The sequence below is a fragment of the Saccostrea cucullata genome, unplaced genomic scaffold, assembly GCF_032062105.1.
Source record: "Saccostrea cucullata isolate Sc308-1 unplaced genomic scaffold, CSIRO_AGI_Scuc_v1 ctg944, whole genome shotgun sequence".
NCBI lineage: Eukaryota > Metazoa > Mollusca > Bivalvia > Ostreida > Ostreidae > Saccostrea > Saccostrea cuccullata.
In genome coordinates, this window is record NW_026931427.1 from 38,480 (window position 1) to 296,080 (window position 257,601).

At 32.9% G+C, this 257,601-nt stretch overlaps 8 protein-coding genes and 1 long non-coding RNA gene across 17 annotated transcripts; 5 read left to right on the forward strand and 4 right to left on the reverse strand.

Annotated features, from left to right (window-relative positions):
- Positions 1 to 24,572: 24,572 nt before the first annotated feature.
- Positions 24,573 to 30,732, forward strand: LOC134232599 (transmembrane protein 256 homolog). The gene is made up of 4 exons (XM_062714595.1): positions 24,573 to 24,843; positions 27,625 to 27,659; positions 29,133 to 29,213; positions 30,470 to 30,732. Exons 1-4 carry the CDS (start codon positions 24,627 to 24,629, stop codon positions 30,614 to 30,616), a joined length of 480 nt encoding a protein of 159 aa, XP_062570579.1. The 5' UTR covers positions 24,573 to 24,626; the 3' UTR covers positions 30,617 to 30,732.
- Positions 30,733 to 38,767: 8,035 nt separating this feature from the next.
- On the forward strand, positions 38,768 to 48,233 carry LOC134232588 (uncharacterized). The gene is made up of 2 exons (XR_009984807.1): positions 38,768 to 38,905; positions 47,783 to 48,233. It is a non-coding gene; the product is annotated as an uncharacterized LOC134232588 (long non-coding RNA).
- On the reverse strand, positions 38,854 to 41,904 carry LOC134232587 (uncharacterized). The gene is made up of 2 exons (XM_062714573.1): positions 41,730 to 41,904; positions 38,854 to 41,356 (listed from the first exon to the last, which is right to left on the reverse strand). The coding sequence occupies exon 2, from the start codon at positions 41,331 to 41,333 to the stop codon at positions 40,254 to 40,256; it is 1,080 nt and encodes a 359-aa protein (XP_062570557.1). The 5' UTR covers positions 41,334 to 41,356; positions 41,730 to 41,904; the 3' UTR covers positions 38,854 to 40,253.
- Positions 48,234 to 48,388: 155 nt separating the features above from the next.
- Positions 48,389 to 50,754, reverse strand: LOC134232586 (uncharacterized). Its single transcript, XM_062714572.1, has 2 exons — positions 50,595 to 50,754; positions 48,389 to 50,235 (listed from the first exon to the last, which is right to left on the reverse strand). Exon 2 carries the CDS (start codon positions 50,210 to 50,212, stop codon positions 48,473 to 48,475), a length of 1,740 nt encoding a protein of 579 aa, XP_062570556.1. The 5' UTR covers positions 50,213 to 50,235; positions 50,595 to 50,754; the 3' UTR covers positions 48,389 to 48,472.
- A 4,532-nt stretch (positions 50,755 to 55,286) lies between these two features.
- On the forward strand, positions 55,287 to 98,946 carry LOC134232601 (transmembrane protein 256 homolog). 2 transcript variants are annotated; one of them, XM_062714596.1, is made up of 4 exons: positions 55,287 to 55,688; positions 91,857 to 91,897; positions 92,272 to 92,349; positions 98,498 to 98,946. In XM_062714596.1, exons 1-4 carry the CDS (start codon positions 55,472 to 55,474, stop codon positions 98,648 to 98,650), a joined length of 489 nt encoding a protein of 162 aa, XP_062570580.1. In that variant the 5' UTR covers positions 55,287 to 55,471; the 3' UTR covers positions 98,651 to 98,946. The 2 variants fall into 2 exon arrangements, with proteins under 2 accessions (XP_062570580.1, XP_062570581.1); XM_062714597.1 differs by lacking the exons at positions 91,857 to 91,897; positions 92,272 to 92,349; positions 98,498 to 98,946 and adding exons at positions 56,639 to 56,673; positions 59,503 to 59,583; positions 60,308 to 60,554 and having other exon boundaries at positions 55,302 to 55,688.
- Positions 98,947 to 102,868: 3,922 nt separating this feature from the next.
- LOC134232602 (transmembrane protein 256 homolog) lies at positions 102,869 to 108,384 on the forward strand. Of its 2 annotated transcripts, none has more exons than XM_062714598.1 (4): positions 102,869 to 103,148; positions 103,486 to 103,529; positions 107,264 to 107,341; positions 108,235 to 108,384. In XM_062714598.1, exons 1-4 carry the CDS (start codon positions 102,920 to 102,922, stop codon positions 108,379 to 108,381), a joined length of 498 nt encoding a protein of 165 aa, XP_062570582.1. In that variant the 5' UTR covers positions 102,869 to 102,919; the 3' UTR covers positions 108,382 to 108,384. The 2 variants fall into 2 exon arrangements, with proteins under 2 accessions (XP_062570582.1, XP_062570583.1); XM_062714599.1 differs by having other exon boundaries at positions 102,871 to 103,148; positions 103,489 to 103,529.
- A 3,157-nt stretch (positions 108,385 to 111,541) lies between these two features.
- Positions 111,542 to 137,454, reverse strand: LOC134232593 (uncharacterized). The gene is made up of 10 exons (XM_062714587.1): positions 137,302 to 137,454; positions 122,651 to 122,852; positions 120,459 to 120,640; positions 119,110 to 119,241; positions 117,868 to 117,953; positions 117,280 to 117,400; positions 116,694 to 116,774; positions 114,874 to 114,995; positions 114,469 to 114,714; positions 111,542 to 114,245 (listed from the first exon to the last, which is right to left on the reverse strand). Exons 1-10 carry the CDS (start codon positions 137,324 to 137,326, stop codon positions 114,099 to 114,101), a joined length of 1,344 nt encoding a protein of 447 aa, XP_062570571.1. The 5' UTR covers positions 137,327 to 137,454; the 3' UTR covers positions 111,542 to 114,098.
- A 7,538-nt stretch (positions 137,455 to 144,992) lies between these two features.
- LOC134232590 (RNA-binding protein FXR1-like) lies at positions 144,993 to 161,747 on the reverse strand. Of its 4 annotated transcripts, none has more exons than XM_062714581.1 (18): positions 161,626 to 161,747; positions 161,421 to 161,516; positions 156,990 to 157,042; positions 155,638 to 155,734; positions 154,485 to 154,639; positions 154,201 to 154,266; positions 153,956 to 154,049; positions 153,594 to 153,710; positions 153,073 to 153,240; positions 152,793 to 152,871; positions 152,483 to 152,592; positions 151,111 to 151,197; positions 150,731 to 150,834; positions 150,140 to 150,246; positions 149,569 to 149,760; positions 147,859 to 147,918; positions 146,646 to 146,753; positions 144,994 to 146,280 (listed from the first exon to the last, which is right to left on the reverse strand). In XM_062714581.1, the coding sequence occupies exons 2-18, from the start codon at positions 161,469 to 161,471 to the stop codon at positions 145,829 to 145,831; spliced, it is 2,100 nt and encodes a 699-aa protein (XP_062570565.1). In that variant the 5' UTR covers positions 161,472 to 161,516; positions 161,626 to 161,747; the 3' UTR covers positions 144,994 to 145,828. The 4 variants fall into 4 exon arrangements, with proteins under 4 accessions (XP_062570566.1, XP_062570565.1, XP_062570562.1 ...); XM_062714578.1 differs by having other exon boundaries at positions 152,468 to 152,592; XM_062714582.1 differs by lacking the exon at positions 147,859 to 147,918 and having other exon boundaries at positions 144,993 to 146,280; positions 152,468 to 152,592.
- On the forward strand, positions 161,723 to 178,258 carry LOC134232589 (WD repeat-containing protein 44-like). 4 transcript variants are annotated; one of them, XM_062714574.1, is made up of 23 exons: positions 161,723 to 161,890; positions 162,931 to 162,970; positions 163,205 to 163,269; positions 163,669 to 163,744; positions 164,109 to 164,678; positions 166,582 to 166,725; positions 167,000 to 167,521; positions 167,885 to 168,021; positions 168,351 to 168,393; positions 169,491 to 169,573; positions 169,942 to 170,015; positions 170,571 to 170,632; positions 170,836 to 170,910; positions 171,601 to 171,639; positions 172,273 to 172,408; positions 172,752 to 172,831; positions 174,184 to 174,288; positions 174,567 to 174,689; positions 175,331 to 175,513; positions 176,725 to 176,826; positions 177,021 to 177,136; positions 177,355 to 177,482; positions 177,927 to 178,257. In XM_062714574.1, exons 1-23 carry the CDS (start codon positions 161,832 to 161,834, stop codon positions 178,106 to 178,108), a joined length of 3,144 nt encoding a protein of 1,047 aa, XP_062570558.1. In that variant the 5' UTR covers positions 161,723 to 161,831; the 3' UTR covers positions 178,109 to 178,257. The 4 variants fall into 4 exon arrangements, with proteins under 4 accessions (XP_062570558.1, XP_062570560.1, XP_062570561.1 ...); XM_062714576.1 differs by lacking the exon at positions 171,601 to 171,639 and having other exon boundaries at positions 177,927 to 178,258; XM_062714575.1 differs by lacking the exon at positions 168,351 to 168,393 and having other exon boundaries at positions 161,724 to 161,890; positions 169,487 to 169,573.
- Positions 178,259 to 257,601: the final 79,343 nt, after the last annotated feature.

Sequence of the window (257,601 nt, forward strand, 5' to 3'; positions counted from 1 at the left end):
TTTCAACAATCAGGAAAAAATCAAAATTTTACTTTCCAAAATGTTTTCAAATACTTTTATGTGTTTTGAAAAGGACAAGATAGGGTAATACCCTTATTTGGCCCCCGGTTTGGGATGTCTTTCAGAATAATCCAACATATTATCCATAAAAAACTGTTATCACCCATGCCTTAAAATTAGTATTGGTTTTAAAATTTGAATATACAGATGTCACAGAGAGATCAAGAAATATGTAAATTTACAGCACATTTTGTTTCGGAAAAACATAGAGCACAAACTTGCATATCTATCAAATTTATATATTTTATACCCTAGTATCAGATGCAGTTTATGTAGTAGTTACCCCATATCATACTGTTGGTTAAGTGTAGATTCCCGACGGGCGTGGTCATAATGACACGAGGGAGCGTAATATGTTGGATTATTCTGAAAGACACCCCAAACCGGGGGCCATATAAGAGTATTACCCTATCTTGTCCTTTTTAAAACACATAAAAGTAAAATTTTGATTTTTTACTGATTGTTGAAAAATGTATTTCTTTAATAAGAGTAATAATTGTGTCTTCTGTGGAAGAGCCAAGTAAAACAGTACATAAATCAAATTTTATGATTTTTCAAGATCATGGCACCTGATACCACCTTCGATGTTTTGAAGGTCCGTGGAGCTCCTATTTTGTAATGTTTTATGGAGTTTTTATCTTAAACACTATTCCTTATCTTCATATGTTCATTATCTTCATCATCTTGCTGACAAAGAGAACATGACTCATTTCCTCTAATTTTAGACAAAATAGTACTTGTTTGTACAAAGAATTTTCGCATATGACTCTAAATTTAACCACAAAGCCTCGAGTCTTTTGTAAATGAATAATATTTTTGTGAATCATTTTCCTGTTAAATTCTTAATGTAACTGCTTTTTATTTTAGTCCAATTTGATTCACATTTCGGTGAGGAATATATACAAAGAGACAAATATGTATCTTAAATTGTTTTGGAACCTTTTTTGATTTTGTTCAGAATTTCTACAAGTTTTGACAGAATAGGTCTTGTGACAGAATTAATGCATGCATGTACATCTATAATATTAAACAAAAAATGCTAAACAGATTTTTTCATTACTTCCTGTAAAGTTAGAAAAAAGACCCTTAAGGTACATTCTTTAAAAAGATTTCTATTATCATCAAATAAATCGCCAACTATAATTAATCCCTAGGCCTTTTTTATACATGTACAATGGTCTTGAAAAAAGATAATTATTTTGAACCATTATTTTAATGTTATAACACTGGGATTCCAACAACATATTTCTTTAGTTCATGTAATAATTTATTTAGCTGAAAATACATAGAGCTTTTTTTCAAAAAAAAAAAAATCTATTTGGACATGGACACAGTTTCAGCTAAAATTTTCAAATTTATATCTTTGTTTTTTATGTTTACAAATATCTATAAAAGATATTTCTAATGATCATCATCAATAATTTGAATTTCAGTCGAGAAACAATACAGATTTAGACATTCAAATCTTTGTAATATAAACAGAGCCTGTGTAATGCTTTTGTTTAAAAAGGTTTGGTATACTAATATATGTTTATTCAAAGCAATTTTTTTCAAAGGAAGTTAATTCTAAATACAATTAGAAAGTTTCTAGTAATTTATTTTTATAAATATGATATTCTCTTTATGTAAACAAAAACAATGCATAACGCTACATTAATAAGAATTTAAGTTCTGTATTAAAATATTTGCTGATCATAAGATCAAAAGTCCATAAAACATTACAAAATAGGAGCTCCACGGACCTTCAAAACATCGAAGGTGGTATCAGGTGCCATGATCTTGAAAAATAATAAAATTTGATTTATGTACTGTTTTACTTGGCTCTTCCACACAATTATTACTCTTATTAAAGAAATACATTTTTCAACAATCAGTAAAAAATCAAAATTTTACTTTTATGTGTTTTAAAAAGGACAAGATAGGGTAATACCCTTATATGGCCCCCGGTTTGGGGTGTCTTTCAGAATAATCCAACATATTACGCTCCCTCGTGTCATTATGACCACGCCCATCGGGTATCTACACTTAACCAACAGTATGATATGGGGTAACTACTACATAAACTGCATCTGATACTAGGGTATAAAATATATAAATTTGATAGATATGCAAGTTTGTGCTCTATGTTTTTCCGAAACAAAATGTGCTGTAAATTTACATATTTCTTGATCTCTCTGTGACATCTGTATATTCAAATCTTATAACCAATACTAATTTTATGGCATGGGTGATAACAGTTTTTTATGGATAATATGTTGGATTATTCTGAAAGACATCCCAAACCGGGGGCCAAATAAGGGTATTACCCTATCTTGTCCTTTTCAAAACACATAAAAGTATTTGATAACATTTTGGAAAGTAAAATTTAATTTTTTCCTGATTGTTGAAAATTTTTACAGGCTCCTTTTTACTCTCCTAAATTTGGTATAACAAGCCCGTATGATTGTTTCATTTAAGAACCGTGCATGATCGTTTTATAAACAGTTCTTTTGTCCCGACTCGATAGGCGGAGCTATAGAAAAGTGTGGGTTATGTACAGAAAACCCACACTTTTAACAAAAGAAATCACACCCAACTATGGTACAAGAGTAAAAATCTTAGGTATGCTAGCTTGTTCTCTGTGTTTTCCGAAGTAAATTTTTTTTAAATATAATAAAATCTCACGAGAATTGAGAAAATTCAGGAAAAGGTCCTACTGCACCCTATTGTGGCTTCAATGTAAGCTTTGAATCTAAAATAGAGTTTGTTTTAGAGTAAACTTTATTTTAACTTCTTAACTACAAACTATCACAATTTTACCAGCGTTCTAATTTTTTACATCTAATAAGGGGACAGATTCGGTCGTTACCCTATTTTGTCCTTTGAGGAAAAACTGTATAAACTTAACAATGAAATTCGTGTGTATGAAAGAAGATGAACTAACTCAAACCACATACATGTATATAAACTTGTAGATATATGTGATCTATATTATTATTTTGTGTATTCGTATTTTTTTTTGTATTTCATGAATGTTCCTAAAATATTTATAATCAAGCCTTTCAGTCATGGTTTGTCTGTGTATATGTGTTAAAAGATAATTCTTAAGATAAAATTCTTAACATTATAATTTTTTTTTTCATTCTCAAGAAAACGTTTAAATGATCATAGAATTATTTAAGCTCACCAACGAAATGTACAATAGAAAAACAATACCAGTTTAGCTTGCTGTCATGTTGAAAATTTTGAATTCACCGGGTGTCAGAGTCGTCATGTTGTAAATTTTGCATTTACTGCCACCCACATGATGCTGCCAATAAGCAATTGTGTGGATATGACAATAGGATTTTTGACAAAATCGTGACTGATCTGTTTGAATCTTCATAATTTTGACACATTAACATTTGTCGACCGGTCACACCCGCCGCCGTGTGCTCATTGTCATGATCGAGAAAAAAAATCCATAGCCAATGCAGTGCCTTTGTTATTTGAAAAACGTCAGTCAGTATTTGATTTAATTAAAGGTTGTATTTTGCTGATAGTCACTGCATCGACTATAAAACTCGCTAAATGAGACTTAAAACGAAAATGCAGATATTATTTTTTTTTTCATTTAGTTGTTTGTCAATAACTTGTCTTGTTTTAGGAATTTTTGCATGTTCCTGTGTATCGAAACAACTGAGAGACATAAACCCCGTGTGCAGATGATAAGGGTTTATTGTTTCGACTCTCTATAATGTGTCGTCTATTTCAAGTTCACTGGGATATATATCGACTCGGCCTATGAATGGAATTAATTATTGCTAATATCAAAATATCGATTTGAGGGCTACACCCTACAGCAAATGTTTTTTTTTCTTCTCGTGTAGAATTTTTTGAATAAATTTTGCTTCATATGAAAAAAATCTGCCAATAACGGGGCACAATTTGTACCCAAGGGAAATCAAACGATTGTTAGAAGACCTGATATCCCCAAACTATATAGGTACATGTATAAACAATCAAACACTCAAGCATCTTATTAATATCAATCAGAATGTTTTTTTACAAAGATTGCAAATTTTTCATGAGAAGGAAAGTATATTTAGTAATTAACGAGTTTCATACGGTAAAATATTGACAAGCAAGTTGATAAAACAAGAATATCAGCAGTCTCTTTTTAAGTTATCAGTTCGTAAGTTCTATGGTCGATACAATGTCCTCTCAACAAATACAATTTATCATTGAGTCAAATGCTGACTGACGTTTTTCATACCAATTGTTAGTTCATTATTAATACACTGAATTGACGACGGATTTTTTCGTTATTTCTTGATCATGACAAGGAGTACACGGTGGGTGTGATGGCTCCTGATCCCACCTCTGATGTTTCAGAGGTCCGTGTTTGCTCTGCTCTTATTTTGTATTGTTTTATGGACTTTGAGATTGAGTACTGTTCGTTATTTCCATATCCTTATTCTAAAAGTTCCTTCATAAGTTTATAAGCATCCAAATTTGATATACACCGCTTCCCAAATATACTATTGTAAAGTACTCCTGAAATTTCTCTACTTTGATACAGTTATATTTAATGAAGAGTGAAGATAGAGGCTTGGTGAAGCATGTACTGGAACTCGTAAGTATATACCTTTGTAAGGATTTTATGGAGTTTTTGAAATCCAGTCTAGGAATGATAATTCAAATTCATATTCATTGTTTGGATATTCATATTAGAAATATTTAAAATTGACTAATGGCTTTGAAGAATTTCCTCCCGGGAAAGGGAGCTGTGGGTTTAAGTTTGATCACCACTTGCAGAATAAAATCTTAGTTCCTCTAAAATACAATTAAATACTAGTAATGAGCCTTACAAAGACATTTAGTACGATAAAATTGTTATACAAAGAGAAATCAAAGGTGGAGGTATTGTCATTTTATATAGGAATACACTACCTTTCAAATTGTCTGTAGTAGGTATTATCTTTGATAGTATCGTATGGTTAAAACTATGTACCGTAAATCGATGCGGCAAAATTTTTTTTTATATTTAGCATTTTGTTATATACCATCAAATAACAGTTTTTTACGATTCACTTGACATTGATCTGTTTCAAATATTAGAAGAATCTTACTGTAAATACAAAGATAGTGAGAATGTTGACATTTTTGGAGATTTTAACACTAGAACAGGTGAATGCATCGATTACATTGCTAACGATAAATTACCTCATGATATACTTAACGAGAATACCCTGCTGGTTTATGAAGAAGATTTTGATCTGAATTTTCCAAAAGGAAAAATACTGATAAGATATACAATATATTTGGTAGTAGACTGATTGATGTATGTAAGTCTACAGGCCAGAACATTTTCAATGGTAGAATTCCTAATGATGAACATGGAGGTTTTACATTTTATGAAACAAATGGAAGTAGTTTGATAGATTATTTATTATGTGATTAAAATAATATAGATAAAATTACTGACTTTTCAAGCAGTACTTTTACACCTTTCTCCGATCACTCATCCGTATCGTTCAGAATTACAGTTAAAGGTAGCATAGATGGTGTCTTCTACCTATTCCCACTTTCTAAAAATCTCAATTTCACCTATTCCCACTTGCAAATAACATTAGATGTTTAGATAGTTCATTTGTTTTTACAGTAACTATACTAATTACACCAACTCTTTAGATTTACTTGTATTTTGTACATTTTAAGACAGAAAAAAATGAATACATCTATGAGAAAATATGATTTATTTCGGATTTTTGAAATAATATAAAAGTCTTATAAGAAAAAGCAACTTAATATCTTAATTTTAAGAACATACAATAGATAGGATTATTGAAAAAAAACATTCAAATAGGAGGATTTTAGAATGAATATTTTAACGGAGAAAAAATATAATTTAATTTTATTAAAATCAATTTTTTACTTTCAAATATTAGTAAAAAGTCTCATTTATAACCAAACAAAGCAAAAATACATATCCTCTATTCCAGTTGATGTTCATTAATCATTGTTTGTACAGTAATCATATGTTTTCATAGTTAATTATTTGTTTACTCAAAAATTCCACCTATTCCCACGTCAAATATTACCTTTTTCTACCTTTCAAAAAGTGGGAATAGGTAGAATGAACCGCATAAATACCGATGAGAATGACACACAATGTAAACAAAATGCGGGCAGGGCAGCGTGTAGTCCGAAATATCTGACGTTTTCCTGGCTTTTTTACGATTTTGATATTTTACATGCCAGGAAAACGTCAGAACCGGCGCCATTACGAAAACTGGAAATTTCGCCGTTTTCAAACGGAGTTCATTTTTACACTTGCGTACCGAACTAAATGCCGAAATTAGAAATCAATAGAACAATGCCTCTAATACTCACCAATATCGATGAAAAGAAAATATCACTCCACACTCGTTCCAGTACTTGCAAGATTTTAAAATGCACGAAATGAAGATAAATCTCGATTGTATTATTTTATAACTGAACAATAAAAACGATATTGGTAAGTACTAAAAGTATTATACTATTGATAACATGTGACTTTGAAATTTAATTCGATACGCAAGCATTTAAAATCAACTCGAGAATGCCGCCTCCAGTTGGAGGCGGCGATTTCCCAGTTTTCGTAATGGCGCCGGTTCTGACGTTTTCCTGGCATGTAAAATATCAAAATCATAAAAAGGCTAGGAAAACGTCAGATATTTCGGACTAGGCAGCGTGTAAATCAGTCAAGTGGAAAGACGAAAACAGTAAATTGATATTTGATAAAATGGTAGAGAGCTATGATATTCTTTTTTTTTAATTTATTGTTTTTCCATGTTTTTACAAAAAGAAAAAGTAGAGAGAGAGAGAGAGAGATCAATTGATTAATTCTTCCAATACTTCCAGGCCTCATCAAATTTTTCTTGTTCATTGTTTTTCTTTGCAATTATCTTATTAGTGTCATATAATATTTTTATGTAGGACATCAACCCAGAGAAACAGTATTGTTGGCACATCTCATACTCTAAATAAAATACTTAATTTGTAGAGCAATAAGAGTTTTTACTTTGTCTGACTTCACATGTGATCCCAATATAAAATATTTCTTTGAATATGTAATATATTTATGAATTCTGCTAAAACATAGAGTTGAAAAGGCTTCTAATAAGCCTTGCTTTACTTCACATTTCCCAAAAAATATGTTCAATAGTTTGAATTTCTTTTGTACAGAAAGTACAGATATGAGTATCATCTTTTTTAATTTTATGTAGAAATAAATTTGTAGCAAGGATTTTATGATTTATTCGGAACTGAAACCATTGAAGTTTTGTATTTTGGGTGAGCTTAAATGGGAGAGAGAAAATATTTTCCCATTCAGCATCACTCAAATCGAAGCTACGGTTCATCCAATTTTTCCTAAAGGTTCTTCTTGATTACTTTTAAAGATTTCATACAATTTTCTTTATTTTTTGTCATTTAAAATGTAGAACAGTTTTTGAGATATATATGAGTAACTAAACTTTGATAAGGGCTTCTTTATTTTTAAATCCATTCTCTAAGAACTGCCAAGACTGCATTATATTCAAGAAAATGAACTTTCATATTATATGTTTTATTAAAAGCAATTAAGTTCATAAAGGAGCCATCTTCATTCAATAAATCATTAACACAATAAATGTTATTCTCAAACCATTTTCTATAAAAAAAAAAAAGGTTTTCTGTCTATTATGAATTTAGTGTTGTAAAAAAGTGGTTGTATAGATACAATATATGTTGAATCTGAGTTTTTTTCTGAAACATATGCCCATGATTCCAACACATCTTTCCAAAACAAATTTTTAATAAGTTTCAGCTCTCGTTTTACATATTCTCTACCACATATTGTTAATTCTTTAGGTCACCTGAGTTAACTCAGGTGACCTATTGCTATCTGTTTTTGTCCGTCGTCGTCGTGCGGTGTGCGTCGTGCGTCGTTCGTCGTGTGTTAACATTTGAACATTTTTAGCTTCTTCTCTGCAACCACTCAACCAATTTCACCCAAATTTGGTATAAAGTATCTATGGGTAAAGGGGAACTAAATACACAGTTATGATGAGCAAGAATGCCTCTTTCAAAATTGTGAAGTTTATGGCCCCAGGGTCAGGGATTCTGGTGTTAGGGCGGGGCTCTATTGATTATATAGTGAAAATACATTACATCTTTGAAAATCTTCTTCTCTGCTCCTGGGTATCAATTAAACTAAGTAAGTACATAGTTATAATGAGCAAGAATGTCTCTTCAAAAATTGTGAATTTTATGGCCCCAGGGTCAGGGGTTCTGGTGCTAGGGCAGGGCTCTATTCATTATATAATGAGAATACATTACATCTTTGAAAATCTTCTCTGCTCCTGGGTATTAAATAAACTAACTAAATACATAGTTATGATGAGCAAGAATGCCTTTTTCAAAATTGTGAATTTTTTTGCCCCATGGTCAGGGCCGGGGATGTAAGGTTAGGGCGGTTCTCTATGGATTATATAGTGAACATATTTTACATCTTTGAAAATCTTCCTCTCTGCTCCTGGGTAAATAAACTAACTAAGTACATGATGAGCAAGAATGCCTCTTTCAAAATTGTGAATTTTATGGCCCCAGGGTCAGGGGATCTGGTGCTAGGGTGGGGCTCTATTGATAATATAGTGAAAATACGTTACGTCTTTGAAAATCTTCTTCTGTGCTCATTGAAATTAAGCAGATGAATATCTATATAGCCTAATGATGAGCAAGGGCCATTCTTTCTGAATTGTGAATTTCAAGGCCCCTGGGTCAGGGGTAACAAAGGTGGGGGGGGGTCTTCTTATATATTGAAAATGAATTAAGTGATTGAACCTGCTCCTTGGTATTAATCAAACATTTTTGATAAGCAAGGATGTATTTTCACAAAATTGTGAAATGCGTGGACCAAGGGTCAGGGGTTTTTGTATGGTAGTAGCACTACTGATTAGTAGAAATGCATTTTTTTTTTGTTCTCCTACTCTGTCTATGGGTATTAAGTAACCAAAGTAAGCATGCTAAGTGTATAGTTATGATAAGCAATGGTGCATTGTGAATGCCATGACATCTACTTTAAAACATGAACCAAATTCAATCGCTGGAAAGTTGTTGCATGATGCTCAGGTGACCTATATAAGGCCCATGGGCCTCTTGTTTCATCTCTAAGTCTAAATGTGAGTGTATATTGCTCTTTTGCATCACAATTTTCTTCACCCACGTTAGTTTTAAAGACATAATAAATTCCTTGATGCTAACCATTTTTATACCACCGTCTTTGTATTTTTTATGTATATTAATTTTTTCACTCTAATTATTTTTCCCATAAAAAAAGTAAAAAATTAAAAGTGTTTTTCTAATTCCGTTAACTGAGCTTTAGAAGGGTTCGGAAGTGAAGCAATAATGTGCTTAAATTGTGGTAGAAGAGTGGTTTTCAACACTGTTAAACGCCCTAGTGGGGTGAGATTTCTGCGATTCCAGTTAATCATTGTTTTTTTTTTAATTTTTAAATTTTTTTTGTAAGTTTAAATCAACAATTTTCTGTAAATCAACATCGAAATCAATACAAAGTAATATAAAAGTGCTTTTTCCCCATTCTAAATCTTCACCTACATCCAAGATGTGGTTGCTATGTTTCATACTTCCTATCCATATGACTTGTGTTTTACTGTAATTGATGTGAAGTCCTGATATTTGAGCAAAATACTTCAAAGTTTTTAAACTTAATTGTAGAGACTGTGCACTACCATCCAATATAAGGGATGCATCATCTGCTAACATAGTTATCTTAAATTCTTTATCTAATACCTCGATTCCTTTTTTATTTTTGTTATTCCTTATGAAAATTGCTAATATTTCAGCACAGATAAAAAATGAATAGGGGGATAGTGGATCACCTTGGCGACACCCGCGGTGTAAGAAGAAGGTTTCAAAAATATGTCCACCTTGATTAACTGCTGCTGTAATATTTGTGTAAAATAATTTTACCCACTTCTGAATAGAGTTACCAAATTTAAAAAAATTGGAGTGACTTTTGGATGAATGACCAGGATATTGAATCAAAAGCTTTCTCAAAGTCAATCAGAAGAAGCAGCCCTGGGATATTTTCCTCTTCTGTACATTGCATAATATCATAGATGGTTCGGATATATTTTCTGATATATTTCTACCTTTTATAAAACCTGTTTGATCAGAATGAATTATTTTGTCTAAATGTTTTTTAATTCTATTTGCAATTATACCAGATGCTATTTTATATACTGTATTCAATAAAGAAATTGGTCTCCAGTTTTTTTTTTTTGAGAGAACTATGATATTCTAAGTAATATCGTGGACGTTGTAATTCATGAGGGATGTTAATAAATGTGTAGATCAATTATGCGAAACAATAAATAGGCAGATATTAACTTATTGTGAAGTTAGGGAAATTGATAGCCTTGAAACTCCAGTATTTAGATCAAAGCATCCTAAAAGACATAGAGATGATAAACCATGGATTACAAATGAATGTAAAGATTTATATAAAAAATATATGCTTAGTTCACAAAAATAAATATCTATAAGAAAACAGAAGGGAAACTGATATGCGAGTACAAACGGTATGAGGAATATGCTTGATTACTTGAGAAAACATAATACAAAACATTTTCATTCCCTTTTTAAGAAGAAAATTAAACGCATACATACTTCTCTGTCCAATGAAGACTTTTTGAACCATTTTAAAGATCTAGTATCTTCAACTAATGCTGAATACGCCAGTTTCAAGATTGTAACTCTCCTGCGATAAAGATGCAAAAAGTATCCATTTTAGCATGGAGGTGGGACAGTTTGCTTATGTATACAGACGTGCATAAATAAATGAACGATGTCTATGGCTTTTAAAATTTATTTAATGTTATAGAAAGATAAAGATGTTAATCAGTGATGCATTTTATGATTTTATCAAGCTCAACTGTGTATATTTATAAATCTACTTTCAATTATAGGTACTTAAAAACGAAATAAACGTCGTGGTCTTCATAAAAGAAAAAGATTTTCTTGATTGTACAAACATTCTCTTAAAAGTTAGTGGGTTTTTTAAAGTTATAATAAGGTAAAAAATCAATGTGTCATTTAGATTGCCGATATGTAATGATCAGATTCATGTTTACGGTATTTATTAGAGGTCCATATATATCTCTTCCATCGTCTGAAAAGTCTCACATCCACAGAACGTTCTTTTTTGTGCCGATTTTTTTGCTTTAAAAAATGACACCTTTACTTTAATTCGGTTGTCCTTGAGTTGAACAGAGCATAGTTACGATAAACCAGTATATCACTGATGCGATATATCCAATAATAAATATCTGTCCCACCTGTTTGTTTACGTGGCAACCAAACTCCCCTCCTCAACGAAAGAGCGTACCAAAGGAGATAATCTCAAAACTTGCGTATTAGATAATGATAGCAATTTCGGTATGTATACATCTTATGAGGAATTAGACCAAGTAATCAGTGAGAAGGAAATTGAAGATGCAATAGGGAAAGTTAAGCATAATAAAAGCTGTGGTGAGGATTATATGCTAAATGAGGTTTTTTATTAATTGCATAACAATTCTAATATCACTTTTACATAAACTATTCAATTATATTTTTGAAAGTGGGTGCTATCCTGAATCCTGGTCAAAGGGGTTTATTGTCCCAGTGTACAAAAAGGGGATGTTAATGATACAAATAATTACAGAGGAATAACTATTTTGAGCTGTTTCGGAAAATTATTTACTACAATTCTTAATAAAAGAATTTTAGATTGGGAGAAAAATTATGGTATTTTGTCTGATGCAGAATTTGGTTTTAGAAAAGGGTTGTCAACTGTTGACGCAATATTTGTGTTAAAATCACTTGTTAACAAATACTTGAGCAAGAAAAAGCGTTTATACTGCTGTTTTATCGATTATCAAAAAGCTTTTGACTCTATAGATAGAATCAAACTGTGGTGAAAAATATTTAATATTGGTATTCAAGGGAAAATGTTTAAAATAATAAAAGCATTGTATCAAAGTTTAAAATGCTGTGTAAAATACAATGACGTATTTAGTGAATATTTTACTAGTAATACCAGACTAATGCAAGGTGAAACATTCTCCCCTTTATTGTTTTCATTATACGTGAATGATTTTGAGATGCAATTTATTAAAGAAAATTGTCAATGTATAGATGTACAAGTAATAAGTTTGTTTCTTCTTATGTATGCAGATGATATGGTGATTATGTCTGAAAGCCCAGAGGGTTTACAACAAATGCTGAATTCAAGATGTAATTATACTACTATGTGGAATCTTAAAGTTAATATTCGAAAGACAAAAATAATTATTTTCAGAAATGGTGGTAAGATAAGAATGAAAAATGGACGTATGGGAACGATAAAGTTGATATTGTTGACGATTTTAATTATCTTGGAATGCTATTTAATTATAACGGAAAATTTTTAAGTTTATCAATATACTCTTTTTTTTTTCTTTTGCCATATTGGGTCTTTGCGTTTACCATAACGAGCCTCCATACTCGTAACCATGCAGACAGAAATAGCCTTTTTCTTGTTTAATTCCATAAACCCTTTCCAGTCCGAGTAGACAATTGTAAAAGCATCAATTTGTGCACTTTAATGAGGGATAAAGGAGATTCAAACAAGCTTAAATACCCTGTAATCATCGGTTGCTATGTTAAAAATGCAACTTCCGTTCCAAAAAAGAGTGCTCGCATTATTAAACGCAACGGTAGAAAATTTATTAAAATTCAAAACATGCAAGCATGAGAGTTTTTGATCATTTTAATACCTACCATAACTTGCGGTTCAAACTCCTTGCATGGTATCGGATGAAATTGAGGGTATCTACGACAGGAAATATAGCGTAATTTCACTATAATAGCGAGATACCACAGTGACTATTATAGCGGAATTTACGGTTCCCACAACCTGTTCTTGTTTCAGCAGAGTGTCTGTCAATAATGTATCTCGTTTTATGTAAATTGTTTATACGTAGAGCCTGCTCTTATGTGTCGAATCAACCAAGAGACATGGACTCCGTATGCAGGTGACGAAGGTATATATTGTTGCATAAGTGAGAGAAGTTAAGAGAAAGTTAAAGCTATCGCATTTATCATTAAACTTTGCTTTTTAGTTACCATTTATTTCTTTTTCTGGTAAAAAATTTAAATATGAACAGATGTTTCAGTTTCTGAGGTATCTGTACGAAAGCCCAGAAGGCTTATTCGATAATTATTCATTTTTCGAAATACGAGATTGGAAATTCAAGATTCGAAATTCGAGTTTCGAAATTCAAGATCCATACTAACCAATCAAAAGCGGGTTTAACATTTGATTACTTCCCTTTATTATGTTTTACTATCAAGATTTCGTTGATTATATTTATAACAATTTGACCATTTGCTAAAATGATAATGCAAGAAAAAATGTGTTATGTATTCAAACGAATTAAAAATGAAATTTATAATACATCTTGAAAAATTCATATTTAATCTTGTTTTCCTCATCAAACAACACAGTAATACGTATATATAGAATATTATATTGTCTTTTATATCGTTGAATTTCCGGTTTAAGTAGGTCGACTTTTCTATCAGATCATTGCTGAGGGAGAATATTGTCATTGTTTTAAGGAATCACTGTCTAGTTTTGAGAGTATGCCAGGGCATCAACGATAGTGGGAAACATGGTATAATTTGCATAACGGGCGAAGCCCGTTATGCTCAAATTATCCCATGTTTCCCACTATTGTTGATGTCCCTGGCATACTCTCAAAACTAGACAGTGATTCCTTATATTTCCATTTCATTGTGAAATAAAATTGTAGACTTAGACATTAAAAATGTAGACTAATAGATTTAAATTACACGAGGACTTCCATGCCAATTTCAATAGTCCTCGCACACTGACGTCAAACACAAAGTCAGCCGCACGAGATTTACATGCATATTTGGCTTCCTTAGCGTCAGATACAGAGACAGATGGGCACGAGAATTGCATGCGTACTAGGCCTCCTTAGCTCCCGACCTATCGACCTGCCTAATTTACATTCCGGCAGAATTATCAAGAAATAAATTCCCCAAATTTTCAAACAGTTATCGCAGAGAAAAAAATTAGAAATGGAAATATTTATATAATAAGCTATGAAATATCATAAATCGTCTCTACACTGTACAGTAATGCTAGGATTTATATTTCATTACATTTATAAAGGTTACATTTGTGCAGTGAGACTTGACAGCTGAATCGAACTGTAGCTTTATAAGGTCTTACGAGTATATTTTAATCTTTGACCATAACGCTATGCTCAGATACTAAAATATAAAACTACAACGCTATAGTTCTGCAGCTTATTTAGACTAATCTACTGTTTGATATCAGATAAAATGAATGCTGCATTTATTTTAATTCATATTGGCAATCTGTATTGTATATATTATTGTTAATTAATTCAAGAAATCAAAGCCTTAGATGAAGATAAGTAAATGAAAACTTTATTTTTTATGCATTCCCTCTATTATGAAAATGAACGCGGTATTTATTTTTCACGGCTACATTGCCGTTCAAGTTTTTAAATTAACATTATCAGTGTGAGGAAAAATGGGCAGGTGTTGCGGGTAGGGTTGGGGATTTGTTAATCTTTAGACTCTATTTATAACTTTATTGTTATGTCAACAACCCTTTAAATTAAGTAGACAATGCACAATATATATATTCCTGATATATGTATTCTTTATAATATTTAAGAAGTCATAATATAAATTGAAGTATATCTTGCTGATAAAAAATCCAATGATTATTCAACTTTCCCTCTAATATATATAACACTCTTTCTTGCATTGTAATTTCATCAAATGACTCATCGTTTATAAATATATAAACGATTTATTGATAGATAAAACATAATAAAGGGGAGTAATCAAATATTGAACCCGCATTTGATTGGTTAATCTGGATTTTGAATCTCGAAACTCGAATTTCGAATCTCGTATTTCGAACCTCGAATCTCGAATGAGCCTTTTGATTGGTTAATCTGGATCTTGAATTTCGAAACTCGAATTTCGAATCTCGAATTTTGAATCTCGTATTTCGAAACTTGAATCTCGAATGAGCCTTCTGGGCTTTCGTATATATGTTACTAGTATTTCATTATTCTATAAATAAAATGAAATATAAAGTATGAAATATATCTAAAACTACTTAATAAAGTATAAAATATATATGATAAGTACATGTAATATTTTAAAATTTAATTTATTACACTATAAAAAATACTATGTAATGTCAGTTACTTTTCACTTAAATTATAAGTATTGTAAATAATATGAATTCATGATTATTTTTCACCACTACCTCTCCATTTTACATTTTTAGATCAATCCAAACAAATCCTAAATTCTTCAGTTGTACAAAATGTTAAGTTTTAAATATTTACCGACAAGTAAATAATTGGCTTGATAAAAATGATCTGTTTTGTTTCTAATCATAATGGAAAATGGCAATTTTGTTTTAGTAAAATTTATTCAAAACTTTGTACTACCCTTTAACACATTTGATATATTTCTTTTATCTGGACCAATAATATTAAAAAATAAGAATGTGTTAGTTAAGGTTAATTGCCCTCCAACTGAAGTTGTAAAATGAAATTTAAACAAATCAGTCCTCTTCTAAAGAGGTTTATTTCATGTACTGCATGTTAACCAACAGGCTGGGCTTATGTTATATAGTGATGTTTTGGATATTTATTCAAAAGAGTTCTTAATTTCATAAAATATACATATAAAATTATATAACTAAAAAATAGCGTTTGTGCCCACGACATTGAAACTGTCGAAAATTAATTTTAAATCATATCTTTTATACTATATTTTTGTCTGTAGATATACGATAATGGGTACAAAATGCAATTGGTGCATTCTGTAGCACGTGCGTGCGCAGACATTTGCAACAAACTCTTGGTAAGTACACATGTATGTCCTTTTTGTACGATACATTGATCGAATGGAGTAATCTACCTGTTATAACTTAGAGGATTCCAAAATATGATGCTTAATACTAGTATATTCAAAGAATGGGGGCGTACGAGGCGATGTCAATCCCCCGCACTGAGAAAAGACATTTCCTAATTCTTAAAGTTCTTGAAAGCGATATTTTTTTAATTATATGGTTAATATCATTTTTTACACATTTAAATCTGTATTTCATTGTTTTGATATTTTATTAAGGATATCCGATCCTCAGCCAGGAAGGATAACTCCAAAAATTGAAATTTAATTTAAAATGCATCAATATGAAGCTTGAAAGTGAATTTTTTAATGCAACAATTTTCATTTTATTTGTCTTTATATGATTCAAGGTTTTTGGAAATCTTAGAAAAGGTCTCATAAAAAGTTGATATCTGTACCCTATAAAAGAAAAAAAAATAAATACAGTTTTTAGAGAAATGAGATTTTTTTGAATCGAGCCTTAAAAAGAAAAGAGCACATAGAATACAAAATAAGTATAAAAATCTCTAAATGCCTGGATACCTATTGTTTTTGACCTAAAATATGTTTGTTGACCAGTTTGCAATTAGCCAATGCTTAACTGATATTCCTATTCGCATTTTTTCTGATTATATATTGGAGATTTGACAATTTTCCTTATGTAATATGATTAACTTTAATGTTTAACTTAAAAGAACAGATAAATTTGTGAGTGTTATAAAAGAAAACAAAATGCTTGTTATATACCTATGATACGTATGATATATTTATATATTTTTCTTTTCTTCTCTATAGAAGTAATATAACTACTGAACAGATAAATTTGTGAATGTTATAAAAGAAAACAAAATGCTTGTTATATACCTATGACACGTATGATATATTTATATATTTTTCTTTTCTTCTCTATAGAAGTAATATAACTACTCTGATATGAACATAAAAACATTAATTGTGATGTATGTTACAATTTATATCCACTTTGTTGTATATTGCATATGCTTTTTATAAAAAAAAAAAACAAAAACAAAAAAAAACTTAAAAGAAATATTGTGGGTAAATTTACATATTACTTTGTGGATTCGAGATATTTTTATGAGTATTTTTGATTACCTAACTGCTAATTTTATGAACCTTAATGATTTATTTTTTCACTCATGTTTCAGATACGTGAAAACAAAAAGAAGAAAGCTTCACGTTTGATTCGAACTCTCTCCATAGCGCAGGGTTTGGCACAAGACCGACTGCGTTAACCACTATGCTACGAAGTATATGCATAATCGATGTCTGTCAGTGTTATTTAAATGAACGGGTTTGGTATAGCGTAATTTTGTTCAAAAAAGTTCGATTTTCATTTATAGAATGGGTTCAGATTCCATTTTTGGACAAGTGAAATAGATTTCACATTTACGTTTCTATCATTTTAGCATTAACGAAAAATGGAAACTTGACCCATTCATGTTCAAAATTCATTTTTATGGCTATAGTAAACCCATTTTCCACTAAATATGCTTAACTGTCAACTTTGAAAAAAATATTTTCAAATGATATGTAGTTCAGTAAAATAAAATAATAAAATCTTTTGAAGATGACATTACTGAGAACATGATTTTAGAAAAATGCAACTTTTCTGTTAATTTTGAAAATTGAGAAAGATATAGTCTCAGAGCGGGAGATTGCCCACGCCCTGTATGCCTTCTTTCTTTGCTCGTAACTCATGTAACTTTTTGGTCTATGGGACTTTCGTTCATTGTGTGTGTTTTAAAGAGTATGAATAATGATATTGTAAGAGAAGGGTTTCGTCAAAGTTTAAGATCCATTATTATGTTTATACTTTTTAATTTTTGCTTTAATGTTTTAGATTTTCAAGAAGAAATTTTAATTAAAATTCAAAAAATTCTGTATTAACATATGTCCCTTGTGGGAAAAAAAATGATAAAAATGGCGTTTTGGCTTGACAATAATAGTCAAAAATTCCTGTGAGAGTAAGTTCTCTTATCAGAAAACATTAATTTGAGACAAATATACAATTCATACACTCTCAATCATAAGGAAAAGGAACATTCTAATTTCTTCTGGAATGTAAGATTTATTTTGCTTTGATTTTTGTAATTAAATTAAAAAATGCACTTGTTTTTGATTATTTTTTTAGGCTGGCAGTTTATTTACCCTTGGTATCCTATTGTATTCCGGTAGCTGTTATGCCCATGGCTTGAATGGTAACACTAAGTTTAGATTCATCATTTTGATTATTTTGGAGAAGTTGTTCTTTTTTCCGCCTGGTTCAGAATGTTCATCAATTGATAAAAATTAACATATCGACAGATTCACAATAAATGGGGAGGGGGGATGTGAACGATATAAAACAGTCATATGTGAAGATATCTTTGACAAATTGTGATTTAAAGAAGCTCTCTGCATTTAATTATAGGTGAAGTGTTTTCCATAAATTTTAGAATATACATGTTTATGTTTTTATTTTATTTTTTTAATCAATCAAATTATCTTCATATAATAGAAGCACTTGTCAACACAGTCATATCATCTTCGCCATGCCATGGGTTCTGGGTAAAAAAAGCGGCTAAGTGTTGTGTCAGGACCCTTAGCATGGCAATGATGTTGTCGACTAAACAAATGTTTTTTTTTCTATATTGTGCAATTAATCGTCTAATAAAGTACTGTTAAAATTGATTTGATTTTTCCATATAAGTACTCTGAAAACCATTTATATTATATATGACGTTGACTTTTGGCTTAAAAATATTAAGATAACGAAAAGTAATCAAGCTCAAAATTCCACTGGTGCATAAAAATTTGGAGTAGAGTAAACATGAAATTTATGTCATATATATTTATTTGAAACATCAGTGGGATCATCAATCCATGGGCTCAGTTGCCATGGAGGAATACGCATCTTATGCAGACTGGTCATACTTGATGAATTGGTCACAGAAAAATCCGAAGACGATTCAGTATGAAAATAATGGCCTAACATTTTGTATGCATTTGTTTTAACGATATATTGTATTTGCTTTGATCTCATTAAAATGACCATAAAGTTTGCAAAACTTTTACTTTAAAGGGGACTTATAATATCCTAGTCATGAACTCGTTTTTAAATAGTTTGGGCACGTTTGTTATTAATGTAGATCATGTTCTTGCCTATCGAATCATTTGAGAAACATAAACTCAACTACAAAAGATGATGGAAAAGTTTAACTGTTATCAAAAAGTTTTTGTTAGGTTTGTCTCTCCTAGTAATATATACAAATGTGAAACAAATGTGTCAGACTTTGTAGTTTGTTATTTTTATTTCGAGTACTTCAAAAGAATACTTTAAATCATGTAGGAATAAAAATTAAATATTGTGAATTGATAAAACGTCGTAGAGTAAAACCCAGGTCACATTTCCAAAAACGACCAATGGCCGACGGTTTTTGAAGCAAAAATGGGATTCTATGGGTGACAGTCGGCAGTTCATCGGCTGTTGTCTTGCCCGATTTTGACCTCTTTTTTGTCGGCCGATCAATTTTGTGACTATCGGTCCAAGTTATATTTTTTCTTCGTCGGTGGCCGATTTTTTCAATTGAAGTTACCCATCGACTAACCTTCGATCATCGTCCGATCATCGGCAGTCAGTTTATGAAGTCGGTCGACCGTTGTTCGACAATAAGGGTGTCCAAAATTTCGGCCGACGGTTAATATCAAACTGTAGCTCAGAGCTCGATAATCGGGCGAGGATTGGCCTACTTGTGAATATTTAACCTATGTAAAGGAGAAAGGCCTCAAACTGTCCATTATGTTAGAGAAAGAACTAATCTTGGGCCTACGGCCCTCGATTAGTTCTTTCTTTCACAGAATGGACAGTTTGAGGCCTTTCTCCTACTTAAAACATGATTCTCTTTGTTCTGCAAATTTAACAAAAAATGTGCAAAACAGGTAGCACACATACTATAAATTATTTGTTTTCAGAATGGACAGTTGCAGGTAAGCTTGGGGTGCACAGCAATTTGTTGAATAGCCATTGTGTTTCCAGTTGCAAATAACAAACGGTCTTTGTCTAAAGAATGGACAGTTACAAGTAGATTTCTGGGGATGCTAGTTTTTATATAAAAATGCAACTCCCCAAAATCAGTTTACATTTTGCCTTGTAAAGGCAAACATGTTTCCCTCCAGTGGAGAGAATATATGACAGAATCGAAATCGAATTGAATCCAAAAGATGCACAAAACCAGTGATACTTTGACCTGGAAACAGATAATAGTAAGGGTTAAAGAAAATATTATCCAATCTTTATCCCCTCAAAACTTCGACGACAAATACAGATATTTCGAATTCAAACCGGAAATCTGTTTTTTTTTATTCGAATTTAGTTTTTGAGGATATATTAATTGCAGCAGTGTAATGGTTAAATGCAAATTGTGTTCCGAGTGTTGGATAGCCATGGGCCAACTACTACCTGAAAATGTAACGTTATATCACATCAAATCTGGAAATGTTTCAATTTTGATTATTTGCTGCTGAAATATTTACTGCAGCAATGTAGTTTTCTGGGTGATGGATTTCATATCAGCCTACTTCAAGCTTAAAATGGATTCTTCTCGAGGGAATGATGCTTCCAAAATCTTAATCAAATGTGAAATTGTGTCATTTAAATTCGAGTTTTGTGAATTGAAATAATGTGCATTACTCATGGATTTAAATGTGTAAAATCGAACAGATCCGGTGCAAACACTGTGCTTTGGATTTACTTATATCTCCAAGTTCTTTTTGTTATTCACATGTACATTAAATCGTATTTATTTTTTTTTATAATAATTTGGTTTTGTTTCCCTATTGTCACATGCTAAGGTTTACCTGTAACTCTCCATTCTGTTTGTTTTAACTGTCCATTCTTATTGAAAAAACTGTCCATTCTTAAAAAGAATGGACAGTGTTCCAAAAAGAATGGACACTTACAGGTGACTTATTGGATTGTTAGGGGAGTTAGCTCAACACTAAGCTATAGAATGGACAATACAAACAAAAGGTTTACGTCAAAGTCATGTTTTAATTAGATTCAAATTTGTAAGAATTATTTCTCCTGTTCACTCTGTAGAGAAGGAAGATAGATGTCTGTCATCTAAATGTTTAAGGCATGAATTTTGTCATCGTCGGAAACCCACGGGTGATCTCGTCTTTACTTATCACCCGTGGGCAAACTCGCCGAAAAATCGTCGTATGTAATTAAATATGCATGGGTCATTTGATTGGCCGCATTACAGAGTCGCGATGCGTAACAACTAATCACAATTCACGTTAAGTATGAAAGTTCGGCATTGCCAAAAACATGAAAAACTCATTCTGTAGTTAACACAGCTGATATATCCACTCACCTGTGCATTTTGCAGTTAGAAAGAGCTACTCCTACATAATATCTGACGGATATTAATGTCAGTGACCTGTACGAATTGATTTTCATTGTTCTAAATCAAACTTCGCACGTTTTAACGAGCGTCAAAATATTTACCATAAATAGCAAAGTAATAAACGTATTTTTCAAAATTGAAGAGTTTCAACTTTCTGATTGGTTGACTAAAAACAACAAATTAGCATATTTTACGGCGATATTTCGGCGAGTTTGCCCACAGGTGATAAGTAAAGACGAGATCACCCGTTGGTTTCCGACGATGGAATTTTGTGTGATTTTTAGAAATTTGCCCCTTCCTGTGGATGCAATTTGTTACATATATACTAGTGGCCTAAGTATAAAATACAAAAAAAATATGAAGGGATCGATGGACGGTTCCTTAACCACTTGTTACAATTATGGCTTCCTGTGACGTACATCCTAAGAAAAAGATTCAGGTGCATGAATTGTCAACGAGTCTTTTGATTCTGGCTCTGATTTTGATGAATATGATTCTGACAGCGAACATTCATTTGGTAGCGAGACGGATGAAGTGGTTACGATATCGAAACAACAATGTTTAAATCTGAAACAGGTACTTGAATCTTGGTTTATAAAAATATGTACTACCTTATAAAAAGTCTTATTGATCTGTAAAAAAAAAAAAAGAAAGAAAGAAACTGTTGATGGGCGCATGATTATACACTAGAGATTTTTTACAAGGCAACATATGCCTAGTAAACCTGTTTCTAACCGTTCTATAGTAACCAAACACCACAGAGACCTTATATAGACGTAATCAAACCCACAGCACTCAATATACATGTTTCCTGGATAAAGAATTGTTTGCTCTTAACTTTCAAGGTTGGTACATGTACATGATGTAGCAATTAAAATATCTATATAAATTTAACAATGTTGCAAAATACATATACATCATATTCACATCTGCATTTATAGCATAATTAGTATTTTGGGGATGATGAAGAGGGGGGAAAATTGAATAGGTCCAAGTGTTTTGGAAGACTGTTTAGTAATAGGGTAAATTAAGAATTTGATAAGGGGATCTTCACTGTCAATTTAATCACCATAATTGCCTATTATGTTGAATAAATGTTGAATCTGGTAAAGAACAGCATGGTCAAAGCTTCTCAGGTGAGCGATGCGGCCCATGGGCCTCTTGTTTATGAAATAGGACAAATTTCTTTATTGCAGCAAAAGGAAAAGTGTCAACTAAAAGTGTCAAATACTTGTGCAGACTTTTCAAATTCAAAGGTCAAAAGTCACTATGTGTTCCTTGACAAGTTTGTGTTTAAAACAGCTAATATTATAAATATAAGACTTGGAAATTGTGTAAAGAAAGGGATTTCATTTTTTTAATACTTTGTGCAATTTCAGATATTTAACTTCCATTTCTCTGTTAAGTTTTTCAATGGGATTTTCAGCTGTGGAGATAGAAAGAATTATTACAAAGTGATTCCAATGTAGTTTTGTGAACAGAATCTAGAAATAAGAAGAGGGGTGACAAATTGATGTAGATGCAGCATTAGCGTGACCTCTGCTGAAAAAATGGTAAAGATGTTTTAACACAATAAATTTCTTCTTTCACATACTAACTGCAATTCATATACTGTAAACAGAGAAGTAAAGAGAAAGTATAAATATATGAATTGCCCTGTCTGTGTGTGGAGTTGCCTCATGCATTTCCCATGAACTCTGTAACTTTGCTACAAGAAGATAAGAAGTTCTTGTTTTCTTCAAAAAAAGCCAGAAGATTGTGAAGAATCTCACCCAAGCTATTTGATGATATTTTTCCGAAATTGGAATATAAAAATGTAGCATTATCATAAACATGACATTTATTTATTTGTGTAGTATGGCTTATTTTAATATAATCTGAAAACTTTCTTTTTTCACATGTACATGCTTTGCGTTACTAGTTTAAGTGTATATGGATACAGACAAGTTGTTCTTTTAACAAGGAGTGAAAATTTCTGTACTTGTTTAATTTTCTACAGAACTTATTGGATGCTACAAAGGAAGAAAATGGGGTCATACTGAACAGAATAGTTTGGATACATCTCATATCTTTTGAAAGCTTAAGTTCTCAAGGTCAACTTGCAAATGATTTAACGAACATGGAGAAATGAAAATAAAGACAGTTTATGATCATAGTAAAAGCTTGCGTACTGACCAATATTTCAGGATAGTTTGTATAGATGTTAACTTGTAAGATTTATTGGTACATGTACATAAAAATCGTAAACATGTTTTTCAATGTATATCAGGTATCATTTGCAGGAATACACAAAAATCCGAGTAAATAATCAGTTTTTGTTATGTTAAATAAGCTCAAAGATCAAGGTCAACATTGCTTTAGTTTTACCAAATATATATTTATTAAATAAATTTTAATTTCCTGTATACAGGCATAGTAAATAATTCATAATATATATAATTTGGGAATTGAGCTGTGATTTTTTTCTTAATTAGTATCTTAAATTTAGAACCATGACGTATACTCAAGCAAATAGGATGTTTTCAAGCATACAAAATTTCAAGGTCATTTTAATTTTGGAAGTGAATATAATAAAATATCAGGAAGCAGTCAAACATTGTTGAATGCTCTTAGTAATTGACTTAATAAAATATACAAATTTTAATCTGCAATGAAATGAAAAAAAAATAGAAATGTCTATATTAAATCTGTTTATTTTTAAAACTTGGTGTTTATTCATTTTGAGTTTGTTGCCATAAAAATATTTTTGTCAAGAAAATAGTTGTGAAAAATATCTTTCTAGTATGTCTTGTTTCTAAGTTGTTTGACTTTTGACTTTGTGACTGCAAGATAAACAAAGACCATCTCTGTAGGAATAAAGTGTAGACTAGTTAATTTAAAATATTAAATAATGTATGTATTCCTTGTCGTCCAGTTTGACCCTTGACCTTTGACTTTGTGTACTAAATTTGATGACTGTTAAGCAATGAGTCCCGAAGATTTGAATGAAAAATATCTCTTCATAAACGCTCGCTCAATTTCTGAAATCACTTGTCAACAGAAAAAAAATATATGTGAACCTATAGCAAAGCAGGAAACAGGATATTAAATCTTAGAGATAATGGAAAATCCCAGTTGCATAATTAATCCGAGGTCACGAAGAATTGTTGATTTGACAAAATGGAGTATCTTGGCTTCGGAAAAGACGCACTGTATGTCTTTGATCTAGTGGCCGGGGCTCTGGGTTATAAGAAGAATGGACAGAGCAGTGGTGCAGATTTAGTGAACAAGGAGGTCACAGAGGCACTAAGAGCGCTCCAAAAATCAACGGTGTTCCTGAGAATAGGCGGACTGTCCGGTGCCCTGGCAGTTTCAATGGCTGCATATGGAGCACATGGTATTTATTGTACATAACTTGCTTTCATTTTTACACGTGTGAGCACAAAGAATTTGTATAAAGCCAAGCGATCGAATTGTTAATGTTTGCATATATGTGTAATTTTTCTAGTCTTGGGAAACTGAGGAACAAACGAATTTAAAAAAAGGGAGATTTTATATTATAAACAGTTAAATAATGCCCAGTAGTCTTTTTGCTAGCTTAAAGAATACAGATGACCATTGAGGGGAGAGGAGAGAGAAGATAAAAATTCTTCTGTTGTGTTTTACTATAAATTAATACGAGGGCCGTTAAAAAATTACGCGGACTGTGCTATTAATTACTCTTGCAGACGTCATATAGTTATGAAATTTCACAGAAATATGTATCTTAAAGATTCCAATAAATTTTGGGCAACATTTCTGTATTTTAAAAAAAATTCTACTGAAATTATCGTATGTTGATATCGCTGATGGAGAGGTACGAAGCACGACAAAAAAATTAAAGCAAAAGCATGCGGAATCCAAAATTTAACTCATTTATGTTCTATAATTTGCGATATTTTTCGACAATTTTCTCAAATGCATCTTTAAATTGTTCTATTATTATGTATGTAGATTTTTGAAGCATTTTTGACGTGATATTTGAAGCATTTACCGAAAAAATACAGCGATTTTTCTCTGATGCGATTCCCATGAAAATGACGTCTTCTGAATTGACGGCGCACCACTCTTTTGTTAAATTATATGTAATGCTCAAAATATCTCCAACATAGATCCAAAGTATGCATAATAAACAAGTAGTAAACTAGGGTATTCGTGACATTCGTCCACAAATAGCAAATTGAAGTTTTAGACCGTTAGACCTCTGTTAAAAGGCTATAAGGGAGGACGGGAAGAAGATTTTCGACGAAAACTTTATCCGGACTGTAAAGAACGTGATTGAGAGTCACTCATATCACACTATATCTCATAAATACCTGCATTTTTTGGTTTTAAAAAAAAACAAGAATATTCTTTACTTGTTTAATAGATATTAAGCTTGACAAGAAATGGTGTTTGGATGTTGAGTAGATAAGGGAACTCAAACTGTGCAGGTACTCTTGGGAAAATGTTGAGAAAATGAGAGAAAAATCACATATTTTTATGCCCCCGTAAACGAAGTTTCGGGGGCATATAGTTTTTGTCGTGTCCGTCGTCTGTCTGTCTGTCTCTCTGTTTGTCTGTTTGTCCGCAAAAACTTTAACCTTGCCTATAACTTTTGATTTAGTGGAGCTATGACATTCATATATCACATGTGTATTTCTTGTGACAAGACCTTTCTTTGGGTACCACCAAATTTGACCTTTTGACCTTGACCTTAGAGTTTGACCCACTTAAACACAAAAATTTTGAACTTTTACTTTGGCCATATCTTTTGAACATGAGATACCAGGACATTTATATTTCACATATGTATTCTTTGTGGAAAGTCCTTACATTGGATACCAACATCCTTGACCTTTTGACCTTGACCTTGGAGATTTCCGTATCTATGAAAAAACTTTAACCTTGGCTATAACTTTTGAACAATAAGTACTACGGCTTTCATACTTCACATATATAATTCTGATAAAAAGATCTTTTATTGGATACCAAGAACCTTGAACCTTTGACCTTGACCTTTGAGTTTGACCTACTTTGAAAATACAACATTGACCATAACTTTTGAAGGGTTCGGGCTAGGGCATTCATACTTCACAAATATATTCCTTCTGGCAAGACCTTTCATTTGATATAAAAAATTTTGACCCTTTGATTTTGTTTCTCCGTGACTTGATGATATGTCCTGAAAAATCACTCAAAATTGAAACCAATTTACAACATTTTGATATGAAAATTTGAAGACCATATAAGTAAAGATTCTTTTATATTATGTGTGACATTTTGCCCGATTATGTCGTCAAATATTTTTTCTGTGCAACAAGTCCGCGTAATTTTTGAACGCCATTGTATGTAATATAAAATGATTCTTTTTAAATGAAAAAGGTGAACATATTAATAAAACTGATAGATCTGAAAAAAAAAACAAACATTGAATTGATACAAAATTGAGAACACGACAAACATATATACACGGATCCCCCAAAATTCCGTGGGATCAGGTACCTGGGAGGAGTAAACATCCCCAGTTAACAGGTCACACGGGCTGTGTGTTCTATGCACTTATCAGGTGGAAGGACCATTCTGTGAGTCAAATCCAGTACAAAAGCAGACCTAACAAGTAGCATGAAACAAGTCAGCTAAAATACGACCCATTGATAGGTTATATTTGTTAACAAGGTCATTATGATCACCATAGAATTTACAAAATGCTAACTTAAAACGATGTTGTTGAAATCCCTCTAACATCAACCGATTTGTCAGTAGCCTGCGTCTCTTAAAAACTCGATCTTATACTCGGAGGATGCTCTTGAGCTTTTGAGAATTCAAATCGGATTTACACCACTTCTAGAATACTTAAATAGCACAGTAAATCTGAAGTTTCTCGATATCCTAGCCCTGTTTGTTCTAACATGTGTATGTTTCCATGAGGCTAAACTAGCTTAGAATTTAGTCCAAATTGTATAAGTTCGTGTTTTACGTGTATATAGAAAAAGCTGGATGTTTATTTCTCATGATTTCTGTTCTAGTGACCTTCTACAGTGAGAACCATTTCAACATATACCAAATGTTTACATTTTTAAATGATATACATGTAGTTCGACTCAGTGAAGAAACTGCATCGTGCAATGACGTTTAATGATTAGCAATCTTTTGATAGCTCCAGCATTGCAAGAAAACTTACAACGTCGACAGGTAAAGTATACCTTTGGTTTGATTTACTACACACAGTCCCAATATTAATCATCATAATTTAGGTCAGACGATGCGTTTCACAAATATCTGTTTTGTATATCTTTTAATAGTGCATGAAAAATATACAATATTTACTTTCTGATTTCCGGTTTCTAATTGTTTTTTAAAATTTGAAACACTAAAAATGTAATTTTTGCAAACAAGTTTTTCCCCTAAAAGATTATATCCTCTGGATGCCTGGTAAGGTAGCTCAATTTTTTGTGACAAAGTATGTTAAAGTATTAATTTTTTAATGACAACATATTAGAAAAATGATATATTATTGAGGAACGTCTCGTCTGTCATACAGGCGTTTTGTTTCCAAGGAAGACCTTTAACTGTTTTCGTTCGGTTTCTTTTTTTGCATTAAATATAGTCTTTTATACCGATTTTGTGTACCGATGTTTGAGTTTTCAGAAACGGCTGGTTGGATTTTCATGAAACTTTCAGATCTTATGAATTTTGATCTGAAACTTATTGGAAATATTTTAGACTTATGACGTCACTTTCGGTCGTGAGATATATATGGACTATTTTCAGAGGGTCGGCTCATCCTGTGACGGTAAAGGAGGGATTTTTTTTGGGGGGGGGGGAGGGGGGTTATTTTAAGAGCAAAAAGAACCGTAGCTTGCCTCACAAGCATCTCGCAATATTTAACACTTTTCCTTTCATATCTTATACCTGTAAATATTTTGATAAAATATATATATTATGAAAGTTGTTCAGAATTATAAGTGTATTTATCTAATATCAAGAAAAAGGGCCTGGTTCCACAAATTAGGGGCGCAGTGGGAACCATTTTGATAAGCTATATTGTGATGTTCAGAATAATGTTTTGTTATACCTTTAAAAAATTGTTCCTATACAAATCTATACGTAAAAAAGTCTAACGTTTTAAATGTTTTGCTGAGCGGGTATAAAAAAATCGATGTTGGACCGCTGAGTGAGATGTTGGACCGCTCGGAGAGATGTTGGACCGCTTACGTCACAGAGTGGGCGGAGCTTTATTTTCATTCGTTGGTGTTAAAGAGTGACAAACCTGATGTTTCATGACGGAATAAATTACAAAATACATGTATGTCAAAAAATATAAAATAAAATGAAAGGTATAACAAAACATTTATTGACAGAGTTCTCGGGCAAAATGCGTTTTGTCGGACCCTCGAACCAAACTGTCTGCCTTCGGCCTAACGGCCTCAGGCAGACAGTTTGGTTCTTGGGTCCGACAAAACGCATGTTGCCCTAGAACTCAGTCAATAAATGTATATTATAAATCACCAGTATAAAATCTAAGGAAGGTAATCTTAATTACTGTGTGAACCAGCTTTAGGACATGTATTTGTAGACTTACCGGTATACACGTACATGTACACTGTATCTTGTTAAAAAACTAGAATTGATTTTGCCGCATTTCATTTTCTTTTTTGATTGCAGATTTACGAGAAAGGATACAAAATGCAGTTGGCGCATTCTGTTGCACTTGCTTATTCAGACAATTGTAATAAACCATTTTTGGTACGTACTTACGGACTGTTTATCAGTTTTATTCGAGAACCATTTAGACTTCCAATTTCCCAGGATTCTCAGTAGGGTGGTTAAGCATCCATTGCGCTTTTTAGTTTAAAATACCATCATTATCTCAAAGACCTTTGACACAGTTGGTAAAAAGCAAAGGAGTCTTAAAATTTATTTTTGACTTGTTAAAGCTTTGATCCCTGGGACCCCTCTTATCAATATGTGTTTCAAATAGAGAAGGATTTGAGTTTTCGTGAATATTGAAGGAAAAGGGTGTATTTTATAACCTTGAGCCCACCCCTCGATCACCAAAAACCAAATCGTGGATGAAATATGAAGATAATGAATAGTATTATTGCTCAATGTAGCTAACGACATCAGAGGCGGGTTCAGGTGCCAATTATTTTTTACGGTTTTCCCTTATTTGATTGTCTTAATAATTTAGTTTCACTTTAAATTTGCTGTTTGAAATGGACATAACTAGGTATAATCAGCTTCAATCAAGGGTGTAAGGAATTTACCTAGGGTTCTTCATGGTACTAAATATACCGTGAAAATACATCTTGCAAGTGCCATGAACAGACACTGAGGAATATATAGCCCAAATATGGCATGCCAAATTCACAAAAATGAGCTAAACATAGTTTCACAATTGATAAACTAGGTTTATCGACTGTAAACTATACTTTACGAACCGTGAACTATAGTTAACAATTCGTAAACTATAGTTTCCATTTGTAAAACTATATTTAACGTTTGTTAACTATAGTTTACGAATGCTATTCTACATTTATATGTCTGTAATAAGAAGTCAACAATAGACTTTTTTGATAAACATAGATTCACGTCTGTAAGCTGTAATTTACAATCTTGAACTATACTTAAGAGTTGTTAATCATAGTTTCACAAATCGTAAAACTATATATTTATCAGATCTTTAACTATAGTTTACGGTTTGTAAACCATAGTTTACAAATCGTGAAACTGAATTTATCAGATAATCTATGTTTTGCAATTGCACATGATTGTTTTCAGTGTTAAGTATAGTTTACGGTTCTGAAACATAGATGATCGTGTTAACTATGGTTTCAGATCTAAAATATAGATTAACATTGTTAACTATAGTTTAAAGTCCGTAAACTATAGTTTACAACTGAAAAACCTAATCTATCGACTGCGAAACTATGTTTAGCTCATTTTTGTGAATTTGGCGTGCCATACCCAACGCTTTCAACCTTTTTTTTTTATCTTTACAGACTGGGTGCTTCTTTGCGATGGGAATTCTGGTGTATTCTGGCAGCTGTTATGCCCATGCTTTATCGGGTAACGAGATGTTTCGAAAAATCACTTACGCTGGAGAAGCTGCTCTCACGGTTGCTTGGTTAAGCATGTTGATTCTTTGAGAAAAATTAAAACCTTAAGTTGCAGTCAAAGAAACAAAAACATAATAAACAAATTTATATGTGAAAGACAAAATTGTCATTTGTTTAAAAAAATTAATATTGAATTGTTATTGATATTTAAAAAAATATAAAATTATTATATGTATATATACCAGGGATGGGATCAATAACTTTAAAAAGTAATTAATTAAATTACAATTACTTTACAAAAGTAATTAATTAAATTACAAATTATATTTCAAATTTTTTGGAAAATCCTATAATTCTTGTCAATGAATATACAGAACAGGGATCATTCATTGTATAAAAGCGGGTCTCTGCACAAAAATACAAGAAATAATATGGTAAAGCCATTGTGTATATTTGTGGTTTAAATTTTAACTTTTATTAACAAAACAGTAAAGAACTACTTGAGATCAGTTTGATGCAGTTTCCTCCACACAAACCCTACATGTACACAAACCGCATGTGATATGATATTTGATTAAACAGGGGGTATTTCAATAGAGTGTAATATTTCACAACTGTAACCCCTCATATTAAATATTTCTTTTGAAGTTAATAAAAAAACTCCTTATATTGCTATTTATGCAGACTATTTTTACTTCATAAATAATATTTGTACAGAACAAAACGTTTTCAGATACAAAATTCGGTTTATTCCCTGAACGTCTACTCATTATAAAATTATTTAATTATCACACTCAATTAAGAGGTCCTCTAAGGGGTCCAGGTAGAGTTTACCTGTGTTACCTTGATGTGATTAATACTTAAATATTTACTGATAATTTTTGTACTCAAGTTCAAGGTCAGTTAATTCACCCAAACTAAAATATTGTTATAAATCTGGAGTTCATTAATACATGTACCATAAATAAACTTAAAATTAAATACTTGATATATGTAATTGAAAGCACCAAAAAACATATTTGTTCATACTGTACAATAAATATTTTTTATTAAAAAAAACTTTTAAAATACGAAAAAGAAACAGTACTACAAAAGACATGTAAAGAGAATTTTTGGCAACTTATCTTCAAAAATAATTTCAAAAATCCCATTTAATTGGGGGTGGGGTGTGTAATTTAAGAGGCCTTAATTTTTTAAAGTTTTAAGATTGTCGTTAGAGTAATAAAGGTACAATATTAACATCTCATAAAACCTGTCACGAAAAGCCAGATAAGCGGTGTTTTTAATTGTTGCTAAAAATTAATTATGAAAAATATACACCAAATGATATGGATAAAATCTTTTTAAAAAATGATAAAATTTTTCTGTTGAATTCCTCCTTTAATAAATACAGGTATAGATAATTCAGGTAAACTCTACCTGTACCCCTTAGAGGACCTCTTAATTGAGTGTGATAATTAAATAATTTTATAATGAGTAGACGTTCAGGGAACACACCCAAAATTCATTCCCAAAATTTTGTTTAGACATTAAAATAATTATCAATTTGAAAGTGTTTCTTTTCTCAAACTAGCAAATCATTTTAAATTGAAATAATTATCCCCATGCATTGGCTTTGTCTTAGTTATCATGGAATGAATGGTGTGTTCAACCCCGGCCCCGAAGGTTTATTCCCCGAATGGCTACTCGGAAAAAAACAACAAGTAATTATCACACTCAATTAAGGGTCCCTCTAAGGGGTACAGGTAGATTTACCTGTGTGAATAATCTACCAGAATTAAAATAAAATAAAATGGATTTTTAAATGATTGTTTTTATAAGAGCACTAGTTTGAATAAATATTTTGTATACATATTTTTTAAATAAATAATTTTACAAGCACAAAACATACTAAAAAACTGTAAATTATCTTGAAGTTCTATTGTTTAGCAGCACTTATTTTCACATTATGTATAAAACAGCATTGTTTCACTTTCATATCACACATATTTACAATATTTACATGAAGATATCTGAAATACAGAAGGCGGACCTTATATTATACTGCCTTTTAAGGTCTACCCTGTCCCTTTTTCTAGTTTTACCAACAAGAGAGAACTTAATTAAAGACACATATTTCTTTTCTTTTTTTCTTGACACACATATTCTGCATTGATCAAGCAACAAACTTAAGATTAAAATATAATAAATGTGTTTTTCATAGATGAATAGACCTTAGAAGGGTGGTGCAAAATTCAGATAAACATGAAACAAAAAAAATTAAATTTTATAAAATAAATGGAAAGAAACTAGATTAACTTCAATCTGTAAAATTGAAGGATTGGGGATATTTTTTGCAATAAAAGCACAGTAAAATGGGGAGGTAGTGGTAACAATATATTATTTAAATACGTGTACATGTGTATAATATAAAGTAATTGAATGTAATTGAAAAAGTAATTGAAATTACATGGTATTTATTCAGTGTAATTAATTAAATTACAATTACATGTAATTGAAAAAAATGTTCAATTACAAATTACTTGCAATTACTTCAAAAAATGTAATTAATTACAGCCAACTACAATTTCTTTTTTCAATTACCCCATCCCTGATATACACGTATTTGCTTCCTCTCTTGTGGTACATGTACTAGTATTGAATTAACTGTATTCAGATAAAAATGTTTTTTCAGTACCGAGTATTTCCAATACAAAAAAATAATAAAATTATCCTAAATTAAGTAAATTTACTTTTTACTGAGCAAATGAACAAAATATAAGAAACAAGAGGTACTGTGAACAATGAGCTCACTAAATGATACCCCCGCCCACCTTATAATTATAATGTCAAAGTCCCTGTTTTGCTTTTGGCCATGGAGACCCGAAATAAGTGTCCGATAAAAAAGTAAAGCAGGAGGTCACAATGGCATTACATTCATGTAATGAAGAATCTGTGAGAGTATCATTAAATTTTATTCAGTGGTATAGGAGGAGTTGGGGATAAGAGATGGGTACCCTTCAATATTATAGAAAAAATGCATTGTCAATGCTTTGCTCTGAAAAACCCAAAATTTGTGTCCGATTAAAACGTAAAATAGAAGGTGCACAATGACACTTTATATGACAAAGATTCTGTGAAAGTCTCATTAAAATCTATTCAGTGGTAAAAGAGGAGTTGCGGATAAGAGATATATAGGCACCACAAAGCGTAATAGACAGACGGAGATACTGATTACTATATATCCTCTCGCTTTTCAAGCGGGGGTATAATGAATTATGTTTTGGCTGTTACATTTAATTGAACTGTCAGGTAATAACTACTCCACAGGAAGTTACGTGCAATGGAACACTTGATTTTACAAATACACACATAGGGTCGTCATAGGGTCATCTTGACCTTGCTTTCAGCATTACAATAGAAAACAGCTGTATGATTTTCATTAAATTTATTAAAGACTCGAAAAAGCATTATGCAGTCTTGCATTATTCTTTATTGTGAGGAACATAAGGGGATGGCATTTAATGTTCGATATGTATAAATGTACAATCAAAAATAGGGTCCAGGAGGGATAGCTTGCATACCAACTAATAAATACCGGGCCAAATCAGTGGTTTAGTGTTAGTCACAGGTGCCTGGGATCCCAAATTTAGGTACTAGACTTCTGGGACCGAGAAAGTTGAGAGCAAATATCATTATACCCTGCTTTTGGTGATTGCATCTGATCAGTAGATGCAAGTATTTCAGCACACGTGGCGACAACCCAATCGTTAACTTCTTACTTGGCTTTGTACTTGACTTTTATGATAAATTGCCATCGCTTGGATACTTTGTAGATTTGTCTACTCAACAACCAACTTATCTGCTGGCAGGGCGGGGAAACAACGAGCCATATATTTTCACAACCCTCCCACTTATCCCCCAGGACCCGCTACAGACATCGATATGATGCTCTCCCATTACTTTACATTAGGGGACAATTTCCCTTTCCCTTTAGTGAGGACCACAATCCACTTTGTAGGTTATTTATTCTATTCTATTGTTCTATTGCCAATGTCTGAGTAGTTGGTACCATAAAGTAGGAAATAGCTTGCGCATAAAACAACTAAGAAAAGTCTTCATACGCGAATACCACAAAATATGGTCAGGGATATATTTGTGGCATTCGGAAAGGCTTTCAAATACAGGATTGCTAAAATACAGGCCCAAACAATACATTGTAAACACTAATTATAATTGGAAAATAATTTTAGATGCTTTATTTTAATCATTATATATATATATATATATATATATATATATATATATATATATATATATATATATATATATATATAGAGTGCACAAAGCAATTCACTTTTTTGTAAGGATTCTCACTTCCGCCCCAGCCCGGGGTTGAACTCTCGACCTACGGAGTCTGTCTTCTAGCAGTACAGGAATAGTGCGTTAGACCGCTCGGCTATCTAAGCAAGTCATAAGAATTGCTTTCGATGTCGATGGAATTCTCGCATGGTCATTGAGAGTAGAAGTGAGATACAGTTATTTGGACATTATTTTCTTATAGGATTGTTACCAAAACACGTTGTAATGAAATTAATTTTATTTATAAAGCACAAGTTACAACAACTCTTAAACTAATATAACTGCCCTAAGTGAAGAAATATTAATATAGAAAGCACAAAGAAATTCACTTTTTATAAGGATTCTCACTTCCGCCCTAGCCCGTGGTTGAACTCTCAACCTACGGAATCTGTCTCCTAGCAGTACAGAAACAGCGCATAAGACCGCTCGGTTATATTAGTTTAAGAGTTGTTGTAACTTGTGCTTTATATATATATATGAGACCCACGAAACAACAGCAGATAGACAGTTTTCGTTCTCGAGTCGCGAAGTTACAATTCAATCAAATAGTTAATCCCATTGCCGGAGGTGCGATGACAAGTTAAAGATCCCTCACTGCTAAATTGCCACAAGTGTCGGATGAAAGTCTAAATTTGCAGTCCGCTACCGGAGTAAATAAACCTTGAAAGGATTTAAACTCATCTTAAAATGCAACCAAAGAATCAAAAATACATGTCTACTAAGATATGCTTCCACTTTAAAATAAGAAAATCTACATTTCTCCAACTGTTAAAACACAATCAATTCCTGCTGAACCAATCGTTATTGCTCAATCCACTACTATACCCCAACGAAAAAAACATTAAAAACCATAGGGCAATGAAGCAAAAAACTATGAATCATTAAAAATTTGCTTAGAAGTACAGTATTCACTGTGTAGAAACGGACTAGGGTAAAGTGCATTACCCTAGTCCAAGATGGCGATAGGCAAATACGCTTCAGATATTCTTGAATAAATATCGGTGACTTCCAATAAAAAAACCTACTTTGTTTTGCACCATTTTAATTTGTTTTGAAGCATCAGTTTTCCTTGCTCAGGAAGAGACAACATTCAACTCTGCGTAATTAAGCAGAAAACGCGTCACGAAGTTTTGCCATTGATAAGGGTAAAGTCTATGAAGTTTTTCTTTGCGATTAGGGTAAAGTTTTTTCGAGACTAGGGTAAAGTACACTAACTTCACAGAGAACAAATGCTATATACAATTAATAAAGTTGAGAAAGAAATTCAAGAAAGTATACAAAAACTTCAGCCTCCACAAAAAAACTTATATAACGATTGTTTTTTTAAAACGTTGTTAAAATTGAAATATTTCATACAGAAGAGCAAAACGTTTGCAAAAAGTTGGCATGAAATGAGCTAATTAACGCCAGATTGCGGATACAAAATTTGAGCATGATTAGGGTAAAGTAAATTTTTGACTAGGGTAAAGATACTAGTATTCTGAGCTCTTTTGGTGACTAGGGTAAAGTAAATGTAAAATGTCATTGCCTTGTTTCAGAACCTTAAGGATCCTATTTAGAGGGATGTTTACTCCTTATAGGCATCTGATCCTACTTCTGGAATTTCCAGGGGTCCGTGTTTTATACCCTGTCCACAGATTTATATTGTTTGTAGTTTTCAGTGATAGATCACTGTTTTTTATCTTCACCTTTTCCCTTGAGCATAAGACCCGACACACACTTTAGGTCGTTTGTTAAATTATTACACTTTAAACACCATGAAACTGAAAAATTGTCATTTTGAGATGAACCGATTGTAAAGTACCACTTTTTGCAGTTAGTTTATAATCCTCTTTTTATTTAGAAGCGGCGAGAAAAAAATCAAACATCTACAGATCAATTTAAGTATACAGAAAAGGGGAGAGAGATATATTTTATTAATTTTCAATTTCTTTTTTGCACTGACGTGTGCATAATGGCCATGCAGAAGTGGGGTGTTTGTAGTATTCTTACACTGGATCTAAGATCGACAAACGATGCAAAAATTAACAGTGCTGTATCTAATGATGCAACTGTCAAAGCATTTCTTCGAGAAAGAAAAATTGATACAGCTCTAAATTCTGGCTTCTGATTCTTAAATTTCAGTATTTTTTTTCTTTAAAGTTGAAAGGCCAACATTTTCCCGACCAATTTCTTTCAGTACATTTACCTTTTTTTATTTGCATAAAATACTACGTATTACTAATATAAATTTACTGTAACAAAAATAAGGGGGGGGGGTCAGTCTTTCATTGGACATTTTCAACAGTAAAAGTTATGTCAGGCCCCCTGTCCACCCCTGTTGCTACGTACCTTGGGCACGAACTCTGTCTTGTTATGTGAAGTTTCATCGGGTGTATTCAACTGCTCACATTATTGAGCACGGACAGAAAATACTGGTGAGTTGGTTTTGCTTTTTGACATTTCTACTTTAATTTTTCTGGATTGTAGTTTGATAAATTTTATAAATACACAATATTTCTTTTTTACTTCTCATCAGTATTAAAAATAAAATATGACTCAACGTGCTAGGTTGAATGAATTAAACGCATCCCAAGAATCCTAGTTTGCGGATTAATAAAGTAAGTCTTCTTTAATAAAATTTCCGTGTGAAATGATATGGAAACATAGGTAAGACTCCAAAGTCCGATGATAACGCCAAATTCCGATGTTCTGCAGGAAACCCCGATGCATGCATGGTTTGTTATCGCATATAAGTTATGTAGCAAACCAGACAAGATATACTTATAAAGTTACATAAAAGTATAGTGTAAATAGAGCATATAAAATCAGTAGTATTATTTTTTGTATTATTTATCATATTCATTAATTAAGAACTATCCGAATCAAAAACGCTTTTTTTTTAACTGACCTCTACGACTAAATGACATCAAATTTGCCAAAAAAAAAAAACAAACAAACAAACAAAAAAACTACCCTCAAAATCATTTCGTTTGTGGATATTGATACAGCTATGCCCATCATAGTACATCGTCTAAAAAATGATTTATTTATATCCATGTACTCAGCAGTTTTATTCAACTTTTTTTTATCGAGATGCATGTACGTGAAACAATTAATTTTGCTTAATTTCTATGCAGGGTACCAACGTTGAAATTAAGAAAGTTTTTGTGTACTGTACACTGTAGCTACGACCCTGGAGAATATTATGATTACATGTTTGAACGTTTGAACACTATGTAATTATGAAACGTAAAATAATTACATGTGTACTGTTCAAAATTTGAGTAATATTTTGTATGCAAACTGTGTTTAAAAAAAACAATCGGTATATAAGTTTTTTTGTGGAGGCTGAAGTTTTTGTATACTTTCTTGAATTTCTTTCTCAACTTTATTAATTGTATATAGCATTTGTTCTGTGTGAAGTTAGTGTACTTTACCCTAGTCTCGAAAACACTTTACCCTAATTGCAGAATACGTGCAGAATAATCGAAGCGTATATGCCTATCGCCATCTTGGACTAGGGTAACGCACTATACCCTAGTCCTTTTCTACACAGTGAGTATTCACCTCACTCTCTAGGCTAAGTAACTTTTGCATTTCAAGATGGCTAAATCGTCGTACCGAGTGAAAAACAGCAGTAATTATTATAACCCCGCTTGAAAAGTGGGAGGGTACATAGTAATCGGAATGTCTGTCTGTCTGTACGTCTCTCTGCCCACCTGTTACTCTACCCATTTAAAATGGTACCCATTTCTTATCCGCAACTCCTCTTATACCACTAAGTGAAATTCAATGAAACATTCACAGAATCTTTACTACATATTGCCATTGTGCACCTCCTATTTTACTTTTTTATCCTATACATAGTTTGGGTTTCCCACAGCAAAACATGGACACTGCCATTACATTCATATGGGCGGGGATATCATTTAGTGATCTCATTGCTCACATTACCTCTAGTTTAATTATATTAAACAATGATAAAATGACACAAACGCATTGACAATATATGACTGCTCCTCTTTATTTGCTAATGTAAAAGCAAAAAAAAACAATGTAGAAGGGGTGTTTAAATAATTGAGCAGTTGTATTTACTACTACTTTAAATTTCTTATTTTACTGTTAATCACCTTTTTTCAACTTTCAATTTTATTTTTCGCGAAATTACCGGTACGCGAGACGGCTTGCTTTAGAAAATTTCATCTTCGCGTATAATAAGGCAGTTGTAGTTGTTTTCAATACAGGAGTTCGAAGTTGCATGATAATACTTTGTTCTTTGGGCTCCTAGCATAGGTTCTGTCAAAGTGATTTTATATGTTCTTATAAATGCTGTCAAATCCATATTGTCTTCTTGAAAGAAGCGCATCTCCTTTAAATCCCTCTGTTTGTCTTTCATCTGGCTCTGAATATAATTAAGTAAAAAGCACTAAATTTAGAAGTACGTTGTTGGAAATTCCTCTATGTTTCTTTCATTTTCCGTTGAATTTCGTAAATGAACAGTACCAACCTCAGAAATACGTTGAAAAAGGCAAGAAACAGATATGTTGCCTGCCACTATACTTAAGCATTATAGCATGCATAGGAGGATATAGAAAATGTATAAAATACAGTTTATATTGTAATAAAATAGAATGCATACATGACTTTAGTTTTCTACAATTAACTGGCTTTATTTTTCGCGAATCGTACCGTCGAATCAAGAAATGATTGATTACAGCTGCGGAAAAGGTCGTTTCGACAATACCTTGGCAGGATTGCCTATTTTTAAGGTGGTGTACATGTTTTATTAACTGTTTTCTTTTGGTAGCCAGTGTAGCACCAGTTGTAGCTATAACCATGAGTAGAGCAGGTGTCTGAAGGTTGACAGCAGTAGTTCCAGTATTGTGTGTCGGTATAACACCAGTAGTAGCCCTTTTTGCCGTCCTCTTGGTGCATACCGCAAGGGAACTCCGCCAGACATCGTTGGTTACCAATGGTAACATCTCCGCCATTTCCACAGTATTGCCAATTATTGCCACTTTTACACCACATGTAATCTGTATTTTTATTGAATCCACACGTGTCCGTGCAGCAGTAGTCCCAGTTGTCCTTGAAGTCCACATAGCACCAACTGTATGATTTACCTTGATTATAGCCACAGCGGTTGTCACTTCTACAAAGTGTGTTACCCGCTGTAAAGCTGTCCGCCCTATAGGTTGTACAAAGCAAACTTTCTGCCCTAATATCTTGACAAAAATCTGTAAGATTAACTTTGGGAATTACGTTCAGGTCCGAAAAGTTTATCAGATATCCAGGGTTATAGTACGGGTTCTCTGGATCAAGAGGTTTGGACATTGGTGTTCCGAAACATGTGGTTACAGCGCACGTTCTAACTTTATCTGCGACACTTTCAAACACCGTGCAACTACTGGCGGAGTTTTGGTTTCCAGAAAAGTATGTGTTCATCCATTCCAGCGGATGCTGCGCAGAATTTGGTTAATTCGTTCACCAATGCTATGGTCATTGCTCTCTTGCCCGTGCTTTTGCATGAACAACATATATCACCAAGACATTCAACCATGCAGCCTTGGAAGGTATCTTCTAATTTGCAGACGTGAGTATTGGGGTCGTCCTTTATTTGTGATTTGATCATTTTCTCTACGTAAGGGTCTTTGTAAATTTCATCTGCCAGTTCTGTGCGTATATTTGATACAGTGTCATCTGGGCGCTGGCATCTTTGTCTGTAAACCGTGATGCTACTGTTCTTTAGATAAATTCGACTCTGGTTATTTCTTTGTGGGGTCATATACGGCAAGCCACTGTTTGTTCCTTCCACAGTGTATGCAACAACACGATATTGTACGTTGGAGTAAGGCTGAAGATTAAATCGACTTAAAATCATGTTTGTGCAATTTGGACAAGGCATTATCCATGAATACAAAAGCATGAAGTTTGGTGGCCGGCCATTTCTGTTACGATAGGCGTTCCACAAGCTGTCAAGATTATCCAAGATTCTTGCTTCAGCATGTACCATTGTACCTGCGACATTTTCCGGCCTTGTAGATACATAATTTCCAAAATCAGCAACATTGTTTGGAGAAATAGCGTACCTATTGTCAATGATTGGATCTCCGTTTTGATTTTTTGGCTGAAAGTCCCGAGGAAAGTCGTTAAGACTGTCAATGTTGGTCATGAACAGAACTCCAAACTGACTCCTGTTGTCCGGACGTTGTCGATAGAAGAACATTATAATGTTCATAAGAAAAGTCGCCCACCACGGAACATATTGTATTCCTTTGCCAGGAACAGAGACGCGATTATCATCGGGAATCTCAAATAGAGCTACATCGGGGAGCACTTTCTTGTTTTGTGGTGCAAATAGCAATCTCTCGTCCTCTTCGGTGATAGGTTTCTGGATCAATGGTGACTTTCCATCAGCAAGATGTGCTGTCCATGTAACTGTCAGTAGTACAAGGATTGTATATCGGTAAAAGGCAGATTCCATTTTCCGAATTGCGGAATGTAAGCCTAAGAAAACAACGAAGGTGATAGAAAAATTGTATGAATTATTAAGAAGTGTGTCAACATTAAAAACTATTAATAAGAGGTTGCTCGTTACGATTTTTTAAATTCATCAGTGTTTTTTGCTTAAATAGCTCCTTCACGATAACTTCAATACTATTTTTTTGCAAGGCAAATGAAGTATGTTTGTTGAAAAAAATTAAATGACTTTTATTTAACAAATGGTTTATGTTATATTTCATCAAAATATATCATTTGCCATGCAAAAGAGTAGTAAAACACTTACCGTGAAAAGGTCTATTAGTACTAGACGTATATAATTTTTAACTATAACGCTTTATGTTTGTATTCATAATACTAAATGGAATGCAAAACTTACTTTTTTGGAAGTTTTTATCAAAAACTCAACTGCATTGCCTCTTTGAATTTTTGTTCTGTTCGTATCCAATGGACTCAAGAATTTATAGTCCTTTGGTTTGCACACGAAAATATGCATTGAACAGTACTGCATTGATTTGTACTTTATAACCGCATTTTGGGGTTCTGTTCATACCAAAAAGACTCCAGACATTAGTCCAGTGATATGCACACGAACATATGCATGGAATAGAACTGCATTGATTTGTTCCACACCGCAAAATATACTTAAACAAGTAAAACACTCTATAGACAAAAATAATAATGTTGCTCATCGATAAGGAGACAAACCACGATATTTAGTTCAAGGGAGATAACGCAAGTGAAATCGGAAATATGCTTTTAAAACATCTGATTAATAGTTTTTTGATAAATGCATGTCTCTTCTTTATTGGCGACATATCGGATGCCAAACGGATGTATTTCTTGCTTTGAAAGCACAACAGAACAATAATCATTGACCTGCATTATCACGAGAACAGTGTTATTTTGCGAAATATCGCTGACGGAATTAGCTGATTTTGACAGTAATATCTAAATATTTTCTCAGTTTATCGATATACTTTTTAAACTAATTTTTGCATAAAGCATCTATGGATAAAGAGGGTACAAAATTGTAAATTTTATGATTTTCCCTGAACCTTGGGGCCTTGGGGGGTCAAAAAACCACAAAAATTAATGCAATCTTTAAAATGTTCCTCTTTACTCCTTGATATCAATTAGTCAAACTGTTGGCATGATTGTAATCATCATTGAGTTTTCTACCAAAATTGTGAAATTCATGGCCCCAGGATCAGGGGTTCTAGTGCTAGGAACGTGCACGGCTAAAAGATTATACGCTGTATTGTTAAATGCATTATTTCTTTTTAAATCTTTTTCTTCGCTCCTGGGTATTAAATAAACTAACCAAGTACAATGTTATGTTAAATAAAGCATGCAAAATTCTGAATTTTATGGCCCAGGGTCTACGAGTCTAGTGTTAGGGTGGGGCTATATAGATTAAACACTTTACTGTGAAAATGCATTATTTCTTTGAAAATCTTCTTTACTGCTCCTGTGTATTAAATAGTTAATATATAGTTACATATTTATAATGAGCAATAATGTCTCTTTCAAAATTCAGAATTTTATGGCCCCTTGGTCACGGGTTCTGGTCTTAGGGCGGGGCTCTATTAATTGTAAAGTGAAAAAACAATTTTTAAGAATCCTCTTCTTTGCTCCTGGGTATTAAATAAACTAACAAAGTACATACGAGTTATCATAAGCAAGAATGTGTCTTCGAAAATTGTGAATTTCATAGCCTCTTTGTCGGGGGGTTCTGGTGTTAGGGTAAGGCTCTATTGATTGAATAGCGAAAATGCATTAATTGTTTAAAAATATTCTTCTCTGCTCCTGAGTAATCAATAAATTAACCAAGTACATAACTATGTTGAAAAAAGGCTCCAAATTTTAGAATTTCATATTATATAGTGATAATGTTATGTTAATCTTTTAGTGAAAAATCATGGAATCTTTGAATTTTTTTTTTCCCTTTGTCCCTGGGTTTTATATTAATGATCTAAGTACTTATTTATGATGAAAAAAGGGACCTCTTTTAAAATAGTGAATTTCAGAGCCCCCGGAGTTAAGGGTACTGGGCAGCTACATAAAATTAACCTTTAAATTTCAAAATTATTCTCCTGTTTTCATTCAAAATTGTAAGTTTACTCAATTAGATTAAAAACAGATCCTCGATCCGGTCCTTTATTCTTTTAATGTCGATAAGACAAATAATAAAGGAGCGGATCAAGGATCTAATGTTGATCAGATTGTAAGATTACTTGCTTTGTCAGTGAGAGATTACAAGTGTCTGGGTTTTGTTTTAAAGTAAGGGGGTTAGTGTCACTGTGTTTGTTTGTCTAGACCTTAGCTTATTTTTTTGACACCCCGACTACAAATAATGAGGTGTGAACTATCTATTGTTTTACTTTTAGAATTGGTACTACCAATGAAGACAAACAATATTATTAGAACAAGCTTTTAAAAATCGTATTCCAAGCAAAAAAATATGTACCATTAGTTTACTTAAGGGCACATGTAATTTAAATGATTATTAATAAGAGTTCTTAACGTATTTTTTGAGATAATACATATAAATGTACTGCCAACATGCAGAATATCAAATACATTTCAAAATAAAATACTGAATTGTTTCAATTATTTCAATAATTAAAGTAACTAGAGCCGAGCTCGTTGCAAAGCAACGAGTAGGTCTTCCGTCCTGTTTGACCGGAAGTAACTTTTATTTAAAAAAAAGAGTAATGAAGTCCAAAAATGGGTTAATCCTCCAAATCTATGTTAAGTATAGCAAAATTAATTAATTCTTTTGACGAAACCGGAGAATTTTTAGCTAGTGAGACAACCAAAAACCTGTCAAAAACGGCTGCACTGTACTTATCGACCGGAAGTGACGTCGTCGGACGTATTTTGACGACCCCATTAGATAAAGCTTGATATTTTGAACAACTTTGCTTCTTTGATGCATAACAAATTCTCAATACTATTTGAGATATCTGGAAAAAACTGTTGGCCCCTCTAGGTCCCTTAATTTAGGGGTCAGCCCTTTTTTTCGACATATCATATGAAATTAATTCTGCACAAATTATGTTTATGTATTTTAACAAAATATTTTTAGTTTAGAAGACAAAAAGAAAAATAAGTAATTTTTACTATATAGCGCCATTTTGAATACAGAAATCGAAAAACAAACAACTTCAACCCTTCTATTATCAAAAATCAGTAGAATTTCTGCTCCAGCTTTAGCCGTCTCTGAGCCTTTGTCTGGAAACGAAAGCCTATAAATTTTCCTTTAAAGGAAAATAAACCGGAAGTGGCTTTTTGAAATTTTATAACTATTTAAAAATTTGAGCGAAAAAATAATTAAATATGAAGAATCATATCCAAGGTCGAAAGAAATAATTAATTCTTTTGCAAACCTTTTAGCAGAAATCAAGTCTCCACTGTTCATGGTAGAGTATTCCCTATTTAAATGAGCATTTAGTAACTATGGTAGGTCTTATATATGAAATGAAATGAAAAACACATCATTTAAATTAATTACACTGAATCTAAAAGGACACATTCAAATGGTGGATATCATTAACATTACAATGTAACATTTATTTAAAATAATTGACTTAGATATTTGAGATAAAAAACTTCGAAGTTGTCGATTATTTTTCAATTGCATCTTTGAATTTAAAGCAACCGACAACAATAGATTCAAGGACAAATTTGATTATAATTTATAATTAATCGCTTATACATGTACAACATTCCTTTAGGTTATCTATTACTAATCAATTACGTTCCTAACAAAACGCCAAATATTAATTTATTACGATTGTCTTAGTATGCAAGAGCAAATTAATGCACCAGCTGCATTCTGTTTACTTTTTCGTAAATCTACAAAAGAGAAGTGGGAAGATTAATGCAAGGATTTAATAAATAGTCTTAATAAGGCATAAGCGAAATTTTCAAATGACTTAGATTGCAGAAAATTGTAAGGTATATAACAAGATATTTTATAAAAACCATTCAATTTCAATGTTTTTAGCATTCCTGTCTTAAAATGTTCTTGAATTTTAATTGCATTATGGTGACTTTGTTTTTTTTTTTAAGACTGTTTCGTTGTACACACAACGATTGCTTGGGCAATACGTTTCTTAAACAATGCTTTAAGATTGCTTGGAAGATTATTTCAGAAAATGTTGACTTTGCAAAATCTATCACTGTCTACTTATATATATGTATAATTATCTACATTGTTATTATGTAATTATAATAACCTTTATAACCATTGCAGCTGTTTTAAATTTTAACTCTTTAACGCTTTGGGTAAAAGCGTCTCCTTTAGAGTCGCGAAGTAGGTAGTCAATCCTTTCGTCGCGGGTTCAAATCCTACTGTGGGACGTGGAGACCGGTTCGGATGAGACTGTATAAACTGAGGTTCCATGTCGCAGTATGTGCGTGCCCGAAAAAGACCCCTCCCTGCTCAATGGCCTTGAGTGCCGAGCATAGGACAAAATTGGCAGCTGTCCACCGGCAAGTGGTGGCATCTCCATATCATTGAAAAATTCTCGAGAGGGACGTTAAACAACATACAATCAATCCATCAATCAATCTTTGGGTAAATTTGGGTAAATACCCCAAAGTGTAACATTTGGACGGACGGACATACCGATTACTATATACCCTATCGCTTTTCAAACGGGGGTATAATGAATTATGTTTTAGCTGTAAACACTTAATTGAACTGTCAGGTAATAATTTACCCACAGGAAGTGATGTGAAATGTAACACTCTATTTTTCAAGTACACACATAGGGTCATCAAAGGGTCATCATAGGGTCATCTTGACCGTGCTACCAGCTTTAGCATAGACAACAGCTGTATAAGTTCATTAGATTTATTAAAGACTTGAAAAAGCATATACAGTCTTGTATTATTCTTAATTGTAAGGAACATAAGCGGATGACATTAAATGGTCGATATGTATAAATGTACAATCAAAAATAGGGTCCAGGAGGGATAGCTTGCAAACCAACTAATAAGTACCGGGCCAAATCAGTGGTCCAGTGTTGGTCACAGTTGCCTGGGATCTCAAATTTAGGTACTAGACATCTGGGACCGAGAGTGTCTGTATACCCTGCTTTTGGTGATTGCATCTGGTCAGCAGATACAAGTATTTCAGCACACTTGGCTAAACTTCCTACTTGGCTTTTTACTTGACTTTTATGATAAATTGTCATCGCCTTGGATACTTTGTAGATTTGTCTACCCAACAATGTGCCCCACCAACTTATCTGCTGGCTGTGCAGGGAAAAAACGAGCCAGATATGTTCACAACCATACCACTTATCCCCCCCGGACCCGCCACAGACATCGATATGATGCTCCCCCATTACTTTATATTAGGAGACAATTTTTCCTTCCATTTAGTGAGGACCACAATTCACTTTGTTGGTTATTTAAGAAAATTCTATTGCCAATCTCTGAGAGATAGGTACCATAAAGTAGGAAATAGCTTGCACATAAAGCAACTAAAAAAGTTTTCGCACTCAAAAACCACAAAATATGGTCAGGAAAATATTTGTGGCATTCTGAAAGGCTTTCAAATAAAGGATTGCTAAAATACAGGCCGAAACAATACATTGTAAACACTTCTTATCATTAAAAATAATTTTTGATGCTTTATTTTATCATTTTATATACGAGCAATATTACGTTTCTTCCATAAAAATTACATCATTCTGATTTGTTTTTTCATAAGAAATATTTTGATATACAAAATATTTATATAGAACCAATAATTTTCACAAAAGCAGCATTGTCCACGAACTTTTTGGACACCCCTTGTACATGTCTACTAAGATATGCTTCCACTTTAAATTAAGAAAGTCTACACTTCGCCAACTGTTAAAACACAATAAATTCCTGCTGAACCAATCGTTTTTGCTCAAACCACTACTATACCCCAACGAAAAAAAAAAACAAGTAGAGGTACTGTGAGCAATGGGCTCACTAAATGATACACCGCCTCCCATATGTGTATAAATCGTCGTACCGAGTGAAAAACAATTATTTTTACCCCGCTTGTAAAGTGGTAGGGTAAATAGTAATCGGCATATTCGTCCGTCTTTTTGTACGTCCGTGTACCCGTCTTTTACGCTTTTGGGTATCCATTTCTTATCCACAGCTCCTCTTATACCACTGAGTGAAATGAAATGAAACATTCAAAGAATCTTTACTACATATTGCCATTTTGCACCTCCTATTTTACTTTTTTATCCGATACATATTTTGGGTTTCCCAAAGCATAGCATGGACACTGCCATTTCATTTATATGGGCGAGGGTATCATTTTGTTAGCTTATTGCTCACATTACGTCTAGTTTAATTATATTAAACAATGATAAAATGACAGAAGCGCATCGAAAATATATGGCTGCTCCTCTTCATTTGCTAATGTAAAAGCAAAAAACAAAAAACAAAAAACAAAACAACAACAAAACAAAACAAAACAATGTAGAAGGAGTGCTTAAATAATAGAGCAGTTGTATTTATTTGTACTTTGAATTTCTTAATTTACTGTAAATCACCTTTTATTTTCAACTTTAAACTTTATTTTTCGCGAAATTACCGGGCTTTCTTTATAAAAAGTAGTTGTAGTTGTTTTCAATACAGTTGTTCGAAGTTGCATGAGAATACTTTGTTCTTTGGGCTGTCAAATCCATATTGTCTTCTTGAAAGAAGCGCATCTCCTTTAAATCCCTCTGTTTTTCTTTCATTTTGCTCTGAATATCGTTAAATGAACAGCACTAGCTTTAGAAGCACGTTGTTGGAAATTCCTCCATGTTTCTTTGATTTTGCGTTGAATATCGTACCAACTTCAGAAGCAGTTATGTAAGTTTTGTTAGTACAAAAAGGTAACAAACAGATAATATGTTGCCTGCCATTATACTAAAGCATTATAGCATGCATAAGAGGAGATATAAAATACATAAAATACAGTTTATATTGTGATAACAAAGAATAGTATACACGATTCTAGGCTTTCTGCAATCGACGATTTTTTTCAATATCCTACCGCCGGATTCAAAATAAGTGATGACATCTGCCAATAAAGGTAGTTTCGACAATTCTGTGGCACGATTCCCTATATTTTTACGGTGGTGTGCAATATTGATACTTTGTTTGCTTTTTGTATCCAGTGTAGCACCAGTTGTACTCATAACCATGAGTAGAGCAGGTGTCCCAAGGCTGACAGCAGTAGTCCCAGTAAGTGCCAGTATAACACCAGTAGTAACTTGCCTTGCCGTTTTCTTGGTGCATGCCGCATGGGAACTCAGCCAGACATAGTTGGCCACCAATGGTAATATTTCCACCATTTCCACAGTATTGCCATCTGTCGCCACTTCTACACCACATGTAATCTGTTTTTTCATTGAATCCACAAGAGCCCGTGCAGCAATAATCCCAGTCTCCATTGAAGTTCACATAGCACCAACTATATGAGGTACCTTGATTAAAGCCACAGCGGTTGTCACTTCTACAACGTGTGTTACCTGCTGTAAAGCTGTCCGCCCTATAGGTTGTACAAAGCAAACTTTCTGCCCTAATGTCTTGACAAAAATCTGTGAGATCAACTTTGGGAATTGTGTTCAAGTCAGAAAAGTTGATCAGGTATCCAGGGTTATTGTACGGGTTCGTTGGATCCAAAGGTTTTGACATTGGTCTTCCGAAACATGTGGTTGCAGCGCACGCTCTAACTTTAGCTGCCACACTTTCAAACACCGTGCAACTACTGGCAGAGTTTTGGTTTCGAGAAAAGTATGTGTTCATCCATTCCAGCGGACACGTTGTTATATCGGATACTGCGCAGAATTTGGTCAATTCGTTCACCAATGCTATGGTCATTGCTCTCTTGCCCGTGTTTTTGCAGGAACAGCATATATCACCAAGACATTCAACCATGCAACCTTGAAAGGTGTCTTCTAATCCGCACATGTGAGTATTGGGGTCGTCTTTTACATGTATTTGTGATTCAATAGTTTTCTCAAGGTAAGCGTCTTCGGAAATTTCCTGTGCCAGTTTTGTGTGCATATCTGATACAGTGCCATTTGGGCGCTGGCATCTTTGTCTGTAAACCGTGATGCCACTGTTCTTTAGATTATTTCGACTTTGTGCGTTACTTTGTGGGGTCATATACGGTAAATCGCTGCTAGTTCCTTCCACAGTGTATGCAACAACACGATATTGTACGTTGGAGTAAGGCTGGAGGTTAAATCGACTTAAAATCATGTTAGTGTAATTTGGACAAGGCATTATCCATGAATATAAAAGCATAAAATTTGGTGGCTGACCATATTTGCTCCGATAGGCGTCCCACAAGCTGTTAAGATTATTCAGTATTCCTTTTTCAGCATGTATCATTGTACCTTCGATATTTTCCGGCCTTGTCGATACATAATTTCCAAAGTCAGCAACATTGTTTGGCGAAATGGGGTACCTGTTATCAAGGACTGGATCACCGTTCTTATTTTGCGGTTCGAAATTAAGAGGGAAGTTTTTGAGATTGTCAATGTTGGCCATGAACAGAACACCAAATTGGCTCCTGTTGTTTATTCGTTGCCGATAGAAGTTCATTATAATATCCATCAGAAAAGTTGTCCACCATGGAATATATTGTATGCCTTTTCCAGGAACAGCAACGTGATTATCATCGGGAATCTCGAATTGATCTACATTGGTAGGCACTTTCTTGTTTTGTGGCACAAAAACCAATCTTTCATCCTGCTGAGTGATAGGTTTCTGGATCAATGGTGACTTTCCATCAGCAAGATGTGCTGTCCATGTAGCTGTCAGTAGTACAAGGATTGTATACGAATAAAAGGCAGTGTCCATTTTCCGAATTGCGGAGTGTAAACCTAAAAACAATGAATGTGATAGAAATATTGAGTGAATTATTAAGATATGTGTTAATATTAAAAACTAGGAATAAGACTAAGAGGTTGCTCGTTACGATTATATTCATAAATGTTTTTGCTTAAATAGCTCTTTCTTTTACTACTTTTTTGCAAGGCAAATGAATTATGTTTGTTGAAAAAAATTAAATGACGTATATTAAACAAATGGTTTATGTTATATTTCATCAAAATATATCATTTGCCTTGGAAAAGAGTAGTAAAACAGTTATCGTGAAAAGGTCTAGTAGTACAAGTATATAATTTTTAACTATAACGCTTTATGTTTGTATTCATAATACTTAATGGAATGCAAAACTTACTTTTTTGGAAGTTTTTATGAAAAAATCAACTGCATTGCCTCCTTGAATTTTTGTTCTGTTCGTAATCAATGGACTCCAGAATTTATAGTCCTTTGGTTTGCACACGAAAATATGCATTGAACAGTACTGCATTGATTTGTATTTCTTGACCGTTTTTTGTGGTTCTGTTCGTACCAAAAAGACTCCAAACATTAGTCCAGTGGTATGCACACGAACATATGCATCGAACAGGAATGCATTGATTTGTTCCACACCGCAAAAAAATACTTAAATAAGCAAAACACTATATAGACAAAAATAATAATGTTGTTCATCGATAAGGAGAAAAACCACGATATTTAGTTCAAGGGAGATAACGCAAGTGAAATCGGAAATATGCTTTTAAAACATCTGATTAATAGTTTTTTGATAAATGCGTCTCTTCTTTATTGGCGTATATCGGATGCCAAACGGATGTTTTTCTTGCTTGCAAAGCACAACAGAACAATAATCATTGACCTTCATTATCACATGAATAGTGTCATTTTGCGCTATTTCGCTGAATTAGCTGATTTTGACAGTAATATCTAAATATTTTCTAAGTTCATCGATATTTTTTATAACTAATTTTCGCAAAAAGCATCTATGGATAAAGAGGGTAAAAAAAATTGTGAATTTTATGGTCCCTGAACCTTGGGACCTGGGGTGGGACAAAAACCACTATAATTAATGCAAACTTTAAAATGTTCTTCTTTACTCCTTGACATCAATTATCAAACTGTCGGCATGATTGTAATCATCATTGAGTCCTCTACCAAAATTGTAAAATTTGTGGCCCCAGGTTCAGTGGTTCTAGTGCTAGTAACGTGGCTAAATAGATTATACACTTTATTGTTAAATGCATTATTTCTTTATAAATCTTTTTCTCTACTCCTGAGCATTAAATAAACTGACCAATTCCATGTTATGTTAAAAAAAGCATGCAAAATTCTGAATTTCATGGCCCCAGGGCCAGTGGGTCTAGTGCTAGGGTCGGGCTATATAGATTATACACTGTACTGTGAAAATGCATTATTTCTTTGAAAATTTTCTTCATTGCTCCTGTGTATTAAATAAACTAACAAAGTACATAGTTATAATGAGCAAGAATGTCTCTTTCAAAATTGTGAATTTTATGGCTCCTTGGTCACAGGTTCTGATCTTAGCGCGGGACTCTATTAATTGTATAGTGAAAATACATTATTTTTTTTAAATCTTCTTCTTTGCTCCTGGGTACTAAATAAACTAACCAAGTACATGGTCCTCATAAGCAAGAATGCATCTTCGAAAATTGTGAATTTCATAGCCCATTTGTCGGGGGTTCTGGTAAGGTTCTATTGATTAAATAGTGAAAATGCATTAATTCTTTAAAAATATTCTTCTCTGCTCCTGAGTAATCAATAAATTAACCAAGTACATAAATATGTTAAATAAGGCTCCAAATTTGAGAATTTCATATCATATGGTGATAATATTATGTATAGTGAAAATGCATGGATTATTTAAAATTCTTTTTTTTCTTTGTCTCTGGGTTTTATGTTAATGATCTAAGTACATATTTATGGTGAAGAAAGGCGCCTATTCCAAACTAGTTAATTTCAGGGCCCAAAGGTTAGGGGTGCCGGGGGTAGTGGTTACGTAAAATTAACCTTTAAATTTCAAAATCATTAATCTTTTATTGTCGATAAGACAAATAATAAAGGAGCGGATCGATGAAGGATTTGATGTTGATCAGATTGTAAGCTTACTTGCTTTGTCAGTGAGAGGTTATAAGTGTCTGGGGTTTTTTTTAAGTAAGGGGTTAGTGTCACTGTGTTTGTTTGTCTAGACCTTAGCTTTTTGTCTTTGATACCCCCAAATACAAATAATGAAGTGTGAACTACCTATTGTTATACTTTTAGAATTGATGGTACCAATGAAGACAAACAATATTATTAGAACAATAAATAGCTTTGAAAACTCTTATTCCAAACAGAAAAAATGTACCATTGGTTTACTTAAGGGCACCTTTAATTTAAATGATATTATTCATAAGAGTTCTAAAGAGTATAACAGTTCTAAACGTATTTTTTCGAGAGAAAACATAGAAATGTTCTTTATGTACTACCAACATGCAGAAAGTCCGAATACATTTCAAAATAAAATACTGAATTATTTTTACAATTAAAAAATGGAGGACAATATCCAAGGCCGAAAGAAATAATTAATTCTTTGGCATCTCTGTAAACCATGTCTCCACTGTTCATGGCAGAGAATCCCCCATTTAAATGGGCATTTAGTAACTATGGTAGGTTTTAAATATGAAATTAAAGCAAATAATATCATTTAAATTAAAGAGGATGGGTGGTCGTGGCCATTTTTAGACTATTTCTATCTTCTTTAGAGGAAGAGGTCAATATTAAGATATACAAAAATGATCAAATTTTAAAACTAATATATATATAATTTTTCTTTGTCAAATGATAGTTGACAACTAAAGATATCATATCTAAAATTTTAAGTTAGATCTGGTGGTTAATTTTTTGTTAATTTGTTGACCCCCCCCCCCCCGCCTCCTTAATTACAGTAAATCTGAAAGAACACATTCAAATTTGGTGGATATCATTAACATTACAATTTAACATTAAAATAATTGACTTTGATATTTGAGGTAGAACACTTGGAAGTTGTCGATTATTAATCAATTGCATCTTTGAATTTAAAGTAACCAACTAAAAAAGATTAAAGGACAAAAGTGATTGTAGTTTATTATTAATCGCTTATACATATACAGCATTCCTTTACGTTATTTATTACTAATCGATAACATTTTTCAATAATCGTTCCTTACAAAACGCTAAATATTAATTTCTTACGATTGTCTAAGTAACTATGCAAGAGCAACATAATGCACCAGCTGCATTCTGTTTACTTTTTCGTAAATCTACAAAAGTGAAGCAGACAGATTAATGCAAGGGTTTATTCAATAGTCTTAATAAGGCATAAGCGAAATTTTCAAATGATCTAGATTGCAGAAAATTGTAAGGTATATTACAAGATATTTGATAAAAAAAACATTCAATTTCATTGCTTTTTAAATAGCATTCCTGTGTTAAAATGTTCTTGAATTTTAGTTTCATTATGTTGACTTTGTCTTTTCTCGTTGTACACACAACAATCACTTGGTCGAGCTTAATACGTTTCTTAAACAATGCTTGAAGATTGCATGGAAGATTCCAAAAAATGTTGACTTTTCTGCCATTAATATTGCAACTGTTTGAAATTTTACCTCCTTTTTAACTCCTTGAAAGCTATTCTCAAGTTCGGTTGCACTTCGGTTAAATTTTCTTTGGGTAAAAGCGTCTGCTTTGGAGTAGCGAAGTAGGGAGTCAATCCTTACGTCACGGGTTCGAATTCCACTGTGGGACGTGGAGACCGGTTCGGATGAGACCTATAAACCGAGGTCCCTTGTCGCAGTAGGTGCTGGCCCGAAAAAGACCCCTCCCTGCTCAATGGCCCCGAGTGCCGAGCATAGGACAAAATTTGCAGCTCTCCACCGGCAAGTTATGGCGTCTCTATATGAGTGAAAAATTCTCGAGAGGAACATTAAACAACATACAAACAATCAATCAATTAATCAATCTTTGGGTAATTTTTTATTGTTACCTTCAACTGCATGTGGCATTAATATAATAGAGGTTTGTGTTTGTTGGTACAAATGTTTTTTTCTTCACATCTTCGCAAACAAAAAAAAAATAATTGTAATTATATATGACCCATTTAATTGACTGTGCATAGCAATTCAACCCAAAAGAATACATTTACTTGAGGATGTCGACGTTTCATTCATTATTTTTTTTTCAATTCCGGATCTATCAAGATAAAGAACTATTTAAAGTTTTGAGTACTGGAATTTGCTAAATCTGATTCGCAAATTTTCATAAAAGAAAACTTTTTAATAAACCGTTTGTTAAAATATTCTATTGCGAAAGCTAAATCGACGTGTGAAGAAATAATTTATCTCGTATTGTGACTTTAAATTTGCGTTAACAAGTACTGCCATGGGTTGTAATTTGTCTGACTTCGTTTATATCATTTGTTAGGCCTGTTTTTTTTTATTCTTAATTGACTACTGAATGGTCCGTCTACCTGGTCAATACAAAGGACTAACGGCGGACGTGATCTGTCAACAAGGGATGCTTACCTCTCCAAGGCACCTGATCCCACCTTTAGAATTTCCTGAGGTCCGTGTTTAACGCCCTCATCACAGATTTGTATTGTTTATAGATTTTTCAGATCAATTAATGTTCATTGTTTTCACATGTTTTATTACATGTAAGTGACAATGCCTTTCCATTTTACAATGCATATATGTTATTTTACATATGCGTATATGTACATGTATGTGCAAGCCTTTTTGCGGTGTACTTGAATTAGCGAAAGTTTATTTCCACGAAAAGAGCTAAAAAGGATACACATCTAAATTTAATGACTTTAAAGTATATGCCACACTTATTGATGTTTTGTCGTCAATTTAAGAAACATGCTATTCACTATTATGTTCTTTAGTATTTTTATTGTTTTGTTCAGAAAAAATCAGTTATATTAAATGAATATCAATCTGTTCATGACATTAATGTTGGTTTTATTTAAAAAAAAATTGTGACCTACATGTATTCAGGTTGTTAGCTTGAAACCAGCGTGGGATTTTCGAATTTCCTATGGACCTGCGCGTCAAAAACTCATGTCGATAAGAAAACAATGTAAAAGTCTATTGAAGCAGAAAGCAGGAATTTAAATATAAATGAAAGTTAGAAAATCTCCCCAATAATTTAGCTGAGACCAAGAAGAATTATCATTTAATTTGTTGCTGCCACAACATGGACTTATGGTATATTCTTGGATACGGGAAAGAGGCACTTTCTGCATTTGATACATTGGCCAAGGCCTTGGGTTATCAGAAGGCAGATGGTAAAAAAGAAGATATGAAGGAGCTTGTAAAGGCCTTAAGAATACTTCTGAAACCAACATTTTCACTGAGAATCGGCGGATTGTCAGGGATCGTTGCAGTATCAATGGCTGCGTATGGAGCTCATGGTATTTTTTTTTTATCTTTGTACCCTTTTCACGATAAAACAAATATAAAAAAAGATAATAACATGTTATAAACAATTATTAAAAATTATTTGTAAAGTAAAGTTTTCGTTTTAAAAAGAGATGCATGATTATAAATTCGAAAGGGATAGGGCGGATAAGTTAAACAATGTTTCTTAACAGCTAAAGCAGTGATTTGTAAAGGTGAGGGGAGAAAATTCGCCAAAAACACAAAGATAAAAAACTGCTTCGTGGGAAGGAGTTTATGAGAAAACTTTATTTAGGACAAAGTGTTTTTTAAAGGAACAAAGTATAATGTGGAAGGACTTGTTGCTTTGTAACAAAACCAATCTTTCAATAAAAAATAAAATCAAGCAAAGCTAGAAAATTCCCTTTTAAAACCGAAAGAAAACACAATCCCTCTCACTCTCCGAACTACACGGTACGTCCTTGTTTGTCTAATATTTTAAATAGAAAAATTAAAATTTGCTTTTCATTACTAGCATCCTTATATTTCAAGATAAAAAAGAAAGTTTTAAAATTGATGAGTACTATGAAATAAAATATATCTGTTTTCAAAACAATCTAAAGTTTTTTTTTTTAATTTCAGTGTTTGCTTTTTTGTAAATTTTCTTTATTACATAAGTTGTTGATCTACATGTATAGAAAAATTTAAGTCAAATTCACGATATGTCTGAGGAAAAATTATGACAATTTTTGGGGGGTAAGCAAAATTGTTCTTATGACATGCAAGAACTGTTCTGTTTAGTTTTTAAGACATTGAGCTAAAAAAAAGCACTCTGACGAACTTTATGCTGAAAGCAAGAAGAAAACATAATAAAAGAAAAAACAAAGGGTTAATTTCAACAAAAAAAGAACAAAGAGTTACTTTCTTTATAACATTCGAGTTTAGTAATTCCATTATTAATAATTGGCATTCTTTATTTTGACAGTTCCTGATTTGCAAAATAACCTTCAACGTCGTCAGGTAAATATAAATTCGGGTTGATTTACTATGCATGGTAAATGGTCATGATTATAATAAATACACCAAAAAAAAAAAAAAAAACAATGTTAACCAAGGCAAAGCCGAGATCGACAATGGTTTTTTGAAGTGTGTAATAAAAATTTCAGCCAGGTGCAACACCTAATATGCTATACTGAATCCGATATTCATCGGTAGATCAGAATGTGAACAGTGTATACGTACAGTTAACATTTTTTTGGGGAATTTCACTTGTCGATTCTTGTTTCATTCTATCACGCTACATGACACGTTTTCATCATTCAGACAGAGAAAAAGCGTTTTAACACATGTTTCAAAAGAAACAGATTTAATTGATTTGCATGAAAAGTTTTGTATTGGAAAAAAGTCGGATTTCTATAAACCTTTGTTCACAGTCAACTGTAAAGGTTTGGTTACATAATTTTAAAAATGAATTACAACTTTAAGAAGCCTAATATGCATGACCATCTGATTATTACAACTTGGGTAAACATGCTTTGTACGAAATAAATGTGAGTCAACATTTTGAAATCAAAGCTTTAAAAGTTGAAGAAACTCATGTATTTATATCATAATCTTTCTTGCCTATTTATTTTAGAGATATTGATTGGCGAATACTATGGCCGATAGAGTCTAAGTGTAGTTTTGATTCTTTATATTTATGGAGCAATCAATATCTCCATAAAGGGAATTTTTCAGCTTAAGGTAGAACCTATGTCGGAAAAGTCTTTGTCACAAGATTTTTAAACTTTTTAAAATGATAAATTAGTACTTGCTTATCAATCAGTTAAAAGCTCATGATATGTTTCCTTGTTTTTAAATCTAGTACAGGCTGTGAAACTTGGTATGGTATTTACAGACTGCGACTTCACATTTCCAAATATTTTTAGGGGTACTTGTCATGAAAAATCACGAAAATACCTCTTCAAACATTGTCGTTTATAAACTTTATTAACTGAACAATATTAAACAATATTTTTTCAAGGATAATTTCTTTTTTATTCAAATGACATAAAAGATAAGGCCACCATTAAAAAAAATAATCAAATGAATTCTATTATTTTTAGTCAATCTTGCACCCTACATTTGCAAATATTTTTTAGAAATCTTTGTCACAATGTTTTCAATCTTTAATATGATGAAGAACATACCCAAATGATTACAAAAAGTGATTTAGATATATACCTTTCCCCTCTAACTAATAAGAGATAGGCTATTTACCGATACTCATATTCTTGACCTTTTTGCACTTAGGAAATTACATTGGATTTAATAATTAAATGACTGTTTGGGGTTACTTTCAGATTAAATATTTATCAGAAATTGTACATTTAATTTAAAAAGATCATATTTAATAGAAAAATTGTAATCAAACAACAAGAGTATGTATAAGTAACAAATAATTGTTAAAAAGAATACACATCATTTCATTATAGATATCGCAAAAATTTACACACGATCACACGATCTGCAACATGTACATCTTTGACTTAGACACATTTCATCAAGATATTACACTATATAGCTGGCAACTAAAGATTTCTTACGATTTTTGCATTCCTTCAAATTGGCCACAGACCATTCAAACTATTACGAAAGTTGTATACAGTGTAATTTCATTACACTAGATAGTGTTGGGTTTGTCAACTTCAGGTCTAGATCTAGTAAATGAGAGATGCCTATATATTTTCTCTTGTTCCAGAAATATAGTGCCATTAAGCATTATAAACCAAAAAAATATATGAATTGAATTAACATTGTTTTGGCATGATTGAATTCTATGAATATCAAAATGCAGTATTTTCTACCATTTCTATTGAAGCTGTCAAGTACGGGAAAAAGTGACATTGAATTAATTATGACGTCATAATGGATCAAGCACAGGTTAAACACATTCACCAGTTATGATGTCATACGACGTAGGTTCTACGTTAATAGAAAAAGTTAGTGGACATGTATCTCTTCAAATACTTCAGAATATGAATAAGTTTTTAACTCAAAAAAGATTATTTTTCCAATTACCACTTCATCTGAATAAGGAAAATTTCATAGTTTTTTCAAGACAATTCAACAAGAAAAAACTTAGTTTCCAAATAAATCTAAATTCAATATTTGAAAATTTACATCGATACTGCCGTCCTTCATTTTCTTGATCAACTGTTAAAATATCAAACGGTGAAGCTGACTTCATTATTTGCACAGCATAACTAAACTAAACTATGACGTCACACATTTGCTAAATAAACCTACAAAAGATTTCTGTAAAAACATGTATAAATACTTTCTGTGGTTCATGATTTACAAAAAAAACATACTATGTGCTGACTATGACCTGTTTTATATTATAAATCTTAATAAGATACGGTATTGTCTATGATGTCACTGACTCGTTGGACGCGTAGTTCCTAGGGAAACAGAAGATGGATTAATCTATTTTGTAATTTGTTAATATTTCCAAGAAAGTTCAAACCTTTTCAAATATTTTTATACAAGATGGTGAAGTAAAACAAACTGTCAAAAATTTATACAAGCACTGTGGTTTCAATCAGGTTTTCCACATTAATAATCAGAGACTATGACGTTGTGTCATTTGTCTCCTTAATAAATGAACACAGAAACGACATTGAAAAAGATACTGAAATGGAATGTTATGAAATAACCTGCTTTATACATAACAATTCTCTGCAATCTTGGTAATTTGAAAATTCAGATATCACGCTTTATCATTTCATTAAGGCTGTATACTCTTCTGTTTCTTCAGTAAAATTCTGCAAAAAATTTGTTACCTATTGTTTCTTTTATTGACTTTAGATTTACGAGAAAGGATACAAAATGCAGTTGCTGCATTCTGTCGCACTTGCACACTCAGAAAATTGTAGATTTCCCTATGTGGTAAGTACACTTAGATTTCCCGCTACTGCTCCCAGACCGAACAATGATACATCTGTTACAGACTTTCAAATTAAAGAATTGCTGATTTTTTTCGTTGAACGTCCCTTTCAAAAAATTCCACTCATATAGAGGGACCACCACTTAGAGGTGGTGGACTGCAAATTTTGACCTAGACTAGGCCCTGAAAGCTGTTGAGAAGTGAAGGATCTTTTTCGTGCTAACACCCACTGCGATACGGGACCTCTATTTACTGAGTATACGGTCTCATCCAAAGGATCGGTGTCCAAGTCCCGTAGTGGGATTCGAACCCATGTAGTAACTTTTAAAGTATGTTCTTACTCCGCAACTCTACAGAAAAAGCCATTAGGACTGTCCCATGTTGTACTGGGGAAAAAGGTGATTGAATCAATTCATACAAATTCATACGATGATTGTTTTTGAATATATTTATATGCAAAAAAGCTAAAAGTTAAGACCTGACAGTTTTTAATGACATTTGTACAAAGGTTTAACTTTACGAAAATACAATCCAGTTTGTTATTTTTTCCCATTTTGCATGGGGTTTCAAGATATTTCAGCCTGGTGGGCGACATTTTACACCAGGTTTGTTAACCAATAAAACATTTCTTACGTAAATGTGTACGTTTTACAAATAACATAGGAAATGTAAACAATTTGATATCAATTACACAAGGATTTAATTTTTTTTAATTTTCTTTCATAGACTTGCGGTCTCTTTACGCTTGGAATCCTGTTGTATTCCGGCAGCTGTTATGCCCATGCCTTATCAGGTAACGCTTCGTATCGTTACTTCACCTACGCTGGGGAAGCTACTCTCGCGGCAGCTTGGTTTAGCATGTTGATTTCTTGAGAAGGTGGCGATAAGGAAAAAAATCGGAGCCATCAAAAATGTGCATGTGAAAGTAGATATTTACTAATTTGACTTCGATTTGGTACTAAGAAACTTTAAAGATTAATTTAAACATATATTATTGATTCTTCAATTTTCTGTTTATTTTAATTGTTGATTAATAAGTAAAAATTTTATTTACTTTTTGAATAAAATTCATCAAAATATCAATGATATTGGCAAAATTGGTACATCAATAAATTTAAAATATCGAGTTAGCATAATCTTGTTCTATGTATAGAATAAACAGAAAGTCATAAATTTTATTTTCAATAAATTAGTAATGTTTTAGTAAGCATTGGTATGTCCAGGTGGCGCAACCTCGAACACGTCGTTTTTCGACCTACGTGTAACTGAGAAAAAACTCTTTTGATATGAAAATTTCAAATCCAAAAATCACGCTAATTCAGGTATGTGTTGGGACATTATTATTCTATGAAATTAAATTTTTACTTCATTCTGGAAGTTCTATGAAATTATATCGTAAATTTTAGATGGCGTGTCCATGCAAAATAAAGCCTTGAAAATGACGTCAAAATAGGGAAGGGGTTTCCTTTTCCAACATTCTAGAAAGTTTTTTTTCTTCTACCAAACAACTGATATAGACCAAGGAAATGTTTAAACTGGCTATGGAGAAAAAATATGCATACAGAGTACTTCTTATTTAAAGCCAAAATAGATTTAGAGAGAAAAGGGAATCCAATGCACAGTTAATGTCGATTTATAGTCAAGGTGTGAAAAATTAATCACGTCAAAAATGTGCGTCGATCATGTATTATAGATATTGAACCCCAAAAAGCAAAATATGCTGGCACAATCAAGCGAGGATTAATCCAGCAATATCATATGCATTGAAAACCATTGTTCATGGCATTGTAATTTCATATAAACAAGACGGTCTACCTCCTTACTTAGCTCCAGGGAATCTGATGAAATAAGTGTATGAGGTAGAAGAAGCGGGCATTGAAAAACATTGACGTTGTCGGACATCATGAAACTATAAACGGCGACTGCGTCAGGAGTTCATATAATGTCGATTTTATTTGATAATAATTTGGCAAATAATAAACGTATCAAGCTAAATTTTTAAACATTTCTTATTTTTTGTTCTTTTATGTTCTTTATAAATTTTGAAAGCAAAGACTACATAGTACTAATTTTAAAGCCTCAGTCCACGAACATTTTAATACCCCTTGTATCTACTGAATTGTTCTCACGTCAACATCCCTTATTTATGTAGTATTATGCTATAGATATGTCTTTATATAAGGGTTTTATTTATTAAAGGCAAAGATTTTAAGCACCGCCTTGAAAAATAACAGGTGCATTAAGGACCATAATTGGATGCGAGAACTTGATTGACCTATGCTTACTAGTCCCTATGTGTACCCTGTATACAGGCAACATTGCCACATATAATCCACATATGATCCTCATGTGAAAGGTAATGCATATGTGGAATATATTTGGCTAAATTGCCTATGTATAAGATAAATATATTTTTTAAATGGTAAGGGGCGTTTTCACATACATTGAATACAAATCAATATTGATTATTGGAATGAAACATTATTTACAACTTTAATTTTTACTTCTAATTTAAAATTGTCTCAAAATACCAAACACAGGTAAAGTTTGACTTCTTGGGTATTTCATTGTGTATTAAATCACTTCCTGTGTATAGGGATTAGTAGACAGATGACTGCTAGCCCCCAAGGCATTTACACCTGTACAAAATGCATGTAGGCCCCTCCTTCACCTGGTATTTACCACCCGGTAAAAAATTCTGCCTTTAAGTTGATTCGATACCCAAGAGCATGTTCATCAAGCAAATTATCTTTAAAGCGAGGCTACTGACAAACAATTCCATGTACATGCTTGGGTATCTTCAATCTCTGACTGATGTTTTTACATAAAACTTGTTTTTTTTAAATACTGAATTGACTACGGATATCTCAATTTCCAAATCATGCTTATCAAAAATCGTAATCCATTAGTAGAAGCAACCATTTTTCCACTGAATTTGGAAATACTATTTCTTATATTTTAAAGACATCTTTATGAAAGGCTTTTTGAAGAATGTCATTGATCAACTGTTTCGTCAAGTTTCTTTTCTTAAATGTAACTGTATTACGATAATTTAACATTTTACCTCTTTTAAATTACTTTATATGAAAACGTTGAAAAAAAGCTTTGTGATTTATCTCATAAAAATTCCTAATTTTTACTTACAAAACGTGAAAGTGGGCCAAAAATCGGACTTCTAGAAAACCAGAAATGGAATCAGACGCGAAGGAGAACTAAGCTTTCTCCGTTGACCTTTTGCATCATGTCTTGGGTGTGGTCCTTTCCCATTATCATGTAAAACGAAAATTTATAAAGAATTTAGTTTAAAAAAATGACAGATGAAATAATTTAAGGAGCAGGGTTAAAATGATGGAATAATTTATTGACGTAAAACTTCCTTGGATGAGAAATCAGACATGTACTTTATTTAAAAAATGTATCTTGTGAAACAACAGTAAGACAGAGTATATTTGGCATGCCTTGCATATTCACTGAACAAAACTTTTAAACAAAGTTAACAACGTGCCATTTTATGAAAGTGTGTGACTTACCAGAATTAAACCTTACATCTATAATGGGCACTCTTTGATCTACTACACCTATTTGCAGACACAATTGGATTGGTCCTGTTTTCTCAGCATAGGATGTTTGAATGGGAAAAGGATGTTATGTCAACTTTATGAATGAGAGTGACTGAGACATAAAAAGCAAGGTTTTTAATTTAATTATCAAGAATTATAAAAAACCTTTCTTAATAAAAGTTCGCACAGAATCACCACTATCATTATTCAGCAAAAAAACTACTTCAAACTTGACTGTACACTACAATATAAAAATTAGATGAATTAATGCGAATTAATTAATATAAACTGTATTTACAATATTTTTCCCCCTTTCTTTATACATATAAAAGTACAAGTTTATTTGGGCCCTACCATATTAAGAAAGATAACTCTTCAAACCAGATCTTCTGAACCAGCATTTTTGAGAATATTTTTTGTAGATTTCTTAATCAAATTTCATTTCAATTTTTCATTTGCATATCATCAATAATCATGTGTATTTTCCATTTATAGATTTTGGTACAGTTTTAACCACCGGTTTTCAGGAAATTGAACATGAATGTTAAAAAAACACGTTTTTTTTTTCAGAAATAATAAAAAAATGTATGATGAGAAATTTTTTTTCTGTTGTTGTATTTTAATTCTTACATAGTCAACGGAATGTTTTAAGTGAATTGAAAATGAAATTAAAGATAATAAATTAAAAATTAAATAAATTCAAATTAATTTTAAAAAAATATAAAAAATTCGTAAAAAATAAAGGATAAATATCTGCATTCTGGGAATGTTGTTAATGATTCTATACATGAAAGAGGCATGCATATTACAAATATCACTAGGTGTGTTATTCTACCTTAAATCTGAACATGATTTGTAAAAGGCATGTGCTCGCCATTTTTTGTTCGGATTCTTGCTGTTTCTGAGATCCCATGTGTAAAGAGCCAGACAGCTTTTTTTAAATTTTATTTTATTTTTTATTTATATAGATATCTTACAATACATTTAACACAAGAATAAATAATTTTAGCTATCTTGTAATTTGACATTGTTTCCGAAGTTTTTGTTTTTGTTTTTTTTTTTTTTTTTTTTTTTTTTTTTTTTTTTTTTTTTTGATTTTTTTTGCAATAAACATAATTTGAAATATAGACAAATTCCATACTAAAAAAATCTTATACATTGTATATAAAAAAACAAACATGAAAACATCTGTAAAAATCTTGTACAAAACAAACAGTAACGTACCGGTATATTATAAATTATATTAATTAAAAAGCAATTTTCTATATTTTAAAATAATTACCAAAAAGAAAACAAAATTAGCAATGACCGAGAAAAAAAATAAATCAAAGCATATACTAGGCTGATATTTTCCGCATGTTTTGTTAAAATTTGTTATCATAACATTTACAATTTTATGTATGACCCTTGTTGCAGTGACAATTTGTAAAAAAAAAAAAAAAAAAAAAAAAAAAAAAAATTGTTATCAAATCCCACTGCCACTTGTACTGATGGCCAGGTCACCCTACAGTATTGGCAAATCATTAACATAAATTATGTGGGAAAAAATATAATGGGTATTTTAGACCTAGTAGGAAAAACATTTCTCTACATTTTATCGTCCTTTATTACGCTTACTACAAACTACATCATGTACATGCATAATAATAATAATTTAGCATGTGGTTTGATTTCATTTTTTCTTTCAGGTGTGTGATTTGTTTTCACTGGGAATTGTGCTGTATTCAGTACCCCGTTATATCAACTGTTTCATGAATACCCATATCCTTCGACCAATCATCGAAATCCGTGTTGGAGAAATCGTTAGTGTAATTGCTTTTGTATGCCTGGCAATCTTTTAGAGAAGATAAAGACTTTGTACTCTCATCTGAGTCACAAATGAAGAAAACAAAAACACGTGAAAGATGAAACAGACAGTCTTTTCCTCTAGTTTGACTTAAAAGAATTATTATCTTTCTGAATTGATGTTAGAATTTATTTATTTTGGGGGGAGGGGGAACAGAGTGGCTCGCGATAACAAATCAAAGTTTTATATTGAAATTTACATGCATGTATAGGAAAATCTTCTTTTAAAAAATTGCTGGACAAAGGGCTTAAAATTAGGTTGGTTCGACTTAATAAAGTGTGGATTGTCAATTTTCAGATCCTGGTGCTGTGGGTGGGGTGGGGTCACAATAAGTATTACATAGTGGAAAATTAAAAATAAAAAAAAAACTATACATAAACAGAAAAATCGTAATTAATCTTATTAAGGAGGAATTCTTCAATTTTTTTTTTTGTTTTTTATAAAATTAATAAAATGTTTATAGATTTAAGAAGACATACATTCTCAATAAGTGATGACATCAATAAGACTAAACTCGTAAATATTTTCATACGCATTTGATCCGCCAAAAAATAGTAAATGCTAAATTTCAGACATTCGAGGTGTGTCCATAAAGTTAGTGGACAATCATTTTGACGTTTTTGTGCAAATGAATGGTCCTAGATATGTATCTTGCGTACCAAAATATTTTTCGTGAAGATCAAAAACACAATAGTTTAATTTTGATTGTTTGAACTTCATATTTGTGTTAAAATCGGAGTCATTAAAGATTGTAGATAGTTTGTACATCCCAACCTTAAAATGACATTATACATGTATTTGAAATAAAGTTTTCTGAGTAAAATGATTATTTTCTTTATGAAACAAAGGCTGAATAGAAAACATATTTGTGTAAAGTAAAGCAACTGTTGTCTGATATCTTTAGAGTCGTTTACGATACCGATGGAGAAAATATTAAGAAAAATCTGCGAAAAATATTTTGAAAATAGACAGCAAAAATGACGTCGGTCATCCAAAGGGAATAGCGTCCAATCATAAAATAATGTTTTAATAATTATGATTATAAAACGACGTCAGAGACAAAGAGATTACAGAATATTTAATCGTGGACATATTATAAAAAAATCATTCCTATTTAATATTGATGTTATATTATAAAAAATCAAAGTACTGTGAGTACTGAAAGACGGTGGCATGAATGATTTTGTTTGTTAAACACCCCTTTCGAGAATAAAATTTTTAGCAGCGAAGAATATTTTCCTGGCTAGCAATTACTGCGACACGGGATCTCAATGTGAATTAAGGGCCGATATCCATGTCACGCAGTGGGAGTCGAATCCGCGACGCCAGTAAGGATGGACTTCTTCAGGTCCGTGAGTCCAAAGCAAACCCGCTATGTCAAATGGCGACTGGCAGTATATAAGCAAAAATGTTTTAAGATTTTGTAAAATGATATGGAAATTATAAAAGTTGTCACAATATATCTACCTGTATTTTAATATATAAATTTATATTTTTTGTACTAAAAAGTATAAAGTATTATGAATTGTCACTGTTTTCTAAAATTGCTACTATCCTATTACAATTTTCATTAAAAAACATAGCAAACTTCAAATAGGTATATGCATAAATAAACAATTGCAAATTATCAGATTTCATTTAATGTGTTTTGTCGCCTTACGACACACAGATGATAATGATCTCAAAATATCTAAAGCAGCGTCAAGTTTCCTCTTTGTTAAAAACAAGTTGGATAATTCCAATTTAGATTAAGGAATTTCATTGATATGCACATAGTTGAGTTTGCCTTAATTCTTCAAATAACAGCCAGAAACCAATTTTGCGCACAAATAGGACCTTATGAAGATTTATTTGTACTAAAGTTATGAACAATATTTTTACTTTCATTCAACTAAAGAATCTTTTATATATTGGCTTTCAACATTGACAGCGTCTTCCGCTATTCCTGTAGCTGTTTGTTCTACCCTTCGATTTGATTAAACGATTTCGCTTAGAAAACTCCCATTTCTCTAGTACACTAAAGAGGAAAAAACTTAACTGCTTTCATTGCGTAGTATCGTCATCGAACGCCGCCGTTTTTCGTATGTTGGATTTACCACTTTCCCATTTCGGATGTTTGATAAATTGATAAAATTATTAAGCAAATGTCCTTAAATTTTCCAAAAGACACAATAGATAGTGAATAAAAAATAGGATAATGTTCCATTTAATACTTTTATTTCAAAACAATACTCAAGTATTATTTTTAAAACCGTTTTTTTTCGTGTGTAAGTACATTGAAGCATGTTAATAAAGTATTGATTTTTTGTCTATATTTTATTAAAAGAATTCAGATACACTAAAATATGATAAATAAATACTTGCGAAAAAGTTCATATTGCAGCGCCTACTATTTTTCGAGAAAAACGCTTTGTATATACACGACAAACCTCGTATACTGATCGAAAAAAAAAAATAGAAAAAAGAATAACAAAATATTTTTCCGTCTCTATTTTCCGTCGTCTCAACTCTCAAGTCACGATCGGAGTCTGTATATATCCGCATGGAGCTTTCTCCAGAATGGGAGAGGATCGTGCATTTTGGCTATGGTTTGCGATGATGGTATTTCTCATACGTAATATTCTAATAATTATGCAATAACCCTGCAAATCATTGCGCAATACATATTTACTGCTTTGTGAACACACCAGAAGACTGACCTAAATTAAGCCCACTAACATCGCATAAAATCCTAAAAATAGTATTATTTCATGCACATGTATTTGACTACCTTTTTTGTACACCCTTTATGGGGAAAATTTACTAGAGGCACGTAACGTAGTTTCTAAATAGGAATGAAATATATGGGTAAATTGTTCGTTATAATCTTTGTAATTATAGCTTTGACAAATTTTTATCCTTTGAGTCGTTTTTGTGTACGAGATAATCAGACAAAGTCTTATTTTTAAAAACTAGAATGGTAATTCTAGCAAATTTTATGGCATCATATACCTCCAACAACAATTTTATTAACTGATTAAGATGTAGTGATCTTTTTTCTTCTTTCCTAAACACCGGTCACGGTAGCCTAGTGGTAGAGCGTTCGCTTCGTGATCGGGAGGCCCGGGTTCGATTCTCGTTCGCGGCGCCGCGTCATACCTAAGACGTAAACAAAGGTAGTGACTGTTCCTTCGCCAAGCGCTCGGCACTAGAAGTGAAAGTCACGGGTCTTTCGGATATGACCTTAAAAACGTAGGTCCCGTGTCACGGTAGGCGCTGGCACGATAGAGAACCCTCACTGCTCAATGGCCCTGAGTGCCGAGTATAGGTCTAAATTTGAAGCCCTTCACCGGCATACGGTGACGTCTCCATATGAGTGAAAAATTCTCAAGAGGGACGTTAAACAATATACAATCAATCAATCAATCTTTCCTAAAATACATATATTCGTTTTATTAATATAGCATTGTAAACAGATATAAGAAATTCAAACAAAAAGACAAAGTTTGTTAAATTTCAATAAACAATTTTTAAGTTTTATTTAAAAAAAAAATCACAAAGCAGTATTCAAGAAACAGCCATGTGTTGTTTAGCAATATTACTAGTATTTGATTTCGGAGTTAGATAGTGAAACAATCATACAATGAAATTTTCAAATATTTTTCAACAATTAATTGGTAATTTTTGAAGAAACACAATGTGCGTACGAAACGGATATTTCGAACATGTGAGAAAAAACGAAAAAAAAGTACGAATTGACATCTGTAGTTTGCATACGAATATATACGAGTCGGTTGGTGTACGAGTTAGTTTAGTTCGGCGTAGCTCAATGTATATTCAGGAGGCGAGAGTATTGATTACGGCAAATATCAGGAATTAGGCTTTGTATCCATCAACGAAATGTCTTTGAAATAATTTGAACGTATTTGTTAACTGTAAACATTTTATTTTCAAACATCGAAATAAGTCTACTTTCATTATTTTGACTCTACAAAAATCGCCGCTAGGGTCCCCGTGTGTTTACACAGACCAGCAGCAATAGCCTGTGGCTATATATAGCCACCGTCTAAAAATCATTCCTATTTAATACTGATGTTATCATTAAAAAAATATTCCCCGCCTTCCATATGAATATAACGGCAGTGTCCATGTTTTGCTATGAAAAAAACCCAAAATATGTGTCGGAGTCTCCATATCAGTGAAATACTCTGGAGAAGGACGTTAAACAGTATACAATCAATCAATTTATCTTTTGAAAGATCTCTTGCCCTCCCTATATTGTTTTACGGTAAAGTGTTAAGAGGAATAACTCGTGGTATCACATGTAATTCACAGGCCACCACACCTCACGTCATAGGTAAGAAAATAATGACAGTGTTTTGCTAAGGGAAACCCAAATTATGTGTCGAAACAAAAAGTAAACTAAGAGATGCACAGTGGCATTATCTCTAAAAAGTCTCATCAAATTTCATTCGTGGTTTAAGAGGAGTTGTGGATAAGAAATGGGTAGCCAAAAGCGTAACAGGCGGACGGACGGACATCCTGATTACTCTATACCCTCCAACTTTTCAAAGGGGGAGAGGTATATTTATGATTCAAATTAAAATATTATTGTACTTATTTCCCATTGTGGTCTTCATTGAGAATATTTTAGCATTTTCCACAAACTTTAGGGACAACCCTTGTTTAAACAGATATACGATGTATATATATTTCATTCAGTCAGGAACCAGACAAGAATCCCTCCTTAAATTGGGAACAATATCTCCGACTCGGACTGTTGAATTATTTTTGTCCAAATCACTGGTCCTGTATTATTCCATTTAATTGTAAGAAAAATTTATTCTGGGAATATTTAAAACGTATTTGTATGGAACGCCATGACTTAGATGAGTTTATTATATGCTGTGGGTCTATTATACTGAAGGTTCAAAATTTTATTCTGTTGGTCTATATTTATATTCCGTTTTCTCATAACTGTATGTTGTGGGTCTATTATTATATGCCTTGGGCTCATCATTGTCTGCTGTGGGTCTCCTAAAATATGCTTTGGGTTCTTAAATGTTATATGCTGTGGTTTTATAATTATATGATTTGGGTTTATAATTACATGATTTGGGTTTATAATTATATACATTGTATTATCTTTTAAATGTAGTGGATTCCTTATAATATTTTTTGGCCTTGTTTTTGTTTTTTCCTCAATCTTTTATTTCAAAATTTATATATTCTTATCAAACATTATGTTCGATTTTGATTTATCAATATGAGATTTTCTTTAGGTATTCTATTGAAGAATTAATGCAAATATCTGACAGTTCTGTTATTAAGATATATGTGAAATATTATTGATTGAATACTGCAGGTACATTTTAAATATACATTATAAATTTTCTTTAAAATTGTGACACAAAATGAAATGTTATGAGCAGTGAGTGTTATAGCTTATATGAGCTTAAAGAAAAAGTGAGTATTTCTGACTACCTATCACCCATTCTCAGTCTGACTGTCAGCTACTTCTGTCAATTTGTTTGTTAATCAGAAACTAAATCATCTTTTTAATAATATCAACTTCAGAACACTTGTGTGTACAATCAAAACGTTTTTTTAACAACTTAATTTTGTAAATGACCACTGACACTTGTTAGTAAATTTACGAGATCCATTTTTATTTGAAAAAGCAGCTGTCAATGATATTAAAAAGCCTTGACTTTAATTTATCCTGGGAAATGGTTGTATATATTAAGTTGAAAAGTCGTAAGTTTTAATGCTGTTAATTTTGGCAAAATTTTGTGATCTTATATACTCCAAAAGCTCCTTATAAATTTTTAAGTATCCACATCTGATTAATACTACTTCTCGAAAACATGTATATTGTTGCAAAGTACTCCTTAAGTTTCTCCTTCACTATTGTTAATATCTAAGTGAGGAGTAAAGAAAGAGGCTTGGTAGAACATTTACTGGAACTCGCTAAGTATCTCTGTTTGTAGGGATTTTTATGAAGTTTTGAAATCCAATACCCATACGGAAATTCAAATTCATTCTGCTTGTTAGGTATCTTAAAAATATTCAGAATTGACAATGATTTGGAGAACTTTCTTTTTAGAAATGTAGCTTAGAGTTTAAGTTGGGTTAGCACTAGTAGAATTAAATCTCATTTCCTCAGAAATACAATTTAAACTAGAGGTACTGTGAGCAAAAAGCATACTAAATTATACCCCTGCCTCCCATATGTATAAAAGTTAAATATATATTACTATAATGTAAAGAACACACATGTACATTTTTTTTAATTTTTATTCTCAAGGGAAAAGTAAAAACAGGATTTTATTATAAAAGTCTACTTCTCAATTGAATCAAAAAGGACAAAATCCGCCAATGAACTCTCAAACGCATCATCTCGGGTCTTTCTGTCAAATGTCGGAAAGCTAGTCGAAAAGGCCCGAGAAGTTGCGATTGGTGAAGCGGAGTCAGCCGAAGATTGCCGATTGAAACTCTCTATAATTCTCGCGCATCTGTAGGCTGGCGTATGCCAAGGGCATCCTGTTTAGCCTCGCTTATATATTTACTGCGTGGACCTCACGGTCCACGCAATAAGCTATTTCTGCTCAGCCGGTTTGACCAAAGCAAGCCTGGTAGTGCGCATCCTTTGATGTATCATAGAGCTCATAATTATTCAGAAATGTAGGTCTGATTAAGCATCCAAAGCAAGCCTGGTTGCATGCATTTTTTCAATTATCTTTCTTGCAAATTAGGTCAATCTAAGGCTAATGGTTACTTGGAAATAAGACCTACAACAAAAACTGCACCAAAAATGTTTATCTGCTCCAAATACATTTTCCTGGTCATTCCAGTTGCAGTATTTGAAACCTTATTTAGTAGAATTAAACACATTATAGAAGCATCTCCCATTCATATCTGATCAATAAAGGGCATAAAGGTACATTGTACTACTAAAAGAAAACTGCTCCAAAAACCTTAACCTGAGACGCCGTTGTCGAATGTATCACATAAGTTCCACTAACTTTGTTGACGTGACCTTAAAAGCGATTAAAAAGTTAAATATATATTACTGTAATGTAAAGAACACACATGTACAATTTTTTTTATTTTTATTCTCAAGGGAAAAGTAAAAACAGGATTTTATTATAAAAGTCTACTTCTAAATTGAATCAAAAAGGACAAAAACCAATAATGGAAACGATATGGTAAAAAAAAAAATCCAACATAATAAATAGTCAATGGAAAAAATACAGCTAAGAGTCTGTATTAAATATTTTTAATAAATAAAAAGCAGAACTCAATTTTAAACTTTTACACAACCAACTGAATTTTAAATATAATGTAGGTATATGGAATAAAAAAATGAGGAAAATAGCACAACTTGCGGTCAAAAGAATATGTTGAACACTTCATCTTAGAATGTACAGAGATTCAAAAAGATGATGGAAAAAACATCTAAAGTATTAAAATTGAATATATCGTGGAAAAATGTTGTTGCAGGATTTTTGTGAGTTCAATGAGACACCAAGGATTTTTAATACTGTATACTGTAAATTTCTTTTTTTTTTTTTTTTCGCGCGTACTTATTATCATAAATGGGCTCTTCAAAGTCAAATTGCGAGAATAATAATTCACGAATGGACGGTTGATCAACAGATTTTACATTGATTTCAGCACCATAAAAATAAAAGCGAGTACATGTAGTTTTATTTCGCGTGTGTATCTCGCGAATTACGCGACAATTAATTCCACGCGTATAATTAGGAATCTAAAGTATCACTTGTAGGATTCAAAATATACAAGTAAAAATTGAGATGTAGGTTGCAAAACGAAATAGCAAATGCGAAATTACATGTATCTTTTTTTTAATCATCATTGTATTAGTTTTATTTATATCAAAGAATGCAAAAAAGTATTAAATCCAATTACCATTTTAAAAAAAATTAAGCAGACGAATTATAATTTACTCTGTATGTACTATGATAAGTGTAATTAAAAGATATTTATCTATATTTATTTCATTTACAGAAGAAATGGTTTTTAATTATATGTTTATGGTTATGTATGGGAATGAAATGTCAGGAATTATACATAGTCATTTTTTTTTCTTTTCTTTCTTATTCTATTGCTTAAAAAATTTGGAAAATATTGGAAAAAATAATACCCATCCAAGGACCTCCTGGCACACCGGGTGAAGTACACTGAATTAAGAAAGGGCTTCTGCAGAAGTTTTGCCGAGATATTTGTTGTACATGTATGTTATTAAGAATAATTTTTAAAAATGTCATCTTGTTTGCCATATAATTTAGTTGTTAGTTGGCCTTTGTTTTAAATTTAAACTTAAACGTTTTTGGCAAATTCAAATTTCTTGTACATGAGCTTCAGTTTTTTTATTGATAATTTAATTGTATTACTTGAACATGAGAAGAACCAAATGATTTTATTGTAGATACATTTATGGTAATTTATAATCCCAATTCAGAAAGCAAATGATTATTTCTTTTATGAGCAGGGTAAATGTATGACTGTTTACATACATGTATGATTGTTTCGTACAACACATTTTTTGTTGTTTTTCCTAAGTTCCAAGAAATTTCATTTGATCATTTTTCTCAATGACACATATTGTGAAAGGCAGCAATGGGAACACCAGGTCCAGCAAAGCTAATGAAACTTGACGTAAGCCATGAAGCATAAAAGACAGCCACCTGCTGCCAGGCACATCAAGCCATTCCAGAACATCTGTAAGAAAAAAAATAAAATAAAAGTTAATAAATCACGTGTTCTTTTTCAGAAGCAAGGCACAATATTTGTTACATGCTTAAGTAAAATATAATGTAAATCATTTTACATGTTTTTTTACTATCATACGTGGAAAGTATATAAAACTTCAGTATATAAAAAAGCGTCACCCCTTTTGAGTCTTTAAGGTTCACAGATTCAAGTTCATTAAATGTCAATCGGATAAGGATCAAGCATATTAAACATGTCAAATACAGAGTTCAGATTCCTTAAGTTTTGGTATAATACCATACTTCACACAAAAAATTGCAAGGATGAAGGGTTTCTACTACAGATATCTTTGAAGATTCATTTTCGGATCCTATGTTTTCTATTTCAAAATGTCCTGCGAAAAACTGTAAAACCTGTGACATTTTGATAACACCCTTCTTTCATCAGTAATCTTACTGAATAGAGCTCTTATATATACAACATCTTAGGAAAATCTTAACTGCAAATGTTTCACTTCACTTCCTTTACCCAGGATCTTCGTTTACTTACTATAAACGTAAAAGCTTTCGTCGCCGTTTTACTTTTGTCTGTACTAATAGGTAGCTAGGTAAATTTAAAACAGGGATGTTGCAGATGGCCTAATCAAGATTTCTTCACAAAGCAGCTGGCGACAAAATCTCACATGAAGAAACAGTGCATTACATTTCTGAAGGAGCTACGTCTGTTGCCATGACAACCCGTGAAATTAAAAGAGTTTCATCAGAGAACAGTGATCTTGAACAAATGAGGAAATGTCTCGTCACAGGAAGTTGGATCAAATGAATCATATATGGAAATAACAAACAGTATTCAAGATCAGAAGTCCACGAAACAATACAAAAAAAAGCAGAGCAAACACGGATCTCCAAAAATTCAGAGGTGGAATAACGTGCCATGGATGAGTGAGCATCCCTTGCCGACCGGTCACGCCCATCGTGTGCTCCTTGTTATGATCAGGTAATAAAAAAAAATTCGTCGTCAATTCAGTGTATAAATAATGGACTAACAATTAGTATGAAAAACAAAATAACTTGTAAGGAATACTTAGCTGTGAAAGTGCTATTGGATATATAGTTTTGAAAGGAACTGGAATCGTGTTCCCGAAGTTCTTAGAGAAAAACTAGTGGATTTGGGACAATTAAAGGTCATCCTGGTATACTAGTAGTTTGGATGAAACAATGCCTGTGATCAAAACTATGATGGCCCAGCATGAATAAAGAAAAAGAGACTATAAATCGTATTATGGATATCAGTTGGTACCTAAACTAATGAATCCTGCACATGATCATGACTCAGTTACCATCAAAACCATGACAGGTTTTGGCTATTGAAGACCTCGGGTAAAAGTGAAATGAAACATTTGCGCTTTTTCTTTTCAAATATATTAAGTTCAATCAATAAAAATCAAACTAATCTGACTTTGATTTTAATAACTAATATTTTACTATACAATAAGCATATTTTGTACCATTTATTTGACAAAAACGCGATTGTCCACGAACTTATTGGAACACCTTAGTATTCCTATGTAAAACTTTGATCCCCAATGTGGTCCCACAGGTGTAGCAATCGCTAAGGCTTAAAAAAAAATAAGTTTGTTTCCTGTAACATCCCCAAAAAATCAAGGGTCGGTAGGTCGGAAATTCTTTTTTTTTTTTTTTTTTTCTTTTTTTTGCTTATGAATGGTGAAACATCCCCGGACTGAAAATAACAGGTGTTATATTTACAATGGACACCCAACATGGCATCCAAAATGGCTGCCAGCGGCAGAAAACAAACTTCAGAAAGTTGTAGGGGGAAACTGTTGTTACACTAATGATTACTCTTTATATTTAAGGTAAATGTAAACTTGGTTGACATATTTTATGTCTCAAATTAAGCTACAAGCTATTTTTTTTATTTAATAAATGGAATCAGCTGATTGATCAAACGAAGTTTTGCCATTTGTCAGAAAAAAAAATCCACCCGGGGATAATTTGAATGGGTCGGTCGGGTTACAGGAAACAAACTTATTTTTTTTTAGGCCTAATTATGAAACGCCGCTTAATTATAGAAATATTTTTAAGCGTTGCAATTGCAACGCTTATTGCCGTAAATCATTGCATTAACAGTTGACATTCTCAACTGTTAATGCTAAGTCTTCGCTTAAGGAAAGAATTATATCAGATAAGATTTTAATTGAGATTTTCATTCAAAAATAATGATACAGATTGTTCAGAAGAACGATTTTGATTCCGTAATATGTAAAAATATATTAAACATTAAAGATATAAATTCATTTTGCCCTTCTTGGCCCCTAATATCAGGGGTCAACCCATCAAACACCTCTCATGCCTTTCCAGAAATATTTGCCGAAATATTTAGGGACCGGCCCTTTAACTCATTAATTATTTGGGACGTTTAGCAAAAAATGAAAGGTTCTTAAGAACATTATTTCGAACATCTTTTGTTCAATATTACTTATCAAAATATTTCTCACTTTCGAGATATAAAGCATCAGAGATTTAGCATTCTGGCCCCTTGTGGCCCCAATTCATGTAACATAGACGCAGCACTGTTAAGGTCGCCTATATGAAAATAGTGTAAATTTATAATTAAAAAAAAGGTACATTTACCAAGACTCCTATATGACAGTAATACGATCCATAAGATTATGGAAAGCATTTCATCAAATTCGGCATATCCTACAGTTTCAGTACTGACGCAAGTATTTACCATGTCACGTGTCTATCACGTGGTATTCATATTTATATCCCTTTCATTGGGTCACCAACAAATCTCAGTTTCGCAAGGGCATACCCTTCCTCTACCAAGATTTAAATTATATAAATAACAACATCAGAACGGCCTTAACTCGAAAATTGCTGCTGATTTATATGCTTTATAACATTTGTATCATAAAACTTGCGAAGTTTATACATACATACTACTGCATGCAGGGTAGTCCCGTGTTCCTCGTACAATTCTTTCTTTCAGACGGAGAATCAAATAATCCAGCAGCACTTTTCAAAAAGACCTAGGTTTTCTCTACCTACTGTAAAAATATCAGATATATCCATAAAGGGTATGCCCTTGCGAAAACGCGTTCAAATTTAATGCCTGCGTTTACTCTGTTGCATGTCGACTTTCAAACGCAGTGGTGATTGCGATTGCGTTTTAGACTCAACAAAGCGGCAAAAAATGAAAAATAAGAATTTTCTTCTAAATTCTTCAAAATCTTGCAAACTAACTCGATTGATTCATTAAAATACACCAAGAAAACTTTGTTCAAACCTTTTGTTTTAATTTCAGATTCCACGATTCCTCTCATCATATAATAACAACAAAACAAGGGCATGCTGAAGCTGAACTTTATTTTTAGAACTGTCACAGAGCAAGCACAAAGACAGAGGAATGTTGTTTGCACATGTTCATTACAAAAATAAAATTTCCTATTTTTTAATAAAGTTGTTAATTTTATTTCTATACAATGAACTCTTTAATGAAATAGGAAAAATAAAGGGCGTTGTGACGGTTATGTACATATCATAGTACGTATCCCCCCCCTTTCAGCCACTCAAGAATTACATGTAATAACATATTTTAAAAAAAATAAATTAAAGAATAGAAATATTAAAATTAATAATAAGAAGAAAAGCACAATATGAATTTGAAATGATACATGTTAGACAGCTGAGAGCATACATGTAATGCAAGTCTTTCTGTACCTTTTTTAAAAAATGGCTTTTGAGAGTTCAATGCAAGACATGATTGAAAGAAAAAATATATACATAAAATTTTCTACACATTTTCTTCAATTTCCAATGAAAAAACATCTTAAATTCTCTTTACAAAAATTATCAAAAAAACATTTCACCTTCAAAAAAATGTTTTGATCCATTATTTACACTTAAAATAATCTAAAATAATTTTATGAAATTTATCATATTTTTTAAAAAATTATTATAATAATTTAATATCCCGCAGAGAATAAATTTCTGTGATCTGTGATGGCTTCTGTACATAGTTAACCTTGAAAAAAAACCTACTTATTATGCTGATATTAGATAAAAATGATTTTTTGTAATTACGCAAAAGTCATTATTGCAAGAAATTCAAAGGATACAAAGTCTCTAGAATGGTGGAATTCAAAAGAAAAAAATTCTACAGCTGCAGAGCCAAGCCTCACCAGATTCAGCAATACCGTTTCAGTGTCCAACAGGTACAGTTTTTATTTGAAAATCATGCACAATTACCCTAAAATGTACATAGGACCCCAAGCCTTTGCAACAAATCTATGTAGAGTGCAAAATTATATAACCAACAGTAAATACTGGAAAACTGGCAACAGGCAAGGTCAAAAGAGCGAATTTCTCAAAAACTTCTCGCTCCAGTCATGGTATGAATTACCAGAAAAGGAAAAACAGAAGCACTCTTTGCAGAACTGTGACAGGTGTGAAACACAAGACCCCAATATTTCAAAAAATTACGCAAAAGTCATTATTGCAAGAAATTCAAAGGATACAAAGTCTCTAGAATGGTGGAATTCAAAAGAAAAAAATTCTACAGCTGCAGAGCCAAGCCTCACCAGATTCAGCAATACCGTTTCAGTGTCCAACAGGTACAGTTTTTATTTGAAAATCATGCACAATTACCCTAAAATGTACATAGGACCCCAAGCCTTTGCAACAAATCTATGTAGAGTGCAAAATTATATAACCAACAGTAAATACTGGAAAACTGGCAACAGGCAAGGTCAAAAGAGCGAATTTCTCAAAAACTTCTCGCTCCAGTCATGGTATGAATTACCAGAAAGGGAAAAACAGAAGCACTCTTTGCAGAACTGTGACAGGTGTGAAACACAAGACCCCAATATTTCAGCAATCCATGGAAGTATATAACTTAGCTAAGTGCTTGATAGAGGAAAGAGATGTAGCGTGATTTCTTTTCCGGGAAAACTGACTGAAATTTTTTTGTAAAATCCACCAGCTTCCGGGGGCTTCGCCCCCTGGGCCACCACGAGGGCTTCGCCCTGGACCCACTGGGGGCCTCAGGGCGGCCCCCCCACCCCGGACCCTTTTATGCGTACACTTCATTTTCATGCTGGCAAGCGCCTGGAAAGTATACTTAAAATTTGACAACTTAAAGATGAATTTACTGTTGATTCGCCCAGAGACATGTTTACATGATTCAACATGTTTTACGCTATGTACAATAAAAGATCATGAGATCATGAAGGACTACAATGTACCTGCATCAGCTGATGACTGCATAATATTTATCATATATTGTTACTTCGGACCATTATTTTACAGATAATATATTGTACTGAACATGTGCATGCACATCTTAATTTTATCTTATTTTAAATTTCGTGACAAGTAGCATCGACAAAAAACCAGCTTGACAGGATTTCGCATTTCGACAAATTTTCCCACGCTTCGACTTGGTGCATTTTTTCACACCTACAGCTTTCAGTTGATAAAAACCAATGAAGAAAAGGAAGTTGCATTAATTTCTTACCATATTTTTCAGCATATTCCATCTTTCATATCCTATGTTACGTGCAACGTCCATCATCAACAGCTCGCACCTGTTTCCAGCAGCCATCAAGGAAAGCCACGAGGTGGCAAGATTTCAAGCGCCGGAAGTACGCAGAGTGACAAGCATACGATGCATAAAAATTCCAATTACATTGAATATTTCCCATAATTTGCAAAAAATATTGTTAAAAAAAAAATATTTAAAATCTTTGAGTTGATCTAAAGCTCAATATTAATTAAATTCTTTGTCTTTACGAAGTCTTCCGAAAATCTACGTCATCTCATGAATAATTGGCGGAGCAAACGTCACAAAATAAGCCCCGCCTCCCTGTAGATGTACTTAACAGTGCTGCGGAAGATAAACATCATAATTCAAAGCTGTAGTTTCCTGAGATAAACATTTTTGCTTCAGTTATGTATAATAAAATGTTGTATGTTAAAGAATTTTCGATTAAAGACTTTTGGCCCCTCTCAGCCCCTAATGTGAGTACCCAACCCCTCTTTTCTAGATTTTACCTTCAAGCTCTTAGGACTTTAAACACTTTTGTTCAACAACTATTCAGATATTTGCAAAAGAAATATTTAGGGGCCGATCCTTTAACTCCTTAATGGGGACGTTAAGCAAAAAATGAAACGTTGCATTTTGTTTAAAACATTATATTTACATTTCCAATAAATTTCCCCTATGATTCTTTACAAAATAAAATGCAGTATCTTTTCTCATGAACTACATTAGGTATGTATCACGAATAAGCATGAATATCTCCATTGTTACGTCAGAGATACCGCTCTTGGCGTCAAAAAGTCAAAAAATATAGTTCACACTGTTTTGTTTTAAAAATGACAATTGAACGGCGTAAATTTATGGCAAGTCATCCAAAAAATAATGTAAATATAAGAAATGAATTTAATTTTTAAAGATTCATGAGGTATATGAACTACAACGCTTCACACCGGCATATTAATCATGAAGCGCTAACGCGCTTCATGAAATATGCCGGCGTGAAGCGTCGTAGTTCATAACCTCATGAATCTTCAAAAATTAAATTCATTTCTTAAATATACATGAATTTTATAATCTTTTGTTCAATATAACTCATCAAAATATTTCCCACTTTTGAGATATAACTCGTTAAAGTTCAGCGTTTTGGCCCCTTGTGGTCCGTATTAATGTACCACATGACATAAAAACCATAATGTATAGTTGAAGATTGTTTAGATAAATAATTCTGATTTAGTATTGCATATAAAAATATTGTTTTAAAAGAGTTATTCAATGTAGATTATCGGCGCCATCCAGCCCTTAATTTGATGAGTCATCACATCTTTTCTTGGTATCATGTTGAAGACCTTGCCATTCTGCACAAGTATTGTTCAATATGGTTACCAAAATACTGGTTTTCATACTTTAAGAGATATGTTACAAAATGTCCCGAAAATTCACTCATGATTCGTGTCCTAAATTTCGACCCCCTACCGAGCTTCAATTCTATGCACCTTTTGGAAAGTTTAAAAACCCATGTCACAATGGCAACGTGTTCTCTATCATCACTGAAAATTTCAGCGCTGTTTCAACGCGAAATGTAATAACAACGCGAAATGTAATAAACCTGATTTATAACATTTTGCGTTATTACATTTTGCGTTGAAATCAACGCAGAATGTTATAACGTAAAATGTAACAACACACTTCTGAGGATTATTACATTTCGCGTTATTACATTTTGCGTCGAGTTCAACGCAAAATGTAATAACGTAAAATGTAATAACACGAATTTAGGATTATTACATTTTGCGTCGAGATTAAGCAAAAGGCAGGAACGCAATATGTAATAACACAATTTTTTCGTCAGCCAGATTGAGTACAATTTTTCAATAGTGTAGTGGTCGATGAAAAGAAAATAAAACAACAGGAAAAAATATACGCAATTTCTTACAATTAATAAATTTTATAATGTTTTGATTTATTGAATTAGCTACTTGTGTTTAAAATCAGTTTAAGAAATGTTTTCAAATTATAGGTGTTACAAATTAGAAACGTGCATTTGTGGGCAGGGTTGTTGGGGGGTATTGACCTGTGTGCTTTTGCTCTCTTTTATAAACAAATGCAATGAATTTAAAAAAAATCTATTCATTTGTACTGGAAGGTGTAAATGTATAGCAGGAAGAGGTTTATTGACAATAATGATACCATACTATTCTAAGCAAATTTACAGCATTGCAGACAAGCAAAAACAAAATGCTATCTCTCTCTTTCTTTCCATCCTGTAATAAAATGGATTGTTTCTGCATGTGAACAATAATGCAATAATAAACATACGAAGTAAACACCCCATCCTATCCCTGCTCCTCCTCGTTTGACACATACATACACTTCTAATTTGTTAACCAATGTATACATGCATGCCGAATATGCATATCAAGAGCTTTAAATGAACCAAATGGCAATGGTCAATCTTCGATAATTAACTATGTGTTATTGGTTAGACATTTAAAAACACTATCAAAAATATACCAATCAAAGATAAATTAACTCTCTATAATTAAGTACAGTGCATTCAATACATGTAAAACTAAAATCAGCGTCAGAAAATCGATACATTTAAATGTATTTATGTCCGTAAAAGCCCTAGCGTTGGTCTCATTGTTTTAGTTCTAAACATTCTAACAGTGTGTTTCCCATGTTGGTTACATGTATATATTTGGATCAATTTTATGTTCTTTTTTGTTAAACGCAGTCAAAAAAAAATAATTTTGTTTTATTTTATTATATATTGTATATTTCATTTTGCGTTGTCTTCAGTGCAAAAATAAAATAACGCAAAATGTAACAACGAAAAAGGACGTTATAATTACATTTTGGGTTAATCTGGACGCAAAATGTAATAACGCAAAATGTAATAATCTAAAACTCGTATTATTACATTTTGCGTTATTACATTTTGCGTTGATGTTGACGCAAAATGTAATAACGCAAAATATAATAATCCAGGTTTATTACATTTCGCGTTGTTATTACATTTCGCGTTGTAACACAGCGCTTTTAACTAATTTGAAAAAAGCTAAATCTATACTATTTGCGGATGATTCTAGATTAATATGATTATTCATGGCGTTGCTGTTTTTGAAATATACTACTTGCAGATGATTCTATATTTATATGATTAGCCATGGTGTTGCTGTTTTTGAGAAGAATTTCAAATATTTTTGTAAAAAAAAGAGTGGGTTCTGTTATTACAACCCCCACTTGAGAAGTGGGAGGGTATATATTTTAATCGAGATGGCCGTTTGTCTGTTCCTCTCCTCTCCTCTCATTCTACGGAGTGAAATTTAATGAGACTTTCACAGAATCCTTATTACGTATTGCCATTGTACACTTCTTATTTTACTTTTTGATATGAAACACATTTTGGGTTTCCAATTAATAGCAAAACAAGGACACTGCAATTTTATTCATGTTAGAGGCAGGGGATATCATTTAGTGAGCTCATTGCTCACAGTACCTCTAATTGTCAATGTTTCTGTTTCACCGGGCGTGTTCAATTTTTTTTTTCAACTCTGAACACATCACTGAGCACGGACTGATAACCCTCGTGAGTTAATTTTGCTTTCCCACATTTTACATTCATTGGTAAGCCCATTATGAAGGAGTGACAGTTTTGTGCATTTAGAGGCAAACACCTTAAGTAGCGCGGGGATAACTGTCTCATGACAGCACTGTTACAACGCGAAATGTAATAACAACGCGAAATGTAATAAACCTGGATTATTACATTTTGCGTCAAGATCAACGCATAATGTAATAACACAATTTTTAGATTATTACATTTTGCGTTATTACATTTTGCGTTGATCTCGACGCAAAATGTAATAACGTGCTTTTTCGTTGTTACATTTTGCGTTATTTTATTTTTGCACTGAAGACAACGCAAAATGTAATAAAACAATAAGTAATAAAACAAAATATAATTAATATTTTTGATTGCGTTGAACGAAAAAGATATAAAATTGATTCAAATATATACATGTAACCAACATGGGAAACGCGCTGTAAAAATATTTTGAATCCAAACAATGAGATCAACTTTAGGGCTTTTTCCAAACATAATACATCAAAATGTATCGTTTTTCTGACTCTGTTTTTAGTTGTATTGAATACACTGTACTTAATTATAAAGAATTTATTTAACTTTGATTGGCATATTTTTGATAATCTTATTAAATTTCTAACCAATATAACATATTTAATTAACAAAGATTGACAATAGGTTCATTAAAAGCTCTTGATATGCATTTTCGGCACGTATACATTGGTTAACAAATGAATAGAAGTGTATGTGTGTGTCAAGCGATGATCGGAGAGGCAGGGATGGGGCGGGGTGTTTACTTCGTATGTTTATTATTGTATTACTGTGGACATGCAGAAACAATCCGTTTTATTATAGGATGGAGAGAGACAGAGATAGAGAGAGAGAGAGAGAATATTTTGATTTTGCTTGTCTGCAATGCTGGAGATTTGCATGGAACAGTATAGTATCATTATTGTCAATAGTCTCTTTCCCGCTATACATGTACACCTGCTAGTACAAATGAATATTTTTTTTAATTCATTGCAATTGTCTATAAAAAGGCAAAAACACACAGCTCAAATACCCAAACAACCTGCCCACAGATGCACGTTTCAAATTTGCAACACATATTTTATATGAATGCATTTATTAAACTGATTTGGAATACATATATCTAATTAAATCAATATACAAAAAAAATTAAATGTAAGAAATTGATCTATTTATTTCATTTGTTTTATTTTCTTTTCATCAGCCACTACACTATTGAAAATCTGTCCAACGAAAAAATGTGTTATTACATTTTGTGTTCCTGTCTTTTGCTTAATCTCGACGCAAAATGTAACAACGCAAAATGTTATAATCCAAAAATCGTGTTATTACATTTTGCGTTATTACATTTTGCGTTGATCTCGACGCAAAATGTAATAACGCGAAATGTAATAATTCTCCAAAATGTGTTGTTACATTTTGCGTTGTTACATTCTGCGTTGATTTCGATGCAAAATGTAATAACGCAAAATGTAATAACCCAGGTTTATTACATTTCGCGTTGTTATTACATTTCGCGTTGTACCACAGCACCTGTTTCAATTGATTCGTGGTAGAGGTTTACACGTGCTTAATTTTTAAGAACACATGCTATTTCTGGAGTATAATAAATCGTAATTTGTTAAATATTTTTAGACATTTTCAACTTTATTCTTATACTTAATCAAAATTTACAAATGAGATTTTACATGCACATTCACTGATGCGTTAATGTGAAAAAAATTACGACTCTAGAATGTAATTAAATGTAAACTTTACCTCCCTGTTTCTTGCTTCCGGTCGGAAAATATTCCGGATCTATTAAAATAAGAATATGTTAATTGATTGTTTAATTCATAAGTAATTACTTAACTAATCACGTTACTTAAAACAATATTTGTTTATTATCTTACTTCGGTTAAATTCCTTGTAATATGTCAGGAAATTTCAATTTTTCTCCTTATCCATAAGCAGTATAAATTTAAAATAATAAGATTGCAATATACTTCAAATTCAGACAAGGTATCTAGTCAAACAAAAAATGTTTGAAAATTTATTTCACTCACCCTTAATGTCAATCGCCTCCACCAACTTTCTCTGACGACTAGAAAAAGATAACAAAGCAACTTTGAACACTTTCTGACTCGTCATTTGCCTCCACTGTACCCCTCCTCCTAATTAGCTAGAAATACGACTCCTTTCTTCAGGCCCATAACATCAAACAGATTTTAAAATTCCCCTATTCACTCTTTTGTTCCTTATTGCGCAAAAATTGAAACATATATTATATGATTAGCTTTGTATCATACTACTTTGACCTGAATTAATGTTTATAAACATTTACAATGGAGAAGAAAAGTCTACGTACGTGACTTCCAAATGCGATAAGCTCCATATCCCAGGAGAGCAAGCCCAATAGCGCAAAAAGCCGATTTTTGTAACAAATTTGATTTTTCAGGGGGCATTACACATTTTTTTTTCTCATAATATCTGACCCCTGAATTGACTATTACGATATTTGTCCATTTTGAGACATCGATACCCCACATATTGTTTGGCCTCAGATGTTACAGGAATTTGGATTTTCCTACTTTCTCTTCTTTTTAATTTCCTGCTAAAATGTGATATAAATAATTTTTTTCGGTACGCATACTCTTATGGGTCAGATGACTGATCAGAGGTCGAATTTAATAGATTTTTTTCGTTTCAAAAGCGATAGAGCAATACTTTCTATGTATAATCAATATTAATAACTATATACACAACCGTTAGAGAGAAAACCCATTGGAATGTCGACAGTCAACCGGAACATCATTCGATCTTTTCTTTTGATCATATGTAAGCCAATGAAGAAAACTTGTCTTTGTTTTCGAAGTTATTAAATGAATCCAAGTTTACAATTTAATTCTCCGTGATCGTATAGATTATTAGTAAGCGTTTTCGAAATTTGAAATTTGATCCTTATAAACCAATACACTGTTGATATAAACATTCAAAGGGTCTGTCCAAAATACAAAGAGCCGAGAACCAACAAATAAATAGCAAAAGTCCAAAAGAATGATTCCCAAAAAATAAAAATGCAAGAGAGAAGTGATAATTTGAGAATAAGCCCGGGAATAAAAATGGGAATTAAAACGGGAATGCTCTTTTCTGACCAAAATAGGGTATTTTGTGCACAGTGGGTATCCATGGTCCCGGATATAAAAATGCATTTCATTGGCTAACCCACCATCACTTACCACCTATGCTTTGTCCGTAGGTCTGTCCGTTGACCTATAAACCCTAACATGGCACCACCCTTAAATGCAGGTAAAAATTCACAAGAAAACATTGATGTATTCATCAATTGTCGCCCGGGAAATATATAAAGTAAACAATGGAAATTAGTCTTGATCATCAAACCGCTTCGATATGTGTGAAAAGGCATGCGTTCAATTGATGGAGACGGTAGTCGCGAATATTTTGAAAACTTGTAGTCGGATAAATATAAGACAAAAACGATGCCATTTTAAATTTATTCCTCGAGTAAATGTTGGCTGCATAAAATATAAATTGAAGTTAGACAGAAGCATCACCTAAATTCAAAAATGTATATAATTTTCAATTTTAGAATATAAAACACGAACTGTTTAGAGTACGTTTTTATGCGAGAAGTAAAATTCGATGTTCTAAAAAAAGAGACCTGTCGTTTTTTTCGATAGTAAATGATAAACAACTTTATATATTAAATATGAAAAACATATATACTTTTGAAGATTCACTTTATAGAAGTAAATATGTTATGTATCTCGTAATTTATAAAGGGAAAGAACATTCTGATTAACAATCTTTTAATGTTTAGAAAACCTTCAATTCTGAATAACTACCTCCACCCCAATCCCCATACACCAACACTTAAACTTATATGTATAGAGCAGCCCGGTCCTCCGGGCTGCAATTACTACCCATCTCTACACCATAGGAGTTCTAAGCCCTAAGCTCCTTTACTTATTTACTTCAAAGTTCCCAATCTTATTGCTGTTGGTCAAAAATCTTAATAATACCATTGTATTTCCGTTCAAATTTTATTACTTACTATCGATGGGCTTGATTGGTCTATTCGGATCAATTTCATTACAATATGATCTACCAAATTATAGTACATTGGAACAACAACAAAATCCAATTTGTTTTAACAAGAAAATAAAAGCATACAAAATTAAACACCTTTTTCCAATTATAAAGTCACCGTATTTGAGTCAGATCCAGGGTTGAGAGTACCAATACCTTATATTTTTACACAGTTGCATATTGTACTTCTTTCAAAATTCTATACAGTTTGGTGTGACAAAAAATCGATTTCATTGAAAAATGAAGTGAATATTTTTATGACATTTGTGGCTGAGAAATGAATCATGACAGGGAAAAGGCCTATTTTTATAATACTTGCATGCTTTTACGGGTAAGTAAAAAAAAATTCTCTGGTTGCCCCCCCCCCCCCCTCCACTTTCAAAACCTATGCTACGTGCCTGACTTTAGAGTTTGACCCACTTCTAAAAACCTTAACCTCTGAACACTTAGTACAAGAGCTTTCATATTTCACAGGTGTATTCCTTCTGACAAGAATAACGTTTTTACGACAGACGGACTGAGACAAATAGACAAAAAAAAAAGGAAAATTACTGTCCCGACTAGCTTTTCCAACACTCTATTTAACAATTGACTGCCGTCATGAGAAAAGGGCCCTTATCTTTTGATGTCATGTACAATGCTCAGAAAACGACGTCAAAGACTCGGTATTGTAAACATGGAAGTAATTTTTGTTGACTGCATTTTGTAAACAAGAAATAAAATTGAATTTCAAAGTGTAACAAAAATTTGAAGCTTGATGCGGACATTTTTTTAATTAATGGGTATATGATATGATTACAATTTAGTACGTAACTTTATTCATAATTTTGTTTAAATATTTAACTTGATGCTGATATACGGGACATTGGACATGCACAAATTGCTAGCTCTGGAACAGCGATTAAAACGATGTCTATGCATGGCGAAATTGAAGATGCTGTTTTTTTTGTTTTCTGGGCAATTTACAAATACTTTAATTTGAATTCATGTTAAGAAGTCTCAATATCAAAGGTATATTCCATGTACTAGACTAGTATATTTTTGTCAGAGAGAGAGAAGAGCGAGCGAGAGGTCTATGCACATATAGTAATTACCGTTTTTATAAGAGCTACTTTTCCCCTAAAAATATATGTTTTACCATAATGTAATAATGTAAAACATACAGAATGTATTTAGTCATTTTAATTTTAATCCATAGTTAATTACACTGATGTACCCCGATAGCCAGCCTTCAATGAACTGTCGATTTTAATTTTTTTTAAAGGGGGGGGGGGTAAGAAGACAAGCCAAACAAAAATCTCCGGATAAAAAGACCGGTTAATGTTAAGCTAAGAAACATAATCCCTCTTTTATTAGATAAAGATACTGGTAACATGGGAGATCCAAACCTACATCAACAGTAAATAACTTACTTTTAGTTTTAATAACTTACCTTTTACTAAATTAACAGTAATAGAGAATGATAAGGGGAAAAAATACGGATGATAGGGATGTCACAATTTTGTTAAATAAATTTTGTTTCAAATACTAATCTAAAATGATCAAATAAATACATTCAAAGGAATTGTATGGTAGAAATTATTTTTGTTTCAAATTTCTGAAATTGTTCCGATGAAATGATTGAATGAAAATCAACTGGAGCCTATTTTGCAATATGTTAAGAAATTAAATACAGCTACTGTAGACTTTTCCCAAAAGCATTATACCCAATGTTGAAGAAATGAACAATATTACATCGACAATGATAATATGAATGAGGAACCAAAAGGAAAAATAAAACTATAGATTAAGCAAAAAGACGTACGAATTTCCGGATATCACATATATGGCTACATCTCTTGAGAATACATTCACCGAAAGAGCAAAAAGTATGTAACAAATTATAATTTCCAAAAGTTATGAACATTTTTAAAATCTTTAAAAACTTTAATGAGCGTGAAATATTATTATATAACTGACTTTTGAATTCTTGATATGAAATAAATAAACCACATTTTGCGTTGAAATCTTCAACTCTGATACATGTATCAAAATACCCCGCATATCTTGACATTAATTTCTTAAAGTTCCGTTGAAATCGAGATAAGACTTTATATCGTAATCCTTACATGACCCTACGGAAAGTAATTAATAAAGAAACACAAATTTTTCTTCTTTTAAAGAAAATATTGATCATTACAATCGCAGCAAATAGCAACGGGGGAAGGGGGTGGAGTTTACATTGAAAGTCCCTCCCCCCCCCCCCACACACCACCACCACCACACACACACATACACACTCTTTGTTGTAGTATAGTCAAATTCGTGCACTATAGGGCTAAAGAATAAGGCAGTGTTTTATGTTTGATTAAGAAAATTTGATACTAAAAGAAGTTTGAACCTACCCACCCCCCTTTCTGCCCAACGGCGAAATTGGATTCGAGTTTCGACACCCCCCCCCCCTTTTTTAAGGTAAATTTATTTATTTTTTCTGGCTGAACCATCCCCCAAATTTTTCAAAGGAGTTAGTGTGGGGACAGGCTAAGGTACAAGTCAAATGTTTTTATTTTGGGATATGTTTGGTATGTTCTGAATGTAACAACTTGGAAAAAATGGTCTGCCTAAGTAAATATTTCAGCGAAAGAGAGTCAGATTAGAGCGGTTTAATATTTACTTAATTAACAGCATCGCCTCAGACAAAAAGCGTTAAGGTATGTTGTACATAATAGTTCATCATTGGATAAGACAATCGCATCGAAATTTTGAAAAGCTTATATCAAGTTAATTAGCCATTCACGGAGGAAAATGAATACTAAGTAGATGACCGTTCGTGGCCGTGAAAAATTGTTTCGCTTGTCAAGGAAAATTTGGTGATTGAAAGTGCCTACATGTACAACTGAAAAAAAAATATAGCTCCCCCAACTGAAATGGCTTCCTAAGGGCCAGCCGTTCTTGCGTAAAAATAAAAATACAGTGGACCTTCAGATATCCGGAAGCCAGATATCCGGAATGTATCCGAACGATTTTTCATCGGGACGAAAGTTTTATTAACTGGTAATTCCGGTATCCGGACGCTTCACATATCCGGGCAAATTGACTAGGAATCAAAGCATCCGGATAAATGAGGCTCCACTAAGTATATTTTCAGTTTCAGTTTCAAATAGATTTCGTCAAAATTTTAATATGGAAATGTAATTTCGCACAGAAAAGTCAAGACCGTTTAGTGTAAATATAATAAAAAGAGACAAGAACAGCACACTTGCCATCTTTTTTAATTTAAATTATACAATATTATACATAAATATTTTTTTGAGATCATAGAAGCGGCCTTGTAAGAAATATACAAATGTTGTGTTCATGTGAAACAGGGTACAGGTGCCACAAAATATATTTTAAAAAAAGGTAAATGAGCAGAAATATTTGTAACCGATTTTTATTGTGATTTAATTTTTTAAAAAAAATAAGAAGTTAAAAGACGGTTTAAATTTGAGGCATAAATTCAAAGAAAGTTTCAATTTTAGGTTTACGGTATATAAATAATTCATTTGTCCTTTATTTGCCAATTTACTACCACGTTTCTACTCCATAACTAAGACAGGCGACGAAAATGAATTGTATACACAGTGGAAACCTTGAGCTTTAAACATTTTAATTTTTAAATAAAATGTTCAAAAACGTAAAAAAAATTTAAAATCCGCTTGCATCTAAGAAGGGAACTTATATTTTTTCATGAATGTTTATAAAGCAATAAACGTTTTTAAAAACAAGTTTACATATCCTAGCGTATCTGAATTTATTTCTCAATTGAATTTTTGGTGATACAGAAAATTCATGGTGTTTTTTTTTTTATTATAGTAACAGAAGAAAGTTACTTGCGTGTGTGATTGTGAGTGAATGCTGTCTCACAAGTTTTTTTTTATTATCGGGATCGATGTTCTTTTTGCGAGGGGTGCCCCTATTTGCTCGTGGTGTCCTTCTGCATGGGATTCTCTATCTATGTATATATTTCTTTTAATCTTTAAGTGTTACAAATTCTTTATATATTTTATAAATTGAATTAGATTATTTGATATAAAAAGAATGATTTTTATGGATTTAAACAAATATTATTTCCCTACTGATTATGTTATAAACCGTTCCTACATTCTGTCTAGACCCCCCTCCCCCTCCCTTTTACGAATTACTAGATCTGCTCTAAAATTAGCATGGAAATAGTGATAACATACGAAATCCCTCAGGAATAGTTAAATACTAGTCGCTTGGAGGAAAAAAAATAAATACTTTCTCATATTTTAAATGCTCAAAACGATTGAGGTTATTTAAATAACACGTGATTTTAAGATTTTTTGAAAATTGAATAAGACGCAGGCGACGTCATTACGTTTTCAGTGAGTAACGTCAAGGTTATTTTTGAAGCGCCTCACTAAAATGCTCATAAAATATCGAAAAAGTGAGATATTTTCAAAATTTATGTATATTTGCATTCAGAAAGAGTCCGGCTATCAAAATTTACCAAAAAGTCAATTTGTGAAAATTTGACCTTAAGGGCCCTTTTCTCGTGACGGCAGTCATATTATAAACAGCTTCGTCATTCTTTACAGCACAAGTGGCAACAAGTTGTCGTGCTTTTGTGATAATGGTCTGCTTGCTTTTCATAGTTTCTAATATTGCTCAATAAAGCTTTAAAGTACAGCAGCTGAAAATTTCAATTTTTTAAAATTTCGACTGTTACCATGACAACCAATACACATAGCAACGGAATTTAATTTGAAATATGTTTCTGGTGACAAGTACTAAAAATGGGTGAAGTTTCATCAAAATCGGTGACCGTGCATGGCAAAGAAGATTAAGTGCTTACAGAGAATTCCTATTAAATAATTCTGAGGTTTCCCCCCTTTTTTGTAGCTTTCAAAGAGAAGAAAAAGAATTCAAAGGAATTGAGGAAGGTTAGTAGTACAAAATCAAGTCATTTGTAATGCGGTAAGTTAAGAATATTAATCGTATTAGCTTTAAACTGTATACATGGAAAACATCAAGTTTTGTCAGAATAGAGATGATAAAATTTCCTTAGCTGTTTAAAGATAAGAAGTAAGGATTTGCAAGATCAAGATAAATTCTTACAATATGCAATTCAGATTATTCTATACCTTACTCGTACATATTTTAGGGTTTTATACATAAACGAGGTAAAGTTAACGACATCTTATCAATCTTGTAAATTACATCCGCCGTGAGCCATCACTACTGTTAATAAAATCAAGCACTGTATCTTATTCAATCATTAATCAATTTGCTACTCATTGCTTTTTCGTTTCTGTAGATCTACAAGAAAGGTTACATGATGCATTTGGTGCATTCTGTAGCACTAACGTATTCAGACACGTGTAACAAACCAGTGGTAAGCATATACGCTTTGTACATGTATTAAAGTGCAGCTTCTGGAATTATCTTTTAAAAATACATGATTGCCCCATTAACGACGTTCGATCCTGATATTTAAAGTCTTAAACTTTTTTTGCCAAGTATATTTTTAGTTTGTACATAAATAGCTTAATTCAAATTCAAATCAAAAAATGGGGGTCAATACGCTCCTTTTGGCGCTACATTACATTTAATATGACCTTCTTGCACTAAAATTTGTGTCTTAATTGAAAATTAAATTTTTGACGTTTTCCCTTCAATATTTTTATGTAATTAAAGCATGAAACAAAATGAACTCTAAGTTTGTTTAAAAAAAAGACACTTAAAAATTGTGACTAAGAAAAAGTTTTAAATTGCTTCGCATAATCAATTATTTGACCTTTCTGTACTAATAAAAAGTGATTTTTCTGGCATTGAAAATTTAATAAGCAAGGAAATTATTTTAAAGTCTTAAACTTTTTCTGATTTTAAGCAAATAAGTCAAATTTATCTTGAATATTTAGAAAAGAACATCAAAAGTGGGGTTATATGATGACAATTTTTAGATATCACTAAAAAAGTGTCAATTTTACGTTAAAATTGGCTAAATTTTTCCCCGGATTTTCAGAATACATCGACTATACTTGTCACACTTTGTTGATAGAATTCATAAGAAATAATTTAATAGATATTTCAGAACTAGCATAACACATTTCACTGCAAAAAACAGCTTTGTGTGCAACCAGGATGGAAAAATAGCATGGAAAAAAGAACAGTACTGTTATAGTTCAAAATGGAAAAACTGATCATTTTCGTCTAAAAAAAAAACCTTCCGCCACAAAATATAGTCCCTAGCTTAATTCTATATGAATGGAATTTAATCGCAGTTTTTTTCATTGAATATAGTTAAATTTGCACCGTAGAATTCAGATGTAATGTTAGAACTTAAAAATGATGTAGAATTTTATAAATAAAAGACCTGACCAAAATACTCTCAAAATCTCAGGATCGAACGTCCTTAATGGCAAAAACATGAGATTTCGTTTATCTTATAAAAGATTTACTGTGTTATTTATAACTAAGGTAAACGCTGTGGCCGATGGCTCTCAAATTTTAAGTTTCAAGTTTTAAGTATAAAAGAGGTTTGATTCTGAATACCGACCCATCCAGATATACAAATATAACATTTTCAGAAAAACAATAAAAACACGTAAAGGAATGTAAGACTTAAACCCTTGTCACATCAGGTCTGCGTCTGCACGGCGATTCTGCACCGTACAAAAAAAAATAAATAAACAAGCAAATTTAAAGAATTGTGGTCCCCGCTTTCGGTGTCTTTGTGGTGATATGTCAAATATGAACACTATATTATGTGTCAATTAGAAATTATAGCCAAAGTTGATTTTTTTTTTAAATAAGGTCAGTTGTGAAGGCCAAGGCATATGAAAGCCCCATCTCTTCTCAATCAAAAGTTAAAAGAAACAAAATGCGTTTGTAAAACACTGATGACCCCGTATGGCAACAAAGCGAAGATTAAACTATTCTTAAATACACATTAAATACCGATATATTGGTACCCTAATGTTTAAAAGTAGGCCAAACTCCAAGTTCAAGGTCAAAGGGTGTAAGTACTAATTGGATAATTGGTATCCAATGAAAGGACTTGTCACACGGATTTAATATTTTAAGTATGAAAGCCCTAGCCCTAACCCTTCAAAAGTTATGGCCAAGGTTAAAATTTTTGAAAAATGGGTCAAACTCCAAGGTCAAGTTCAGAAGGTCAAAGTTCTTGGTATCCAATGAAAAAACTTCTCATAAGCATTACACATGTGAAGCAAGAAAGTGCTAACCCTTACTGTTTTAGAGTTATAGACAAGGTCAAGGAGAAAAGGTCAAAGTTGTTGATATCCCATGAAAGGTCTTACCACAAAGAATACATATGTGAAATATAAAAGCCCTGGTATCTACTGTTCAAAAGTTATTGCCAAAGTAAAAATTCTAATTTTTTGTGTAAAAGTAGGTCAAACTCAAAGGTCAAGGTCATAGGGTCAAATTTGGTGGTACCCAAAGAAAGGTCTTTTCACAGGGAATACACATGTGAAATATGAAAGTCATAGCTCCAATAAATCAAAAGTTATGGGCAAGGTTCAAGTTTTTGTGACGGACGGACAGACTTACAGACAGACTGAGAGACAGACGAATGAGATTTTATGTCAACTCGCTTTCGCGAAAGCGGGGGACAATAAAAATTAAAACCAAACATACTAACATAACGCCAAGGTGCGCTCAGTTAAGTCTTCTACAGCATCGCAAGAACTCGTCTGGATTTCCAAGTGACGCTTAAAACACCACACGAAGGTGCGCACTTTGAGCATGCACAAAGAACTTGTGGTTGCTCTGCATTCTAATATAGAGACAGTAGAAACGCCATATGTAGAGTCACTGTTACAGTGTGATGCGGTCTTCAATAGGCACACGAGTTCCGCTGGCTTAAGTGAAACATGATCGCAGTGTGAAAGTACGGGCATAGTTGACGGCGCTTGCACAGTGCCCTCTCGGACTTTTTTTGAGTCGTAACTGTGTTAAGAACGTCTTGTGCTTACTGTAATGGCGTTGTGTAAGCCGTTTTGAAGTGACAACTCCAAGCATGCCATGAGCATTCAGCGAAGTCAGTCGTCAGTTAGAGACACCTTCTTACCGTCAGGACGCCGTGTCATTTTTTGAAAATTTCAACGAATTTTACTGATAATAAAAGGGACATGGACACAGTTTTAACAGATTTTTTATGCCCCCGTAAACGAAGTTTTATGCCCCCGTAAACGAAGTTTCGGGGGCATATAGTTTTTGTCGTGTCTGTCTGTCTGTCTGTCTGTCTCTCTGTCTGTGTGTCTGTCTGTCTCTCTCTCTGTCTCTCTGGCTCTCTGTCTAACTGTTTGTCTGTTTGTTCGCAAAAACTTTAACCTTGCCCATAACTTTTGATTTAGTTGAGCTATGACTTTCATATTTCATATGTGTATTCCTTGTGACAAGACCTTTCTTTGAGTACCACCAAATTTGACCTTCTGACCTTGACCTTGGAGTTTGACCCACTTTTACATGAAAATTTTAAAATTTTACTTTGGCCATATCTTTTGAAGAATAGACACCAGGACATTTATACTTCACATATGTAATGTTTTTTGAAAGACCTTTCACTGGATACCAACCACCTTGACCCTTTGACCTTGACCTTGTAGATTTCCGTACTTGTGAAAAAACATTAACCTTGGCCATAACTTTTGAACGGTAAGGGATAGGGCTTTCATACTTCATTTATGTAATCCTTGTGAGAAGACCCTTCATTAAATACCAAGATTTTTTACCCTTTGACCTTGACCCTTGAGATTGACCTCCTTTGAAAAAGCAAACCTTGACCATAACTTTTATAGAGTTAGGGCTAGTGCTTTCATACTTTACATATTTAATCCTTATGACAAGACCTTTCATTTGATAACAATAACTTTGGCCCTTTGACCTTGACCTTGGAGTTTGACCAACTTTTTAAGAAATTGAACGTTGACCATAACTTCTGAACGGTTAGGGCTAGGGCTTTCATGCGCTAGAAAAGTATTTTATGTGGCAAGACCTTTCATTTGATACTAATAACATTGACCTTTTGTCCTTGACCTTGGAGATTTTTGTACTTATTAAAAAATTTAACATAAGCTTACTTTCAAATTTCACAATCATTTTCCAGTGAGAATACCCTACTTTTGGTACCAATTAATTAAATTTGCATTAAAAAAAAAGCTTTATCTTTGATATGTTGCCATACGGGGGCATCAGTGTTTTACAAACACATCTTGTTTAACCAGTTTTAATGTGTGCAATTCCTTCATAAGGTAATTTTAATGAAACACAAAAATATGAAAATCATTTGTTGATTTCCGAAGGAGACACAGAACTTAGGCCTTTCAACTAATTGTTCAAGTTGCACATATGGTAAAAAGCATTGCATAAATAGATTTATAGGTACATAAAATTATCAAAAAAGAGAATAACTGATGCATACATTTAATTACATCATTAAAAAGTTTAATTATTTATAATTGACTTTTCCGATGTTGTGTTTTAAGGATAGGTAACTCAGGTGTGAAAAATGACCAACTTAGTGCCGATTTATAAGTTATCGTTTATAGGAATGACATATAGGCTGCTTCAGAATTGGTATTGTTATGTACAAAAAAAAACAATGTACACACAGGTCGAGGAAACTATTTTCTGTGACGTCGGAATAAATTTACATGTTAAGTGGGGAACCAACGTGACTGACAAATCGACCAATCAGCTCAATGAGTTGCATTATGGGCTACTACAAAAATACCACACGTGTGTTTTGAAAAAGCCAATATTATAAATCACTCTCGGAAAAACGTGATGCATTTTTCCTAGCATTTTACACACTTAATACGCTATGAACATCATTATCTACTAATTCCATGCTCACATTTATATACAAATGATTTACAATGATTAAAATTAGGGTTTTCTCCACTCCGTTGTACAAATCCGTTTGTTGACAGTTTCCCCCCGTGCTGTGCTTTCAGTGAAAAGTCAATTTCACGTGACTATTCCTTGATTCAAAAACAATCAACTCTGAGGTGTGCTCACGTATTGACATTGTTTACAACGTAAACAACTTCGAAATACATGCTAGTCACGTTTTATGATCAATATGCAAATGGGTTTATATGACAGGTAATTTAAAAAAGTGCACCTAAAGTGTTTATTGTGTTTTTTCTTTGTTTATAAAATGATACCTTTAATTTCTAGTAACTAATAACCGAGCAACAACTAATTTAACCAGTTACATGGCAAATTAACGAATATCGAGTTAAACAACTCGAATCTTATTTACCTGTGAAGACTTTGTGAGCGGTATTTCAAAGTACAATTTAGCAAGGAAAACTGACTTTGTTTGTTAATGTGAGCATGGAGAATCTTAATTAGTACCAAATCTTCGTATTTTTCATAAACACATTTCAAAAAAATGTTAGCTGACTTTCCTGCAGTCATTTGAAATCGCATCCTAATTTTCCCTGACCCACGTGTTTGTAGTAAAAATAAACATGTAGTAGACCATCATGCTTTTCGGCTCATTCACTGGATTGGACTATTGTTTGCTGTGAGCACCTCTGTGCGCAATCGCAACAATATCCATATAAGGTAGTTTCCTCGACCTGACACAAAAGTGTTGACCACGAGAAAGAGAATGCCTTCACTCTACCTGAAATAACAGGGTCAAATGAATGGGGAACAGACTGTATTCAATATTTTAACTCTTTTTGAAGATTACTATGAAGAGGAGAATTTAATGTCATGTTTTTTATGTTCGCGCTTTTTCGCTTCCTATATAAATATATATATTTTTACAAGTAAATGCAGCAATTGATCATCTTACTTGTGTAACTAAGCACGAAGGGGAACGACCGAGTATAAAAATTTAATTAGGTTAGAACTAAGAAGGAGGGTAGATTTCACTTTTAATTTTCATTAAAATTTTTAATTATTTGTAGTGAAATGGTGTCCGCAACCATACGGTAAATAAGTTTAACATTGGTGCTTAATTTTAAAACAACTGGATTCTACTGAGAGCAAAGAAACACTTGGGAAATGCTAAAAACTGCCTTGCGTGTAAACAGTTCGATACTCCGAGCCTGCTCTCAACATGTTTCAGCAGTGAGTTATCGTTCATAAAACCGACCCCTAGCGGCAGTTGAAAGGCCTACAGAACTTAAAAGCCTTCATAATGTAAACAAGGCTCGTGCCTTGTTTTTGTTTACATTTAACCTTTGTAAGAAAAAAAAGCTGGCACTGCCCTTGCTTACATAGCAAAGGTTTGGAGCTCTAAATCTGTCTTGTATCTCGAAAACTGAAAATCAAAATTTTTTATGTTTATTAGAAATTCATTAGTTGAGATTTGTAGACATAAATAAATGGGAGGGGGGGAGGGTTAGCTTTAACTGTGTCGATGTCCCTTATAATTACAATCCAATAAATTCAAAAACCGTGCCAACATTGTAAGAAGGTAACCCTGTTAAGACGGGTTTTTTTTATTGAGCTCCTCAACTTCATCTCATTTTAATTCATTTTGTTTTCTCTTATAGACTGGAGGTTTGTTTACGCTTGGAATAATTCTCTATTCCGGCAGCTGTTATGCCCAGGGCTTGACGGGTGAAAGCAAGTTTGAAAACGGCACCAAAATTGGAGTCCTTGTTCTCATTGGTGCTTGGTTAAGCATGATTTATGGAGAAAAATAAACAAACACATAATTTTTGTAATCGGAGCAATAAACAAAAGCAAACAAATGTGTAAGAAAAATAAGCATATTATATTTGAAATATCGAAAGGGTTAGGTTTGTTACAACGATATGTATGGAAGTGTATGTCAAATGTGGATAAGATTTCTCGTTTTTTTTCATAAATCATCTAACAGTATTGTTTACATATTGCAATCAAATGACTGAAAGATAAGTCTTAATTCTGATTTAAGGCAAAACTTCTTGATCATCCAGATACTTGTTGTTATCATACCAACTTATAGTCGACGCGTCTTGTGATTCATCAAAAGTTTTTAAATGTCATTTTGATTCCACTCACAACTGCCCTGAAAATGATATAAAAAGGAGGCTGGGGTTTCTTAGTGGAAATTTTATATGTAGTCTATAGAGACCAGGTCTTGTAAAGATCTGTTGGAGATTGGACTGTTTTGAGATATGAATCGGATAAAATATTTTAGGAAAAAACGGAAATCGGACATATCTGAAGACCGGAAGTGAATTGTGAAAATTTGAGAAAAAAAACTTCTGGGTATATTTTTATTCTCTATCAACCCTGATAATTTCAAGAAAATCCCTCCAGCCATCTCCGAGAAATCCTTCCGACATGGAAAGGGGATAATAATAATGATATTAGAAGAAACCAGACTTTTGTTGCCATGGTAACAAAAAGGTCTTTCGTTTTCTTTACTAATCTGTAAGAATTAGGTTTTTTTTGTTTTTTTGTTTTTTTGTTTTTTTTTTTGTTTTTTTTTTGTTAAAAAAACATACACATAATATTTACCAAAATTATTAACTGAGAAAGAAATAAATAAACAGAATTCTCTTTGTAAGGTCTGGAAAATAAACGATCCAAAGTGTATTTTATAAAGATTCTCGACGTTACTCTAGACATTTTTAGTCTTAATAACATATGTAAAAACATTTCAAATACCTTGTCTGTAAGCGATATTCCTGGGAAAGTTAAATGCCCAAATTAAAGATTTTATCTCTCATTACCGGAAGTTGGCGTTTTAGTTTCCGGTTGGACCAACTGATGCAAGCAAATATTCAAAAAAAAGATTGATTGATTGATTCTTGTTTAATAAGCCTATCGAAAAATGTTCCCTCATAAGACGTCACCACTTGCCGTTGGAGAGATACAAATTTTGTCCTGTACTCGGCACTTAGGGCGATTGAACTATGAGGGATTTTTTTCATGCCAGCACCTACTGCGAAAGGGGACATCAGTTTATACGGTCTTATCCGAAGGACCGGTCTCCACGTCCCACAGTGGGATTCGAACCTGCGACTTAAGAATCAACTCCTTACTTCGCGACTCTACACAACAGACGCTCTAACCACTGCTCCACACCGGTGACTCAAATTTTTGAAGCACGTGTCATCAATGCCATATCATCCTAGCAATGCCAGGAGCTCTGAGACAACATAACGGCAAGTACAACACAACGGCAGTGCGTTGACTCGGGCCTCTGGTATTCCGAATATCATATAGACAAATCGAACTCAATTTTTTTTTTATCATGCAATCAGTTGTCTAAAATATGTTGTAAGACAGTGATTTGAATTTTCAAAAAGTTTCCATACAAGGGCTTCACCCTTGAAAGACTTCCTGTTTGCTCTAGAAACAGAAATAAAAACTCTATTTAACTTAGAAAATTTACCCCCTCCCCACCACTTTAAGGACAATATAGGTAGATGGAAGACTATAGCAAGTTACTTTGCCTTTTAAGATTTTTATCTCAGATCGTAAGAGGTCATCATGCTTTGATTTTATAAAGGATTGATAGAATCTGAAAACAATTATATACTCGTAATCACATATGATTTGTGACGTTGATTTTCGGCTTAAAGGAACATTAACACAGTTTCGATTGAATTTTTTACCCGAATTTTAATATTTACAATTCCTAATTAAGGCAATCATAATGATCAGCCAGTATTTGAACACCATTTGTTGATTGACAAAGAAGATACAGAACTTAAAATTCTTCATATTGTAAGCAAAGTTTGTGCTTTGTGTTTGTTTATATTTTAAAATATCACATTTATAACGAAACAAGATTCAGAAAATCACAAATAAAAAATAAAAATAAATCTGTTAACATAACAAAGGTTTGGAACTCTAAATCTGTCTTGTTTCTCGACAACTGATATTTAAGCAATGAATCATTATTTTTTGAGTGATATAGTTTCATAACTGCAACGGTGTGTGCAAACAAATTGAATAACGCGCGTTAGCGCGTAATGAAAATTTGTTTGCACACACCGTTGCAGTTATCCAACTATATCACTCAAAAAATAATGATTCATTGCTTATATTTACATTTTTAAAAACTTTCTACCTTAACTGCAAATGTAATTCTATTTAAAAACCTATGTATTATCCTTCGTGTAAGATACATTTAATGGATCAGCCAGCGTAACAGCTTCTTGTCAATTTGAACGTGATTTTTTGATTTTCGCTTGTGACGTTGCACTTCCTCAGCGTTCAACGATTATGACGTTAAACTAAAACGCATGTTTTAACCTCTTGGCACCCTGTCTGTGTTATGGTGTTTTAAATGCAATAGATTTCTATTCATTTTACATGCAAAAAATATACGTAATGTAAATATTCTGATTTTTAATGATCATTAGAAATTCCTAAATAAAGTATTTGTAAACACAAAAAAATGGAAAAATAAATTTGAAATTTTTTTTTGCTGTAACTGTGTCCATGTCCGTTTAAGTTAGAAAAAAAACATTAATAAAACGAACATTGATCAAGCTCAAACTTCCACTGGTGCATTAAAATTAGGTGCAGAGCAAAGATGGACTTCTAAAACATCATGCAGCGGGATTAGCAATCGATGTGATCAGTTGCCATGGAGAAATAAGCATCTCCTTGCCGACTGGCCACAGCCACCCCTTATCATTGACTGGGATAACAGACATATCCGAAGACATTTCAGTGTGAAAATGATGGCCTAATAATTTGTATGAAAAAGTCAACATCTGTCTTCACGATAGATTATATTCGCTGATAATGTCATTATAATAACCATGGAGTTTGCAAAATGTTGACTTTAAGCGGGAATTTTAATATCCTTGTCATGAACTCATTTGTTAGTAGCTTGACTAAGTAACACTCTGATTGGAAAAGATCGAGTGCATTTTATACTGAATTAAACAACCTCTACTTACTATATATGTTATATCACGAAAGATTCCTGCATGGAGTTATAAGCATAATTGCAGGAATGAAACACATGCCATTCAGTGGTCACCAAGATTTTATTGCACTTTATATCCAAAGTTGTCTACTGTATCAAATGCTTTGTACAGAAATGACCACCGTATTTCAAGAAAATCTCAAATTTTAATCCATCAATAAGTTCCTGCTTCAGTTGATCACTTTAGTGTCACTTTCGAAATATTGCCCACAAAAGTAACCCTTTACCAGGTTATTTTGTAGGGTTTTCACGACAGTTAGAAAGGCCAGTTAGCTAGGTCTTTATCAAAGCAATATGGCCTTTTAAGAAATGCAATGATGTTTTTCTTTGACACATAACCCAGGTTTTGATACAGACAGACTTTTTTATTGTTATAAGTAATGTACATTGATAGAATTGAACTTACAATACTTTAAGGAGAACCATATATTTAATTGTTTCCACAAATTTAAAAAGTGTAAAAATATTATTTTTTGCGCTGCCTGTTATGATATTAAAGAAGGAATTATTCAAGACTAATTCTTTAATTTGCTTTAATACACAAAGTTTTTTGTAAAGATCGAAATAAAGCAGAACAGTAATAATTGCTTATGCCACGTCAGTATGCAAATTTGCTGATAGAATTCTTAGAAAGATAAAAAAAAAAGTTGGATTCCTAATAAGAAAAAAAAATAATACCACTCCTCAAAATCAAAGCAAATTTAGAAATTCAAGCATTCAAGGTGATTCTTGATGTTTAAAATATTCCACTGGGGCATCGGTAATGTTTTCTTACAAAAAGTCAACAGGCTGCATTTTTATATTGCCAAAAATTAAAATGTGAATTAAATACTTCTGACTAATACATATACATGTATTATTATAAGACAATTAATTCGGTCATGAAATGAATATTTCTTTTAATTCTGATTTTTAGGTTCATGAAAAATAAATCGTTGTGAACATATATCTATTTTTGATTAAGGGGGAAGTTAAAGTGAAAGTTGGAAAATCCAAAATGTTATAAATAAAACGTTAAAAAGAATCTATATGTGCCATGGAGGCCGTTGATCTACTGAAAGGGGCAGTTTCGACGATTGATACAGCGGTCACAGTTTTGGGTTTGGAGAAGAAAGGAGAGGGCAATAGTGCAGAGGTAGTGAAGCAGGAGGTCACATCCATACCAAAGGAAGCATTCATTCCAATACAGAAATCAATGGTTTTCCTCAGAATCAGCGGGCTGTCTGGTGCCATGGCTGTAGCGATGGCAATGTATGGAACTCATGGTATAAATCGTATTCTACACAAATACTTTGCTCTTTTTATTTTACCTATATACATCTATTTTATGCGAAACAGATTAAGCCAAATATTGATGTTAAACTAATATATATTTTGTTTCCAATCTTGGAGCACTAAGGAATAAATAAACAGATATATTACCTAATTAATGTCTTATTTGCAAAGAAATTCATCGGATGAGTATAGAATACATTGTTTTAAAGAGAGTTGAATTAAATAAATTACATTGAGCTTAAAAAGATGTAGGAGAGGTGGCGTGAAAATGACCAGTCATATAGAGTTTTTCAGTTTATCAGTTAAGCTTTTTTTCTTCTTTTTTAGCAGCTTTTAAAAATCAAGATAAAAACTGGAAGCAATTACAAAAGGTTAGTATTATAAAATTTTATCTTCTTTTAATTGCTTTTTTAAATACAACATTAAGCAAAATTACAAAAGCTTTTAAACTGTTGTATAGAAAAAGTTTAATGTTATAAAAGAAGAAATAACAGTGTTTTCATAAGTTGTAGAAACTAAATATGAAGATTACGAACACTTTTCACTCTCGAAAGTCCAATGAATCAATACAAATTTGGAGCAGAGCAAACACAGACCTCAAAATTGAGAGGTGGGATCAGGTGCCATGGAGAAATGAGTATCCCCTGTCGATAGGTCACAACGATTGAGTGCTCGTTGTCATGATAAGGAAAAATGGAAAAATCCGTAGACAGTTCAGTTTATTAATGATGGCTAAACAGTAAATATGAAAATCATCAGTCAGTACTTGACGCAATGATAGGTTGTATTTCCTGACAAGGTCATTATATCGACCATAGAACTTACGAAATGATGGCTTTAAACGATACTGCTGATATTCTTGTTTCAGCAATTTGTCTGTAAATAATTTACCTGGTTTTTCATATTGTGCTTACGTAGAGCATGCTCTTACCTATAGAATCAACTGAAGATATATAAAACCATATGCAGGTGACAAGAGTATATTGCTGCATAAGTAAGGGAAGTTGACGACTGAAGAGTTAAAGACATCCCGTTTATCATAGAGCTTGGATGTTAGATTACCAATAACGTCTTTTTTAAATACAATATTTAAATATGAAACAGACGTGTCTTACTCTGAGGTATCTTTTATGAAATGAAATTCAAAGTATTAAATATATATATATAACATGTAATAATATGCACTTAATGAAGTATTAAATATATAAGATATGTACATGTAATACTATTGATATTTTATTTATTACAAAAATACTATGTAATATCAGTTGCTTTTCAATAACATTTCAATTGTTTTACATAATATACATATATATTAACGATATTTTTCACCACTACCTCCCCATTTTTTTAAATCACAAAACAAATGCTAAATTCTTCTCTTTTTCAAAATGTCATATTCATATTTACTGACAAATAGGTGATTGGCTTGATGAAAATTATCAGTTTGTTTCTAATCATTATAAAAATTGGTAATTTTCTATTTTTGTTAAATTTTATAAAATTATTGTTAAACACAAATTTATCATTATATATATTTTTTTTACTTTGTACCAAAAAATTGAAAATGATAAATAAAAAAATTTGTTTTAATGTTTTTAATAATTTCAAAAAATGAAAATTAAAATTTGTGTAATTTTATAACTTACATTTGCAAAGTAATTGCAATTTAATTTATTACATGTCTTATGAAGCTTTTTTTTTTCAATTTAATCGAAGAAAAATTTTAAGTAATTTTAATTTCATTACTTTTTAAAGTATGTAATTGACTCCATCCCTGATATCATTACACGACCTTTTCATGATGTTATGATATGTAAAAATAAGTACAAAGCGAGATGCTGCATATAACAAATTGTTTTATAAAAATATTGTAAAAGAGAAATAGCCTTTGTGTCCATCACCTGGAAATTGCAGATATTCTATTTTCAATCTAGTATCTTTGTTACTATATATAAGAGTGACGAAAACCTTAATAAATTCAAATTATTTTTCAAATTAATTTCAAATTATGTTTGGCATCCTACAAGTATTTTTAAGTTCAGATTGAAAATACAAGTTGATAAAGTCGGTAGTCTAGTGGTTAAGGTGCCGGACTCCAAACTGAGAGGTTGTGATTTCTAATTCTGGCCCCGGTAAGTCGATGTTGTGTCCTTAGTAAAGGCACTTTACACGAATTTCCTCACTCCATCCAAGTGTAAAAGGGGTACCTGGCTATAGACAGTGAAAGATATTGTCAGAATGTTAGTGTTCTAGCGCCTTAACAGCAGTTTGCACTGAGAAAGATTCTGAATTGTTATGGTCTGCTGGGGTAATAATGTATTGTAAAGCGCTTTGAGTAGCATATATGCTAGAAAAAGCGCTATATAAAAACTAATTAATCTTTATTATTATATGTCTATAATTATGACGTAATTATAAAGAGAGTATCATAAAGTTAAAGTAATGTAACTGATCAACGAAAATTTTTATTTCTTTGAAATTCCCAAATTAGAATATATTCAAACACTTTAACACTCATCACAAATTAGTTATTTGAATATACCATTATTTTCATTGTCATACATTATATGTGTATTAAATTAATGCTATCAATATTTGAACTATTGCGCGCATTCAATGAATATCGGTGTTAAATAATGATATAATCTTTAATTTAATGTAAAGTTTTTATAAATTAAATCAATGAATACATGCAATAATTCAAAATTTATGATATCATACTTCTTTTCACATATGATCAGTAATTCTTTCCGAATTGATTTTTAGACTAAACTTATTAACTTTGTACTAATTGTACTTCTTTATTAGCTGACCTGTTTCTATATTTCTGTGAAGCACACTTAAAAAAAGATTCTACATTCTTGTAGTGGCCTTCAATTCGATATATATTTAGATATTTCAACGATGTATTATCAATTAACAATTATAATAAATAGTTCTTTTTATTTATTTGTTGACTAAATAATGAATTTGAAATAAAAGATATCACAAAGTCTTCCAATTCATCTTATTTAGATGCTTTACCGACTATAGACGTGAAAAACGAGATGACTTCATCTTTTCTATCGTCAACTTTCCTTATTTTCCTAATGATATTCCACTATTACGTGCTTATGGTGTCCATGAAATATATAGAGATTACAAACAGTATTCAAGATCTAAAGTCCGTTAAACAATAGGAAATAGGAACAGAGCAAACACGGACCTCCAAAACATCAGAGGTGGAATCAGGTGCCATGGAGAATTGAGCATCCCCTACCGACCTGTCATATTCGCCATGTGCTCTTTGTCATTATCGGGAAAATCCGTCGTCAACTCAATGTATAAATAATGGAACAACAATAAGTATAAAAAGTTTGTATTTTCTGACAAAATCATTGCATCGAACATAAAACTTACTAAATTATGACTTTAAACGAGATTGCTGAAATTCTTGTTTCATCAACTTGTTTGTCAATTATTTACCTCGTTTTAGAAATTATTCTTGGATAGAGCATTCTCTTGCGTATCGAATGAACTGAAACTCCTGTGTCTTACAACTTATTTGCAAGAGTTTGCTATAGAGACGGTCAGTTTTTAAACCGAGACATGCTGCTCACTGATATATTCATGCTACAGAGATTTCAACAACCTCTTTTAAAGTCGGAATTTCATAATTTCAGAATTCTGTGGTCGTTATAGTGCTCTTGTGGGAAAGTTAAATCTATATATGTTTGGGTCGTAATTTGGCTGACTTGTATCAGACCAATTGAAAGGCCTTAGTTTATACGGAATTGACTACGGAATGTTCCGTCTATCTTATCAATACAAAGGGTTGGAGGCGGGTGGGACCAGTCAACAGGGGATGCTTATTCCTCCTAGGCACATGATGCCACCTCTGGAAATTCCAGGGGTCCTTGTTTATGTCCTCCTCAAAATCTGTTTATTTTTAAGCGATTTGTACATTTCAATTTTTCAATTTTAAATTGTACTTGTCCTATTATTACAATATTACAGAGAAGACATAAACGTTTTAATGGTAGTCTTTTAAGGTTGTATACACGTCATCTTGTTTAAAAATCCTTTAAATTATAATCAACGTCTTCTTCTCTCTTGTTTGTAGATCTACGAGAATGGGTACAAAATGCAATTGGTGCATTCTGTAGCACTTGCGTGCGCAGACATTTGCAACAAACCCTTGGTAAGTACACACAATGCATTGATCAAAGGAAGTAATCTACCAGCTACTATCTAGATGATTCTACTCACATTCAGTTTTTACCAATAAAAATAAAAGGCTGACTACTTCAACCTTGGATTTGATAAACGGTATATAAATAAAGAAATATATATACTAGTAGATATTATTAAATAATTTCTACAATCCCTGTTGATTCACCATAACCGTTGCACTATGTAAAACAAAAAATCTGTTTTCTGAATAAAAGCATGGCTATAAGTTATTTTACAAATGGAAAGTATCACCATCAAATGTTAAAGCAATATGAGCTGCATTTTTGAGAATTTTATTTTGCTAGTAAAATGTGTTACTATGATTAATTTGTATGTAATTGTAATTTAAACCCTTTTGACGAATAACCCCCCCCCCAATTTAAAAGTTTCAGAAGAAGTATTTCTGTACAGCATATTATACAGTATTGTATAAGAAATCATTATTGTACAGGACGACAATAATACAATTTTGCTTCAATGAAAGCCAATAAAAAAATTTTCACCGCAAACTTTAATTTGCATTTAGCGTTTATGATTTTTAGGGGAAAAAAATTATATAACAAAATTACATAATTTCAGTATAAACGTGTATCTTTTTATCTTATGGAACATTATTTGATAGAAATAGCGTTTTGGTTTGAAAATAATCATCATATATTCCAGTAAGAGTTACACGTAGGTTTCTTATAAGAGACTCTTTGAACCTTCTGGGCTGCATGACAAATAAAACTGAGAACTTGAACAAAAAGACCCTACATAAGAAATGGAACTTTCTGATTTCACCTGGATGTAAGGTTCATTTCACTTTGCTTTTTGAAATTAATTTTAACAATTTCACTAGTGTTTGATTATATTTTATAGACTGGCAGTTTGTTTACCCTGGGTATCCTACTGTATTCCGGTAGCTGTTATGCCCATGGCTTAAGTGGTAACACAAAGTTTAGATTCATCACCTATTTTGGAGAAGCTGTTCTTATTTCTGCCTGGTTCAGCATGTTGATTAATTAAAAATGTGAACGATATAAAACCAATCTAATTAAAATTAGATGTTAGATCCGTTCGCATACTCGCTACACTAACATCTAACAACATCCCATAGAGGGTCACGTCAGAGGTCAAATTCGGAACCACTCTAGACTTATTCGCTTCACCAATATTCGATGATATTGCAGGTGACGAATTGATTGGTTGATAGAATTTGACCTCTGACGTGACCCTCGATGGGATGTTCTTAGATGTTAGTGTAGTGAGTACGCGAGTGGATCTAACATCTAATTTTAATTAGATTGATATAAAACAGTCATATGTGAACATATCTTTGACTTCTTTTTTAATTTATTTAAAGAACTGTTCTGTATTTAGTTATATACGAAATTTTTCCATAAATTTTAGTACATATGTTTTTGTTTATTTTTCAATTTTTCAATTAAATTTTTATAACTACCATAAAATTATTGAAACACTTGTCATCAATGTCACACCATCCTTGCAATGCCAGGGGTCCTGAGTCAAAATTATTTTGTTAAATCACATTATGATTGCACACACAAGTACTTTTCATACTAATAACTAGTTCATTATTTATACACTGAATTGACGAAGGATTTTTCCGTTATTCCTCGATCATGACAAGGAGCACACTGCGGGTGTGACCGGTCAGCAGGGGATGGTCATTCCTCCATGGCACCTGATCCCACCACAAATGTTTTAGAGGTCCGTGTTAGCTCTGCTCTTATTTTGTATTGTTTTATGGACTTTGAGACTGAATACTGTTCGTTATCTTCATATCCTTCAACACGTTGCCATTGTTTGCATTGCGAGGGTGTTGTCATATAGACAAATTGAAATCATAAATTTTTATTTCATGCAATTAGTCATCTAAAAAATACCGTTAAGTACTCTGAAGATAATGCTTGATTTCGTCATGGCAATATCTATGTATTTTTGGAAGTCGACCATATCTTCTACCTAACTGTTTGACTGACTGGTCGTATGTGTTTTATGGCCTGTTCGAGGTTTTTCACTCATAAAGAGACTTCAACTACGGTATGTACCGGTGAAGGGCTTCATCCTTAAAAGAATTCATGTTTGCTCAGGAAACATAAATAAAAATCCAATTTAACTTTAATTTACCCACCCCCCTTGAAGACAGCATACGTAGATGGAAGACTAACAAGTGATTTTGCCTTTTAACATTTTCACCTCCAAATTATATGAAGTCATCAATCATGCTTTGCTTTTATTCAGGATTGATAGAATATGGAATTAGTATCACATATGAATTTGTGACGTTGACTTTTGGTTAAAGTTATAAAAATATTAGGATAACAAAAAGTGATCAAGATCAAAATTGCACTGGAATAATAAGGAGCAGAATCAAGATGAACCTCTAAAAACACACGTGGGATCATCAATCGTTAGGATCAGGTGCCATGGAGGAAAAAGCATCCCCTTCCGACTGAAAATTCAGTGTGAAACTAATGACCAAATAATTTGTATGAAAAAGTCATTTGTCTAAACGATAGATTGTATTTGCTGTAAAGGTCATTATAGGAGGGGTGATAAAAAAGTTTGCGAACTAATGAATAACTTCCAAAAAAGAGATGATATAGAACATTTGAATGACTCTATGTGTGCCAAATTTCATTTTCCTCTGAATTGTGGTTTTATAAATATATAGTCATTTGTCTCGATAACTTTTTGAAAATGTCAATATATAATGATGAGTCTGCAAAACAGAGTTGCGAAACGTTGACTTTAAACGCGACATTTAATATCCTTGTCATGAACTCATTCGTTAGTAGCTTGGGTACTTTTGTTATTAGTTTGAAACATGTTTTCGCGTATCGAATCAACTGAGAGACATAAACTTCAAATACAGGTGATAGTGGACATAGAAAGTTGACGAGAATAAAGTTGAATTCATAAGTTTTATCAAATTTTGATTTGAGTTTGTCATTCATAATATACCTGGTATACAAATGTGAAACAGATGTGTCAAACTTTGTAGATTGTTATTCTTATTTCGAGTACGTCGAAGGAAGACATCAAATGAACGTAGGAATGAAAATTAAATACCTGGGTATTATGAATTAATCACACGTCGTCACAGCAAGAGCCTTTTTCTTTTCATGTAGAAAATATTTGAGTAAATTCTATTTCCAATGAATACAGAATTAGGCCTTTTACTAAAGAGATATAATCATAATTGATGGGAATTCCAGCAAATTGTTGAAAGAATTAATTGATCTCCCAAAAACTCAAAAGATTATAATTGTTCAAGAATTATTCTCTGTTAATTGTTATATGGCACAAAATAAAGTACTAGAGGTAACTGGTCAAAAAAGTAGTTAACCTTTTCAAATTCAAAGCTATGTTAACGGTAGAAAAAGAGTATAACATATGCCGAGTTATTTTGCCTAATATTGTCCATGGATGGTTTCCTTGTTTAGATGAGGAAGTCCCTGTGTATATTTAGCAATTTTTCCGCTGGTCGATTAGAATAAAACTTTGCTTGGAGTTCTTGTAGAAAACAATTTGCAAATAAACAATATCGAATTCAAATTAACTTTCGTGAGCTGTTCTTTTTGTAAAATCTTCAATTTGCAAAAGATTGACGTGCATTTTATACTGTAGTTAGACAACTTCTCCTTACTATCATAATATAATTATGTTATATCAGGATAAATTCCTGCATGGAGTTATAATTTCGCATACTTGCAGGAATAAAACACCACATGCTATTCAATGGTCACCAAGATGCAAATGCACTTTATATCCAAAGTTGTCTTCTGAATCCACAGTATTCCAGTGCTTTAATTTGTACAGAAATGACCATCGTATTTCATGAAAAATCTTGTATTTAAATCCATCAATGAGTTCATATTTCAGCTTATCCCTTCAGTTTCCCCTTTCCTTGCAACTACGGCATACAAAAAGTAGCCCTTTACAAAGTAATTTTGGCAGGTTTCCCCAACAGCTAGAAAGCCCAGTTAGCAAGGTCTAAGTCAAGGCAATAAGACCCTTTTAAACTGAATGCCCTTGGTTTTATATGTTGCTATTTTAGGTTTTTCTCACATCACAAACTTGGGTTAGTAGTTTTTGACAGCATTCTTAGTTTACAAGCAGTGCTATGTTTTAACCTTTAATACAGAAATAACACATCATCTGATACAGACATAGACTTGTTTATTGTTACAAGTAATGCACATTTATAGAATTGAGCTTACAATACATTGATGACGTAGGCGCTACTGGAGATCACAACCGTTACCATGACAACCTAAAATAGTAACTATGGAGATTTAGTTTTTTTTTCAAATACTAGAATTTTAGAATGGTATCGAACAACTTTAAAATTTCCAGAAAGAGAGTGGTAACTTTAGAATGAGGTAAATAATTCTTAATTTAGTCAATTATATTATTATTATTTTTTATTACAAGTCATTTTTGATCTCCAGTAGACTTTACCAAGATGCAAAATAAATAAGATTGACTGAAGAATTAAAGCTTGTTTCTTATGCCATTGGGTAAAAACAGACAGTTTTAGGTTTCACTCCAAATACTTTCAGATGTTACAGCAATCAATGCAAATTATTAGCACAGGCAAATCAATTTTAAAATGGTGAACTTTACACATCACTATTGAATGTATAAATAGTGAAAGTATAAGTTCACTCCCAGAATGTTATAAAAATAGCTAAAAATTAAACTGGTTGAACGAAGACTCCATGCTTTAGTAAGTTCACATACAGCATTCCGTAAATTTTAATTTTAAAAAATTGCGGAATGTTAAAATGTGATTACATATTACAAATACAAAATGTAATACTGAATATGCATTGTAAAAAATAAATGAGATACTAGTATACACAAAATGCCTGAAGGTAAAAGATTTCCCCCAGACATTTATTAACTAATCTCATAATGCATGCATGACAAATTATAAAACAATTAATAAATAAATGAATTTATATGGCAAACATATCTAGGACTAGTTAGGGGTATTAATGAGCTATAACGTTACCATGACACTATAAACGCAGTGCAACTACGTGGCATATAAAATATGTATAGACCTATACACAGTGAACGACAAGTCCAGCTAAAATTTATACAAATGTTCGCATTACTTTTTTTTCATATACATGTATATGTAAGCGCTTAACATACTGTTTTTATTACAACACTTTGGCATTTAAAATATGCAAATATTTTCCATAATTTATCTACAATACGAACCAACACACAGTTCTACATACTAATTAATTAGTCAAACAAAACAAAAAAATTCAAATTAAAAAAAGAAAAGATTTAAAAACAAACTAAAGTCCTTTATTTTTGACTAAACGTTTCTTGGGAGTACATAGATGATTCTATTTTAAGGTACATATAAATTATACAGAACTGAACAGAAAAGTAAGTACAACCTTTTGCATTGCTGGCACAATTTCACTAACACGATTTCAAGTGGAATATACGAATCTCAAAAGAGACGTTCAATTGCCTTCAATTTTGAAATGTTTCACAAAAATTTTCACGCGAGTTCTCATTTACCTATATTGTTTATTTTTTAACCTAAACTATACTAAGTATCACAACGAAATCTTTTGCTTTTCACATCTTAAAGATGCATCATAAACGCCTTCCTTAACACTAAATTTACGATATCTAACAAAAGTTTTATTAAAAAGGGTACCTGCATGGTAGTAAAAATGATGCATTAAATTTACAAACATGAATATAAACAAAATTTGAAGACGCATCAGTATAAAAAAAAGAAGAGCGCAAATATCTTGATAAAAAATAACTTCAAGGCAGCCAATGTATGGTTTAGCTCATCACAATACGAAACAACACATCATCCATTTACAATGGACTCTGAGCGAAAAAGTAGGCGTAAATGAAGGCATAAACTGGTTAACTAATGACTTTTGTACAAAAACGAAGTTCCAAGCCAACGTTAAAGGTGAACGTTTCTATGAACTGCGTGTATTTCCTTCAATTTGAAAAACTGGAAACAATATCAAAAGCTGAAAATTATGAAGTAAATGAGTATTCTGATATAAGCTTGATTATTTCTTTTCGTGACACTATAAGCCGGTATAATATACAGTCAAACCTGGATTACCAGTGTCAAGTTAAATTGTTGATCTTTTTAATCCAGATTTGAAGGTATCACTACCCTAGACGTTTTTTTTTTTACACAGATTAATATTGCACTTCTGTCATAAATGTATATAGTTTGGTGTGACAAAAACAGGATTTCATTGAAAAAATGAAGTGAATATTTTTTTATGACATTTATGGCTAAGTAATGAATTATGACAGGGAAAAGCCCCTCATTTTCATAGCACTTGGTTTTGATATTTGAAATTCCCTCCAAACTTTTTGTACTTGTTTTATAAACATATATTTTCTCTTTTTTCATCATAAATTGGTCCTTCAAGATTTATTTTGAGTCGGTGTCACGTGAAAGAAAAAAATAAAAACATCATTCATATTTTTTAAACCCATGACTAGGCCTTTTTCATAATAATCTCCCACACTTTGTGTCAATTTTTTTTTCCTACTCCATCTTCTTTCTTTTAACTAATCCCCGCCAGGTCTTAATCCATTCCTCACAACATTTCTCAAAATCATGTGGGATTTTATCAAAAATATGTCATGGCAATATGATACATGTTAGAAGTCAATTGTAAATAGAAATCTATCCTGATTCACGTCTATTTTGCGGTTTCCTCGGTTTTAGGTTCTGATTGTTCCTCCTTCTTTTCCTCTGTCTTTGTTTCCTCTTTCTTTTCCTCTTCGCCTTCCTTTTTCTCTTCTTTAACGTCTTCTATTTTTTCCGACTTTTCCTCCTCTTTTCCTTCCTGAAATAATAATTCGTAATACGAGTTATCTCTCTTTGCTTGTAAATTTTGAACTATCCCCTTCCCCCTTAAACTGCAGTAAAATATTCAGCAGTAAGGAAAAGAATATAAACATCAATGGTAGTAAGTATACTCCGACATTTGATAACAATGTAGCCTTATGTGTTTCACATTCTATTTTAAAGTTGGCCCTTGAATTATTTTTATGCGGTATTAAACCCACCTTTTTCAGATCATCTTCATTTTTGTCTTCATCTTTCACATCGCCGTTTTCTTTAGGCTTCTCCTCGCCCTCATTTTCCTGACCCTCCTCCTTCTTCTCCCCCTCCTCTCCCCCCTCGGGTTCTCCGCTGCCGGGGCCTTTGAATTTCTTCGTTTTCTTGACCAGACCAGCATCAATTAAACTGTAGGCCATGTCAATCAATGTGTCCTTAAGCTCAGTAGGGGTAATTTGAAGGACATCCTTCATCTGCATAAAATTATTAATTAATTTAGTTCGGCATTCTTTTCAAATTTTGATTCATTCGATGGATGAATCTTAAACTTGCGTGTTTTGTGACGCTATCTAGAAATATTTTTAACATCAATTTTTCTGCATATTAATTTATTTTTTTTAATGAAACCTTACCCTCGTGGTATCAAATTTGAAGACTTTTCCGACATCCGGCATGATCATTTTAATGGTCTTGTCGAACCAGCTGCACATATGAAGGATGGCATTAGGACAGTTTGTTGTGGGAACATTGTATCCTGAAAAAAAAGTATTCCTTTAAAACGAGTTATCTTTCTTTGGTCATGGGATTGCTTCATTTGCATGATTTAATCAATAGAGAGAGAGAGAGAGAGAGAGATTTGAAACTTGAAAACTTTTATTTGTAAACAATTACAATTTTTCAGCCGCCAATATTCAAAGAGAAACTTTTTACAGTCGCTCGTACGTGAAACCATTTTTAAGAAGGTGATAATTCTGGCGTAAATCACAGCCAAATATATAGGATGAAATTTAATTTCTACAGATGTGCAGTTTTTGTGCGCAGGTTGAGATGAGACATACATGTATATCTGGGCACAAGGATGTAAAGAGAAATCCAAAGAATTTGAAGTTAAAAGCAATAGGCCAAAAACTTAAACCCTTTTTATTATCACTTAAGTCAGCTAAATGTTTCCCCCAAACTAATACACATGTCACGTATCATCTTTATCATTTAAACAAGTGTTTTTAAAAAACGTAACTTCCTTAATGGCCCTTTTTTCAAATAAAATTCTTTATTGTCATTCGCCCTCTAATACAAAAGATATAAGATACCAAAGTAAACAAAACCCAATGCGGAATATTTTTTTTTTGCTCAATTTACACGTTTGTATTTTACAGACATGACCTACATTGTTGGACTTTTAGCTATTTTTTAACTAAACTTTCATTTATTAAACAAAATATTTTGAATAAAACGTAATTTCAAGAGAATGTATAAATTCATATTTGTAATCCACCTTCAAATCACCAAATAAAATTAATTGCCTATTGTACCCCCCCCCCCTCTCTCCCACTCCATTCCATGAGCTATTCAATGAAGATATTTATATTTAAATATACATGCACTGTATATATAATGTTTGCTGTCAAAACTGTGTCTCTTTAATAATTAAGAGTTTATAGACCGATTTCCATGATAAAAAATTCCTTATTTCCCTCTCAATGTAATTTACACGAGATAATAAAAATTATCAAATCATAAAATTTCCATAAAATGAAATAAATATTCAAGCATAGAATCGGACCATTTCATGATCGTTGGTTTTCCTCAATGCCTTCACTGTGAGTGTCGTTATCACTGATTCAGATCATATTAATTCATCAAAGAGGTTGTTTTTTCATGACGTTGGTATTTTTAAAACCCCGATAAATTAAGAGAAATATTGCATTCTCGTTACGTGGGCGATCTTGCGTCTTTTCATACTCATGAATGCCAAATTTTAACAGACATTTTATATTTATCCATGTCGACTTTTTTTTTTTTTTTTTTTTTTTTTTTGCACAAAAATATGAATCACAACATTGCTGAAAGATTGAAAGACGAGGAAAATTAAGTTTTAAGAAAACGTAGGAAGTGATAAGATTTGTGCATCATTCCTGTTAAATTAGCTCCTCCAGTTTTCTATGGACGTTTATATCTGTATTTACAGTCACGACTTAGAATGCGTGCATGTATATAAAATCCAATATAACTATTTTCCTGCTTCTTGAATTACAAAATACAAAAAGGAAACATTTAAAGCTCAAGAGTTGATAAATATGCAGACAAACACTTGCTGTCTCTAAGAAACAAATAACTTACACCAGGCATACAATCTAACCATTTTAGTATAGCGAATATTGTCACTCATAATGCGCATAAAATCCTTTGCTTTATTTTTAAACCAATACATGTACTAGCTTGCTATAGATACCTTGATGTTTGAATTCCTTTGACAGAATTAGTGCCATTTCTTTCATCCAAACATTTGAGTTTACTACAAGGTGTCTTTTGCCTGAAAAAGAAATTATTGATTGGAATATAATTCAATAATTAATTAGAATCCTCTGTACTTATCTGAACCATAAAATGTCAAATAAATGTCATTTGTGTTTGATAAGCAGTATTTATATATGTAGCAAGTTAAAAATCATTAATACGTCCCCCTTCAGGCTCCTAAAAATATAGTTTATCTCTACTGTCTGCGTGACGATTAACTTTACCAGCATAACAGAAAATATCATCATGGCTACTAATGCTGGTTGGCAAACAAGTAACATTCTAACATTGACCCACTTTTTCCACATTAAATGTCAACTGTCAGCTAAAAATTCTGAATAAATTCCCAATGCCATTTCTCTCATTGAAGACATGCAACAAGTTACTAATAATTATAAATGAGATATATGTACTTTAAGTTTTTCTTTTTTGTTTCATGTATAATGCCAGTCATTTCAACTACACCATTCGAACCCGTCCCTGTGACGTCATGTAAATGAGACATGCGCATTGCTACTTACCAGCAGCATCGTCTAACGTCATCGCCTTGATATGCGCAGCCGCAACGTCACGAACGTCAACTACGGGAAAGTTGAGCTTGGCAACGAACGGCTTTTCTCGTTCTAAAATACGCTTCACTACCTGTTGAAAAAAAAAGATTTTGCAATTATTATCAATGATCGATGTTTTTTTTTTCAAATTTGTTTGGATTAATATTTTTGCTTTTTTTTATAAACTGCACATATGAGCTTTTTTTCAGATGTAAACTGCAAAATTATCGTAATTTCTAAACAGTGTTCACAAATAGCTTTTTTTCTTTAACATTTTTTTAGTGTAACAGATGGAACAAAATTTCAAATAATAATAAAAATGTTCAAAGGAGTTTGTTTTTAGAGCCCTCTGTTGCATAGAATGCAATTTTTCTGTGACATTTAAATAATTTTACTATAAAGATAAAATAATTAACACAGATGTTTCATTTCCTGTCGAAAATTATGACCTAAATATGCAAAGAATGTCGCTTTCACACACCCCGGCTGGGTAAAATGATATATCACTATCTTGTCCAGGTTTTTTATGCATTGTTTTTGTTTGCTTGACCTACTTACCTCGGAACTAGTAGACATTGACCCATTTATGACGGGGCCCATCACATAACCTGGGTTAATGACAGCCAACTCTATCTTGTCCTCATCTGAGCAAATAAAAAAAGAAAAACACATAAAAACAACGATCTGTCATGCTGTGGAAGAAAGAGATTACAATTACATGGATGCATGTTCAAAACATCGTAAACAAATAATTCAACGTTGCTGCGTGTTGTTATGCAACAAGCATGATTTAGAAAAAAGCGATGCTTTGCCAGTCAGGATGTAGCATTTTGTATTGTATGTTAACTTATGTTTGGAAGGGAAAACTTTAAAAAACAGTTTTTGCACTCAGTAGGAAAAGAGAATGTGATACAAACTGAAAGAACTAGTCAATTAGTTATAAAATTTGTATTAACAGTTAAGGGATATCTTAAAATTATATACGTTTTTAAGAGCAAAAAATCATGATTTTTATTTAATTCTTTGCAAATGATGTACATAAAATCTAGATCTAATTCGTTACTAATTGGATGTTAAGAAATCCCCCGCTTATCATGCAGAAGTTGCTATTTCTTTAATATTTTATTTTTCTACCTGCCTACACTTGTAATGGTATTGACTTTCTTAATGTTTTATTAACCTCGGGCTTGCATATCCGAATGAAACAACAGTCGTGTTCCTTAGTCACAATAGACGACGCTCTGTTACTCCCAGTTTAATAAATGTTTATATACATTGTAGGTAGAGGTAGAGATTATCTGGCAAAATGCCCTCCCAGTCATCTTAAAAACTTAACACTGCAACAAATACCTAACAGCAAAAAAAAAAAAAAAAAAAAAAAAAACGTGAGATAAAAGCGATGGAATAGATGGTGATGTTTATGTGCGAATTATTGCCTAGGATTTGTTTGTCATCTGAACCATCGTGTTAGAAAACCTTTGTTTTAATAATTTATTTTGCTGCTGCATCCTGATTGTTTAATTAAATATAAATAATACAGGTGGTTCACATGCATGGACAAATGTCTTTGATATATCTTTTCAACTAACTTTTCTGTTGAATTTGAAAAGTTAAAACATTTCCTTATTTCAAGTAAAACATTATAATGAAAGATTATTCCAGATAAGTTATTAATTTGCTAATGCATATATTGAAAAAGTGACGCATTGTCGCTAAATAGGCATATCCAAACCCTTTTATTTAACATTATTGCAGAAGACAATATCTAGCTGTCGTCTGCTCTAGAGTCACGTGACATACCCGGAAGTTCTTTGACGTAATCCCAGGCGGCTTTCTCGGCTAACGTCTTACTTTTGCCGTAGGCGTTCAGCTTTTCTGGTTCCATCCAGTCCTCCTCTGTAAAGGTTTTGGTTGTGTCGGCGCCAGGGCCCCCTGAAACGACAATATTGGTGAAAAGATGAATGTCCCTTGTGACAAAAAAAGAATTGGTCTGCTTGCCTTACGAATTTAAAACCATACAGGAAATTAAAAGTCTTTGGTCGGAATCGGCAAACATTTGAATAAACCTATTCTATTTCAAATATCTTTTTTTTATCTCTTTTTATTTTCTCTTAAATGGCTCTAAATGTTTTTCTACAATAAATGAATTGTATTCGGTATATAATTCTTGTTGGATTGAACATATTTCGAAAATTTCGTGCAACAATTAAGTTCTTGATTTCTGAGAATATCAGAATCTGGTGTGGAGAATATTTATGGCCAAGTGCTAGTTGCATCACTTTGTGTGTTTGCGTATGAGCTTATAGCCTGAGGACAAAGGATAAATGGCTCGAACCTTCCACTTAAATGTACTCCGGCAGTGTTTGTCATTGTCTGAAAAAGGACTATCGATTTGTTCCGACGAACTGTCAACTTGCGTCATACTAACCTCTGATTTAGCGTTTTTTTTTACTCAATATCAAGTTGGTTGTTAGATTTTTTCTCCTTAGTGGCGATATTTTATCCAGTTCATTGCTAAAACTTTTGCGATCCATTAAAAACTACAAAATTAAATGAACTACATGTAAAATGCTCAAGAGCAGTGTTCTGTCAAAGTCTTTGGGTTGTTCATGCAAAATGGTAATCGGAAACACGTCATATTTCTTCCACTTCCAGTTCACTTGCAGTTGCACTATTTTACCTCCCGGTTATGTACTCATTGCAACGGTACAATGTATTTCCTGGCCTATATGCACCCTGCAGTTGTAAAACTCATTAGGGTTTGTATAATCTGGGACTTTCATGGACGTTTGTTAATGATTGGTGACAAATAATTATAAGAACTTCAAACGACATCTGAAACGGCTTGCTCTAAAAACTCCAGTAAATGCCAATAAACCTCAAGCACCGTCCAACTTTGTTGTTAAGTGTGTTTGATTTTATGCCTTTATAATATCATTTTCTTGAATGTTTTTCAAAAGAAAATAAAAAAAGATTTCCGGAAAAATTTATGCCTTTGAACTTTGTTTCCTTGACAGCTAAAACATACGGATAAAAAAATAATTAAGCGAAGATCCTTGACCTTCTACCCCAAGAAACTTACTCGAGCTTCCACAATTGACATTAAAAAAAGACTGAAAATTTGAACTGAAATTCAAAACACAACTCACATCCAACAGCAGCACATGAACTGGTGAGGACGACACGCTTGACTGATTTGGCGGCCACGCATGCCTTGAGTACAGCCTGTGTGCCCTCCACGGCTGGCTGAATGAGCTCACTTTCTTCCTTGGGGGACTGGGCAGGGAAGGGACTGGCGACGTGTATAACATATTTAACGTCTTTTACAGCCCTGTAAATATGAAAAAATAAAATATAACTAGAAACGATCTCGTTGCGAGCAACGAGAGGTCTTCCGTCCGATTCCGGAAAAGAAACCAGTAAAATCGAGCTGAAAATTGATTTAAAGATCTTTGGATACTCAGATAATTTAAACGGGTCACGAGCAGTAATATTCAACACGCTATCTATTACGCTATTTGAACCCGTACTATAAATTTACTTGTGTGTATATGCAATTCTGCAACAGTTCATCTGTCATAGAATTATGAAAGGAGAGTTTTAATTCATAATTTTGCGCCAAAAGTCACGAGTAAATCTTGGTACCTTCTCTTTGGAATGTTCTATTAAATAGGTGTGATAGCTTCAATGAAGTAAAAATATAGAACATTCTTATTGCCTAAATTTCGAGGTTTAATTAGCAAGTATATTTAATACATTCTACACATTAAATATCGTATCTATGTAAGTAACACTGAAGCAGTGAAACGACTATGAATTTTTTTAACTTTTTGTAAATTTCCTGTTTATCCCCAAAGTTGACTTTCTCGATTATTTACACTTTTATGAAAGGGTTGGAATGTTACGCCGAAAACATGACTAGGCCTATCACATTCAATTTATGTTCAATGACTTGCATCAGATCTGTGAGAAAAATGTGTATATAAACTCCGTTAAACGCTCCTTTAAAAAAACACTCTTACCTGTGTCTTTTCTGTTAGTTTAATATGTCACAAGTGTGCATGGAATAAAAAATACGGTTACGTTTTATACTCTCTATTTATATTGTTTCATGTAAAAACTTTTACTTATAAATATGTTTTAAGATCTAATTTCCGTTTTGCACAACTAAAGGTTGTAGATGCCGCATTTCATTTGTACATGTAGTCTTTTCTTTTTCTACTTTGATGACACGCCAAAACCAAATATGGTAGACGTTTGAGAAGACCTTGGATAAACACTTTAGTTTAACACAGAATTGCACCGTAACTACTACGTGAAAATCAACGTATTCATTTACATTTCGTTTATCCTTACATATCTTTTGTTCAAGCAAACGCTCAGCTGACTCTTTAACCCCCTACTCGCGAAATGTCGGACTTGACAGAGACAGCCGCCATTTTGGTACCGCTTCAGATTTTGAAATATTAATATTTAGAGTTTACATGCATCAATATTCAAACAAGTTATATAGTAAGCATCAATGAAAAGGTCTCTATTAACATTCTAAAAATAAATGAAAAATATTGAAAAACAAAAAAGTTAGAAAATACGATTTTTTTTCATTCCCATCCGGTAACGACAGAAAGTACTGACGACGAACAAAAAGTCGCGTCCTGGTTAGTATCTATCACGATCTATAATCCCTGAAAGTTTCATGTTGATATCTTTAACCGTTCTTGAGATTATCCGTAGACAAAATGTCATTTTAATTTCAGAAAATGGTCCGTAATTTGGCACCAAAAAGGAATTTCCAAAAAATCGCTCGGATAGATCAAATTCATGTAACAACACATCTTCACTGATAATTTCAAGTAATTCCATCCAGTAGTCTTCGAGAAATCGCGCACACAAAATTAGAAAGTCAAAAAAATAATAAAAAGAATAATAATAATAAGAAACAGTACAATAACTATAAGGTCTTCCGTGAAGACGGAAGACCTTAATTAATTTTCTTTTACAGTCTTGTAAACAAGACATATTACATTATTAACATCTTTTACAGCCCTATAAACAGGAAACACGTGACATATTTAACATCTTTTACAGCCCTGTAAACAGGTAATATAAAAAACCTTGGCAGTTTCAGCTTTATAATTTCATTAAGCTTGAACCAATGTAAACCATAAATACTTCTTGGTGCCTAAGTCAATACAGTATATTTAACAATGGCATGGCCACCATCCAAATTTAATGAACACAAAAGTTTTTTGAAGGAAAATAATTGGGAGTTAATTAAAGCTCGACTTTCATCTTTCTTTGATCAATTCAAGTCTGAATGAAGTGTAAAAACAATACATACGGCTCCCAGGATTCCGGTTTAGTTAGATCCGCCTCTACCAGCTCGAGCTCGTGCTTGGCGTCTGGACAAAGCTCCTTAAGTTTTTTGATCCTCGCCTCGTCTTCCAGACTCCTGAGGGTACCCCTGACGCGGTATCCCTCCTCCTGGAGTTGTTTGACGATGTGGGTGGCGATGAATCCCCCCGCTCCTGTTACCAGCACCACTGGAAAAAATAAATAGCAAATATTAATGGCGCGTTAATCAGTGGACGGATCCAAGAGTTTTTAATGGGTACTTCAGCAGAAAATCTGTAAAACATGGATCTCAAGCTAATTACCGAGAAGATTAATGAGTGAGTTTCGTTTGTTGCATCATCCTAATTTTTCTCCTTAGTAATACCTTTGTGTTTACGTTGGAACTTATCTTTTATTCATTTTATCAGTCCAAGTAACAAATTTTGTATAAAACTGAGTACTCCTCAGTATATAAAAATTTGTACAGTTGAAATTTTACATTTTTCTATAATCCCCTCGACTGGAATTTTGCCATATTAAGTTTCTTACTTATCTGTAATGAATTGATAGTGTCTGTGTATAGATTTTATCTTATATCCACGTGCAAGTTTTCAAACCGCGAAAACACACAACGATGAACATAAAATTCGTACGCAGTCGATGTAACTATGTAACTATGTCAAGATTTCGCATTCCTTGCGGATTCTTTCAAATTAATACCTCGGTACATTTAGTTTAAGAATAACGAACCCATACCAACCCCTTACCCTTGATTGTCTTGAGGGGCGTGGAGAGTAAAATTGATAACCTTTGATGCTCTATTTAGTAGGTTAATATAATGAATTATTAACGACTGCATCGGTTCCCCAAAACGCTTTTGCACAAGAGTGATCAGACGACGTAGAATTGTGTAACGCCAACATAAAACGAAAAAACTTTTTTTTCCAATTCTCTGTCGTCTCCTGAGCGCTGCTTTGCTGCAATATAGATTTTGCAGGTTTTTCTTGCAGCGCTGCATTTTGATCTGCAAACCTCAGTCATCGGCACCAATATAGACTATGAATCACCTCGTGAATTGTGGCGCAGGCATCGAACAATTGGAGACAAATAAAAAAAACATAGGACTCTTGACATGGTTTCTAATCAATTATACTGTAGTCTATAGATATACTTAGTAATTAAAATGAAATGTGTAATTAGAGACACAAACTTTTGCGACAGTTGGGTGACCTCAAGGGACCAAAAGATATCTTTAGGTCGAACACAACTCGCATATAGTAGACATTATTATAGTTAATGGAATCGTTTTTGGTTTATTTCAAATGAAAGAGTCAACATGGTGACAATTACTAAGGAAAAAACTTTCTACGGTTTGAAGGAAAACGAACATGCACTGGCATGTTAAATGCTTAGAGGAAACAAAACTGAAAGAAACTGAAAAATTGCAGCACACATTTGACTGAAAAGACGACTAGACAATTAATTTTATGATAACGATGAACTATAATTCTCTGTCCTGCGAGGAACCAGTTCTTCTAGAAAATTCTGAATCGATCGACCAAGCTAAAAGTTATGTCTCTGTGAATGTCGTAATCTTTTGCATAGGATTCATCGATACAGTGAACCGAACTTAAGGATTTGATTCACGGGCCGGTGATAGAGATGAAAAAATAGTCTTTGTCTGTAATAAAGAAATATTGTTTTCTCTTGTGCTGCAGTACTATTTGCCTTAACAGTCTTATTGCAAGGGATCAGCGCTTTAATCAATACTTATTTATAATATTTACTCTAGAATCACTGCCACAGCTAGACAATATGGCTTCGGCTTCTTTATGATTTAAGATTCTGTCCTGTAATCGGAAAATAATAAACATCAATAATCTTTCCCATTCAAGGTATTTTTGGTTCCTTCAGAGAGAAAGAGAGACAGAGACAGAGAGAGCACTTTAGCTTCTTATAGTTTGGTATAGGATTTGTCACGTGACCTTGGTGTGAATGCTATTCGTAGGCCGTTTAACATTCCCAGGAAATAAATTACTATTCTATAATTGCATCCTCAATCATAAAATTTTGACATTTTGTATGCCATAGTGATATTTAAGTTGGTCAAGTATTTTTCTCTTCTACTACAAGCCTAACTTTCGATTGCTACCGCTTGCAGTTCTAAAGAGGGTTTAAATGTGTTCTTTGTACCCCCTTTCTCATATCATATTTCTCTCTTGACATACTTTGCCTCGACAAAAAAAATTAGACTGATAAAATATCTGAACTGATGTAAAAGACATCAGAAACAAGACAATTTGTTTATTTTTATCTCAAAAAGAGCGAACGGTCCCATAAGGCCATGTTCTGCTACTTCAACACACGAAGAACAGGAAATGGCGCTAAACGTGGCATCATCCAGTTTGGTTTTTGACGTGAAGTATTTGGGACACAACAGCGGTTCTTTGCCATTAGAACTCTTTGCTGGAATGCATTCTATTCGCTTAGATCATTTTAAAGCTTCCTACAGAAATCAATATTCCTAAATATCGCTGCAGTTCTGGATTGCACAGTAATTTCACAGTAAATTTTATTCATTGGGGATACGTTTTATCGTATCTCAGAGACTGCCGTCTGATTTTTCCTATCGACTTTCATTAGAGCATGCCACGGTTTGTTCCACGTCTGAATCTGACATATTTTACTGTAAATCAGCAACAAGTGTTTTTTCACACCTGTAGATATCCTGAAGTTAAATAAAAGTTTTTTTATGATTTCATTCAACTTTGGACACCTGTAGTTTTTCCTTCATGTTTACTTCAGTGCATGTCCGTTTCCTGTGCATGCATCTTTCTTTTTTACTTACAAAATGGAAAAATTTCATTTGCATAAATGCTGTTACATGTCTTAATTTCCTTTTAAAATTTTTGTCTTGTCATAATTTTTACAGACACAAAGAATGTGCATGTTGCGAAAAGTTACCTTAAGTCCTCAAAAAAAATTGATTAACGGAGAAAAATTTAACCTTATATCTAAAATTTTATTACATGTATTATCAAAAAAATCCTGTTGTCGGCATTCACAGTTCTTTCATTCTATAATACAAAGTTATTTTGTGAGCGATAAACAATCTCTCGCTCTTCAACTTTTTTGTCTTTTTTTTTCTCGCTAAGACACTTAACAGAGGATCGAAGTTGAAACATCATTCTTGTAATAGTGACGTTCATGAAAAGAACAACTGCCTACCTCCGGAATGTTTATAGAAGTTTAATTGCAAAGGGTGGCAAAAACTCAAACCAGAAACAATGGTATTTGTTCTTTAAGGGCAACTGGTAAAGAGTTTTCGAGAGTCTCCGGCAAAGCAAGCATCAAAACATGTTTTTCACTACTTAGAAAAACTGTAATTTCAGATATAAAAAATTAATTCCTTCTATATATGAAGGCTCAACAGGTGAAAAAATAATTAATGACTTGGTATTTCGTAAAATGACCTCAACAATCATAAGGTGTCTTAATTAAGATTGTAAAAATATGTCTGGAATTTCCTCTTGGCCTTGTAACATTTAAGCCAATGTTTACATATGTAGATGACAGATGTTTACAGTTTACAAAATACTATGGATCAAATTCGTACATATCTGCCTATAGGGAGGAGAAAAATGTACTGTCTGGTCCTTATTAGTCTCACAATCATTCCACTTTCAATTAACAAGCAATATATGTCTCCAGGAATATCACATTTTGTCGCTCAAGAAAACAAAATATGGTCGATGTTTAGGGTACCACCCTGTCCTATCCAACAGTCAAAGCTGAATTGTCATTTCCCTGCCCTATTATCATTGTTCAAGGCTGTTTCGGACGGGGACGTGGGTCATATATTTACGGCGTACGTGATTCGAAACAAATGGTGACACTTTGAGTCGTACTCGATTACACTTCGTGGGAACCCACAAATACGACAGCAATAGTAACAGCACTCGCACTCAGATCATTGTGCACTAAGTGCTGATAATGTGCTTCTTCACTTGTTTTTTGTCATTATACAAGATGATGGCTTGGGAACCAAAATAAAACAAAGAGATTCTGTACAGATGATAGGAAGACTTGTCAAGAATTGTTTTCTCTAAGTGTGAGAACGATTGCAGAAATATATATAGGTTATATAGCATCCTTAGACGTAATAGGCACAAAAAATACCTATCTTTGAATAGCTCCTTATAACAAACAATACAGTGTGTTGTCGAGACAGGAAATCGACTTGTTGATTCTCCATTGACATAACCCATTTCAATATTGCCTCTCCTTAACTAAAGATCTGGGCGGAGGAAAATAATGCATACAAAAAAAAACACTCTATTAAGTGTGAGTTTTGTTATTTCCTAGGCTTTTATTTGTGTTGTCCGCTGGTCACTGATGCCTCAATGTAGTCATTTTATGCTCGCTTTGGCGTGTTTGAGGCGTATTAAGGGTCAATGTGCTTATAAACATTGGTTTACGAGAGGTCATTTAAGGTGTTCCCAGATCTATATAGGTGGAGCCAGACGAGAAGAAATTGATGCAAATAAACGATAATGTCCAGACATGGTGTTATGAATACATGTATATTATTTTTGTGTGATTATGTACAAGTAGCTCTGCTAAGTATTACATTTTAAAGTATTTTATGCTGTTTCCTTATTATTCGCAAGGTTTAAACAAGAAATACTTAATGTATCCGCATATCCTAAATATGCATACGTCCTTTTTTTATATCTTGATTAATTTTTTTGCGTAGATGTGCATGTATATTTATAGTACGTAATTATCAATTTGTACAAAGCTGCAACTTGTCTAACATAAATTGTGATTGTGAATCAACAATTAATGACTGCGAATTTAGCACTAACAAGATGTTCATAACCAGATTAGTCCGCTATAATCCTCTCTATCATAATTACCGTAGTGGTTGTACTATGAACTAGGATTATTTTCAGCAACAGCGACGTAAATAGACTACAATAAACTGACTAATAAGGGGATTATTAAGCGCGAGGTGAAAGGTCAGCAGACCGTCAATGGCGCCGACCATTACGTGAAATAGAATACGGACCGTGTCTGGTCCAATTCCCGGGAGAACCCTTTGTCTCAATTAATGTTTATGGAAATCAATACATACAGATGGTTAAACACTCTTCTCTCATACCCAGGAGGGCTGTCGCGGGGAGATGTATATATTATATAGATAAAGGGAACTTTGTACATCCATGACTTTACTTAAGGTCGCCGACCCTTATCGGAAAAGATGCAACAATGGGGAGTAAATTTGCCCCTAATCACTTATCCGACCGTCTTCTGTGCAATATGGCTGTTGATGAAACAAGCGATAAAGTACATTAATATCATAAAATATTCATGTAACAGTGCTTTCTCGGCCTGTCTTTGTTTCGCCTGCTACGACGTACGAACTGCCTTAGCTTTTATGACAGAAACACGCAAAAATGCATCTCCATCACAAAAGATCGATTTTCTTCTTAGGACCAAAATTTCATTACGACATCTGATTCAAAATGGAAAAAATGATCATACTTATTCAGCAGAATTTGAGATTTATTTATACATTCCAAAAATCCCATCACTTGAATATAAACTATCGCACTCAAGCTGAATCACATAAAAGCCCCTTTGAACGTATGTGCATGTGCATTTTTTACCAAGCGTTACAAAGACAGTCTGTGGTGTAATGGACTATTTTATAGATATAACTTATCTGCGTGTAAATAAATAAGGACAAAGCGGCATTAATGTGGAAATTACACACGTCTCAACCACAGGCATTCAATATTGCAATATAACTGTCTTGCGCATTTATATATCGGTCTACATTTTTTCATATATATCAAATGTTTACAGCACATTCTTTTTAAAGCATTTCTGGAATTCAAAAGGAACCAAATTAACCTCGGTCGCTCCTCTTTCACATTTTTTGCCCTATTTATGACTCTGGACAATCTTCTATCTCTCAAGAGTTATAAATCAACCGCGATGGTAACACCCCCCCCCCCCAAAAAAAAATGGAAATAGTGATAATTTCCTCAGAGTACTTGACCACATAATTTGATTGTCTTGCCATTTGGTCTTGTCCACATTCCTCGTGGAATACTTATAAACATACTCGTAGTTTGACATGCTTCCGTGTGTCAACACATACGGTAAAGGTAACAATATATACTCCGTCCCTACCCATCAGAGGTGGGTAACTTGAGATGAAGTAGAGCCGTCTCTATCCTCTGTCATCAGAATTTGTCAAATCTAGTCTAATTGTCATTTACACGGTCAATCATTTACCCACCATGCTCTAGTAAACAGCAGCTATTTTAAGTGTAAAAATTTATACTCGAGGGGGGTTTAAAAATGACGTTTTTTTTATCCCGTTTCATTCATCCTTACCGTAACTCGAATCTTAAAAATGAAATCGGAAGAACTGCTATAGGACATTAGATGGTCAAGTAGATATATACATTCAGAAGGGTTAATAATTTACGATAAAGATGTTTTTAAAATTACAGGAGAGGGTGGTCAAGAATTTCCTTTGAGTTTTGATTAAGCTGGCTTAATAGTAAGCTTGATAGTAACTTAGTTTATGACTTCTAGATTTAACCATAAAGCACTGAGTATATTAAAATTGCATGAATGCTATATGTGCTTCCTTTAAATAAGTGCAAAGAGGGTGCAAGCAAATGGCTGCATTCAGTATGCCTAAAGCAAACCACTTGTGAAAAAGCTGTAAAAATACGATATATGCGTGTCAGTTAATATTCCTCCATAGATACAGTAAATGGGTTTTAGAAATTCTGGTTTGGGGCTAGCGTTACTTCGGGGGTATGTAGGTCCATGGGGAATCAAAAATGTCCGTTTCTGTGTATCTGCGATGCAGGGTAATTTGCATAACTATTTAAGCATTTTCCCTATTATTGACGAAAACCAACATTTTTTTCATCGATAGCATCTAAAGAGCAAAACCCGGAATGCAAATTAAAATTCTATGTCATTTTTCTACTGTTTTTGTCTGAGGGTTTTCTTATCCTATCAAGATGTGGGTGTTCTGACGATGAAAAAAAATTATCCAGTCATCATTTACTTGTCATTTCATGAACTGCTATCATAAAAATTTAAATATTTATACGCCAATTTTGTAAATTGTTACTATTTCATTAACTATTTTTCAAAAATAACCATTTGATGTCGAGATTTAGGCCTATTTTGAAGGCTTTTAAATTGCCTGACTTCCTCTTTCTCATGGAAAAATCAGCTGTTTAATTAAAACGGTTTGGTTCGTACCTATCATTTCTGGATATACACTATTTGCTTTATAGAGTCTAATTGTCGTGCAAAAATGCACTCTGAGAGATTTGTCCTTCAAACTCTTAAGTGAAATGCAAAGAGATCTAATATTGTCATCTTTGCTTTTGTTCTGATTCGAAAGGTTTGGGAGAAATCATTCATTGATTAAGCTCCGTGATTAAAATTTGGATTGACTTTCGCTGACATCCTTGTATTTTAAACACATAAAAAATCAGATTGGAGGACTTAATGAATTTAAGAGTTAATGAAATTAATTGAATTATAGAGATGTCTTCTCCCAATCCGCTTACAATACAAAGCGTTTTCTATTAGGCTGTGAAAAAAAAATCGTGGACAAAAATGGGTCACAACATTTGTTCCGTAAAACGAAAAAAAGAATAAAAGCTTTGGTCTTCTTGATTTCAGAAATCAATGAACAGTTGTAAAGCTTTCCATCTCCTAGCTTGACAACTATTCAAACAACAAAATGTTACATCTGGAAATGAACAACACGTGCAGTGTGTGCTGGAAAACCGCGGTTTGTTTTAGATTGCGGAAATGAGATCAAAGTTACACTGATTAACATAATTGGTCACACTCTCAGAGAATGCGAATTGGAAACACGTAATAGTAAAAGAAATGCCAGATATTTTACTATTAAAACGCCATATACCCAATTCGACGATATACTAGTACATCGAACTGATCTAGGATTTATAGTCGCCTCATCTTAAAGTTCGTTCACCCTATCACCCAAATACAAGCAATATAAAATCATTACGATAATGGATTAGCAATGAATTTGACAGTTTAATCTTTATTGACTGACTCAGAAGTTTAAAGAAGTATACTGAAAGAGTAACAGACGGAATACATGGGACAAATATTCTGTTCTATACTGGTTATGGCAGTGTTTGACCCACGCAGAAAAAGAATGGGAAAAAAAACAACCTCATCAAAAGCATAAAACATATATTTTATTAAATGTAAAGTGACCACAACTATTTTTTTTACTTATTATCACTGATGTTGGGGGCTCACCCTGAAAGAATCCACTATAATTTATCAACGGGCGCGTTGGATTTGGTCGCGCGTCGCCCGCAGGTCATGGTGAGCAGCAATGTATTATATCTGGTTTGAGAGCGCGTCGCATTGGCAGATAGGACAAGCGTAATGGGGAATTTGACAGGTATGCCATCGTCGGATTATGTATTAGTGACCTGAACAAATATCGTGGTGTTCATCCGTCCAGCAGCCAGTTGTGGTTATATAGTAAATTTCTATCTAAAAAAAATCTTGGTTTCAGCATTCTAAGAAAATAGGCAAGGTAAAGGCCAAATTAAAACCTTTAGAAATCAAATTCTACAACATATCTAAGCTTTTTTTTAAATTTCTTATACGTGCTTGATTATGCGTTTGTAAATGGAAATGATTTCGTCGTCCATGTAAATATTATTTTTGTAATATGAATGCGCAAAAGGACATTAAACAAACAAAATAAACAATCTTAAAACTGAATTACTTCCTTTTTCATTCAGAAACACTAGTATGCCATTGTGGCACATGGGAGATATACACGCGGAAATAAGTTTTTGTCAAATGTAGTATCTACATTTTGAAAGATTTTAAAAACTTTGCGTGCAGTCTGGAAGAAGGAACCTAAAAGTGCGCATGCCCTCACGCAGCCTCTATCAGAAAAGCACCAAAACATGTCGGACATGCATCAGATGCTGATGGTTAAGGCGTCTGGTCGGAATCACATTCTGATAAACGCCAGGATCCAATGTTCCAAAGAACTCAAAATCATAACGGCCCCCGATATGACAGGGGGTTTATTTTGTCTCGCGGATTCATGTTTTCTTTCCCTTTGACATCTGACAGGACTATTCCATCAATGCGAGACATTCGACAACATAACCGTTTAGGACTTCAGTGAGATGTATTGCAAACACATGCGATATTCTTACAATCCCACAACATGGAATTTTCATTAGGTTGTGTTGATTCTGAGAATAATTTGATTTATTAGTGAAATGGTTATTTGACATTCAAAATAATTTGTTTGGTCTGGGAAAAAAAGGCTAGCAAAAGCAGACTATCAGTATCTCTGTCCAATGAATTATTCTTGAAAGCATTAAATGGACAAATGAAAAGACACACTTGAAAAATATATTCAAATTAAATTGTTAAATTACTTCCTTTTCAATATGTAGAACATTCATTTTAATTTTTAATAAAGTGAAGTACATATTCTCTTAAATTCAAATTATTTTCTCAAAAATCGCATTTTTACTCTAATATAAAATGAAATAGATACCTATATCTTTAAGTATCTCTGATTTAAGTATACACAATCGATACAATTATATATACATCACTTTTTAAAAACAGTAAGAGCTTCCATTAGCAACCCCCAAAATTTTCCCATAAATCACATGAGAAACCCCCATTTCTCAGTCTCTTCGGGAAAACTAGTTTTGACATCTTATTCGTAGCATTACCCGTCCTTATCAAAACATTTATTGTAGTACAGATGTTTGGCTCTTCATCGACACAGGCCCCATCTGTGGTGTACTGGAGTAAATTATCAGATCATTAACCCGCTACGGTAGCGGGTGCTCCCGAACAAAGAATGTCAAAGCTTTCACACACGACCAGACCTGGCGAAATTAGGCGGGTTTGTAAAAAATGGGGGTATGTCGGTAATGCTGCGAGGGGATATGTCACCCCTGTCTTTTTATCAAAGGAGAGAGACAGAGCGAGAAAGAAAGAAAGTTAATATCACATCAATTTTATAGTCTTATCGTCTCGTCTATCGCATTTTGAAGAAAAAATTTAAAACGTCGGTAAGTTTGGGAGGGGATACGTCACCCCTGACAGAGAGAAAGAAAGAAAGAAAGAAAGAAAGAAAGAGGGGATCTCTCATCAACATGATCAATCTGCCCTACCGTCTCTTCTATAACTCCGCTCTTTGAAAAAAGGGAAAGTCAAACATGCTGGAAGGTAATAGGCCTATGTCATCTATCCTCTAATCAAAGAAAGAAAAAAGAAAGAAAGAAAGAAAGAAAGAAAGGGAAGGGAGAGAGAGAGAAGGTAGAATATATCTTATCAATCTTATCGCCTTATCGTTCCTTTCTCCTATCCCCATCTCTTTGAAAAGAGAAAGTTACCGTGGCTGCTGAGTGGCAGCAATGATTAAAACATTAGCTTTATCGTGCGATAAGCGTGCACCCCCTCCCAGCCATGCCCCGTCGGTTTGACAAGCTACTGTAAACACTGATAGTGGTCCAGCCAGACACTCACCATTCGTCAAACGGCTGTCTTAGACCTGTCAAATTTATAGAGATCAAAGGGACAATGAACGTCCACAGGGTGGATCTATAAATTTTTAAAACAGGGTTTAACTTTCTTTGCATAAAAGATATTTTAAGTATCCAAAGTTAATTGCTTGACCCATTTTTTCATGTTTAGTTGCAAACACCTGTTTCAAAAAATTTAAATGAAATTATCATACTTATATGATTTATTATACATATATTTATGATATATTAAATGGATTTATTTTTACGAAAAATAGGCATGACCATGACACATATTTTACGGACTAGTTCATCTCAAGCTATGCAGGTCGACAAGAATTAAAAAGAGCATTTATTGCGAGAAGAGATTCCACGAATGTAAAAAAGTAAACGATTACAATTCTCTACTCTATCACAAAGTGCCACTAGAATTTACGACTCTTCAATGATTCAAAGTGCAGATAGGTTAGAGTTTTGACATACATTTTTGTCTTTAATTGATTGGCATGATTCATGGCCTTCAGACCTAAATCCATTGTTTTAACCACCCAAACTCTAAAAAAAAAATGTACAGTCACACCTTGGCAATTGAACCACCCACACGACTTGAGAGGGAGCAAAGACCACAAGGCTGAAAGATGGCCAGTGAGTCACTTAAGGGGGTCATTAATTCCAACCGATGTGTCACTATCATTTTTTGGGATTTCTATCTACTATGCGTAAGGCGATTGTATATTCTAGAATTTTTTTCCTCTCCCTCTCTCTTTTCAAAAGTAGTGGGATGCAAAGCTATCCCTAGACTCCCCGTTCCGACGCCTAGATGCCTCCATGGGGAATATAATTAATATTGGACAAGGATAATTTTTTTTAATATTTATAACTTACTACTAGAGAGTTTATTTTACACTAGCGTTTGGGAGCAGCTCTCTCTCTCTCTCTCTCTCTCTCTCTCTCTCATCAGCAAATTCATTATACAGGCTCTTTGTCATCAATTTCCAAAATAAACACGATCAAGTGTTGTAAACAGCCGTGGGTAATTAACTGACAAATGACGAGCCAGACTCGTTGAACCTGCCCTTATGGCCTTGAAAACAAATTAAATGTGTTAAGATTGATTTGAAAAAAGAGGATCAAATAAATAACAGTGTTTTACAAATAAGAAAGAATGTGCTATTGTATAAATCGGATCGTGGGCTGTGTATCAATAGATTTGCTACTTTTTTTCCAAACCTCAGTGAAAAATAACACACGCCAGCGCTATGTTGAGGATGTCATGGAAATTATAAATATTTATAGAAAACTGTGTCTGGTTTGGGTGATCAGTTCAGTGGGGGTCGACCTTTAGATTAAAACATTACATCATTTACACGTCAGGGATTTTCTCCCTGGTGGAAAAGGGTTATCATTTACGGTTCAAAGGGGGTCTTTTCCAGGGGTTAAAAAAATTCTGAGAGCCCCAGGAACTTTCTGAATGTTTCAATTAACGGGATGATAGAGATAGGAGGTCCCACGTTAAAGTATCGGCCTATCCTAAAATATGTGTAAAAAATAAGAAAATGCTTCTAAACATACATAAACAATATTCACTACAGTGCTTATCGAAAAAATAAACGATAACTGTCGATTCATCCGCTCAGCGAGACGTGAGTCACAGCGTCTGAATCACTTGATTTTCTTTTGCAAATGCCTGTAAATATTAATTGATTTACGGAAAACTAAATCGTGAACGATTTGTTTTCGAACTTTATAACTAGACCAATGATTGTTGATGAGTAAAATATTTAGTCATTTCGTAAAAGATTTTTTTTTTTTATATTTTGGTAAAAACAAATCAGTGAGTCATTCGCTCTGTGAATCTCGCTCCATATCGATTAGCCTGAGATTCAAATTCTAACATATTTCTGAAGAAATCGACGAAGGCACGATAGAGGGGCTCTGAAAATTATATCAATAGCCATATTGTTCTTCCCATATCGAACACGCTTTAATGGATAGGAGCATCGAAGCATAGGATTGGTAATCGCTTTAATTACTCATTTAAATTCTGTTTCAATGCGAAAGATCAAAAGCAGAATTTAAGGGAAGAGCGAGATTTCAACTGAAAATCAATCGTTTAACCCAATTACAATTTTATCCAAAACAGGACAGATTTTTTTTTTTTGTTAACTCTATGGGGACGTGTCTATGCTAACGTTCCCAAGTACTGGGAGTATTAATCCACAGGCTCAAATTTCAGCATTATACCGTTTGTAAAAGTACAAAATGCGCCCTGCATGTGAATTTGGTTAGACCCCGAAAATGCGGAGGAGTTATTATAAATGTGAATTTTAGTCGCTTAATTAAAATGCGGAAAATATCACCCTATGCTATTAAGTCGGTGCGCGTTGCGCAAATGAGCATTTTTTTTCCTCAAAAATATATATGTAAAAATTTAAGGGGGAAAAGAATAAGCGGGTCGTAATTATGGTAGAGAAAGATTTTCTTCGTTTCTTTTTGAAGTGTATCGGCCACCACTTATAATTATAAGTGGCACTTTAGTCTCACTTCAGCTGAGCTAGGAAGCAGTTTAGAAAAAAAATTATTTTTACCAAACACTCAATATACAAGTATGTGCGCAGTTATATAATTTTGTCTGTCATTATTTCCAGCAATTTTTTCCCCTTCTGAGTCTTCCATTCAGCGGCAATCAGCTCCCCCCGAATGATCCGTGAAAGGCAGATGAAGAAACAGGGGACGCGAAAGTGATACAGCAAAGCTAACTTTTTTTACACATGTCTTTCGTTATATGGGGGGTTTCTTGAAGTTTATATAAACGCATCATGTGGTTTTGTAGTTGAATGGAATTCTAAATATTTATCTAATTCCCGTGAATTCTGAACTTTTCATCGCGTTGAGGGCTACTTCGGGGGCGCATAGACAATTTGCTGTATGTCACATACATATATAAACAAGCCGAGCAATTTGTCCACTTAACCGTTTGCATGTATAGTAGTATATATGTGGTATTTCTCACTAAGAAGTGACTGAGCCCGGGGGGTAAACATATATTACATTACATTGGTATATAACTGTACAAGTGCGACTTGATGCGAAGCAAATTGAATTAAGGTGATAGTATTATGCTGGATTAGTGTGTCGATTTGTAATATCAACAGCCTCAAGAATTTTTCTGTCAAATATTTCGCACCAATGTCAAATGCACAGATTAAAGTCCGATTTCAGCCAACACAAAACATGATTTATGAGTCTCAATATGCTTACACTATCCCATTACAAATCCACATTACATGATTTTTTTTTCACAGTGCATAAAACATGCGCATTTGGCCTTGCTACTCATCACGCATGTTATGTAATCACTTAACATGAATGCCTTATAATCCACAGGAATAATCAAAAACCTGCTTCGCACCCCCAAAGGATGCAGACGACAAAATGAGATGCCGTCTGCAACAGGACGGGATAGAAGAGCAAACCACGACATGGGCGTGTTTTTCTTGTATTTTGCTCAGTCTGGTATATGGCGCTTATGTCGTTTGCTTGCTGACAATTTTTTTTTCTCTCATAAAAATCAATATAAGAGGAGTCGTCAATTTATTATAGTTTTCATTCCATGGAGAAACCTTCACGAATGAGGATGTTCTAGTTACGTTCAACAACAAAAGGCTGCAGAACAAAATATTCATATCTCAGCCAAATCACATATCTTTCCATCTTTCAAGAATTAAAAATTTCCGCTCCGGGAAATGAGTTTTTTTTAAATATATAATTCCATACAGGGCTTAATAGATTGTTTCCGCATTGCTTTGAAATATTTTTAAACCTCAGCTCGTTAAATCGTCGCTTCTTTCAAATGGATATTATTAAAATCCCAATTAGGATAATTTAAAACTGCTTGCTGAAAAAAAAGTACATAAAAAAGAGAAAAAAATCTTACCTTCTTTTCAATTAAGGTGTTGTTCATTAAAGCACTAATTTATCTACATCGTTCACTCATCAATGAAATCATTTTCATAAAGATAAAATTTTGTAAATGGTTATAAAATTGTCTACTTACATGTAGAGTCTGTTGCTTCTGCCATCTTGCTGTAGCGAGAACAAGCAAATAGCCAATGCGTCTGCTGCGCTAATCGAAATCGAGGCCGGAATTCCTTGTGGGGCACACCCCCTTTTCATATATTGACATAATCAGAGCTCTGAACGGGAGGCAACTCCAACTCAGATATTCATTAAAGTTAAATCAGCGTCTTGAACATAAAATATTAACATTTTTAGTTTTTAAGCATGGGAATAATTGATACAATTTAAAAATAATGAAAGAACAGCAAATGTCAATCTGTGTAAATTTAGCAAATAAACGTACACTTACGTTTCACTTTTATAACATTCCCTTCTATATTTTTTGAGATTTACTTTAATTGTCCACAAATTATTATTGGAATATACTTGTAAGATCTATGTTAGATAAAAATTGTTCCTCATTCTACCTTAAATCACCTGCACAGAAACTTGAATATATACTTTGTGCAAAACTTGAAGTTATACCTGTTGTTTGCACTTTTGTAAAACAATCATTAGAATTCAGAAATAAAAGGTCCACATCGGTGTAACATTTAGGAAATAAATTTCTATACGTCAATTGTATATATAATTCATTGTTTTCTTTTGTTTTGTTTTTTATGATGGATTGTATTGCTTGACCCATATGGGTGCATTATGCAATAAAGAGAATTATAATATATTATTAAATTTATAAGAAAACAGAAAGTTTTATAGAAATGTTGAATTAAGCAATATTGATTCCTTTTACCTGTTGTTTTGCTGGACATGAAGCCCGATAATTTCGATGTAGGAAAATTAAATGTCAAACACCTAGCAGCGATTTCCAAAAAAAGTGGGGACAGTAGTTCTATCGGAAAAATTAAATGTTCACCCGGTTTAAAAGGGGGGCTAACTACGCATCACCCCACCCCAGCCCTGTCACATCCCGTTTATATATGTCTGAGTGTGAAGTTGATTTGAGTGATAGTTTGGAGCATCTGAAATAATTTTAAGAACTAATTCTTAATGTTTATGTTCATTCGAAAAATAATCTTTATGACATGGTATATTTTATATCTATAATTTCTGTTCCATCACAGCCGGTATATATACCGGTAGATAACACTTTAAATAAATACAGATAGAAATAAACTTTTTTTTATATATATATGAATTGAACCATTTATTCAACAAAATAAGGGTTTAAGTAACCCGCATAGTATAAAATATCCATAAATGTGTAGAAAATCTGCAGCTATCACATTTCTACAATCGAATTTATGTTAGTTGTATTTATAAGCATGAATTTAAAAGGCTATGATATTTTTTCTTAAGTTTCCACATGAAAACTGCGTTGCAAAAGAAACAGTTGCATTTTAAAACGGGGGGGGGGGGGTAAAGTTATGTTGAACCCACTTTTTATGTTTTGATTAACTATCATCACTCCCAACAATACACTAAGCCTCAGAGCATGATATTACGATAATATTGATGTACTGTTTCTATCTTTTTATCCCTTCTCTCTCTCTAATTATTAAATGACCCCAAAGAACTCTGTCACGAAATAAATTAAGAAGCTATTATGTACCACATTGGAGGATGTCACATCTTCAGTTTTTTCCCTTATCATCTATATTTTCATATTCTGTTGGGAAAAGGCATGGTCCTTTCAACTTAGAAACTTGGATCACGCACGCATGGTTTATGGCAAGTTTGGTTTAGACTGACACAAGTATATATACTGTATATAGGGAAAAAATATTCCAATGTGAAACTAAACATCCTTTTCTTATATACGAAAGCACCCCCCCCCCTCCCCGTTGTAAGAGGTCTATGGTTCTTTTCGGTCACCTGAGTATGAAACAACCCTGTAAAAGTTCCACAAAATGACAATTTGATAATTATATTATAAAGAAAAATAAACTGATGAAGGACGGTATACCGGTATGTTGCTTGGAATCAAAAGAAATGAGGAAATCTACAAAACCTAGCTATTTTAGAAATCTGCAATAGCTCTAAAAATATATTTCTTTATTTGCCTATACTCGTATATGCCAATACTCCTACACTTCCATTTGATACTAATTCCACTCTAATCTTATGATCCATATATAGTACTTCAAAATAAAACTAGTACCTCAGATCAAACTATAAGGATCATTTCCTGCTCGTTATCTAATATTTATGGTACAAATCAAAATAGTATTATAAAATTGTTATTGATTAATTTACCACTCATTTGTAGATGCATTAAAAATTCTTGACTAACACTCTGTATAAATGTACCTGTCATTTACAGTATTTACTTTGATTAATGATCAAAGGGGAATAAATTCTCTCAAAGAATTGATAAAAAAAAATCTCCTACATCCCTTCTTGATCAATAGAGCACTGCTCCAGCACTGACGGATTTAGAGGGGGCCCGCCCCCTTTGTGTCCATAATATATATACATGAGATTGAATAAATTATCTTTGGGGTGTGGCTGTCGGCCCCTACCCAGACCCCCTTTTTTCAAGATCCCTGGATCCGCCACTATCCAGCACCAGAACCCCGGTCCAAAGGCTCCTGAATTTCACAAATTCGTAAAAACACATTTGCTCATAAAAACGGTGTACTTAGTTTGCCTGTTATATACCTATAGAAGCATAGGGAAAACTTTCAAATAATTCATATACAATTTCTCTATATTACCAATAGAGTTCCATCGTAACCTTGACTCAGGATCCATAGTACTAAGAAGCATGCAGAAAAAATTGTCATATAATTCATACATTTTTCACTATCTGGCCAACAGATCTCCTTAACAAGAGAACCCCTGAAGCAGGCAGCATTATTTCCACAATTTTGGAAGAAACATATATTTCACATCATAACCATGCACTTAGATTGTCTTCTTTCTATAACGATCATGATCTGATTTGAAAAACATTGAAAGAATTAATTCATTTTCTCTATACATGATCATCAGAGCGCCACCCTCACACCAGAACCGAAGACTCCCAATTTCGGTAGATCTAGGCTCAATGCTCATCAAGCATGATCATGCCAACTGTTTTACATCTTGATATCCAGGCGCAGGGAGAATATTTAATTCTGCTGGTTTGGACTCCACCAATCCACTTAAGGATCCAAGGGGTCAGACGATGATTTGTATGCCCTCTACGAAGAAGGGAGGGCATATTGCTTTGCTGCTGTTGGTCCACCACCAGTTTCCGTACTTTCTTCGCAGAGGTTGCACATATTGAAATGAAATTTGGTATACAGATTTATTATAAAAATATCTAGGTCTAGATGTGTTTTGGGCATAATCGGACTATTTTGGACAGAGTTATGCCCCTTTGACTTAGAAAAATTCCAATAATTTGCAGTTTCTGTTCATTTTCTTCGCAGAGGTTGCACATATTGGAATGAAATTTGGTGCACAGTTTATCATAAGAATATCTAGGTCAACTTCTGTTTTGGGTATGATCAGACTATTTTGGACAGATTTATACCCCTTGGACTTACAAAAATTCCAATTATTTGGGGGAGGAAGGCATAAGTGTTTTACAAATTTAACATCTCTTGTCTTCGTATTGACCTCAAAAATACAAACATAGGTAATCAGAGATTACAGAGCTCACCTCAACGAATGTTGTCTTGAAGTAAGGCAAAGTCACACAATTAACCAACAAAAAGTGTACATCCAAAAATGCAACATTTATGCAATTTTGATCTGATATTTTGGAATAGACCTATATAAAAACTTCAAACTAGTTCTTCATCATGAAAACATAATTAAAATCCAGCATCTGAAGCAAGTCTGGGAGTTTTCATCCCTTGATGCATCATCTGTGCAAGTTTGTTTTATGTAAGCCTTTTTATTTCTTGGTAATAGACCTGCACCCATAACTTTTACCAGGTCCATTATCTGGAAAATCTTTGTCTAATTCAGCATCTGAAGCAAGTTCATTAGTGTGCATCCTAAGATGTATCATCCATGCAAGTTTGCTCAACATAGGGCTCATAGTTACTTGGAAATGAAACCTGTATAAAAAACTAACCTTCACTAATCAAAAAAATGTAGGTCAGATTCAGCATCCGAAGCCAGCCTGGTAGAATGCACCCTTAGATGTATAATCCATGCAAGTTTGGTTATTAAAGAGCTCAAAGTTACTTGGAAATGAATCCTGCACCAAAAACTTTAACCTGTTCACTCATCTGGAAAATGTAGGTCAGATTCAGCATCTGAAGCAAGTCTGGTAATATGCATCCTAAGATGTATCATCAATGCAAGTTTAGTCATTATAGGGCTCATAGTAACTTGGAAATGAATCCTGCACAAGAAACTTTAACATGTTCATTCATCCAGAAAATGTAGGTCAGATTCAGCATCCGAAGCAAGTCTGAAAGTATGCATCCTTAGATGTATCATCCATAAAAGTTTGTACCTTATAGTACTTATAGTTACTTGGAAATGAGACCTGCACCAAAAACATTAACCTGTTCACTCATTCAGAAAATGTAGGTCAGATTCAGCATCCAAGCAAGCCTGGTAGTGTGTATCCTTAGAGGTATCATCCATGCAAGTTTGGTCAACATAGGGCTTATAGTTACTCAGAAATGAGACCTATACCAAACTGCAACAAAAATGTTAACTTGCTCCGAAAACATTAACTTGGTCATTCCTTTGCTGAAATTGCAGCATCTGAAACTTTGACTGGTACAATGAAACACACTAGAAACATCTTCCATGCATGACTAATTAACATAGTATACATAGAAGTACCTAAAAAGAAAACTGCTCCAAACAACTTAACCTTACCATGGGACGCCGACGCCTACGCCGAGGGTATCACATAAGCTCCCCCAACTTCGTTGAGGTGAGCTAAAAACACTGTAAGTATTTTTTCAAGTCCCCGTAATCAAAGATTCGGGGTTATCAAGTTTTTGCACTAACTGTCCATCTGTCTTTCTTTGTGTTATCTCATAATGTTTGATTGGATTGGTTGGAGCTAGATTTAGCTCTCATATTTCACGTTTTTTTTTCTTACAATGCCTTTATCTGTGTACCAACATATATGACCTCTGATCTTGACATCTGACCCAGTTTTGCAAAATTTTACCATACTTTATCCTTGGCCATTAATTTTGTACAGTTGGACCTGGGCATTCATACTTCACTTGAGTATTTATTGTGATAAGATCTTTCAATGGATATAAATAGTTTTGACCTTGACCTTTGAGTTTGGCCAACTTTGGACATAACTTTTGAACAGTTAGTACTAAGACCTTCATATTTCACAGGTGTATTCTATGTGAAAAGGTGCCTTCGGATACCAACCATTCTGGCCTTTATGTTGGAGTTTGACCTACTTTAGAAAACTTTAACCTTGGCCATAACTTCTGAACAGTTGCTACTAGTGCTTTAATAATTCATAATTCATAAGTGTACATGTATTTCGCATGACAAGACCACCCCTTTAATTTAAAGGTAACTTTAATATAACCCTTGACCTTGGAATTTGACCTACATTTCTTTCTTTGGGTTATAATATTATTCCCTTGACCTTGGAGTTAGAGTTGCACTTGAGAAACTTTTGTCAAAAACTGACATACAGAGGCATCAGTATTTCACATACTCATCTTGTTTTAAATTTACATATGGCTGAAATCAATAATTATATGTGATCGTTTGATGAGAAAACCCAATTTATATCAACCTTCAAACACAAGGCAGTATAACAATCAAAACAATCCTTAGCAATAATTTTATTACAAAAAAAAAGAGAAATAAAAATCGCACTGGATGGAAGGAAAACTACAAGAAAATGGCCTAGGATGTGAAATAAATTAAGAATGTTGCCAGTCTTGCAATAATTTCATTTAAATCTCACAATCTGAACAAAAAAAAAAATCTACCACACACTTCATTCGTTAAATAAAAAAAGCCGTGTAACAACCTCACTGTTGATTTTAATAGCAATGTAATGATATTGTAATATTAATGTAATAACACTGAAACAAATGTAACAACTTCATCAACACTACACTCTAGATGAGATATGGCAGTTAATTAACTAAGTCTCCTTAATTAAGTCATAATCAAGTCTCCTTAATTAAGTCACATAAAAACATGCATTCAGGATCATTACCTCAATTCTTTGGTTTTTAAGTTTGTAATTTTTCACTAACAACTATCATACTCTGTGTTGCAAGAGTTATCAGCTCTTTGCACACAAACGTACAATTATAAGTATACAATGCCTTACCATAAGAGTTATTTCAGCATTCAATCATACCATTTGCTAAATTCTTACAAAATTATCATCATTTAAAAATAACAGCATTTCAACAACTGAGAGTCAGTCCCTTGTTTGAAATAGGGACAAATACCTAACAAATACATTTATTAACATTCACACTAACAAATATTTAATTCTGCTTTTTAATCTGCTACAACCATTCGTATTGTTTTCTGATCTACCCTGTATTATAGCATTCTAATCAATGACAAAGAATGCCTCAAAAATGAGAAATGATGACCCAGATTTATACCAGTATATTTTTGTGAGTTAACAATATCTGGTCAAAATACTTGAAGGATACAAATGACTTCAATTTTTTTTCTTTCTGTCAAACAAAAAGCTACTTAACATGGGCTCACAGTCAAAAGAGTAAATGCATTCATGCACTGCAAACAAAAAACATGTCATTCATGGATACATTACAATGAATCTCTGTCTCTAACATAAATGAATATATCAACTATATCTCTGTTTTGATCATTCTCATATTTAATAGACTGATATGGCAGAAAAAAAGATAAAACATGAAACAGAGTCTTGACCCCGTAAAAATACTCTATTCACTGTCCTTTGATATACTCTATCTATTTATAGTACAAAAATATGACCTTAATCTTTTGAACAGACAGCTATGATTGTCATCTGAAAAACAGAGAAAAAAAATCAGTTTCCTTCCTCGCACAATATATAATCATTGATAATTTAATATTTAAAACACATTTATTATTTAAATTATCTGAAATCAATTTAAAACTTATTACTTATAAGTTATAGAAGATGTCCAAGTTTGTATATTCAAATCAATATTTATATATAACAGACAAAATAAAGAGCGATATATGGTAAGTGTCTCAATTGGCCCCTTAAAATGAATATCTTAATTTTACTTTATATGTAGCTTTAAAAGCTATATATGCGACCTTTATTGGTTATTTTCATTTTGATCAAAATGTTGTTATTTTAGAAATATGACATAAAAATAACGTTTTCCCGCCATTTTAGCATATTTTGTATAAAACTGCTTATTTTCAAGCAGTTTTTCTTCCAGAAAATATAGAGCGCAGCCCAGAACAAGATTTATATTTTTACCAAAGATGTATTTATCCAATACTTATTAGTGACAGAAAAATTATGTATGTTCTACACTGCGCTCTATGTTTCCCATAAGAAAAAACATCAAGAAAAAGGCATATTTATTGCTTTTTTGTTAGATAGCAAAAATAACATTATTTCTCATGCCATTTACAGCTAGTGAGTGCATATAAATGTGAAAAATATATTGGAAATATTTCTAATATAATCTCTTCTACAGAATAAATATCAATTAAACATATTTGAATGTCATTTTAAAATGTTGATTTTTAGGGGGCCAAAATTGTCTCTTATCATATATACTCCTTTATACATCATTATATCAATGAAATAAAAGAATCTTTATGAAATTAATCTTCAGGTTAAATTCTCAATTCTCCCGAAGATTTTTCATTTCTATTTTATTATCACTCACTGGAAAAAAGAACTAAAAAAATCAACCTTTTTTCAAGTAATTCTGAGATTCAGATATGAAGTTTACACAACAGAAGTCTATTCATTTGTTAGTAACACTAACATGAATGGTTTTACAATATCAAGCTAATACATTGTATAAATTTTGAATACTATTACATAGCTCCAAAGATATAGTTTAATTAGCAGATGTATCACTCATTCAAAGACACTTATATAATTAAGTCACATCAACTTCAATTTTACGTACATTTTATCACTACGACATGTCAGCATCAAAAAGACTTATTGCAAGTCTATTACATCATCAATATTAATTTCTAAGGAAATTTTCTTACTATATAAAATTTCATATTTTAACACACAAAGACTGAATAGAATCACATGTTGAATCAAAATTATTATGCAAATCTTTGGGACAGAGCAATAAATGGAATTCCAAAGGTCAAGGTTCAAGAAAACAGATACACATGTATAAAAGTATCGGACAATTTCTATATCAAGTGAAATTTTTAACAAGACAGCATCAGCCATTACAAGTAAACTGACAAATATTGCATAGCAAACTCCATCTCTAAAAAGAGACAACAGATTCCTTAAATACTAATTCTCAAACACTAAACAATGTCATGAATGGTTTCCTAGGCAACAAAGCACTCTCCTGTAAAAGGAGGAAGAAAAGGATGCCCCATCACTGACTTAGCAGCTCTTCTCCACTTTGTATCTTATAACTAATTAAGCATTCTCTTTACTCTCCATTGACCATCTGCTCTTTTGGTTGATTACTAGAAGTATTGTTTTTGGTTTTAGCAGCTTTAGAATCTGATTCCGAGCCACTGGTTCCATTCCTGGCTGATGCTGAGTACTTTTGGGCCGGTTTTCTCTGTTCTCGAGGGGGAGCTGATCCCGATTTCCAGTTTGGTTTATTGGACTGACCGACAGGCTTCGTACTACCTATATTACTAGCTTCCTTGGACGGTCCAGATGGTTTGGATTCGAGTTCTGTTTTCACTTTTGATGGTTCAGTTTTAACTGAATTCCCGTTATGAGAAGTGTCATTCTGAAATTGTGACGGCCTGCCTCCAGACGGCCGATAATTAGAAACACTATTGTCCGTTTCTGTACCCGAAGCAGCACTTCCATTACCAAAGGGACGATTCCTATTCCTTCGTTTTCTCCTGGGTCTTTGATCTCTATGATCTGTGAACAAAACACAGCTTGATGAAATCAAAACACAAAATTGCTATAGATGATATTGCTGGATTGGCTGGATTACACATTACTTTCTATTCCCTAAATTGAAAATTTGATCAGTAATCAGTTCTAAATTTTCTGATATCAATTACAGAATCAGCTAATAATTCAATCCTAAAGTACATGGCTAATTACATATTTCTTTTTTTAAAAGATTTTACCCTCATAAACCTTTAAGTAGAGTTAAACATTTCTAAAGATTAAGCATGTATTCTTATAAATATTATATTCTTATAAATCTCGAAATGTCTTTCCCTACAGATGTAAAGTTAATGTACATTTCTCCTTTTATATTTTTGACTTTGACTCACCATCTTGGTCTTGACTGGTGACACTGGCGTTATCTAATACTGTATCATCATCATCCGTCATCCTACGCCGGGAACGTAGATCCCGCGATTCATCTGTATCATACGCCACTGAAACAATTTATATAATGATTAAAAAGTGTAAAATTATCTACATTCACAAGAAAAATCCTCAAATTTACAATAAACTGTAGTATAATAGTGTACATCTTCAGGACTGCAAATATGCTCAGTTTTCTTTCTGAAGAATATGATAAAATTCTTCTTTTTCTGTTCTTGTCTCTAAAGAGACCATTCACTAAATTGTCCATATGAGATTACAGAATCAAGCAAAAATGAAACCTTCACCTTGGAAAATACTATGAATACTTTGTATTTCATTTAGTACCATAAATGCATCTATATGGGTAAAAGTGCCTCACTAATCCAGAGTTTCAACTTTATAATTTGTTAAGCTTAAGTCACATGTAAATGATGCATCATAATTGCTGTTTCATAGTACATGTACCAACATCAAAATGCTATTCTAACATTCTCATTCTATGATGTCTAATAAAATTTTCAAATTTCAAGACTGGTAGGTAAAATATGTTAAAAATTAAATTCTGATCCATAGAATATTGGTGAAGGGTCTATATCACTGTGGCACTACTGTATGGATGTTCAGAGAGAGAGAGAGAGAGGGGGGAGGAGAGAGAATGTACAGTATAATTTGTCTAATCAGTAATCTGAGTTATTCAAAATCTTTGCCTAAAGAAAAATTGAAAGTATAAGTTAGCCAAGTGAATACTCCAGATTAATACATGTATTTGGATTCCAAGAATACGGAATGACTTAATCATCAAATAATATTTTTCAACATATGCAAAAAAAATTGTGAAAAAAATAAGGGATAGAAATCTTGATCACTTTTCCTGTCTAATCTGCACAATTTTCATGGAACCAGGGGTACTTGTACTGTAAAATCACATATTCACGGGGACAAATTTATGTGGATTGAGGAAAAAATGTGGGCTTGTTGGGATTTAATTTCGTGGATGGAGAAAGGTTGAGTAGTCAAATCGTGAATAATTACATTTCATGGTGGACATAAACTTGTGGGTCTCTTAAATTAGATCCTTACAAAAATTAATGATTTCACAGTATCTGGTTTGGACAAATGATACTGTACTATAAAGCACTAAAACCAAGCCAAAACAAGAAACATGGCACATACTGTGTCTGCTGGTGGAGTAACTGGGTCTATCTGATCTATACCGACGCTGGTCGTTATAATCTGTCAAAACAAAGGCATGCAAATAGTGGTCTGAGAGAGCATTAATTAGGAAAAGCAGCTACTAAAGAGTGCTTCTATAAAAATATATATACAAATGTATTAATAAAAAAAAAATGATAATAAAAATTATTTACCATTCCCAACTAAAGCATAACTTAAGTTATATGCATACAACATAAAATGAAATGGAAAATGATATCCAATCTTTAATGTACCAGTTTGTTAAAATCAAATGAGATGAATTAGACTGATAAACATAAAATAAAAGTAAATCTATTTGGCATCCTATCCATAAAAAGCATGAAAAATCAGGGGTTCAAAATTTTTTTTGTCATGGTCAAGTCCAGGACTTAAAGAGTAAATTTTAGGCAAGTCCGAGGAAGAAATTTGATAAGTCCATATTAATTGATATTTCATTAAATTTATGTTACTTATAATTTATTTTCATTTGTTGCATTGAATGAATAAAGACTATATGTATTAATATATGTTTTATTTTTCCTCCATAAACTGTCATATAGTCATACATGAGTATTTCAAAAGTACCAGACTGATAGGTTATTGGTACATTAAAATAACTTTTACAAATACTCACTACTGAATAAGGCCATATAAAATTGAAATCTTGGTTCTCAGGCCCGCGCGCATCCGTTTTGAGGTAGCCGCAGTGCCGATTTTATTGTATTTTTGATAAAATAAAAAGTTGGTATTGCTTATGAACTCGTCAATGGCAGTGGGGAAAAAAAATTCCACCTCATTTGTTTCGAAACCTTAGTGGTTAGGATTCAAATATCACTATAAGGTAGCCATTTACAATGAGATTTTGGCTACTTTTTTGAAAATACATTCGAGGACATTACCTACGATGTTTGCACGCTGTTAAGCAATGGATAAAGCAGAAATTTTGACCAGAAATGGAAAGTAATTGTGATTAAAAAAATTATCTTTATCGTTAAAAAAAATAATAACATCAAATTAAAATAAAAAAAAAATACCTCCCTCATCTACTTTCAATTGCCAATATAAATGAAAAATAAAATGCCGCCCTGATCTGTTTAGGAAGAAAATTGCCTGAGAACAAAAGGGAATTAAATTTAGATAGCCTAAACCATCTGTTACAATAAATAGCAGTTAGAATGTGCTGTAAGTCAAAGTTTTATTTCTTTGTTTTTAATTTAAAAAAACTAATAGACTAATTGCCGTTTGTCAATAGGAGGAAACAACATTTATGTGTGAGAATGTTATTTGCTGTTTAAAATTAGATTATGGATATCGCAACGGAAAATATAAAGACGGATTGTATTTTCAAACGTTCGTAATGTTTTATGGGTATTTTAACGACCACAAACCCACATTTTTACGTAATACATTTGAGAATTTGCTTTATTTTTAGCTTTACGATCATTTTTTTAACTTAAAAAAAATGATAAACAAAAAACATCCCAAGCCAAGCATAACTTAAGTTATATGCATACAACATAAAATGAAATGGAAAATGATATCCAATCTTTAATGTACCAGTTTGTTAAAATCAAATGAGATGAATTAGACTGATGAACATAAAATAAAAGTAAATCTATTTGGCATCCTATCCATAAAAAGCATGAAAAATGTTAAATGATAAGCCTACGGAAGCCATTGTTATTTTACCTGAGGACCTGTTGGAGTAATAGCCTGACCCCCGGGGATACCTGCCTCCCCTACCCCGGGGCCTGTACCCTCCTCCCCCTCCTCGGGGTCCCCGCCCGGTCAGAATACTGTCCGTGTAGTAGCCTGACTGACGGTTATCTTCAGCGTTCATCTCCTCTGACCAATCAGCTATAGGGGCTGGAGATGATTCATCTGTAAAATAAGTTCATATTAGTTCACAGAGACATGCGCATATAGTACTTCCTTATTGATAAGAAAGAACATGGTTCATTATTTTTGAGGTTCCACTTTCAACAGCACCATATTATCCAACTTTGTTATCTCAAACCCTGATATCTCAAAGACCATGGATATGTGAAGTTCCAACCCCTTACCTTTTTTTGTAATTTTGCCCTGATTATCTTGAATCATCAGATATCTCCAAATTTTCTCGGTCCCATGAGTTTGAGATAACAAGATTTGACTGTATTTACATATCATGCTACATTGTTTTATTTTCTGCTAGTCTGTATTGTGATACCATTTTCCATGTTCCTTACCTGTGTTGTAAGTGCATCTCTCATTGGCTTACCTGTGTTGTAAGTACGTCTCTCATTGGCCCATCTCCTGCCTCCTCTACCCCGCCCCCTTCCCGTTCCTCGTCTTCCCCGGTCATCTGAGGATGGGTCATTACTCCCCCTGAAATATACAAAAAAAATCTTCATACAAAATCTTATATCTTCCATGTCGATATTTTATCTCTGGATGTTTTATGTAATTTCTTTTTAAAATATGTATTTGGAAAAAAGAAAAAACATTTTTGTTGACAAATCATAGAAATAATGCAATTAATGAAAACCCCATCTCTCAAATTTACATGTATGATTTATTTTCACTTGACTAGGTATTTTACCACATGCACATGTAGATGTGGATTTAGCTGTGAAATATAACTGAAATCTTACTTCACCATTAACTGAGGTTAATCTGCTGGAATGGGCTTACATGTTAAGCTTTCCAGTATAATAAGCATGACTATGTTTTTGTAAAGAATCAAAATTTAACAGACTAAAACTCCCTTCGATAGTAAGTCTTTCAGGCTCTTGAAATATTGGTATAGTAGTGTACAGTATACTTGTGTGGCTGTGTGTGATGATTGAAATAGTTAACATTAAAACCTTACCTCCTTTCCCTGTTTGGTGGAAAGTATGGTCCAGTCTGGGGTCCCGCTAAACTCTTCAACTGTTGGTCAATCTCTAACTTCTCCAGTCTCAATTTCTCAACTTCCTACAAAACACATAAATATGTCAGAATTAACATTCATGAAAAGCTTTGAAAAGTCATTGTAAAACAGATATACATGTATATTTTTCTCCCTAAGATCTTATGTCATGGTAGAAATGAAAATTTTAAACTTCTTTTGTATCAAGGCAATTCATAAAACACAGAAGATTGCAGTATATAGTTTACAAGAAGATAACACATTGATAAGACTGAGGCAAATTAAGAGTCAATCTCAGTTGTCAGATCAGCTCCACTATTTTGTCAGACAGATAATTTTACCTTCAAATGATCCAAGTTGTATTCCAGTAGAATCTTGGCATTTCCCGTACTTTCTTGTGTCCCAACAAATATAAAAGGTACTTGTCCCTGAAATGATGACAGAGTAAATATCAGGATTAAAATGACAGACAAAATATATTTAATACCCTTCTCTTCCCTTTGAATGGATTTCTAACACTGTGACATAATAATTGTACAATGTTAAAATGTTTCTCAGGAAATTTGCTTTCTTAAAGATTTTAAAAGTATAATGAATGTTGAATATAATATTGCTCTCATTTACGTTTAATTAATAGTTAAAATGTTTTTATGATATGTTAGTATTTGTAAAATATCTGAACTCAGAAAAACAATAACAAGGTGATGTGAATAAACTAAAGAATAATTAACTCAATACAAGAATAAACAATGGAAGACATAATAATAACAAATACAGGTGTACTTAACAAAGGAAGAAACAGAAGCAAGAGATAAATACTGGCAAGATGCCAAAAAGTAAGACACATGTGACAGTTGTCATATACTGTGTATATACAATGCTAATCAAACTCAGGCAACCAGCTTTTGTTACACTTCTTTTCTTTTTTCTTTCAAAGATTAAGTTACTGCTAATCAAATCTTTGGATTTTTTTTTAAAGCTATGCTGAGTTTGAGCAGCATAAATATTCTCTTTTTTGCACAGATATATTTAGCTATACAAAGAACCAGACTACATCTTTTTTTGCACAATATTTCAGCTGCACAATAAATGTTCTCCCCAGTAAATTTAAATAAAATATAAAGAGCCTATCATAAAATCACGTCTGTACATGTATGAGCTGTAATATATTGTAAATGTGTCATCTTTTACCATAGTATAGTTTTGTTGATAAACTTACAATGGTTCTCCTAAAACAAAATTTGTCTCTGATTGAACCCTTTACATTCTGTGTTTACAAAAAAACTCATTATTAGCCAACAAAGGACAAAATAATTTAGTAACATTATAATTCCAAGAAAACATAACTTAATTCAGATTTCCATTCTTTTCATTTATTCTATTGCTACTTTGCAAGTACATGTCTAAAGGAATAGGTACACATTGTTTTTGGATGGTGGAAATCATCGTACTAACAGAAAAAATAAGCAGTATTATATATTATTATATCCTTTGCTTGAAAAGTGGGAGGGTATATAAGGATTGGGATTTCTGTCCGTCCGTCTGTTACGCTTTGGGGTATCCATCTCTTATCCGCATAAAAAGATGTGTTTGTGAAACATCTGATCCGGCCCCCATCCCCCCCTGGGTGCTAGTCTATTGTGCAGCTGGGTGGGATTGCCGACAGTGATTGACATGTATCTTACTCCGCCCCCTTACCAGTGACGCCATTACCTCCTGACGAGGCGTGTCGGTTTCATTATCCCCCTCGATCTTCACCCGCACCACCCCTGACTTGTCCACGATATCCTGGATGTTACGGCCATTTTTACCTATAACCTTGGCTGTAACAGAAAAAAACTTGTAAATTCAGTCATTCTTAATTTCTGGCTTCAGCAAAGAACTATTAATAATATAATTTTTTCTCAAACAGATGAAAAAAAAGTTTTCTCAACTAAACTGAGTGCAAAAGGCCTTATTATTTACCCTTATCAATATCCTATAGTATAAACAATTCATTAAAAGTCCACACTGAGTGACTTGCCTACTAGCTCTCTGGGAACCTGAAACGTTTCTTCTACATACTCCAGTAAGGCTCTGGCCTTCTTCACAGCTTCTTGAGACTAAAACACAAATTGCAAAAACAAATTGCAATTTTCTTTTTCATGAACAATGTAAAACTTTGGTACATGTTCTCTATATGCTTTGCTGATTTAGAAAATTACGGTAAGAAGTTGCACAATATGCTTGATTGACAATATCAAACAAAAAGCAACCAAAAAAGTAGGTCTACAATGGTGTATAACACATGATCCATCACTGACCTCCCCATGAACTTTAAAAGTACAGGTGTCCTCGTCCAGTTCTATATTGGTGATGCCGTCTACATGCCTGGCCTGCTGTATATTAGCCCCGTGTGTCCCGATAGCCAGCCCCATCAGGTCGTCACGAACCTTGAACTCCTCCGTGTAACCTGACCGGTTTTTGGTACTCTGAAAGGTAAAAATTGTCTATTTTAGTGACAATTCTAAAATACTATACTTTATTTTATCTTGTAATTAAAGAGGGACTTCTTTTTATATATTTTTTCAAGCTAGCTTCATCCCATCTTGTAAATATTTACATGCATTGTATTTTGCAATATGTTGCATTTAGCATTTATGGTAATTAAATTTTGAGTACATCTCCGACATTTTAGAATTAACTCAATCCCCCTCTAAGAAAATAACAATCTTTACAACCTATGCAGTATTCACTACACCAGAGACATATGAACTTAACATTTCATTCAGGCAAATGTATAGCTTTTCCTTGTATCATAATTTAACATTTCAACAAGTGATACCTGAAGTCTTTGGACCGCTTCCTCTGTTCTCTTTTTCAGCATTAACTTTTGTCGGACATTACGGAGGTGCATGTCAGCCAACATGGACGCTCTCTTTATCACAGATTCATTCAGCGACTGAAACATCATTAGGAAAAACAAATGAGAATTTGAAAATCAGAACCAGGTTTATGGAACAGATTTCAACATTTTCAAGAGTGTGAAAATCAACAATAACACTGAATCTTCAACTACATAATACAAAATTAATAAAGAAAATTTACAGAATGTTTTAGAAATTTTTGTTGTTGTTCCAATTTTTCTTAAATTGCTAGAGATGTTGCATACAATTAGCTGCTGTGAGGGATTGTAAAGGTAAATACCATAACATTTAGAGTTCCCTCCTGATGATCAAAACACACACAACCCCCACCTATATGTTTCTTAAATTCGGCATGTTCATGGTCATCTTGGCACCTGAAATAGTTTTATCTTTAAAGTAAAATTTTAGTTGCTTTAAATTTTTAAAATTCATTTTGCCATGTTGGCTATAAAGAATATAGGTACAAGTATTACAGATGTGATTGAAAAACAAAAACAAATGGATTACTGGCTGATTTATACATACACTTCTCGTAGGTCAATAGGGACTTCTATAGAAAACTTGTGAAATGTGTTCTTATCTATTGGTGGGCTGAAAAACAAAGATAAATTCTTTATGACAGGAAATTTTCTTTTTATTAAGTAGTGTTTTCTTCAGAAATACTGAAGAAAAATTACACTGTATGTATTTGGCCTTTTATCAAAGTCTTTGATCAAAATGAAATGGCACACAGATATATCAGCTTACACTTTTGTTTATAAAACTTATTAAGTTATACATAAGATTTCCATAACTTAAGTTGAACTTACTTTGAGTTGATAGGTCTAACTCGCTCGAGCGGGACTATATCTGTGTACTTGGAGTCGTAACCCGTATACTCTATCACTGCAAACTCCCCCTTTAACATCTTCAGCACTGCTGGCCACCAGGCCATCTGTTCTTTTTCATTTGTACTTGTAAATACCTACAATTTTACATGTTATGATTAAGATATATATATTTAATTTGCAATTTTCATTATACATGTACATGTATTCTGTTAACGTCACATTTTCCACAAGAACATGTGTCATAAAAACAAAATTGTAAAAGTTTACATGTATCAGAATATTAAAGATATTTTTAACGCCAGTAAATTAAAATGTGAAACATGATAGGCTGGTGACTGTTTAGTAAAGATAAATTTGTAATATAATTCACTCAAAACTTGTACGTCTCAAACTTGATGTGATTGAGAAATAAAGATATCTGAGATTTTGAGATGTTGAGGTCAAATTAAAAAAAGATTGCTTCGGACTTCAACCTCACTTCACAATATCCATGATTTTCAAGATATCAATGTTTGATGTTTGACGTAGCTGCAGATCTGTGGCTCTCCAAAAAAATATATTGATAGAACGGAGAGCTACAAAGCCACCCATTGTAAAAACTGTATATTTATTGCGCACAAAAAATTGCGCTTGGTTCTTGATTTATTTCTCCATGTTTTTAAAACTGTCATCTCAAAATATTACTAACTGTGTGTTCCTAACATATTCTTTCGCTGTTTCCGCAACCAAACATTCCTCATAATTGTTGTTAATAGTCCTCCTGACCCTGATATTGTAATCATAGATCATTTCGCTTATTCATACTGACATTTCGGTTTCAAAGATAATTCGGTCCAATATGCTTCATTCAGATGTCAACTACAAGAGTGCTTGATAGAGGAGATAGGAATTTTTTGAAGTCTTACCTTTTTTGCAATTGAGGTAAGAATTTGGAAGAATTAATCAAGAACTGAGCGCACTTTTTTTTGTGCAGAGTAAATATACATTTTTTTCAGTGGGTGGCACTGTAGCTTTCCAGTCTATCAATATATTTTTTTCGGAGAGCTACAGATCTGCAGCTATGTTTCACGTAAGAATTTCAATTTAAGTTGGGTGTGTTTCTGTGGGAAATCCTCCTAAGGTTGTTACAAACCTCGACATTTTCCCCGTCCCTATAGTCTCTATGTTTGCCCTGGTCCGGTAAGGGGAGTCTGGCATTGGAGAACTTGACTCTCTGCTCGGGCTGCCAGCTGACAAAAGTAGACAAAAAAGAGATTATGTATGTTTTTAACAAACCAAAGAGTGAAAATTTTCATTAAAAAAATTTCTAGCTCTTTTATCTATTCAAAAGGTATCCTCAAACACAGAAAATTACACAACAAAATTATACAAAACTAGTAATTCATCAGAACGTCTGAGATTTCATCATCAGGCCTAAAAAAAAATGTTTTCTGTTACTTATTTAATTCCCTGCATGTTATTTTTTTCATCATAAATCCTGTAGCTGCATGCATTTCATATATCTATTTTTTAAAGCTTTAAGTTATAGGTTGTATGTAAGGACAGTAAGGCAGCTAAGGCTACTTCCAGATGCCAATTTAAGGGTTGTCAGGCAGATTTTATGGCTCGAAAAAGTGAGCTTCAAGCTGTCTTTTAAAAATTGTACGTTAAATTATGCATTTATGTAAAAATAAATTGAAAGGAAACCCTGCCTACCAACCTTACTTTTTATTAGTACATAATAGTAAATAAGCATAGAGATTTTTTTATAAACATTGTTCCATTTCTGTTCCACCTATACATGTGTGTGTACTAGATCACTTTTTAATTAGTACTTAATAGTAAAAAAAATAAGCTTAGTTTTTTTTTTTTAAGGTCTATCTCCTAATTCTTTGCAGCTCCACCTATCCACATCTGTTTGTAGTAGATCACATTACCGGGCTTATTAACGTGTAATTAGGTCTGTGTTTAGGTATCAGAGAAGAAAATCAAAATCAATGCACACAATATGTTTAAAGACACTGGCTCATAATTAATAGAGATGCCAAAGCTTCATAGATTTACTGAGTATAATAACTAAAGTTAACAGCTGTTCATTTCTTGTCCTCATTACTCATAAACTGTACACCCCAAAATTAATACATGAATATATTTCTGTCTTGTTATTCTTATCTGTAGATGTTATAAATAACTCCATAACACCTCAGCACTCATACACTTATGTGTGGCATCTTTTTATCGGGGCTTCTATGAAAATTCTTGATGGTAGCATACATGTACTCAATATGTACGGTAAATATATCTGAGTAATGTACACTACTGTACTATATCAGAATACAGGTGATATGCTGGGAATTTCCTTGTCAAATTGATACCCATCACAGCAGACTTTTACAGCAGCTCTCCCCCATTTGAAGAATTCCCCCCCAAGAAAAAGATATGCTCCCCTTGGATTTCTTCCAGTGCATTTCTAAAATTCACCGCTGAGCAAAAACAATGACTCACTCATTCTCAAAGGAGACCAGGATTTCATCTTCATACACATTCTTCACAAATGCCTGGAAATAAAAAAAAAAGAGGATTAAAACAGCTAGCAAATAAAGTGCCACGCCACAGCATGATACGCCCGTCAAAAAATTACAATTATCTTAAACAATCAAAAGTGCAAGAAAATCATGTCAACCTTGATTTTAGATTTCCATGATTTTTCAACTCCTTAAAAAATTTGTTTATCCATCTCCTGTGGTGTAGGCATTAATTATAACATATACATGTATTGCATCATTCATAGATTTCTATACTGGTTGTGTTAGACCTTGCCAAATGCCTATCATATTAAACAATATCAAATTAGGCTTAACAACTTAATCTATACCTAATTAATTTTGAAAATGAAAGGCTGGCCATCAAATATAAAATGACCAACAGTTCTGTCTAATTCCCAAAGGATACACTGTCAGTTAAGATAATGCTCTGAAGAAATAATTGAGACAGCTATAGCCTTGCTACATTGAACACATTAATTAATCTTTAACTGGATGCTTGTCTACTCATTACTCCCAAGAGATTATTGGATCTGCACTATCTAGCATAAAGCATTTTTAAAACATATAAAACCTCAATGATTTTTTTTTGTTAGATTTAATGGCAGACAGGTTTTAATATGCAATTCATATGGACATGCTGATTCCACCCCACCCCCATAAAATTAGTTTTTTAAAGTTCATAATTTTATGTAATATCAAAACAGTTTATTATGCAAAATCAAATTAGTTTTATTTACTTCTCATCAAATTCATTTTAAAACTTATGCTAGCCAACAAGAGCTATTTTTAATCCAACAGGATTACCCATTTGGCCCAATACTCAAGGGATATAGTAAAAATAGCACCGATGCTCTTCCTCACACTAAACTCATTAATTCTCTCTCTAATTTGACATGCAATTTTCTGTTATCAAAATTCTTCTTGACCAGTGCTTGATAATTAAACTCATGGGAGTGGTGGAATTTCTTTAACATACATTACATTTGTTATAAATTGCTGTCAAGTATATGCTAAAAAAAATAAGTATTTTTCTTGATTTAACATTTTTCTAATAAGGATAGTGCAATACTTTTACATTTTTTTGGAGTGTGTAAATGAAGAGAAAAAAAGACATTTTTTTTTTTAAATTTCACTTAAATTAAAGGTCACAGTGACCTTGAAATAGGTCGCGACACACCCTCTACCTAAGATGCATGAAGTGGCCAAGTTTGATGATTCTAAGTCTAATAGTTTTCAAGTTATGGACCGGACAGGATTTTTCCATACCGGTATTTGGCTATAACTTTTTAACTATAGGTCAGAGCGACCTACTTTTTGTGCGCGACACACCTTCTACCCAAGATGTATCAGCTGACAAAGTTTGATAACTCTAGGCCTTATAGTATTCAAGTTATGAGCCGGACAAAAAAAGCTCACTCACAACGAGACGGACGGATTTCATCTTCATACACATTCGGACACGAAGCCTATAACATAATACGTCCCGTCTTAAGACGGGCGTATAAAAAGGTTATAAATATATCAACATTTGTATCTTTTGTGTGCCTTTTCTCTTTTATTTGCTGGCTTGCTCTGACAGGATCTATAGAACGCTGGTTAACTTGTTGTGTATATAGATTCCCTCCTCTCTATCAGTGCTGCTTTAGCCTCTGTTTATATATACTGATCATTTCGAGATATCCCACGACACTCTCGGCTTTGTGCTATAATTAGCCTCAGCCGAAGCCTCCCCTCTCAGAATTTCTCATACCATTATCATTATTCACCTTCATCATCTATGTCAAAATGTGTAATCTACAGATCTAGTTGATAAAGATTACACAGTCACTTAAGTATCCAGACATGAAATTTGTTAACTATTAGCTGTTCATTGCTAGTTAACACAAGTTTAAGAATTCTTATTTTAAGAGTGGCAGACCAGTGTAGAATTTGTTTTCAGCATTTTAGCGCCTTTTCCATTTGTTCGATAATAACTGATGTAAGTTAGGTAAATATGTCAGCATTGCCAATGCTGTGTTTGAAATCTAAATAATGTACATGTATCTAAATTCTACAAGTCGGTTATACCATTGATTTTCATACCTTTCAAAAGAAAGTTATAGTTTTAGCTTTAAATCAAGAAATGTGTCAGAAAGAGAAAAAGTCAGTTTTGATGGAAAGAATGTTGAGCTATTTACTATGCTCTCACCTCTTGCCTACAAACTTATCTTTCAAAACAGAAATTCTCTTCAGAAACTTTCATAGAAGATAATGCATATATGTAAACATGGATTTCAATGTCCAGGTTTTATCAAGTATACAGATGTTAATCTGAATTATAAGCATGGTAAGGTTCTCTGGGCTTTTATCCTTTCTACATGCTTTGATATCCAGCATGCAAATTTACAGTTTTAAACAGTTAAGATAAAGAAACATAGCTGGTGCAAAAGGTTTGTAAACAACATCCCTGTAAAAACTCAATTTAGAATCTTTGCAACAAATGTTTTCATCTATTTTTCCTCCCTTCGAATCCATTATTATACTGATATTGTGTGCCTCTCCTTCTTCCTTTCAAGATCAGCATGATCAGTGAACATGAAGACTATAGCCTCACTGCACAGCATGATATAATTAATAAAGCTCTAACAAAGATAGTCTCATGTCTGGTAATCTCATTGTCCAAAAAAAAAATCACATAGGATTTCACTGAAAGACTACTAAGCGATTCACATTTTCAATTTTGTTGTTATGAGTTATGACACATTATTCCTCTGAGTGAAATCAGACAATATTTCAATAATCTGACCATACAGTGAAAATACTGAAACAGTGATACGACCTAGTGATTAGAGTTAAATTCTTTCAGTTGCTCAAAGAAAAGTTTGTGGACATCTGGAATCAACACTTCAAAATCAAAACTGCACATTTTTCAACATTTCATAATATATTACTCCCTTTCTTAGTGACTGCATGAATCAAAAATGTCAGTGAAAAACCTTAGTACATCATAGATGTACATGTACTCTATGTTTAGTGTGTTATTAATTTGCTCTGTCAAAATCTGTTATTGAAGAGAAATGTAAAAGACAAGTTTACATTGGCACTGAGGTTGAAATTATATTTAAATATTAAACATCTTAAGACACTCTGACAGTGTTTACATTCAATTCTGTATTATAGCCATGAAAGCTAGGCTACATTTGAGAAAAGTGAGCCACACTTGAAACAAATATAGGAATGTTCTTTTTGCTTTACAACTCATTTAAATGAACAGAAAACAGAACTTTAAATTCAAATGAATCAATTACCACTACACCTATTTCTGCTCATTGAATATAATAATATATAAAATCAATGACAATATATCAAAAAATTTAGACTAAACAAGATATAAGAAGATATTAATCTATGAACAGATGTGTGATAAATTCAGAAATTATTTTTTTCGATGACTGCATCATTTAGTCAACAATTAAATGCAAGTAAATAAAAAAGATGGGAATTTCTAGGTCATACAGCATATGACAGAATGTCATTTTATACAGTGGACACTGAGGCAGGTTTGTCTGTATATACATCAATTTTTTTCGATCACATATGATAAGCATGATAAGACCCCTACGCTATCTAAACTAATGCATCCTCCTCCAACTGCAATATTTTGATTCGGAATCAAAAGATATGATTCATGCATCTAAATTAAACTTATACCATGTATAAAGTAAAAGAATATCTCCTGATCTGTAATTATTTATGAAATGTTAAGGAGTAGGTTTTAGAAGAATTAACTTTGGCCTGATCAAAATCAGACTTGCTTCATCACTTTTTCTCTCATTGTGTACATGCATCTGTTTATCTCGAAATCATGAAGAGATTAAAAGCCCATCTGTGTAGTTGTCATGTTTGGTCGAGATAAAATTTAGAAACATCATTATGATCATGAGCAACGATTTTCCTCTAACGATGCCATGTTATGTGCATCACAGGAGCACCAGAGTGAAACATCTTAAGTTTTGATAAAGAATGATAAGAAAATACGACTCAGACTCCAAAACATGACTCATACTTTCAGCACTCTAGTAATGTTAAATATTTGACATAAAATAAATACAGGAGGTAAATTTAGTAAAATATGTCATAGGAACTACAGATAAAATCAAATCAATTCATTGAAATTAAGAGGTATGATTTCACAAATAACAAAACACCATATATACGTTCTCTCGTATGGTGTGATTATGAAAGTAGCCCATAGAAAACCCACATGAAAACGGCGTGTTTCAAAGAAATTTACTTTCAAAATTAATATCCCATCTTAATTAGCCAGTCAAAACATATAACTATTTCTAGATTCAATTCAATTATTTTTCTCAATCAATATAGACAAATAAACCAAAATATATTGAAATACCTTGTAATAAATACCGTTCGGACTGCAAACTTCGACCACTTGGTCCTCCATGTTGAATGGTTTTTACCGTTGAATTATGGGAAATATTTTTTCTGTCTGTTGATCAGATGAAAGTTTTTCCATATAAAGTTAAAGAAAACTTTTATTATCGTAAGAGGACATGAAATTCAAATTAAAATACACATTTCTTCAACATCAAATTTACCTCACAATCAAACGTTTGCTCTTTATATCCAACGAAAAAACTTCGGCGTCTCCGAATACGATTGTTATGAAGAATCTAGAGGAGTTCCTCAAAGTCATGTAAAATCCCGAGACCAATTATTTACGCGAATGGAAGTGGGTTGTTAGACTGGTACATTCCACTAAATCAGAATGTTTTTCATTATTTACATAGGTTATTAACCTAAAATGTCGTCAGACAGCGAATTAGATGAATTCTACGATGCAGAGGATGCGACCCCGAAACCGTAAGTTTACATAAATTTACACAAAATACTGGAATGATGAGAAGTGGATCTGCCTATCAAAATATATCAGCCATCAGCTGGTCATATTTTATGGGTCTCCTAAGAATATTTTGTTCTAGATACAGGAACCCTAGGTATTCTAAATATTTTTTACAGATATGTTTTAATGAAAACATTAGATATTATAGCTAACTCAGCCTAACTGTATAATTTATGATGGCAATGTGAATTGGTAGAAAATATTTATACAAACAATTAAAACTAGGGTTTTTATGTTTACTATTTTCACACTGCCAGTTGACCCAAAATATACACATGTATAAGCATCATTGTTGATTATGTTTATGGCTATGAAAAGTACCGTGCCATCGATTATAAATGACAGGTTTGAAAACCACCAAGTTACATACTGTCATTCCGAGTTTCTTCATTTGAGGAAATGTGAGTTGAGTTGTGAGCTAAGCAGCATAGAGCACCTGTGTTGGGTCCAGTAGGCTAAAATCCCATGAAATGGGTTCACGTTAACTTTGTATCATACCAGATATGCCAAGATCTGTCAGACGTGCAGCTCTGAGGGGTCCAAAACCTGAACGCATCAATGTGGGAGGAAATAAGATAAAGAAGATGTGATAGGGTCAGACCATGGGATCTATGTGCTTAGGGATCTGGAGTGGTCTTTCAACTTGAGCTCCAGCTATAATTTATTATGGAACTGGGTGGATCAGATTCTTTGTTGATAAAAAAGCATCGACATTGTAAAACAGTATTCCAGCTTTAATGTTTCTTATGTAACATTGCATCCTTCTGGTTAAATAGACCATGAATGGTGTGCTTAATTATCAAATCTTTCAAACACTAGTTTATTTAAGACAAGTATTACTGCAAATTTTGTCAACAAATTATTTTAACTTTATGTGCATTAGTTTTCCTTGAGATGTACTAATGCTTCTTCCATTTACGGTAGTACATCTTTAATTATTCATTGATAATCAATTTAGTCAACCAGTTATTCTATATTAATTTTATATAATACATTTCAGAACTCTTGGCAAGAATATTCCCCACACCTCGGCATCTCAGGTATGTCTAAATATTATATAAATACTGTGTACATTATCATGATTATAGGGATAAACTTGACTTTTTTCTCTAGTAGACTATGAAATTTACATATAAGCATGACTTTGAGTTGTATATATTCAGTGAATTATCAACAGAAAAAACAATTATATCAGATTTGAAGTATTGAGTTAAAAAGCTGGAAACATATTTTGTAGAATACATGTATAAATTTCATTTTGTTCTTACTTCCAGTCCAGAAACAGCTTAGAGGAACAAGAGAGGAAGCTGCTAGAATTTAAAAGAAAACAGGAAGAAAGGTAATTAAGGAAGATCGACCCTGTACTAAAGGGAGATAACACTAGAAATTAATCAAATCAAAATACAATCTGGAATAACACTAGAAATGGATAAATAGTTCATTAAGGGAGCCAATGTTAAAGCACATTGAGATACATTTCATAGATTTTGATCATTCAAAGAACCATGATGAAGCCAAAATAGAGAAATGTACCTACTTGAGCTCTATCTTTATGGCCGGGCTTTTGAAAGTTGGCCAGGATCAAAATTGAATATGAATGTTGACACTCTACCCCTACCCTTAAAAAAATTTATAAATTAGTGTAAGATACTCAGCATCCCATTAGCCGAAGTTAGTAGGATGAAGAGGCACAAAAAATGTCCCCATTACATTTAAACACAGTGATTTTCTTTGCCAGGAGAAGACAGGAAGATGAGGAATACAGAAAACTGCTGCTGGAACTGGAGGAAAAAAGAAGGCTGGAAAAGGAACAGGTGAGACAAATTAATTAGGTCAAGGTGTGTCAAATTAGATTATTAATAGGTAAATGCATACAAGATTGCTTAGGAAGAAGACGTTGAAAGTCATTGCCAAGCTGAGATCTGAAATTTATATCAAATTCAAAGATATGCATTACAGAGAACTGGGGTAATTGTTGGGTAGGTATAAAATGTTTATCTATCTTAGAGTTGTATACAGTGTTTATATCTGAACAAGTTCTGAAGAAGCAATAGAAATAGGTACTGCAAGAAAATTGAAACTGGGTAATTTTACAGACTTTATATTTTGTAAGCTTTATAACATTATTACATTATTTGTATTATTTTATAACATTATTTGAAACTTTGATTTTTTTAGGAAGAGGAAAAGAAGCTGCAAGAAGCAGAAAAACGACGGAGGAAGTTAGAGAGCATGAGACAAAAAATCTCCAATGAAAATATAAGCACAGAGGTAGACTCAGACTTAGGAGAAGATGAGTCCGACAAATCAACTCGAGATTATGATTCGGACTCATCCAATGAAGCTCAAGACTCAACCGAGGATTTCGTAGATTCCTACAACCCCTCAGAAGTCACCAAGAGATTAACTTTTAGTGAAAACATGGACTCTTCTCATCCAACCAAAGGCAATGTAGAAAAAGAGATTCCAGATCTGGATGTAGATGATATTTTATCCGATTCGGATGATATTGTGGATAAACTGTTCCAAGACAATCAGGTTTGTAGTGGCAGCAATGAGCCTGACATAGTCCGCAGCACCAGGACACCCCCCAACACTCTGACATCACTTCCTCCCTCTGTAATGGACCAATTAGCCTCAGCTTCCCAGAATTCCCACTCGCTTTCACTTCCTCCACCAGGCCAGTCTACAGAACCTAGAGCCCCTCCCCGCCGACGCAGGAGGGAACAGGAGCACCCCCCGGAGGAGGTAACTCTTATCTGGGTCAATTTTTTTTATTAATTATATCCATATTAGTATGCATATATGTTATATATGTATACTTTTTAGCTCACCTGAGCCAAAGGCTCAAGTGAGCTTTTCTGATCACAATTTGTCCGTTGTCTGTCGTTGTCGTTGTCGTCGTCGTTGTCGTCGTCGTCGTTGTTGTAAACTTTTCACATTTTCGACTTCTTCTCAAGAACCACTGGGCCAATTTCAACCAAACTTGCCACAAAGCATCCTTGGGTGAAGGGGATTCAAGTTTGTCCAAATGAAGGGCCACGCCCTCATTCAAGGGGAGATAATTGGGAATTAATGAAAAAATGGTGGTATCTTTTAAAAATCTTCTTCTCAAGAACCACTGTGCCAGGAAAGATGAAACTTTTGGGGAAACATCCTCAGGTAGTGTAGATTCAAGTTTGTTCATATCATGACCCCAGGGGGTGGGGCGGGGCCAAAATGGCCGACCAAAGTTTTACATAGAAATATATAGGAAAAATCTTTTAAAATCTTCTTCTCAAGAATAACAAAGCCATAGTTGATCATATTTATATGAAAGCATCCTCAGGTAGTGTAGATTCAAGTTTGTTCATATCATGACCCCCGGGGGTTGGGCGGGGCCAAAATGGCCGACCAAAGTTTTACATAGAAATATAAAGGAAAAATCTTTTAAAATCTTCTTCTCAAGAATAACAAAGCCATAGTTGATCATATTTATATGAAAGCATCCTCAGGTAGTGTAGATTCAAGTTTGTTCATATCATGACCCCCGGGGGTTGGGCGGGGCCAAAATGGCCGACCAAAGTTTTACATAGAAATATATAGGAAAATTCTTTAAAAATCTTCTTCTCGAGAATGGCAAAGCCAGGAATTGATCAAATTTTTTTGGAAGCATTCACAGGTAGTGTAGATTCAAGTTTGTTCATATCATGACCCCTGGGGGTAGGGCGGGGCCAAAATGGCCGATCAAAGTTTTACATAGAAATATATAGGAAAAATCTTTAAAAATCTTCTTCTCAAGAACTACTGGGCCAGGAAAGATGAAACTTATGTGGAATCATCCTCAGGTAGTGTAGATTCAAGGTAGTTCATATTTGACCCCCGGGGGTAGGGTGGGGCCAAAATGGCCGATCAAAGTTTTACATAGGAATATAGTGGAAAAATCTTTTAAAATCTTCTTCTCAATAAACACTGGGCCAGGAATGATAAAACTTTTGTGGAATCATCCTCAAGTAATGAAGATTCAAGTTCGCCCAAATCATGACCCCGGGGGGTAGGGTAAGGCCAAAATGGCTGATCAAAGTTTAACATAGGAATGTAACGGAAAAATCTTTAAACATCTTCTTCTCAAGAACCACTGGGCCAGGAAAGATGAAACTTATGTGGAATCATCCTCAGGTAGTGTAGATTCAAGTTTGTTCAAATCATGACCCCCAGGGGTAGGGTGGGGCCAAAATGGCCGATCAAAGTTTTACATAGGAATATATAGGAAAAATCTTCTCAAGAACCATTGAGACAGGAAAGATGAAACTCCTGTGGAATCATCCCGGGATAGTGTAGATTCAAGTTTATTCACAACAAGACCCCCAGGGGTAGGGTTGGGCAAATAACGTATAAAAAGTTTACATAAGAATATATAAAGAAACCTTATGATATTTATAGGGAATTATCCTTAGGTTGTGTAGATTAGATTCAAGTTTGTACATATCATGACCCCTGGAGGGTTTAAATTCAAGCCCCCTCCCCCCTCTCAGTAAACTTTCAGTTCTGATATGATCTGGTATGTGCTTTTTCCTAGCCAATTGCTCAGGTGAGCGATGTGGCCCCTGGGCCTCTTGTTGTTGTTAAACATGGACCAGATTACTGGTATTTACAATGTTGATATTTTTAGATCTCAAGTGAAGCTAGCACACCTGATTGGGATAACAGGCAGTCCCTCCCCCTCCCCTCTCAGTCCCCAGACAGTGGGCCCGGGCTGGATAACTTCCTGGATATTAGAGACTGTTTAGGGGGGCGGCGGCACATCAAAATGGAGGTTAGTGTTTATACACTGTACGTGCATGGAGTTCAGTTCATTTTTGGCATCAGATATAGCTGGTGAAGTTAGCTGTATTCTGAAAATATATTAAATTACTTAGTTTAATAGCTGCCTTTATAGAATTTTAAGTGTTGTCATAGCATGTGTGCTTCTGAAAAAGGATATTGTTGTCATTAAGACCATGCATGTATTCATGTACATTATGATGTGAATATGATTGTACTCAAAAATATATTTAGGCTTCTAATTAGAAATAACATTATATTTTCAGGATGCTGAGCTGCATGCAGTGAATTCCGATCAGAGTCGTCCAAGATCTGCAACAGGTAGTAGATCGAGCTCACTCGGGAGATCTGAGTCGCGCTCAAAATCAGGGTCAGGAGGTCAAAGGCAATCAATGAGTGCACCCATACAAGGCAGAAAAACAGCTTCTCTGGGCAGAGCAGATGGAAGAACTGGTACTCAGTGGAGAAATGAAAGTAAATCTACATCAGGGTCACTGGGACAAAGTGAAAGTAAATCAGGATCTAGTTCATTAGGGCGAAGTGAAAGTAAATCCCACAAGGGTGAAGAGGGACAGTATCAAAGTAAGAAATCTTCTAGTCTGCCTCGAAAAAGTTCCAATGTTTCCAGGAAGTCAGTAGAAAGGGAACGAAGGAAATCTGGAGATCGGGACAAGAAATCGTCTAAAGAATCGTCGCGTTGTTCATCGCCTAACACAGAGGAGCCCGAGGAACAACAGCCTACAGCTCCAAGGCCACGCTCAAACTCAGGAAGGACATTAACTGATGAGGTATGAGATCATTATAGAGAAACATTTTATTTTATAGAAGGTATTTTTGTATCTTTGATTAATGATTTTCAGTAATCAAAAAATGTGTACCAGGTCATTGAACTTTGCGAGAAATACAGTAAACCTTGTCTAATCCTTTTCAATACTGGCTCCAAAGAAATAGCCCAAATAAGACAATATTCTAGATTAGACAAAATTTTAAGCAATTAAATAACTGAAAGGGACTAAAAATTAAGATTTTATTACACAAGAATTCAGAATACACAGCATTGGCATTAAACAAGTTGAACTGTATATGGTATCTGTAAAAATTGCAGCATTTTCAGAGTAAAATTGGAGTAAATTTGACATTTTTCCCTGTAGGAAATCCTGGAGGGGGTGTTGGTGCTAAATCTGGACACAGGAGAGAAGGTCCCCCTGAGTATAGCAGAGGATAAAATTCCTAAGTGTATCAACCCCCTCACTCTACACATCATGAAACTCACCAAGGAAATGGACGGGTAGGCAATTTATTGATACGGAAAACGTTTTTGTTTGCTTTGTTTCTGTGCTGTAATTTTTTTGACTTTGTTTTTTATATTGAAAGTGTAAATGTGCATTTTCTATTAGTGGCATTCCTAAATGATATTTTTCTTAATTTAATGCAGCAAGAAAGAAAAATAAATACATTTTCTGAAATTCAGAAATTTTCAGTAGAATTCTCTAAGTTTTTATAGCAACATTGCTTTATACAGAATGAAAATAAGACAGCTAAATTTTGTTTGTATAAATCTAGTATTATTTTGACATACTTGTTTATCATAAAAATCCTGCATGATTGCCCCCTCAGATTACAAAAGCCCCGCTATGGTTTGTATTGGATACCAAGGCAAGTATTGTAGTGAGAACCAGTTTACAGTGGTATAAGGTCTCTTTAACTTATATATCTAGAAAAAGAGACTGAATATCTCATAACTTCAAACTTACATTCATGTAATTAGTTGAATTTTACATTTTATCTCAATTAGAACTTCAAGTATTATGAGAAACTTCAAATTCTGTTAAATCTACATACTATCTCTATATATACATGTTTGAAAAATTCAATTTTTATAACTGTGAAAAAAAAGAATGTAGAAACATGTAAGTCATATTGCAGGAATTCCTGTCTTTCTATAATGTCTTCAAGTTTTTAAATCCTTAATCTTTTCACACACATGTATATCAAGATACATGTACATGTGTATGATTAGTTTTTAAATCATTACTATAGTTAGATCATTTGCATAAAGGATTGAAAAGAAATACCAAGTATATATGTGGTATGGTTTAGAGATATGGCTAGTGGGTATGAATGCTATTCCTTTTGGTTGGTGAATCAAAAAAAAAATTCTCATCCTGCAGCTAGGAACTTGACCTGCTGACTTTCATACATGTGCAGAGTCTCTTTCATAAGGAAAAATATCTTTTATTAATTAAGGAAAGAGCTGAGCAGATGTGCTAAAAATTAGCTTTAGCAAGCAGTATCACATTTTTTTCACCCTTTTCATTTATATTATTCAGAAGTTTGTTGAGTGTGCTATTGCTATCAAGATGGACTATAAAGTTGTAAAGAAAAATTAAAATTTGGTCTTAAAAAAAAAATGTATCTTTCATATACATCTTTCCCAACTGAAAAAAATGATTAAAATATTCATATCATTAATCATGTTAATATAGCACAGAATTTTATTGTTACATTTTTTCATATAATACATCAATTTACATGATTCTAATTTGCATTTGACCTCTAATACTTCTCTAAATAACAATTCCTAACTTTTACATTGAATGCACATAATTTGATTTTTTTTATTGCATGGTTTAAAAATTCTATTTATTGGTGTGGTCAGAAAACTTCTTTATTGATGTCTTGAAATCATTCTAAAGTTTCCCCTTTTTGTACCTCATTTTACAAAAGTTATTTACTATGATTCTCCTTTACAGGGAGGGTAAGGATTTACATGATGAGGGGGCCCATGGAGGGGAGGACAGCAAATCTCTGGAGGAGGAGACAGGTGTCAGGAAGAAGGGGTAGGTAACTCTGATGTCTCAACTGCTGATAACCCAGTGCATTCTTACTGGTTGTGGATATTGTTATCGATTTTAGAAATGAGCATTTATTATCTTTGCTGTTATGTATATAATGCTCAAGGTGAACATTGGTATCTCGAATACTGTTATTTTGAATACAATTGATAGGTCAAACTGATCTGGAAGTACAAATCAATATTCTTTAAATATTTAACCCTGGAAATCTCAGATCCTTGGATATCATGAAGTTTTTTCTTGGGCAGTTCTCTTTAGTTAGAGATGACAATGCTTGACTGTCTATTGAAAGAATTAAAGCTTTCTTTTTTATTACTTTTTTACATTACTCTTTTTTACTGCTGATGTTTCAGACTAAAGCTGAAGAAATTCCTAGAGAAGAAAATGAAGAAAAATGTAGACAAACTCAAAACTGCTGCAGACCAGGGTTAGTACCTCAACGGTATCATCTATAAAAAATACCTGTACAGTAAAACCTTCCTAATCCAGACATCATTTAGTTCCACGGACACTAGCTTTTTTTTTTATTATCAAAATCAGTATTAGTCTCAAAATAGATCTATGTACAATAAAATTAAACCACAATGGGTATCAGAAGATGTTTCAAACATTGACTGAATTTTATGAAAGGAACTAAAATTATATATATCATATACTGTAGATCACTAAATTTTCGCGACACCTTTTTTTCGCGAGATAGTCATTAACTCTTTATTAGCGAGACAAAATTTTCACGAATTGTGGTCATTTCTCTATATAATCTTAAGGAATTCTTTTATACGCGATAAGAAATTTTCGCGAGCAATCCGTCTCGCGTAATTGAGCGAAAATAAAGTTCTCGTGAATAAAACATGATTTACAGTAGTCAAAATCTCGGAGTTCCGCTGTAGGTTAAATTGTGCATGTTTACACAGAAGAGAAATTTTTAGAGATTTTTGATGTATTTAATGTTAATTCCTTTTTTCCTTTTTATAATTTTTAGTGATACATGGAGATGAGACAGGTGTAGAAGAAGAAGTTAATGTGGACGGGAAAATCTTCAAGGTTAGTCAGGTTCCAGGTTGTGTGTATGAAATGTTGTCAGTATACTCATATTCTGAAAATGTCAGGCAAATACATTGTATACATTAATTATTGTATACATTAAGGTAATGACTTTTTGAATGTGACATTGACTCATATGCCTAATGTTTGCTAAAAAATAAAGTGGTATAGTACACAATGGTGAACTGAATTGTCTGTTACAGCTGAAAGCTCATCATAAAGGCACTAAGGAATTTAACCAGCTCAAGATGTTACAGGATATGAGTGGGGTCCACACGGTCAGTAGCCTCTATCTCAGTGTTTTATTTTCCTACCAGCTGGAGGTGTGTGTGTGTGTTTGTCTGTTTGTCTGGGGTAGAGGAATGGGGGTGGAGCAATATGTTAAAGCAGAGATTACAAATTGTTTGAAGTGCTTTAGAAAATAGAATTTAGAAATGTGAAAATATAATTCTTAGAATACATATTAATAAGCTTTTAAATTTCTTTTTGATAGAAAGAAAAAAAGGGTTGGGAATTGAATAGCCACCACATGTTTTAGTTTTCTATTGTTTTGTTTCTTTGATAACTTTTAGAATTTCCTTTTCAAAAATGATTTTGCCTTTTAAATGTAGAGTTGGTATTTGAATGTATGATATCTATGCCGAAATGTTATGAATGTTTATGTTTTTATTGTCTTTTTCAATGAAATGTTTATAGTTGGTGCATTTCCATGTGATTTGATCTATTCTTGTAGTGTCTTTTCGTGTTTAGAATACACTTTTTGTAGCACAGAGTTTTCCATTAACACAATAACTGTCACAGCTTCACAGTTCACTCTGACTTATTATCCTCAAAACATTCATCAAAAATTAAAGAAAAACAAAATTGCTATTTTACATTCACACATCTACTGATGAAAATAGCCATGCAAGAAGAGAGAATTTCACTCAAGCACTTCTAACCTGTAATGAGATTCATACTATTTTTAGGAAGTGGATGATGACCTTGACCGTACTATGACTGAAGCAGTAGGTTCAGAAATAATTCTCCAGCATTAACTCTTACAGCCTCTATATGTTGCCAAAGTCTCTATCATCTGATTTTACATAAAATCTGTATATTTTGAGATGGCTTTAAAAATTTTTCTTAGCAATCCCAAAACTATTTTTTTCCTGCTCCTAAAAAACTACTTAATTCTACCAACACATAAATATACACCAAGCATGCAGGTTTGATTTGCATGCTGTTGTAAATGTGTATTACTGTCTTGTGCATGATTTATAACTAATTGCTCTGATGTTGCAGGTACATAACATGATATTGATAAGCAATTTTTGTATTAAGTCTTGTACCACTTTTGATCAGTATTTAGCATGTAAACCCATGCTTTATTAAACTATTACATACATGTACCAGGGTTCTGATAGATACATGTATTTGTTAAAGATTATCTTATAAAAAGAAAGGCATTTGTAATTATTGATATGCTTGTATCAAAAAGGATAAAAATTTATATTTATCTCGCAAATCACCAGTAATGAAAGATATTTCACAATTATGCTTGATTAGGGCAGATATTACATGTATCAATATCATTATTACGAGATAAAGTGAAACATAGAAGACCCTTTGACCTTTGACCCCTGTTGTCTTGGTTACAGGGTGCTGTGTGGACTATGAAGTTTTCACCGTGCGGTAAGCTCCTCGCGACGGGAGGACAAGACAACATGCTGAGGATCTGGGTCCTCAAGGCCGCCTACCCTCACTTTGATGACATGAGGACAAAGTACGCTGATGGTACGTATGTTGGTATTTTTTTTTGTTCTTGAGTACCTGGGTATATAATTTTGCAGGTAACATGTATAAACAGAAGATTTGATAAAGTCAACTGATCTGAAGCTCTCTTTTGTGAATATGGGAAAGAAAGGGGAGGGGGGCATGGAAGTATGGATGTGGAAGAAAGAGGATTGGAAGAGAGGTTGGAGAAAAAAATGGGGGAGAAGAGGGGGGAGGAAGGAGGAAGAAAGGGAAGGGGGGTAGGGGTGGAGAAGGGTAAATTCTTACTTATAATAGTGACTCTGGACTTTTGTCTCTGGTCTTAATTCATTGTGTTATAATGAATTCATAATTTTTATTCCAGTTCGGGTGTCTCCAACTCCTTCACATGAAAGTCTCAACTCCATTGTGTCAGAAAATTCTGTGGGAGATTTCCTTACACAGGTATGAGGAAAGACAAATACTGTCAACTATGGTTTTTTAGCTCTACTGGTCAGAGACCAAAAGAGCTTATGTGATAGTAATGCATCTGGCGTCCGTCCGTCTGTCTGTCTAGCTGTCTGTCTGTCTGTCTGTAAACAATTTTTCAAAATGCTACTCCTCCTACAGTTTCGGTCTGATTTCAGTATAACTTGGCACACAAGTAGACTACACTCAGATACATAATTCTATATATCGGTTTTTGATTTCGAGGAACGGTGTTGCCATGGTTACTAAAAATATAAATTACTGTGAAATACTTTCAAAATGCAACTCCTCCTACAGTTTAAGTCTGATTTCAATATAACTTTGCACACAAGTAGACTACACTAAGATACATAATTCTATATATCGATTTTTGATTTCCATGAACGGTGTTGCCGTGGTTACTAAAAATAGAAATTTCTGTGAAATACTTTCAAAATGCTACTTCTCCTACAGTTTTGGTCTGATTTCAATATAACTTGGCACACAGGTAGACTAACTAAGATACATAATTCTGTGTATCGGTTTTTGATTTCGATGAACGTTGTTGCCATGGTTACTAGAATTAGAAATTTCTGTGAAATTCTTTCAAACTGCTACTCCTCCTACAGTTTTGGTCTGATTTCAGAATAACTTGGCACACAAGTAAACTACACTCAGATACATAATTCTGTGTATTGGTTTTTGATTTGGATGAATGGATTTGCCGTGGTTACTAAAAATAGAAATTTCTGTGAAATTCTTTCAAACTGCTACTCCTCCTACAGTTTTGGTCTGATTTCAGTATAACTTGGCACACAAGTAGACTACACTCAGATACATTATTCTATTTATCGGTTTTTGATTTCGATGAATGGTGTTGCCGTGGTTACTAAAAATAGAAATTTCTGTTAAATACTCTCAAAATGCAACTCCTCCTACAGTTTTAGTCTGATTATAATATAATGTGGCATGCAAGTACACTACACTAAGAACATAAAGAGGCTTAATCAAGGATCATTATTCTGTGTTTTGCTGTTGTAAAGTTTCAATTCCCAACTGCTTAAGTACTTTTCTCTTCCTTTGTTATAAGTACAAACCAGTAGAGCTTCAGTCTTGACAGAGATTCTGGTTTCTCATACAAGGGATACTCATCAAGCTCAAAAGGAATTCATGCTTATTTATGTTGATTGTTTCAAATAATTCTAACATTTGAAACATTGTTTTTTGAATAAGATGATTTAATGAAGGCATTTTTCATCTTCATTTTGAAGAAAAAGTTGGTGAAGGAATGTAGACATTTCTGTTTAAATATTGCATTTCAGTATATGTTTGAATTAATATTTTGACAGGCCCAGATGACATCAGATGAGGATAAGGACGCCCCTTTTATGTCCCGCCCCCTGTGTGTTTACCGGGGTCACATATCAGATGTACTAGATGTCTCTTGGTCTAAAGTAAGTACCCTTATTACCTGATATATATGTCAAATAAATGGAAAAAAATATTTCAATGTAGATGTATTTTAAATAAAAAACAAATAACATTTCAAAATAAAAGTACAAATGTATTATTTTATACATATAAATTGTTTTTTAAAATGATATGTACATGTTTTTAAGAAATATTTGCCTTAAAACCAATAGAAACAAATTTTTTTCAAATATTTTACAAATGTGTCACAAAATGGACAATGGACAAAAAACTAAAAACTGGGTTAAATTATGTTTTTCAGAATTACTTCATCTTGTCCTCCTCAATGGATAAAACCGTGCGACTGTGGCACATTTCTCGGAGAGAGTGTCTGTGTATATTCCAGCATATAGACTTTGTCACCGCTATAGTGTTCCATCCAAAGGTGAACATTTACAACAGAACAAATGCATGTATTTCTCTCTCATTGACAAAAAATCATTTCTTTATATTGATTATTGAAATACTATATGAATAAAAAAGAAAAACAAGGTATGAAGTCACTGTGCAAAAAAAAAAAATACATGAATCAATGTACAGGTAAAATGTACATTGTACAATACTGTAAACATATTACATTTTGCTGTGTATTTTTTTTAGCGCCTTTCGCGAAAGCAGCCTCCGCTAAATCAAGTACCTGTACATCGCTAAATGCTTTGTGTATAAAGGTTTATGTAATGCACATTTAAAAAGTGCTAAATCAAATCTACGCCAACTTGTTGAAAATTCAATTTCCGCCAAATATCGTACACGCCAAATATAATACGTTTACAGTTAGTGTTGCGTATTTCAGCTTTACTTTGGACCATTTCACATTACAACCAGCTGATACTTGCAATTTTGTTTTCACTGTCTACACATCATTTGTACATATTGATATACTTTTAAGAATGGTATAGAAACTCAAAAGAAATTCTACAGTTGTTTATTTCTGAATTGCTAAGAAAATCTAACTCATAGTTTTGTATTGTATGTTTTAATATTATGTTTTATTGTATATCACTGTCTTACCATTACTTCTTTTAGGATGATAGGTACTTTTTAAGTGGTTCATTAGACGGTAAGTTAAGACTGTGGAACATTCCTGAGAAAAAAGTTACAATGTGGAACGAGGTCTCCAGTCTAATAACGACAGCCAACTTCTGCCACAATGGAAAGTTTGCTGTCGCCGGAACTTACGATGGAAAATGTATATTCTACACCACAGAGGTAAACTGTCATGAAAGTTGAATTAATTTTGTATACAGTGTATATGAACATTTTATGAACAAAAAAAATAAGCAAAAAAAAGCTTATACACTTATCACATTCAAAGTACTGATTATTTCGATGAATAAAGCAGTTGATCATTCAGTTAAAGAGAGAGTTTCTCTTTGTATTGCTCTAGAATAATAAAAAAACCTTCCCCCCAAAAAAATCTTTATATATACATGTATGTGTACAGGTAAATGTAGATAACATTTGTTGTAGGGATGTCAAATCGGTCAATTCTTAACTGATGTTCGAACCCGGGTACTCGGTAAAAGTGTAAATGAATTGAACAAGTTAAATAACTGTAAAACATTTTTTTGTAGAAATAAAACCGATAGGAGGTTACCTGCAAATGCGTTGTAAAAGTTATTACAACTTTGTAGCGGACGAAATTTAATCTAACATTTTTTTAAAGTTCAACTTCTTTATCAGATAAATACGAGAAATAAAATATATGGTTCACAGTGTTTTTGTTTAAAAAATAATCTGTTCCGTGATTGTAATATAACTCTTTGGTGCGTTTGACGTCCAAGTGATAAGTTGTCTGAGCTACATGTACGGTATAAACTTGATCAAGTTATCCTATAACAGAGATTTATACGATATTTACACTTTTTGATCCTAGATTTCATAAAATTACGATACGGTATGTTGTAGTTTGGAGCAACGATGGACATAAGATTTTTAAAGCATTTGCCTTCAACCATTTGCATTAATTGGCATGTAATCAAACGCATCCATATCAACAATCGCACGTGCAAAGTTTCCCCGAGAAGAGAATTGACAAAATTATTTGATTTATTTAAATATAATTCCTTATAATGTTCGATGAAAACAAATAAAAACAAATTAACTAAACATAAGGGTAGAAAACAAAGGTGAGAAAAGCCAGGTAGGTACATCAGGTGTTTGGTCACGATAATTACTGTATAAACACTGCCATAACGGTCATTTAGAGGCGTAGGAAACCCTAATTACTGTATGTACAATTTTACGTTTTAAAACCGATTTTTTAATGCATTAATAGATAAGCTCAGAAATATTTAAAAATATACATCCGAGTAACCGAGTACCAGTTTTAGTATTCGATACTTTGTACCCGGGTAACCGGGTACTCGTTGACATCCCTAATTTGTTGTAATGATGTTAACTTACAATTTTTTTTCCAGCAATTAAAATACTACACTCAGATCCATGTAAGGTCAACAAGAGGTAAAAATGCCAAAGGAAGCAAAATCACGGGTGTGGAACCGCTACCTGGGGAAGATAAGGTAAAAGAGAGAGAGAAAGAGAGAAAGAGGGGGGAGAGAGATTACATGAAAGAGAGACAGAGCAAGAGAGAGAATTTATCTGATTTCATGTTCTCTTGAGAAGTAGTAGTGAAGAGTTTTTGCACTTATGATAATAACAAGAAAAAATTTTTTATTTACAAAAAAATTATAGAAATTCAATTTATTTGTTTCAGATATTGGTGACTTCTAATGACTCCAGGATAAGATTATATGATCTACGAGATTTGACCTTGACCTGTAAATACAAGGGTTGCACTAATAACAGTAGTCAGATCAAGGCCAGTTTTAGGTAAGTTGGCTAATAATTTGAGGGAAAAGTGTTAAAAGGAAAAAATTTGTCTGAAAAGACTTCTTTTGTAATTAGTATACACACAGAAGATATGCCTGACTTCGGTTATTTTTCAAAATATGGAGAGAAATAGGTTTAGGTAATTCAAAATTCAAGTTTTGATTTTTCTCTCAAAATTTAGTTTGCATAATGAATTAAAGCTTTTTATCACTTTGCAGTCCCAAGTCTAAGTACCTGATCTGTGGTTCTGAGGACCACTTTGTGTACATCTGGAAGACGCAGCACGAGTTCTATAAATTCTCATCGGCCAGGAGAGATCGCAATGATTACTGGGAGGCTATTAAAGGTAGGGCTCTACAGTGTATACATGTCAGTGTTACAGAACTTAAGCTATGTTTAACACAGCAAGGGAATTACATAGAATTACATCCTATTTCATCATGAAAATTATACACTTTAAAGTACAATTGCTTTGAGACAGTATGAATTGAAAATTTACTCTAAGATAATAATTTATTGACGATGCAGTAATGACTTATCATACATGTATAAGCAATGGTTGAATAAGAGATAACACATTATTTTTTCCCTTATTGAGAATTCTTGGATATCTTGATTATATTAAGTTCAAGATAACATGAATTTTTAACTCTACCTGTAAAACTTACCAGGTATATTTACTGTTATTTATTTTTAAGGGTAAAGTTTTTTGTGCAAATTAAAGGGATTAAGATACAATTTAAGCTTCATTTCTATTAACATTATTAATGAATTAATCTTTCTGTTTTAGTTCACAATGCCACAGTCACTGCTGCTGTGTTTGCCCCCAACCCTTCCCTGTTTGTCCGCTCCAAGAAACAGGAACCCAACCCCAGCAAAGAGACAGAGGAGACCCCCAGACAGGTGATTGTCGCCGCAGACTTCACAGGGGCCATAAAAGTCGTACTTAACCTCGGACCCAAACCAACATAGACTGACCGCCACGGACTTCATGGGGGCCATAAAAGTCGTACTTAATCTCGGACCTAAACCAACATAGGCTGATGGTTATACATTTCTTACAAAGTATGGTGGAATTGCTAATTGCACAAGGAACTCCCAGTTTATGGGAAAGTAACATGATTTATGAAAATTGCTTCATATTTTTGTTCTAAAATTCTGCAGATTTAGCTTGAGCTGTCCTGTTGAATTATAGTATGATATGTGTATTACTTTTTATGCAGCATTGTTTTAAAGGCCTGTATTTTCATTACTCTAATATAGTTAAACTGTATTATTTCAAACACTGGTATCTCAACATTAAAAGAAATCTTTTTTTAAAATAATATTTTATCCTCTGTATCTATAGTTACTGTACTGGATATTTTGACTTTTTCCCTTAGCCCTTTTGAGTACAAGATAATAAGATTTGACTGTAGTTTAATTACTGATATAGAATGGTTTTGAATCATAATACTTATTTTAAATTAGATTTGTCATGTTATTATACACTAATATACTTTATGTACAATGTATATCCAGTGCTGGTTGAAATGATAAATGATACATGATTGGTCTCAGCAAAAGTGGCCAAACACCAAATATGTACACATTTTGTTTTGGAATAGACAGTGTTGGATTAAACAGTGTAAAGTATATGAAAAATTCACTGTAGTCAAAGGGGAGTGTAGCAAAATCAGGATATACAGTGAAACAGATTATAGAAGTTTTGTAATAGACAGTTTTCACTGTAATTTGGACATGATGCTGAGGAATTTATACAAGACTTCCACTAATTTTTACTTAGTAGAGATTATCAGGAGATAGTAAATCATGAATTTTGATGAACATGTAGATATATTTATATAATACTCCTTTTTATACAAATGAGATCTCGGAAAGTGTGTTTGTTTGTCTGTCTGTTTACACCCGTAAGTGTGACCAGTTTGACTTGTAGAGTTGTTAGTTACATGTGTACCCTCGAATCATGAGTTTTCGTGGCATTACGGTTAATTTGTAATAAAGTGCTTCAAGACTAAATAATTGAGATGTTTGCTATTTATCACACATACAAACAATAATTTTCCTTATTTTAAAATGATTTTAACTCACATATCATTTGTTATTTGTTCAGATGGTCATTGAATTCTTGCATTATTGCTCTTTCAATTTTTTTGCTGACGTCATATGTTTTCGTGGTATTTATAAAACAAGTAAACTATGGAAATGCAGTCGGGGAAAATCCTTATAAACTTTACAGTGTCCAAAATACTAGTTAATTGTACACAATTTGACATGGTAATTTATTTGTTGTTAATTAAGACCACATCTATTTAGGCGTGCCTAAGCTGTATTGCTAAATAATGTAAAAAAATTTTTCTTTCTCAAGATTGGCCTAGAAGTAATTTTATAATGCTTTATTTGAATGTTTCATGTTTTAAAATATAAATTACATGTATATTTAAAGAAATTAAATGTTTAATTCAATTAATTATCAATGACACAAGATTTTTTTTATCATATAACTTTTTAACACCCCCGATATTTTCTTTGAAAATTATATAAAAAATGACGTTACTAGATCACCGTAGAAAAAATTTCAAAAGTGGGAAATTCCAAATTATTGTCACTTGACCGGTAGCTGTATGGATAGTTAACAGACGCTGATATGCAAGATCGCCGGCTATTAGTTTGTAAGTTTGGTATTCTAGTTCAAAACACGACGAATAAGCGTATATTACGCAAATTGTCAAATTTGCGAACTATGCATAACTCACTCGCTATATTTTATTTTGGCAAAGGCAGAAAGGTTTAACATTTGGTCATAAAACGTGCACAGGGTTCCCCTATATTAATAGCAAATATTAGATCATTTCGATCTCGCTTTGTGCGATTATTCCTAAAAATAAAAAAATACCACGAAAACGTATATACCACGAAAATACATGACGGGACGGTATATGTACATCACATTCAAACATGGTAAAGCCTGGCAGCATGGCTCCTTGATAGGTCTTTGTCAAATGTAGAACTCAGAGTGGAGGTTAATGTCATTGGCTAATTCTTATGGAGGAATGTTATTAAATATGTAGATTTTCAGTAGGTAGAATTAGGTATGTACCACAATACTAGACTCGATGAACAAATTATATTGAACAAAAATCGAAAGGAATTGTATATGTGCAGTAAATATCCAGGAACAAAATTATATTTTGCTGTTAAATTCTTAGATTCAAATAAGAACTGTATTATACATAACCTTTTCTTAATGTAGATGAATACATTACATAGAACAGGGATGTCAGAGACTTTTAAGCATCTTCAGCAGTTGATCAATATTTTTCTGTCTTACAGTATTATTAACTTTTATTTTCTTACACTTTTACATATACCATACTGTACATCATTAATTTTCTGATTTTCTCAAACATAACTGTCACGATGTTGAAATAATAACTGCTGGTTATTTTAGTAAGAAATTACTTGATGGAATAATTGAAGGTAACTTGGTGAAAATAGAGGTTGAATGTTTTCTCTAAAACATCATTGATATAGTTGCACTGTTTCTTTGAACACATTCATGAAATCCACTGTCATTTTCATGATTTTACTTACTTTTGGCTTATATGTTTCCTATACCTCAGACTGTATATATTTTAATTTTATACCCCCCACAAAACTTGCACATCTATGTAATTTTTAGGATATGCATTCTCTGTCGATATATGTTTAGAATTTGTATTAAGTGTGCTAATTTAGTTGATTAGTCTGTGCATGGTATTACCTAAATTTACTTATTAATGTGTATAATTTTTTTTTTATTTGTACAAAGTTGAATTAACTGAAACCCTAATTAGGGATAATTAGAGGATCTTCAAAATTGAAGAGATCTCAAGATTTATAACAACTGACTGCTTTAAAATGTGTTGACTTTTTCATGAAATGTTTATGTGATATTTTGACAAAACTTTTATTTTTGTATCACTAAAGAACTGCAGATAAAGGGTAACTCTTTATTAATTGAAATAATTTTATTTTTGTGCAATAATATTTCTCCATGTTTAAGTTGACAACTATAGCTATATTTCACAATATTTCACGAAATAGGAAAGAATAGTTTTATGTTCTAGCAATTTAAGCAATCAATATTCAGTTCGTTCTCAAGTTATTTATATTCAAACTTTATGAACATTTCATTAGATACTAGGAGTAAGGCTTTCCTCATTTATTTTTAAAAGTATTTTTTTCCTGGTGATGATAGGGTTTTAAAAACCAATCATGAATTCAGTCAATGTTGTAATTATTTTGTATAATTAGTGATTTTTGCCTATAAAAACATCACCTTAACTTGAATTGGAAATCTTTGTGATATTTATATCTAGTCATGCAGTCTTAGGCTATGTTTTTCTATAAGATATTCAGATCAAGGTCATTTGTTGTCCAAATTTCATTTATTCACAAGAAATTTTGCTGTAAGTATAAAATATGTATAAATTAATACAAAGAAAGTATTTTAAATCCCATAAACTTACCATTTAATATGTGCTGAGATTATAATATTACTGTTTGGAACAAAAAAAGCATTTTATTTTATACATAATCACTTATATAATTATGTATAGTTTATAGTCATGCATTTTCCTATTATGTAATCTGTGTATTCTTGTATCAGTGGAATTCAAACAGTGAATTGCTGTACTATCAGTAGTCATTAAAAACTTAAATTGATTAAAAATTAGTCACATGTAAAAAAATTAATTAACATATGGTGCTATACTTCTTGGCCAGATTTACATGCTATTTTGAATATGTCGTTTACTCTCTCCTAATCATTTGAAATTTGGTTCCAAGTGTTAATATACCATAATCATGTTTTAATGGTGTTTTTACTATTGTCATTATAATGGTATTTCAGGGTGTAGTTGTTAACCATTAATATTTGTATGCCAACTGTTTATGAATGAATGATATAGAAGAAGATTGTGTAAAACCATTTTAAAATGTAAAAGCCGTATATTTATATTGATGTAATTTTAATTATTAACAAGGATAATAAATTGTTATAACTCTGGACAAATCTTTTGTTTTAGATGGAAATCAAATTTTTATTTAAAACACACACAGACACAGAAGAAAAACATTTGGGGTTTGACAAAAAGAAACAATCATATTGATAGTATGGTCTACACTTTGCGTAAGTTTTTAATCTAAAATTTTAAATATATTATGCAAGAGCCCTTTGATGTTACATTATCGACAATGATCAGGCTTCTGCATTAAATTTAAGTTCTGGGAACCAGGGTCTCTTGTATATACAAAGCATAATTGAATTATCCCCCCAACCATTAGGCACTAAGGGTGAAAATGTAAAAATTATTAAACCTTTTTGTACATCTACAGGACACCACCAATCATCTACCAAAAGATTATTAGACTACTACATAAAAATATGAGAAAGTCTGAGAACGAAGGTCTTTTTGTATCAGAAAACATCATTTTTCGAAACCAATTTGCCCCCCAGAGTGAAAATGAAAATTCCGAAATGTTAATTGCACATTTACAGGTCACCACCAATGATAAATTAAAACATGAAAAGGCTACTGCATGACGCGCACGGCGGTTGTGACCGGTCAGCAGGGGATGCTCACTCCTCCATGGCACCTAATCCCACCTCTGATGTTTCAAAGGTCCGTGTTTGCTCTGCTCCTATTTTGTATTGTTTTATGGACTTTGATATTGAATACTGTTCTCCATATCTTTCTTCATCTACGAGAAGTTCTGGAAACCAGGGTGCTTTTGTATTAAAAGACGTCCGACCTTCGTTTGACACCTAGGGCGAAAAATAAATTCCCAAACTTTAAAGCACATCTTCAGGATGCCCATCTTCCAGATCATAACTATTGCGTATTTAATATTAGAGGAGTTTTGAGAACCAGGGTGTTTTGGAATAAATCATCATATGTTGACCCCAGGATGAAGATGAACATTCTGAAAACTTCCCACATCTACTGGACTTCATCGGGCTTTTCCAAACCAAGATTATGCTACTGTATTAAATGAAGGAGGAGTCCTTGGAACCAGGGTGTGTTTGAATTAGAAAAAAAAACGTCAATTTTGTTAATCCCCATTTGACCCTCCGAGTGAAAATGAAAATTCCGAAATTTTATTTCAACATCTACAGGGTACAACTAATAATCAAACAAAACATGAATAGGGTAATGTAAAAATGTAAGAGAAATTCTGGGAAACAGGGTGCCTCCTAAGGCATCATCTAATGATAAAAAATTTGAACATCACAACAGTACACTGAATATTTCCTACCTGTACATGTCTTTCCAATTATGCAGTATCCTTTAGTCATTTTAAAATCTGATTGCGGTGTTACAAAGTCCTGCATGGCTCCTCTGACCAGTTTATTCTTGCAATGCAACAGCATCTAGCCTTACCTTTGCCATCGTAATCACCAGATTTAAATTATTTGTTCATGCACTGAACAAAATGGATAGGCATACTTGTCAAAAACATTTGCATCTCCAGAATCTGCAAAAGATGACCAACGTTAAACATTGAAAGTGGCATAAGATATTCTAATGCATTGTTAAATACATTCATTTGATTCTATCTGATGATTTTTTAGGCTATCATTGGAGTCTACACAAGGCAAGCCAGATACTGATCTTAAATGGCCCTGAAAACCGCCTAAAATGGAATTAATTTTTTTTAGTATTTAAGGACTACTGAGAGTATATATTTGATGAGTCAATTTTTGCCCCCTTCCATAAATCAACATTTTTAAATGTGATTAAGGTATGTTTAATTGTTTTTTTTATTTAATTAAGAATGAAATATATGGAGATAACAAACAGTTTTCAACCACAAAAGTCCATTAAACAATACAAATTTTGGAGCAGAGCAATCACGGTCCTTTAAAACATCAGAGGTGGGATCAGGTGCCATGGAGGAGTGAGCATCCGCTACCGACCAGTCACACCATGCAGCGTGTGCTCCTTGTCACGATCAGGAAATAACGGAACAATCCGTCATCAATTTAGTGTAAATAATGGTTCAACAATTAGTATAAACTACGTTAACCGGTATTTATCTTAATGAAGGACTGAATTTGTTGACAAGGGCATTGTATCGACCCGAGAACTTACGTAACTATAACTTTAAAATAGACTGCTGATATTCTTATCTCATCAACTAGTTTGAAATAATTTACCTCGTTTTAGAAAGTGTTCTTACGTAGAGCATGCTCTAGCGTACCGTATCAACCAAGAGATATAAACCCCGTATGCAACTAATGAGGTATATTGCTGCATAAGTTGATGATTGAAAAGTTAAAATCATAACGTTTATCGTAAAGCTTTGTTGTTAGATTTCCATTCACATCATTTTCTTGTAAAATATCAAAATATAAAACGGATATGTGAGACTCTGTAGTATCTTATTTCAAGCTCACCGTGATAAATCGTATCTCTATAAGAATGGAATGAAATATATGAAGATAACAAACAGTATTCAAGATCAAAAGTCCATAAAACAATACAAAATAGGAGCAGAGCAAACACGGATCTCCTAAACATCAGAGGTGGGATCAGGTTCCATGGAGAAGTGAGCATCTTCTGCCGATCGGTCATACCCGCTATGTGCTCCTTGTCATGATCGGGAAATAACGGAAAAATCTGTTCTCAATTCAGTGTATAAATAATGGACTAACAATTAGTTTCAAAAACGTCAGTCAGTATTTGACTCAATGATAAATTGTACTTGCTGAAAAGGTCACTGTATCGACCATAGAACCTACAAAATTATTACTTTAAACGAGAATGCTTATACTTAAGTTTCATCAACTAGTTTGTATTTATATATATTTTACATCGTTTTAGAAATTGTTCAAACATTGTTCTGGCGTATCGAATCAACTGAGATATATAAACTCCGTATGCAGGTGATAAAGGTACTGTAGATCACTAAATTTTCGCGACACCTTATTTTCGCGAGATAGTCATTGACTCTTTATTAGCGAGACAAAATTTTCACGAATTGTGGTCACTGCTCTATATAATCATAAGGAATTCTATTATACGCGAGAATGAAATTTTCGCGAGCATAGCGTCTCGCGTAATTACGCGAAAATAAAGTTCTCGCGAATTAAAAGTGATTTACAGTATACATTGCTGCATAAGTCAGGGAAGTTGACGATAGAAAAGTTATAGTCATCACTTTTACCATAGAGCTTGGTTGTTATATTACCAGTAACGTCTTTTTTTTCAAGTAAGATATCCAAACGTGAATAAGACAAGAATATATCGTATCGACATAGAAATAATAGTTACCATTGTTAATTGACAATATGTCGTCTATATATCTAAATGTCGAGTTGAAGGCCACAGCAAGTGTTTTCTTCTTTTCACGTATAAGATTTTGCACAAATTCTGCTTCATATGAATCGAAAATTTAGGTCTGCTAATAATGGGGCACAATAAGTACCCACTGGAATTCCAAAAAGATTGTTGGAAGACTTGGTCTCCAAAAACCACAGAGATATTGTCAATCAAAAACTCAAGCATGCATCTTTTTGATGTCAACTTCAAAGTACTTTTGTGCACAATCAGATTGTTTTTAACAAAATGATTTTGCAAGTGACCAATGACAAGGTAAGTAAATTTACGACATCCATTTTAATTGAAAAAGCAGCTGTCAATGATATCAAAAGCCTGGACTAAATTATCGTTTGGAATGCGTGTGTATCACCTTCAAAAGTCGTAAGTTTTTTTTTTAAAGCTGTTGATTTTGGTAAAACCTAGTGTTTTCAAATTGTCCAAAAGTTCATTGAAATTTTAGATATCCACATCTGATTTACAATACTTTTCGAATATATTATTGCACAGTACTTCTTAAGTTTTTTTTATCAATTCTGTTAATATTTAGTGACTAATTTAAGAATGAGACTTTGTAGAACATTTACTCAAACCCCCTAAATATCTTTTGTAAGGATTTTTATGAAGTTTTGTAATTTATATATTGGGAATGTGAAGATTATTCAAAATCTGACATAAGAGTTTGAAGCATCTCCTTTTTAGAAAGGTGGCTATGCGTATAGGTTGGAACTTGGAATTAAATCCCAGTTCCACTAAAATATAACATAAACTAGAGGTACTGTCCAATATGTTCACTAAATGATACCCCCGCCTCCCATGTGATTTTAATGGAGAAGTCCATGTTTGGCAATGGGAGACCCGAAATAAGTATCAGATCAAAAAGTAAAATAGGAGGTGCACAATAGCATTATGTAATAAAGAATCTGTGAAAGTATGCCAACTGTTTATGAATGAATGATATAGAAGAAGATTGTGTAAAACCATTTTAAAATGTAAAAGCCGTATATTTATATTGATGTAATTTTAATTATTAACAAGGATAATAAATTGTTATAACTCTGGACAAATCTTTTGTTTTAGATGGAAATCAAATTTTTATTTAAAACACACACAGACACAGAAGAAAAACATTTGGGGTTTGACAAAAAGAAACAATCATATTGATAGTATGGTCTACACTTTGCGTAAGTTTTTAATCTAAAATTTTAAATATATTATGCAAGAGCCCTTTGATGTTACATTATCGACAATGATCAGGCTTCTGCATTAAATTTAAGTTCTGGGAACCAGGGTCTCTTGTATATACAAAGCATAATTGAATTATCCCCCCAACCATTAGGCACTAAGGGTGAAAATGTAAAAATTATTAAACCTTTTTGTACATCTACAGGACACCACCAATCATCTACCAAAAGATTATTAGACTACTACATAAAAATATGAGAAAGTCTGAGAACGAAGGTCTTTTTGTATCAGAAAACATCATTTTTCGAAACCAATTTGCCCCCCAGAGTGAAAATGAAAATTCCGAAATGTTAATTGCACATTTACAGGTCACCACCAATGATAAATTAAAACATGAAAAGGCTACTGCATGACGCGCACGGCGGTTGTGACCGGTCAGCAGGGGATGCTCACTCCTCCATGGCACCTAATCCCACCTCTGATGTTTCAAAGGTCCGTGTTTGCTCTGCTCCTATTTTGTATTGTTTTATGGACTTTGATATTGAATACTGTTCTCCATATCTTTCTTCATCTACGAGAAGTTCTGGAAACCAGGGTGCTTTTGTATTAAAAGACGTCCGACCTTCGTTTGACACCTAGGGCGAAAAATAAATTCCCAAACTTTAAAGCACATCTTCAGGATGCCCATCTTCCAGATCATAACTATTGCGTATTTAATATTAGAGGAGTTTTGAGAACCAGGGTGTTTTGGAATAAATCATCATATGTTGACCCCAGGATGAAGATGAACATTCTGAAAACTTCCCACATCTACTGGACTTCATCGGGCTTTTCCAAACCAAGATTATGCTACTGTATTAAATGAAGGAGGAGTCCTTGGAACCAGGGTGTGTTTGAATTAGAAAAAAAAAACGTCAATTTTGTTAATCCCCATTTGACCCTCCGAGTGAAAATGAAAATTCCGAAATTTTATTTCAACATCTACAGGGTACAACTAATAATCAAACAAAACATGAATAGGGTAATGTAAAAATGTAAGAGAAATTCTGGGAAACAGGGTGCCTCCTAAGGCATCATCTAATGATAAAAAATTTGAACATCACAACAGTACACTGAATATTTCCTACCTGTACATGTCTTTCCAATTATGCAGTATCCTTTAGTCATTTTAAAATCTGATTGCGGTGTTACAAAGTCCTGCATGGCTCCTCTGACCAGTTTATTCTTGCAATGCAACAGCATCTAGCCTTACCTTTGCCATCGTAATCACCAGATTTAAATTATTTGTTCATGCACTGAACAAAATGGATAGGCATACTTGTCAAAAACATTTGCATCTCCAGAATCTGCAAAAGATGACCAACGTTAAACATTGAAAGTGGCATAAGATATTCTAATGCATTGTTAAATACATTCATTTGATTCTATCTGATGATTTTTTAGGCTATCATTGGAGTCTACACAAGGCAAGCCAGATACTGATCTTAAATGGCCCTGAAAACCGCCTAAAATGGAATTAATTTTTTTTAGTATTTAAGGACTACTGAGAGTATATATTTGATGAGTCAATTTTTGCCCCCTTCCATAAATCAACATTTTTAAATGTGATTAAGGTATGTTTAATTGTTTTTTTTATTTAATTAAGAATGAAATATATGGAGATAACAAACAGTTTTCAACCACAAAAGTCCATTAAACAATACAAATTTTGGAGCAGAGCAATCACGGTCCTTTAAAACATCAGAGGTGGGATCAGGTGCCATGGAGGAGTGAGCATCCGCTACCGACCAGTCACACCATGCAGCGTGTGCTCCTTGTCACGATCAGGAAATAACGGAACAATCCGTCATCAATTTAGTGTAAATAATGGTTCAACAATTAGTATAAACTACGTTAACCGGTATTTATCTTAATGAAGGACTGAATTTGTTGACAAGGGCATTGTATCGACCCGAGAACTTACGTAACTATAACTTTAAAATAGACTGCTGATATTCTTATCTCATCAACTAGTTTGAAATAATTTACCTCGTTTTAGAAAGTGTTCTTACGTAGAGCATGCTCTAGCGTACCGTATCAACCAAGAGATATAAACCCCGTATGCAACTAATGAGGTATATTGCTGCATAAGTTGATGATTGAAAAGTTAAAATCATAACGTTTATCGTAAAGCTTTGTTGTTAGATTTCCATTCACATCATTTTCTTGTAAAATATCAAAATATAAAACGGATATGTGAGACTCTGTAGTATCTTATTTCAAGCTCACCGTGATAAATCGTATCTCTATAAGAATGGAATGAAATATATGAAGATAACAAACAGTATTCAAGATCAAAAGTCCATAAAACAATACAAAATAGGAGCAGAGCAAACACGGATCTCCTAAACATCAGAGGTGGGATCAGGTTCCATGGAGAAGTGAGCATCTTCTGCCGATCGGTCATACCCGCTATGTGCTCCTTGTCATGATCGGGAAATAACGGAAAAATCTGTTCTCAATTCAGTGTATAAATAATGGACTAACAATTAGTTTCAAAAACGTCAGTCAGTATTTGACTCAATGATAAATTGTACTTGCTGAAAAGGTCACTGTATCGACCATAGAACCTACAAAATTATTACTTTAAACGAGAATGCTTATACTTAAGTTTCATCAACTAGTTTGTATTTATATATATTTTACATCGTTTTAGAAATTGTTCAAACATTGTTCTGGCGTATCGAATCAACTGAGATATATAAACTCCGTATGCAGGTGATAAAGGTACTAGTATACATTGCTGCATAAGTCAGGGAAGTTGACGATAGAAAAGTTATAGTCATCACTTTTACCATAGAGCTTGGTTGTTATATTACCAGTAACGTCTTTTTTTTCAAGTAAGATATCCAAACGTGAATAAGACAAGAATATATCGTATCGACATAGAAATAATAGTTACCATTGTTAATTGACAATATGTCGTCTATATATCTAAATGTCGAGTTGAAGGCCACAGCAAGTGTTTTCTTCTTTTCACGTATAAGATTTTGCACAAATTCTGCTTCATATGAATCGAAAATTTAGGTCTGCTAATAATGGGGCACAATAAGTACCCACTGGAATTCCAAAAAGATTGTTGGAAGACTTGGTCTCCAAAAACCACAGAGATATTGTCAATCAAAAACTCAAGCATGCATCTTTTTGATGTCAACTTCAAAGTACTTTTGTGCACAATCAGATTGTTTTTAACAAAATGATTTTGCAAGTGACCAATGACAAGGTAAGTAAATTTACGACATCCATTTTAATTGAAAAAGCAGCTGTCAATGATATCAAAAGCCTGGACTAAATTATCGTTTGGAATGCGTGTGTATCACCTTCAAAAGTCGTAAGTTTTTTTTTAAAGCTGTTGATTTTGGTAAAACCTAGTGTTTTCAAATTGTCCAAAAGTTCATTGAAATTTTAGATATCCACATCTGATTTACAATACTTTTCGAATATATTATTGCACAGTACTTCTTAAGTTTTTTTTATCAATTCTGTTAATATTTAGTGACTAATTTAAGAATGAGACTTTGTAGAACATTTACTCAAACCCCCTAAATATCTTTTGTAAGGATTTTTATGAAGTTTTGTAATTTATATATTGGGAATGTGAAGATTATTCAAAATCTGACATAAGAGTTTGAAGCATCTCCTTTTTAGAAAGGTGGCTATGCGTATAGGTTGGAACTTGGAATTAAATCCCAGTTCCACTAAAATATAACATAAACTAGAGGTACTGTCCAATATGTTCACTAAATGATACCCCCGCCTCCCATGTGATTTTAATGGAGAAGTCCATGTTTGGCAATGGGAGACCCGAAATAAGTATCAGATCAAAAAGTAAAATAGGAGGTGCACAATAGCATTATGTAATAAAGAATCTGTGAAAGTCAACAAAATAAAGATATAAAATGCTACTGTTTATTCCAAAACATCAAATAATTGTTTTACAAACATTGCATAAAAATACTGTGCTACAACGTAATTTATAAAGTATATAGTATAATTTTTTCATTCCTTTTTCAAGTCCTAAATGTCAGATATCACAACTTATAATTACTAATTAGTTTATTAAGTATTACATATGTTTCTGACATTTAGATGGTAGATGCGTCAAAATACATTAATCAAAGGTCTTTTTCTCACAGCACAGTAATGCAGTATAATATCAGTTTCGACAATGATTAAATATATTATCAAGTAACAATCAATGAAATAAAGAACATATATATTAGATACAAATTAAATTCATACAAATGTTTAAAGATATTATGGGGTCTCCTATATTTTAAGACACTTGATTAATCAAGGGAATTAAAGAAAGTTCCGAAATACCCAATCAGTCTACCTACATTGACTTGAAATCATCAAGCAAGTGTCGGAAATAACATTTAAGCACTGATAAAAAGTGCCTCTTTCATTGCAATTAGGCTAAGGACGTTGGGAAGTGCTTTCATTGCAAATCGTCCAAGCCGCAAGCCCAGGGGGTTATTTCATAAATAAACAGTTCTGTTTCAGTAGCATGCAAGGAAAAACTAAATATTTGACTGAAAATAGAAGTCAAGGTTCATAAAAAACAATTATACAATTCTGTTACAGATACTACATAAAATATTGAGATACAATGTACTAAAAGAATACAATTATCGGAAGAACTAGATTCTGAAATAAATTAATATAATATATAAATCAAAGAACATTTATTGAATCACTGTGAAAAAAAAAATACTGGATTATTATTTTTAAAAAACAAGATGCCCATGAGCCATAATGCTCAACTGAGTCAATTTAGATGTAGCCTCACAGGCTATGACTTGAACAAACTTGAATCTACACTACTTCAAAACACTTCAGCGTAAGTAAAGAAGGGTCTGGCTGGAAAAAAGATAAGCGATCTTTCCCCACATATCCATATGTTAAACTCTGATAGAGCATTGTGACTCCAACCTATCCCTATGGCTCATGGTTTGAATAAAACTTGCACAACCTTAAGATGCTTTAAATCAATATAAGTATAATTTTGCTAATATTTTTCTGTATAGTAATCCTATGAAAAACTTATCTTGACCTATCATACCCCTAGGGATATTGGGTTTTTCACATTTTGATTTACACCACTTTAGGATACGTAATATATATTATATGCCTAATCATGGCCTTGCTGTTCTTAAAGGAATTTTTTTCCATATTTCTATTGTTAACACTGATTCCAATTTTGATCAAATCTTATCCCTGGAGTCATGATTTGAAAAACAATAAAACATACGCTTTTGTGTTTCCATTTCCATATCATTATAGATGATGATGACTTTTCTGTTCTTTAGAATATTTTTAAAGATTTTTTCCTATATATTCGTTTGTAAAACTTTTTTACCACTTTTTTTTTACCCACATTATCCACAGGGGTGATGATAAATTGCAAGAAAACATTTTAGGTAAGTTTCAACTTTTTTGATTATGTAAGCAATTCTTTAGAAGAAGGTTTATAAAAGATACCACCAAGTTTTTACTAATCCTTAATTACCTTCCCTTTCAAATAAAGGGGTCTCTTCATTAAAAAAAAAAGTAAAGGTTGAAAATGTAAAATGTTTAAAATAAAACGGCAGATAGACGGATGACAGACACAATCTTATCAGAAAAGTTCACGGAAGCTTTCAGTTTCTGACTAAAAAAAAAGTATTTACTGCCACCAGCTACTTCTGTAAATATTTCTTTACAGTCAAATCTATTTACCACTTTGATATTTTCAACACGTGCAATCTGATCCACACGAAATAAGCATAATTTTGATTTACACGCTTATTCTCTTGTTATTTCAACCTCACTTGGCCACGTTTCTGCATGATGACGACATCTATTTCTCCTTTGTTCAAATCCCGGCATTTTTAATATAACGTAATCATTGGTTATATCGGTTTTATTTACAAATACATAACATTCCTCGTCAAAACTTTCTTCAACGTCTTCAGAAAAAGAGACGCAAAAAATACATTCACCAGTTCTGTGATCACCCGGACACTTGCAACAAGCAAAGCAAAGTCGGTATATACAATTTGTGAGGTACGAACAGATGCACGAACAGTTGCTATTGTTCGTGTCACTGTTTTCCTCTCTAACATTAAAAATTTTGGCGGTGTTTTCCACATTATCGACGAAAGATTTCTGTCTGAAAACTGAATAGAAAGTTGAGTATATCAAATACAACCATGATCTAGGTCCTAGAAGGATTGTGAATTCTTTAGGATTTGGACACACTACGTCAGATTCCGGTGTAATATTATTCGTTGCACCAAAATTATCAACTGAAATGTAATTTAAAATCTCATTGTGTTTCATGTATACACGAGAGGTATAGTTTTTTTTACAAAAATTATCTCCATTAACCGAGGAAGACCAACCAAAAACAACAGTGCAAAAAAGTAGAAATGTCTGGTTTTCCTTCGTAATATAGATATCCTACCTTGTTCATTGTATCAAATGCAATAACAAAAAACAAAGATGTCAGTAAAAGTTTAACTACAAGAGAAAACAATTCGTAATGGAAAAAAATCATCCCCTATGCGTTGGAAATCTTTAACTTTTATCATATTTCTCCCCGTCATTTTCAAAATATTTTTTAGCAATGCTTTGTAAAGCTGTAAAAAGTAGTAAACATGGCGACCTAAGTAACCCATGAAGCTTGTTATGAAAATAACATATGTTAACTTATGCAAAGTTAAATGTGGGATGGCTATAAACACTGTAGTTATTAAAAATTGTAGAAGATAATTCACTGAATGCAAAATAAAATCAGCCCCATACATATGAGAAACGATGACATAAGACAAAGTAAACAAGTGGCTGAAAAATTCGATAAATCCCTTCCTGACACTTTTAAACCTAAAAGGACATTCAGAATCATCAGTTTCGCAATCAAAGCAAATGATGTCACAATAAAATTCAAGGCATTCCTGCCTATTCTCTCTTTGCCCCTCCACATCATACGGGTGATTACGAATACTTTGGTAGATCAAATGACTGTATTTGAATAAATAGCAAGATCCGAATTTCAACAAGAAAAAATACAGTGTCGACACAGTTGGACAAAAAGTACTCAATATTACAAGAACTACATTCAGAGGGAATTGAATAAAGGACACTATAAAAAAAAACCTCTCTTCAATTTTGACTCTGGGCGCAAACTTTTAATCAATAAAATCTTACACCAAAATTGATAAGATGTTATCAATGAAAATTTGCTCATCTTATAATAAGATTGATGTTTATTTTCAAAATAACCTTTAGGAAAAAATGCATGCAAAGGGATAGCACGAAGAAATGACCCTTTTTTGAATATGTTACTGAAATCGATTACAAGAAAGTCGTCAAATACACCGTTCACATTTAAAATCATACTCAGAAATATATTTTGAAAATTCCATATACCAAAAAGCACAGCATAGCGAAATCTTAAAGTTCCTTCTGGTGTTTCCCAGATATACTCTGTTTTAGTTGAACCTTCTCTTTTAAATTGATGAGAATCTTGCAAGTATGTTAAATGTTGAAAATGAAGGATGACATTTGATGATTTTAAAACACAATTGCAATCCATGTACACAAGCCAGGTAAATATATATGAAAAAATGGTAAAAACAAAAAGTACAAATAAAATTCGAATCACAGATCCACATTGCGTTCCTCCTCGAAAAAAGAAATTCAAAAGACATCTTTTAGGGCTATAGGGCGAATTTGAAACATAATAATTTCGAATGGCATTCTTTACTTCTCCATGAGGAGCTGAAAAATGCATTACCATAGGAAAGTACAAATAGACAAGTATTACAAGTGCAATGATGACGTAGCTGATAGAAGATTTATGTATCATCACTGACGCAGTTAGATCTCCTTTATTGAAGCAGAGGAAATCATATCCTATGGATACTGCGGAAAAATTACTTAGATAATTTTTCCAGTAGCTATCCTCAATAATTGAGTAAAACACACTCCCTTCCGTCGAGTTCGTCATTGTTATTGTGCTGATGTGGTTCAGAAAATGAGTTTTGTAATTATGAGTGCAGTTCTCGATATCACTGACATTAGCAAGTATGTTGATTGCCGAGATATTGATACCAAGAAGTTCGAAACTGAAAACGTTTACATCTTCAGAATAAGTCAAAAATTTACGGTATTCATTGTGTATCCAAATCCATTTTTCTTGATTCCATTTCTTGTCAAAATCAATGACTGTACCACTGGTACATGTATCCCGAAAGTTCAAATAGATTGCCGTTACTCCCTTGCTTTCTAACGTTTTGAAGGTTTGTTTTTCTTTCGCCTCTTCTGGAAAGAGGACAACACAGGAATTGTTTGGAGCAGCAGATAATAGCACGAACTTAAGCTGCATGTATGCCAGCAAACAGGTGATTGTAGACCGACACCTAAAAGAATAGTTAAGTTCAAAACATTTCAGAAATGAATTTAAAACTCAAGCTAAATCGTATTACTTTTGTTTGGGTAGTTTACTATTTATAAATTGAAAAACGGTTTATAAAAATGCACAAATTGTTGCAACCCAGATTATTTCAGTTTAACATGAGCAATTTCAATTATTAAGTGTAGAAAATAAGGCAATTTCAAATGCCTTTAAATTTACATACTTTATATATGTATAAGCTGCAGAACTGTAGCCCTCCGCTTGAGAAATTCGAACATATAAAGCAGAGAGCTACAGATCCAAGCGTTGTAAAACCTTCGATTTACGCCGACGATTTATGTCGCTACTTTAGGTATTTATTTCGTGTACTTTGAACTTTCTCTAGCTTTTAGAATAATATCCTATAATAAGTCATATATTTAACTCTTATATTTTATACTTTGTTTACCTTTGTTTACCTTTTCACGTCCGAAACAGTCTTGTATATAGTTTTGTAATGTCGGTTAAACAGAGTTCCATTTCGACGTCCGTAACCACAAACAGCCATTTGTTAGCTGTTGAGAGGTAAGTAAATCATCAGGAATTGAAGTTGAATGTATGATTAATTATTAAATACCATTGAAAATGATTTTCAGAGCTGGGGAAGGTATAAAATACACGAAAAATACCCATAGTGAGTATACCCATAGTATATATATATATATATATATATATATATATATATATATATATATATATATATATATATATATATATATATATATATATATATATATATATCAGAAGTCCATGAATTCACAGTGGTCGGTATAGTTGTATAGTAAAAATAAATTAAAAAGAAAACACGAAGACAACAAAGTAAAGCATTAGCGCTTTCATTTAAAAAATCTTCAGATGCTTTACAATCAAGTTTTTTAACTGTCACATAGTAACGCCTTCTATGACGTCATAATTAGCGGAACGTAATACAGTCTCTATGACGTAATTCTCCCAGCAGTTATTACGGGAAAGTCAAACAATGCTATTTAGCTTTGGTTTTAAAGTAGTAATAAAGTGTTTTTCTTTTTCTCTTCGTTGGATTTGACGTGGGTCACGGCACTTTTTGACGACTTTGGCATTGTTTGTTGCAAATCTTGCTCTGGTTAGGATTTTCTTCAGATTGGGTGCCTGTCTTCTGCTATTAATAATTTGAGACTCCTTGATAATGTCTTTTAGATTCTGAGATTGTTCTAAAATAGGAAAAAATCTCCTGGCTGATCTTAAAATATTGTGGTTGCGTGGATTGTGCGTCACAACAAAAGGGATGTCGCTTTTTTCACTATCATCCTTGCGGCGAGTGTTTCTTAGTACAGAAGTAGGAATATTTTTTGCTTTTTCAATTCCGGCATTGATAAGATTCTCCGGATAATGTTGTTTTAACACCAAACGCCAACATGACCTGTAAATCAGAAAATGTTATTTACTGCATAACCTGTCCGACCCACGTTGTGGAACATGTGAATATCTGGAGGAGTGAAGCGAAAAAACTTTAAAATGTGGTAAAAAATTAACACCAAACGCCAACATGACCTGTAAATCAGAAAATGTTATTTACTGCATAACCTGTCCGACCTGTGATGAAAACTACATAGGACAAACCGGCAGACTGAACGCACGAGTGCGAGTCCATAAACAACAAATTCGGGATCCTAGCGTAAGGAATACGCCTTGCAGTGAGCACTTTGCTACCTGTGGGAAAGGGGAATTTAAATTATTTCCATTTTATAAAATGCACAATGACTGTGAAATATCCAGAGTAGCAAAGGAGGACTACTTCATTAAACTATTTAACCCAAAACAGAAAATAATTACTTCGGTTTTAACTAAAGTTATTTTCTACTTGTTTTTTGGTTTATTTCAGTGATTGTAACGGTGCGAATTACAATGCTACCTTTTAACGTTATTATGACGTCACAATGGACAATACTTGACGTCGTGCTTATGAACGTTACTAAGCAATTTTATATTTAACTTTTAACTGTCTGAAGAGCCATTAGGCAGAAAGCGCTAACAGTAAAAATGATTTTCGAGATTTGTGATTTCTGACTTTTTTTCATTGGATATATATATAGATTAGATCAATACAAAGAAAACTACGGCAATGAAACAACCAAAACACCAAATAAATCAAAACCGGAAAACAGACCAACCAAGAAAAATTTCAAAAGAAAACCGAGAGACAACTTTCCGGAAAGAAAAAACAACAGATTTACCAACTCTAAATCTAGATCAAAGACACCTCAAGAGCGTCACACATCGTATGCAAATGCCGTAAAAAATGGCAATTTACCTAAGCGAATTGCCAATCAGAGAATACCAAATAACCCACGAGGATTCCTCCCAAGAAATCAAAACAATTATGGTCCGACCAAGGGAAGATTCAACAATATGAGAACCGGTCATAATGGCGATAGACGACAAAATGGTGGCCATCAAAATCAACTATTACAGGATCAAGAGATTAGAGAAAAACGGAACTCCAATCAAAATTCGAACAACAGAAAACATTTTTTAGGACCACGCCAACCTCAAAGAACACGGAAAAAACAAGCAACTTTCCGTTTCAAGAGTCATTAAATAATAAATCAACAGGTCCCAAAATTATTAATCTCTCAAGCAGAGATTTAAATAATATCGAAAAAGAAATATTATTCAGGGGATTAAAATTTACGCCAACACCAAAGAGGGACAATGTGGACTTAATTGCAGATACGGATGAATTTTGTCGCAAATTACGTTTAAGAGAATATTTTCAAAATTCTCCATATGATGATGAATCCCTTGTTAGAAACAAAAAAGGATTTAGACCGCCGATAAACAGAGACAAACATTTAGAAGAATTTATAACATGTCTTAAGTCTTCTGCTCACTCTAACAAAGAAGAAACGAGGACAAAAAGTAATATATCTAAATCCCAACAAAATGCAATACAGGATCTACGGAATGATTCATCCATAATCATAAAAGAAGCTGATAAAGGAGGCGCTGTTATTATTATGGACAAACCCCATTATAAGGAAATGGTACTGAACGAACTTGAAAACTGTCGGTTTTATAGAAAATTAACAGCCAACGAAGATCGTCACACAATGCTCAAGGTTGAGAAATTAACTAAAAAATATGCCGACAATTTAACAAAAAATGAAATTGATTTCTTAACTAACTTTGAATTGAAATCCAGTAATTTCTACGGATTACCAAAAGTCCACAAATCTAAGGAGATCCAGGAAGCTGTGAAAAATTGTGATGACGCATATATAAAAATATCCCAACCTGCTGACCTTAAAATACGTCCGATCATCGCTGGACCTGCATCAAGCACCCAACGACTGAGTAATTTATTGGACATTTTATTGAAACCACTATGCAAATTATTACCCAGCTTCGTAAGAGATGATATGGATTTTCTGAATTATATTCCCCAAAATGTAGACCCAAACACTATTCTCGTCAGTTTTGATGTTACAAGTTTGTACACAAATATCCCACATACTTTGGGACTGGAAGCAGTTAGTTACTGGATAGACAAACATCCGGATATTATAAATGAACGATTCCCAAAAGAATTCATTTTAGAAGGACTGAAGATAGTGTTGGAAAATAACCATTTCCATTTTAACAATGAGTTCTACCTACAAATAAAAGGAACCGCCATGGGGACAAAAGTTGCTCCCTCATACGCAACTTTAGTGATGGGATATTTAGAAGATCAACTATATGGAAAAATACCTGAACTGTTTGATGTCGACTTTGCTAACTACATAAAAAATAATTGGAAACGTTACCTAGACGACTGCTTCATATTTTGGACCAGGAGTGAAGAAGACTTAACTAAATTCCATTCACTTCTAAATAACCTCCATGATTCCATACAATTTACTATAGAAAAAAGTAGTACGGAACTTCCATTTTTAGATCTTCTTATTATAAAGAATGGATCGTGTATAACTACAGACTTGTACTGTAAACCCACGGACACGCACCAATATTTGGATTTTAGATCGTGCCACCCATCCCACACAAAACGTAATATTCCGTTTAATTTAGCACGGAGAATTTGTACAATTATTACAGATGAAACCCTACGATGTAGACGTTTGGAAGAATTAAAACTATATTTAAGACGGCAAAATTATCCATTGGATCTAATAAACATTGGAATAGAAAAGGCATCCGAAATTCCAATAGAGGACCTAAGAAATCCACGCCATATAGACGACACCGATGATGACGGGAAAATAGCCTTTGTAGTTACCCATAACCCAAGGAACAGAAACATCCTTATGGACGCTAAAAGATTTTATCCCATTTTAGAACAATCGGAAAACATGAAAAGTTTAGTTCAGCCAAATGATATCATAAACAGTCGACGACAAGCACCAAGTCTTAAAAAACTGTTGACCAAGGCCCGTTTTACAACACAGGAGGAAATTCCAACCATTAAAAAATGCGGAGATCCGAGATGCGGAACATGTACATATTTAGAAGAGGGGAATAAAATCCAACTTAAATCAGGAATGGAAATTCGAACCAACTCATCTATGAACTGTAAATCGGAAAACGTCATCTACTGTGCCATCTGTCCGACGTGTAAAGAATATTATATTGGACAAACGGGAAAATTAAATGCCAGGGTTCGTGTGCACAAGCAACAAATTAAAGACCCTAGTGTGCGTAATACACCGTGTTGTGAACATTTCGCAAAATGTGGCAAAGGAATATTTAAGATTTTCCCTTTTTATAAACTTCCAAGTGAAAACGAAAATTTACGTTTGGCAAAAGAAGACTTTTTTATCAACCTCTTTAAACCCAAACTTAATCGGAAATGATACTGTATATTTTATATTTTGAAATTTCATTTGTATAATGTGTGAAAGTTAGTGCAAGATTTGTACATTAACAATTACGCCAACTTGACGCTACCTACATCTATTATGACGTCACAATGAACTTTATGCTTTTGACGTTACCAGGTAACCTACCTGACATTTGTATAACTGCCTGAAGAGCCGAACATGGCGAAAGCGCTTGCAGTAAATGTTTTGTGATATTTTTGGATTTTTACTTTTAAATATACCAAAAACTGTACCGATTCTTCATTTTGTTTTGAAATTATTTATTGATCGGTACATGAATCCAAGATGTCACAAACCAGAGCTAAGACGGTAGCGGAATCCAACGGAATTATAGGGATTTTAGAAGAAATCTCGGAGAAAATTTCTACACTTTGTAGTAAGTATGAGAATCTTACTGTTGCAATCAAGGATATGGAGGAACTGAACCGCATATTTCGAGAGGAAGTCCAGGTTTTATTATCTACCAGGAATGCTGACAACGATGGAAATATTATGTCACATGGAAATAACTATGCGACTAATGCGGAAAATATAATTCAACAATGGAGCGAATTAAATCTTGAAAAGGAAGCTTACAAGAAGAGGAGACAACTGAAAGGAGTATGGTTTAAACTTCTTAACCAGAGGAAACAGGCATACTGGAATGCTATCAAAAATGAAAATCTTGCCAATACCTACGAAAACTGGAAAAATGAAGAAATAATTATTTTTCCCAGGAAATTTAGGATCAAAGCGATCGACTCGGAATCCACCGAGGAAACAGAAATTAGAGCTAATTTAGCACTACAAAGATTTGAGACGGAAATTACATTACTTCGACTGAGAGTTCCTAAATTCAAAAGTCAGTTCGAAAATTGTGATAAAGTTATGACCGAAGAAATACAAAAATGCAGTAATGGCAAAATGGAGGAAAAACTACTGGAATTATGGCTTAAGGATGTGTCAAGAGAGGAGGAGAAATCACAAAAATTCTTGGAATCTAAAAAAGTGTGGTTAGATCAATACAAAGAAAACTACGGCAATGAAACAACCAAAACACCAAATAAATCAAAACCGGAAAACAGACCAACCAAGAAAAATTTCAAAAGAAAACCGAGAGACAACTTTCCGGAAAGAAAAAACAACAGATTTACCAACTCTAAATCTAGATCAAAGACACCTCAAGAGCGTCACACATCGTATGCAAATGCCGTAAAAAATGGCAATTTACCTAAGCGAATTGCCAATCAGAGAATACCAAATAACCCACGAGGATTCCTCCCAAGAAATCAAAACAATTATGGTCCGACCAAGGGAAGATTCAACAATATGAGAACCGGTCATAATGGCGATAGACGACAAAATGGTGGCCATCAAAATCAACTATTACAGGATCAAGAGATTAGAGAAAAACGGAACTCCAATCAAAATTCGAACAACAGAAAACATTTTTTAGGACCACGCCAACCTCAAAGAACACGGAAAAAACAAGCAACTTTCCGTTTCAAGAGTCATTAAATAATAAATCAACAGGTCCCAAAATTATTAATCTCTCAAGCAGAGATTTAAATAATATCGAAAAAGAAATATTATTCAGGGGATTAAAATTTACGCCAACACCAAAGAGGGACAATGTGGACTTAATTGCAGATACGGATGAATTTTGTCGCAAATTACGTTTAAGAGAATATTTTCAAAATTCTCCATATGATGATGAATCCCTTGTTAGAAACAAAAAAGGATTTAGACCGCCGATAAACAGAGACAAACATTTAGAAGAATTTATAACATGTCTTAAGTCTTCTGCTCACTCTAACAAAGAAGAAACGAGGACAAAAAGTAATATATCTAAATCCCAACAAAATGCAATACAGGATCTACGGAATGATTCATCCATAATCATAAAAGAAGCTGATAAAGGAGGCGCTGTTATTATTATGGACAAACCCCATTATAAGGAAATGGTACTGAACGAACTTGAAAACTGTCGGTTTTATAGAAAATTAACAGCCAACGAAGATCGTCACACAATGCTCAAGGTTGAGAAATTAACTAAAAAATATGCCGACAATTTAACAAAAAATGAAATTGATTTCTTAACTAACTTTGAATTGAAATCCAGTAATTTCTACGGATTACCAAAAGTCCACAAATCTAAGGAGATCCAGGAAGCTGTGAAAAATTGTGATGACGCATATATAAAAATATCCCAACCTGCTGACCTTAAAATACGTCCGATCATCGCTGGACCTGCATCAAGCACCCAACGACTGAGTAATTTATTGGACATTTTATTGAAACCACTATGCAAATTATTACCCAGCTTCGTAAGAGATGATATGGATTTTCTGAATTATATTCCCCAAAATGTAGACCCAAACACTATTCTCGTCAGTTTTGATGTTACAAGTTTGTACACAAATATCCCACATACTTTGGGACTGGAAGCAGTTAGTTACTGGATAGACAAACATCCGGATATTATAAATGAACGATTCCCAAAAGAATTCATTTTAGAAGGACTGAAGATAGTGTTGGAAAATAACCATTTCCATTTTAACAATGAGTTCTACCTACAAATAAAAGGAACCGCCATGGGGACAAAAGTTGCTCCCTCATACGCAACTTTAGTGATGGGATATTTAGAAGATCAACTATATGGAAAAATACCTGAACTGTTTGATGTCGACTTTGCTAACTACATAAAAAATAATTGGAAACGTTACCTAGACGACTGCTTCATATTTTGGACCAGGAGTGAAGAAGACTTAACTAAATTCCATTCACTTCTAAATAACCTCCATGATTCCATACAATTTACTATAGAAAAAAGTAGTACGGAACTTCCATTTTTAGATCTTCTTATTATAAAGAATGGATCGTGTATAACTACAGACTTGTACTGTAAACCCACGGACACGCACCAATATTTGGATTTTAGATCGTGCCACCCATCCCACACAAAACGTAATATTCCGTTTAATTTAGCACGGAGAATTTGTACAATTATTACAGATGAAACCCTACGATGTAGACGTTTGGAAGAATTAAAACTATATTTAAGACGGCAAAATTATCCATTGGATCTAATAAACATTGGAATAGAAAAGGCATCCGAAATTCCAATAGAGGACCTAAGAAATCCACGCCATATAGACGACACCGATGATGACGGGAAAATAGCCTTTGTAGTTACCCATAACCCAAGGAACAGAAACATCCTTATGGACGCTAAAAGATTTTATCCCATTTTAGAACAATCGGAAAACATGAAAAGTTTAGTTCAGCCAAATGATATCATAAACAGTCGACGACAAGCACCAAGTCTTAAAAAACTGTTGACCAAGGCCCGTTTTACAACACAGGAGGAAATTCCAACCATTAAAAAATGCGGAGATCCGAGATGCGGAACATGTACATATTTAGAAGAGGGGAATAAAATCCAACTTAAATCAGGAATGGAAATTCGAACCAACTCATCTATGAACTGTAAATCGGAAAACGTCATCTACTGTGCCATCTGTCCGACGTGTAAAGAATATTATATTGGACAAACGGGAAAATTAAATGCCAGGGTTCGTGTGCACAAGCAACAAATTAAAGACCCTAGTGTGCGTAATACACCGTGTTGTGAACATTTCGCAAAATGTGGCAAAGGAATATTTAAGATTTTCCCTTTTTATAAACTTCCAAGTGAAAACGAAAATTTACGTTTGGCAAAAGAAGACTTTTTTATCAACCTCTTTAAACCCAAACTTAATCGGAAATGATACTGTATATTTTATATTTTGAAATTTCATTTGTATAATGTGTGAAAGTTAGTGCAAGATTTGTACATTAACAATTACGCCAACTTGACGCTACCTACATCTATTATGACGTCACAATGAACTTTATGCTTTTGACGTTACCAGGTAACCTACCTGACATTTGTATAACTGCCTGAAGAGCCGAACATGGCGAAAGCGCTTGCAGTAAATGTTTTGTGATATTTTTGGATTTTTACTTTTAAATATACCAAAAACTGTACCGATTCTTCATTTTGTTTTGAAATTATTTATTGATCGGTACATGAATCCAAGATGTCACAAACCAGAGCTAAGACGGTAGCGGAATCCAACGGAATTATAGGGATTTTAGAAGAAATCTCGGAGAAAATTTCTACACTTTGTAGTAAGTATGAGAATCTTACTGTTGCAATCAAGGATATGGAGGAACTGAACCGCATATTTCGAGAGGAAGTCCAGGTTTTATTATCTACCAGGAATGCTGACAACGATGGAAATATTATGTCACATGGAAATAACTATGCGACTAATGCGGAAAATATAATTCAACAATGGAGCGAATTAAATCTTGAAAAGGAAGCTTACAAGAAGAGGAGACAACTGAAAGGAGTATGGTTTAAACTTCTTAACCAGAGGAAACAGGCATACTGGAATGCTATCAAAAATGAAAATCTTGCCAATACCTACGAAAACTGGAAAAATGAAGAAATAATTATTTTTCCCAGGAAATTTAGGATCAAAGCGATCGACTCGGAATCCACCGAGGAAACAGAAATTAGAGCTAATTTAGCACTACAAAGATTTGAGACGGAAATTACATTACTTCGACTGAGAGTTCCTAAATTCAAAAGTCAGTTCGAAAATTGTGATAAAGTTATGACCGAAGAAATACAAAAATGCAGTAATGGCAAAATGGAGGAAAAACTACTGGAATTATGGCTTAAGGATGTGTCAAGAGAGGAGGAGAAATCACAAAAATTCTTGGAATCTAAAAAAGTGTGGTTAGATCAATACAAAGAAAACTACGGCAATGAAACAACCAAAACACCAAATAAATCAAAACCGGAAAACAGACCAACCAAGAAAAATTTCAAAAGAAAACCGAGAGACAACTTTCCGGAAAGAAAAAACAACAGATTTACCAACTCTAAATCTAGATCAAAGACACCTCAAGAGCGTCACACATCGTATGCAAATGCCGTAAAAAATGGCAATTTACCTAAGCGAATTGCCAATCAGAGAATACCAAATAACCCACGAGGATTCCTCCCAAGAAATCAAAACAATTATGGTCCGACCAAGGGAAGATTCAACAATATGAGAACCGGTCATAATGGCGATAGACGACAAAATGGTGGCCATCAAAATCAACTATTACAGGATCAAGAGATTAGAGAAAAACGGAACTCCAATCAAAATTCGAACAACAGAAAACATTTTTTAGGACCACGCCAACCTCAAAGAACACGGAAAAAACAAGCAACTTTCCGTTTCAAGAGTCATTAAATAATAAATCAACAGGTCCCAAAATTATTAATCTCTCAAGCAGAGATTTAAATAATATCGAAAAAGAAATATTATTCAGGGGATTAAAATTTACGCCAACACCAAAGAGGGACAATGTGGACTTAATTGCAGATACGGATGAATTTTGTCGCAAATTACGTTTAAGAGAATATTTTCAAAATTCTCCATATGATGATGAATCCCTTGTTAGAAACAAAAAAGGATTTAGACCGCCGATAAACAGAGACAAACATTTAGAAGAATTTATAACATGTCTTAAGTCTTCTGCTCACTCTAACAAAGAAGAAACGAGGACAAAAAGTAATATATCTAAATCCCAACAAAATGCAATACAGGATCTACGGAATGATTCATCCATAATCATAAAAGAAGCTGATAAAGGAGGCGCTGTTATTATTATGGACAAACCCCATTATAAGGAAATGGTACTGAACGAACTTGAAAACTGTCGGTTTTATAGAAAATTAACAGCCAACGAAGATCGTCACACAATGCTCAAGGTTGAGAAATTAACTAAAAAATATGCCGACAATTTAACAAAAAATGAAATTGATTTCTTAACTAACTTTGAATTGAAATCCAGTAATTTCTACGGATTACCAAAAGTCCACAAATCTAAGGAGATCCAGGAAGCTGTGAAAAATTGTGATGACGCATATATAAAAATATCCCAACCTGCTGACCTTAAAATACGTCCGATCATCGCTGGACCTGCATCAAGCACCCAACGACTGAGTAATTTATTGGACATTTTATTGAAACCACTATGCAAATTATTACCCAGCTTCGTAAGAGATGATATGGATTTTCTGAATTATATTCCCCAAAATGTAGACCCAAACACTATTCTCGTCAGTTTTGATGTTACAAGTTTGTACACAAATATCCCACATACTTTGGGACTGGAAGCAGTTAGTTACTGGATAGACAAACATCCGGATATTATAAATGAACGATTCCCAAAAGAATTCATTTTAGAAGGACTGAAGATAGTGTTGGAAAATAACCATTTCCATTTTAACAATGAGTTCTACCTACAAATAAAAGGAACCGCCATGGGGACAAAAGTTGCTCCCTCATACGCAACTTTAGTGATGGGATATTTAGAAGATCAACTATATGGAAAAATACCTGAACTGTTTGATGTCGACTTTGCTAACTACATAAAAAATAATTGGAAACGTTACCTAGACGACTGCTTCATATTTTGGACCAGGAGTGAAGAAGACTTAACTAAATTCCATTCACTTCTAAATAACCTCCATGATTCCATACAATTTACTATAGAAAAAAGTAGTACGGAACTTCCATTTTTAGATCTTCTTATTATAAAGAATGGATCGTGTATAACTACAGACTTGTACTGTAAACCCACGGACACGCACCAATATTTGGATTTTAGATCGTGCCACCCATCCCACACAAAACGTAATATTCCGTTTAATTTAGCACGGAGAACTTGTACAATTATTACAGATGAAACCCTACGATGTAGACGTTTGGAAGAATTAAAACTATATTTAAGACGGCAAAATTATCCATTGGATCTAATAAACATTGGAATAGAAAAGGCATCCGAAATTCCAATAGAGGACCTAAGAAATCCACGCCATATAGACGACACCGATGATGACGGGAAAATAGCCTTTGTAGTTACCCATAACCCAAGGAACAGAAACATCCTTATGGACGCTAAAAGATTTTATCCCATTTTAGAACAATCGGAAAACATGAAAAGTTTAGTTCAGCCAAATGATATCATAAACAGTCGACGACAAGCACCAAGTCTTAAAAAACTGTTGACCAAGGCCCGTTTTACAACACAGGAGGAAATTCCAACCATTAAAAAATGCGGAGATCCGAGATGCGGAACATGTACATATTTAGAAGAGGGGAATAAAATCCAACTTAAATCAGGAATGGAAATTCGAACCAACTCATCTATGAACTGTAAATCGGAAAACGTCATCTACTGTGCCATCTGTCCGACGTGTAAAGAATATTATATTGGACAAACGGGAAAATTAAATGCCAGGGTTCGTGTGCACAAGCAACAAATTAAAGACCCTAGTGTGCGTAATACACCGTGTTGTGAACATTTCGCAAAATGTGGCAAAGGAATATTTAAGATTTTCCCTTTTTATAAACTTCCAAGTGAAAACGAAAATTTACGTTTGGCAAAAGAAGACTTTTTTATCAACCTCTTTAAACCCAAACTTAATCGGAAATGATACTGTATATTTTATATTTTGAAATTTCATTTGTATAATGTGTGAAAGTTAGTGCAAGATTTGTACATTAACAATTACGCCAACTTGACGCTACCTACATCTATTATGACGTCACAATGAACTTTATGCTTTTGACGTTACCAGGTAACCTACCTGACATTTGTATAACTGCCTGAAGAGCCGAACATGGCGAAAGCGCTTGCAGTTAATGTTTTGTGATATTTTTGGATTTTTACTTTTAAATATATATATATATATATATATATATTTGTTAAATGACACATCTGTCTCTTCCATGCATGACTGGCTTACAGCATGGAACAGATTTTCAGCAATTTGTTGCATGAAATATCCTGATCAACAAGCCAAATTGGCAAAGCATTTAGAAGCTGTCAGGGAAATAGCAGATGCAAAGGGTAATTGGAAAGATTATGATAGGGACTTTAGAACACTAGTCGCCCAGGGACAAGTTGCCTGGGGGATGTCCATATGGAGTTGAATGTCAACACCAGACTGACAACAAGTCAGACAACAAAACTAAGTAAAGGTAAGGACGTACAGTATAAATCAATTCCCAAAAGGTGCCTGCTTCCAATACCATTCAGGTAAACACTGTCAGGCAGGAATGTCCTGTCGTTTCCAGCATAGATGATATAACTGTTCGGGGGCTCACCCATTTGTTCACTGCACAAAACCAACTAAGCATCCCTTTCGTGTCATGCAAAAATACCAAAACCAAACAAGCAATACAAATAAACACTCTACCCAAACAAAAACAAACTCATCTTCCAAACAAGGGTCCTACTCCAATCAAGGCAAATAGACTTGCTCACTGGTTATCTGGTTATGATGAACATGAAACTAAATATTTAATTGATGGTTTTGCAAATGGGTTTTATTTAGGATTTGAAGGAGAATGTCCGGGGATAGAATCTAAGAATTTGAATTCTGCACTCGCAAAACCTGAAATTATTAATCAAAAAATACAAAAAGAAATTGTGGCAGGTAGAGTCCAAGGCCCCTTTGAAAGTAAACCTATCCCTAATATACAATGTTTACCATTAGGTTTAGTGGAAAAGAAAGATCCAGGGGAATATAGAATGATTCATCACTTATCATATCCGGATAACCATTCAATTAATGATAGCATACCACCTGATGAGTCATATGTTCTATACTCATCTATTTTAGATGCTATTCAGTTTATAAAACAATGTGGGGAAGGTGCATTCTGCTGTAAAACAGATATTAAGTCAGCATTTCGAATAATTAACCTACACCATACACAGTTTAAATTTGTTGGGTTTAAATGGGATAACAAATATTATTTTGATACCTGTCTGCAGTTTGGTTTAAGTTCATCTTGTAAAATATGTAAACGATTCTCAACAGCGTTGCAATGGATTGCGCAAAATAAACTTGGGATATCTTGCATTTCACATGTTTTGGATGACTTTATTATTGTAGACAAATCACCTACACAATGTGTTTACAAGCTCAAAAATTTTCTAGCTATGTGTACAGATATTGGGGTGCCTATTTCTCTTGAAAAAACATGTGGTCCAAAACAGGTGATAACATATCTGGGTTATGAATTAGATTCAACTAAAATGGAATATAGACTTCCAGAAGACAAAATTTTCAAGTGTGTTGATAAAATTCAGTTTGCTTTGGAAAAGACTCAGTTAACATTAAAAGAACTGCAGTCAATTATAGGCTTATTGAATTTTGCTTTTAATGTAGTGTTCCCAGGTAGAGCCTTTTTAAGAAGACTTATACATTGTTATAGATTTGACCATTGGAATCAAAAAGCAATTTTACAGAATTCGGATGACAAGGGAAGTTAAGGGGGATCTGAATGTTTGGTTAGATTTTCTTTCCAAGTTCAATGGTTCTTCAATGTTTCTCCCTGATAGATGGATAAGTTCAAGTGAATTAAAGTTATATACTGATGCGTCAGGTGTTGTTGGATATGCTGCAGTTTTTGGTAGTCAGTGGTTTAAAGGAGAATGGAATAGTAGTTGGCAGTACCAAAGCATAGCAGTCTTAGAATTGTACCCCATAGTCCTGGCAGTACAAATTTGGTCTAAATTTATGAGTAACAAATGCATTATGTTCAACACCGACACCCAAGCACTGGTGCATGTCATTAATAAGCAAACATCTAAAGATAAGCATATCATGTTTCTTTTGAGAAAACTAGTATTGACATGCTTAAAATATAACATTTATTTCAAAGCAAAGCATTTGACTTCAAAAGAAAATTTACTATGTGATTGTCTTTCTCGTTCCAAGGTAAATCAGTTCTTACAGCTGGCACCATGGGCGGACAGAAATCCAGTCAACGTGCCTCCACTTCCAATTTTTCCGAATTAACATGGCAAATACAGATGCTCCTGGATTCCAGCCTCACCAATTCCTCAACCGCCTCGTACTCCCATGCATGGATGATGTTTCAAACTTTTGCACAGAAATATGACTTTCCGGTGGAGCTTCCAGTTAAACAACATATTTTGGTATATTACGTCGCATACCTTTTTTCGAGGGACTATGCTGCATCGACCATTACATCTTATCTTTCGGCAATTAGTTACATTCATAAGCTTAACAACTTTGGGGATCCATGTTCATCTTTTTTAATACAAAAATTACTTTTATCAACCCGCAAACTTAAACCTTCACAGGATGTTAGGATACCTATTACCAAAAAGATTCTACATAAAATATGCGATGTCTTACCAGTAACAGTTTCCAATGCATTTGAATCGAATCAGCCATGTTTAAAGCAATGTTTTTGTTGGCATTTTACGGGTTTTTGAGGATCGGAGAAATAACATCTGCCCAGAAAGTGATCAATAAGAATTTACTCCATGTTAACTAGTTGTGATGGAACAAGACAAGATTATCATCAAATTTATTACTTACAAACATCACATGGGTAAACCTTCCTTTCTGACAATTAACTCAGCAAGCAACAAAAACTATTGCCCAGTTCAATGCCTCCAAAGTTATATTAGTTTAAGAGGGACACAAAAAGGACCACTGTTTTCCTATATTCCAGATATTCCAGTAACTAGGTGTAAATTCTCCACAATCTTAAAAAACTGTTTATCGTTTGAAAATATGGGCATAAATAAAATAACTAGTCATTTGTTCCGGATAGGCATGGCATCAGATTGTGCAGATGTTGGCATGAGTGACAGTAAAATTAGACTCTTAGGTCGATGGAAGTCAGACGCATTCAAGAGTTACATCAGGCCAATTAACTATTACTAAGGATATCAATAGGCTATTTGTTAATGCCTATTGGATATGGTTTATCGAGTGAGCAACAAATTAAGAACTTTAGAGTGACATTAGTGATTGATAGATGGACATTTAAACAAGTGTGGTTCAGGAACATATGTATATTTCCTGATAACATTGCAACTAAGCGGGACATATGTTTATTCCCGCTAAGTTAAATCGATCGTGACGGTTACTATTTTAAACTCATTGATGTAATTAATGCAAAATCCATTTGTTCAGGAACATATGTATATTTCCTGATAACATTGAGGTGGGACATATGTTTATTCCTACCTATGAAAGTGCTTAGCTGCTTTTCTTTAACATCTGTTAAATATACATAATTTTTCTGCATGCATGTATGTAATAATTGAGGCATATGTGTATCCTCACTTATCATTTGTTATATTTGCAATTCTTTTAAATAAGGCTAAGGTTTTCAGAGCATATGTCTTTCTCTGAAAAGGTTGGCCTTATTAGGTGTGTCTGCACTTTGCCACTTACTCAGATTTTTATTACTGGTGTGGGTTTTTCTTTTCTCCTTGGGGTCTGAACTTGATTTATGGGATTAAATCAAGTAAATGGAGGTTTTAGACCACAAGGTATAGGTTGCTTTAAAATTATGTAATCATTTACATCATTAATGGGAAAATTAATGGGAATTATTAATTAATATTCATTAAAATATTATTTGGGGTAAATAATCAAATATTCATAATTGTATATCAAATTTTAATTAGGTTATGATTACATAACCATTTAATGAGATTTACATCATTTTATCATTTTATGTAATTAACATTTGGGTTATTAATAAAGTCACAGTGGTGGCAGAGTGCAACATAACTTATTGTTTCTGTGTCATGTATGAATATGTATAAGATGGAGGGCTCAGGAGGTTAAGAGTGGTTAATAACATGAACGGAGGAAATGCATACTAATTGAAGTATGCTATATTGGAATGTTGGGATTCGAACATTGTCAATTATGGATAAAAGAATTTTAAGGTTCCTTAAAATGTTTTATGTATATTGATAATGTATTTCTTTCTCAAATGCTGGAGTTATCGCCTCGCGATACACTCCAGCTTAATTTCAATAGCATCTTCTTATATGGTAAGCTATGCGAGTGTTGATGGATAGAACCAAAAGAATCGTTTCGCGGGAAACTGAAGGTGCGTCTCTTTAGAGATAGCGTGGGTCGCCACTTTCTTTCAGGACGCCGGACTTTAAACTCACTGGAAATTTTTCTACAAATTTTATCCACCTCCGCCCCTCCACCTTCCTTTTTTAATGAATAAATCCATATTTTATTTGTTTCTGTATTGCGGTTTCAGACCACAAGGTATAGGTTGCTTTAAAATTATGTAATCATTTACATCATTAATGGGAAAATTAATGGGAATTATTAATTAATATTCATTAAAATATTATTGGGGTAAATAATCAAACATTCATAATTTTATATCAAATTTTAATTATGTTATGATTACATAACCATTTAATGAGATTTACATCATTTTATCATTTTATGTAATTAACATTTGGGTTATTGATAAAGTAACAGTGGTGGCAGAGTGCAACATAACTTATTGTTTCTGTGTCATGTATGAATATGTATAAGATGGAGGGCTCAGGAGGTTAACAATGGTAAATTACATGAACGGAGGAATTGCATACTAATGGAATATACATGGAAGCATGCTATATTGGAATGTTGGGATTCGAACATTGTCAATTATTATACAGTTATTGACTGGGTATGAGGGCAACATATGATTTGTTGGACCTGAAGGTGAAAATGTTGCCCGAGGCCGCAGGTCCAACAAATCATATGTCGCCCGAATCCCAGTTTATAACTGTTTTGTTATACCCTTCAGTGCTCACTTACGGTTGATCAATTTAATCAATACACGCTTTATTATACAATTATGGACTGTTTAGAAGGGAGACATCAAAAATTATCAGGTCTGAGTAGGGTTGTCACCCGAGGGCCCTTGCGCCTGAGGGTGACAACCCTACTCAGACTTGATAATTGGTGATGTCTCCCTTCTAAACAGTCCATAATAGTTTTATTATCCTGAAGAATATATGATTATCAATTAAGTACAGTAGAAAATAGTAATCAAACCTCTTGTTTCCTTCTACTTTGCTCTGATTCCATACTTTCAAAATATGTCAACAGACAACTTTGACGTCATCGTTAGAATTTATTGTTTACCGATCCCGCATATGTATTATTCGTACTTATAAATAAGAGTTATCTCGCTTAAATCACTGTAGGTTCATTCAAAGGGCGACAACACAGTTGTATCCCTGCATGCTCGCTTACGCTCTTTCATTGTCATCTAAAGGTAGATAACAGTTGTCACCCTGCGCGTGAGGGAGACATCACGAGTTGTCTCCCTGCACGTGACCTGCTCTAAACCAATCAGATTGACTGTATAATTCTGAAGGATAATAATATCAATTATTTTATATGGAAAATTATGGCTTCTTCAGTAAATATAAAACATCAAGCTGAGAAAGAACAAAATCAATTATATATCTATTGTATCACAAAAATTATTTATTACAAATCATACTCTTCCCTTCTTCCTTACCTTGCTGTTAGCAACAAATCTTTTAAAATATCTCCTAACTTCGGCTATTTTGGGTCGCCGATATTGAACGATGATTAATTATTTGTGACGTAACAGACGAGTGACGTTGCGGTCTAACAATTCTTATGTAAGACCGGTCAATAGTGAAATTGTTAGACCGATGTAATAAACAGTTCTTTTGTTGGACTTTTTATAAGTATTAAATATAAAGAATGATATTTATAAGGGTATAACAAATATATATATATATATATATATATATATATATATATATATATATATATATATATATATATATATATATATATATATATATATATATATATATATATATATATGAGTTGCGTCAAGCGAAAAGGGACCTTCGTGACATAAACGTAATTACGTCACAATAGCGCTTCAAAGATGTGACAATGTGACGTCGCGCCGGTGCGTTTGTCTATAGAAAAGTTTCATACGATAAAGCAAAACAAAAATTGATTTGCGTAATATAGATGTTGAAAAATAGAGTCTACACGCCTGTATCTGTCCGAAAAAAAAGTATTGTACAATGTCGTCAATTTATAGATTTGCTGGTTATTTTTTCCCAAATAGTGTATTAACTAATTTAATTTTTGACAGTTCATGAATGGCCTTATTCGTGAGAAGTGAAAAACGTTCATGAACAAATCCATGTACGTGTTTACCTCAGTAAGCTCTGAAGAAAATCGCGTCATTGGCATTTCTGGCTGAACTCCAGACTATACAGATAAGTGGTCTCTTGCATTTATTTCAATGTTTTTTCTTTTTTTTGGGGGGGGGGGGGTGTTACATATTACACATTCCAGGTTGTTTCTCCGTTAGTCAGAAAGGCCCGAGAATTGGCGACTCAATGCTCAAAGTTTGTTATCAGAGATTAAGTAATCGAATCAAGTTAAATGATACTAGCATAGTTGCAATAGCATTTTATAGTTAGAATAAAACATGACTGCAGCAGCTATAGCTGTCTGTAGCAATGTCACAAAGGATGAAGTAGGCTTCTGTACCGTCACCTTTGGCGCAGCACTTTCAGGTTTGAAACCTGACGTAATATAATGCGAAAAAAATCAACAGTTGTCATTTTCAAAACTAATTTGAAGTCTTGTATTCATTGCCATAATTTATTGAAATGAATTAAAACTAAACATGGAGACTCTGGGTTAAGCTGATATTTATAACTTCAAGTCGAAAATTAAGATAGATGATTTAAAGTCAGACTAATGTACATAAGTTTTATTTTCTGATTTGAAGTTTCCTAATTATGTTTAAGGCAAATACAGTAGTTCCAGACATTTTAAGCTTATAATCTTGCATAATATTGTTTAATTAAATGGTTTGATTACCCCCTCCCCCCTACACAAAAACACACCTTTTTGGATGTGCTTATGTTCGTTTTATATTACCGGGGTACTACGGAAAGGGAAGCTTTTCAAGGATTAATTCCGATTTTTTTTCTCTTTCTATCTGTTATTCTCTCACTTGATTTTTTTTTGTTTAATTAATTTATTTTTTTGTTTCAATTGTGCTTGTTCACTTTCGTTTTTACGTATTAATTTATTGTTTATTTCTTTTTTTTATTTTAACCATAGCAACTTTTAAAATACAATGGTACATGCACCAGCACCCCCCCCCCCCTTCCCCCCTCCCCCCCCAAAAAAAACATCGCTACTATATTTACCAATTTATTAAGTGTCTGATCATTTAAGGAATGTTTTTAAGTTCTGTGTGAGTTATTGGTTTGTGAATCACACAGACTTGTCATGTAGGCGTATTTCATGAAGCACGCTAGCGCTTCATGAAAAATATGCCTACGTGCAAGTCTGTGTGATTCACACACCAATAATTCACACTAAACTGAAAAACATTCCTTATATTTACATTTTCCATGTTTCGAAGCAACTAAAATATGCTCAATATTTGAATTTCTCGCTGCCCTATATCGCTGCATTTTTACTAACGTCGCTGCAGCCTCATTGTGACGTCATGTTATCGCACGTTTCTCCGTGTATATTTCTACGCGTGAGTATACACAAAAATGACTTTCAAATCAATTTCATAGTTAGCTTAGTAGAAAAACACAGCGAATGTAAATATTGCTTTGTAATCCACATCATCAGTCAAGTGGTAATGAATTATTTTGTTTTTCAAACAATATCTCAATGGTTCCTTTTCTTTGTCATACACTGTAGATGTATTTGCAGAGGATCATGAGAAATTCATGTTTGAAAGCTGTGCAACCCCTATGTTAATTTCGCTCAATTTACACTGCGATTGTGAAATCAATGATTATTTACACTTGTGCATGTTGTGACTTCTTAATAATATCGTCTGATGAATCCTTTTTTTGTCTCTGTAAAATGACGTACTTTTATAAAGCCCTTTCCCACAAATGAAGATGCTTTCTATATGTGTCTGTTTACTGCATATGATTTTTTAAAAATATAATTTTTTTTTCGAATTAGGTATTAGAGAAATTTTGAAATTTATATTTTAAGAATTACCGACCCTGTCGACACAACCTGAATATAAAAATAAAAAGTTGGATTTGAAAAAAAATTAACTATACGTTTTGTAAATTATATCCTATAATCATCATCGTGCACATTACTTCAATTTTTTTTTTTTTGGAAGGGGGGAGGTATCACTCGGAGCTCCTCGGATGGCTTGTACCTGTTTGAATGGAGTGAAGCGGAGTCAGCCGAGGAGTGTCGATTGTACACATTATGCATAATAAAATAATGCCGAGAATAGATTTAAAGAAATTTCTTCCGATGGCAGTGTGCATATACGTATAATTTATTGCTTGGATTTTCAGGGGATGAGGCCCATGCATTTTATACCATTTATTGTTCTCATTGATACAGCTGAATATGAATTAAACTGATTATATATAACTGTGTATCAACTGTTTAGATTGTACAGTTAGAATGTCATCCGGAACCAGTGATTTGGTCAATAAAATATTGCATGAAACAACGTACCAACTCGTGATTGATTGGCACAGAAGAAAAGCTTATACAATTAAATTAAAAATTATATAATATAGAAATTATACAATTAAATTGATTATATATTAACGATTTTAGTATACTCAAAAAGTATGAATCTAACGTCCGACTTTTAATGTTGTCCGACTGATGGTTTTGCATCAAGTCTAGATATATACATTACTTGGGTATTTTTTAGTGCTGAACAAATTCAATTCCTTGATATTTTTAACATGAGAATAAAATACAATATTTATCTTTAGCAAAATTTAAACAATCACAAGCACCGAAGTAACGTGTCTTTGTTCCAAGCACAATTAACGTGCCCGGCTCATTTTTGAAGAAACACCCCCCCCCCCCTTACCCCATTTCCCCATTGTACAAAAAAATTATTTCTTTAACTGAAAATAGTTAAGTCATATTTATTGATACAATGTTCGTACCGGAATATTTTCTTTAATTTAAGTATCTAATGTTTGTACCGGTATATTTTATTTAACTTTAGTATCTAATGTTTGTACCAGTATATTTTATTTAACTTTAGTATATATTGTTTGTACCGGTATATTTTATTTAATTTTAGCATCGTTAGAGAAGGGATAAAGCAAACATGCTTAATCTTATTCGAATTGGAGGATATTCCACATTTCAATATAATTTTCAATTTAAATAAAATATTAGGACATCGTTTTTGAAAGAAGTATGAAATAATACCTGAAAGTTGCATACCACCACCACCTAAAAAAAAACATTTGTTCAGGGAAGTACAACTATATATGTCATTTCCATAAAAAATACATGTAGGTACTGGCTAAGTGTTTTTTTTTAGGAGGTGGGTTTGCTGATTATAGCGAAAGGGAAATAACAGTACGTTGACTGGGATCAATCGATATCCTTAAGACCTTACTACATGAACATAATTATTTATTTTACTCCCTTGCAAGCAATTGTAAATACTCGGTCATTTCTGTGAATATAAGTTGTTATTTCTTTCTTGGAAAATATCCGTAATGTTACAAATGCCTTGCGAGATAACTTCAGAGTAGGAACTTGTTTTGTATGGTCAAAGGTCTATCCCCTTGTAAAGGATCCTTTCAAATATCAATTTTTAGAGATTAAAGAATGCTTATGTTCATGTTGTAGAAAAAAAGATGAGATGTCGTCGCTGAATATATTCTTTGAAAATGTACACCTTACATGTTCTTTATTATTTCAATATTGGCCTACATATAGATAGAATTAAGGATTTTTTTCAACAGCCTTATCGCTATTTTACAATGTATACGATCATATAAATGCTAAAATTTGGGGGAAAGGCATTGCAAATTTTAAATAAATGTAGAAAAAATAATTTCTAACTAATACAAAAGGGTTATTTTGTAATAATAACGTTCCAAATATCAATAACGTTATGTGACGTTATTCAACGTTTTATAGCGTTATTTTGTTAAAATTTCATTGCTTTCATTTTGAGTTTTAATTAGAATTTAGAAGGTTTACAATAAAAAATTTGGTATCAAAATATTCAGAAAAACTAGCTCTTTCAGAATCGGTTAAAAAACGATTTTCGAAAATTCGCTTGACGCAACTCATATATATATATATTTTTTTTAATTTTTTTTTTTTTTGCTGTGTTGTTCTACAAAGCCAACTGTGAAATTAATTTTAAAGTCATTTTCGTGTATACTCATGCGTAGAAATATACACGGAGAAACGTGCGTTAACGTAACGTCACAATAAGGCTTCAGCGACTTTAGTAAAAGTATGACAATATAGGGCAGCGAAAACATAAATTCAAAATATTGAGTATAATTTGGTGCTTCCAAACATGTAAAATGTAAATATAAGGAATGTTTTTAAGTTTAGTGTGATTATTGGTGTGTTAATCACACAGACTTGCACGTAGGCATATTTCATGAAGCGCTAGCGTGTTTCATGAAATATGCCTACGTGACAAGGCTGTGTGATTCACACACAAATAACTCACACAAAACTTAAAAGTATTCCTTAAATAAATCGTTGAGCAGATTGATATATATTTTTGACGTGAGTTATTTTGACTTAAATGCCTAGGTCACATTTTATCCGTTGGTCGGACTACCAAATTTTTCTCGCATCGTCGGCTGAAAAACATGGTCTCGGGTGACGGGGAGCAGTCACATTAATTCTTAAAAACACCGATTAAATAAGATAATTCTAAATCGACCAACCGTCGCCTATTCAATCTTCGCTAACCCGCAGTTTGATTTTCACCGTATGCCGACATTTACAAAAAACTCTATTCGACTATAAAGATTGTTTGCTGATGGTCGGACGATGATCGAAGGTTGGTTGACAGATCGAGCGCTTCAGTTGAGGGAAACAACCACCGACGTAGAAAACATAGCCCTACAGACACAAAATTGGTCGGCCGAGGAAAAAAGAGGTAAAAATCACGGGGATTAGTCCGTTAAGGGGGATGTACAAGCCATATCGGATCTAGTCTGGTGTGAAATAAGAAATACCAAGAATACGCTTAATACTCTACCAAACTAGCCCAAAGTTACTCAAAGTGCTAATACACTTATTACCTACTGTTAGAGACCAAAAATTAGTAAATAATTAAGATTATTCTGTTTTAATTAGGAGAAAATTAATCATGTTAGAACTGCGCAGCTACAGCATTCACGATCGAGATGAAAAATGCATTGAAAATGATTATAGTTCGGTTCATTGATAATATGGCTACAACTATTTGTTTCGCTTTTTTCTTATCCTTGTCCATCATTCTTGAAATTTTGATTTTTCATATCGTGGTCTTCCTGAGGCCTTGTTCTCAATTCGTCCACCATTCCTCTGTCACACAGAGTTCAAATAACATTGATTTTAGAATAAATGAGACCATAACAATATCAAGACAGGAAATTACTCAGTAATAATCCTTAGGTTATATAACTTACTACTTTTTTTTGTTGCATCGCATCGTCTGATTAAAGCGGCAATACGGCTGCAAATCGTGTGCTTTTTCATTCAAATTTACCCAATATATCATTCAAGAATAAGGTATACAAATAGTTGAAGTAAGCATTTTGAGAAAAATAAATATTCTCTCCTCATACAAAATTGACGTAATATTAGAATCTGCCGGAAAGTCAAGGGTCGTACAACTTAGATCTGTTTACTTGTACCACGTGAATTCTAAAATGGTACGTGCATACAATGTGAGGCTTACAAGGTAAAAGCATTTCTCAGAATCAAAATATCTTAACTCTCCAGTAAGTTAATGATAGTTAACATTTTAGTCTGCATTCAGACGAATTAAACATGATTAAGTACAAATGTTGACGTTTTGTGTATTGCGGTGCAGGAAAGGAAAATCCACCAAATCATATGTCATTGCGGCAAAATGTCAAACAAAATATTTTTCTGCAGTTCCAATACAATTTTCACTTCAAAAGGCAATAAATTTTATATGTCATAAGTGGATTTATGTTGAGTTAACACTGATTTTTTTTCTTTGAAAGCCATGAAGATACGAGAATTGATAGCATGTATCAACAAACCTGTAGAGTAGAACCTTCGCGAGCCCCACGTGAATGTCGCCGAGATCCCGTTTCTTCTTCATCCAATGATTATATTAATCTCCCAACTAAAATTTTGTCAGGAAAGTTGCTTTTTAATTTTAAGCCCTTTTTTATTGTTTTGTTTTTCGTTTTGGTCGACTTTGTCAATGACAATTGAATGCAGCAGGCCTACCGGGCTTCCCTAACCATGCTTCTAACCATGCTGTTTTGTTTATTGTCACTTTAATAAAAATCAAAGTACTGAAAGCACTCATGGGAGTTGAACGTGGTGTTAAATAAAATCTTTGATCGGGAGGTTAAGTGAGTGAACAATATTATTATTTCAAATACAGACAACTGTTTCAGATTTTTTGAGTTGCAAAAATCTTGAGAAAGACATTCAGAGACATTGAATAGCAAAAAATGCAGGGGCCATATTGTTGCCTGCCTACATTAGTCCTTTTTTATACCCCCTGCTTGAAAAGAAGGAGGGTATTTATTAATCTGGATCTCCGTCCATCTGTTTGTAACGCTTTAGGTATACCCATCTCTTATCCGCAACTCCTCTTACACCACTGAACGAAATTTTCATAGAATCTTTATTACATATTGCCGTTGTGCACTTTCTATTACTTTTCCATCCTACACATATTTTGGGTTTCCCATTGCAAAACATGGACACTGCCATTATATTCATATTAGAGGCGGTTAATCATTTATATAATTCACTGCTCACAGTCTCAAATTTGTAAGATATTTTTCCTTGGCACATTTACCCATGTGTTATGAATATTTCAGTTTTGCAGGAATAATATCAATGTTGATAAAATGTGGATTTTAACACAGCATCTTTTTAAGAGCTAACAGGTTTGTTATGTAAAATTTCTCTGTGAATATAAATGTATTTCAATTACACGAACATTATACATGGAGTAAGTCAGAACTTAATCTTTTTTAATATCGTGAAGAAAAAAAGCAATACCAAGTTTAAAACAAATTTTTAATGACCAAACATAAAAACAGTGGTATATGTGAGAGTTTGTGTGCGTACGAGTTATATGGTATATAAATGAGGTTTTCCTTTTATTAAAAAGAAAACTTCATTTAGTTGTTTTTACGAAATGATTTTACGAAAACATCAGTGTCCGTTTTTTGGTTTTAACATTTATAACAGAGTACTAGATTTACCGCTTTTGGCAGGTGATACTGATGATTTAGTAATAAATACGTATGTTTCCTAAAGTTTTTTATGCATTAATGAATTCATTTAAACCAAGAAAATGTTCATGAAAAGTTTGAATAAATTCTGTGCACCGGTAAAAATGAAATTGCTAAAAATCTGGGACCGTCGGGCGTCGGGACGACTAGATTTACCGCTTGCCGTTAGTATGTAGAGTTGTCGATCGTATCTTTTTCAGTGTATGACGCCACACAAAAAATGAGTTCCATTACGAAAAACTTTTTAGGTTCTTTATAAGTTAGTTTTACTTTGAACGAAATCTAATATTCAAAATAAGATTACTTTATCATTATTACATTTACTTACATTTCAAATAATGAAAATTAGATCAATTCAGGAGAAAAGGACATGAACTGTTTGTGGCGGATGTTTATGCATGTTTTCTGTTGAATATCATCGGAGTAAATCAGCCGACACAGTAGCCTCGCTTTTGGCTATATATAATCAACACAAATTACTGCGCATGTAAAATAAGTGATGACCATGGGAGATTTAACATAGTTCAACTCCCAAAAACGCGATTGTAACCCCACTCCAGAAAATCGGGGAAAACTGTTCTGTTTATCGCTCGTGTTTCCTCGTTCATATCATTCCAATGAGCTCGTGGTTGGCATGTGCTTATATCATCTTTGGATTGATGCGTTTATTACCATGATTATATTAAATTTTCCATGAAACAAGTCTTGATAATTTGTCGATTCCTTTAAAACTCAAGAAAAAAGATAAAAATTGTCCTAAACATATGTGTTTACGGCGGATCTATTTTTTTGTGGCGATAGAAGTTATTTTTTTAATGGGGTTCTGTAAAGAGGATGCTTAGCTTTTTTAATTTGAAAATGTTAAAAAAAAAATATGCGGTGCATGAATAACAAATTGTAATTACATGTATTACATTCGAAAAGTTGCTGTCAAATTGTTCAGCAGTTAGATAGAAAAAATAATAAGTTATTGGATTTCCTTCAGGCACCTCACAGGAATAGGGACTGTGTTTGCGATGGTCCACACATTGTACGGAGTAATGTTTTGGACATAAAAACACATCAGATCTCATGTTGACAAAGTTGTAATCTCTTACCAACATACGAAGTTTGATAAAATATATTGAGTTGTTTCTTAGAAATTTAGAAAAGAGCACAGCAATGTTTACAAAGAAAGGTCCATTGCCTATGAGCTATGTCTATCTTCTAAAAAAATAAGATGGGAGGCTACCACCCCCCCCCCCCCCCCCCCCCCGAAAAGCCTATGTTTTTTTTCAAAAAAGTCCCAAAGCTTCGGAAATTCTCCATCACTAAGTTGTTAAGACCTCTTTTTTTAAAATGTTTGGTTGTCCTCTCTCCTGACCTACTGACCAGAAATGGCCCGACTCAAGTTGTTTTTGGTATCCCATTACACGACATTTTGTTTTTCTTTTTATTCATTCTAATTTTAAGGAATTTTTTTTTCTCATCTATCAATACAGACCCAATAATTTTCCCTGATTCGGGAGGACCACCAAACATCATTTTAAAGATGGTCTAAAATATTTAATTATGTATATTTTTTTCTTTACTCTGAAAAATTGTAATTTTGACAACTTGGGCAAATTGAAAAAAATATTTTCAGTAAATCTCCCAACCTACTATGAATGGTTTCATTCCTTTTGAAATGGTGCTCCGATGTAATGAAAATTGTAAATGTTTATTTGATACAGTATACTAGTATGTACTAAAACTCATTCATATCGATTTTATGTGTCTAATATTCTTTGTGTTTCATTGGTCATGATAATTAAAATTTTGGTAGATAAAATATGTTATCCGTGTCAGACTTACAATTTCTTAATTTTTTAACTTTGATGGTGCTCATTTTTCCTTGCCTGGATTCAAAGAGTTGAATTTTTTTTAATATCAATTTGTACACTATTTAATAGCCATTCTCTGTAACCACTTAAACTTCGTTGCCACGCATGGTCACCGATTTTGATGAAACTTCACCCATGCTTAGTACTTGACACAAGAAACAAATGTCAAACAAAATTTCGTTGCTATGTGTCTCGGTTGCTATGGCAACAGCCGGAAAAGTTTGAAAAAACGAGATTTTCAGCCACTTTAAATCTTGACTGTGGCTTAATAAAAACTAGAAAAAGCAAACAAACCATTCTCACAAAAATAAGACACCTTGATGTCACTTATACTGTAAAGAAACTGTTTAGAATATATGTCTAAGTTAGTGGTAACCAAGGTTACATTTGGAATACATTTAAAATGCTGAAATATGCTGAAAAACGCCCCGTATTCACTAATGGTAGGTGTTACATGCTCAAACTCAATCAACGACTTAAGAAAAACAATGAAAATGTTTGACCTTAAGTATATAAGTATAAGCAATATTATTCCATAAATAACTTTTATGGTTGCCATGGTAACACAGTGTAACCATGCAAAACCAGTGACTAAGATTTGGTTAATGCTACTGTCTTGAGGAAAAACATGAAAATTCAAGACTGGAAAACATGCATCATTAGGACCTTGCAACACCAAAACCATAAGAAAAATTGGGTAGAATTGCTACTTTGCAGTGTTACCATGGAAACAAAGTACCAATGCTTAAAAGTGAATTATTTTTCGCTGCATTAAGAATTAAATTGCCATTTAATCAAGAAACAAATTAAAGGACTCAGCTTGAATAGTACTTATGTGTTAGAACTGAAGTTGAATATCATATATTGATAAAATTCGATGAAGAAAACAACACTGCTGCTATGGTTACCAAGAAGGGAAAATGTTCGATTTTGTGAACTTTATATCAATATTAAACCCTGTGTGCCAACTTCTTGCATCCACTTAGAGATTGGACGATGGTCAAAATTAAAAGTCAGGTTAGCTGTTAATAAATATCAATCATAAAAGTTTTGGGAATCTACATTAAAGGGTACGTATCCAAGGAAAGAAAATATTTTTCAGGTTTTTAAGCATATATTTTCTGCTTATTTCCATAGCAACGCTCTATTTATAGAATCTAATCTGAATTTTTTCAAATGGGAAAACTAGGAGCACACCAACATCTTTAAAAATTGATCATTAATTATGAGGAAATGTGCTTTTTTAAAAGATAGGGTCAGATTTAAACATACAGAGTGTAACTTTGAAGGCTCTCTGTGGTATTAAAACCTTGGCAACCATTGCCAATCAAAATGAAATATCATATTTTGTTAATGCTATATGTTTCAATGCTCTTTTTTCTATTATTGGGTCACATTTCATCCTATAATTGCTTTGTATTTTTACCTGTATGACTTTATAAAATTCATTGAATACTTTTTTTTTACTTTTGAATACTTTGTTACCATAGTAACGTATGTAATAGTTGATTTACCAAACATGTTTATCATGCATTTCAGACATCTGACCTTCAACTTTTGGAAACAGTCATTGCCAATTGTTTGCTTTGCCGCAAATGTTTACGATGGGGCTCTAAACATGTTAAAAAATGCCATTTTTCGAACTTTAAGACATGTTGCCATGGTAACTATAAAACAGATAGCAACCAATTTTTTCCTGATTTCAGTTTAGGGTATCAATGACTTTTATCATAGAGAGTTTGGAGAAATTCTGAGACTATGCGTGCCACAGCTCCTATATAAAATTTCAAGTCGTTACAGAGAATGGCTCTTAACAACTGTTTGATAATAATACTAATTACTTTAAGTCACATTGCTTATGTTTACATTTTGTTCTTATTGCACTAAAGGTGGCCGGACATTCCCCTTAACATATTATCCTGAAAAAAGTAAAATGTAGAGAATTACAGATAACCGGAAATTGGAAGATGTCCGTTTTGTTATCATTTTGTTTATTATAACAGGTAATCGAAAGGCTACGCTTCCATGGTTTGACCGCACGGTTTTTCTATGTCAAGAACAAGTTGGCGTCCTTTAAAAAAAAGGACTGCAATACGTGGACCATATGTATGCGTTTCTAATCAAAGCTCTTTTTAAAAAATTATAGGTTTATTAAACATTCATGTAGGTTCATTTTCTACAATGATCTGCCTACTTTGACTAATATTACTTACCTCCGAGTGGCCTAAAGTTTTGTCATTAAAAAATCGGGCTATTTTGATACATGTAACCCATAAAGGCTGGGGCTTGAACTTTGTTCTAGGAAGAAATCTATCATTGGAAAAATAGATCTGATGGTACACGTGTAGCACAGCTCTGTAGTACTCAGATTTCTTTCCAGGTTCCCCCTCTCCCCCACCTGGAAATCCGTTTCTACAGGCCTGTATCAAGCTATATTTGGTTTGCTATATATCAAATTATTTTGCCAGCCTTGAAGCCACTAATGCCGGTGAAGACTTGTTCTATCTTTTAAAACCTAGAACTAGTCGTTGAATGAAGTTTTTAATTCAAGTTGTTAAGCTATCTATAGACGGTATGTTCTTCCTACTTTTCAAAATTATGTTTAGTTTGTATATAAAATATAAGAGAGAAATTCGGATCCGCCAATAAACATATAAATACGATATGCAGATTTCTAAACGAGATTTGCCAATAAATGGCATATTCTAATTCGAAGAGGGCGAATTATTCCTCGGGGCAAGTTGTCTTAAGCACGAACTCTAACATTCTAGCGCATGCGTAGCCTGTCGTGTGCCCATGATATCCGCTTTAACTTGCTAAACGCTTTTCTGTGGCTCCTCGCATTAAACAAAGATCCAAATGTTGATTTATTGATAAACTAGGACTTTCTTTTAAAAAGAGGAATTTTAAATGAGTTATTTTGAACATAATCAACATCGATTACACAAATATTGTTAGAGCCCTCGTAGCGAGGCTTTATTTTCTTTTTACAATCGAAGGTTTCTCAAACTTTTGTTAGTATTTTATTTTTATTACAACAGGTAATCGAAAGGCACAGCTTCCATTATTTGACAGCACTTGTTTTTTTTTCTATGTCAAGAATAAACAAAGATCCAAATGTTGACTTATTGAAAAAACCAGGACTTACTTTTTGAAAATGGGATTTCACATGTGTTATTTTGAACACTTTACATCTATAGATTACACAATTATTGCTAGAGCCCTAGAAATGAGGTTTTTTTTTCTTTTAACCTATTAAGGTTTTAACTGCAGTTCAGAGCACCCTGCTTTTTAGTAATTCGTTAATAATCTTTCATTGAAACTAAAAGATAATAAACCAGATATTAAATATTATCATATTTTATATCAATCTTTGAAATTGACAAATGAGCGACGTTGTTGGATAAAGCTTACAAAGACAGGTCACAGTCTTTTTAACTTTACACAACAAAATGTAGTAAGTCTCCTTGTAAGGTTTTCTTCGGTTTTCACCGGTAATTAATTTGTATAGCGGTACATAATTTTTCTTAAGTTTACGCTATGCGATGAGTAAACTTTGCACAACTATGATTCCCTTTCATAAGACCTATTTCTTGAGACTTTGAAACCGGAATTTTACTTACTTTCTTAAAGACATGCTAAAACTATTAAATTTGATTAATTATTACTAAACATATTTTAATATTGGTCATATCTCACTTTTTAAGTTAAAGGTCATAGGATATATGATCTGAGAATTTTAATCTCAGAAAATTAAGACTTTCCACTTTCATTTATTCACAGTGTAAACTTTTCTCATGGATCACTTTCCAAAAATTACACACTTTACTTTGCATCTGTTCAACGGACATTTCACAAAGACATTGGAAAGTTTAAAAATTGTTCATTTGCTTCCGAAATAAATACAAACGTATATTAGGAGTTATGAGGAAAGTTGATTATTTTGACAGAATCAGGACTCAATTGCAAGAGAAGAAGAGCAGCGACATAACAGTACATTTAAAATTTAATAAGTAAAGTTCTTCTTGAACATGGAATGAGATAAATAATGAGAATGAGATAAATAATGACTATTGAAGGTCACAGAATCGTTGTCAAAATGAATTTACGCTGAATATGTCGGATATTCACACTCTTTCGTTTCAAAACCAAACATTGTGTCTTCTATTTTAACGTAGGTGTATAGTAGAGGATGAGTGAAAAGGATATTCTTATCATTTGAACTTTTGATAAAAATCCTAAATGTATATATTTGATTTACTGTCTTATATACATGTACTGGGTAATACGATATTTAAACAAGCTGTGTTTTTTAAAACATTAATGCCCTTTTGCGAAACGTTTTCAAATTCAAGTCAAACTCCAAGGTCAAGAGATAAGGGAATTTGACTTGTATAAAAGAAAGAATTTTCTACGTTAAATATATCTGTGAAATATAAAATATGTTTGAAACAATTCATCCCGTTTAAAATGATTTAGAAATACACTGTATTTATCTAATTTCTTACGTAATATTAAATTTATTATATCAATGTTCATGACGCCATCATCTTTACAGCATAGATAATTCTTTATTGTGTGATAAGTAATATAGATACCCTTTTTCCTGTTTCTTTTTTTTTTTGTATCAACACATGTGTTTTAAAACATAATTGTATTATAATTAAAAGAATGCTTTATCTATTTCAATTGTTTGCAAATAAAGAAAATATGAAATGCGAGATAAATCAGAAGATATAGAAATTATTTTAAAAAAGACATGCCTAATACTTTTTTAACCTTCTACCACATATTCTTACATGATTTTTTTTTTAAAGTGAAGGTGTAGTTTTCCTCTTATAAAACCTTTTTCTGACAGCAGAATGCCTGTTACTAAACTTATTAGAATATATCAATAACTAAGGTACAACACTCTTTGGCATAGTTATGCTCTGTAGTAGCTCTTTAGATAAAGTTCATATTATAAGGTGTAAACGAGGACAACATTGCATAAAAAAAATTAAAAGTAAGGTTCAATTCTCTCTACTTATGCAGCACTATACCTTAACCACCTGCATACAGAGTTTATATCTCGCTGTTGATTTGATCTGCAAGAGCATGATCTACGTATGAAAATTTCTAAAAGGTAAGTTATTGATGAACAAGTTGAGCAAACTATGGAGATAACGAACAGTGTTCAAAATCTAAAGTCCTTAAAACAATACAAAATAGGAGCAAAGCAAACAGGGACCTCCAAAACGTCAGAGGTGGGATCATGTGCCAAGAAGGAGTGAGCATCCGATTCGGTCACATCCACCGTGTGCCCTTTCTCATGATCTGGAAATAAAGAGAAATTTGTCGTCAATTCAGTGTATAAATAATTGACTTACAATTAGTATGAAAAACATCAGTCAAGATTTAGCTCAATGATAAATTGTTTTTGCTAATAAATTGATGATCATTGTATCGACCATGGAACTTACGAAATGATGACTTTAAACAAGATTGCTGATATCCTTGTTTCATCAACTGGGTTGCAAAGTATTAGCCTCGTTTTAGAAATTGTTCATAAGTAGAGCATACTCTTGCGTATCGAATCAACTGAGATAGATAAATTCCGTTTTCAGGTGATAAAGGTATATTGTTGCAATTTTGTAATGGATGTTGACGATAGAAAAGTTAAAGTCGTAATGTTTACCATTGAATTTGGTTGTAAGATTACCATTAATGTCTTTTTCAAGTAAAGTATCCAAATAGGAAACAGATGTGTCAGACTCTGTGATATCGTTTATCTCAAGCTCACCAGGATATATCATTTCGATATATAGCTAATAAGTCGTCGATATTATACAATTATAGCCTTTTATTGAGTTCAATCCCGCGATATATAGACCTTAGAGAAAGCACATCGAGGTCGATATGCTTTCTCTAAGGTCTATATATCGAGGGATGTACCGAATAAAAAGGCTACAATTGTTATATTATTTTTTATCAGTTAATAAATGTCTTAAAATCCTTCTTTATAATACTCAGTACCTTCTCATACAAGGCATTGTTATGTCATTGCATTATGATGTCACAGTAATGAAATTTTTAAAATAGAAACATTCAGTCTGTAACACTTTTTTTATTCTTGATCAAGTGATCCAGTTTGAGCCAATCAGATGGTTGGAACAATAAAAAAAAATAAATCTTACTAAGATTCTGCTTTTTATGAATACAAAAATAGCTCCGCTAATAACAGACGCAATTGTAACCCATGGGAATTCCAACAGACTGCTGAACACCTGGTCTCCAAAACGATATAGATATTGTCCATCAGAAACTCAGCATCTTTTTTATGTTAATTTCATGTTTAACAATGTAGGAAATTGTTCATACGTAGATCTGCTCTTCCTTATCGAATCAACTGAAAAATATAAGTTTATCATACAGGAGAGAAAGGTATATTGCTGCATAAAAAAGGTGAAGGGGGATAGGTATTACCGACTTTGAAATCAAAATCAAAGCTTTAAAAGCATCATGGGTTACTAAACTTGTTCAACAAAACAAGGATTCAAACAAATTGTTAAGTGCTTGTTTAGACATAAAAATCAAATGTCTCCCACTGTTTTATAAAGAAGTAATATGTGCATTCAATGAATGTAAACAAAGTAATCAGGAAAAATTACAACTACAGAATATATGGTTTAACAAAAACATAACTTACAAAGAAAAACCTCTCTATCTTTCAAACTGGATCAAAAGTGGTTTTAAATATGTTAATGATCTCTTTAATGAACAAGGGTTTAAAACAATAAATGAAATTAAAGAAAAATTAATATGTTCCCAAAACTACCTTTGTGAGTATATGATTGTGAAAAGTGCATTTAAAAAACATATCCCAAAAATAAACCTACAATGTAAAGCAAATAAATGTAATCCACAGCTTTGCTTCAACTTTCAAGGACATTTTGAACCAAGTTGAGGGCAAAAATCTAAATTCTTCTACAATATTCTGTTAAACAAAGCATCCAAAAAACCTTTAATGGAAAGATTTTGGGCTGAGAAATTTAATATTGACGATTTCCACTTATGGGAAAACATTCACATAGAAAAAGTCAAAGAAATATTTGATAAGAATGTGTCAGAGTTTAATTTTAAATTAATGCATAACTTACTGGGCTGTAATAAGTATGTTAGTAAATGGAAAAAAGACTTAAGTATAAACTGTTAAATTTGTAATGTAGAGGAGGACATTAAGCACCTTATTTGTGATTGTTGTATAGTAAAACCAATTTGCAGTAAAATAATATTGCTTTTAAACATAGATGTGTCATGGAAAGTTATTGTCATTACTATAATAAAAAATACTTTCATTTTAAACAATACATTGTCCTTCATTGCCTACAAAATATATAAAAATATAAAATGAAATGTATACTTTTAAATGAGAGTGTGACTAATCAGAGTTTATTGAATTTCTTTGAAAAATTCACTTACTCAGTTCTATTTCATAACAAAATTATCAAAAACAATTGTATATGATTTCGATATTATCAGAGAATTGTCAGAAAAATTATGAAATTATATACATTTTGTATTATAGATTGATCCAAAGGTGACCTGGCCTTTGGGGTATACTTTCGTAGGGGGTAATGTGGACTCTTGTGCGTTGGTGTCCCCCTACGATTATTTCTTATGAAATTGAATCTGTTTTTTTCTTAATGTTATTATAGGATTAAACGTTCTTTTTTCAGAATTTATCGATGTGTAAACTCTGCTTTTTACTCACAAACTGAATAAAAGTGCGAAGCACTTTTATGTAAAGTTTGTGAGTAAAAAGGCAGAGTTTACACATCAATAAATTCTGAAAAAAGAATGTTTAATTCTTATAATTCCAATTACGAATTTTTTGAATTATTAAAATTATTTCCCTTTGAGGCCTCCATACAATCCGTTATTTTGTACGGCGTAGGAATACTTTATGCTGCAAAGAAACGTATACAAGATGAATATCGATAAAATCTAACTTAAATTGTAAAAACAATCAATAAATAAACTTACAAAAACTCATTGAATGTTGTTTAAGTCAACAAATATCGTAAATACGCGTATTCTCCAGAATAATTCGTCCTTGACCATGGCTTTGTTTACATTAACAACAACGTCATAATGAAAGTTGCAGACCGACGACGTCCTCGATTTGCTCTGGTTTGTTCAAAGATTTTGGGAGAATATGGGATCTGTAGGATGTAAACACATGAATTTGATGCTAAAAAGGCAAGAGTCTGAGGTATGTTTCTTTTCCCAATCACAACCAACTGAGCTGATATCGAACGTCTAGAAAATGACAGCATGGTCAGCGATTTTTTAAAATTCACACTCGTGATCCGACAGTGACAAAACATTCCCGTCTGTCGGTCCTGTTTATCTCCTTTTCATCCATTCATTCAATCATTCATTCATTTTTTTATTTCAAGTTCCTTGTAATCATTATTTAGCTAAAACGGATTAGAAGTATCTAGCTGTTTTCATTGTTTTTACAACAGTCAAGAAAGTAGTTCTGATTGAAGAATTCATCGATGTGTAAACTTTTTCTTGAATTTGTTTTCGTCCAATCAAAACACAGGAAATCAATAAATAAAATTAAGATTGGAATTATATGTACATGAAAATGTTATATAATGTACGTGGAATATTATATTATCTATCTATATAACTGTATTTTTTCCAACGGTTCTATGGTCCAATGGTTTTATTTTATCGAAGTGTAAATATCTAAATATACATCTATATCAATTATTAAATGTGCTGATTCTGATTCTCATGATTCTTTCTATCTGATCCAGGGAGCTCCTGGCACCCCAGGTGAAAATATATTTAGGAGGGCCTCCGTGGAGGTATTACCTCCACTTTTTTTGTTATTATATTATTGAAATAAAATTGATTTTAAAAAAAAAGGTAAAGTGACGATAGAAAAGTCATCACGTTTATCATACAGCCTTGTTGTTAGATACTAGTAATCATTAACACCTTTTTTAAGTAAATAAAAGTTCACTGGGATATATTACGGAAGCCCAATAGTGCAAACCAAAAATAAAGAAAAACAAAATCATTAATTGAAGAAAAACGAAATTTTCAAATGGAAAACTGAAACTAAAATACGAAATTTATAGATGTGCATGATAAGGGCCTGAACCTATGATCAGTCTACAAAGTGCCCGTGTCATAAAGCATCACTTAGTAACTCTTTACACCTAATATTGTTTCGACATAACAAACGTCTGGGGGAAATGAAAAATTAAAGAAGAAACAATTATCAAAATGACAAATGTAGAAAAAAATATGTACACCAGCCTAGCTGCAGAACTGTTGCTCTCCGAAAAAAAAATATATTAACAGACCGGATGTTACAGTGCCACCCATTGAAAAAACTGTACATTTATTATGCACAAAAAAGTGAGCTGTTTCTTGATTTTTTTTCATGTTTTTAAAAAAATACCCTCAAAATATTAATAACCGTGTGTTCCTAACATGTTATTTCACTGTTTCCACAACAAAATATTCCTTATAATTTTTGTTAATAGCCCTTCTGGGCCTGAAATTGAGATCTTCAAAAGTTTCGTCTTTTATACTGCCATTTTGGTTTGCAAGATAATTTGGTCCAACTTCTTACTCACGCGTAGAATATACACGGAGAAACGTGCGTTAACGTGACGTCACAATGATATTGCAGCGACGTTAGTAAAATACAACGATATAGGCCAGCGAGAAATTCAGATATTGAGTATATTTCAGTTGCTTCCAAACATGTTAAATGTAAATATAAGGAATGTTTTTCAGTTTTGTGTGAATTATTGGTGTGTGAATCACACAGACTTGCACGTAGGCATATTTTTCATGAAGCGCTCGCGCGCTTCATGAAATATGCCTACGTGACAAGTCTGTGTGATTCACACACCAATAACTCACAGAAAACTGAAAAACATTCCTTAAATATTAATACTATTTTCGTGTATACTCACGCGTAGAAATATACACATAGAAACGTGCGATAAAGGGACGTCGCAATAAGGCCTCAGAGACGTTAGTAACTATAAAACGATATAGGGCAGGGAGGGCAGAGAGAAAGTCAATCACTAAGTTTATTTCTGATGCTTTTAGACATGGAAAATGTCTTTCCATTAGGTTCCAATTTTTGTTCAGATTTCATAATTTCTGCTCACATTATTGTCTTTGTCCGATACAGAGTCTCTGTCTCCCAAATACTGCCTGTACCACCTGCACACACATTCAAGACCTACTTGTGACTTATTTTTTTTTATTCCCTTGACATTTTTATATTTAATTCAAGATTTCACAATTTTGCATTTATATCTACCTTGTCATCGTTTTCAATGAGGATAACCTATCTTCTCAAATTGATTTGTTTTCAACCAAGCAAAATGTTAAGCTATAATTTGGAATATGAATCGATGTTACAGTTCTTAATTTCAACGTCCAGGATTTTTTTTTTCGTTTTTGCTCCATTTTGAAGAGAATGTGATTACATGTAATATTTAGTGTATATATAGTGTATTGTTTGAAATAACTATAATTTCACCTGCGCCACAATCCTATTATTGCATTTTTATTTCTGGATAAGTTTGAAATGAAGCAATTTATTTTTGAAAATTGACAGATATCATTTGAATTTACTTTTAAAATATGTTTATCAAGTTTGGATGACATAGAACGGTTAAAAAAAGATATGACAGAAGTCCTATAGATTAACTTTCTGAACAACCCTCGTAAAAATCTTAACCACTTTTTCAACAGTTTATAGCATCTATATCACGTATTACAATTTATAAATCAATTCCTAGAAAAAAATATCTAGAATTTTTAATAAGGAATTCGTAAATTTTCACATCTTGTGATTAGTACTATAGTAATTTTATTAGAAATTAACGTTGAGTTTTTCTACTTAAAATCTATAATACAAAGGTCCCATGTCAATATATGTCAGAGACGATCGAAGAAGTCTTCTCAGAGCTAAGTACCATGCAAGTTAAAATGTTGACACTTAATTTTAAAGCAGGTGAAGATTTTACATGAGTAAAAATGGAAAATTAAACATCATTCACTCATCCAACCAAGAGGATCCAACAGCAGCGATAAAATAGATGACGTAAATTCCTTTTATTTTATTATATAATACTAAAGAGTTACAAATACTGCATACAAATTTGAGTACACTGTAGTAAAAGTACCATATTCTTAAATAATAAATCAAAGAACATTCATTGAATCACTGTGACAAAATACCCTGCATCTTGAGAAAGTCTGGATTATAATTTTAACAATCAAGAGGTTCATGAGCCATAATGTTCACCTGAATCAATATAGCTCTGCTGTTCTCCATTAACAGATTTTTATACCCTCCGCTTTAAAAGTGAGAGGGTTTATAGTAATCAGTATGTCCATTCGTCCGTCCGTCTGTCTGTTACGCTTTAGGGTACCCATCTCTTATTCGCAACTCCTCTCAAACCACTGGATGAAATTTAATGAATTTTTCACAGAATCTTTATTACATATTGGCACTGTGCAACTCCTATTTTACTATTTAATCTGACACATATTTTGGGTCCCCCAGTCCCAACGCCTATATACAGGATTATTCTCTTGTGATCTCAACCTCACTAGGATAAATTACTCTATGACGACGGCATCGTTTTCTCTTTTGTCCAAATCCGGGTATTTTTAATATAAAATAATCATTGGTTATATCGGTTTTATCTGAAAATACGAATTTTTTCCGGTCAAAACTTTCTTCTACCTCTTCAAGGAGAGACACGCAGAAAATACAATGACCAGTTTTGTGATCAGCCGGACAGTTACAACATGCAAAGAAAAGTCGATATATACAATTTGTGAGGTACGAACAGATAATTGAACAATTGTTTTTGTCCGTGTTGCTGTCCATGTCATTGTCCATGTCGCTGCTCATATTACTGTCCGTGTCACTGTCAATATCTATCTTTTCTTCTTTTACATTAAAAATTGTGGCAGTGTTTTCTACTTTTTCTACGAAAGATTTCTTTTTAGAAATTGAATAGAATGTCGAATATATCATAGCACAAAAAAAACAGAAACATGATTTACATGATCTAGATTTTAGAAGAGATTCGCATTCTGTAGGATTTGGACATACTTCGTCATGGCTTTTTTTAACATCATTTGCTGCACCAAAATTATCAACTGAAATGTAATTTAAAATCTCATTGTGTTTCATATATACTCTAGAGGTATAGGTTTTTACAAAAAATACTTCCATTAACCGAGGAGGCCCAAATAAAAACAGTAATGCAAAAAAAGTAGAAATGTCTGGCAAAGTTCCATCGTAATTCAAATATCCTACCTTACTCATTGTATCAAATGCAATAACAAAAAACAATGATGTCAGTAAAATTTTAACTACAAGAGAAAACAATTCATTTCTTAACGGAAAAAAATCATCCACTATGCGTTGGAAATCTTTAACTTTTATCATATTTCTCCCCGTCATTTCCAAAATATCTTTTAATAATTCTTTGTAAAGCTGTAAAAAGTAGTAAACATGACGACCTAAGTAGCCCGTCAAGCTTGTTATGAAAATGACATAAGTTAATTTGTGCAAAGTTAAATGTGGGATGGCTATAAAGACCGTAGTTATTAAAAATTGTAGAAGATAACTCATTGAATGCAAAATAAAATCAGCTCCATACATATGGGAAAGGATGACATAAGCCAGAGTATACAAGTGGCTGAAAAATTCAAAAAATCCCATCCAGATGCTGTCAGAGCATGCTTTCTTTGCAAACTTATGTAGACACCCAGGATCATCAGTTTCACAATCACAGCAAAAGATTGTACAGATTGTACAAAATGATTCCTGCTCATTCTCTCCCTCTTCTTCATACAAGTGATTACGAGTATTTCTACAGATCAGACAACTATATTTGAATATGTAGCAAGATCCGAATTTCAACATGTAGAAATAAAGTGTCGACACAATTGGACAGAAAGTACTTAAAATTACAAGAAAAACATTAAATGGGAATTGAATTAAGGATATAAACAATAGAATACCTCTCATTAATTTTGACTTTGGGCGAAAACTTTTAATCAATAAAATCTTACACCAAAATTGATAAGATAGTATCAGAGAAAATTTGCTCATCTTATAAAAAGATTGGTGTTTATTCTTAAAATAACCTTTAGGGAAAAATGCAAGCAAAGGCATAGCACGAAGAAATGATCCTTTTTTTAGTATGTTACTAAAATCGATTAAAAGAAAATCGTCAAATGTGCCATTCACATTCAGAATCATACTCAGATATATATGTTGAAAATTCCAAATACCAAAAAGCACAGCATAACGAAATCTTATAGTTGATTCTGGCAATTCCCATACGAATTCTGTTTTAGTTAAATCTTCTTCCTTAAATTGATATGAATCTTCAAAGTATGTTAAGTGTTGAAAATGAAGAATAACATTAGATGACCTTAAAACACAATTACAATCCACGTACACAAGCCAAGTAAAAATATATAAAAGAATGGTAAAAACAAAAAGTACAAATAATATGCGAATCACGGATCCACATTGTGTCCCCCCTTGAAAAAAAAGATTTAAAAGGAATCTTTGATGACTGTAGGGCGAATCTGATACATAATAATTTCGAATGGCATTCTTTACTTCTCCCTGCGGAGCTGAAAAATGCATAACCATAGGAAAGTACAAATATACAATTATTACAATTGCAATGATGACGTGGCTGATAGAAGATTTATGCATTATCACTGACGCAGATGGATCTCCTTTATCGAAGCAGAGGAAATCATATCCTATTGATACAGCCGAATAATTACTCAGATAATTTTTCCAGTAGCTATCCTCAATTATTGAGTAACACACGCTTCCATCTGTCGAGTTCGTCATTGTTATTGTGCTGATGTGGTTCAGAAAATGAGTCTTGTAATTCTGAGTGCAGTTCTCGATATCACTAACATTAGCAAGTATATTGATTGCCGAGATATTGATACCGAGAAGTCCGAAACTGAAAACGTTTACATCTTCAGAATAGGTCAGAAAATTCCGATACTCATTGCGTATCCATAGCCATTTTTCTTGATTCCATTTCTTGTCAAATTTGATGACTGTACCATTTGCATCCTGGAAGTTCAGATAGATTGCCGTAACCCCCTTACTTTCTAACGTTTTGAAGGTTTGTTTTTCTTTCGCCTCTTCTGGAAAGAAGACAACACAGGAATCGTTTGGAGCTGCAGATAATAACACGAACTTTAGCAGCATGTATACCAGCACACAGGTGATTGTAGACCGACACCTAAAATATAATAGTTAAATTCAAAAGAAATTAATTTAAAACTCAATTTAAATTGAATAACTTTGTTTGGGTAGTTTACACTTTATAAATAAAAAAAAAAGGTTTATAAAATGCGCAAACTGCTGTAACCCAGATTCCAATTTTACAATGAGGGCCTAATACCGTGTAAGTGGAAATTTTAGCGAGACGCAAATTTAGCGATTTGTCCTTGAAAACTGGTTATTAATTCCTAACGAGATGTTATTTTAGCGATTTTAAAATGCATATTAAAGAAGCTATTACAAATAAAACACAATTTATTTTTAGCGATATTCAATTTTAGCGATCTCGGCACTCTCGCTCATAATGCCAAAATTAAATCCTCGCTAAAGATTCTACTTATACGGTAAATAAATTCCTTATGCATGTACCTTTCATTTATTAAGTGCACAAAGTAAGGCAATTTCTCCTTAAAATTGCACATTTTATATCTTAGTTCTAAATCGGACAACAGTCGCCTACTCGCTAACCCGCAGTTTGATTTTCACCGTCGGCCAACATTTACCAAAATTCAATTTCAATATGTCGACTATGTTCCTATTGGGCCACTATTGTTCCATAAAATATAGCATTTTTACCTCATTCTGGAAGTTCTATGAAATCTTATCGAGTGTCCAAACAAATAAGATAACATTCTATAAGGTTTTGTCACTGAAAATCTGGTATAGATCTAGGCTATATTTAAACTGGCTACGGAGAAATAATATGCTTCAAATTACTTGTTTTTTAAATCCAAAATAGATTGAGAGAAGAAGGGGATGCACAGTTAATGTCGATTTGTAGTCAAGGTGTGAAAAATAAATCATGTCAAAAAATAACTTTGGTAATGTATTGTAGATATAAATCTCCAAAAAGCAAATACTGGCACAATCAAGGGAGGATCTCTTCTCCCAAAGTAACAATCCATTTGCAATTTTATATGCATTGAAAGCCGCTGCTTATGGCATTATTTAACTTCAGGGAATTAATCTCATCAAAATAACTAAATGAGGTAGAAAAAGCGGGCATTGAAAAACAATGACGTTGTCGGATGTCATGAAACTAAATTAACGGCGATGGCGCCAGGTGATCATATAATGTCGTTTTTATTTTATAATAATTTGGCAATTAATGGACGTATTAAACTAAAAGTTTCACTATTTTTTTGTTATTTCATGTTCCCTATAAATTTTTAAAGCACAGACATCATAGTTCTAATTTTATAGCCTCAGTCCACGATCTTTTTGATAACCCCTCATCAAAGATGTCTGCGGATGGCCGGTGTAAAGACGAATAATGACCCCCATCGAATAATGACCGGGGGGTCATTTTTCAACGACAAAAAATGACCCCCACCCGTAGAAAAAAATCATTTTTTGTAGAAAAAGGGTCCTAGGGGGTCATTATTTTATATGTTAGTCCTATAAAATAATGACCCCCATTGAAAAATGACCCCCTTTAAAGTGATACAAAATATACACTCTTTGATATCTTTTTTACAGCGAAACTAATTTTTACATTTTCTGTAACCAGAAAAATACAAAAAGTCGTATGAAATAATTAAGAGATTCACGTAGTCTTTCAATGCTAAAATTGTGTTTGAAAAGAGATTCTTTAATTGTCAAGTAAATAAAATTTCTTTTTAATATTACAGGGCTCAACATTAAGGCACGTCCGACCGACTCAGACTAGTAAAAGTTAGGTCCGGTCTAGTTTATTTTGTTTCATGATATCCCGACTGGTCGTGTAAAAAAATTTCGACCAAAGTTCAAATGAAGCAAAACTTGCAACAAATTTACAGATTTTTCTTGTTTATCGATCAGGCTTCACTTTCATTTTTTTTATCCAAACTAAAATATCACGAACTTTAAAAAAGTAACGTTTGTTTCTTGTATTGCTGCCGGTGGATTTTTTTTCTGCCAAATCTGTGTTTAATCAATCAGCTGATACAATGTTTGAGATATAAAATATGCCAACGTAATCAACATTCACTTTAAATATAGAAAGTAATGTTCATTATTATATCATTTAGCAATCCCCCACAACTTTTGGAACTTCGTTTTCAACCGCAAGACAGCCATGATGGATGTCCACTGTAAATATCACACCTGGTTAGTTCAGTCCGGGATGTTTAGGCATTATGGAAAGTGAAAATAAAAGTTTTAAACTTGGAAGTTTATTTTGTCAATTTATGAGATCTTATTAAGCCAAAAAAATAATAATAATAATCTACCGACTAACCCTTGTTTTAGGGTAATATTACCATGATTACAGGAAACCAACATATTTTATTCCATAGTATAATATCAATAATTCATATAAAATAGTGCTGTCATTTGACTTTCTCTTAAATGCTAACTCTACCAATATTTTTCCTTCTTGCTAAATCATTTACATCAACTGTTGCATAGTGTGATTTCATTTAACCATGCAGTCATAGAACTAAATCGAATAAAAATACATCTCCCTTTCTGATTTTTTCTTGAATTTTTTAAAAGATGTTTATTTTCTTTAATTTTCTTTGCAGCAAAACCAAGTTAAATGATAAGCATCAATTTGCTTACACTGACAATGTTATTCGACTATGGGTTTTTCTCTTAATGATAATTTTTTTTCGGATTTAATATTTATTCAGTAAACCATGGATATTAGGTCAGGTCTAGTGAAACTGAGGTCAGGTCTAGTAAATTTTCCAGCTACTAGTCCGACTGGTCTAGTTAATTTTAAAGTTAATGTTGAGCCCTGTAATATTCCCCCTTATAATGTTTGCTTAAAGAATGATATTCCACTTGTTTTTATAAATCAAACCATGCAAAAATCAGGTTTAAATACTCTTTAATAGGAAAAATTAAATTTTCCGTCATTTCAACTTTTAGTTTGTTTAAGTTTGGCAAATCCTATTTGACAATGAAAGAGGAAGAAATTTCTATCCCCCCCCAAAAAAAAGAACATTACGTTAAATCAAAACAAAAAAAAAATAATTTTAAATGAAAAGCAGAAATATAAATAAAACTCTATACCTTTCAATAATTCTGAAAGGGGCTCTAGATAAAATATCGAAATGAAGTTAAGCCTTCACACAAGTACTATCATATCATAATTTACTTCGCCATGATTAAAGCATACTTTAAATGTTGGTGGAGGTATACTTGAAAGTATTGTGGCAAAGTAACAGTTAAAAATTAGTAGAATAGTAGATTATTTTTAGCTTATTTTTAATTCCTTTCTTATAAAAAAAATAAAGGTAGGGTGGTTTTTTTTGCATTTGTTCAATACCCTACCAAGTTTATCAGCCTGTTCTAGATTAAAAAACAAGGAAACATATCATGATATCTTAACTGATTGATAAGCAAGTACTAATTTATCATTTTGAAAAGTTTGAAAATCTTGTGACAAAGTTTTTTCCGACATAGGTTCTACCTTAATTCTTGTTTTACTCCACCCTTTTACTCAGTTCTGAGGATATTTTTCAGAGAATTTAATATGAAAATCAGAACAAACGTTTTCATTGTTGTAACGTCTTCTTTATAATGTATATTAATATGAAAAGTTAATTGAAGACCATTTCTTTTTATGTCCCCGTAGTCGAAGATTCGGGGGTATATAGTTTTATCGTGTTCGTCTGTATGTCCGTCTGTCTATCTGGCGGTTTGTTTGTCTGTCCGCAAAAACCTTAACCTTTACCATAACTTTTCATTTATTGGAGCTATGACTTTCATATTTAATATGTATATTCCTTGTGACAAGACCTTACTTTGGGTACCACCAAATTTGACCTTTTGACCTTTACCTTGGAGTTTATCCCATTTAATTTTACACAAAAATGCCAAATTTTTACTTTGGCCATAACTTTTAAACGGTAGATACTAGTACCCTCATACTTCAAATATGTATTTTTTTGGCATTACCTTTCATTGGATACTAAAAACCTTGACCTATTGACCTTGACCTTGGAGTTTTCCGTACTAATGATTTTTTTTACCTTGGCCATAACTTTTGAACGGTAAGGACTAGGGTATTCATACTTCACATATGTAATCCTTGTTACATTAAACATTTTCTTAAGAAATCATCAACTTTGACCTTTGAGTTTGACCTACCTTTCAAAAACTTATCCTTAGCCATTACTTTTGAACAAGTAGTGCTAGGGCTTTCCTATTTTGCAGTTGTATTTCATGTGAGAAGACCCTACTTTGGGTAACAATATATTTAGATTGCATTTAAGAAAAGTTTAATCTTCGCTATGTTGCCATACAGGGGCATAGCTGTTTCACAAACACATCTTTTTATATATGAGGATTTGCGGATAAGAGATGGATACCTCAAAGCGTAGCAGACGGACGGACGGACATCCAAATCACTATATACCCTCCCGCTTTTCAAGCGGAGAATATAATAATATATAATACTGCTGATTTTTTCTGTCAGTTCGATGATTTCCACCATCAAAAAACAATATTTACCTAACCCTTAAGGCTTGATAAATCTTTTACTCCTTTAGATTCTGAATCATTGCATTTACCTTAAAATATAGCTATAATTGCATAATGTTATGAGATCAACATCATATATAAGCTATAAAGCTTAAAATATAGCTATAATTGTATAATGTTATGAGATCAACATATGATCAGTTTATTCCCAAAAAGCTCAGGTGAGCATTTTGGCCAATATGCTTTTTTATCCATTTTTTTGCCCCCTAAAAATTTTAGCTTTAATCTACAGGGGGTCATTTTTCTACGGGGGTCATTTTTCTTCACGTGGGTTCTGCAAATTTTTAGGGAAGTGACACTTTTTCTACGGGCAAAAGGGTCATTTTTCTACGTCGAATAATGACCGGGGATCATTTTTCGCTGTCGAAAAATGACCCCCGGTCATTATTCGATGGGGGTCATTATTCGTCTTTACACCGGATGATGATCGAAGGTTTGGAGCACTGACTATACAGCTATATGTATTGTATATAACAATCGACCGCTTCAGTTGAAGGAACCGGTCACTGATGACATACAGAAATACAGAAAAAAATATAATATGACCCTACAGACACAAAATTGGTTGTTCGATGAAATAAGAGGTCAAAATCCGACAAGACAACAACAGATAAACAGTGGCCAGAAGAATCTTATTTTTTTGCCCTATAAATCGTAGACTGTTGGTCCGTTTTGTAAATGCGACAAAGGTTTTAGGCTACAAAGGTTATACGGATTAAACTGATTCTTTCAATCTCTACACCGAGTCTGTCAACGTCTGAAAAGTAGTAGGGAAGCAGTGATATGATTTTTCTTTACGTTTTGCAAAATTACCTAAGTTTAATAGTGAAAAACAAAAAAAAAATTATATATCAATTTTGTTTTCTTTATCAAATAATTTTCTTTTCTTTTTTATAATAATTTTGTTTTCTTTATTCAATAATATTGCTTTCTTTAATTAATAATTCCGTTTTCTTATTCGTCTTCTTCTTTTTTTAATAATTTCGTTTTCTTTATTTATTTTAGGTTTGCACTCCTGAGCTACTGTACAAAAAAATTCATAGGAAGGTTAAAATCTTTATATTTCTGTATATTGTGTCAATGTAGCTGCATAACTGTAGCTCTCCAAAAAATAATTATTGACAGACGAGAGAGCTACGGTGCCACCCTTAAAAACTGTATATCTATTGCGCACAAAAAGTGCGCTGTTTCTCGATTAATTCTCCATGTTTTTAAAATGATGTCTTAAAATATTACTGTGTGGTCCTAACATATTTTTTCACTGTTTTCACAATAACCATGCCTTATAATTGTTTTTAATAGCCCTCCTGGCCCTGAAATTGAAATCATCGAAAATTTCGCCTATTTATGCTACCATTTTAGTTTGCAAGAAAATTTGGTCCAACGCGCTCGTACAGTTGTAAACTACGAGACTACGAGAGTACTTGAAAGAGTAGTAAGACTTTTTTTTAAATCTAGCTTTTTGCAATTGAGGTAAGAATTTGGAAGAATTCATCTAGAACCGTAAATATACAGTTTTAAAAAAATGCCATACAAAATTGAGCTCGCAAAAAATATTGTATTAAAAAGGGTCTGTTGCAACCACTATTAAAATAACAACCACTATTGAAATAATTATATCAATAGTGGTTGAGAGTAAATTTCAATACCAAAAATTGTTAGTAACCACTATTGAAATACAACCACTATTGAAATGATTATATCAATAGTGGTTGAGAGTGCATTTCAATAACAAACATAGGTAATAACCACTATTGAAATACCACCACTATTGAAACAATTATTTCAATAGTGGGTGAGAGTGTATTTCAATAACAAACATAGGCAATAAACACTATTGAAAGACGACCACTATTGAAATAATTATTTCAATGGTGGGTTAGAGTGCATTTCATTAACAAACAAAGATAGTGATCACTACTGAAATACGACTACTATTGAGATAATAATTTCAAAAGTGGTCGTATTTAATAGTGGTAACTAACTATGTTTGTTATTGAAATGCACTCTCGACCATTATTGATATAATTATTTCAATAGTGGTCGTATTTCAATAGCGGTTACTAACTATGTATGCTATTGAAATGCACACTTAACCACTATTGATATAATTATTTCAATAGTGGTCGTATTTCAATAGTGGTTGCAACACTTTCCTCTTTCATTTATTCACAGTGTAAACTTTTCTCACTTTCCAAAAATTACACACTTTACTTTGCATCTGTTCAACGGACATCTCACAAAGACATTGGAAAGTTTAAAAATTGTTCATTTGCTTCCGAAATAAATACAAACGTATATTAGGAGTTATGAGGAAAGTTGATTATTTTGACAGAATCAGGACTCAATTGCAAGAGAAGAAGAGCAGCGACATAACAGTACATTTAAAATTTAATAAGTAAAGTTCTTCTTGAACATGGAATGAGATAAATAATGAGAATGAGATAAATAATGACTATTGAAGGTCACAGAATCGTTGTCAAAATGAATTTACGCTGAATATGTTGGATATTCACGATATTTCGTTTCAAAACCAAGAATTGATTCTTCTATTTCAACGTAGGTGTTTGGCAGAAGATGAGTGAAAAGGATATTCTTATCATTTGAACTTTTGATAAAAAACCTAAATGTATATATTTATCATCAACTTAGACGATAAGATTCACGTGAAAAAAAACAAGTTACGATCATAGAGCCAAATATTTTTAGCTTGGATGGGTACTTTCACATAAGCAAGTCACCCTATTGACTCTGTAGATAAGATGTTTTCTCTAGTATTTCGTAGTATTCAGTTGATTCTTAAGTAGCGGGTTCAATTTGCACGACCTGGAGACCGGTTCTTTAATTGAGAATGTATAATCCGGGGTCCTGTGTCGCAGAAGGCACTAGTTAGAAAAGAACCCCACACTGCTAAATGGCCCTGTGTGCCATATATAAGTCTAAGTTTGCAGCCCTTCATCTGAGAGTAAAAAGCATCGAAAGAGAGTCAAACAAACAAAATCCCACTGACGGAGACATTAATAACAAGCAAAATAAGAAAGATGTTATCATTACTGAGGATTTCGTCAATGTAGAAGCTTAGCTTTTTAATAACATAATACAGATCGGCAAAATTGTTATTGTTTTACAATACTGTAACTATATATCGGCAAAATTATTGCCCTGCACGACTCTGATGTTCCTCTATATCCTTAAAACGCGTTAATGTTAGCTTTGTATGTTTGAAACAATTCATCCCGTTTAAAAGGATTTAAAAATACACCGTATTTATCCAATTTCTTACCTAATATTAAATTATACATCAATGTGCATGACGCATCTTTACATCTTTAATACAAAGAATTCTTTATTGTGTGATAAGTGCTGTAGATACTCATTTTCCTGGTTCTTTTTTTGTATACAACACATTTATTTAAAAAAATAATTGTATTATAATTAAAAGAATGCTTTATCTATTTCAATTGTTTGCAAATAAAGAAGATATGAAATGCAAGATAAATCTGAAGATGTACAAATTATTTTAAAAAGATATGCCCAATACTTTTTTAACCTACTACCACATATACTTACATGATTTTAAAAAAGTAAAGGTGTAATTTTCCTCTTTTAAAACCCTCTTCTGACAGCAGAATGCCTGTTACTAAACTTATTCGAATATATCAATAACTAAGGTGCAACACTCTTTGGCATAGTTATGCGCTGTAGTAGCTCTTTAAATACATAATCGTTTACATTATCAAGTGTAAACGAAGACAGTATTGCATGGAAAAAAATTAAAAGTAAGGTTCAATTTGCCTTACTTATGCAGCAGTATACCTTCACCACCTGCAAACAGAGTTTATATCTCTCTGTTGATTCGATCCGCAAGAGCATGCTCTACGTATGAAAATTTCTAAAAGGTAAGTTATTGATGAACAAGTTGATAAAACATAAGGAGATAACGAACAGTATTCAAGATCTGAAGTCCATAAAACAATACAAAATAGGAGCAAAGCAAACAGGGACCTCCAAAACGTCAGAGGTGGGATCAGGTACCAAGGAGTGAGCTTCCGATTCGGTCACACCTACTGTGTGATCTTTCTCATGATCTGGAAATAACGGAAAAAATCCGTCGTCAATGCAGTGTATAAATAATTGATTAACAATTGGTATGAAAAACGTCAGTCAGCATTTTAGTCAATGATAAATTGTATTTGCTGACAATGTCATTGTATCGACCATAGAAATTGTTCAAATGTAGAGCATGCTCTTGCGTAATCGAATCAATTGAGATATATACTCTGTATGCAGGTGATGAAGGTATATTGCTGCATAACTAAGGGAAGTTGACGATAGAAAAGTCAATGTCATTACGTTTATCATATTGCTTGGCTGTTAGGTTACCATTTGTGTCTTTTTCAAGTTAAATATCCAAGTATGAAACAGAAGTGTCGGACTCCTCTGTGGTATCTTTTATCTCAAGCTCACCAGGATATATCGTATCGTACACGGCGGTGTGTTACCGGTCGGCAGAGGATGCTCACTCCTCCTTGGTACCTGATCCCACGTCTGATGTTTCGGGGGCCCGTGTTTGTTCTGCTCTTCTTTTGTATTGTTTTACGGACTTTATCTCCATATCCTTCTTCACCCAAGAAAATAATTAATGCAGAGTTTTCCTATCTTTTGGATGCATAGAATAAGTACCGAGCACAGGGAGTAACTGAATCGACACAAAGAAAAATTCGTCAAAAATTTAGGTCTTAAAACGCCCAAGACATTATAGTCTCTTTGTATCTTGAATGATAAGAAAATGATCAAGATGTTCGCTGTGGGTAGGGCCAAGGGGAGAAACAAATAAAATCTGAACAAGGATTGTACACAAGACATTTTCTTACCTTCACCTTTCTTTATAAAAATTAGAAAGAACATAAGCTCTAGTAAAGCATTTTTATGCTTAAGTTCTTTGACCATGACCTTTAATTTAAAGAAAATTGGACCGATTTCAACGAACACCCTCTTCCTAAGAATAGAATATGAGCCCAACAGAGCTCCGGGGAGACAAAATATTCTCCGATAAAGGATTTAACAAAAGGAGCTTTGTTCAACCTTGACCTTTGCTAGATAAAAGTGATTCAAGATTCCTGAACACTCTCACCTCATAGCTACTTCATGTAGAGAAGACAAAATCTGTTGTTGTTAATGTTTAAAGGTTGCTGTATCATCACTACCCAAGGACACCATATTTATAACGTAAATCCCATCTGAGCAAAGCGGGAGGGTGCGCAAAACAGGGATTTTACAAGAAGTTATTTTTAAGTTGAGTTTTGCTTGATGAATAGGTTCAAGATCCCTCCTCATACTCTGACCTACCTGCAGAACTGTAGCTTAATGGTTTGTATTTTAGTCTTTGACTTAATGTCATGTTATGGTCAAAGACTTAAATATAAAATCCTAACGTCTATAACTACCCTCTACCAATGACTACAGTATAGACCAGGAGTCAAAAGGAGAAAAACATAATCCAAACAATTTTTTTTATATCCAAATTTATAAAAAGGATGGGGTTGACTTCAAAGCAATACCTACTTAAATAACTAAATTGTTCTGAGAAAAATGCAAGGATACATAATTTTAAGGAACATTTCTGGAAGTCTTATTGTATGGTACTTTTCTCTCAAAATTAAAATGGTTGGTACCTTCATTTACATGTATTTTCCTCATATACGTAATAAAAGTGCTGATTGTATTCATATTAATCAAGAAACGGTATAGTAATTTCAAAAATAAAAAAAATAAATAAATAAATGATAAATATATAAAAATATGTCTGTGAAATGTGCCAATAAATGATGCACGGTAATAATTTGATAAATTAAACAAAATATTGTAAGAATTGAATTTGATAGAAAAAAATAAGTTCTGGATTTCAATCATTTTTAAATAGGTATTTTTATCATATCCAGTTTTATGGGGAATGAATTATCTCCCCGAGCCATCATCTATACAATAGTAATTTTTTGTCATTTTACAGAGGTGCAAACAAGATTGTTTTTATTTGTATATTAGTATTTCATTTTATAACACATGTGTGTATCTTGTACTTCTAATTGGATTTGGTTTAAAAAAATTAAGTTTTTCAAAAAATTTCTTTTTTCAGTTGTAGGAGGGCGGTTGACCTCCAGGGACCATGACTTGTATAATGCTTAATGTGTTTCATCAAAATGAACCTTTTTCAGTTTCAGCGGGTTGAAATGACAGGAGTCATGAATTATGCACCATTCTATGTTTCACGACGTACAGTTTTATATCTGGTTTGGGGACTTTATTTGACATACCTATATCCAGTCTCCAATGCAAATGCCATTCCTTCCCCTCTCAAATATAAAGTGAATGTTTATGACCTGTCCCTGATGGTAGAGTATCTCTTTCTTTTGTTAGCTACTTTGTCCATAAATTCGTTTAAATCAATTCAAAGTCTGATAAAGGTTCTCATTAATACCATGAGGGATATAGAGATAACGAACAGTATTCAATCTCAAAGTCCATACAACAATACAAAATAAGAGCAGAGCAAACACGGACCTCCAAAACATCAGAGGTTGGATCAGGTGTCATGGAGGAGTGAGCATCTCCTGCCGACCGGTCACATCCGCTTTGTGCTCCTTGTCATGATCAGGAAATAACGGGAAAAAATACCATATAATAGCTTGCCAATATAAAAGAATTCAATCATAAACAAATTAAAGAACATTATAAATCTAGTAAAATTGCTGTAATGCAGGAAGGGTGCTTGTAGCTTTTGGTGTTTGCAAAAACGTCATCTAAAAATTTTTCAAAGAAGGAAGTCTAACAAATGGCAAATACGATGGGGAAAATGAATTTGAAATGAATATGTGAAAATGTCAATCGGGGTTAAAAGATCATCAATGTTTGGTCAGAAATTGTCAATTAACAATGGTAATTTCCATTCATACGTCGATACGATATATTCTGGTGAGCTTGAGATAAAAGATACCGCAGAGTCTGACATCTTTTTAAAACTTGGATATTTTACTTGAAAAAGACACTAACGGTAACCTAACAACCAAGCTATATGATAAAAGTGATGACTGTAACTTTGGTATTGTCAACTTTCCTTACTTATGCAGAAATATACCTTCATCACCTGCATACGGAGTATATGTATCTCAGTTGATTCGATACACAAGAGCATGCTCTACCTATGAACAATTTCTAAAACGAGGTAAGTTATTGACAAGCAATTAAGCAGACTGGTAGTTTTAATGAAATCATTTTTGAAAACAAAATGTGATTACACAAAGTGGCATAAAAACCACATACTCGTCTGTGTATTCCTTCCCCCGGTGTATCTAACGCATAACAATACAGGGTACCGTATAGCGGGTTTTTTGGCGGGGATTAAATTTGGCGTTTTGTCATCTCAAAGGTATTCCAATAATTTTGCGTCAATTATTTTAGCGGATGCAGGGTATCAGCTCTTTGAAAATGGACACTTAGAAGAGTATTCACTATTTTGGCGATTAAAATTTTAGTGTACTATCATCAAAACGCCAAAATAAGCCAAAATAAGCACCCCGCTAAAATAACCTTCTATACGGTATCTTAAGTGGATTAAACAATATAGCAATATAGAATAACTATTTTGTATTCTTCATTACTCAGGAAGAAGGAGGAGCTCAGAAGCAAACACTTATTTATTATATAACTGTTTTATGACAGCATCTATTAAATTTTGGAGCGAGTGGGTAGAGGGGGGACGCGATGAGTCCTACAGATATACATTATTCCAAATTTCTAACGCACCACTTGTTAATTCTTATTTGAGAATTGAACATTTGCCAGATCAGTACTCGTGTATATAGTACGTCATTACTCTCAAAACAGTGGGATTGACAAATGTCTTGGTATCACGAAAAGACCCTCTTGTCTGAAAATAAATGTCCGGATGTGCACTGCGCAAGATTTTTGCTCAGATATGAAATTCTTGACCACTAAAGGTGGTCTTTGAGGTTGTGAGGTTGCCACAGGAGTAGTTCCCCAGTTATTAATCAAATAACAAAGGGTTATTGACTCTCATATCGTCTAGTAATCATCCGGTGCCTTAGTGTCCATACCAAATCCACTCAACTTCCGGTTGACTTAGCTGACCTAAGTTTCAACTTATTGTCTGCTGCTAACTTAATGCCATGGTTATCTATTGTAAACAGTTTTATGTTTGTGAATCTATTTGCAACATTTTTCATGAGTGGTATTCATAAGCTTTTTATTGTTATCATTTTTTGCAGATTCCTCTAAAGGAACCCCCTGCAGACGCCATACTGTCTGCTTTAGCACACGCGCCTCTTACGTCAAACGCCGCAAACGGTGTAACTTTTTTTCTAAGTTTTTAACAAGTACGAATATAAAGAACACATATACGGAGAAAAAAAAATTAATTCTTTCTACGAAAATGGAAGAAAAACAATTCTAATTTTTTCTATGAATTGCTCACACTTCAGTTAACATTGTAGTAGTTTAAAAGGTTTGCCTTATTTTTTATTAAAGTAATATATTTATATATTATATACATCATAAAAATGTTTTAAAAACTAAAATATTACTTTTCTAAGGTGGTCCGTTAGCAATTTTGTCTAGTGTATGCAGTCCTCGAATGGTTATTTTTCAATTTAAATTAAATAATAAATATAGATTTTTGTTATATGAGATTTGGAAAACTTTGTTTGTAAGGTAAATTATTGTAACTGCATTTTGAAAAAAAAAACAAACTTGATTTTATTCGATGTCTGGAACATCAACATATACCCACAGTTCACTTTCCAGATAGAAATTCCTCAAAAATACATTTCAGTGTCTTAATATTTTCAACCAAGGTAAGTTCGATAAATTCTATCAGCATCGGCCTCCTAAAACTCAAAAAAATCCTTATAAAAATATTCACCTCTAGATGAAGCAAATACTCTATAAATCCCCTATCTTTACTCAGTCCGTACAAAACCATTCATTGCTGTGAAGTAGAATTTCATAGGTACTGTATCACAGCAAATACTAGAGGTGATGTAATATCTTAACAAGTAAAAAGAAAAGATGGAGCGTTTGGTCAAGATTTTTACCATATACATGTAACAGGTTCTTTCGGTAAAACTAAAAGAAATAAATGAAATGTGCAAAACAAGTAGTAGTCAACTGATTCTTTAAAACACTAAAAAAAATTAAAAAATTAAAATTCAGAGTAAGATACATGTATGTAAAAAAAAGTTAAAATGAAAGGTACTCTCGAACCAAACTTTCTGCCTTCGACCCCAGGCATTTGGGGGCTGGACCCCCTTCAATTTTTATCTTTTTAATTGCTGGGATTGACACACCTTTTTCTTATTTCAGTAGTGTAATATGCACTACTTTCTATCATTAATGTATCCCGTTTATGAGCCGTTTTTTTAAGGAATCACTGTCTAGTTTTGAGGGTATGCCAGGGCATCAACAATAGTGGGAAACATGGGATAATTTGCATAACGGGCGAAGCCCGTTATGCTAAAATTATCCCATGTTTATCATGTGATTACAGTCAATTCTCGAATTATCGCCATTCGATTCATCGCCATTTTCGCAATACCGCCATGATTTCCCAAGAACGTTTTTCCTGCTATATAAAATTCTCTTTATAACGCCAAATTCGCATACCGCCATCCGCCACCCTGTTTTTAAAACAAACGTCCATTTCTAAGTGTCAATTATCTCGATAATACCGCCACAGGTGGATGTGGTCAGTGAAGCGCGGCTAATTGGTTGACGCTATCCTGTTGTGAAGCATGCAAAGCCAGTCAAGGTACATGCAATTAAGTAAACAATAATTTTAACGTGAAGTGTTGGAATAATTTTGTTTTCTGTTTAATAAAATCATTTAGTCAAGGCTTCGCCACGAAAGCGGTCGTTGTAAAGTACGCCGATAACGATATTATTTTGATTATCTCTGCTTTTAAAAGCAATGCAAAGTTTGCTTAAAAATAATTATAAGTCAGAAATTGTGAACGTTTCATTAACAATGATGTCATAAACAATGAATTTATTCAAGAACTCATTTTACATACTATAGGCAATATATCACGACGATCGACCCAGCATTTTTGATTCAATATCAGAGTCGCAGATTTACATGCATACACATGTACTTGTCTAAGTGTCAATTATCTCGATAATACCGCCACAGGTGGATGTGGTCAGTGAAGCGCGGCTAATTGGTTGACGCTATCCTGTTGTGAAGCATGCAAAGCCAGTCAAGGTACATGCAATTAAGTAAACAATAATTTTAACGTGAAGTGTTGGAATAATTTTGTTTTCTGTTTAATAAAATCATTTAGTCAATGCTTCGCCACGAAAGCGGTCGTTGTAAAGTACGCCGATAACGATATTATTTTGATTATCTCTGCTTTTAAAAGCAATGCAAAGTTTGCTTAAAAATAATTATAAGTCAGAAATTGTGAACGTTTCATTAACAATGATGTCATAAACAATGAATTTATTCAAGAACTCATTTTACATACTATAGGCAATATATCACGACGATCGACCCAGCATTTTTGATTCAATATCAGAGTCGCAGATTTACATGCATATACATGTACTTGTCTTTATTTCATAACTAAATATTTTGTTTAGCGAAATTTACAAAAAAAAAAAATACTTGTATTTTCAAATTTAGAAATATGTTTATATATACATGTACATGTAAAAATAAGAATAGAAACGCTAAATGGAATTTCTAAGAACGATAACTCTACGTCTAATTTCCTAAAAGACAGAAAATTCAATTCATCGCCAAATTCGTTATACCGCCATGATTTCTAAATTACAAAAGGTTTATCGAGAATTAACTGTATTTTGTTACCGTAGTCAAATATCAACATTTATAAAATAAACAACAAAAGAATTTTAAATTATGATCAAAGTAACCTTGTTAACTTTAATTATATATGTGACCTAGATTTAGGTTGTCGGAAGCACGAACATATATAGGCACTATGTCACTTCTCCGCCGCCATATTGAATGCAATGTTGCAGTTGATGAAACAGGAGTTGGTCAGCATGGTCAGGAAAAGGATTTGTATGGATGTTAAAAAAACAGAAGTTGAGTTGTTTAAGAAGTCGGATGGTAATGACTGAGGGACGATGTCTGTATCAGATGATGGAGTACGTGCAGATCCACGTAGCAAAGTCAATTTCTCCACGTGGCTGTTTACCAGGAAGTGGAGTTCTCGGTCTCGCGAGGCCAGCGTTGCGCTAATGACTTGCTTTCGAGCCGAACATAATTCGTTATTTATTTTGTTTGTTAAAAAGATATATCTATGGCACGCCAAATTCACAAAAATGAGATAAACCCAGTTTCACAATTGATAAACTAGGTTTATCGACTGTAAACTATAGTTTACAAACCGTAAACTATAGTTAACGATTCGTTAAGTATAGTTTTCATCTGTAAAACTATATTTAACGGTCGTTAAGTATAGTTTACGAATGCTAATCTAAGTTTATCTGTCTGAATAAAGCGTTAACAATAGATTTTGTTGATAAACATAGATTCACGTTTGTAAACTATAGTTTACAATCGTAAACTATAGTTAAGAGTTGTTAATCATAGTTTCACAAATCGTGAAACTATAGTTATCAGATCGTTAACTATAGTTAACGGTTTGTAAACTATATTTTACAAATCGTGAAACTGTATTTATCAGATAATCTATGTTTTGCAATCGCAAATGATAGTTTTCGGTGTTAAGTATAGTTTACGGTTGTGAAACATAGATTATCGCGTTAACTATAGTTTACAGATGTAAAATATAGATTAACGTTGTTAACTATAGTTTACAGTCTGTAAACTATAGTTTACAACCGATAAACCTAGTTTATCGACTGTGAAACTATGTTTTGTTCATTTTTGTGAATTTGGCGTGCCATATATATCATATCAAATTTTTTAAGTAAACAATTAAACAAAACATCTATTTTTTCTTTACTATATTTATACACCAGTGATATACATGCAGGTTGACACCTGACCTTTCAGTAATAGAGAAATATACATATGACAGGATATTACCATGAAATTAACAAGATTCACTTTTGAAGTGTTTATCATAGAGAAAAAATATAAAGACGTCTTTTTCGACTGATACATAACAAGAGAGTTAACTCTTTTTTGTTTATCAGTCGAAAACAATATATTTAAATCGACTTATTGAGACAAAAGTTACATAATCCATACCAAGTGATGCTTATTAGACTACCAAAATAGGAATAATTTGTGTTGACACCAGCAATTAAAAAGATAAAACAGTTTGCTTCTTGGGTCAAACAAAACGCACGTTGCTTAAGGTTTCGTCAAAGGTCAACATGTTCAAAAAATTATTTTTACAATAGCCCCTAAACTACGTGAGGTATAAAGTTAAAACTTTTATAGTTCATAAATTTTTCATTGCTTAACAGATAGAAAGTATCACTTGATAAAAAAATACTTGGAAAAAATATCAATTGAGAAAAAATCTTTTTAAAAATGCATATATTTTCAAAAAATACACCTAATTAATTACGTGCTCTTAGTGAAAACCATCATTGCAGAAACAAAATATGTTTATCAATGAAGGGCAAGTTGGACCTGGACAGCTTCTGGAACGTTGTTTTCCCTGTTTATTTTGTCCAAATGTTAAGACTTGAAAGTGAAAGTACATTGCAAATGGCGGATTCTAAAGGGGTCTTGTCTTTATACATGTCATGCTTTCAATAACAGCCTTTTAGAGACCATTCACGTTCAACTTGCCCTTCAATGATAAACATATATTATTTCTGAAATGATGGTTATCACAAAAAGGACAGAATTAAACAGTTGCATTTTTTTTTTAAATATGCACATTTTCTGATACAATATTTCTCAAAAAAATCTTTTTTAAAATATTTGTTATCAAGTAATACTTTTTATATATTAATCAATGATATATTTATAAACTGTAAATGTTTTGACCATATACCACACATAGTTTTGGAGCTATTGTAAAAATAATCTTTTAGACATGTTGACCTTTGACGAAACCTTAATAAAGTTTAATTTCTTTTCTCACTTAAACTGCATGTACTTTCACAGGATCAGCCACTCTGAAGTGCCTATATATACTCAACAAAAAAAGAAACGCATATTCAGAATGATATGAAAATCTAAGTTTTAAGTTTAAACCTTATTTTATTTAAGTGATTTTAGAGTGTGCTGTGATAAAAATCAAACATGTCCTATGTTGCAAATAGAAAAATCAATTTGATGCCATTTTCATCGCCCCCAAATTCAAGGGGCATAACAATATGTACTGTGCGACGTCTCAATGCTAGTGAGTTTCCAATGTACGGATATCGTGGAGAAATACTATCTCTTTTCAGTCTCTTGCGAACAATTTATGCACTTTTATGCTGATTTTTTCATCTAGCAATTGTAGCAGCAATTTTATAGCAAGTTATGAATCGCTTCAGGTGCTGAAGGGGGGGGGGGGGCGGGGGGGTGTCTGACGGTCCTGTCTGGTTGTGGTTACCTACGGATGGCCAGATAATGATCTTCAGACGTTAGTTTAACGGTTGCAAAGCCCATTGATTTATTCCAAATACAGTTGCAACTTCCTGTTGCGTAGCTCCGTTTAGTATCATCGTTAGCCTGGTTGTGTTCATCTTTGTTTCGGCGTGGCATTGCAGCATCAACTCTGCAATCAAATCTTAAATATGGGTTTGATAGGAGTGTTAATAGTTTCTCTAAATCCAAAATATCAACGAAAATAGACATCCGATTTAGAAGAATTCATGAAAATTACTACTTTCATAAACATGTTTAATCAAGGGAGATAATTCAACATTTGGGTTTTAAAACCCCATGTTGTCCTTTAAATAGGTCACAGGTATCCAATGATATGAAAAATAGTTGTTCCATGTACATTTTAAAAATTTCTTTGACGAGTAAAACAATATGCGTTTCTTTTTTTGTTGAGTATATATGTCTTTCCATTAGGTTCCACTTTTTAAAAAGTTTTTGTTCAGATTTTATAAGTTCCACCGCTTCTGCACACGTTATTGTCTTCGTCCGATACAGAGTCTCTGTCACTCAAATACCGCCTGTTCCACTTACACATTCAAGACCTACTTGTGACTTATTTTTTAATTCATTTAACATTTTTATATTTAATTCTGGATTTCACAATATTAGAATTGTTATTTGCTACTCCGTGACGTTCTACGTCATCGTTTTCAATGAGGATTACCTATAGTATCTTCTCAAATTGATTTCATTTCAACATAGCGAATTGTTCAAGCTATAATTTGGATAATGAATCCATGATACAGTTCTTAATTTCAATGTCCAGGATTTTTTTTCTCCTTTTAGCTCCATTTTGAAGAGAATGTGATTTCATGCGATTTTAGTTTATTGTTTGAAAATTACATTTTGACGATCCGATTTCTGCAGCTTTATTTCTGGATAAATTTGAAATGAATCAAGATATCTTTTTAAAAAATGACAGATATTATTTAAAATTTCTTTTAAAATATCTTTATCAAATATGTATGACATAGGATCTGTAAAAAAAGATATGACAGAAGTCCCATGGATCAACTTTCTGAACAACTCTTGTAGAAACTTTACAATCAACCATTTTTTCTACAGTTTATAGCATCTATATCACGTATTACAATTTATAAATCAATTCTTGGAGAAAAAAAAATCTAAAATTTTTAATATCATTGACCACTCTTCAATGAGGAATTCGTAAATTTTCACATCTTGTGATTGGTACTATGATATTTTACAATAAATTAAAGTTTTTAGTTTTTCTACTTAAATCTAAAAATACCCATGTCCAATGTCAAGATAGGTTTGACTCAAAAGTCTTCTCAGAGCTAAGTACCATACAAGTCAAAAAATGTTGATACTTCACGTAACTTCAAAGCAGGTGAAGGTTTTACATGAGTTTAAAAAATGTTCATATGGCACATTAAACATTATGCACTCATCCAACCTATCTGTAGGATCCAACAGCAACGATAAAATAGATGACGTAAATTCCTTTTATTTCATTATATAATACTGAACAGTTACAGATACTGCATTGAGCTACATTGTACTAAAAGTACTACATCCTTTAATAATAAATCAAAGAACATTCAATGAATCACTGTGACAAAAAACCTGCACCCGACAAAGACTTGATTATAATTTTAAAAATCAAGGTGTCCATGAGCCATAATCCTCACCTGAATCAATATGGCTCTGTTGTTCTTCATTAGCAGATTTTTAATTATATATTCTTATGTAAAAGTGTTATCCCTAATGTGATCCAAGCCTACTCTCGATGTCCAGATTTGTATACATTTAGCCTCATCCTACCCCTATAGTGGCTATGATTTGAAAAAAATTTGAATCTACACAACATAAAAATGCTTCCATTTCAATGTGATGACATGGCTGTGCTGTATTGACGGCTGAAACAGGACTTTAGAGAATGGTTCCCACTATTCATTTATCTGTTTAACTCTGATAGTGCATTGTGACTCCAATCTAACCTGATGAGTCGTGATTTGTACATTACATGGGGATGATGTTGTATCAATATGACTAAGTATGGTTCTGTTGTACTGTAACTGAGAAAAAAAGATTTTTTCCCCCTATATTTTTCTAGGTTA

Bases quoted from the DNA above. Each gene is read 5' to 3' on its own strand.
- LOC134232586 (XM_062714572.1), bottom strand. From the start codon at position 50,212: ATGGACACTGCCTTTTATTCGTATACAATCCTTGTACTACTGACAGCT.
- LOC134232593 (XM_062714587.1), bottom strand. From the start codon at position 137,326: ATGGCAGAAGCAACAGACTCTACAT. The intron at 117,401-117,867 runs GTAAGTAGGTCA...TTTTTTCAACAG, and splicing joins CAATGTCTACTAGTTCCGAG to GTAGTGAAGCGTATTTTAGA. The intron at 114,715-114,873 runs GTAAGGTTTCAT...AATTTTATGCAG, and splicing joins TCAAATTTGATACCACGAGG to ATGAAGGATGTCCTTCAAAT.
- LOC134232587 (XM_062714573.1), bottom strand. From the start codon at position 41,333: ATGGAATCTGCCTTTTACCGATATACAATCCTTGTACTACTGACAGTT.
- LOC134232601 (XM_062714596.1), top strand. From the start codon at position 55,472: ATGGACTTATGGTATATTCTTGGATACGGGAAAGAGGCACTTTCTGCA. The intron at 91,898-92,271 runs GTTAGTAGTACA...TCGTTTCTGTAG, and splicing joins ATTCAAAGGAATTGAGGAAG to ATCTACAAGAAAGGTTACAT. The intron at 92,350-98,497 runs GTAAGCATATAC...TTTCTCTTATAG, and splicing joins ACACGTGTAACAAACCAGTG to ACTGGAGGTTTGTTTACGCT.
- LOC134232589 (XM_062714574.1), top strand. From the start codon at position 161,832: ATGTCGTCAGACAGCGAATTAGATGAATTCTACGATGCAGAGGATGCG. The intron at 169,574-169,941 runs GTAGGTAACTCT...CTGATGTTTCAG, and splicing joins ACAGGTGTCAGGAAGAAGGG to ACTAAAGCTGAAGAAATTCC. The intron at 177,137-177,354 runs GTAAGTTGGCTA...ATCACTTTGCAG, and splicing joins CAGATCAAGGCCAGTTTTAG to TCCCAAGTCTAAGTACCTGA.
- LOC134232590 (XM_062714578.1), bottom strand. From the start codon at position 161,471: ATGGAGGACCAAGTGGTCGAAGTTTGCAGTCCGAACGGTATTTATTAC. The intron at 157,043-161,420 runs GTATTTCAATAT...TTTTATTTCCAG, and splicing joins CGAACGGTATTTATTACAAG to GCATTTGTGAAGAATGTGTA. The intron at 151,198-152,467 runs GTAAGGGGGCGG...TCATCATTTCAG, and splicing joins AGGAGGTAATGGCGTCACTG to GGACAAGTACCTTTTATATT.
- LOC134232599 (XM_062714595.1), top strand. From the start codon at position 24,627: ATGGAGTATCTTGGCTTCGGAAAAGACGCACTGTATGTCTTTGATCTA. The intron at 24,844-27,624 runs GTATTTATTGTA...ATCTTTTGATAG, and splicing joins GGCTGCATATGGAGCACATG to CTCCAGCATTGCAAGAAAAC. The intron at 29,214-30,469 runs GTACGTACTTAC...TTATCTTTACAG, and splicing joins ATTGTAATAAACCATTTTTG to ACTGGGTGCTTCTTTGCGAT.
- LOC134232602 (XM_062714598.1), top strand. From the start codon at position 102,920: ATGGAGGCCGTTGATCTACTGAAAGGGGCAGTTTCGACGATTGATACA. The intron at 103,149-103,485 runs GTATAAATCGTA...CTTCTTTTTTAG, and splicing joins GGCAATGTATGGAACTCATG to CAGCTTTTAAAAATCAAGAT. The intron at 107,342-108,234 runs GTAAGTACACAC...TATATTTTATAG, and splicing joins ACATTTGCAACAAACCCTTG to ACTGGCAGTTTGTTTACCCT.